The sequence below is a fragment of the Narcine bancroftii genome, chromosome 9 (assembly GCF_036971445.1).
Source record: "Narcine bancroftii isolate sNarBan1 chromosome 9, sNarBan1.hap1, whole genome shotgun sequence".
In the NCBI taxonomy this organism is placed as follows: Eukaryota; Metazoa; Chordata; class Chondrichthyes; order Torpediniformes; family Narcinidae; genus Narcine; species Narcine bancroftii.
The window spans coordinates 54,802,710-55,035,672 of NC_091477.1; the positions used below are offsets into that span (position 1 = coordinate 54,802,710).

Consider the following 232,963-nt stretch of genomic DNA (forward strand, 5'->3'; position numbering starts at 1 on the left):
CAGAGAAATAGAAGATAAAGGGAATGGACTGTACATAGATAGAAAATTTTTTTGAAGAATATATGGAAGCAGTAAAAGAATGGCAGACATGAGAATTTAATGAAATAAGAAGAAAAAAGGTACACAAGAAAAAAGTGAGTAGATTAGAGATGGTCATGACAGAAACCGGGAAAAGAGTAGACAAGGTGGAAGAACGAGAAACAGCCGTAGAAATGGAAGTGGACGACTTAAAAAGAAAATTGTAAGAATCTGATACAAAAGTTAAAGAAACACAGGAGTTGTTAGCATAGAAGATGGATATAATGGAAAACTATAATAGGAGAAACAATATAAAGATAGTGGGCCTTAGGAAGATGAAGAAGGCAAAGATATGAAAGAATTTATAAAAGAATGGATCCCCAGGTTCCTAGGAATGCCAAAAATACAGGAAGGAATGGAAATAGAAAGGGCACACAGAACATTAGCCCCAAAGCCACAGCCACAACAAAAACCAAGATCTATTCCAGTAAAATTCCTGAGATATACGACAAGGAAAAATATATTGGAGAAGGCAATGAAAAAAAATGAGAGAAGACAAAAAGCCACTGGAATACAAAGGTCTACCCAGACAAAAGTTTTGAGCTCCTGAAGAAGAGGAAGGAGTTTAACGCAGCAAAATTGATCCTATGGAAGCAAGGCTATAAATTTATGTTAAGATATCCAGCAGTGCTTAAAATAGTTATCCCGGGGCTGCAAAGCAAACTGTTCTCAGATCCAGAGAAAGCATGAGAATTTGCAGAACGCCTGCAAAACAGATAGAGAGATGAAGAGATGTAACAAGAACAAGAATGACGACAAACTTCATATAAAGAAGAAAAATAATGTATAAGTAAGAAGGGGAAGAAAGGAAGTAAGCGGGGAATTAAGAGGGTGAGCTTTGTTATTTTTTTTTCACACCATAAATCACATTAGCCATGATATACACTTTTTCTTTTTCACACATATACAGTGACTTTTTCACCCCCCCCTCCCTCCTCCCAAGCCACCCCCCACCCCCACCCCCCACTCTCATCCATTTTAGGTATACAATCTAGGTTGCATTAAACCCATCAGACAATGTTGTCATTCAACAAAATTACACCAGAAATTCTACTGAGTCCATTCTTTTCTTTCCTTCTCCTTCCATCAACTTAGGTAATGTTTGTTCCCGGTAGGTTTTCGCTATTGTATTTAATGTAAGGCTCCCATATTTGTTCGAATATTTCAATATTATTTCTTAAACTATATGTTATTTTTTCTAATGGAATACATTTATTCATTTCTATATACCATTGTTGTATTTTCAAATTATCTTCCAATTTCCAGGTTGACATAATACATTTTTTTGCTACGGCTAGGGCTATCTTAACAAATCTTTTTTGTGCATCCTCCAAATCAATTCCAAATTCTTTGTTTTTTATGTTACTTAGGAGCTGACATTTTATCATAACATATCTCCCTGCTGGATCTATTATTTCCTCTTCTATTTTAAATGGCACATTTTTACTAATTAATATAGCCACTCCTCTTGCTTTTGAATTATACGATGCTGCTGTTACATGTCCTACCCAATCTCTCTTTAATTTCTTGTGCTCCAATTCAGTTAAGTGTGTTTCTTGGATAAATGCTATATCAATTTTTTCCTTTTTCAGTAAATTTAGTAGTTTCTTCCTTTTAATTTGGTTATGTATTCCATTAATATTTAAAGTCATATAGTTCAGTGTAGCCATTTTATACTTTGTTTATCTTCTCTTTCTGTTTTTCCATCATTACCTTTCCTCCTTTTCCATTTCTGTTTTCTTATTTTAAACTCTTTATAAGACAACATTCCTACAACATCAAACATTTTCCTTATTCTCCTATTTATATCTTCTTTATCCCCAATCTCCCCTTCCCCTCCTGAGTTGTCCTTTATCCCTTGTCGGACAACCACATCTCCCCTCTCCATTTGGGTTTGCAAATTCACTCGCAAGCGTCAACTGATTTTGCAGTGACCGCTATTCCCCCCCACCCAGCCCCCCCAGAAAAGATTTCGCTTTTCATATGTAACAAAGGTCACTCTTTTAATTCCCTCCTTATTCTCTCTATTCCATTACCTTCCCTTATTAATTCTTGACTGTACTATCTATATTTTCCTCTAAGTACAGATACATTCACGAATGCACATTGTATCTATTCACTCTTATACCTCTTTACCCACATACATATCAATCGTGATCATTTTTACTCTCATTACCCGTCTTCATCCCTCAGTCTATTTTTGTAATTGTTCTGCAAATTTTCGTGCTTCTTCTGGATCCAAGAATAGTCTGTTTTGTTGTCCTGGAATAAATATTTTCAATACCGCTGGATGCTTTAGTATAAATTTATACCCTTTCTTCCATAAAATCGCCTTTGCTGTATTGAACTCCTTTCTCTTCTTTAGGAGTTCAAAACTTATATCTGGATACATGAAAATTTTTTGCCCTTTATACTCCAGTGGTTTGTTGCCCTCTCTTACTTTTTCCATTGTCTTCTCCAGTACCTATTCTCTTGTAGTATATCTTAGGAATTTTACTAAAATAGATCTTGGTTTTTGTTGTGGTTGTGGTTTAGAGGCCAATGCTCTATGTGCCCTTTCTATTTCCATTTCTTGCTGTAGTTCTGGACATCCTAGGGTCTTAGGGATCCAATCTTTTATAAACTCCCTCATATTCTTGCCTTCTTCATCTTCCTTAAGGCCCACTATCTTTATGTTATTTCTTCTGTTATAATTTTCCATTATATCTATTTTTTGAGCTAGCAGTTCTTGTGTCTCTATCGCTTTTTTATTAGATTCCTCCAATTTCTTTTTTAAGTCTTTTACCTCCATTTCTGCTGCTACTGCCCGCTCTTCCATCTTGTCCATTTTCTTTCCCATTTCTGTTAAGGTCATATCTATTTTGTTCATTTTCTCTTCTGTGTTGTTTATTCTTCTTCTTAAATCATTAAATTCCTGTGTCTGCCATTCTTTAAATGACTCCATGTATCCTCTAACAAGAGAAAGTATGTCCTTTATCTTGCCTTTCCCTTCTTCTTCTATTTCACTGTACTCTTCCTCCTCTTCTTCCTCTGGGTTGGCCATCTGTTGTTTCTTTGTTGCCCTTTTCTTCTCTTCTTTCTTGTTTCCATTGTATTCTGTGTTCTCTTCTTGCTGCAGGTGTTCTGCAGCTGTCGTTGCCGGCTGTGGAGATAGACTCCCCAGCTGGTCCCCCCTCCCGTCGGTGTGTTTTTTTTCATGCGCATCGCGCATGCGCAAGGAGTCGCGCATGCGCGATTGCGCACTTTTACTCGGCTCAGCGAGCCATTTTTGTAGTCCAATTTCTACCGACCTGAGGAAGCGGGCTTCTCTCTCCACAGCGGGCCTCTTCGGACAGCTAAGGCCTTTTCCTTCTTCCTCCGTTGTCTTCTCTTCCTCTCTTCTTACCGTTGATTTTAATTTTTCTTTTTTTGTCGCCATCTTCTTTCCACCTTTATACTCACGTTTCTTTAACTTTTATTTCTGTGCCTTTGTGTTTTCCCTTGTTTTTCCCGACTTTTCTGGAGAGGGCTGGAGTTTACCGTCCGGCCACTACTCCATCACGTGACTCCTCCCGAGCTTTGTTATATTTGAAGTTAAAAGTCTTTTCTGGCGGGGGCTGGGTGGGAGAGAACAACAGTCACTGCGAAATCAGTTGACGCGAGCGGGTTCGCAATCCAAATGGAGAGGAGAGTTGTGATTGCCCGGCAAAGGACAAGGGGCATCTCAGAGAGGTGGGGACATTGGGGGTTAAGGGAATTTTAGATGTGGGAATAGTGGAAATATTTTATATTTTCGAAGTGTTGTCTTACAGTGTGTTCAAAAAAAGGAAACAGAAATGGATAAGGAGGAAAGGTGGTGATGTGTAAGTGGAAATGAGAGGTAAACAAAGTATGAAATGGCCATGTTGAACTATATGACTATAAATATTAACAAAATACATAACCAAATCAAAAGGAAGAGGCTGTGAAATTTACTGAAGAAAGAAAAAAATGATATAGCATTCGTGCAGGAAACACATCTAACTGAAGTGGAACACAAGAAATTAAGGAGAGACTGGGTAGGGCACATAACGGCAGCATCATATAATTCAAAACCAAGAGGAGTAGCTATATTAATGAATAAAAATGTACCAATCAAAATAGAGGAGGAAATAATAGATCCAGCAGGGAGGTATGTAATGATAAAGTGTCAGATATATTCAGAATTTTGGAATTTTCTCACTGTATATGCACCTAATGAAGAGGATCAAAAATTTATGCAAGATATCTTTTTGAAGATTGCAGATATGCAGAGGAATATACTGATAGGAGAGGACTTTAACCTTAATTTGGACTCAAAGATGGATAAAACTGGAAAAAAGACTAGCAGAAAGAACAAATTAACCAAATTTATGGTTAAATCGATGCAGGAAATGCAACCTTTGGATATATGGAGGAGTCAACACCCAAAGGAGAAGGAATACTCATATTATTCGGGTAGACATAAAACATACTCAAGGATAGACCTGTTCCTGTTGTCAGCCCACATCCAAGGTAGAGTTAGGAAAACGGAATATAAAGCTAGATTGTTATTGGATCACTCACCCCTGTTATTAGCAATAGAGCTGGAGGACATCCCACTGAGAATGTATTGATGAAGATTAAAGTCCATGCTACTTAAAAGACAGGATTTTAGAGAATTCATTGAGCGACAAATTAAAATGTACTTTGAAATAAATACGGAATCAGCGAAAGATAAATGTATACTATGGGATGCAGTGAAAGCATTAATCAGAGGGCAGATAATAAGTTATGTAACTAAGATGAAGAAAGACTACAATTGGGAAATAGAAGAGCTGGAAAGGGAAATAGCAAGTACAGAAAAAGAATTAGCAATAAGGGAAGATACAACAAAAAGAAGAGAATTGGCAGACAAAAAAATAATATATGAAACACTACAAACATACAAGTTGGAGAAGAACATAATGAAGACAAAACAGAAATATGAGCTAGGAGAAAAAACACACAAAATACTAGCTTGGCAGCTTAAGACAGAACAAACTAAAAGAACGGTATTGGCATCAAGGAAAAAGGACAAACAAATTACATATAACCCAACGGAGATCAATGAAAACTTCAAGGAATTCTACGAGCAACTATATCGAACTGAGAATGAAGGGAAAGAAGACAAAATAGATGAGTTTCTAGCTAAAATTGAACTACCGAAATTGCAAGAGGAGCAAAATAAATTAATAAAATCATTTGAAATAGAGGAAATACAGGATATATTAAAAAAAACTACCGAACAATAAAACACCGGGAGAGGACGGACTCCCAATAGAATTCTATAAAACATTTAAAGAGTTATTAATTCCTCCTCTCCTGGAAATAATGAACCAGATTGAAGAAACACAAAACATGCCAGATTCATGCAAAACAGCAATAATTACAGTAATACCAAAGACGGGGAAAGATCCACTAACACCAGCATCTATAGACCAATATCTCTACTTATCATGGATTATAAGATAATAGCTAAACTATTAGCAAACAGATTGGTCGACTGTGTACCAAAAATAGTAAAACTAGATCAAACGGGATTTATTAAGAAAAGACGAACAACGGACAATATCTGTAAGTTCATTAACTTAATCCATGAAGTACAAGGAAACAAGACGCCAACAGTGGCAGTTGCCTTAGATGCAGAGAAAGCCTTTGACAGAGTAGAATGGAATTATTTATTCAAACTACTACAGAGGTTCAACCTACCAGAGAAATGTATTAATTGGATTAAAGCATTATATAAGGGACCATTGGCGAAGGTGACGGTAAATGGATATATATCAAACCAATGTCATAGTATACCTAACAGAACCAGAAATATCAATAAAAGAATTACATAAGAAATTGAAGGAATATGGAGAAGTATCGGGGTACAAGATCAACGCAAATAAAAGTGAAGCAATGCCAATGAATAATGCGGATTTCACAAAGTTTAAGAAAGAATCACCATTTAGGTGGCAAACCCAAACAATCTGATACCTAGGTATACAACTAGATAATAATCTAGGCCATCTATACAAATTAAATTATCAGCCATTAATGAAGAAATTACAAGATGACTTAGAACATTGGAAAGATTTACCACTAACACTGATAGGAAGGGTAAATTGCATTAAAATGAAATCTTCCCAAGGATACAATACCTATTCCAATCATTACCAATTCACCTAACAGATAAATTCTTCAAGGAGCTAAAGAAAATAATAAGGAAATTCTTATGGAAAGGTGGGAAACCGAGGATAGCGCTAGATAAATTAACAGAATGGTACAAACAAGGGGGCTTACAGCTACCAAACTTTAAGAATTATTATAGAGCAGCACAATTAAGATACCTATCAGATTTTTATCAAAAAAGGGAAAAACCAGATTGGACCAGATTAGAGCTAGATAAAATAGGGGAGAAGGTACCTGAACATATACTATATAAGTGGGATGAAAAGCTGGTGAAACATAGGAATTCACCAGTACTGTACCATCTGCTCAACATTTGGAAGAAGATTCACGTAGAAAGGAATAAAACAAATTATCAACTACCAAAATTAATATTGACACAAAACCAACTAATCCCTTTCACAATAGATAACCTTTCCTTTAGAGAATGGGAGAGAAAAGGAACAAAAGAATAGAAAATTGTTTTTCAGGAAATAAATTATTATCTTTTGAACAAATGAAGGACAAATATGGTATAACTCACGGTACAATGTTTGCATACCACCAACTGAAAACCTACTTGAAGGACAAATTGGGAAGCAGGCTGAGGTTACCAGAAGGAAGCAATTTTGAATATGTGATTACAGACACAATGATAATTAAAAGATTTATAACAAACTGCAAGAGAAAGAGAATGAGGAAACAAGCTGTAAACCCAAACAAAAATGGGAACAAGATCTAAACATAAAGATAAAGAATGAAACATGGGAAAAAGCTATTCTCCGGAACTATGAGAAATACAATAAACATGAGGTTACGCATGATACAATATAATTGGTTACACAGGCTATATACCACACCCCAAAAGTTAAATAAATAGGACCCAACAGTATCAGACAGATGTTTTTGCTGTAAGAAGGAAACGGGAACAACAGTACATGCAATTTGGGCATATGAGAAAGTAGAAAAGTTCTGGGAAGATCTAAATCAGGTATTAAATAAAATCACAAAAAGCAACATACCAAAAAGTCCAGAGATCTTTCTTCTAAGTAATATAAGAAGTAAAGAACTTGGACTCAATTTGGATGGAGCACAAAAAAGATTTATTATGATAGCCTTAACTGTAGCAAAAAAATGTATTATGTCAACCTGGAAATTAGAAGATAGCCTGAGAATACAGCAATGGTACATAGAAATGAATAAATGTATTCCATTGGAAAAAATAACATATAATTTAAGAAATAACATCACAGTATTCGAACAAATTTGGGAACCGTACATGGAACGCAACAGAGAAGTCCTACCGCGGACCTCCAGCACCTAAAATGACAGAAGGAGAAGAAGACGAAATGAACTGACCCAGTATGTAAAAGTAGATGACACAAATTTCTTGTTTATTTTCATTGTGTGATGACATTGTTTAATGGGTTTAATATATCCTATATGTTGAACGTTGAGTGGGTGGGTGGGGGGGGGGGGGGTGTGAAGGAGGGAGGGAAGGGAGGGGGGAAAAGGGAAAAAAATGACACCATGTATATTCAAGAGGGAAATGTTTGTGTGTACTTTGGTCAGTATGGTTCATAGTGTGAAAAATAAATTAAAATTTTTTAAAAATCATCATTATGTTGTGTCCTACCAGTAAATTATCTAATCGATATATCCATGATTGAATGTAACAAGGTTACACAATAATATTCTGATCCTTTTGTCTACTTCAGCAGCTTAAGTGTATATAGACCTGTGTCTCATCATCCCTTATTTGTGGGTATGTCTAATGCTGTTCCTGGCATGTTCTTTCCAAATCTGTTCTTCGTCGAGCTGATAGAGGGAAGAATGTGACCTTCTAGTTAATGATGCTTTACTATTTTGCTGATGCCAAGCAATTAGCTAGAATTTCTAATGCACCCAAATGGGTGTCAAGGATACATCATGGCCTCAGGAGCTGCTGAAAGGATAATACAAATTTTCACTATCAAAATATGCTGCTTCAAATTGTGAAGAGGGGCAGAGGGGGGTGCAGGGGTTGTGTGGGTGGTGGTCAGAGAGGAAAAAAAGAGCCCATGTACATGGGGGTATTTGGCTTGGGCTTGTTAGGATTGGTGTGGAAATCAAAAGGGTATTATGGCTTGCATTGATTTGTAGGGCAGGGAGAGATCTGTGGAAAGGTTTAGGGAAGGGAAGTCAGTGCAATGTGGGGATAGGGAAATGAGCCCAAAGTTTTTTAAAATAAGTATAAGGAGGTTGTAACGGCCCACAACCTGATACAGGAAATAGCCATCGAACCCAGCAGTAGAGCCAACAGCAAGTGGGATGAGACACCTGCTACTATAGGCTGCAGGAATAGTGGTTGAATCAATCAATCACTGCCAGTGGATTGCAGGGAGTCCAATCTGGGCCCGCTCATCTGGGGCAGCCAGCCCCGCTCAAGCTACACCCAGGTGGTGACACAGCCGGCTGCCTATAGAAGGCAGAGCTGCAGCCCAATAAAGTCAGTGTTGAGAGTGAGAGTCTTCTTTTTTCAACCTCAAGCTAGTTGTTGCAGCAGACAGAGCCATGGTGCTTGAAATTAAAAGAAACTCATTCCTTCCCTTCAATCATCCCCTTAGATCAACCCCTGTGACCACAAGAATTGCTACACCTGCACTTACACCTCCTTCACCTCAATTTGGGGCCCTGAACAGTCCTTCCAAGTGAAGCAACAAAGGACCTGTGAATCTACAGGGGTGCTCCTGGTGCAGCCTCCTCTACATTAGGGAGACAGGACACAAACTGGGAGGTTGTTTAATTGAGCTACAACAAGCACCTCCCTGCGGCCAACTACTTTAATTCCACACATCATTACCACAGTGTATGCCTGTCCGTGGCCTAACATACTGCCAAATCAAGGCCCTTGCAAAATGGAGGACCAAAATTAAATTCTCCAATTTCCATTAATTCTCTCCCCAGTGTCTCTTTTACCCAACCCTTCATCTCCTTTTCCTCCAGCTCCCCACCCCCTTACTTTTCATCAGAAAGCTCCCCTTCTTAGTCCTCTGCCCTCTCCTCTATCACTTTTCAGCTTCTACCTTCCATCCTGCATCCATCTCTTACCTGTTAGCCTGTGCTCATCCACCTTTCCCTTCCACCTCTCTTCTTCCTCTTTCCCACTCCCCACCTTTTTATTCAGGCATCTAATTGTTTTTCCACATTCTCAACAGAAGGCTCAGACCTGAAACATTGCCTTTTACTTCCTCTGGATGTTGACTGATTTGCTGAGTTTCTCCAGCAAACTTGTTATGACAGGAGAAAAAAACTGGCCTCCATGATCATAATTACCATCACAGAAGCATTAACCTCTGTCCCGCATCGGACTTGTCAGCCACAAACGAGCCTGCAGCTGACGTGGACATTACCCCTCCATAAATCTTCGTCCGCGAAGCCAAGCCAAAGAAAAGAACATCCTGGTAACCAGCCCTTCTGGCCTACGAGTCTGTACTGCCAAAACACACACATTAACCTACAAACCTATTATGTTTTTGGAGAGTCAGAGTTGTTATGAGCCCAGAGGACCCCAAAATCCAGCAGCAATATAAATTCACCAAGACAAATGGTTGCTTAAACAAAAATTGCTTTTAATTATCTTTAAACATGAAAACAGGATAAAACTTTAACTTATTACTATTAACAACCTAACAGCCCCCTTCTAGTTCTAAGTGCATGTGTATGTAATGTGTGTATAAGTTCAGAAAAGTTCTTTGATTCACAGTCCATTCTCACTTCTCACTCCTCCAAGTTCACTGGTTGCAGGCAATTCTTATACTGAGCACAGAATTTAACATTTATGAATTTCACCAGGCTTTGGTGCTTGAAAGGTGGTTATGACTCAGGAAGGGTCTTGTTGGATTTCAGAGAGATTTGTTGCTCATTGGACACCCACAACTGATTCCTTCTGATCAGTCACTTCGGTGTCTTGCTGATGAAACTTGTCCCATCAGGGTTTTCCAGAAGATAACCCTTTTCTTTCAGGTCACCACAGAGTTCATTTTCTGTTTTCCTTATTAGGCATTAGACATTAGGCAGTATAGAGCATGTTGAAAGAACCAAAGACTTGTTGATCCAAACCTAGGCTTTTATTAACTAGAAGACTGGAGCATATCACAACTAGGTCGACCAGTCCAGAACGACCTGGTCTGGCTAGGAGCAACCCTTTAAGACCTGCCAGTAGGCGTGCCTATGCTCTCAGCCAATCACAGTCATCCTACACTACAATCTGTACATATACACATTGGTGATAGGATCTGTTCAATCACAGGCAGTCAATCCTCTTCTTTTGTATGGACCACAAGGGCTTTGACCAGGCTGAACTAAGAACTCACAACCCATCTTCAAAATGGGGGTTTTCCACGCTTGCCAGCTTGTCCTGTTCCAGTTCCAGCTGCTGCTGCTGAACTGTAGAACTAAATTCTCTCTCACTCAGAGAAAACCACATGACCCTCTTAGAACAGCCAACTGCACTCAGACAGACTGCAGCTCCAGACCTAATCTTCTGAGTCTGTTCATCTGTTGCTTTCCAAAACAATAATTCATTACTCCACAGCATGTCCAATTAACATCTACTTGTGAAGTCCTTATAAACATTCCTCAAAATTTTTGCAAAGGCACTCGGAGTCTGGACTGTCTGGCTTGAGCAGAGCTCTGGCATTTTAAATGAGATTGTTTTGAAGTGTTTGTATGTGACCTACACAAAAAAATAAAACCTGCCACAATCCATGTCCTTTAAAACATATCTATATACAATATAAAATATAACATAATCTGTCACAGAGGAAACTGAAGCATCTAGAGCACACATGTCCAAACTCTGGCCTGCGGGCCAAATTTGGCCCGCGATATAATTATATTTGGCCCGCAAGATCATTTCAAAAATGTATTAGAGGTGGCCCGCCCTGCAGCGAGAGCCGATGCTGTTTTTTGGTAATGTCACCCCCACCATCCTCCCTCTTCATTGCACATCCTTCCCCATTGTAACATGAGATGTAACACGAAAAGTCTGTCGATGTCATCAGCCGGCAAGCCAGTTGGAAGGCTCCCCACACAACCAGTCACTTCTCCCACCTGTCGAGCGGTGCGGCGGATTGGTGAGCGCCTGTGATTTCCTGTCGGCGCGACGGGCATGGCAGGCTGCGCACGGCCCCCGGGCAGCGCGAGCCCCGCGCCACTGGCACCGGACGGCCCTTCCACAGCGCGAGCGCACTTCTCCCGGTCGCCACGGCCTTCAGCGCTTGCACCCGCGTGGACCCCAGGGACAGCTGGTTCGGCCCTGCATGTGAAGAGAGAGATGGTGGCTGTCCGCAAAGGCTGATCGGCAGCGCGCTGGGCCTGAGTGGGTGGGTAAGCGGGGCTGGGCAGAGGGTGTAGGTGAGGAGTAATGGGCAGGGGAAGTTATGGTGGTGCGAGGGGCAGTTAGAGGGAGGGATGAGTAGAAGGAGGGGTGGATAGGGAAGAGGTAAAAGGGGAGGGGCAGGGCGAGTAGGGGAAGGGTGATTAGAGGGTGAGAGACGGGTAGAGGGAGGAACAGGTTGAGGGGAGAGGCAGTAGAGGGGCATGTATAGGATGGGGTGGGTAGAGGCAGAGCGAGTGGAGTGAGGGGTGAGTAGAGGTTGGGTAAAGGACTGGTCAGGTAGAGGGATGGTGGGTCGAGGGTGAATAGAGGCCTAGAGCCTGAGGAGTGAGCAGGAAATGCTGAGTCCTGATGCAGGCCAAAATGGACACAGCCTGTGAATGCTGACTACATCTCCACAGGGACCAAATAGGTTTCCCTCAGGTCAAGCAAAGGGTGAACTTGAGCTACCTACTCCTGACCTGTAACATTATCCTCCTAAAGTTATATCCTAAAGTTTAACATTACATATGTTGAAAGAAGAGAAAACATGCAGATGTTGTTGAAAATTTTCAATAAATATTTAGTTCGGCCCTCAACTTAGTCCAAGTTTTTAATTTTGGCCCTCCGTGAATTTGAGTTTGACACCCCTGATCTAGAGGAAACCCACACAGACTCAGGGAGAATGTACAAACTCCTTGCAGACAGAGCTGGATTTGAACCTGGAACACTGGCCCTGCCTATATTTAATGCTCACACCTTACACAAATATGATAGACCTTTCAGAGGGAAATTAAGAGTCAACTGCACAGTTGTGGATTTTGATTCTCACATTGACAGTATGGCATGAGAATGAAACACTAAGGGTGCCAACCTGCCTACTTAGTTAAGTGTAGCCTAAGTTAAGTAACAACTGACATAGCGTTCCCCAATAAAGAAGAATATTTCTATATTGAATGACAAGTAGGAGCTGGAAATAGTCCCAAAAATGAGAACCAAATTGTTTGGGATATTTGTATCTTCTCCCAACATGAGGATACCAGGGATCCATTAATAACTCCACATTATCTGCACCAGGATACCAACCATGCCACTGGGTCATTTCATTGCTTGTTTGACTAACTTCCTGTTGCAGAATTTTAGAATTCACTTTTTATATCCTATGGTCTTCCTGTGCACTCACCAAATTTTCCTTGACTTTCTCATAAGAAGACGACAGTCCGTACGAATTGGAATCAATGTCTCCTCCTCAATGGCTATCAACACAGCTGCACCTTAAGGATTCATGCTTAGCCTGCTGCTCTACTCTCTATACACCCACTATGAGGTCAGGCACAATTCACTCCTATCTACAAATTTTCCAGAGACACCATTGTTGTTGGCAGAATCACAAACGGCAATTAGGAAGCGTACAGGAAGGAGATAAATAAACTAATTGAGTGGTGTCATGCCATCAAACCTGTGCTCAACATTAACAAAACCAAGAAAATAATTGTGGACTTCAAGAGGAAGGCAGGAGAATATGATCCTTTCCACATCGAGGACTCAGTCGTGGAGAGGGTCAAGAACTACAAATTCCTGGGTGTCAACATCTCTGAGGATCTGTCCTGGACCCCTCATGTCAATGCAATCACGAAGATCGAGAAAACAAATCAGCATTTATTTTCATGAACAAGTCATGAAATTCGTTGTTTACACTGTGATGTTGCTGCAAAACAATGAACTGAAACTGCTTTAAAAAAATTTTTAATAGTGCACAAAAAGGAAGGCAGTGTCTTTGGTTCATTGATTATCAGGAATCTGATAGCAGCGAGGAAGGAGCTGTCCTTGGGCCGCTGAGTGCTCGTCTTTAAGCTCCTGTACTTTTTTCCCAATGGTAGCAGAGTGAAGAGGGCATAGCCTGGGTGGTGAGGGTCCTTGAGGTTAGAGGGTGCTTTCTTAAGACACCGCCTCTTGTAGATGTCCTTGATAGAGTGAAGTCTGGTGCCTGTGGCATCACAGGCCGAGTTATCAACCCTCTGGAGATTTTCCTTGTCCTGAGCATTTGCACCTCTGTACCAGGCACTGATGTAACCAGCCAGAATGCTCTCGATGGTACACCTGTAGAACTTTTCAAGAGTCTTTGATGACAGACCAAATCTCCTGAAACACCTCACAAAGTATAGCCCCTGGCGAGCCTTCTTCGTGATTGCATCGGCGTGGAGGCTCCAGGACAGATCCTCAGAGATGTTGACACCCAGGAAGGGAACAGGTGCCGAAAGACGAGCACTCAGCGGCACAAGGACAGATTCTTCCCTGCTGCCATCGGATTCCTGAATGATCAATGAACCAAAGACACTGCTTTACTTTGACTTTTCATGCACTATTTTATTTTATTGTTGTAAGGAGGTTTATCTGAATATTTGTACAGTGATGCTGCCGCAAAGCAACGCATTTCATAATTTGTTCATGGCAATGAATTCATATTCTGAAAACCAAGTGTCTGTGCACATCTCCATGGTGGAAAGTGAGAATGTTATATGCCCAGAGTTTAGCTCATGGTTCTCCTTTTGACCAGGTTTAACCTCGTAACCCAGAATCACACTGGTTGTGATACTCCTTATGATGAACTTGCATCCCTTCCTCCCCCATCTCCATCCCCACATTGTTATTCAGATGCCTGTCTGCTTTTTGCTCAAACCTTGCTGAAGGCTTCAGATCTGAAACATTGGTCCCCCCTTCCTAAAGCTGTTGTGTGACCTGCTGAGGTTCTCCAGCACTTTTGTGTATTACACTATAATCACAGCGTCTGCAGACTTTCCTGTTCAACCACATCTTTCAGTTCTAGACACAGGACACCAAAGACATAGTGATCTCAGATTTAGCAGAATGGAATTGGGGCAAAAAAAAAAGGGTAAGTTGCAGATACTGGTCAAGCATTTCCTTGAATATCAAAAGCTGATCCAAGTGACATGCCGAAAAATATTAATGAAGTTGATCGTTCTCAGGGTTGTAAGAGGTTGCATGGGACAACATTGAGTTGAAACTTAACCAAGTTCCATGGAACTTTTCCATGAAACATTTATTCCAAGTTGCCCTCTCCCACCTTGCCAACCAATGCTGATATTTGAGAAGAAAAAGTGCAGAGCTTCAAGACCAACGTACAATTCCGGTGCCACCAAATGTCTCCATCAACTTTGTGAGGTGATCATCAGGTGGGACAATGGAAGCATGCAGTGAAAAATAGAATGGAGCACTGGATAGATGTTTCAGGAAGTATTTGTTTTTTGGGCACTGTTTAAATGGGGCCGCATAGTCTTTAGAGCAGGGAGAACACCCGTCTGTAAAGTTGGAGGTTCTTCGCCCTTACACCTAAATAATTACCTCTCTGAATGCACCGTGGGCGGCTCCAAGGTGCTGAATCCCACCCTTCTTGGGGTCCGCTCTCTGCGGCTCAAAACATGGCAGAGCAATGGCCGTCTTCTCTACCCAGAATCCCCCACGCAGCTGGAACCACACTGTGGTTTCCAGAACACTTCCAGGTGCATGGGGGATTCTGGATAGGGAAGGTGCCTATTGCTCTGCTAGGTATTTATAATGCCCCACCTCCATTGACTCCGGAGAGCGCTACAAGGCGCCGCTTGACATATAGGGGACGCTTGAGCAGCCTTTCAGGGCTGCTGTCTGAAAGGTAAGTTTTGAGTTTTAGATCTGCTCCTGTGGCTGGTCTCCAGGCAGAAGCCTGACATGAAGTAGCCTTTTTACTGTCCTGTGCTTGCCCCTGCACTTATTTTCAGTAGCTTTAACTTAAAACATCTTGCCAAGACATCGATTCTGAGCAATGTGTTGCAGGTAAAAAAATGCTTCATCAGTAGAACAGAGCTAACAACTGGTTTAAATTATTTTCCAAACTTGCTTTTAGTTGAGATTATTTCTTCATTCTCCCTCATTCCGAAGCAGCTCTGAACTACTTGCTTAGGGATTCCAGTGATGGAATGGGACAGAAACCATTGGGTGCAGCCTGGAGGCAAAAGTTGAAACTAGGTAACTATGTATCTGATAACAATCTGCCCTCATTTCATTCAATAAACTCATTCCCAGAGCAGAGATACACCCTGGACATGAGAGGATGAAGCAGCAATGGGGCAAAGGATTTTCTCAGAAAGGAAACATTAATTCCAAGTTGCCCTCTCCCACCTTGCCAACCAATGCTGATATTTGAGAAGAAAAAGTGCAGAGCTTCAAGACCAACGTACAATTCTGGTGCCACCAAATGTCTCCATCATTATTGTGTGCAGTTAATTCCAGTATTATGGGTAGATTAGACAACCAGCCCCTCCTCTTGGCTCCACCCCCATCGGTCCCGATATAAACCCTGTTTTCCCGCCTTACCTCCCATTTACCTGAAGACTATTGTAGATTCCGGCCGTTAATTGTAAGCTAATAAAAGCCTGTTTGTGCTCCACACAAGTCTCCGAGAATCATCAATCATGTTACACTGTGTCAAACAAAGAGACTACAGGTAGAGAATATGGAAGGACGTGAACAAAAGAAAGAAAATTTAAACATCGGGGTATTGCTGGGCCAAGAGCCAACCTAAATCAGCACAAAGTTGAAGAGCAACTTTTAATCTGCAATTTAGTGCTGATTACTGTTCCAGTCGTATGACTTGAAATGAGCTTATATCTGTTTCAGCTTCAGTATCACCTTAATCTTTACTGAATACAGTCCTGAGTACATTACTGATGACCCTCTGATATCTGTCTTCTGAGGCCAATGTCAGAACATCTTTCAACAGGGTGAACCTTTGCAATGTGTCAGGCCCTGACAGCGTACCTGGCAGGGGACTGAGAATCTCTGCCAACCAACTAGCTGGAGTGTTCATGGACATTTTCAATCTCTCACTGCTGCAGTCATAGGTTCCCACCTGCTACAAACTGGCATCGATCATCCCAGTTACCCAAGAAGAGCAGAGTTAGCTGCCTCAATGACTATCGCCCAGTAGCAATTACATCTCCCACAATGAAATGTTTTGAGAGATTAGTCATGGCCAGAATGAACTCGTATCTAAATAAAGACCTGGTCCCACTGCAACTTGCCTACCACCACATCTTTGCACAGCTGATGCAATCTCACTGGCTCTCCACTCAGCCGTGACACACCAACACGTACATCAGGCAGCTTTTCGTCGATTACAGCTCAGCTTTCAACACCATCATCCCCTCAATACTGGTCACCAAGCTCCAAAACCTGGGCCTCTGCACCCTCCCTCTGCAACTGGATCCTGACTTCCTCACAGGAAGACCACAATCAGTGTGGATCGGTAACAACCTCTCCTCCAACACAGGCGCACCTCAAAGATGCGTGCTTAGCCCACTGCTCTGCTCTCTCTACACTCATGATTGTGTGGCCAGGCACAGTTCAAATGCCATCTACAAATTTGCTGATGTCACCATGGTCATCGGCAGAATCACAGACGGCAATAAGAAAGCGTACAGGAGGGAGATAGGCCAGCTCATTAAGTGGTGTCACAACAACAACCTTGCACTCAACGTCAGTAAAATTGTGGGACTTCAGGAAAGGGAAACCATGGGAAAACAAACCAGTCCTCATCGAGGGGGTCAGCAGTGGAGAGGGAAAAGAACTTTAAATTCCCTTGCTCTGGTGGTACACCACCGGCCTACTGCAGGGGGCAACCTCTGTACCTGCAGGAGTGTAAGGCGACAGGACAACGCCTGGCCAGCTGTCAATCAGTCGGCCTGAATGGATCAAGGCCCACTGTAATATGCGTCGAAAGAACCAAAGACTTGTTGATCCAAACCAAGGCTTTTATCAACTAAAAGACTGGAGCATATCACAAGTAGGTCGACCAGTCCAGAATGACCTGGTCTGGCCAGGAGCAATCCTTTAAGACCTGCCTGTAGGTGTGGCTACACTCTCAGCCAATCACAGTCATCCTACACTACCATCTGTACATATGTACATATACACATTGGTGATAGAATCTGTACTATCACACCCTCCGGGATATAAGCCTGCGCCGGCCTCCCAAGGGCTCACTCAGAGTTGCTGCAGCCACAGCCAGCCTGGCTCTGTGGAATTCTTTGTGGATTAAAGCCAGTTGTACAGTCTTTATCTTTGTGTGTGTCTGATTCTGGCTAACAGTGCACCACACTTGCGTTAACATCTCTGAAGATCTATCCTGGAGCCACCGTGTCAATACAATCATGAATAAGGCTCGCCAGCAGCTATATTTCAGGGGTTTGAGGAGAATTGGCATGTCACCAAAGACTTGCAAATTTCTACTGATGTACCGTGGAGGGCATGGAAGTAGGTCTGGCTTTGGTTTGGGCCACCGACTGTCTCAGATAGTGTCATCTCCTTGTTCACCCCTTGTGAGGGATGTCGGTCCTTGGCATCTATTGACCCTTGTACAAAACAAGGGCTGCTTGATCGCCTCTCGCCTCGGAGCGTACTTCATTTTGTCCTTGTGCCATTCGGTGGGTTAGTATTTGGGGTGGAGGCCATGATGGACTGGTTTGGGTATTGGATGGGGTGGGATCAGGTTTAGAGTAGAGTGGAGGGTGTGGGGGGTGTTTTGGGTAGGGTCAGGGTTGGGGTGGTTAGTATTTGATGTGTATCCCTTCATTTTAGGCTGGGTCATGTTGAGTGGGAGAATGTATTGGGATGGGTTGTGTCTGTCACATTACTGCACTGCCCCCTACCTAGTCAGAGGACACACCAGCTGCCAATCAAGGTTTGGTTCCACCCCACCCATTAGTGTATATCTTGCCATTGTTCCCAGGTAACCTGGACTGGACTCTCCAACCTGACTATATTTGGCCTTGGCCCATTGGTTGTTGTAATTGGATTATCCATCCTGGCACCGAACCATTTACTGTTGCTAATGACCTGGGCTGGACCCTCCAGCACTATAAATGTGACATGTGCTCTTTATTCTCTCTCTTTGCCAGCTTGGGACCACCCTGGTTCACTCCAGGCCTAGAAATGTGGAAGGGAGCTGGAGAAACTGTTGGTAAGATGTGCACTGTTAAAAGGGTTGGGAGCGTTTAATTAATGTCCCTTGTAGCATAGAGCCGAGTCTGCACTGTATGTACCAGTTCAGTGTGTGTGTGTGTGTGTGTGTGTGTGTGTGTGTGTGTGTGTGTGTGTGTGTGTGTGTGTGTGTGTGTGTGTGTGTGTGCACGCGCACACGCGTGTGTGTGTTGCATCAGTTATCATTTCCCACACTTGTCTTCTGTAAATAAAATCCTTGCCTACATCAAAACTGTGTCCAGAGTCCTTGCCTTTGAGACCTACCAAACCTCACAACAGAGGATCTCTGTGAATCGTGTGAGTCTGGGGGAGTTCCTTTTTCTGGTGATAGCTTTATTTTGTAGTTTGGACCCTGGTGCTGGAAGTTGTCTCCTGTGGGTGAAGATGAAAGGTGAGACCTAAATGAAATGTGGTACCCATCCATGCCTGTGTGTTAGTGGCTGGGGATGGCATGGTGACTGTGGGAGTGTTGGAGGGTCCCTTTATTTGTCTGCTCTGTTTATTATTCCTAGTTAGTTGGGTGGGTTGGGTTTTCAATCCCTTCAGAGTGGGATCTGCTGTGCTAAGTGATCCAGCGGCTAAGTTACTAAGAACTCTAGACCCTAGGCTCGATAGCCTCTGGCTATCCTTCACTTTATCTGTTTTGTGTGTTAGTCTGTCATAATTGAATCCATTCGTATTCTGCTCTCTTTCTTCGGGGACTTGTCCAATTGATGTCAGTCTCTAGGCCTAAGATCTGATGACTGTACTCCATGCTCACCGGCCTGTGCTGGTCCTTCACTTTGACATTGCTAAGGTGCCCATTAAGGCGAGTTCTTCAGCTATTCCCTGTCTCTCCTATGTACAGGATGTGGCATCGCTTTCTGCTAATTGCATGGACCACATTTTTCTGTTCACAAAAGTAATTTTTGTTCTATCTGGACCCATTTGTTCATCCTTCTATTTTGTATGTTTTTGTGTATTTTAAAGTGTTTACAGGCCCCACATTGCTTTTTGCCATACTTTGGGGCAGTCTGTAGTTTGGTACTGACAGGAGGATTTTGCTCCTCTTAAAGGCTGATACAATTTTCAATTGGCTGAGCATGCCTACGTATTGTTTGAGTGATTCGAATCTGGTTTTCTCTGCTCCACGTCTGTCCATGGCATAGTGTACTGTCCCACCCAGACCATCCTCAGATTGGAGAACAACATCTGGGACCCCTCCAGCCACATGGCACAAACATTGACTTCACTGCTTTCCACTAAACCTGCTTGCCATTTCTTTCCCCTCCCCCTTTTCTGTCCTTCCAGTTCTTCCACCCAGCCAACCCCCCCTCCCCTCATTGCTGCTGTCTCCTCCCTCCTTTCTCCACCTATCATCTTCTGCCTTTGCCACCCCCCCCCCCCCACTCTTTTGTTCGGACGCTTGCCGGCATTTTCCCACACCTTGATGAAGGCCCAAAGCCCGAAACATCGGTTCTGTTTCTTTACCTTTGCTATGTGAAGGACCCTGTTTGACCTGCTGAGCTTCTCCAGCATTTTGACTATAGAAGGTTGTCAACTCAGCCAGGGCCGTCACTGGAATTAGCCTTCACTTCATTAAGGGGCAATGACTCAAGAAAGCAGCCTCTATCTTCAAGGACCTTCGCCACCCAGGCTGGGCCCTTTTCTCACTGCTAACGTCAGGAAGGAGGTACAGGAGCATGAAGATGAATGATACAAAAACTGCTCCTTCCCCCTCCTCTATCTGATTTTGGAATGGAACATGTCCTCGTTTTTTTTCTCTTTTTGCACTAATTATTTATTTTCAAATATTGTAATTTTTTTTAGCAATATTTGCTTCTGTAATGCACAATACTGCTGCAGCAAACAACACATTTTGTGACACCTTCATGACAATGAGCCCGATTCTGTTAGTGAGAACATTTCATCAGCAAGTCATTTGGCCTTTTCACACGGCCAAATCTAGGCGACCCTCCTGGGACCCGGGTAAAGTTCTCGGGAAGGCTGCACCTCCCAGGCCTTTCACACTGCAGCCTTACTCACCTGGTCAATTGGCAACCTGGCATTTTAAGGGAGGGTCCCGCCCTCAGCGATGACGTTGCGAGTGACACGTTATGCACTGACCAGAAGTCAAATCGCAGTTGTAATGGCAAATGGGATGGATTTACGGATGCCGGCCCTGCAAATCTGTGTAGGTGACTAATGTAAAATAGTTGTCGATGATATGTTCCTGGAGGAACAAGACCGGATATTTGCAGAGCAAATATGCTGTGACGCACGCATGCACTGACGTCACGAAGCTTACCCTGGTAAGCCATTTGTGCTTCCACACTGCCAGAAGGGTATCTGAGACTGTCCCTCACCCCCCCCACCCACCCAAGTCTCAGAACCCAGTCGATATTTGTCCGGCCCTGCCGGTCCGGCCTTTTCACATCTCATGATTCCCGGGTAGGTAACTGGGTAAATTGCCTGGTTAACCCACTTGTACACGGCAGTGTGAAAAGGCATTCAGCCATGCAAAGAGCACATTTTACAATGAAGAAGGTCTATTAGCCTAGCACCATAATAGCATTGTTGTAGGTTTCATTCAGGACCCTGAGGGCTGTGAAGAAGAAACTGTCTTAAAGCCTATTGGTTTGTGGTTATGAGCCTTTTCCTGAATGAAAGGAGGCAGAAGAGAGTGTGTCTGAGTCCTTCATAATGTTGGTTGACTTTCCTTGGCAGCAGGAGATGTCAATGGAGGGGATGGAATATTTCATGATGTTCTGAGCTGCAGTTACTTCCGATCTTGAGCAGAGACGCTCCCATCCCACATTGTGACGTTTTTGGTGGTACATCTGTAGTTGTTGAGGGAAGGCCCCACCCCCCCTCCTCCGGCAGGGCATACTGAACTTCTTTTGTCTTCTAAGAAAGAAAAGGTGTTGGTGCTTTCTTGATCGTCACATCCACATGTTTGTCAGGCCATTGGGGATGTTTATTCCCAAGTACCTGAAGCTATCCACCCTTTCTACTTCAGCATCATTGATGTGGACAATGGTTATGGCCCTTCCTCCTCTCCTGAGTCAATGGTCATCTCTATCTTATTGACATTGGGAGCATGGTTGTTTCCTTGGCACCACACCACTAGTCTTTCAGCAACTTTCCAGTATTCCACCTCTTTAAAGAATTTGAGCCACACATCATCTTTTTTAATATCCTGGACCTATCTATATTAATCACATCCAGTTTTAATGTTGATATTCACATTGCTCTTCTCGTCCATGAAGGAAAACACAAAGTTCTCATTTCAAGCCTGACACACACAAGCTATCATTATGCAGCACACAAACAGGCCGGAGAATTAAAGGTAACCAACGTTTCAGGCCTGAGCCTTTAATCAAGACTTGAGCTAAAAGTCAGGGGAAGAGAGGAGGGAGGGAGGAAGAGGTACAGGCCAACAGGTAGGAGGTAGTTACCAATGGGAGGGTAGAAGAGAAAAAAAGATGACATCTACATTGTCTATCCACGCATTGCCAAACTGAGGCTGTCCGCAAATTGGAGGAACAACCCTAATATTCTATCGGCGCTCTCTTGAACCAGATGGCATCAGCGTCAACTTCTCCAGTTTCTGTTAAATCTCTCCTGAGTCTCTCTCTTTCCCTACCCCTTAGTCCCATTTCCTTTCAGCTCCCCACCCTCTTCCCTCTCCATTCAGAGAGCTTCCCTATCATTTCTCAGCTTTTTATCTCCGCTAGCCTACCACCCATATCCATCTATGACCTCTTACCTGTCAGCCCATACTCCTCCTTCTGCTCTCTCCTGACCTTTTCATTCAGGCACCCCGCTGCTTTTGTTTCATACCTCGAAGCGGTCAGGCATAAAATGTTGGCTACCCTTTACTTCCTTTAGATGCTGCATGACCTGCTGAGTTTCTCCAGCATTTTTGTGTATTCCACTACAATCACAGTGACTTCAGGCTTTTTGGATAACAACAGGCTATCATTTTGGCTATATTTTGAAAATGTAAATTTAAATTTAGAAAAACAGCCCATGAGTCCTTGGCACCCAATTTACACCCAATTAACCTACAGCCCTGGTATGTTTCAAATGGTGGGAGGAAACTGAACCCCCTGGGGAAAACCCACACAGACATGGGGAGAACATACAAACTCTTTACAGACAGCACTGGATTCAAAGTCCAGTCCCAATCGCTGGTGCTGTAAAGGTGCTTCTTGCAAGACCAACTCTTTCCTCAGTTACTGTCTTGAATTGACTGTGATCCAGGCGAATGCATACACCTTGAAAGTTCTTGCTGAGTTCAGCATTTTCATTCATTTGTAATCTCTTAGTTCAATGATACATTCCTTAATCACATCACACCCAAACACTTGGTTGAATTACAATGGTTGTAATTCATTTAAGAAAGTCCCTGGTCTGTGATTTTTTTACATTTGATATAAAAGTTTTAACTGTGTATAAGACTTTGGTGGCTTGTTAGGTGATGAAATCCTCAGGTGAGCAATGCTACAAATTAGGAAGTAATACAAATTAATGGGCTCAATTGTGGATTTACATGTGCGTGGTCCATTGAGAGGGGAAGCACAGGTTGAGAAAGTGATTTTAGGAGGTGTAGCATCCTGGACTACAGGAGAAAGTCTTAATGAGCCTTTATAAAACACTGGCTCAGTCTGACCTAGTGTCATGTCGATTTCTGGCTGTCAAACTTTCTGAAAGATCAGTGTCAGCAAAGAGATTTACAGAAAATATTCCAGGGTTGAGTTCATTTAGATCAATTGGAGAAGCTGAGATTTCTTTTGGAATCGAGTTGGTTGCAAGAGGACCCGACAGGGGCATTTAATATTACGAGGGGATAAACTGCAGCGGAAGAGAGAAAATGTTTCCATTGCCAGAGGCCTCACACACGAAGAGTTCACAAAATGAAAAAGATTGGCAAAAGAACCAAAAGCAACGTGAAGTTTTTTTAAATGTGAGTGCTAAGGGCCTGGAATATACAATCAGGGTTTGACTGGGAGGTAGATTTAGTTGTGGTGTTCAAATATTTATCCAGCTCAATCTTTAATGGAAAAAATTTGCAAGGGGAAGGAAGGGATGTGGGACCAGTCGATCGCTCCTGCACAGTTTGTATGAGTTCAAGCTGCTCAATTTCCTCCTCATACCTTAAGCTTTCTATGATTGGGTGAACTATGAAACGACACTACTATTTGGTCCTCCAATGTCCTTCAACCCCTTTGGTCCTCCAATGTCCTTCAACCCCTTTGGTTCTCTAATGTCCATCAGGGGAGGAGATCTGGCATTCTTACCTTGCCTAGCCTATATGTGACTCATGATATAGGTACCCAGTTAGTGCCAGTTCAGTTCAAGAACATAGATATCTATAGCATGGGGTCTATGGCCCAGACTGTGGTGATGACCTAATAACCTCATGATACCAGCATATACCAGGGATGCTCATATCCTAGGAATTAATAACACAAAGTATTTGGTCACACATCTCATTACCTCCCTTAGTCCAAAATGAATTAAACTCCTGCAAAATTTCTTGGGTCAGTTTTCTATCTGAAAGGCAACATACACGTCTAAGTTATTATAGAAAGCCTAAGAAACGATTGGGATCTACTCTGAAAATATGCATCTATTATGTTGACTGGCTCCTTTCAAATATGTCTGATGTCAAGCCAAAGGGAGAAAATAATCAAGGCAGCCCATGGAATGCTCTTCTCTGGAATAAGAGGGTGTAGATCAGTGGTTCTCAACCTTTTTCTTCCCACTCACATACCACTTTAAGTATTCCCTATGGCATCGGTGCTCTGTGATTAGTAAGGGATTACTTAAGGTGTGATGTGGGTGGAATGAAAAAGTTTGAAAACCACTGTTTTAATCATACCTAATTGACTCATTATGTGCATGGTTTCAGAACTCCAAAGGAAAGAGGCCAATGACAGTTTTTCTCAAGTCAAATATTTCAGCAACAATTGGGTCTAAAGAAGTGATTCTCAACCTTCCCTTGCCACTCACATATCACCTTAAGCAATCCCTTACTAAGCACAGAGCACCGATGGCATAGGGATTACTTAAAGCGGTATGTGAATGGAAAGGAAAGGGTTGAGAACCACTGGTTTAGATGTAATGATCTGGAGGCCTGTGTTCCATTTTGATCACTGTGCTATAGGAAAGATGTCTCTACAAGCTGGAGAGGGCGAAGAGAAGATTCAGAAGGATGTTGCCAGGACTGGGGGCATCAGTTTTGGGAAAGATTTTGGGCTTTATATATATTAAAATTTTGTATGTAAAACCCCTTTGGTCCTCTAATGTCTTTCAACCCCATTTCCATGTATTTATTGTGTGTGTGTGTGTGTGTGTGTGTGTGTGTGTGTGTGTGTGTGTGTGTGTGTGTGTGTGTGTGTGTGTGTGTGTGTGTGTGTGTGTGTGTGTGTGTGTGTGTGTGTACGTACATACCATGGTCCAGAGCAATGCTGTTTCATCTGGTTGTGTATGTGCATTCAGATGTCAATCAACTTATTCCTTGGAGTGCAGGAGGTTGAGGGGCAATCTCACAGAATCATGAGAGGAATAGAGCAGTTTAACAGTGGGGGAGGAGAGATTTAACAGGAGGCTGAAGGGAAACATTTTTACTCAGAGGGTGGTGGCCCTGTGGAAGTGGCTACCAGGGGAGGTGGTGGAAGTGAGTACTAATGCAATGTTTGAGGGGAAAAAAATTGGACAGTCACATTGATAAGATGGGTTAAGAGAGAGACGAACCAAATATAAGCAGGTGGGGCCAGTGGGGGGTGGGGGGGGGGGGGGTGGGAGGGGGAATATCAGCGTGAGTAAGTTGGGCTAAAATGCTGTGATCAAAACCGTGGTTGGAATGTCCCTGTGGAGTAATGAACATGGGGAGAAACACACTTGGGAGGATTTAAAAAATAATACTTGGACTTGAAGGATTAAATTACCAGGAAAGATTATCCAAACCTTTGTTGGAATTTACACGGAGTAATTTGCTTGTGGTTTTCCAGAAATTAAGGGGATAGGACTAACAGAAATTATTCTAAGAGTGGGGGGGTGGGGGGTGGGTACACAGCCCATAAATTAATGCCAGGCCTTTCAGCGGTGAAATTACAGAACACTTGTAGAGGCAAGGAATGGAGGAAGTTTGGAGCACTCTTCCACCAATGGCAGGTAACGATGGGTGCATTTTACATCAAAGAATTAAAGATTTTGGTGGAGCAAAGGGAACAAGGGACGTGGAGAAAACACAGGGAGTAAATGGGACAAGTTTCCTATTACCATCCACTCTGATAATTCATATTCTGCTTTCCTATATTCCAGAGTTAGAGAGTTCATTATCCCAGCATTTCACAGGTAAAAAAGAGAACTTGCCGATACCGGGGTTGAGTGCAGTATGGCACATAAAAATGCTGGAGAAACTCAGCAGGTCGCACAGCATCCACAGAAAGTAAAAGGCAATCAATGGTTCAGGCCTGGCTTTCGTCAGGCTCTTTTACTTCCTATAGATTGCTGCGTGACCTGCTGAATCTCTCCAGCATTAAAAAAAAATTTAGAGATACAGTATGGAAACAGGCCCTTCCAGCCCACAAGCTGATGTTGACCCATTTGCCCAACTAAACGTCTTTGGGAATTCTGTATCTTGCAGGTAACCTTCGCAGGAGCTCTCTCTTTCAATTATTTATGGACCTTTGATAGACAAAGTCATAAATGTGCATCATGGAATAAAGATGAATTAAAAAGGATACACCAATCTAAACGTTACTGGCAATGAAAATTTAATGCTGAAGTTCAAGGTTATAGCAGCCATGCAAATCTTTCAATGGGCCTAAAATAGAACACTTCTTGATAAACTTTACATCAAAGAAAAAAGCAATAACAATACCTTTCGTGTTTCTCCTCGGCTTCTTTCTGGATCCTGTTTACAATAACCTGTAATTGTTGACCCTTGTACTGCCAGAGGCTTTCAAATGTTTAAGTCAAATATTTATTTGCAGAAATGGAACAAGGTCATAAAACCAGCACCAGATGGTATTAATTTGGCAACTTACTAATATCAGGCCGATTTGCAGTCATTTTGGTTAGGAAAATCAGCTTTAAAAAGTCGTAACAATCTGCAGACTTTGCTCTTTTTAGGTTCCTGGACTCAGCAGTGTATGTCGGAAACGGATTCAACAGCACCATGGCGAGAATGGTGAACACATGCAAATGTCACAACCAAAATTAATTTTGTTTTCAGGTGTAAGGGGTTTTAATTTAAAAAAAATTGTGGCCAGGAAACACATGCTACAACAATAACCATAATAATAATGGAATTATTAGGTATAGATTGGGATATTTGATGCCTTCTTTAATGGTAGGATAAGATATAAACCATGAGATGCTGAATTAGAAATGCCAACTCAAGGGTAGCTATACATAATTTCCCTCAAGATTGTGCTTAATACATTCATGAAGGAATATTCATCAGGCCACAAGAGTCAATTGGATTCATACATTGATTCATCACTGGTCTGAAGTAAACTTGAGTGTCTCTTGGATCTGTAAACATAGAAAAAAAATTAGCAATGAAGGAAGATACAACTAAAAGAAGAGAATTGGCGGATAAAAAAAAAATATGAAACATTACAAACATATAAGGTGGAGAAGAATATAATGAAGACAAAACAGAAATATTATGAACTAGGTGAAAAAACACACAAAATCTTAGCATGGCAGCTTAAGACAGAGCAAACTAAGAAAATGGTATTGGCAACAAGGAAAAAAGACAAACAAATTACATATAATCCAAAAGAAATTAAGGAAAACTTCAGAGAATTCTATGAACATTTATACCGAACTGAAAACGAAGGGAAAGAAGGGAAAATAGATGAATTTTTGACTAAAATTGAACTACCAAAACTACAAATAGAGGAACAAAATAAATTAACAGAACCATTTGGAACAGTAGAAATACAAGAGATAATAAAAAAATTACCAAATAATAAGACACCAGGAGAGGATGGAGTCCCAATAGAATTCTACAAAACATTTAAAGACCTATTAATACCGCCCCTCCTGGATGTAATCAACCAGATTGATGAGACACAAAACTTACCAGATTCATGTAAAACAGCAATAATTACAGTGATACTAAAACAAGGGAAAGATCCACTCTCACCAGTGTCATATAGACCAATATCTTTGCTAAACACAGATTATAAGATAATAGCTAAACTATTAGCAAACAGATTAGCAGAACAGGTACCGAAAATGGTAAATTTAGACCAAACTGGATTTATCAAAAAAAGACGCACAACAGACAATATTTGTAAATTTATTAACTTAATTCATGCAGTAGAAGGAAATAAAGCACCTGCAGTAGCAGTTGCTTTAGACGCAGAGAAGGCCTTCGACAGAGTAGAATGGAATTATTTGTTCAAAGTATTGCAAAAATTCAGTTTACCGGAGAAGTATATTAATTGGATTAAAGCATTATATAAGGGACCGTTAGCGAAAGTGACAGTAAATGGACATGTATCAAAGCAATTTAACTTAAGCAGGTCAACGCGGCAGGGATGCCCACTATCACCATTATTGTTTGCGCTAGCTATAGAACCACTAGCAGAATTGATAAGAATAGATAATAATATAAAAGGAATAAAAATAAAAGACAGGGAATATAAAATCAGTCTATTTGCGGATGATGTGATAGTGTACTTAACAAAACCAGAACTATCAATAAAAGAATTATATAAGAAATTGAAGGAATATGGAGAAGTGTCGGGATACAAGATAAACGTAAATAAAAGTGAAGCAATGCCTATGAATAACGCGGATTTCTCAAAATTTAAGAAGGAATCCCCATTCAGATGGCAAATGCAGGCAATAAGATACCTCGGTGTACAAATAAACAAAAATCTAGGCCAATTATATAAACTCAATTACAATCCACTAATGAAAAAATTACAGGACGATTTAGAGCATTGGAAAGAGCTACCACTAACACTGATAGGAAGGATAAACTGTATTAAAATGAACATTTTTCCAAGGATACTATGCTTATTTCAGGCATTGCCAATACAACTGACAGAAAAATTCTTCAAAGAGTTAAAGAAAATAATAAGGAAATTTTTATGGAGAGGGGGGAAACCGAGGATAGCACTAGATAAATTAACAGAATGGTATAAACAAGGAGGCTTACAATTGCCAAACTTCAAAAATTATTATAGAGCCGCACAATTAAGATACCTATCAGATTTTTATCAAACAAGGGAAAAACCAGACTGGACGAGATTAGAATTAGATAAAATAGGGGAAAAGATACCTGAACACATATTATATAAATGGGACGAAAAATTGGTACAACATAGAACTTCTCCAGTATTACACCATCTCCTCAATATTTGGAAAAAGATTCATGTAGAAAGAAATAAAACAAATTATCAATTACCAAAACTAATATTGACGCAAAATAAGCTACTCCCTTTTACAATAGACAACCTTTCATTTAGAAAATGGGAAAAAAAAGGGATTAAAAGAATAGAAAATTGTTTTTCAGGAAGTAGATTCTTATCCTTTGAACAAATGAGAGATAAGTACAATATAACTGGAGATACAGCGCTGGCATATTACCAACTGAGATCCTACTTGAAAGATAAATTAGGAAGCAATTTGAGTTTACCAGAGGGAAGTAACCTTGAATATGTGATTACAGATACAATGTTAATCAAAAGATTTATAACAAATATGTATATTAAACTGCAAGAAAAGGAGAATAAGGAAACAAATGGTAAAACTAAACAAAAATGGGAACAAGATTTAAATATAAAGATAAAAAAGGAAACATGGGAGAAATTATGTTCTGGAACGATGAGAAATACAATAAACATGAGGCTACGTATGATACAATATAATTGGTTACACAGACTATACATTACACCGCAAAAGTTAAATAAATGGGACCCAACAGTATCTGATAGATGTTTTCGATGTAAAAAAGAAAGGGGAACAACAATTCATGCAATCTGGACATGTGAGAGAGTAGAAAAATTTTGGGATGATCTCAATCAGATATTAAATAAAATAACAGAAAACAATATACCAAAGAATCCAGAGATCTTTCTCCTAAGTAACATAAAAAATAAAGAATTTGGAATTGACTTGGAGGATGCACAAAAAAGATTTGTTAAGATAGCCCTAGCCGTAGCAAAAAATGTATTATGTCAACCTGGAAATTGGAAGATAATTTGAAAATACAACAATGGTATATAGAAATGAATAAATGTATTCCATTAGAAAAAATAACATATAGTTTAAGAAATAATATTGAAATATTCGAACAAGTATGGGAGCCTTACATTAAATACAATAGCGAAAACCTACCGGGAACAAACATTACCTAAGTTGATGGAAGGAGAAGAGAAGAAAAGAATGGACTCAGTAGAATTTCTGGTGTATTTTTGTTGAATGACAACATTGTCTGACTGGCTTAATGCAACCTAGATTGTATACCTAAAATGGATTAGAGGGGGGGGGGGGTGGGGTGGGGGGTGGCTTGGGAGGAGGGAGGGGGGGGGAGAAAAAGTCACTGTATATGTGTGAAAATGAAAAAGTGTATATCATGACTAACGTGATTTATGGTGTGAAAAATAAAAAAAAAAATTAAAAAAATGACATCATTTCACCCCACTCATATCCCTGCCGTTTGCCGACGCCGGCGTGTTGATTAAACCAGTGGGAAAGGGACAGCAGAAAGTCACCCGTTTCCAGTTGAAGGGAGAACACTCCTTTCCCCAGGATGAGTGTGTTCAGTTAAGGGTGGCCCAGTGGAAATGGCACAAAGGGCTTCCTATCCCGGGACACTGGACGGCCAATTAACTGGGATGCCAGTGAAAAAGGGGCTAAAATTTGAGAGTTTCAGGTTTCACTTTTCTTTCCCATCTATAGGCTTCTTCAGGTGTATTCTCTGCCAAGAATGCGCCTGCAGAAACAGAAGCGGCCCGTTGAATTGCCGTTCAGGTGGCAGCGCTAAAAGCGCAGCACTGGCCACCTGAAGGAACAGCTGCACTGGATGTGCCTCTGAGCCCACTCCGGCTCCTGCCCCTTCGGGCTGTCAGAGTTGGGACAACCGGTGCAGGTTAACCATGCGGGACATCCCCACACTGATACCACCGCCCAGCTCTCCCAACACCTCGACACGAGCCCCCACACCTGCCCCCCCCCAAGAGCCCGACACGAGCCCCCATCCTGCGGGGTGGCCAGTGCGAAGACGCCCTGTGCGTCCCCACACCGGCTGTCCCACAGTGCGGGGACCCACGTCGGGCCATTGGGAGAGCGGGGGAGTGGTATCAATGTGAGGATATCCTGCGGGTCGTCCCCGCGCTAACATCCCACGCGGGGTGGGGGGCAGGGCGAGCTGGCGCTCGCCAGCTGATTGTCATTCCCTTTAGCAGCCGCTTTCAGGCGGCTGCATTCATGTGCCGGGGGGACCTCAGTGCTCCGGCGATTATCCCTCCCGGAGGAAGGTTACAAATTTCTTCTCGCAGGCGCCTCCTACGCTTTCAAGTGGCCTCCCAACAGCCGCATATTGGCATAATATGTGGTTTTACTACCAGGGATTTGGGCCACCTGAAAGTGCCTTTAGACTTTGCAGCATCAATGAACTTGCTCTCTTCAATAATAGTTATGAACACTCGAGCTTCTTGAGATAGGAGGAACAACGAACAGTAGGCACTAATTACTTCAACTGGTCCTAAGAGGGCAGTCGATTGTAGCACAACGCTGTTACAGCGCCAGGAGCCGGGGGTTTGAAGATCTGTCTGGAGTTTGCACATTCTCCCCGTCTGTTGCCCAAAAGGGCCTAATACCATGATGTATGTCTGATTTCTTTTTTTAAAATTACTATTAAAAGTATCTGATCTGACAATGTTCGAAACTAAAAAACAAAACTCTGTGGGGGGTGGGGGAGTCATCAAACGATTTGGAGGGATTCTGAGGTTTGATCACAAGACACTCTGATCACATAAGGCTTCATTGCACGATTTCTACAAGTGTCATCACTTTGTCTGATCTTGATTCTTTTCCATAACTGCACTTGGTTACAGTTTCCCAAGTGTAACTCTTATGGGCTCCGAGAACCATTGATCAGTGGGGAAGCCAAAGGCATAAGCAAAGAGGAGAGGATTCTAAGTTACTGAACTGCTAATATTTAGCCCGATGCTGCAGTCAATATGAAAGGGAATGTTAGGCTCGTCAGACGATTAACTGGCTCTATTTCCTCAGATCTGGTTCCACATGAAGGTGACAACTTTGGACTGGGTTAATTAGTTTTATGCTAAATCTCCACACATCAAATCCAAGAGCAAAGTACTTCTTACAGGGTAATGGTTCAAAACTCTGCTCAGTATCAACCTTTCTAACTGTTTCTTAAGACGTGTCTTGATAATTAACATTCAGTTGTAGAAATTACAGCACATAACGTTTTGGATCCTGCAACTAGTGTCTTTTCATTCATGGAATGTAGGTCATTATTAACAGAGTTCAGACTTGTAGCACATTCCTAATTGCCCTTGAACGCTGTAGCTAAAGAGCCATTTCAAAGGTTAGCAAGTCACTAAATTGCTTTCAGCAAATCTAATTTACAAGATTTATTTCCCTGAAGGCCATCAGTAAATCATGTGTTTTGATTCCCTACTCCAGTAATTACATGCTGTTATCCATACAAGCCAAAGTTCCAAATTTTATTTCATTAATAATTTCAATTCCACTCCCAAACAGGGATTTGAACACATGTCTCTGGACCACCAGCCAAACCTCTAAAACACTTCTCTGATAATATAACTATTTCAGGGCCCAAAAAAAAAACCCTGGTGCTGATGAAAATCTCAAAGTCCCAAGCCAAATGATGACTGTCAACTTCTCTCCACGGATGCTCCATGACTCCGAGACCCTCAGCTTCTCTTTATTTGCTCAATTATTTCCACAATGCTACAATATTCGCTGCCTGTAAGCCCATTTCCAACGGGCACCCCATACCTGCACAAAAAAACTATTCCCCACTTCCTACTATATTTTGAATATTCATCCACTTCCTGGTTTGAAAACTTTAGCCCATGTAGGGATACAATCGCCATTTCTTCAAGATGATTGTTTTGCTCTTCCTCATCCTTGCCAATGAAAACCTCAAGTTTCCATTCCCCAGTTATCCACCAGAGGAAGTAACCTTGCATTATTATGAGAATAGAGCAGAATTTGGCCCATCATCTGCTCTACCATTCAAATCATGGCAGATATCCTGTGCTTACTAATCAAGAATCTATCCACCTCTGCTTTGAATCTACTCAATGACGGCCTCCACAGCTATCTGGGGCAACAAATTCCACATATTCATCACCCTTTGGCTTAAAAAAAATCCTCAACACTGTTCTAAAGGTAGCTCCTTTTATTCGGAGGCTCTGCCCTCTGGTCTACCAGAAACACCTACTGCACATCTACTCTATCCAGCCCTTTCAATATTTGGTATGTTTCAATGAGATTTCCTCCCCCCCCCCCCCCCCCAACCCTTCTTAACTTCACTGAGTACAAGCCCAGAGTCACTCTTAATACATTAACCCTCTGGAATGATTCCCTGGAATCATTCTTGTAAACCTCTCTCGATCCTCTTCACCACATCTTTCCTTAGATATGGGATGCAATATTGCTCACAACGCTCCAAACAAGGATTGGCCAACACCTTCTAAAGCCTCAATATTACATTTTTGCCTTTATTTTCAAGCCCTCTCAAAATAAATGCTAACATTGCATTTGACCTATTAACTATCAATTCAACCTGAAAGTTAACCTTTCCCCAAATCCCTCTGGACCCCTGCTGTCTGAATTCTCTTCCCATTTAGAATATAGTCAGCCTTTTTTTTCCCCTTCTACCAAACTTCATGACTATACACTTCCCTATGCTATATTCTATTTGCTGCTGGCCAATTTCCCAACCCAAGTCCCTCTGCAGTCATGCTGCTTCCTCAACACGATCCACCCCTCCATCCACCTTCATATCATCTGCAAACTTAGCCACGCAACCATCAGTTCCGTCATCTAAATTGTTTACATATGAGAAAAGTACTGGACCCAACACTGACCACCACTAGTCACTGGCAGCCAGCCAGAAAAGGCTTCCTTTCCCCCCCCCCCCCACTCTGATAAAAGATTGAGCCCATCTTTTATCCTCACCAAGTACCTTTCCCTTATATTACGTGCTCCTATCTTGTTTAGCAGCCTCATATGTGTCAACTTGTCAAAGGCCTTATGAAAATCCAAGTGAACATTGTCTATCCTGCTTGTTACTTCCTCAAAGAATTCCAACAGGTTTGTTAGGTGAGGTCTTCCCTAAGGGATATCATGCTGGCATTGGCCTATTTTATGTTGGTTTTCAAGTACCCTGATACCTCATAGACTCCAGAATCTTGCCTACCACCAAAGTCATGAGCTTCCTGTCTTTTGCCTCTCTCCCTTCTGAGAGTGGAGTGACATTTGCAATTTTCCAGTCCTCTGGAACCATTCCTGATCTCCAATTATCTTTTAGTTGCTTATAGTCATTGTCATTCACCCAATCGCTGTATCCAGCTTTGCCAGAACGAGATGGCCATCACACCCGTCCTAAACATTTTCCATTCAATCGGCTCCACCTCTTCCACTGTACCTTAATTTCCAATTATTTATTTAGACATACAGCACAGTAACAGGCCATTTCGGGGGTCTGTACTGCCCAATTTACACCCCATTGACTTACACCCCTAGTAGTTCGTATGGTGGGAGAAAACCAGAGCCCCCAGGGAAAATCTGGACAGACATGAGAACGTACAAACTCCTTACAGACAGCACAGGATTCAAACCTGGGGCATGATCGCTGGTACTGTAAAGGTCTGGTGGTTGGAATGGGGAACTTTGTCACAATAGACACATTTAAGGATTAGCTTAATGACATGAGAGAGGAAGAACAACGAGCTGGTGAAATGATGTCACGGCTGTACTACAATTAGCAGATTTTTTTGGGGCTGAATATCCTATTTGTGTACACTTTAATTCTCTAGAGCTATTCTCTTCCCAAAGCCTCAACTCCCCAGTGTCAACCCACCCTCAACCACCATTCCTCAGAGTCTATCACTCCAAGCTATTCCCCAGCTTCAGCTGCTGAACATCCATTCATCCAACTATCCTGCATCCCTCAATGCTACAGTCCCTCCCCAGCAACTAATGAAATCAGAGCAGGAAGGAAACTCGCAGAACATGGAGAACTCCTAGATAACTGGGGAAAAAAAACTGTGAAGACGCATTAGGAATTTCAGAATACTCTTACCAATTTTGGGAAGGGAGATGGTATTTTTAGGGAGCAAAATACAGTAAGGACACAAAATTGATCACTTCAACAGGAGAAAATTGGAGGCTGCCAATGTAACTTGTACGTATTTATCAAGATATCAAATGCCAGAGAGGAGTCACGTGATGGAGTAGTGGCCGGACGGTGAACTCCAGCCCTCTCCAGAAAAGTCGGGAAAAACAAGAGAAAATACAAAGGCACAGAAATACAAGTTAAAGAAAAGTGAGTATAAAGGTGGAAAGAAGATGGAGACAAAAGGAGAAAAATCAAAATCAACGGAAAGAAGAGAGGAAGAGAAGACAACGGAGGAAAAAGGTGAAGGCCTTACCTGTCCGAAGAGGCCCGCTGTGGAGAGAGGGCCCCACTACCTCAGGTCGGTAGAAAAAGAACTACAACAATGGCTCACAGAGCCGAGTAAAAGTGCGCAACCGCGCATGCGCGACTCCTCGCGCATGCGCGATGCGCATGCAAAAAAACACACCGACGGGAGGGGGGACCAGCTGGGGAGTCGATCTCCACAGCCGGCAACGACAGCTGCAGAACACCTGCAGCAAGAAGAGACCACAGAAGACAATGGAAACAAGAAAGAAGAGGAGGAAAGGGCAGCAAAGAAACAACAGATGGTCAACCCAGAGGAAGAAGAAGAGGAAGAGTACAGTGAAATAGATAAAGGGAAAGGCAAGGTAAAGGATATACTTGCTCTTGTTAGAGGATACATGGAGTCATTTAAAGAATGGCAAACACAGGAATTCAATGATTTAAGAAGAAGAATAAACAACACAGAAGAGAAAATAAATAAAATGGATATGACTTAACAGAAATGGGGAAAAAAATGGACAAGATGGAAGAACGGGCAATAGCAGCAGAAATGGAGGTAGAAGACTTAAAAAAGAAATTGGAGGAATCTAATAAAAAAACTAAAGAGACACAAGAATTACTAGCCCAAAAAATAGATATAATGGAAAATTATAACAGAAGAAATAACATAAAGATAGTGGGCCTTAAGGAAGATGAAGAAGGCAAGAATATGAGGGAGTTTATAAAAGAATGGATCCCTAAGGCCCTAGGATGTCCAGAACTACAGCAAGAAATGGAAATAGAAAGGGCACATAGAGCATTGGCCCCTAAACCACAACCACAACAAAAACCAAGATCTATTGTAGTAAAATTCCTAAGATATACTACAAGAGAAAAGGTACTGGAGAAGACAATGGAAAAAGTAAGAGAGGGCAACAAACCACTGGAGTATAAAGGGCAAAAAAATCTTCATTTATCCAGATATAAGCTTTGAACTCCTAAAGAAGAGAAAAGAGTTCAATACAGCAAAAGCGATTTTATGGAAGAAAGGATATAAATTTACACTGAAGCATCCTGCGGTATTGAAAATATTTATTCCAGGACAACAAAACAGACTATTCTCGGATCCAGAAGAAGCACGAAAATTTGCAGAACAATTACAAAAATAGACTGAGGGATGAAGACGGGTAATGAGAGCAAAAATTATCACGATTGATATGTATGTGGGTAAAGACAAAAATAGACTGAGGGATGAAGAAGGGTAAGGAGGGTAAAAATGACCACGATTGATATGTATGCGGGTAAAGAGGTATAAGAGTGAATAGAGACAATGGGCATATGTGAAAGTATCTGTAATTAGAGGAAAACATAGAGAGTATAGACAAGAATTAATAAGAGAAGGTAATGGAATAGAGAGAATAAGGAGGGAATTAAAAGAGTGACCTTTGTGACATATAAAAAGCGAAATCTTTTCTGGGGGGGGCTGGGTGGGGGAAAAGAGCGGTCACTGCAAAATCAGTTGACGCTTGCGAGTGGATTCGCAAATCCAAATGGAGAGGGGAGATGTGGTTGTCCGACAAGGGATAAAGGGCAACTCAGGAGGGGAAGGGGAGATTGGGGATAAAAAAGATAGAAATAGGAGAATAAGGAAAATGTTGGATGTTGTAGGAATGTTGTCTGGTAAAGAGTTGAAAATAAGAAAACAGAAATGGAAAAGGAGGAAAGGTAATGATGGAAAAACGGAAAGAGAAGATAAACAAAATATAAAATGGCTACGCTGAACTATATGACTCTAAATATTAATGGAATACATAACCAAATTAAAAGGAAGAAACTACTAAATTTACTGAAAAAGGAAAAAATAGATATAGCATTTGTCCAAGAAACACACTTAACTGAATTGGAACACAAGAAATTAAAGAGAGATTGGGTAGGACATGTAACAGCAGCATCGTATAATTCAAAAGCAAGAGGAGTGGCTATATTAATTAGCAAAAATGTGCCATTTAAAATAGAAGAGGAAATAATAGATCCAGCAGGGAGATATGTTATGATAAAATGTCAGATATATTCAGAGCTTTGGAATCTACTTAATATATATTCACCTAACGAAGAAGATCAAAAGTTTATGCAAGATATCTTTTTGAAGGTAGCTAATACGCAAGGGAACATACTAATAGGAGGGGATTTCAATCTGAATTTGGATCCAAATATGGATAAAACGGGGAAAAAAATTAACAGGAAGAACAAAATAACCAAATTTATAATTAAATCAATGCAAGAAATGAAACTTGTGGACATATGGAGGAAACAAAACCCAAAAGAAAAGGAATACTCATACTACTCGACTAGACATAAAACATACTCAAGGATAGACCTATTCCTGTTATCAGCCCACATTCAAGGGAGAGTTAGGAAAACGGAATATAAAGCTAGACTATTATCGGACCACTCACCCCTGTTATTGGCAATAGAGCTAGAGGACATCCCTCCAAGAATGTATAGATGGAGATTAAACCCCATGCTACTTAAAAGACAGGATTTTAGAGAATTTATTGAAAAACAATTAAAAATGTACTTTGAAGTAAATACGGAATCAGTGGAAGATAAGTTTATACTATGGGACGCAATGAAAGCATTCATTAGAGGGCAAATAATAAGTTATGCAACCAAGATGAAGAAGGACTATAACCAGGAAACAGAGCAGTTGGAAAGGGAAATAATAAACATAGAAAAAAAATTAGCAATAAAGGAAGAAACAACCAAAAGAAGAGAATTGGCGGACAAAAAAATAAAATATGAAACATTACAAACATATAAGGTGGAGAAGAATATAATGAAGACAAAACAGAAATATTATGAACTAGGTGAAAAAACACACAAAATCTTAGCATGGCAGCTTAAGACAGAGCAAACTAAGAAAATGGTATTGGCAACAAGGAAAAAAGACAAACAAATTACATATAATCCAAAAGAAATTAAGGAAAACTTCAGAGAAAGAAGGGAAAATAGATGAATTTTTGACTAAAATTGAACTCAAAGTATTGCAAAAATTCAGTTTACCGGAGAAGTATATTAATTGGATTAAAGCATTATATAAGGGACCGTTAGCGAAAGTGACAGTAAATGGACATGTATCAAAGCAATTTAACTTAAGCAGGTCAACGCGGCAGGGATGCCCACTATCACCATTATTGTTTGCGCTAGCTATAGAACCACTAGCAGAATCGATAAGAAGAGATAATAATATAAAAGGAATAAAAATAAAAGACAGGGAATATAAAATCAGTCTGTTTGCGGATGATGTGATAGTATACTTAACAGAACCAGAACTATCAATAAAAGAACTATATAAGAAATTGAAGGAATATGGAGAAGTGTCGGGATACAAGATAAACGTAAATAAAAGTGAAGCAATGCCTATGAATAACGCGGATTTCTCAAAATTTAAGGAGGAATCCCCATTCAGATGGCAAACGCAGGCAATAAGATACCTAGGTGTGCAAATAAACAAAAATCTAGGCCAATTATATAAACTCAATTACAATCCACTAATGAAAAAATTACAGGACGATTTAGAGCATTGGAAAGAGCTACCACTAACACTGATAGGAAGGATAAACTGTATTAAAATGAACATTTTTCCAAGGATACTATACTTATTTCAGGCATTGCCAATACAACTGACAGAAAAATTCTTCAAAGAGTTAAAGAAAATAATAAGGAGATTTTTATGGAGAGGGGGGAAACCGAGGATAGCACTAGATAAATTAACAGAATGGTATAAACAAGGAGGCTTACAATTGCCAAACTTCAAAAATTATTATAGAGCCGCACAATTAAGGTACCTATCAGATTTTTATCAAACAAGGGAAAAACCAGACTGGACGAGACTAGAATTAGATAAAATAGGGGAAAAGATACCTGAACACATATTATATAAATGGGACGAAAAATTGGTACAACATAGAACTTCTCCAGTATTACACCATCTCCTCAATATATGGAAGAAGATTCATGTAGAAAGAAATAAAATAAATTACCAAATACCAAAACTAATATTGACGCAAAATAAGCTACTCCCTTTTACAATAGACAACCTTGCCTTTAGAAAATGGGAAAAAAAAAGGGATTAAAAGAATAGAAAATTGTTTTTCAGGAAGTAGATTCTTATCCTTTGAACAAATGAGAGATAAGTACAATATAACTGGAGATACAGCGCTGGCATATTACCAACTGAGATCCTACTTGAAAGATAAATTAGGAAACAACTTGAGTTTACCAGAGGGAAGTAACCTTGAATATGTGATTACAGATACAATGTTAATCAAAAGATTTATAAAAAATATGTATATTAAACTGCAAGAAAAGGAGAATGAGGAAACAAATGGTAAAACTAAACAAAAATGGGAACAAGATTTAAATATAAAGATAAAAAAGGAAACATGGGAGAAGTTATGCTCTGGAACGATGAGAAATACAATAAATACGAGGCTGCGTATGATACAATATAATTGGTTACACAGACTAAACATTACACCGCAAAAGTTAAATAAATGGGACCCAACAGTATCTGATAGATGTTTTCGATGTAAAAAAGAAAGGGGAACAACAATTCATGCAATCTGGACATGTGAGAGAGTAGAAAAATTTTGGGATGATCTCAATCAGATATTAAATAAAATAACAGAAAACAATATACCAAAGAATCCAGAGATCTTTCTCCTAAGTAACATAAAAAATAAAGAATTTGGAATTGACTTGGAAGATGCACAAAAAAGATTTGTCAAGATAGCCCTAGCCGTAGCAAAAAAATGTATTATGTCAACCTGGAAATTGGAAGATAATTTGAAAATACAACAATGGTATATAGAAATGAATAAATGTATTCCATTAGAAAAAATAACATATAGTTTAAGAAATAATATTGAAATATTCGAACAAGTATGGGAGCCTTACATTAAATACAATAGCGAAAACCTACCGGGACCAAACATTACCTAAGTTGATGGAAGGAGAAGAAAAGAAAAGAATGGACTCAGTAGAATTTCTGGTGTATTTCTGTTGAATGACAACATTGTCTAACTGAATTAATGCAACCTAGATTGTATACCTAAAATGGATGAGAGGGGGGGGGTGGGGGGGTGGCTTGGGAGGAGGGAGGGGGGAGGGAGAAAAAGTCACTGTAAATGTGTGGAAAAGAAAAAGTGTATATCATGGCTATTGTGATTTATGGTGTGAAAAATAAAAAATTTAAAAAAAAAATAAAAAAAAATATCAAATGCCAGAATGATCGTCTTTAAGAAACTTAACGAGGCAGTTTGCAATCTGGTTCTGCATTCCAAGAGTGATAAGCGCTTTCAGGTGTTCCAACGATTTAGGGGTCGAGGTGGGGTTGGTGATCATCAGTCAGGAGATTTTTTTCATTCGATGAAAACATTAGAAGAATCCTCAGGATCAGTCTCTTGCTTCTGCACAGTGAAAATATTGCATGGCAGGATCATGATCAGTTCTTAACTGTTCTCACGACCAGGTCAAACCTGCAATCAACTTACTACAAAGGTTACTACAATCACAGCGTCTGCAGGCTTGTTTCACTCACTACAAAGTTTAGCAACTTGGAATTCATGGCTCCTGGCAGTCATATACATGCACGTCAACACTTGTAGAAGCAGAGCAAGAGACAACAACATTGATTTATAAAGATGTATATTTTAGTAAGCAATTCCAACTCATTTTCCAACTTTAATATAATATGCAGATAAGCCAAGGCACTATAAATGAGCACTCCAGGATCACTCCAATCTACTTGCTGTTTTTAACTGCACACACTCCCTACTTTTGCAGAGATGGGCATTCAGCCAGAAGTCTGAATTTAGTAGCAGCATTTATAGTGTGCAAAGGGGTATACTTCCAGGGGCAAAGTCTCGATTCTTCCTTTCCTTGAACCTTAACATAATTGTGCTGGATTATCTACTTAAGTTCGAACTATTTTGTTGAGGGAAAAAAATACTTTCCTTGTTGCTGCAATTTCCAAAGAAATGATCTGAGAAACAGAAAAGAGAAGCTTGAGTGGGCAGCAGTTTAAAATGACAGGTTCGCGAAGACCCTAACTGTTCAATATTGGACAGTCGTTGGGGAGTCCAGGGGACCACACGGGACGAGCCCAGGTTGCTGAAGTGGTGAGGCAGCAGGTCGCCAACTGTGGAATTGATCAAATTAATATAAATTCACTTTTGCCAATTATCAACAAATTTGCTTTCAAAAATATTTAAATTCATTTATTTACCATGATCAGCATCTCCTTCTTGGATAACGAAAATGACTGGCAGATCACATTGCCCAAAATAAACACAGTCACTGCCTAAAAGGTTCCAGAGTTATTTTTTGTTGGTTTTATTAAAATATCTCATACCAATGATTACAGCCACAAACATGATTGTTTCTAACAAAAAAAATGATCAGGGAGCAAGAAGACGTGAGAGAAAGATTAAAAACTTATTTAGCAACTGTGCGCTGGGACTCACAGTTTCAAAGGCCATAACAGCATCGCAAAATGATTCTGGTTGAATTCCTAATTTGGTTTTTACTTCACATTACAACTGACAAAAATTCTCATTCAAAACAGAGAGAGAAAAAAACCACCTTGGGTTTTTGTTTTAAATGTTGAAACACATTTTAGGAAATTATGGTGCAAAGATAATAGTTGCTTCAAGTCCCTTCAGGCGCACTTGATGCAAAATTGTGTTGGGATGTTGCGGAGTGCCAACGAATTGAAATCTTATAGAAGCAGGTATAAAAAATTTTAAAAAAAAAGTTGAGTAAAGCCAACTCTCCAGATGAGTTACCAATCCACACTTACTACTGTAGTGCTCCATGCAACAAGCCACGTAAAAACCCATGTGCTGCTTAATAACTGAAAACCATTTCTCATTGCATATTTTTTTTGGAAAGGAAAGGGATAGGGAAGGTCCAGGGGAATGCCAAATAGATAGAGGGAATAAAATTGACAGCAGAAAACAAATAACAATTGGAACAGCAATATCGAGCCAGAATCGGACTGCCCCGTAGTCTTTTAAAATTGCATAAACAAGTTAATATGGCAGCTATCAACTCATTCACCGAGTTTCTCTATGAACACCAGAAGCATTATACATTTAGTGGGGAAGCAGTGTGTGTGAGAGAAAGTTTCTGCTTGCTGGTATGATGTATTTTCCGCCAAATACTGTAATTTGGAGACCAGTTATCAGACCTCAACAGCCACCATAATAAAGACTCTGAAGGGACTTGGTGCAAGTTGCCAAGTAAACTAAGACAAGAAAATCATGAAGTTTTTTTTCGCCTGAGAATTCTGTGCACTGACAAAACATCTCCATATGCAAAAGTAGGAAGTACTGTATATTTTCACTTTTTCTTTTTAAAAAGTATATTCACAGCTAAACAAATCTGTGGCTTCTACAAAACTGTACACAGACAGAGTACATTCATGGCTGACTTGAGGTACTACAAGGTTTCTTTCCTTTTCATACAAGGTCACAGAATTACAGACGTCGATTGGAAATGCAGTAAGACTCCACGCTTCATTGAACTGCATTAACTACACTTTGTAGTCCCAGTTATCTTTTTCTTTTTTTTTGCTGCAAACTTTTCGGGCTGCTTCCTGACAGAAGGTTAAAAGGTCAAAAAGGTGAGGAATGCCATTTCTTTTCTTCTCTCGCGAGCTGCTATTGGTCAGCGGGTATATCTCTGTCTGGTTCTGATTTGGCTGTATGGCCTGGGGAAGGTGTGTGCGAAGGGTGGGCTACTGAAGACATGCCATGCTGCATCGGGATGGCACCTGCTACAATTCCTTCAACTGCTGCTGCGGGGATGCCTGCTGCCGTTACCCCAACCACTCCACTTGGGAACCTGGAAAAAAACACAACCACCATCAAGGAAAAGGAGTAAATGATATGATTTAAAAGATATAGTGCCACAACTTTCAGTCTGGATAGCTCTCTACTTAATAGCAGCAAGACAAATAAAAAGGAAGTTCAACGTCAACTTATTCACAGAACGTACAGTGTCCCCTGCTGCATTAAATGCCCATTTAAATTTCAAAGTAGCATTAAATCTGCCTACAAATCAAAATGTGGATGTTAGGATTAAAATTATGAATTCACATAACTAAGGAAATGGCAGAGTAGGACAAAGCATTATCAACACAGGCACACCCCAAGGATGCATGCTTAGCCCACTGCTCTAGTCATTATACACCTACGACTGTGTGGCCAGGCACAATTCCAATGCTATAATTTTGCCGATGACACCACAGTTGCCGGCAGAATCACAAACGGCAATGAGGAAGTGTACAGGAGGGAGAGATCAGCTCATTGAGTGGTATTACACCAACAATCTTGCACTCAACATCAGCAAAACCATGGATTTATCGACTTCGAGGAAGTCACCCTCTCTTAGTGGAGAGGGTCAAGAACTTCAAATTCCTGGGTGTCAACATCTCTGAAGATCTGCTCTGGAGCCTCTATGGCAGTGTAATCACAAAGAAGGCTCGCCAGTGGCTTAACTTTGTGAGGTATCTGAGGCAGTTCGGGATGACATCCAAAACTCACAAAAACATTTCCAGTTGTACCGTGGAGAGCCTTCTGGCTGGTTGCATCACTGTCTGGTCTGGAGACGGCAAACCTCAGGACCAGAATAAACTCCAGAGGGTTGTTTACTCGGCCTGCGACATCACAGGCACCAAACTTCACTCCATCGTGGTCACCTACATGAGGCAGTGTCTTAAAAAAAGCAGCCTCTATCCTCAAAGGCACTATAAATGAGCACTCCAGGATCACTCCAATCTACTTGTTGTTTCTAACTGCACACACTCCCTACTTTTGCAGAGATGGGCATTCAGCCAGAGGTCTGAATTTAGTAGTAGCATTTATAGTGTGCAAAGGGGTATACTTCCAGGGGCAAAGTCTCGATTCTTCCTTTCCCACCCAGACCCTGCCCTCTTCACTCTGCTACCCTCGGGGAAAAGGTACAGGAGCCAAGTCGAGGACTCACTGGCATCAGATTCCTGAATAATCAATGAACCAAAGACTTTTCATGCACCGTTATTGTTATTATTTTATTTTTTTTATATTAATGTCGTAAAATGATTATAATATGAAAGTTTCCACTCTGAGGCTGCAGCAAAACACCAAATTTCAGGACATGATCCAAATTGTTGACGGGTGAAATTGATGGGGGCAAGTTGCAGCTGCTGTATCAATAAGTACATTTGTGGCAGCTGTGGCTCATTTGGTCACACTCTTGCTCCTTAGCAGGGTTTCCTTTCAAGTTCCACTCTTGGGAATAAATAATATAAAAACAAAGCCCACACTAATTCAGCACTGAATTGCTGAACCAACCATTTGAAAACTTTGAACTAAGGTCGCACCTGCTTTAAAGAATTGATGTGAAAGAACCAACAGTTCAAGGTTCCTTGGTGCTCCGGGTCCTGCTCAATTAGCAAATATCTAAAACAGACTCTTTGGTCACAGACACACTTGCTGGTTGTGGGAGTTTACTGTAGGCAGCTATCCAGATGAAATGCATTGTTGGTTGCTCAGTTAAGAAAGGGGGAAAACTGCAGAGGGTTTGGCCATCTTCACTTGCACTCATTCACTGGATAAGGCAGTGTTATAAGGGCATTATAAATATTGCAACTCTTCAATAAAATGAGCATGTAATAAATTGACTAGTTCAGGCTAGTCAACCTGATAGCAGTTTAATGGAACTTTGAGATACAATCGGGACATAATTAGAGGCACTCTTTATTGATTAAAGAGAAGACAACTGATAGGTTAATAAAATGAAAATGACCATGCAAGAGGTAAATTACATTCGACTAACATTGTAAAATGAGGCACTGTTTAATTTTACAGTTTCAAGATGCTACACAAAAAGCACTGGCAGGTACAAACTCTTGAGATTAGAAAGACAGTGATTATGTAGTTTCAAACTTCTTAAAAAGCCAAAGAGCACAGTCAGTGGTAAATGGATATTCCCCCCACCCAAACAGAGGGGAAGCATACAGTGGAGACCACAGGATTATTGTTGATACCACGATTCTTTTTTTGGTATACATTAATATCTGGTTGCAGAAATGTATCCAAGTTCTATCAGATAGTATTTACTAAATTTAACAGCCAGAATTGTAACAGACACAAAATGAACAGGTAATGAAGCCTTAAAGCAAATTAGGATGGATAAATCCTCAGGCCAAGATATTCCCTCGGACCTTGAGGGAACCTTGTGTAGAAATTGCAGGGGGTCTGGCAGAAATACTTAAAATGTCCTGAGCCACAGGTGTGGTAAATTGTTGGAAGGTGTTCCAAGAGATTGGATATACAATTATTTGGACAGCCAGAAGCTGATTATGGATGGTCAACATGGCTTTGTACATGTTAGGTCATGTTTAACCAATCTTAAGAGTTTTCTGAGGAGGTTATCAGAAAAGTCGATGGAAGGAAAAGCTGTGGATGTTGTCTACATGGACTTTAAGGCTTTTGACAAGGTCCCACATGGGAGGTCTCCAGAATGGAGGACCATCGCCTTCCCAAGATCGTATTATATGGCGAGCTCTCCACTGGCCACCGTGACAGAGGTGCACCAAAGAAAAGGTACAAGGACTGCCTAAAGAAATCTCTTGGTGCCTGCCACATTGACCACCGCCAGTGGGCTGATAACGCCTCAAACCGTGCATCTTGGCGCCTCACAGTTTGGCGGGCAGCAGCCTCCTTTGAAGAAGACCGCAGAGCCCACCTCACTGACAAAAGGCAAAGGAGGAAAAACCCAACACCCAACCCCAACCAACCAATTTTCCCTTGCAACCGCTGCAATCGTGTCTGCCTGTCCCGCATCGGACTGGTCAGCCACAAACGAGCCTGCAGCTGACGTGGACTTTTTACCCCCTCCATAAATCTTCGTCCGCGAAGCCAAGCCAAAGAAGACATGGGAGGTTAATTAGGAAGGTTCAGATGCTGGCTATTCAATGATCTGGATAATGTGGTAAATTGGATCAGCAAGGGTGCAGATGACACACAGGTTGGAAGTGGAGAGCGATAAAGGTTTTCAAAGCTTGCAGAAGGATCTGGACCAGCTGGAAAAATGGGCTGAAAAATAGCAGATGGAATTTAATGCAGACAAGTGTGAGGTGTTACATTTTGGAAGGACAAACCACAATAGGACATATATGGTAAATGGTCGGGCACTGAGGAGTGCGGTAGAACAGAGGAATCTGGGAATACAGACATAATTCCCTAAAAGTGGCGACAGGTGGATAGGGTTGTAAAGAGAGCTTTTGGCATATTGGTCATCATAAATCAAACTTTTGAGTATTGGAGTTGAGTTGGGATGTTATGGTAAAATTGAATAAGAATTTGGTGAAGCCAAATTTAGAGTATTGTGTGCAGTTTTGGACAACTAACAAGAGGAAAGATATCAATAAGATGGAAAGAGTGCAGAGAAGATTTACTAGGATGTTGCCCGGACTGAGTTACAGGGAAAGGTTAAACAGGTGAGGACTTTATTTCATGAAGCATAGAAGAAGTTGGTGGAAGTATTTAAAATTATGAGGGATTGGATAGAGTAAATGTAGGTAGGCTTTTTTCACTGAGGGTAGGTGAGATACAAACCAGAGGACATGGGTTAAGGTAAAAGAGGAAAGGTTTAGGGGAATGTGAGGGGGAACTTCTTCAGAGTGTGTGGAATGAGCTGGCAGCTGAAGTGGTGAATGCAGGCTCATTTTTAACATTTAAGAAGAATTTGGACAGATACCTGTATGGAAGGGGACCAGGTCAGTGGGACTGGACAGAAAGAAAATGGTTCAGCACAGACTAAAAGGCCCTGTTTCTGTGCTGTAATGATCTATGGTTCTATGAAGAATGAGGGGAAATACAAACTAAATAGTAATGTTAAAGGGAAGACTTTGTGTAACGTACCAGACAGTAGTAATAGAAACGAGCCCAGACAGTGTTATATTTATAATAATATTATTAATTAACAACAATGTATCACCTCATCTAACTTATTTACACTTGTCTAACTTGACCCCAACTATGCGGGAATATACTGGTGTGTGTGGAATACCCTAAGCTATTACAGTTCAGGCCCAATTCTGGAAAGGCAGTTCCAAGTTCAGTTTTGTGAACTCTCAATGTGGACATTTAGGCCTTAGATGGATGAGTCACATAGGAGGATGCAATACGCAGGCTTTAGATGAAATTAGCAGTCCATGAAGTGGGTAAGAGACTGGGGGTGAAAGAATGTTGATTAATTAATTAAATCCTTGTTGAGGTGCTTCCAACGGAATATTCTTCTTGGACAAGTGCCAACCAAAACTCCCCTCTTTGACGTAGGGGGACACAAAGCAAGTGATGCGCACGAAACTTCCTGAACCCTTTTCATGGGTCAGCCAAACTCAAGTGACTTTCACTCTGGTCACCACCCAAGAACAGTATTTCTTTTGCAAGTAGAATCCTCTTCGTGAGTCAGTTGAACAAAAGTGATCTTCATTCTTTTTGATCAGTGTTTTTTCCTCATTCTTTTATGGCTGGGAATCAGACAGGTTGCCAACATACTCAATAACTACAGGAGGAAATCTGACAGTTTGTCTATAACTACACAATGAGGTCACACAGCATAGTATTTTCATAGAGCTGTTTAGTCCTGTGTTGTCTTCTTAAAATAGCCCTGAGCAAAGCATGGACTACATCTTCAAAAGATGGGCACCTGGCCTCTCCAGGGCTCATGTTGACTCTGCAAATGTATCCAGTAAAAGGAACATGATGTTCAAAGCTTGCTGCTAGTTTCACAGTCACTTCAAAACCTGCAGGCAGTTTCAAAGACACTCCAAATCCTACAGGGCCCTGCCAAATCTGTTCCCTTCAAAGAACAGACCACACAAATAAGATGAACCGAAAAATGGGAGCACATAACATTAGTAACCAGGGGCTTCAGTTATTAATCACCTGAGCTTTCACCAGGTCCATATCCTGCACTGCCTTTCCTGTCCATGTACTTGCCCAAATGACTGAAACTTTATCAATGTTTCTGCCTCTTAGCACCTCCTCTGGCAGTTCATTCTATATAACCACAACTCTGTAGGGAGCCTCTCACCTCATTCTCAGGCTCTCCACTACCCTGGGGGGAAAAGACTACCTACACAATCTATACTCCTCAAAATCTTAGAAGCATCTATAACACACATGTCAAACTCAGGCCGGCCCGTGATATAATTATATTTGGCCCGCAAGATCATATCAAATACGTATTAGAGCTGGCCCGCTGTCTGCCGCACCAGTACAGATAATACTACAAATCCCAGAATGCTTTGCAAATGCATTGGTGCCAGCCCGTCAGCCCGCTAATCGCCCCCACCTCCTCTGTTTACTTTCATTGGCATCTGCGACCTGTCACCTAACTCACACGTAATAAACCCCTTACGAAAAATGGCCAAACGAAAGACAGGAAATGTTTAGGGGAAACATGAGGGGGTATTTCTTCACTCAGAGGGTGGTTGGAGTGTGAAATAAGCTTCTGACCGAAGTGGTAGATGTGGGTTTGATTTTAACATTTAGGGAAATGTTGGATAGTTGTATGGATGAGAGAGGATTGGAGGGCTATGGGCTGGGTCAATGAGACTAAGTGGGAGAAGGTGTTTGGCATGGACTAGAAGGGCTAAACTGGCTTGTTTCTGTGCTGTAATTGTTATATGGTTAAAACAGGACCTTTCAAGACAGGTGGGAGGCAGACTATATGTTCATCATTTTAAAAGACAAACCTGTTTGTCATTGAAGCAAGTTGTTATTTTTTTTGACTTGTTGGCTTGTGAAAAAAAAACATTTAAAAGGAGCTTAAAGGGTATAGAGAAATATTATTTATTGAATATTTTATTTCTCATTTGTTAATGCTTCTTCTGGAAAGAGTTTAACCAAAACTATTATTAAACATTAATTTTAATAAGAAAAAGTTTAACATTACATATGTTGAAAGAAGAGAAAACATGCAGATGTTGTTGAAAATTTTCAAAAAATATTTAGTTTGGCCCATGACTTAGTCCAAGTTTTTAATTTTGGCCCTCTGTGAATTTGAGTTTGACACCCCTGATCTATAATGTCACTCTTCAGCTTCCTAGTGTCCAGTAAGAACAAGCCCAGCCTATCCAAACTCTGCTTGTAAGTGAAGCCCTCCATTCCAAGCAACATCCTGGCAAATCTGTTATCACATTCTGCTTCGCATGTGGAAACAGAACGGAACATGATACAAGTATTCCTCTACTTTCAACAAACCCACCATAAGCAAAAAAAAAATCGTACATTGCAAAAGAATACAGATACACTTTGCGTAAAACTGACAGCGGTGTATCAGCCCTTTATCATTCCCAACACTAATCCCACTGTCCTGCTCTATCCCGTTAGTGCTATAACAGTTCCTGCAAGTTTTTTGACTGAACTAAAAGTAGTGACTGACCACGGAGGCTGCAAAGAATTTAGAGGAATTATTGACGTTTATTGGAAAAATCAACGATGCTTGTAATGACCTTACTTTAACGTATTACATTGAAGTAAATAACGAGTCATGCTTTGGTACCATCGTAACTTTGAAAAATCCTAAGTCAGACAACTGTAAGTAGAGGAACCCCTAAACATCCCCATCTTTTGTGCTTTTGTATACGCAAATCTTTGGAACCAGTTGAGGTGGTTAAAAAGATGTGGCAGCGTGTGAAATCAAGGCACATCTCATATTGCTAATTCTGGGCACCACTCTTTCAGAAAGATGGCTCTGCTTTGGATGATGCAGAAAAGAATTCAAAAATAAGAAAGAACAGAGAAATAGTGATCCCTCTTGTTATGGCAGAGAAATTTGGGCGGCAATCAATATCCATGAAACAAGGAGAAATTTCCAGAAGGGTAAATAAGTACAAGACACACGTTTAAGATCAATAACAAAACAACCCAAGGCAACACAAAGACTAAAGCAAACTGAGAAGCAATTAGTACAGGGGGCTGTAGAATCAGAATTTATTGACTTGAACATGCATAATGATTTCATTCTTTTGCGAGTTTTACAGGTGCAAAATTGTGACAAATTACATTAAAAATAAAATAGTGCAAAAGTAGTGCCTGTCGTTCATTGTTCATTCAGAAATCATGGCAGAAGGGAAGAAGCTGTTTCTGTCCCATTGGGTCTTCAGGCTCCTGCATCTCCTACCTGATGGTAGCAGTGAGAAGAGGACATGGCTTGGGTGGTGAGGGTCCTTGAGGATAGAGGCTAGTTTTTTTAAAGACCCTGTCTCTAGCAGATGTCCTCAATGGAATGAAGACTAATGCCCCTAGTGGTGCTGGCTGAGTTCACAACTCTCTGTAGTCTTTTCCTGTCCTGTGCATCCAGAGAGTGATATAATCAGTCAGAATGTCTTGTGGACATGGAGGCCCAGGATAGCAATAGGGGCAGTAGGAGCCCTTTTAGTCAGCACCACCATTCACTGAGATCATGACTGATCATCCACAATCAGTACCCCGTACTTGCCTTCTTCCCATATCTCAACTCTGCTATCTTTAGGAGCTCACTCTTTCTTGAAAGCAACCAAAGAATTGGCCTCCACTGCCTTCCGAGGCAGAGCATTCCACAGATCCACAACTCTCTGGGTGAAAAGGTTTTTCCTCAACTCCATTCTAAATAGCCTACTCCTTATTCTTAAACTGTGGCCTCTGGTTCTGGACGCCCATTATTGGGTATGGGTTTCCTGCCTCTAGTGTGCCCAATCCCTTAATAATCTTATACGACTTCTAAATTCCAGTGCATACAAGCCCAGTCGCTCCAATCTTTCAACATATGACAGTCCCGGGAATTAACTTCGTGAACCTACGCTGTACTCCCTCAATAGCAAGAACGTCCTTCCTCCAACGTGGAGATCAAAACTGCACACAATACCCCAGGTACAATTGCAGAAGGACCTCTTTGCTCCTATACTCAACTCCCCTTGTTATGAAGGCTAATATGCATTAGCTTTCTTCACTGCCTATTGTACCTGCTTCCTTATTACTTTCAGTGACTGATGGACAAGGACAGCTAGATCTCGCTGTACTTCTTTTCCTAACGTGACACCATTCAGATAATCTGCCCTCCTTTTCTTGCCACCAAAGTGGATAACACCACATTTATCCACATTAAACTGCATCTCCCTCTACCCACTCACCCAACCTGTCCAAGTCACCCTGCATTCTCATAACATCCTTCTCCCATTTCACACCACCACCCAGCTTTGTGTCATCTGCAAATTTGCTAATGTTACTTTTAATCCCTTTATTTAAATGATTAATGGGTGTTGTAAATAGCTGTGGCCCCAGCACCGAACCCTGCAGTACCCCACTAGTCACTGTCTGCCGTTCTGAAAGGTACCCATTAATTCCTACTCTTTGCTTCCTGTCTGCCAACCATTTTTCTATCCATGTCAATACTCTACCCCCAATACCATGTGCTCTAATTTTGCCCAGTAATCTCCTGTGAGACCTTTTCAAAGGCGTTCTAAAATTCCAGGTACACTACATCCACTGCTAACCCTTCGATGCGAAGTAGTTTGTATTCCTCTAATTTCCTCCTCCTAAAATCCAGTCACAATGTAGGTACTTGAAAGTGCAGAATTTGTGAAAATGGGCAAAGCAAACACAGAAAGCAGCTGACCCAGGGTTGGGTCCATTTAAAATGTTCAAAACCAAGATCAATTGAAATTTCATGAGCAAGTAGAACCATCAGCCAGCTCCCCACCATGACCACCAGCCCCCCCACATCTCCATCGGGCACACAAAACTCAAAACGGTCAACCAGTTTACCTATCTCGGCTGCACCATTTCATCAGATGCAAGGATCGACAATGAGATAGACAACAGACTCGCCAAGGCAAATAGCGCCTTTGGAAGACTACACAAAAGAGTCTGGAAAAACAACCAACTGAAAAACCTCACAAAGATAAGCGTATACAGAGCCGTTGTCATACCCACACTCCTGTTCGGCTCCGAATCATGGGTCCTCTACCGGCACCACCTACGGCTCCTAGAACGCTTCCACCAGCGTTGTCTCCGCTCCATCCTCAACATCCATTGGAGCGCTTTCATCCCTAACGTCGAAGTACTCGAGATGGCAGAGGTCGACAGCATCGAGTCCACGCTGCTGAAGATCCAGCTACGCTGGATGGGTCACGTCTCCAGAATGGAGGACCATCGCCTTCCCAAGATCGTGTTATATGGCGAGCTCTCCACTGGCCACCGTGACAGAGGTGCACCAAAGAAAAGGTACAAGAACTGCCTAAAGAAATCTCTTGGTGCCTGCCACATTGACCACCGCCAGTGGGCTGATATCGCCTCAAACCGTGCATCTTGGCGCCTCACAGTTTGGCGGGCAGCAACCTCCTTTGAAGAAGACCGCAGAGCCCACCTCACTGACAAAAGGCAAAGGAGGAAAAACCCAACACCCAACCCCAGCCAACCAATTTTCCCCTGCAGCCGCTGCAACCGTGTCTGCCGGTCCCGCATCAGACTTGTCAGCCACAAACGAGCCTGCAGCTGACGTGGACTTTTACCCCCTCCATAAATCTTCATCTGCGAAGCCAAGCCAAAGAAGAAAAGAAGAACTAGGTTGGTCATGATAATTTAATGTTGGAAGGGATTGGAGAAACTGAAGTTCCTTTGTAATACTATAGTGATACAGGAGAGTACAGGCCCTTTGGCCCTCAATGTTGTGCCGATCCACATATTCCTTCCTATAAATAAGTACTAAACCCTCCCTACCCCGTAACCCTCTATTTTTCTTTTATCCATGTGCCTGTCTAAGAGTCTACTACTATCCCTGGCAAGTCATTCCAGGCACCCACATCTCTGTGTTTTAAAAAAATTAACCCAGATGTCTCCCCTAAACATCCCTCCCTTCACTTTGTACATATATCCTTTGGTGTTGCTGCCCTGGGAAACAGGTGCTGGATGTCCACCCTCTCTATGCCTCTCAGAATCTTGTAAACCTCTATCAAGTCTCCTCTCATCCTTCTACACTCCAAAGAGAAAAATCCCAGCTCTTCTATCCTTTCCTCATTGTTTCCAATCCAAGCAGCAGCCTGGTAAATCTCCTCTGCACCTCTGTTCATCCACACTCCTAAGTAACTGACCATTAAACCTGTACTCAGCCTTCTCATTTGTCCTTTCAAAATGTATCACCTCACACTTATCCTGATTGAAATTTGTCTGCCACTTTTCTGTTTAACTCTTCATCCTATATCCTCTTGTAACCTTCGACAACCTTCAACTCCATCCACAACTCCTCCAACCTTCATGCCATCCGTAATCTTACTGACCCATCCATCCGCCTCTTCATCCAGGTCATTTATAAAAATCACAAAGAGCCGGGGTCCCAGAACAGATCCCTGCAGCACTCCACTGCTCACTAACCTCCAGGAAGGATACTTTCCTTCCACTACTACTCTCTGCTTTCTTCCTACAAGCCAATTTTTTATCCACACACCTAAGATTCCACTGATCCCATGCCTCATGATTTTCTGGATGAGTCTCTCGTGGACAACCTTGTCAAATCCATATAGATCACATCTAACACCCTACCCTCAAATATTTCTTATGTTAATTCCTCAAAAATCTCAATTAGATTCGTAAGGCACAACCTTCCCTTCACAAAGCCATGCTGACTATCCTTGAGTTCACTGTACAGTTCCAAATGCTCATAGATCCTACCCTTATGAATCTTCTCCATACATTTTCACTGATGCAAAGCTCACGGGTCTAATAATCCCCAGGATTCTCCATATTACCTTTTTTAAACAAGGGGACTACATTTGCCATTTTCCAATCTTCCAGCACCTCCCCTGCAGCCAAAGAGGATTAAAAAATCATAGCTACTGCCCCAGTTATCTCTTCTCTCACTCCTCACAGCAACCTGGGGGATATTGCACCCAGCCCTGGGGACTTATCAATCTAGATATCCACCACTCGTATTAAAATATTCAAAAAAAGGAAGTGGAAGTGTTGGATCTTTTTTAAAAAACTTTAATTTTGCCATATGTATTACGTTAGTCTGCTCAGCCTATTTGAGGAGGGCCTTCCTTTAACAAATCCCACCTGATCTGTATGTATCAACTTTTCCCCAATCTATTACCCAGTGCCTTCACCAATATAATATATATAAATAAATAAAATTAAAACAAAACATTTTCTTACAAAAAAACAAACAAAATAACCCTTCCTCCCCCGCGGTAATATAAATCCACACACCATCAGGGCTCTCATTTATATTAACCATAGAAAATTCTATATGGGGGCATCACTTGCATTTATACTGTAGCAGCATCTATTATTGTCCTATTTATTATTATTTTGGCCCCTATATGATCCAAATATGGGTGCCACATCTTGATAAATCTGTCATCTTTGTTCTTTAAGTTGTATGTAATTTTTTCCCCCCCTGTTATGTAATTATTTATCTCAGCAGTCCATCATGCTATATGTAGAGGGGAGTGAGATTTCCAAGCAATTGCAATACATTCTTAGCCACTGCTAAGGCTATTAATAAATTAAATTTGGAATTTAGTTAATTTGTTGCTTATTTCAATAAAGTTATCCAAAAGATAAAGCTCCAGGTCACCCGTTATCCTTGTTAATATTTTGGTAATATCTTGCCAAAAAGATCTCATCTTCACACACGATCACGTACCATGTAAAAATGTTCCTATTTCTATCCCACAACTAAAACACATCTGACATTTCAGATTTTGATCTATGCAGCTTCTGTAGTGCAAGATATAATTGGTGAAGGAAGTTATATTGCACTAATCTGCTTCTTGTATTTATAATTAATGTCATACTATCAAATCATCAATCAGACCAGCATCTTTCTACTATTGCAACACTTAGATGTGAATCCCATTTCTCTTGATCTCTGTAAACTTGGTTTTGCACTTTTATTCTTGAGTGCAAAGAACATCTTAGTTATAAATCATTGGCCCCACCTGAAATTATTGAAATGGAATTAAATTTGGCCCCTATCTTTTTCTTAGGAACAATTTTAGCTGGAGAAAACAAAAAAAAAGCACATTAGCTACTCCATATTTATTTCTTAATTGTTCAAAAGACAAAAGATCCTCTGCATAACAATATAACCATATAACCACTTACAGCACAGAACGGGCCAGTTCGGCCCTACTAGTCCATGCCGTAGCAAATCCCCACCCTCCTAGTCCCACTGACCAGCACGCGGTCCATACCCCTCTAGTCCCCTCCTATCCATGTTACGATCCAGTCTTTCCTTAAATGTAACCAATGATCCCGCCTCGACCACGTCTGCCGGAAGCTCATTCCACATCCTCACCACCCTCTGCGTAAAGAAATTTCCCCTCATGTTCCCCTTATAATTTTCCCCCTTCAATCTTAAACCATGTCCTCTAGTTTGAATCTCCCCCTTTCTTAATTGAAAAAGCCTATCCACATTTACTCTGTCTGTCCCTTTTAAAATCTTAAACACCTCTATCAAGTCCCCTCTCAATCTTCTACGCTCCAGAGAAAAAAGCCCCAGTCTGCACAACCTTTCCCTGTAACTCATTAATCTTATTCCTTTATCATACCAGGAATTCACATTTTGTTGCCCAGATTCACGGGCAGCAACATATTTTTACATAATGGCGTTCTATGTATTAATATAGGGTTATCCATCTTTTTTGTTATTAACTTAACATTCCATTTATACATAAAAACCTTCACTCTCCCCTCTTTTATTGAATACAATCCCATTCAAATCCAAGAAATGCGGGGGGCTGTCTTCTTCAAAGAAGCATGGTAAAAACCTAGCTGGTAATTAACTTTTCTCCAATCTATTACTTAGCACCTTCGTCAATATCAGCATTCAGAAGGGATATAGGTCTATTAGGATGAAGTTTTTAATTTGTTTTATCTCAGTTTTAAAACATTCTCTAATAGTCTATTTTTTTTGTAACCCTGTTCTTTCATATTCTTTTACCAGGTTTGTTACATCTTTCTCCAAGCCATCCAACTCTATATTCTCTCAAGATTTTTTTTAATACAAGAAATAATTTGTCGTCTTAGGTAAGCTTTAAACATATCCCATATTTAAAAAAGCTACCATCAACAGTGTGGCACTGAGACGCTAGCTAGCCACACCTTCCTGTTTGCCCATTATCACAATAGTTAAAGATAATTGCAAATGATCTGACAAAAGTCTTGCCAAATATTCAGTTTTTTACCACTACTTTTTAACTGGGCAGACATTAAAAACAAACCAATCCTTGTATGTGAATCATGTACCCGAGTAGAATGAATAGTCTCTCTGTGGGTTAAATTAAAATTAAATCCTTCATAAATGATAGTGTCGTTTTTGCAGCTTTTGCCCTTGTTACTGCTCTCACTGCTTTAGCCAATTTAGCCAAGTCCCTCTTACTTTTCACCGTTCCGTTTATCCCATTAACATTAAGACTAACAAATTTTAATGTTATATCCGTACTGATTTTTAAACAAATATTGTTTAACAATAAAACCTTTTTGATTGTTTAAATAATAGCGATCTTTCATCTTTTAAAAACACATACAATGTCCCAGCCCTGACAGTGATGTAAACATGAAACACTGAAAACCCGCGGAATCTTTTGAAGAAGTACCCTTCCCTTTAGTGCCATCTTTTATAGATGCTCTTCTCTCGGCCCATTCTCCCCAGAGACTCCACTCTGTTACTACTTTTCCGAGGTTTTCTTCTTTCCTGAGGTCTCTAAACATTTCAATACAATTTCCTTTTCAACAATAAATACAAGACGGTTTAAAAATATAACTTTTACTTCATCCCATTGTAAACATTGTTCAGTCTTCTTTAGTAGCCTTGGTCTTTTCATAATCCTTGTAAAAAATCTTCCACCCCATTCTTAGTCTTGAAAAAAGTCACCGATTACCTTCCACCATTTCATCCCTCAGAGTCACAGGGTAGATCATTGAGTATTTCAAGTTTTTAAGAACGCAATAGTCTTTTTACATCATCAAACTCATTTGCATAATTAAAGTAGGAATAAAATCTTGGGAAAAAAAACAGCATTTTTTCAAGGTCCATCTCGGGTGGGCCATTATTTTGTTTACAGTATTCATATGCTGCTCCCAGAATTGTCTCCCATTCCCAGTAACTCAAAAGTCTTACGGGATCGGTCATAGTTACTGATCGCTGGTTCTTTTGGGTCTGAGGGTCCGGTGAGTCCTTTTATGTAGTTTTTCTCTGAATTTGTCTTCTTACAGCACTCGTGGGATCCATGTTTCCAAGGAGTTCACCGGATTCTCCCCTCGATCCCTTCTTTCAGTCTGATAATTCGAACATTATTTTGTCTGCTAAAATTCTCCATGTGGCCAATCTTGTCCAGCAGACCTTGTCTGTCTGCCTCCCATTTCTTCACATCTTTTTCCATAGCTTTTAGCTTATCTTGTGTATTTACCAAGTCTATTTCTACTTGGATAATTCTTTTTTTTTTTTTTTTTTTTAATTTTTTATTTTTCACACCATAAATCACAATAGCCATGATATACACTTTTTCTTTTCCACACATTTACAGTGACTTTTTCTCCCTCCCCCCTCCCTCCTCCCAAGCCACCCCCCCACCCCCCCCCTCTCATCCATTTTAGGTATACAATCTAGGTTGCATTAATTCAGTTAGACAATGTTGTCATTCAACAGAAATACACCAGAAATTCTACTGAGTCCATTCTTTTCTTTTCTTCTCCTTCCATCAACTTAGGTAATGTTTGTTCCCGGTAGGTTTTCGCTATTGTATTTAATGTAAGGCTCCCATACTTGTTCGAATATTTCAATATTATTTCTTAAACTATATGTTATTTTTTCTAATGGAATACATTTATTCATTTCTATATACCATTGTTGTATTTTCAAATTATCTTCCAATTTCCAGGTTGACATAATACATTTTTTTGCTACGGCTAGGGCTATCTTGACAAATCTTTTTTGTGCATCTTCCAAGTCAATTCCAAATTCTTTATTTTTTATGTTACTTAGGAGAAAGATCTCTGGATTCTTTGGTATATTGTTTTCTGTTATTTTATTTAATATCTGATTGAGATCATCCCAAAATTTTTCTACTCTCTCACATGTCCAGATTGCATGAATTGTTGTTCCCCTTTCTTTTTTACATCGAAAACATCTATCAGATACTGTTGGGTCCCATTTATTTAACTTTTGCGGTGTAATGTTTAGTCTGTGTAACCAATTATATTGTATCATACGCAGCCTCGTATTTATTGTATTTCTCATCGTTCCAGAGCATAACTTCTCCCATGTTTCCTTTTTTATCTTTATATTTAAATCTTGTTCCCATTTTTGTTTAGTTTTACCATTTGTTTCCTCATTCTCCTTTTCTTGCAGTTTAATATACATATTTTTTATAAATCTTTTGATTAACATTGTATCTGTAATCACATATTCAAGGTTACTTCCCTCTGGTAAACTCAAGTTGTTTCCTAATTTATCTTTCAAGTAGGATCTCAGTTGGTAATATGCCAGCGCTGTATCTCCAGTTATATTGTACTTATCTCTCATTTGTTCAAAGGATAAGAATCTACTTCCTGAAAAACAATTTTCTATTCTTTTAATCCCTTTTTTTTCCCATTTTCTAAAGGCAAGGTTGTCTATTGTAAAAGGGAGTAGCTTATTTTGCGTCAATATTAGTTTTGGTATTTGGTAATTTATTTTATTTCTTTCTACATGAATCTTCTTCCATATATTGAGGAGATGGTGTAATACTGGAGAAGTTCTATGTTGTACCAATTTTTCGTCCCATTTACATAATATGTGTTCAGGTATCTTTTCCCCTATTTTATCTAATTCTAGTCTCGTCCAGTCTGGTTTTTCCCTTGTTTGATAAAAATCTGATAGGTACCTTAATTGTGCGGCTCTATAATAATTTTTGAAGTTTGGCAATTGTAAGCCTCCTTGTTTATACCATTCTGTTAATTTATCTAGTGCTATCCTCGGTTTCCCCCCTCTCCATAAAAATCTCCTTATTATTTTCTTTAACTCTTTGAAGAATTTTTCTGTCAGTTGTATTGGCAATGCCTGAAATAAGTATAGTATCCTTGGAAAAATGTTCATTTTAATACAGTTTATCCTTCCTATCAGTGTTAGTGGTAGCTCTTTCCAATGCTCTAAATCGTCCTGTAATTTTTTCATTAGTGGATTGTAATTGAGTTTATATAATTGGCCTAGATTTTTGTTTATTTGTACTTGGATAATTCTTTACATTAAATCTTCAATGATTTCTTTAATTTCAGTCATCCTATCAGATATATCTCTCATTACAGTTTCAACACCTGCAAATTGATTATTCAAATTATCCATTTTCTCAAGGATAATGTTTAGTTTTTGTCCCAACTCCCTAGCTCCGCCGGGGTCCGCCTATCCCAAGGCCACTCCTTTTTGGGCTTTTGCTCGATGTTCCTGGCTGAGTAGAAACTTCCTTGGCTTTTGGTTTTGCTGTCTTGGTGTCTTCGTATTTGCTTTTTCCATTTTTGATGAAATAATTCTTGATTTTGAGATTTTTAACTGTCTTTTTGATACTCTTCACGGAGAGCTCACCAAAACACATCTGTCTAAATCCTTCATATGGCTACGCCCTTCACAATTCCACTTCCTTGATCTCCACATTGTCCAACACACAGTTGGACATTTCGACCTCACCGTGATTAAGGTCCTTTTCACTTGTGAATACTGACACAAAGATTAATTTAACACCTCCCCAACCTCCTTTAACTTTTAGTGGCCCAACCTTCATTCTAGTCACCCTTCTGTTCACGTACACAAATCACCTTGGAGGTTCTCCTTAATCCTACATGCCAAGGCCTTCTCTTGGCCCCTTTGAGCTCTCCCAAGACCTTTCTTAAGCTCCTTCCTGGCTTCCATATACCTCTCATGAGCACTTCCTGTTTCCTACTTCCTATATCTAATGCACATTTCCTTCTTCCCCTTGACTAGTTGCCTGACCTGTTTCATCAGCCACAGTTCCCCTTTTCTACCATCTTTTCCTTGTCCCAGTGGGACAAACCTATATTGAACCCTGCACAAGTGGTCCCTAAACTTCCTCCACATTACTTCTGTGCTTTCACACTTAAACATCAGTTTCTAATTTATTCTCTCTAGTTCCTGCCTCAATCCTTCATAATTATCCCTTCCCCAGTTAAGCACTTCCCCATTTTGACTGCTTTTATCCTTTTCCATAGCTATGTTGAAGTTAAGGGAGATGTGGTCACTCTCACCAAAATATTCCCACACTGAGAGGTCAACCACCTGACCTGGTTCATTCCCCAGAACCAGATCGGCCTCTCCTCTAGTCGGCCAGTCCACATACTGTCAGGAATCTTTGTTGTACAGACCTGACTAACTCAGGCCCATCTAGTAGTGAGTAATCTTGCAAATTGAAATGACTGGAAAATTATTTAATATTTTTCATAATTGTTAAATCCCATCTTCATGATTTCCAAGATAGAAAGGCAAAATTATGCCACGTGATCTCACAAATGCATAGCATAATAAAGTTGAACAAGGTGTCACTACAGGGCTCTGCCCCTAAATCTCATCTTAATGGAAGTGTTTGGTCACTACAATGGTCCTTGCAAATATTTTTCTATGTTAAATAACTTTGATTGTTGTAGAACAAAATGAAAACAAGCAGATTGTTAATACAAGAGACTCTGGTCAGACTCAAGAACAAAGATTTGCAGTCACTGTCTCAATAACCAAATCCTATTTTTCTACCTGTAAGCTGCTCCATTTAGCTCAGGATGTACAGCCACAGGATCAATGCCAGTCCACTGTGCAGCAGTGGCCAGATACTCTTTGTTCACACAGTTTTTCAAGGTATCCGGAATTCGTCCTGTGGAGAAGTAGAGAATACAACTTGGTATCCGACTTGAGGCAATTTGAAGCTACAACAATAGGTCATACATTCACTCAACAGACATCTTCATGATTCTTTTCACATTGAGGATAGTTTCTCACCTGGGTTGTTGGGGGTGGGGGGAAAGAATTGGGTATGAAAACAAAGTAAATCAGAGTGTTCCAGACAGAAAAGGAAGAAAGGAACTAACTAGCTTGGAATATCACTTTGACATTCTCTAGTAGCTTTAAAATTCAAAATGCATGGTGCTTTATCAGATTTTCCCCATTCTAAAGATGCTACATACTTTGATTATCCGACACTATTCCTGGCAAATCAACATGGGCATATTAATTTGGCACTCATAAAAACTTCAGCGTCTCCAGATATGTTGAGATATAGCAGGAAATGTCTTAGCAGTGCAAGTATCAAAAGACTATCTAGGTGGCTTGGGGGGGGTGGAGAAGGAGAGTGGGTGAGGCAAAACCATGTTCCCTTGCTGGAGGAAAGGCTGTGAGAACAAGACCTCTGGGATACTGGAAGTGCAGATGCACAATTGTGACTACGGAATCAGTGCAGCAGAACAAGACATTGGCTTTCTATAATATAATTTGGGTGATTTAATCTAATAAAAGTGAAGAAAAAAAAGATGATCCGCATTACTGGATTTACTCAAGTCTTGTATTGCTTTGCTACTAGAACATTACCTTAGCTAAGTTCTCAGATTCAGCAGGCAATGCCAAGTACTTCATGTACTCAGATTCATGGGTTGAAATCTCACCAAAAACATCAATAACTGCACTGGTCTTAATGTCTGTCTTCAGCATCTTCCAACAAGCGAGCAATGCCACAGAAGAATCCAGATTTAAGGATCACCATTATTATAGATATCCCTTTTGAGACAGAGGCAAAGCATTTTTTTTTGTATCTATATATTAAAGGGTCACATGCCTTCAGAACTCTCTACCTCAAAGGAGAGAGGAAGCAGAGACTGAATATCTTTGAGTAAAGATAAATCAATACTTGATAAGTGAGGGGATTAATCTTCACCATGGGTAGACATGAATGTGAAGTTGTGTCAACAGTCAGATCAGCCATAACTTTATTAAAAGATAGAGCATACTCGAAGGGCAGAGTGGCCTACTCTTCTGTCAGTTCACTTGTTCAAATATTTGTAACTGTTTAAAATAAAAACAGAAAATGCTGGGAATTTTCAACAAGACAGGGAACATCTGTGTCTCAGACTTGAAATATTAACTTGTTTCCCTTTCCACAGGTGTCTGTTATCCCAAATATTTCCTGCTTTATTTGTTTTTATTATTTCCATTAGCTGCAGCTTTTAAAAAAAATTCACTGGTCACTGCCGATTCATAATTGCAAGGTGGGGTGAGAAAGTACAAGGAGAGAAGCTGCAAAGAGCACATTTGGTGTAGCTTGTGCTGTAATTCTTTTCTACCACACGATGGCAGGAGCACCCTTGGTATTCTCACAGTAGAGCATACTCCTGACCTCTTGGGCCTGATTCAATATTTGATTCCATTGCTCAAACTGTATGAGTAAATCTCACAAAGAACTGTCAACCAATTTCCAAAAAGATACTCAAGGTGAAAGACTGATCATTTTTAAAATACTGTTATGAATAAATATTTCTGTGTGGCTTTATGAAAAACACAAATTTATAACATGATACATTTTAAATTCTTTTCTTTGTTCTCAAAATCCTCAATGGGTTGGTTTATTCTTCTCCAACTCCATTACCTACTCAAACCTGAGGAGTCTTCTAATTCCAACATATTTATATAACCCCGATTCCCTTTGTTCTATTGTGTGATTCTTGAGTATCAAGTTTGTTACAAAAACAGATGGTGTTTTCAGCCAATTAGACCACAAGATGGGGGAAGCAGAATTAGGCCCTTCAGCCCATCAAGTATTCTTTACCATTCGACTATGGCCGATTTATTTTTCTTCTCAATCCATTCGCCTGCTTTCTCCCCATAACCTTTGACATCCTTACAAATCAAGAAGATGTCAACCTTCACTTTAAATATATCCAGTAACTTGGCCTCCACAGCCTTCCGTGGCAACGGATTTCACATATTCACCATCCTTTGGATAAAGAAATTCCCCCTCATCTCTATTCCTTTTATTCTTAAGCTGTGCACTCTGGCCCCAGGACTCTCCCACTACTGGAAATATTCTATCCTCATCCATTCTATCCTGCTCTTGTAATATTCAGTACAGTTCAATAAGATTCCCCCCCCCTCCCCCCCAACCATCCTTCTAAATTCCAGAGCCATCAAATGCATACATTAACCCTCTCATCCGCAGGTTAATTCTCATAAACCTCCCCTGGATGCTCTCCATCACCAGCACATCCTTCCTCAGGAATGGGCGCACAAGTGCTCCAAATGTGGACTAAGCAAACACCTACAACCTCAGCATTCCACTTTTGCTTTCATCTCCTAATCAGCTCAAAATAAATGCAAGCATTGCATTTGCCTTTGTTACAACTGACTCCACTTACGAGTTATCCTTTGGTGAATCCTGCACTAGGACACCCAAATTGCTTTGCACTTCTGCTTACTAAATTCTCTCATTTCGAAAGCAGTTACAAAAGTGCATGATCATACACTTCCCTGTGTGGTATTCCATCTGCCACTTGCCCATCCTCCCAACCTTTCAGAATCCTTCTGCAGACTCTCTGCTTTTACACTACCTGTCCTCCACTTACCTTCATATCATCCATAAACCTGGCCACATAGCCTTAAATTTCACCATCCAAATCATTAACATCCGACGTGAAGAGTAGTGGATCCAACACTGACCCCTGCTGAACACCACTAGTCACTGGCACCCTTCCAAGAAAGCCCCCTTCCACTCCCAATCTTCGTCTTCTGCCATTCAGCCAGTCTTCTATCCACACCAGTTCCTTCCCTGTCACATCATGGCCTATCATGTTTAAAAACCTCATGTGTGGCACCATATTAAAGTCCTTCTGAAAATCCAAGTAAACAACATCCACCTACTCTCCTTTGTCTCCCTTGCTTGCTACTTCCTCAAAGAATTCCAACAGACTTGTTGAGAAAGATCTCCTCAGAAGGAAACCTTGCTGACTTTGGCCTGTTTGATCATGTGTTTCAAAGAATCCTGAAACCACATCCTAAAGACTAAAATCTTGCCAACCACTGGTTACCAGCCTATAATTTCCTGCATTTTTTCACTATTCCTTCTTAAACATTGAAGTGTCATTTGCAATTTTCCAGTCCTCCGGAATCACCCCTGACTCCATGATGTTTGAACGATCGCTACTAATGCCTCCACAATGCCCTCAGTTACCTCTTTCAGAACCACGGGGCATTGCCCACCCAGTCCAGGTGACTTATTCACCTTCAGGCCTTTTGGTTTGCTAAACACATGCTCTTTTTTTTGTGACTTTTGCTCTTAGAACTGGCAATGAAACTGGAAAACCAGCAGGACACACGCATTTGGCTGTTGGTAAGCCACTGACACTGTGTGTTTGAAGGTTGCTCATCTCAGGACCAATTTCCTAGTTAACAACACTCACGAGACCGAACAGCACACTATACCTGTGATAGCTCTTCGGATTTCTCTAGCCGCCTCCTCTCGTACTTCGATTGAAGCCTGCTCACTATACCAAGCTGTGTGTGGGGTGCAAATGAGGTTCGGTGCATCCTTCAAGGGCCCCTGACTAAAGCTAAGACACCAAGAAATTATAAATACAGAATCTTGAAAATTGGATAAAAAATGTAAAAATTAGCAGAAAAATAGCATTCAAAAGCATAAACATTTTTTTTTTCCTCCCCAGATCTTAAGGATCTACTGCACATTTTCTCCTTCGGGTTCAGTACTACTATCACTCTCTGTACATCCATTTCAACACCAAGATACAATTGTACCATGGATGCACTTCCGTTCAAAGGCCTGAGGTGAAGCCAAGTGGATGGATGGATGTTATGAAATTACTAAAGAATTGAGCACAAAATTCTTGATATGAACCACAATCTGATAGACAGAATCATGAAAAAACAATCTGCTGGAAGCAGCATTAATGGGAGAAAATGAGCCGTAGCAGAAAAAAAATCCGGACACTAGAAATCCGGACCACCTGAGAATCTGGACATTTTGAAAACTCACACTTTTTAAATTTAGCATGCTTTTATGTTCGTGAGTGCGTGCATGCATAAGCACCACAGACACACAACGACAACCATATAGAGCACATGTAGTTACAACCAATAATAATAGATCCTAAAGAAGACAAACTTCACAGCGTGAAGAGAAAGAACACGTTGAAATTGAAATAATTAAGAAACTAGAACATGGAGTGAGTAATACTGTTCTAATCGAAGTCTTCAATTTATGATATGAAAAAAAGTCCATGGAAACAGTCATTAAATATGTGAAACAGAACCATAGCTTCAGTCTTCAAGATGTATGCACTCATGGTGCAGGATAATCTTATCACAAAGAAATTACAAGGTCAAAGAAAGGTAATATATGGAATTATTTAAAGAAGTGCCAAGCAAGCAGTGCAACAGATGCAGCGGAAGTGGCAAGTGTTCCATCTTCTAGCAGTGCAGCTTTATTCCTCCTTAAATTTGAATTTTTAAAGCACTGCCCGAGAATCTGGACCCACCCACTCCACAACAAGTCCAGATATTTGGACATCCATCGGGAATCATTCATTAATCCTGATAGGAATTTCTAGTCAGAAACATTGAAAATTCTTTTTTTTAAACTCCCAGTGATACTGCTCAACTTGGGAGAGTTCCTCCAGGTTGCAGTGTCTCAGGTGTTGGACGGAATCACAGTGCGGTAGTGGCTCATGTCATTTTCCATTTGAGGAACACTACATCATTCTTGGACCATACCATGACAGTTCAATGAGGACAAAAATGCTGAGATGGGTTAAAAGGTTGGGTTCATCAGGCTCTCTATCAGGGTATAGTTTATGATACAGAAGGAAATCAGTCTCTTTTATATTATGACAAGATTTGGGCTGTATCAATTTGGAAAGTCCAAAGTCCTTGATAGCTTATTCAACTACGAGCCAAAAAATAAGAAAAGCTTGTTCTCTTGTCCCAATGTTAACTGGGTTGAATCACAAAATGGTTCTGACTTTAGCTGAACATCTTTTGCATTTTTGCTGGCATAAAAACTCAAACTACAGTTTTAACCTGAGAGCAAGGGCTCATGGAAATAAATCTGCTGCTTAGTTAACTTTCACCCTTGTTTTAAATCTGTTCCAAAGGTGAAGAATGAAATCTTTTTTCAACTCCTCCCCCTGCAGTTTGAGCTGCTGAATTTTCATCAGAATGGAAAGATTTGGAGGTACAGGGTTGCATGAAAATGGCAAACGCAGTTAGACAGGGTGGTGAAGGTATTTGGCATCCTTGCTCTAATTTGGTCATGTCACTGAGCAAGGGGTCAATGGCACATTCGTGAGTCCACACTTAGAAATATTATATTAAATATTGACCACACAATTATATTGAAGATATGATTAAGCTGGAAAGGATGAGGAAAAAATTCACATGAATGATGTTGTGTCCTGGGTGGGAGACTTGATTAAGAAGGAGAGGCTGCGTAGGTCATAACTTTATTCCTTGGAGCATAGGAGGTGAAGGGGGATGGAAAAGAGGTTTATAAAAGCACAAGGAACATAGATAAAGGTACACAGTCATAGCCTTCCCCGTCCCCACTGCCCCAGGAGTAGTGAATCTACAGGGCACAGATTAATGAGAGGGGAAAGATTTAAAGAGATCTGAAAGTGATGGGTATTGATCAAGCTGCCAGATGAAGTGGTAGAAAATGGGACAGGAAACATTTAAAAGGATAGGAATGAAAAACAGCCGAATGGAATGAGCTTGGCTAGCGTGGACAAGACAGGCCGAAGGCTCTGTTTCTGTGGTCTATGACTCTGCAAAGTGGTGAAAACAAACTGGCACAGACACCTACAAACAAAGAGGACTGGAGAAGAGTAAACACACCAAAATGCTGGAGGAACTCAGCTGGTATTTTCAGCATCTACGGGAGACAAAGATATATTGCGGATGTTTTGGGCCTGAGCTCTTCTTCAAGGGTGAAAAAAAAATCAGAAAAGGCAGAAGGAGGAAATCTCAGAATTCAAACAATGGGGGAGGAATCCAGACCAACAAAAGGTTGGTTAATTGGATGTGATAAGGGATGAGGTGGAATTTATCATGTCTGTGCAAAAGGAGATAGGGAAAGGAGAGATGATGGGGGAAGCGGGTTTTAACAAAAGCCGGAGAAGTCGATATTAATGCCGTGTGGTTGGAGGATGCCCAGTCAAAAGATGAAATGTTGTTTCTCCAATTTATGGGTGGTCTCAGTATGGCAGTATACGAGACCATGGACAGACATGTTGGCAAGAGAATGGGATGGATAATTGAAATGGGTGGCCACTGGGAGATCCACGCTATTGCGGCAGACAGAGCTGAGGTACTCAACAAAGCAATCTCCCAGTAGAGGAGACCACAGCAGGAGCACTGGAAGTAGTAGATGACCCCTGCAGATTTTACTTGGAAGGACTGTTTGTGGGCCTGAAGTAGTGTGGGCAAGTGGAGCATCTCTTGTGGTCACAGAGGTAGGTCCCAAGGGGATGATTGGTGGGGAGGGAGGAGAAGGGATGCAAATTGTGGCCACCCATTTCAATTCTCCATCCCATTCCCTTGCTGACATGTCTGTTCATGGTCTCATGGACTGCCAGAATGAGACCACTTGTAAATTGGAAAAACAATATCTCATCTTCCAACTGGGCAACCTCCAAACATATGACATTAATATTGATTTCTCTGGCTTTTCTTAAACAACCCCCCCCCCCACCCCCCAACCTCCTTGCTTCCCTCGTCGTCTCTCCATTCCCTGTCACCTTTCGCACAAACATGATAAATTGTACCTAGTCCCTTGTCACATTCAATTAGCATCTTTTGTTGATCTGGATTCCTCCCCCACTGTTTGAATTCTGAGACTTTCTGAGATTTCCTGCCTCTGCCTTTTCTGATCTTCCTTGAAGAAGGAAACGTCAGGAATATATCTTTGTCTTCTATAGATGCAGAATAGACCGGCAGAGATCCTCCAGCATTTTTGTGTGTTTACTACAATCACAGCGCCTGCAGCCTCTCGTGTTTCTCTCTGACTGGAGAAGAATAGCACGGGAGAAAGATCCATCTCTTTCTGTCTTGAGGCACACTCCCTCTACCTTCCAATCACTAACTACTGACAATTGATTTCAAGAAAGGTCAACAGGTATATGAACTGAAAGCAAAATAATGCAAATGTTGAAGTAAGAACAAAAGATGGACTGAAATTCCACCCTACTAGTGCTCTGAACGTGGCCTTCTATGAATAGTACCTGATTTGATACATTATAGGTTTGAAATTTTTTTGGAAGTCAACAATTCAGTTCAGTATCCGGCATATTCAGAATTCAGTTTTTATTAGCCTTTCTCGTCTTTGTATCAATGTTTCCTGGTCTCTCTTCTATCACAGACCTTTTTTTGTCTTCTTTGCTCTTTCTCTGCAATAGACAATTGTCTCACATCTAGCCCTGTGTTCTGATAGAAGGTGATTAACGGAATGTTAATAGTCTCGTTCTTGCTGACTGAACAAGTTGAGTATGACCTATTATTTTTCACGTGACCAATATTTTTTGGGAGTAACTCCACAAACTAACTCACCTGAAAGGTTCCGATTCATGAACATCCAAAGCAGCCCCTCGTATCCGACCATCCTTCAGTGCCTGTGCCAATGCTTTCTCATCCACTAGTCCTCCTCGTGCTGTGTTCACCAGGAATGCTCCCTGTCGCATCTGAGGGAGTCAAATTCATAATGCTATTAACAGCAATAGTAGTCCACACCTGGCGGTTAATGCTGATAAATCAGAAGCAAAATATCATATATGCCGCTGTCTAGGACAATCCAGAAGTTCTACCTAACATTTTTGGTTTAAAGCGATATTTTTTGTATAAGATGCCCCTTCCCACCCAAATCTGGCACATGCCCCTGACCAGTGGATGCAGTTAAAAGCAAATCACAGTATTTTATTTTTCTCTTTTTTTTTTCTTTCTTTTTTTAAAATATAATGTTCATGCTTTGTTTATTGTTATATATGTTACTTATTATCTGTATTTTGAACAAATAAATAAAGTTTAAAAATCACAGTATTTTAATAAAATTATTATAAGGGTATAAATTTTATTTGGATATTTTGAAATAAATCACTGCTGGCTCCTGTAACAGGCTGTTTAAAGCCTGTACAGAACAAACAGCAGTCAGTCCAGGAGGAAGGACCCCTCGGAGGAGAGTTGAGGCTTCACAAGTAACTAATGGAGCACGTGTGAGATCGCGTTGGAGCTGGTGGGAAGATGGTGGTGGTTTTGAGACTTGGGCAAGGTAATAATTTTAGACCCGATTTTAAGGAGAATTTTTTGTTTGAATCATCCCATACAACTGCATATACAGTAGTTCATGAATTAGCTTAAAATAAGCACAGCAATAGAGATAGGATTTTACAAGTGAGCATGGATTACTGTTCAATAAATTAAACATAAATTGATGTAGTTCAGAAAAATCTGTTCTGCATATATCACAAAGCATTCATCACCTAACAGACAGCGAGCATCAGCAGGAAAATGAATGCTTCTTATTGAGAGTGCACAGATAATTGTTAATGGAGAGCACTTTGCATTTCAAAATTTAAACACCAATTTAATTTTTTTTTCAGCATTTTAACCAAATTTCAAAATCAGATTGCTACTCAATTAACTGATTTCAACAAATCTGGTGCATTGCAATACGCGAAGGTGCTGGAGGAACCCAGCAGACCAACATTTTGCGCCTATTTTCTATGGATGCCGCCTGGCTTGCTGAGTTTCTCCAGCGTGCTTGTGTATTGCACTCAACCAGTGTTTGCTGACTTTGATTCACGTAAATCGGTTTCATTATTAAAAATTAATAATCATTAGTAATTATTAGAAATTAATAATTAATACTCACTAAATTAAGATGATTATGGTGGGTGAGGTTTTAGTGGGCAACAATACATTATGGACCATAGAACTTTCATAAAGTTGTCATTGATTGCTCTTTGGGAGGTTAGTTAATTTTGTACAGACCAGGGTTGAGGAAAGAGATATTCAGTGTGTTTGCTTCATTTGTCAACTGGAACATCAAGGAACATCATAAATCAAACCTGACAGTTGAAGGGTTTGAATTGAATGGGGAGAAAAAGAAATCTATAAAATCTATAAAAATTTGGATTGTTTGAAACCCCAATTGGTCCATTGAGTAAAGAGACAATCACACACTAACTTGGTTTGCTCCTGGAGGTGGGCTAAGCTAATCAATTGTTCTGAGCAACAAGAACATGAATCATCCCTTTCAGGCAATTTAAACGTGATTCCCAAAGTGGGCGCTGAGGAATCAGGGGGCGGTCAGAACCTTCCGGCATTATTCTTCAGTCTGCTGCAAAGTTTAATGAAGACCCGGTGCAGTAATTTTCTGGCCAGACTTGGGGTGGGCGCAGAGACCAAAAAGCGTCGACAAGATGTTCTCGTGACAGCTGGTCTCGGTGGCCACCATTGTCCTGGCATAACCCCCCCCCCCAGTGCCGCGACCCCTCTCAGCGTTGCCACTGACCAACCAAACCCGCTCGGTGCCACCACTAAACCCCCCCCAAACGCTGCTGTATGGGGGTGGGAGGTGCGCTTTGAATGTGGCCTGGAGGTCAAGGGAGTGGCAGCCTGAAGTCATTTGGGAACCACTGATTTAGACATACAGTACACACTAGGTGCTTTCAGCCCAATTTACACCCAATACATTTCAAACTGAGGATGACATGGTGGGAGGACACCTGAGCCCCTGGGAAAAACCCATGCAGAGACAAGAATATACAAACTCCTTACAGACAGCGCAGGATTCGAACCCAGTCCAAATTGCTGGTGCCGTAACAGTTTTGCACTAACAGAGCCGTCTTTTGCAATTCAAGATGACCAATAGGCTTAGGTAATGAATCCTGACTTGGCCGTGCTGCCCTCATCTCCAGAAAGAACTTTCCTGCATCAACACTGCCTATATATACTTCATTCCAAGTTATTGGGATTTTTTAGGACTCTAAGCATTGGTGTAATGAATCCAGTGATGATCCACTTTATCCTGGCATTTATACCTGCTTGATGGTGAAATCGTTGATGAGGTGATGATTGTGTTCATTTAGGCTGCAGTGCAAGGTCACACAGTCACTGTGAACCAGCAGATCCTGCAAGGTGCTAATTCTCTGCAGACCAAGCGACTTCTCCACTCCATCAGGCAGGTATGGATCATAGAAGATAACATTGAATCCAAATGTTTTGGCACGCAAAGCTACTGCCTGTCCAATGCGGCCTGCAAGAGAAAAGAGACACGATTTTTTTTTAAAAGAGAACAAAACTGATCTCCCTGGTAGCTGGGTAGAAAGCAGGCTGTTTCAATATCAATTCCTCTTTGACGTAGATCAATCCTTGTGCAGAAGAATTTGGGAGAGGTTTGGTCACTGTTCCTGATTGCCATAGAACACTAGAGCACAGTACAGGCCTGTCGGCCCTCAATGTTGTTCTGATCCACATATTCCTTACTAAAAAAGTACTAAACCCTCCCTAATGCATAACCCTTTATTTTTCTTTCATCCATGTATCTGCCTAAGAGTCTCTTAAATGCCCCCAATGTTCCACCACCATTCCAGGCACCCATAACTCGCTGTGTTAAAAAAAAAAACTTACCCCTGATGTCTCCCTTAAACTTCCCTCCCTTCATTTTGCTCATATGTTCTCTGGTGTTTGCTGATCCTGCCCTAGGAAACAGCTGCTGGCTGTCCACCCTATCTATGCCTCTCATAATCTTGTAGACCTCTAGCAAGTCTCCTCTCATCTTGTGACAACAGAAGAACAGGCAATGAACACTGACAAGACAGAACACATTCTTGGTAAGAGCATTTGGATCTTGTGTTTTCTTTTATTAGGCTCCTAAGTCATGAATCCTCCTCTACCTTTGCCAATTTTTCCACATTTTATTTCTACCTGACCACCCAGTCTTCCAAAGCATTCACTTTTTAAATGTCTCCCCTTTTGCCCAATGTCTGCTGGTAAATAATTTACCTTCAATTACAGGCTTACTCTCAGAAGACCAGAGTGAGTGATGGCTTTTCACTCTGTTCTGTATTTTAATTGCTCTTGGGTGAGTGATATCTTTCAGTCTTGCCATGATGAACACTCTTAATCTTGTTTCTACTCTCCACGAGATCATTTGAGTATTTCAAACACCTACTTTGTTATGGATCTTCAGCAGCTGCTGCATTTTGCTTTTTGTTCAGAGGTTTAACAAAGACCACCCTCCCCCTCTTAAGAAGCATCATTCTTAAATATTGTCAATGCTACTTTTGATTATCTTTCCTCAATTTAAGAATCTCTATCTCACTATAATGAATTTCACACCATTCTCTGCCCACAGGAACAGACTTAACTAAAACATCCACAATGTATTCTGCCAGTTTTACCAATTTATAAAATTACTCAAAACAAAATGTTTTGCAGAAACACAGCTTATTTGTAAATGGCTACAATCTGAAAGAGAACTTGGTTTTAGCTGTTCAGCTTATTGTGAATAAAGAACTTGTCAGCTGCAGAATGTGCCAGTTGAGTAGATACAAACTGGCAAAATGAATTTAATCGAGAGAAACGTTAGCCAATCATCAGGGCAAACAAGGCAAAGGAACGTGCAAGTGTTAATTTAGACATACAGCACTGTAACAAGCCCTTTCGGTCCACAAGCTCATGCTGCCCAAATACACTCACTTGATTTACAATCCCGGTACATTTTGAAAGGCAGGAGGAAACCAAAGCACCTGCAGGAAATCCACATAGACATGGGGAGAACATACAAACTCATTACAGATAATTTGGATTTGAACCCCAGCTACTGGCGCTGTAATAGCAGCTTAGTGCTAACCACTAGGTTAACTGTGCCACCTCTGTGGAAAACAACTAATAAACAGAAACACATGGATCTTAGAGTACACATCCAATAGGCAATGGCTATTGAATACAAGATCAGGGAGATTAGGCTAAAACCTTTCACCATATTTAATTTACAGCCACTGCTGGAGAACTGTAATTATGAGAGATTTGCTTAGTTATCCTTGGATGGAGTCATTAGGAAGGATCTTTTTCTCTTTGCAGAGTGGTTAAATATCAAGTACAAATTTGTCAATTACATATTAGATCAGGATTAAAGGAAAAAGGAATAATGCAATATTGATCATTGCGGCATAGGGCACGGAAAAAGATTATATAATTGGTAATAGCGTCTTCAAGCAACACTTGAGAAAACTAGGACATGGAAGAGCCCAGGGGAGAACATTGAAAGCCAAACTGATTACATGCTTATAAGGAGAAGGTATAGAAAGGCTCTGTAATCATGCAAAACATATTCAAGTGCATAGCCATATCTTGGAAATCAGATATAAATTTGGGAATGGAAAAATGGCATGCTGAGGTTCGGAGCTGTATACCACTTGAGAAAATAATGCATAATTTACGAGATAAATATTATATTTTTGAAAACATGGAGCCCATATTTACAAAAGTTGGGTTTAAATTTTTTTTGATATTTTATTTCTTCTAAGGCCCATATACACACATACAATATTATAGTAATAAAACTCCTTTCTTTCAGTAGAGGGTTAGTGTTGAATATTGGGGCGGGGGGTCTGGGTAGATCTACATTTCTATCCTTTTTTTTCCTTTTTCATGCCACATGTATTGGGATTTGAATTATATATTTGTAATGAATACATTTATTGTGGCTTTAAATCTATAAATATTTTAAAAAAGTAAACTTATACGTGACAAGATTAAAGAGGTAACAAGTCGGAAGAAAAGTAGGGTAGCAACAGAATGTATAAAAGCAAAAGACGGCTGTACAATTATGGAAAAAGGAAAAATAATGCAAAGATGGTCAGAATACATCAAAGGTCTATACAATGACAAAGACAGAGAGGACAACTTTGATTTTGGCAACAACGAGGGGCTAGCAATAATGAAAGAAGAAGTGAAGAAGTGGAAAATGTGAAAGGGGAAAATCATCAGGACCAGGTAACATTCCGATTGAACTGTATGAAGCACTAGAAGATTTTGGTGTAGAGAAATTGGCAATCATGTTGAACAGAATATATAACAGTGGCTTAAGTACCAGAAGATCTTTTTAAAGATGGTATTCATTGCACTGCCAAAGAAACCAGGTGCAACAGAGTGTGGACAACACAGGACGATTATTTTAATGAGCCACCTCAGAAAAGCACTATCATCATGTTCAGAATAAGAAACAAAATTAAACCAGAGATCAGTGAAGAACTGTGCGAAGGCAAGGGAACATCAAGCGCCACTTATTCTCAGGAATATTATCACACAATACAACAAGACCTCTACTTCTGTTTCATTGACTACACAAGAGCCTTTGACACAGGGAAACACCAAGTCATCATGACAGTGTTTAAAGATATTAATATCGACAGGAAAATCCAAAAATAATCAGGAATCTCTACTGGCAACAAAGTGCAGCCATATGGATAGACAATGAGATTGGTGAATATCAGCTAATGAAGCGAAGTGTCAGACAGGGATGTGATCTATCACCAGTCCTGTTCTTCCTGTACAGTGAAAACATCATGAGAACAATACATGACCTTCCTGGAATAAGTATAGGAGGGCACAATATCAACAACCTCCATTATACAGATAATACAGGACTGCCTAAAGAAATCTCTTGGTGCCTGCCACATTGACCACCGCCAGTGGGCTGATATCGCCTCAAACCGTGCATCTTGGCGCCTCACAGTTCGGCGGGCAGCAACCTCCTTTGAAGAAGACTGCAGAGCCCACCTCACTGACAAAAGGCAAAGGAGGAAAAACCCAACACCCAACCCCAACCAACCAATTTTCCCCTGCAACCACTGCAACCGTGTCTGCCTGTCCCGCATCGGACTTGTCAGCCACAAACGAGCCTGCAGCTGACATGGACATTTACCCCCTCCATAAATCTTCGTCCGCGAAGCCAAGCCAAAGAAAAAAAAAGAAAAGACAGCAAACAGTGAAGAAAATTTACAGAAATTAGTATCATTAACCCAGAGAGCAAAAAACTTGGTCTCACTTTAAACAAAAAGAAAATTGAAGTACTGGTAAGATCAAAGAAACCTGATATTCCAAACTGTAGGATCAGATTGGGAAACGAAATCCTGAAACAAGTTCACAATTTCAAGAACTTTGGATCATGGGGAACAACTGATGGCAAATGCGAAAGAGACATAAAAGCAAGAACAGCATTTATAGAAATGAGAAACATCCTAACGAACAAGAAAATAACAATTGACGTCCGTCCGCCTTAGAACTCTCAGTTGCTATATTCTTCCTATATTGACGTATGGGTGCAAGTCGTGGACCATCGCAAATGAAATGGAGAAAAGAATCAATGCAGCAGGGATGTGATTTCTCAGAATGCCATGCATATCATATACAGACAGGATAACAAAGATGCTCTGCAAAGAACAAAAACAAAACGTACATTATTTAAAAGAATCAGAAAACAATAATCAAAGTTCTTTTGACACATCATGTGAAGAGATACATTAGAACATTTAGTTACAACAGAAAAGATGGAAGGAAAAAGAAACAGGAGGCAGACCAAGAATGAAAATAATCGATGGATTAACATCATGGTTAGAAACAGAGGAGGCAACAATTATAATTTGGAGGGTCAGAGACCGTCATGAATGGAGAGACATGATCTCCCATGCCGAACGGCAAGGCACCTGAACGAAAGGAAAAACAAATCAAAGTGCAGAGTGGATCTGAAACTAACCTGAATGTATAGAGGAGGTAGTAAAACATATTGTATCTAAAAGATACCTTGTCAACCATAGGTAGAACTGCAAGTTACAATATGGATCAATCTCAGAAGTGTCCAAGTAACTCCTTCCTTGGCTGCCAAAGGAGGGTAAAACAACCTCCTGTCAGTGCCTATTTCTCTGAACTTTGAGTGGGGAAGCTGTAACATTTCTTTTCCCTTGGGAAGTAAATTGACTCCCTTACGTGCTTTGGCCCACCTGACTCTAGACACAGAGATATGTGTTTGCATGTTATCTGGTCTCTGAAGTGGCCCAGCAAGCCATTCAGTCAGCACATTCAATACACAAAACTGTAGATGCTGGAGTCTAGAGCATTGATCTGAGTCTCTAAAGCAGATTTGTATTGCTTATTAAATCTCACTCAATGTCTGGCAAATGCAACATATTCACTCGAAAAAATATCAGCATTCAACAAACTGAAAAGCAACTTGATTTCGAAACACAAGTCACATTAATGTAACATTGTTTACTTCTTCAGAACAATCTGTCACTCACAACCATAGTCACTGTAGGCTCTTTCAGGTGGCCAGAATACCCCAATGTAAAGCCGCATATTCTATCCCTATGCGGCTGTCAGGAGGCCACCTGAAAGAACAGGAGGTGCCTCTGAGGCACACTTTCTAACCCTCCTCCGAGAGAGATAATCGCCAGACACTGAAGTCCCCCTTGGCACCTGAATGCAGCCACCTGAAAGCGTCTGCTAAGGGGGCGGGCTGATGACAATCAGCTGGCGACCAACTCCCCGCGCCTGACAGCCCTCGTCCCCACTACCTGACAGCCCTCCCTCCCTGCTGCCCCTGCCCCCTGGTGCAGGATGTCAGGGCAGGCAGCCCCTGCCCCGACATCCCCCGCCAGCCACCCCTGCCACGACATCCCGAAGGGACAGGAGCCAGAGTGCGCTCCAAGGCGCCTCTCCTGCAGCAGTCCCTTTCAGGTGGGCAGCGCAGAGCTTTCAGGGCTGCCACCTGAACAATGATTCCACAGGGCTGCATCCACTTCTGCAGGCGCATTCTTGGCAGATAATGCACCTGAAAGTGACTTGTGGGAATAAATTAAACTGTCAAATTTGAAAGATAATCCATAGTCCATTTTCCAGTGCACTTACTGAGCAATACCTTACATTGCAGAAGATCCCCTTTCTTCAAAGTGTAAGAATCTTTTGCATACTTTCAAATTAACATATCAGCTAAAGGATAGTTCTTTTTAGTTCATCGCCCAACATGGACTGCACTCGAGTTCATTCTCAAGCTTTATGAACAAAATTCTGGAGCAGGATTTGAACCCGCAACCTTTTCATTCAGAAATAACAGGTTTTATATATGATGGTCCTAGACTATAAGATTATTTGATATTATACTAAGTAATGTCATTCATTGATTTTTAAATTTAACAATATTAATCAATAATTAATAATTTGAAATTGTTACTTAGTTCATTTTTACCAATTATATAATGGATAATATTATGATATTTTCATTGTTGTATTAATGCAACGTGTACAGGAGATTAAAAAAATTAAAATATTTTAAGGAAAAGTCACACCATTCAGCACTGGCTTCAAATGTTATTGCAATATACTGCAGGCCACATATCTATCACATGATACAAGTGACTTTAAACCACATGACCAGAGGGGATATGCATGGGTGCCCAATGGTCAGCAAGAGCATGGTGGGATGAACAGCCTTCTTCCATGCTGTGCAAATCCATGAGGTTACTAATTGCCTGCTGAAATTTATTGCAATCAAGTTGAACTATTGACTGAAAGAAACCCATTATTCAGGACATCGCATAAAAATATTGCCAATGATTATGGATCTGGCTACAAATTATCCATCACACAGATTCAGGCATGGCCTGTCACCAACTTCTGGAACAATTATTGCTTTGATTGCCTTCATTAGGGAGGGAGGAAAAAACAGAGACAAGGAAAACTTGTGCAGCTCTTACACATGGTCTGGCAAACATACCGAGTCCAATAATGCCTAAAGTTTCTCCACGAATCCGAGCTGCTCCGGCTGCTACTTCTCGGATCTGTTCAACACTTGATACTCTTGTCCCCTCTCGCAAGGCCTGATGGAGCCACGTTGACCGTCTGTAAAGATTTAATATGTGACAGAGTGCAGAATCTGCTGTCTCCTCCACTGACGATGAGGGAATGTTACACACTGCAATCCCTGTAAAATAGAGCATGTGATTTAACCATTACCACAAAATAGCAGGGCTGTTCATAGAATCAGCCAGACAGCACAGAATGAAAAACAAGACCAATCTGAATTAAAACAAAAATGGAAAATAGAGCAAAAAAAAAGAATTGCTGGATGTACTCTTTTCAGTGCCGAATCATTGACAGACCATTTCTATCCAGGGATGCTGTGGGACCTGTTGAGTGCCTCCAGCAATTTCTTTGGTTGCTCTAGACTCCAGCATCTACAGTTTTGTGTTTCAAAATGGCAAAATAATTAGGGTCAATTGCACTGTTTAACAATTCTGGCATTTTAAGGATACAAAGGAAAATGTTACCTCGTACTCTAATGAGACAAGTTAAATTCCTCACTGCGATCTAATTCCTGTTAACCTGCATCAGGCTTTATAACTTCTACAATACCTAGATCGCCTCAGTTCCAGTTCCCCACGCTTCTCTAATTTCCATTTTTCTCCCTTGGATTCTAGTGTTACATTAATACAGTTTGGTTACATTCACTGTCAAGATTATGTCATGACCAAGGGAAAAACTGTCTGCTTAAATTTCGTTACAATTTATTCACCAATTACCCTGGGTATTGATGTCTCAGCTCAGATATGAGCATATGGGAGGGGGAAGAGAGAGATGATGCAAGGTGAGGATGCACAAGAATCCCAACATTTCTGTACACAGTGAACCATAGAAAATTACATCAGAGAAACAGGCCACTTTGGCCCCTCTAATCTGTGTCAGACCACTTTTTTGCCTAGTTTCACTAACCTGCACTCAATCCATGCCTCTCCCATTCATGTACCTGTCCAATTTTCCTTTAAATGTTAAAATCAAGCTTGTATCTACCAACTCAACTGGAAGCTTGCTCCACATTCCCTGAGTGAAGTTCCCCCTACACTTTTCCCCTTTCACACTTAACCCATGTCCTCTTGCTTGAACATCGTCCACCTCAATGGAAGAAGTCTATCGACATTTACTTTGTCTATCCCCCTCAGAATTGTAAATATCTCTATCAAATCACCCCTCATTCTTCTATGCTCCAGGGAATAAAGTTCTAACCTGTTTAACCTTTTCCTGTAACTCAGTTTCTGAAGTCTGGACAACATCCTAGTAAATCTTTTCTGCACTTTCTCTCTCTTATTGTTATCTTTCCTGTAGTTAGGTGACCAAAACTGCACACAATACTTCAAAATTGGCCTCACTAATATCTTATACAACTTTAACATAACATCCTAACTCCTGTTCTCAATACTTTGATCTATGAAGGCCAATATGACAAAAGCTCGCTTTCCATCCCTATCCACCTGTGACGCCACTTTCAGGGAATTACTTATCTATATTCTCAAATCCCTTTGTTCTACCGCACTCCTCAGTGCCTATAATTTACTGTGCATGTCCTTTCTTGGTTTGTCCTTCCAAAATGCAACACCTCACACTTGTCTGCATTAAATTTCATCTGCCATTTTTCAGCTCACTTTTCCAGCTGGTCCAGATCCCTCTGCAAGCTTTGAAAACCTCCTTCGCTGTCCACAACACCTCCAATCTTACTATCATCTGCAAACTTACTGATCCAATTTACCACATTATCATACAGATCAATGAAATAGAAGGCAAACAATGGTCCCAGTGCCGATCCCCAAGACGCACCACTAGTCACAGGCCTCCAATCTGAGAAACAACTTTCCACCACTACTTTTTGGTTTCTCCCATCTAGCCACTGTTGAATCCAATTCCCTACTTCACCATGAATACCTAGTATTTGAACCTTCCTGACTAACCCCCCATGCAGGACTTTGTCAAAGCCCTTACTAAAGTACATGTAGACAACATCCACAGCCTTTCCTTTGTCAACTTTTCCGCTAACCTCCTCAAAACCAAGATTGGTTAAAGATGATCTACCACGCATAAAGCCAAATGGACTATCCATAATCAGTCTGTGTATATCCGATCTCTTAGAACACCTTCCAGTAATTGATTTCCAGGGTTACTCTTGGAGGCTTTTTTGAAACAATGGAACAACGTGAGCTACCCTCCAATCCTTCAGCACCACACCATGGCTAAGGACATTTTAAATATTTCTGCCAGAGCCCTTGTGATTTCTACACTAGCTTCCTTCAAGGTCCAAGAGAATATCTCGTCAGGCCCTGGGGATTTATCCACCCTTATTTGCTTCAAGACAGCATGCACTTCCTCTTCTTTAATCTGTATAGGTTCCTCACTACTAGTTTTCCTTATTTCCCACAACTCTATGCCTGAGGGGAAAAAAAACATTCCAGACCTCCCCCATCTCTTTTGGCTCCATACAAAGCCATCACTCTGATCTTCAAGGGGACCAATTTTGTCCCTTACTATCCTTTTGCTCTTAACATACCTGTAGAAACCCTTGGGATTTTCCTTCACATTGTCCCCCAAAGCAACCTCGTGTCTTCGTTTCGCCTTACTGATGATTTTTCTTGCATTTAAAAAATACTCGTCAAGTACCTAATTTTCTCCATTATGCCTATATCTGCTATACACTTCTCTCTTCTTCTGCATCACATCCCCAATATCCCTTGAAAACTAAGGTTCCCTATACCTTCTAACCTTGCCTTTGATCCGGAAAGGAACATGCAAACTCTACACTCTCATAATTACACCTTTGAAGGTCGTCCACTTATCTCGCAAAACCTTGCTGGAAAACAACTGATCCCAAACCACGCATTCGGGATCCTTTCTCCTTTCCTCAAATTTAGCCTTTCTCCAATTTAGAATCTCAACCCGAGGCCTAGACCTATCCTTCTCCATAATTAAGATGAAACTAATGGCATTATGATCACTGGACCCAAAATGTTCCACTACACATACCTCTGTCACCTGTCCTATCTCGATCCCCAATAGGAGATCCAGTATTGCAGCCTCTGTAGTTGGTACTTCTATATATTGATTTAGAAAACTTTCCTCAACACATTTGGCAAACTCCAAGCCATTCAGCTCTTTTACAGTATAGGAGATCCAGTTAATATGTAGAAAGTTAAAAATTACCTATCACCACTTTGTTTTCTGCAGTTGTCTGCTATCTCTCTACAAATTTGCTCCTCCAATTTTGCTGACTATTGGGTGGTCTATAATACAACCCCATGAATGTTGTCATACCTTTCTCATTCCTCTGCTCCACTCATACAGCCTCAGTGCCCTCAATGATTGGGACAAGGACACTTTTTTCCTTTTATTTTCCCCTGTGCTCCAGTTTTAAATTTGTAATCAAACAATTCACACGTGATTAAAGTGAATATTCCAGATTTTATTAAAGGCTATTTGTGTACATTTTGGTTTGACCATGTATAAATTACAGCACTTTTTAACCACAGTCCTTTAATTTCAGGGCACCATAATTATTTGGGACACAGCAATAGTATGTTTATTAAAGTCATCATGTTTGTTACTTTATTGCATTGAAGTCTGTGATTCATAGACATCATCAGGTGCTGAGTATCTTCTCCGGAGATGCTCTGTCTGGCCTCTACTGCAGCTATCTTCCACTGTTAATTTCAGGGCTGGTTCCCTTAAGTCTTCTCATCAGCATATGGAAGGGATGCTCAATTGGATTTAGATCGGGTGACTTGGCCATTCAAGAAGTTTCCAAGTTTTTAAGCTTTGAAAAACTCCTTTGCTGCTTCAGTAGTATGTTTGGGATTATTGTCTTGCTGTAGGATGAAGCACCGTCTAATGAGTTTGGAGATATTTGCTTGAACTTGAGCTAATAAGATGCTTCAGTACATCTCAGAATTAATTTTGCTACAGCCATCACATCATCAATGACGATAAGTATGTCCGTCCCTGTGGCATCTATACATACCCAGGCCATAACAGCCCCATCATCATATTTCACAGATGAGGTGGTAAGTTTTGAATTTTGGGAAGTTCTTTTATACTTCCACACTTTGCTCCCGCCATCACTCTGATGCAGATTAATCTTGGTCTCATCTGTCCACAAGATCTTTTTCCAGAAATCTGCAGGTTCTTCTAAATGCTTCTTGGCAAAGTGTAATCTGGCCATCTTATTTTTGTGGCCAATTAGTGGTTTGCATCTTGCAGTGTAACCTCTGTATTTCTGTTCATGAAGTCTTCTGTGGACAGTAGTCACTGACACATCCACACCGCCTCCTGAAGAGTGCTTCTGATCTGTCGGACGGGCGCTTAAGGATTTTTCTTCATTATGATGAGAATTCTTCTATTATCAGCAGAGGAGGTCTTCCTTGGTCTACTGTCAGTTTGCGATTACTGAGGTCACCTAATGATGTTCCAAACAGCTGATTTTGGTAATAAGGTTTGGGTGTATCCTTGTTTTTCACACTCATAACAGCTTCTTTGACTTTCATTGGTACATAATGAAAAATCGCAACTACGGACTCCAAAGGTGATCAAAAGCTTAGAAACAAGCCTAGCTCTCTTATACCTGCACCAATGAAGCAATTAAACATACCTGAGTACTCACAAAAACTTGTGAAGCCAAATGTCCCAAACATTATGGGGCCTTGAAATGGGGGAAACTATGTATAAAAAGCACTTTCTACAGGCAATTTCTACATGGTCAAATCAAAATGGAAATAAATAACCTTTAATAAAATCTGGAATGTGCACTTTAATTACATGTGAATTGCTTGATTACAACTTTAAAACTGTGGAGCACAGGGGCAAATAAAGGAAAAAAGTGCCTTTGTCCCAGGCATTACAGAGAGCACTGTACATCCTACAGCAGCTTGTGAAAGTGTGCATCACTGCTGGATAAAATGGCACCTGGAGGATAAACAGCCAAAAAGGAAATGTGCATTGGAAAAAATTCATTCCTTTGGTGTTCTGCAAGTTTATTTATTACATATTCATGATTAAACAAATCGGTTAGTTTGACAAATTTTGGATACTCCCTTTGTTAAAGGCTTGATGTTTTTGATTGCTGTGTATAAATTTGATGTAAATCGCTGTAATCTAGTCTACATATTTCTAATACAGGAAATGGCAAGACAACAAACTGCTTAATATATGGCAAGTTTACCTTTACTATTTACATTTTCACATAGCCCTGTCTCATCAAAAAGAGTAAGTATATTCATTAGGTATTGGTCACAGGGCTAGTATTAAATGTCCATTCCTAAGTGCTTGTGAACAACCTTCTTTATCAATTCGAATCTTTCTATGGTATTCTCAGTGCTGTTGGGAAGGAGTTCTAAGATTTAAATCTGGGGAAGATGGAGAAATATTATTTGTTTAACTTTGAGGGGAACCTGCAGGTTGTGATGTCGTGGAGTGCCAGATGCTGGTCTTCTTTGATGATAGAGATTATAGATTTAGGAGATGCTATTGAAACTGAAATTGGCCACGAGTAGCAATTTCTCTGGTAAATGAGATACATTGCAAGAATAGTACACTTGTGGTTTTCAATCTATGTACCCGGTTTTGTCTTGGATGATCCCATACTTTTATTAAAATTATGATTCTACCTTACTTTCAACATCTAACAAGTTGCATGTAAAATGCTAACAAGATAGCAGCGCACGAGGTTGCAGTGGCCACGTCGGTTCGTCCTAACAGTGAAATCCCCAACCCGCTACATTTATCTAGGATTGGGAAACACTAATCAAAAAGCAAAACTCAAACCTTATTTTCAAATTAGTGGATTGGATCAGTAAGATTCTGTGCAGTACTAAAGCATGGACATAGACTGCTGCAAACTGCAGAGTAGATCGCAGGAGATGCAAGGGAGGCCATCATAAGTGCTGCTGGAGAAGGCAGGAGCGTGGAAAACAGGCCGGCATTAGTGTTAGACTGAGAGTTAACCTCTTCAAACCCACGCTCCTGACAATCTCAAATACAAGATCGCTGAAGAAAAAGGATTAACTGAGGCTGCAACTGAACCAGAGAGAAGTGCAGGGCTGCTGTGCTCTGGTGATTACAAAAGCATGGCTCCCAGACACCATTCCAGACTCAATAATCCGGCTGGATGGTCTTATCTCCTTTAGGGCAGACAGAGATGCTACTCCTTCTGGCAAGACACGAGAGGGGGGGGGGGGGGGTGCTGTGCATTTACATCAGCGAGAATTGGTGCACCAACGTTTCTGATGGGAAGACCTTTTATTCAACAGAGATAGAGTACCTCCTGGTGAAACGCAGACCCTTCTACCTGCCCAGACTACGTTCCGCTCTTGGCTAATGAAGGTTAAGCCACGAAGAAACTTTACAGTGCCCAGACTTCACACCCAGATGGTGCCATGTTTGTTGCTGGTGACTTCAATCACACTAAACTGAAAACGGTCTTACCACATTTTCAACAGCACGTGAACTTCGCCACCTGAGGAGAGAACACCCTGGATTGGGTGTACATCAACATGCCTCGTGTCTACAAGACGGCACCTTTCCCCCATTTTGGTTACTCAGATCACATATCTGTCTCAATAACCAGGGCGTACACACCATTGGAAAAGCAAACTAGGTCAGTTAATAGGAGATCAGGATGTGGCCGGAGAGGGACACAGCAGTCCAGCAAGACTACTTTGAGACCGCAGACTGAAGCTGTTTCAGGGAGGTGGCCGCCTACAACGGTCATGTAAACATAGAGCTTAGTGACTGGCTACATCAGGAAGTGCATTGAGGATGTCACCGAGATCAAATGCTTCACAACCAGGGCTAACCAGATACCATAGTTGGATGCAGAGGTCCCAGCCCTTCTCAGAGCTCGTGGTGCTGCCTTCAGGACAGGGTGTGGGATGGCACTAAGATCAGCCAGGGCTGAACTCTCCGGTGCAAGCCGGAAGGCAAAATGGGGTTATGCACAGAAGATCCACAGATAGCTGTGCCGCACCAGCAACATAAGTCGCATGTGGTAAGGAATCAAGACTATAATGGATCACAAGTCAACCTTGGAGGTTAAAGGACAATGATATCTCCCTTCCAGACAGACTGAACACATTCTATGCACGGTTTGATGAGAAAAACAGGTTGTTGCCAAAGAAAGCTCTATGCCCTCCTGATGACACCCCCCCATGTACCTGAGACCGAGGTGAGAAGAATTCTATCCAAGGTGAACCCACACAAGGCAGCGGGACCAGACGACATAACTGGTTGAGTACTGTAGGACTGCATAGACCAACTGACGGAGGTCTTTATGGACATATTCAACACCTCACTTCAACAGTCCATCATTTCCGCTGCATTCAAGACAGCCACCATCATCCCAGTATCTGAGAGGGTGACAATAACAGGTCTCAATGACCACCACCCTGTGGCACTGACCTCCATCGTTATGAAATGCTTCGAGCATCTGGTGAGGAAAACATCAAAGCACACCTCCCAGAGATGCTAGACCCATTTCAATTTGCCTCTAGAAGAAACTGTTCTAGAAGAACAATTCACCTCTAGAACAATTTGCTGTCCCACCTGGAGAATGATGCTTCATACACCAGGCTGCTGTTCATGAACTTTCGTTCTATGTTTATACAACCATTCCCCAGAGACTGGTGGAGAAGTTGTCCTCAATGAAACTCAACACCTTTCTCTGTAACTTGACCCTGGACCTCCTAATGAAAACCATATAACCACTTACAGCACAGGCCAGTTCGGCCCTACTAGTCCATGCCATAACAAATCCCCACCCTCCTAGTCCCACTGACCAGCACCCAGTCCATACCCCTCCAGTCCTCTCCTATCCATGTAACTATCCAGTCTTTCCTTAAATGTAACCAATGATCCCGCCTCGACCACGTCTGTTGGAAGCTCATTCCACATCCCCACCACCCTTTGCGTAAAGAAATTTCCCCTCATGTTCCCCTTATAATTTTCCCCCTTCAATCTTAAACCATACCCTCTAGTTTGAATTTCCCCCACTCTTAATTGAAAAAGCCTATCCACGTTTACTCTGTCTGTCCCTTTTAAAATCTTAAACACCTCTATCAAGTCCCCTCTCAATCTTCTACACTCCAGAGAAAAAAGCCCCAGTCTGCACAACCTTTTCCTGTAATTCAAACCTTGAAATTCTGTCAACATTCTCGTGAACCTTCTCTGCACTCTCTCTATTTTGTTTATATCTTTCCTATAATTTGGTGACCAAAACTGTACACAGTACTCCAAATTTGGCCTCACCAATGCCTTGTACAATTTCATCATAACCTCCCTACTCTTGAATTCAATACTCCGATTTATGAAGGCCAACATTCCAAATGCCTGCTTCACCACACCATCTACCTGAGTATCAGCCTTGAGGGTACTATTTACCATAACTCCCAAATCCCTTTGTTGCTCTGCACTCCTCAATTGTCTACAATTTAATGCATATGACCTATTTAGATTTGCCTTTCCAAAATGTAACACCTCACACTTATCTGTATTAAATTCCATCAGCCATTTCTCAGCCCACACCTCCAGCCTACCTAAATCACCTTTTAATCTACGGTAATCTTCCTCACTGTCCACAACACCAATCTTTGTATCATCCGCAAACTTGCTTATCCAATTCTCCACCCCTACTTCCAGATCGTTAATATATATAACAAACAATAGTGGACCAAGGACCGATCCCTGAGGAACTCCACTAGTCACTGGCCTCCAATTGGATAAACAATTTTCTACCACTACTCTCTGACACCTCCCATCCAACCATTGCTGAATCCATTTCACTACCTCCTCATTTATACCTAATGCCTCCACCTTTTTTCCTAACCTCCTGTGGGGAACTTTGTCAAAAGCTTTACTAAAGTCTAAATAGACAACATCCACAGCTTTCCCTTCATCAACCTTTTTTGTAACCCCCTCGAAGAACTCAATCAGGTTTGTCAAGCATGATCTACCCCTGACAAAACCATGCTGATTACTCCCTAGCAATCCCTGCACCTCCAAATAATTGTAAATACCATCCCTCAGAACACTTTCCATCAACTTGCCCACCACAGACGTCAGACTCACAGTCTGTCTGGGTTGGTAGCAGAGTGTCGAGCATTGTTACGCTAAGCACTGGTGCATCTTAGTGCATCTTAGTCCTGTTCACGACTGCATCACCAGATCCAGCTCCAACAGTGTCATCAAGTTTGCAGAGGACACAACAGTCATTGACCTCATCAGCAACAATGATGAGTCGCACAGATGTGGAAAATCTTGTGAAATGATGCAGGAGAATCAACCAGAGGCTCAATGTGACCAAGATGAAGGAGATGATCGTGAACTTCAGAAGGATGAGGAATAACCACCATTAACGACTTGGTAGAAGGGAGAGCATCAAGTTCCTTGGAGTTCACTTAACTAGTAACCTATTGTGGACACTCAACATCTCCTCACTTGTCAGGAAGGCGCAACAGTGACTGCACTTTTTCTGAAAATACTCAAGTGGGCAAGGCTACCATCATGTCAACCTTGTATAGGAGCTCTATCGAGAGTGACCTGGCCAGCTACATCACAGTGTGGAATGCATGCTGCAGAGAAATGGATCAGTGGTCAATCTAAAGGACCATAAGCGTGGCAGGGAGGTTCACTGGAGTTTCTCCACTGCCGCTGCCCCCCCACAACCCTATCGATGTGATCTACTGCGATTATTGTCTGAAGAGGGTGCACAAGATCATTGAGGACCTCTTACATGATGCACACAGCACATGGTAAGTGGGGGGGGGGGGGGGTAGGGGAAGAGAGAGAGTTATAGGAGTATCGGAGACAGCACCACCACACTGAGAAATAGCTTCATCCCATGGGCAGTGCGAACGCTAAACGACCAAAGGAACTACTCACATTGACTATCTGAGACAATAAAGAACTTGAACAGACTTGATATCCATTCTAAATAGTACAAAGGTTTTAATGTATGTCAGAAGATGTAATTCACTGAACACAGCCTTTGATGCCATAGTATTTACTTGGATAACCTATTTTTGATGATCTCTTTGTTGGATACCGATGTTTTACCATATAACCATATAACAATTCAGAGCCAGCTCTTCAGCGCTTGACGTCCTGTTTTGCGGAAACTGCCAAAATGTTTGGCCTGGAAGTCAGCCTGAAGAAAACTGAGGTCCTTCATCAGCCAGCTCCCCACCATGACTACCAGCCCCCCCACATCTCCATCGGGCACACAAAACTCAAAACGGTCAACCAGTTTACCTATCTCGGCTGCACCATTTCATCAGATGCAAGGATCGACAACGAGATAGACAACAGACTCGCCAAGGCAAATAGCACCTTTGGAAGACTACACAAAAGAGTCTGGAAAAACAACCAACTGAAAAATCTCACAAAGATAAGCGTATACAGAGCCGTTGTCATACCCACACTCCTGTTCGGCTCCGAATCATGGGTCCTCTACCGGCATCACCTACGGCTCCTAGAATGCTTCCACCAGCGTTGTCTCCGCTCCATCCTCAACATTCATTGGAGCACCTTCATCCCTAACGTCGAAGTACTCGAGATGGCAGAGGCCGACAACATCGAGTCCACGCTGCTGAAGATCCAGCTGCGCTGGGTGGGTCACGTCTCCAGAATGGAGGACCATCGCCTTCCCAAGATCGTGTTATATGGCGAGCTCTCCACTGGCCACCGTGACAGAGGTGCACCAGAGAAGAGGTACAAGGACTGCCTAATGAAATCTCTTGGTGCCTGCCACATTGACCACCGCCAGTGGGCTGATATCGCCTCAAACCGTGCATCTTGGCGCCTCACAGTTCGGCGGGCAGCAACCTCCTTTGAAGAAGACCGCAGAGCCCACCTCACTGACAAAAGACAAAGGAGGAAAAACCCAACACCCAACCCACCAATTTTCCCCTGCAACCGCTGCAACCGTGTCTGCCTGTCCCACATCAGACTTGTCAGCCACAAACGAGCCTGCAGCTGACGTGGACATTTACCCCCTCCATAAATCTTTGTCCGCGAAGCCAAGCCAAAGAAAGATAACAATTACAGTACGGAAACAGGCCATATCGGCCCTTCTAGTCTGCACCAATTTAAGTGAACTCCACAAATCCCACAGAATGTGGGAATAACCTATTTCCCTGCCTGGCTCTCATGATTTTGATGCTCCTACCTGATGGTAGCAGGTTGAAGATGAAGTGAATTCTTGGATTACATTTGAATTTTGCCAAGTGTATTATATTAAATAATCATCCTAGACTATTTGAGGAATGTCTTCCTTTAACAAATCTTGTTTGATCAGTATGCATCAATTTTGGTAAATATTGTCCTAACTTATTAGCCAATGCTTTCGCTAGTATCTTGTAATCAGCACTTAACAGGGATATTGGCCTATATGATAAAAACTTTTAATGGGTCCCTATTTTTTGGTAACACTGTAATAATCGCAGTTGAGAATGATTCCGGGGGGGTGGTCATTATCTTTCATTTTCCAAGTGTTAACATCACTTCACCCATGTTTGAAAGTGGTCATGATACCATTGCATTTGTTGAGGAGTTGTGAATGTGGAACCGCACACAGCATCAGTTAACATACGCAGTTGAAACAACTGAACAGAATTTAGATAAATTTTTAGTGCCCTCACCACTCTCTGCAGCCATTTGGGGAGATCTGCATTCAAATGGGCTGCAATTCACCATTTTAGAAGAAAACCACAGAGCTCTTATGTGCTTCCCTAACGTGAAAGTGAAGTCTGTGCTCCATGCATAACTGTATTTCATTCTAAGCAGCCAATTTGCCTTCCTTAATAAATTTCAACAATAACCAATAAAGAGTCTAAAATTAATTTTTTGGAATGCACAGAAATCCTCAGATAAACGAAACAGAGCAAGCATCTACTGCACAGAGCTCACATAGACAAGGTCATTATAAAGTGTCTAATACATTAGGAGAATTGAGTGATTCTGGAAAATGGACTTGATTCGCCACCACTTCGCAGCTCTCCAAAATTAAAGGCAGCTCCAAGTTCTTACCCAAATCAGCAGCAGATTTGATGTCGACATTATCATAACCACTGCCGATCCTGACAATAATTCGAAGTGCTTTGAATTTCTCAAGGTCTTCTCGTGTTAACGTAATGGTGTGGTACATTAGAGCGCCCACTGCTTCATTCAGTACCTGTTTTAAAAGGAAACCTCGTCAGCTTGATTATTTCTTTCACTTACCTGCAAAACTGCTGTGCTCATTTGGCTCCAGGAGCTCAAAGGGCAATTGCCAGCTTTCTGAGAAAAAGTTATTTCGTATGAATTAAGCAATGTTAACACAACAGGACAAGATTTTAAACCGTAATTTGAAATAAGCAACTTCTAAGCACAGGCTTAAACGACATAACAGCATTTCAAAGCCTTTTGGGATTTGGCACAATGAAAATGAGCACATATTCTCTGAAGGTTAAATACGCTTTCCAATATCCACAACAAACACATCATGGTCAGGTGCAAAACATGACATACCATGTAATTTCATTTTTGTTTGGAATTGCAGCTCACTGTTGAGTTATTTCTGTGCAACTGGAAAGGCATCACACCTTGAACAGGTTGGTATCCAAGGCCACTTCCCAGCAATTTCTTTAAAATGCATTTGCTGCTCATCGACAAGGTATTTTACTGTTCATCAACAAGATTTATTTTACTCATGTTGTTTTATTCATAAATATTTTTAAAATATATAAATTACAGAACATTCAAATCAACATTTTCATTACATTATTCCAACCACAATGTTAGCACTTTCATCCGATGACTTTTTAAGGCACAGATTCCAGACATATGCTGTCAGGATAACAACAAACGGTGGCCCTTCCCAATACAGCCTTTGCTGTGGCTGTCCCTAGTTTCAGTGTACTCCTCAGCACTTGTCATGGATTTGCAACATGGACATTGTCAGCACTGAGCCATTGACAATGCTTTGCACTGGATAATCAGCAAGTCTCAGGCAGGCCAGAGAGTTTCTGGTTGATCCTCCAGCAGCAATTGATATTTGTCTCAGTGAATCTCCCTTGAAACAACCCATAGAGCAGAATCCTGCATAATGGTGTGGTTTGGGATGAATTTTGATAAATATATAATCACTTCCCAGACATTCTCGGCAGTTTTAGGAAGATGACCATTTCATTTCCAAGTACAGCTGTCGTGTGGACAGCATGGAGTAGTGTCAGTATTCCACCAGCAAGCATGAGCTCTGACAAGGAAGGCCCTTCTGATCACCAAACAGTCTTGGTGCGAGACTGAAAGTTCTGGTGATTAAGCCCTTTGCTCCATGACAGGAAACCAGAAAGGATCCAACATTTCATTTTCCTTATGCCTTTTTAAAATAAAATTAGGCCACTTCTCAGTGCTCTGTGATCAAAAGAGTTCTTCTGAATAAAGTATTTTATGCAGTTATTGCACAGTCCAACTAAAATAGGTGGTGAGGCAATAGAGCCAAAGCCATCCTTTGTGACAATGGAACTAAATAGAACCTCAGCTTGCAAGGACACTTGGCACTCAGGGTCCAGACACAGAAGGAGGCAACCACAGATGAAGGCAGCTATCAGAATGGGGGCCTTGTGAGTTGAATTTTCCCCATTCTTTTTCTGGACCAAGGAAATTCTGAATCCACACAAACTGGATCACGTATCGAGTGACCGTGGATATATGAGCTTTTTACCTTCCCTATCATGTATGCCCCGATTCCTCCTAGACACAAGGTTTTCAGCATTTTCAGACCCAACAATGAAGGAACAAATGATTGGATGAGTCAGCTGCCAAAGAACATGGTCTTGCTTCAATTAAATTTTATTCTGGTTCCCAAGGTCAGTTCAGCCTTGTACAATCTCTGCAGACAGTGAGTGCCACCAGAAGGTAACAATGGCAAGATACAGTATGCCTCTCTTATGTGCTACCCCACAACGTGAAGGCGAAGTCTGTGCTCCATGTGTATCCGTATTTCACTCTAAACAGCCAATTTGCCTTCCATAATAAATTTCAACAACAATAACCAATAAAAAGACAAATTAATTTCTTGGAATGCACAGAAATGAACCTTTTTAAACCAAATTTCCTGATAGGCTGAGCAGAAAGCTCTGGGCAACACACAGACAAGATGTAGATGGTGAAGTTCCCGATCTGGTCAGGAGGATTTGTGTGTTTCCAACCCATCCATTAGGACTATACCAAAGATGCTGTGCATACCTATTGAATTGAAATTGGATTCTCTCCCAAGACCCATCAGAAAGCACATATACCAGAATATGTATCTACAAAAGTGCATTACTCTTGCTCTCATTATTCTCAAACCATTTCCAATCTATTTTTTCAGCACAGTCCTCTTTTTTTAATCTCATGCTTTACACTCAGCTAAAACTCTGTCTAAATAACTCCATTTTGGAAGGTTTTAGGCCCATTCATCTAACCTGAAAAAAGGAGTCCAGCTCCTACTCTAAAACCATCATGGCAACTCAAGAAACAGGACATGTCCTGGTTTTCTTCACTTCAACTCCTTCTACCCAGTTATGATAAGTGCAGTGGTGCTGCTCTCTGTGCCCATACAGAAGCAAAATGCTGTTTTTCTCCCCTACTGCCAATGTTTGCCTTGCCCTCACTTTCACAGACTCATCATGGACTCTCCCCCTCCCTTTCTCCACCCCTCTATCAGCATCCTGGGGACTAGCCAATATTCATTACAAGCTCAGGCTTCAAGGGTTATCTTGCTTACAATTCCTTCCACCCTGCTTCCTGTATGGAGTCCTTGCCAGTTTCTCCAGCTCCATTATTACTGGTTCTGATGATGACACCTTCCATAACAAAGCCTTCCTTTTTCCTTATCTTTCCATCCACCATAGCCACTTGTGCAATTGCTACATTTCCCACACTTCTGCTCTCATCCCACTTCCTCCAACTCACAGAGAGAGGTGGTTCCTCTTGTATTCACATTCTACCTCAGTGTACATTAAAGGTGACCTTAAAATATGTTACCGTCCTCTCTACCTAGCCGGCTGCATGCTTCCAGGGTTTTCCATTCTCATTTTAGATGTTCAGCCTCTCACACTTTTGGCACTTCGCAATAAAAAAAATCTGATTATGTTTATTAAATATTCTGTACTAATTCAATCCCCGAGCTGTGTCTGGTTATACAAATATAAGATCAACAGTCAGATTCAATAATTCTTTTTGGTCATTCATCTTAATTATATTCAAAAGAAAACCGTTCTTGTTCAGTGAAGCTATACTAAAATATCAGGCTTTTAAAAAAATGCCAAACTTCCCCAGATGCTGAAAGCTGTATAAAAAAAAGAAATTAAAAGCTAATATGATCAGAGACACTTGACTTACCACTGTGGAAGCTTTTTTTAAATAGATAGTTTATAATACTGCTTACAGCAACAAATGTTAACAAAGGAAAATTAAAACTGGAGTTGGAACCTAGTCAATACTGATTTTGTATTTTTGCAAGCTCACCCAGATGCAGAAAAACAAAAAGGTAATGTTTGTCAGCTAATATTTGTGAAGAGAGAGGCTTATTTAACATTTCAGACTGATGACATTAGAAATGAACATGGTTGAATGCCATGAAACAAAGGTCCTGTTATCTTAGAATGCAAAGTGTCCATTTGTATGTTTAAATCTTTGGCCCTTGTAAACTGTCACCATGTTGCAATCCTCTATTCATTCATCTCTAAAAAAATTTCATCTAGGTGCTTGTTCTTTAATGAGATTACACTGGCTGCTCTATTAAAGACATGGTGCATGGCTGTGGCCATTATGAACCATTTTTCACCAACATTTCCACCTCTTGTGAACCATGATCACATTATCCCCTTTTATCTTTCATTAATCATCTGTACCTACTTTTATTGGTTCAAGCTTTAATGACCCAATCTTAGGCAGTGAATCACCAGCAATTATCCTTTTATTCCCATTGTTGCTCTCTTATGCCAAAGGATACCAAAACTGACTTTTGTTCCCTCCATTTCATACCTGCATGCTGATTCTCACCTGGATCATCTAAAACATTTGACTGTGTTTCCACATGCAAGTAGGGAATATCCAGCTTCACCTTGCCACTACGCCTGGTAACTCTGTTACTGAGCCAATCTACAACCATACTTCAGCAAGTCTGATCACCTGGCCGTACTTCAACTCTCAGCGTACCAGCAGAGACCAGTGAAAATGGTGAAAGTATGGTCAGGAGAGGTGGAAGTGCGCCTGCACGACTACTTTGAATTGATGGTCTGGCCGTATTCAAGGACTGTCACTGACTTCATCAAGACCTCTGTGGATGAGTGTGTGGCCATACAAGGAGTACTCCAACCAGAAACCATGGATGAATCAAAAGATTTGCAACCTCCTGAGGGCAAGATCAATGGCATTCCAAGCCAATAATCCAGATCTCTACAGGAAGTCCAGGTACAACCAGCTGAAGGCCATCTCAGCAGCAGAGGCAATTCTGAGGGAAGCTGGACACAGGATCAGATACTCACTCGCCAGCTATGGCTGGGATTGCAGACCACAAGATGAGGCCAAACACCATAAATAGCTGTGATGCTTCACTACTGGATGAGCTGAACACCTTTTATGCTCACTTTGAGGGGAACACAACGGTGCCAGTGAGAATCCATGCAGAGGTTGACAACCTTGTGAAATCTGTCTCTGAAACCAACGCCAGAACATCCTTCAAGTGGGTGAACCGTCACAAGGTGTCAGGCCCTGAAGGCGAACCTGACAGGGTACTCAAAAGTTTGTGCCAACCAATAGGCCGGAGTGTTGTCATTTTCAATCTCTCAATGCTGTAGTCAAACAGACCCACATGTTTCAAAAGGGCATTAATCATCCAGGTGCCCAAGAGCAGAATGAGGTGCTTCAACGATTATTGCCCTGGAGCACTTGCATCTACTGTGTTGAAATTCTTTACGCAGTTGGTCATGGCCAGAATTAAACTGCACCCAAATTAAGTTCTGGACCCACTGTAATTCGCCTACTGTCACAATCTATCCAATCTATCCAATGCAATATCACTGGCTTTCCTCTCAGCTTTGGATCACCTGGACAACAGCAAAACATACATCAGACTACTCTTCATCATCTAAAGTTCAGCTTTTAACATTATACCCTTAATGCTGGTCAACAAACTCCAAAACCTGGGCCTCTGCAACTGGATCCTGGACTTCTTCATTAGAAGACCACAGTCAGTATGAATCAATCACAATGATATGTCCTGGGGCCTCCAAGTCAATGAAATCACGAAGAAGGCTCGCCAGTGACTATACTTCATAAGAAGTTTGAGGAGATTTGATAGGTCACTAAAGACTCCTGCAAATTTCTACAGGTGTACTGTGGAGAATATCTGACTGGTCACATCACTGTCTGGTATGAAGGTGACAATGCACCAGACAGGAAAAAAACTAGAGAGTTGTGAATTCGGCCAGTGCCATCATGGACATCACTCCATTGAGGACATCTATAAGGGGAGGAATCTTAAAAAGGAGCCTCCATCCTCAAGGACTGTCTCACCCAGACCATGCCCTCTTCACACTGCAACCAAGGCGAATACCCAGTGCCAAGAAACAGCTGATTTCTGAATGGACAATGAACTCACACTACTTTTTGCACTAATTTATTTATCTTAAAATGTAATTTTTAGCAATAGTTGCACTGTAATGCTGCCCTAAAACAATGAATTTCATGATGTGCAAGACAATAAATTCTGAGTCTACCTCCTTCCACGTCTACCATCAGCATTGGATAATCTGAAACCCTGGCTGCTGTAACTGCGATCTGGACCTCTGCCAATATGACAGCTGTTTATAGTCAGGCCTTTACTGCATCTGTTTTCTCCTTCCTTAAATTCCTCTTGAAAGAAAAAAAAACACCATCTTACCAATAACTAATTAAACACCTATTCAATATCTTTACCAATGAACAACAGCAAGTTAATTAAAGAAAGGAAGCATCACAACCAACCATTGCTGTCCTCACCCAACATCCAACACACGACTTTTAGCACACAAAAAAAATCACAAAATGATTCACCCTTTAAATTTACAATAGAAAATATAATTATATTTTATTTCTTCACATTGGTCTAGTGATACTTAGCCAAACACCTGCTGATCTGCCAACATGGAACCTGGTTTCAAGCAACATTTGAAACAGTTGCTCAAGAGTACGTTTGCTGGAATGCATTTGTCTTGGGAATTTTTCTTCTGGAAGATACACAACTTCCAGAAGCAGTGGCATGGAAGTAAACACTCAGCTACAATGCATTAGAGTTTATATTTTTCTTTGGCTTGGCTTCGCGGACGAAGATTTATGGAGGGGGTAAATGTCCACGTCAGCTGCAGGCTCGTTTGTGGCTGACAAGTCCGATGCGGGACAGGCAGACACAGTTGCAGCGGCTGCAGGGGAAAATTGGTTGGTTGGGGTTGGGTGTTGGGTTTTTCCTCCTTTGCCTTTTGTCAGTGAGGTGGGCTCTGCGGTCTTCTTCAAAGGAGGTTGCTGCCCGCCAAACTGTGAGGCACCAAGATGCACGGTTTGAGGCGATATCAGCCCACTGGCGGTGGTCAATGTGGCAGACACCAAGAGATTTCTTTAGGCAGTCCTTGTACCTTTTCTTTGGTGTACCTCTGTCACGGTGGCCAGTGGAGAGCTCGCCATATAACACGATCTTGGGAAGGCGATGGTCCTCCATTCTGGAGACGTGACCCACCCAGCGCAGCTGGATCTTCAGCAGCGTGGACTCGATACTGTCGACCTCTGCCATCTCGAGTACTTCGACGTTAGGGATGAAAGCGCTTCAAAGGATGTTGAGGATGGAGCGGAGACAACGCTGGTGGAAGCGTTCTAGGAGCCGTAGGTGATGCCGGTAGAGGACCCATGATTCGGAGCCGAACAGGAGTGTGGGTATGACAACGGCTCTGTATACGCTTATCTTTGTGAGGTTTTTCAGTTGGTTGTTTTTCCAGACTCTTTTGTGTAGTCTTCCAAAGGCACTATTTGCCTTGGCGAGCCTGTTGTCTATCTCATTGTCGATCCTTGCATCTGATGAAATGGTGCAGCCGAGATAGGTAAACTGGTTGACCGTTTTGAGTTTTGTGTGCCCGATGGAGATGTGGGGGGGCTGGTAGTCATGGTGGGGAGCTGGCTGATGGAGGACCTCAGTTTTCTTCAGGCTGACTTCCAGGCCAAACATTTTGGCAGTTTCCGCAAAGCACGACGTCAAGCGCTGAAGAGCTGGCTCTGAATGGGCAACTAAAGCGGCATCGTCTGCAAAGAGTAGTTCACGGACAAGTTTCTCTTGTGTCTTGGTGTGAGCTTGCAGGCGCCTCAGATTGAAGAGACTGCCATCCATGCGGTACCGGATGTAAACAGCGTCTTCATTGTTGGGGTCTTTCATGGCTTGGTTCAGCATCATGCTGAAGAAGATTGAAAAGAGGGTTGGTGCGAGAACACAGCCTTGCTTCACGCCATTGTTAATGGAGAAGGGTTCAGAGAGCTCATTGCTGTATCTGACCCGACCTTGTTGGTTTTCGTGCAGTTGGATAATCATGTTGAGGAACTTTGGGGGACATCCGATGCGCTCTAGTATTTGCCAAAGCCCTTACCTGCTCACGGTGTCGAAGGCTTTGGTGAGGTCAACAAAGGTGATGTAGAGTCCTTTGTTTTGTTCTCTGCACTTTTCTTGGAGCTGTCTGAGGGCAAAGACCATGTCAGTAGTTCCTCTGTTTGCGCGAAAGCCGCACTGTGATTCTGGGAGAATATTCTCGGCGACACTAGGTATTATTCTATTTAGTAGAATCCTAGCAAAGATTTTGCCTGCAATGGAGAGCAGCGTGATTCCCCTGTAGTTTGAGCAGTCTGATTTCTCGCCTTTGTTTTTGTACAGGGTAATGATGGTGGCATCACAAAGGTCCTGAGGCAGTTTTCCTTGGTCCCAACAAAGCTTGGCATGCAGAGTTTTGCTGCCAGCCTTTCAGACCTCTGGGGGGATTCCATCCAGACCTCTGGGGGGATTCCATCCAGACCTCTGGGGGGATTCCATCCATACCTGCTGCTTTGCCACTTTTCAGTTGTTCGATTGCCTTATATGTCTCATCCTGGGTGAGGACCTCATCCAGCTCTAGCCTTAGGGGCTGTTGAGGGAGCTGGTGCAGGGCGGAATCTTGGACTGAGCGGTTGGCACTGAAAAGAGATTGGAAGTGTTCTGACCATCGGTTGAAGATGGAGATCTTGTCGCTGAGGAGGACTTTGCCATCTGAGCTGCGCAGCGGGCTTTGGATTTGGGGTGAGGGGCCGTACAGAGCCTTTAGAGCCTCGTAGAAACCCCTGAAGTCGCCAATGTCCGCGCTGAGTTGGGTTCGCTTGGTGAGGCTAGTCCACCACTCATTTTGGATCTCCCGGAGTTTGCGCTGAAGATGGCTGCATGCGCGACGGAAGGCTTGTTTCTTCTCTGGACAGGACGGCTTTGTAAGGTGAGCCTAGTGGGCAGCTCGCTTCTTTGCCAGCAGCTCCTGGATTTCCTGGCTGTTTTCGTCAAACCAGTCCTTGTTTTTCCTGGAGGAGAAGCCCAGTACCTCTTCAGTGGATTGCAGTATGGTAGTCTTCAACTGATCCCAGAGGGTTTCAGGGAACGGGTCCGTGAGGCGGGTTGCATCGTCGAGCTTTGCTTTGAGGTTTGCCTGGAAGTTTCCTCTCACTTCGTCTGACTGCAGGTTTGCAACATTGAACCTCTTTCTGGGGGCTTTACTGTTCCTGGGCTTTGGCTTGAAGTGAAGGTTGAGCTTGCAGCGAACCAGCCGGTGGTCAGTGTGGCATTCCACGCTAGGCATGACCCTGGTGTGGAGCACATCTCGTTTGTCACTTTCTCGCACCAGGATGTAGTCCAGGAGGTGCCAGTGTTTGGATCGGGGATGCATCCAGGTGGTCTTAAGGCTGTCCCTCTGCTGAAAAAGGGTGTTTATAATGACAAGCCGCTGTTCTGCGCAGAGCTCCAACAGGAGGTGCCCATTGTCGTTGCACTTGCCGACGCCATGCTTGCCCAGGATTCCTGGCCAGGTTTCTGAGTCTTTGCCGACACGAGCGTTGAAGTCGCCCAGAATGACAACCTTGTCGGCTGTAGGGGTGCGTTGGATGAGGTTGCGCAGGTCGGTGTAGAACTTGTCCTTTTCTGCTGGTTCCACCTGGAGGGTTGGAGCATAGACACTGATGAGGGTGATGCGACGCTTGTTTTGAAGGGGGAGTCGCATGGACATGATTCGGTCCGAGAGGCCTGTCGGAAGGTTTTCGAGTTTGGAGGCAATGAAGTTCTTGACCACGAAGCCTACACCAGATAGGCGTCGTTCATCCGAAGGCTTGCCAGACCAGTGGAGTGTGTAGCCCGCGCCGCGTTCTTGGAGGCTGCCTACATCTGCCAGGCGGACTTCACTGAGAGCGGCTATGTCGATGTCAAGTCTGAGGAGTTCATGTGCAATGAGGGCAGACCGACGTTCAGGTCGGTGGCTGTCAGCCTTGTCTAGCATGGTTCTGATGTTCCAGCATGCTAGCTTGAGTTTGTGAGCATCTTTTGAGGGGGAGGACGTGGAGGGGGAGGACGTGGACCTGTCCTCGGGCCTGCGCAAAGGAGCTTTTAGGTGGAGTGCAGTGCGCGCAGTACTGGCCCCACCCTTTACACCCATGGTTCGTGTGCCGTGGCTGAGCAAGCTGGGACGTGGCAGCGAGGTCCTTGGGTCGTAGGTTTTATATCGGAGTGGCCTTCTCCTATGCAGGTTTCTTACCCGGGCTGGAGGGGTCTGCCTCCCCTCTTAGGTCGGTCCATACTGGCCGGACCGGGGTGAGGCCACCGCAGCTCTCCCTGTGCCCGGACTGGGGCCGCCGCCTCCCACTCTCTGCCCGGATCGGGGCCTCCGTCTGCCTCACTCGACCGAGGCCGCCGTCTCCCCCTTGCTCCTGCCCGGATCGGGGCCGCCGCCGCCTACCCTTCGCCCGGACCGGGGCCGCTGCTGCTCTCTCTGTGCCCGGACTGGGGCCGCCGCCTCCCACTCTCTGCCCGGATCGGGGCCTCCGCCTGCCTCACCCGACCGAGGCCGGGGCCGCCGTCTCCCCCTTGCTCCTGCCCGGACTGGGGCCGCCGCCTCCCACTCTCTGCCCGGATCGCTTCCTCTACTTGTCCATATCTATTCCCAAAATCAGTCTCTTGAAACCCCATAAATTCTTCATCATCACTTTCCGTATTAACGATTTTTGTAATCAATTTTGACATCCAAACAACCCAGGCGAGTGGAGTGCCCTGGAGACTTGGAAAGAGCCTCAAACTTCTTGAATTTTGTAACAACTTTTGTTTTACAATCCAACTTTCTGCCTATTTCTTTGCCATGTAAAAAATAAGTGTTTGGTGCATTTAAAAGCTATTTGAGTTTAATGAGCACGTTGACTTGACTCACAGAATGTCTTTGCCTCACCTACCGCCCGAGAAGCCCTAACCCAACTTGCCACAGGTCTGCGGTGTTTTTATACACCACCACATTTTAAAAAGGTATTTCCGGATAAACCCCCTCAAGAAGTATGTATCTAAAAACAGGAAATACTAAATGCATGATCCCTTTGGACCTCATTAACACTAATTTTATATAATATGATCCCCAATTATCAAGGAACATCTGTATCTCTACTGTTAACTTTGTAAATATTTATTCTCAATGCTCTTGGGTTTAATTAGACAGTCATTTTATTCTTCAACTACCTGGAGCATTAGATTGTAAATGAACAGGTCATATCAGCCTTTCTACATAAATGCGAGATGTGGTGCCCATATCAGAGTCGCCAATATAGAGGTTCTTTCTCGAGCCGGAATGCCTGTAGTTTCAATCTTGTGATGTTGGTCCAACTGGGCTGGGCAGGACATGTTGTCAGATTGCCTGATGGAATACTGCCCAAGGACATCTTGTGTGGCCAACTATTCAGTGGGACATGAAAACGAGGAGGGCAGCGACTATGGTACAAGGATGTTCTGCACAGGAGCCTCAAGAAAGCTGACATTGCCCCATCAACATGAGAGGATCTGGCTCAAGATCTCTTGAAGTGGATGGACGTCATCAGAAAAGGTGTGGACGCTGTTGATAAAAAGCTCAACGAGGCAACAGAGGAAAGGCACAGGAAGCACCACCACAGAGCTTCTGCCCCTTTTGCCCCTCCAGGCTTCACCTGCCAAGTATGTGGCAAGCATAGCATGTCGAGGATTGGCCTACACAGCCACTCTAGGATGCAGATATCAAACCCCACAAACTGACTGAAAGGAACCATCATCATCCTACAGGATAGATGGCCAGAAGAATAAATGAACAGGAAGTCATCAGAGAGCTCCTACCTTCTCATGTATCTCCTGAGTAGACTGTGCATCACAGAAGGCCACTGTTGCGACATCTTTCAAGACTGGCATCTCCACAGTGCAATCCCGGCCATCTAACAGCGCCACTAATGGACGTGAGTGCATTGGGCCATTTAAAATGGGAGGACGAATCCCTAGAAAGAAGTGGAACATTGACAATGAAGGCAGCAACTCACAATAATACACAACCTACTGGCCTCTGCAGGCACTCAAAAATAGCTCACTCCAAAATAGCTTTTCAAAATTACTTAATATTCACAACTCAAAAGTCACAGATCAAATCACAACCTAGAAATTTTGATAAACAATCTTGCCCAAATCATGTCCTTGAATCCCACAAATTCCTAGGAATATCTGACCAAAGATGACAAAAAGCAGAGGAGTGTTTGGGGATAGCATTTGAGAATCATGACCCTGGATTGGGAACACAAAGTAGTTCTGCATAATGGAAGAAGCTACCCATTTGTCAACACACTCAGCCACCTCCTGCCTCAACTGTGTCTCCCACGTTGGCTAGTGTAGCCATTTCAGAAGTCCCAGAGTTTGAGGGAATGCCTCAAGGGGACTACTGAGGGAATTCTGTATGAGAGGTTAAACAGCAGCCCATCTTTCCTCTCTTATGTGGTATTCAAGCTCACAGTGCCATTTTCAAGATTCAAGATTATTTTACTGTCATTTGATTAAATAGAAATTGTGCTATTAATCAAAATTTCCTTTCATGTACCACAAGGCAAACAGATTTGCTATCAGCAAAAATTGCCCCAATGTTGTTTACAGCCAGAGAAAGAGAAGCAAACAAGAGTCCTCCCCATACAGTCAAAAAGGCCAAAGGAAAAGACAGAGAATCTCTGCCCTTACGTTGGGAGACATGCCTCTATGAATGTGGCCTGGCCAGCTCCAAGGTACTGACTACAATACCTGTCAGCCCACGACCCATTTATCTCTCTCTCTCTCTCCCTCCCCCACTCACTCACCCCTCTTTCTCAGTGCAGGGACGGCTGGTATGGGCTGTAACAGCCCTGCCGGCCACTCTGGCACCTCACAGAGCCGCTTCAGTCTTTGGGGCTGCTCAAAACGTGGCAGAGCAATTGTCGTCTACCCTACCCGTAATCCCCCACGCAGCTGGAACTGTTCTGGGGAATAGAGCGTGGTGGATTTCTGGATAGGGAAGATGGCCATTGCTCCGTTGTGTATTTATGATGGGCACTGCCATAGCAACAATCACTCCTCCTACAGCGGCTCCAGATGACACACCGAGGCTCTGCTCTGCATAAAAGGAGCAATGGACCAGCTTCAGAAGCACACCACTGACATGACCAGGAAGCCTCCTTTTGCATCCTGCTTCTAATACCTGGTACCCATTCAGCCAGCCTCCAGCAGTCCACAGTCTGGTGGGAGTTCTTTGACTACTGTTGCCAGCAGCCTGCCTCCTGTGTATTCTTCTGTCCCAGAGCCCCTCAATGGTCCACTGCCGAGGTGTCCATGTAGTTCGTCTCCTCTGCTTTGCATTCTAAATGGTGAGTGGCCTCCCAGTTTTTGGTGCCCTGCATCTGTCATCCGGAGTCTTCAACCCCTCTTGGCTACTGCTGATTATAGGCGTTGTCATCTTGGGCCAGAAGCCAAGGTTGCAGGAATTTGAAAATAAACCACTGTCGGCTCCTCTAATAGGCTGGGTAAAGCCTGTATGGAGAAGACAGTAGTCAGGTTGGGCATATGGACCCCGCGTGGATGCGCTGAAACTTCGCTCCCCACGGGTCCGCACCAGCGGCAGTGCTGCCATTACAGCAGCTCCAGAAGAAAAAGGCTATTCTCACTATATTGATGACCTTATGACTGATCATATACCCAGCAGTGCAAAAACTGGCTGCAACATATTCTTTATCCGCTTCTTCTAGGCAAAATGAAATCGGCTACAAGAAACTTTGGAAGATTCTACAGTAGGAAGAGGATGGCATAAAAACGCTCGGCTTTAATGTTGTATTCTCTGCTTCTGTTTTAAGAACCAATTTCTTTCCTAAAACCAGTGCTGCCACAACCACTGATGACAAAAGAGCATCTATTGAGTTTGGTATGCATTTTAAAATGCCCTTCCTAAATAAAACCAAGTTCATAAGACAGTGAATATACAATTCAGCATTTTAAAATCAGCCTGACACCATTTTCATGGAATGAGTTAATTCCCATGAAAGGTCCTTGAGCAATCTTTCTGAAAGGAGTTCATCTAAAGCTGGATGGACAAATCCAGGTGAATTTGATACAAAGTGCCTAAGTTTCTCAACAATAGATCTTATTCAAGAACAGCCTTCAGGGCTTCCTACTGGCAGATTAATAATGTGAATAATCAGAGGAATTAAGGATTCACAAAGACACCCACAACACTGTTACCCCCAATAACCAAATGTTTTTATCCTCGGAGGGAAAAAAAATCACGAGAAAATGGAATGCAAAATCTTCCTAACAAATCATGTTTGTCCACCCATTAGCTATTCTTACAAAGGAAGAAGTCAACAGGAAATGGCAACCGACAAAAGAAGGTAAATGCAAGCGAAATTCCCTGTATCGCAGAAAGGGGCAATAGATCACAAGACATAGGAACAGAACCAAGCCACTAGGCCCATCGAGTCTGATCCGTAAATCTATACTAAGCTACTCTACACTAGTTCCAATTTCCAGCCTTTTCCCCATATCCCTTGATGCCCTCACTAATAATATACTTGTCTATCTCTTCCTCCCAGTGATCTGGCTTCCACTGCTGTATGCGGCAGTGAGTTCCACAGATCCATGACCCTTTGACTAAAGAAGTTCTTCCTCATCTCTGTTTCAAATGGATAACTTCTAACTTTCAGACTATGACCCCTTGTCCTTGATTCACCCACCAAGGGAAACATCTTACCTACATCCACTCTATCTAAACCTTTCAAAATACGAAGTGTCTCTGAGATCTCCTTTCATTCCCCTATATTCCAATGAATACAACCCAAGAGCTGCCAAACACTCCTCATACATTAACCCTTGCATTCCAGGAATCATCCTAGTAAATCTCTGCACCCTCTCCATGTTTAAGGATATTACACAAACAGGTGGGATGCTTTACATGGCATTCCTGATGCAGTACACAAAGAGGCAGAGGTCGACAGCATCGAGTCCACGCTGCTGAAGATCCAGCTGCGCTGGATGGGTCACGTCTCCAGAATGGAGGACCATCGCCTTCCCAAGATCGTATTATATGGCGAGCTCTCCACTGGCCACCGTGACAGAGGTGCACCAAAGAAAAGGTACAAGGACTGCCTAAAGAAATCTCTTGGTGCCTGCCACATTGACCACCGCCAGTGGGCTGATAACGCCTCAAACCGTGCATCTTGGCGCCTCACAGTTTGGCGGGCAGCAGCCTCCTTTGAAGAAGACCGCAGAGCCCACCTCACTGACAAAAGGCAAAGGAGGAAAAACCCAACACCCAACCCCAACCAACCAATTTTCCCTTGCAACCGCTGCAATCGTGTCTGCCTGTCCCGCATCGGACTGGTCAGCCACAAACGAGCCTGCAGCTGACGTGGACTTTTTACCCCCTCCATAAATCTTCGTCCGCGAAGCCAAGCCAAAGAAAGAAACACAAAGAGGAATCAGTCTAAAGGCCAGGCTGAAGCTGCATCGCACTGTTGTCATACCCACCTGACTCCATTTGCAAGACCACATATAAGCCAGACAGCTTAACTGCTTCCACACGAACTGAACACACAGAATGATTCACATCATGTGCAAGATTCCACTCTCCCAGATTCGGTCTCGGACAAACCACTCCAACATCCACACACCGTTGAAGGAATTATAGATCAGGTGAGCAGGACATGTTTAAAGAATGTCTGAATACAGAATATCAAAGCCGCTTAGATTATGGATAGGTGACTGAGGGCAAATGGTCAGATTTCTTTTCACCTCAGAGTCAAGTTCGCTCCATTCCAGCTACTCAACCAAACATAGTGCCAAGAGAGTACTGCACCATCAGAGATGATGATTTTTACGATGCTCATGTGGTGATTATATAAAAAAGTCCATGGTTTCAATTTAATTTTAAAAATTTAATCTTAGAACAACCATGAATTGTTTCAACACGCACCATTGAAAACAAGCATGAGAACATACTGTTTCACATTCATGCATAAGAGAAGTTCGTTCATATAAGCAAGCAAAGGATTTAAAAAAATCTGAAATCATGAACCATTCCCAACCCTATTCATCTCTGATGGCCCAATTCACCCACCTTCAAAATATCAACGTTCTTACAGCTACCGATTTGCTCAGCAAAATCCTTTCCACTACTTCAGGTCTTCTTTAAAACAAAAAATTTAATTCATTGCCTGTTATTTCATGTGTCAAAGATGTGAATGACTATGATAAACATTTAGATATTCATTCACATATCTGACTGGACTATATATTATACAAAGTACTTTTGGATTTGGATTTCAGTTGCAGTACTAATAAATACTGTAAATTGCCATCTTAAACCTCTCTCCTTTGGAAAGTTGATCGAACTACAGGAAGTGAGTGACTTGGAAAGGTTAAACAGGTCTTTATTCCCTGGAGCGTAGATGAGGGGAGATTTGATGGAGGTATTTACAATTATGAAGGGGATAGACAAAGTAAATGTAGATAGGTTTTTTTTCCCCAGAGGGTAGGGCAGATACAAACCAGAAGACGTGGACGGGCTAGGGGTAAAGGGGAAAAGGTTAGATGTGAAAGGGGAAAAGTTTAGGGTGTGGCGGATCACCACAAGGCAGGCCAACCGGCCCCGCTTGTAAGCCACGCGGCGGGGCAGCCGGCCAAAATGGTGCCGTCGAGGGGGGGGCGGGGGTGGGGTTCCCTTCCTTCCAGCACGGGGCTCAGAAACCCATGCTGGGGGACCACATGACACCCAGGTGACGTCAGCGCCCTCCAGTGCGGTCCTCAGCCAGGTCCGGGCTGGGAGTATAAGTGCAGCCCAGCAGCCTGCAATAAACTAGTCTGCTCACTGAGTTCAACCCATTTGGTTGCGTGTGTTATTGCAGGAGCAGTGTAGCCGCCGCTACAATTGGTGACCCCGACTAGTTCAAATGTTTTTGAACCCATCATGAGCGAGCCTGGGATCAGCGTTATAGCCATAAAACTGCCTGAATTCTGGGTACAGGAGCCGGAGACCTGGTTCAGTCACGCGGAGGTCCAGTTTCACCTCTGCCAGATTTCGTCCGATACGACCAAATTCTACCATGTGGTCGCTGCCCTGGACCAGGCCACCGCCAGACGCGTGCTGCACCTTGTTCAGCACCCACCCGCTGAGGACAAATATGAGACATTCGACTTACCGGTGCTTACCGGGTCCCTTGGACTATTTAGACACCAGCATGCCACTCGGATGCTGCACCTCGACGCCCTGGGGGACAGGTCCCTGATGGAGCTGATGGATGAGATGCTCGCGCTCATGGGTGAGCACACCAACTGCCCACTCTTCGAGCGCATCTTCCTCGACCATATGCCCAGGGACCACATCCGGCCGCTGCTGGTCCAGGAGAGCTTCACCGAACCGAGGAAGGTCGCCAAGAAGGCCCAAGAGCTATGGCTCACACGATTCCCGGAGGGCCTAGTGGTCCAGCAGGTCACGAGGCACGGGCACAATCACGCCAAGCCCGCCCCTAGCGATGTGGTAGAGCACCCAGTCCCTGCAGGGGCCTCCAAGAGCATAACCAAGGCCACAGCATCCGCTTCAGGCCTCTGCTTCTACCACTAGCGCTGGGGAGTCAAGGCTTGGAAGTGTCGTCAGCCCTGCTCGTTCCAGGGAGACTACCAGGCCGGCCGCTGTTAATGGCTGTGGCAGCTGGCCAAAGACACAGCCTGTGGTTCCGAGACCTCTCGACTCCGAGTGGCAAAGGCATCATCCTGTGCGACATCTCCTTGGGCACCCTGGAGCCAGTGAAGCCCCAGCAGTGGCGCAGGCAGGTCTTCAGTCACATCCACGACTTTTCATATCCGTCCATCAGGTCCACGGTCCGGATGGTGTCAGAACGGTCCGTATGGTGTCAGAACGGTCCGTATGGTGTCAGAACGGTCCGTATGGCATGGGCTGCGGAAGCAGATCGCGGGTTGAGCCAGAACATGCACCCATTGCCAGACGTCCAAGATGCACAGGCACACCAGGGCACCTCTACAGGAGTTTGAGCACATCCGGGAACGGTTCAGCCACATTCACGTGGACATTCAGTTGGGCCCTTACCCGTTTCCCGGGGGGGGGAGGGGGGTAGAATCATGGCCCTTACCCGTTTCCCGGGGGGGGAGGGGGGTAGAATCATACCACTTGCTGGCCCAAGGACAGACGCCTCCACCGACTCCTGCTCCTGCTCCCAAGTACTATTGCATGATTGGGTCGCCCGGGTCACTTTACCAGCGATCTGGGCGCCCAGTTCACATCTGCGCTCTGGGCACAGCTCGCCAACAGGTTGGGGATCCAGCTACACTGCACCACGGCCTACCACCCGCAGGCAATGAACTGGTTGAACATCTGCACAGCCACCTTAAGTCGGCACTCATGGCCCACCTCACTGGCCCTGTCTGGGCGGATGAACTGACTTTGGTGCTCCTGGGCATCTGTTGCTCTCCCAAGGAAGATCTGCAGGTGTCATCAGCTGAGCTGATCTACAGTCCACCGCTGGCACTATCTGGTTAGTTCGTCAACACACCTCACTATCCCCAGCGGTCGCTGCACGAACTACTTCCTCACCTCAGATCATGGTTGGACTTGTTCAAACCCCCACCGCCGCCGCCCAGGCATGGCACACGCCCATCTCATGTTCCCGGTGAACTGGTTTCCGCGGAGTACGTTTTCGCTCGGCGGGCCCCAACTGCGTTCTGGCTCGACGTTCACGCTGGACATTGGCGGCAAGCGGGAGCTGTTTATCATGGACAGGCTGAAGCCAGCGCACCTCGATCCCACCGAGCCCGTGCTCGTTGCCCAGCCCAAGAAGCGAGGCTGCGGCTCACCACAAGACAGGCGAACTGCCCCCGCAACGAGCTGCCAGTTAAAGTGGAGAATGAAGGCTCAATTTTAACATTTAAGAATTTAGACAGGTCTGGAAGAACATGGACTGGGTGCAGGTCAATTGGGATGAGGCAGAAAAATGGTTTGGCACAGACTAGAAAGGGCCTGTTTCTGTGGTGATGTTCTATGGTCTTCTCCATCCTTATTTTCAACAGGACTGATCTTAAGACATCGCTCTCAATTAAAGTCTGTCATCTATCTTCCACTAGTTTGCCCTTCCAGACAGCAAATGTACACCCCAACCACATTCCAAATTTCCCAGTTTCTTCCACTATCCCCTCTGAATGAAAAGGTTTAATTCAAATTTCAGATTTGTTGTCATACATGACATCACAAAAAAAACCCAAGATTCTTTTTCCTGCGGTCAGGACAGAATTACCACGAGTGAAAAAAACTGCACTGAACATATACCTGTAAACAAATAAAGAAATGTAAATAAAATGGCCTTGTAATACAGAGAGAAAAAAAAATCAATGAAATGCAAAAGTAAAAGACCTTAAATGAGTTTGTTACTGAGGAGTTTGATAATGGGCGGGTAACAGCTGTTCCTGAAACTGGTGGCACAAGTCTTGTGGCACCTCTATCTTGATGGTAACAGCAAGAACAGAGCGTGTGCTGGGTGATGTGGATGCGACGATAGCATTATCTGCAGAGGTACTCAACAGTGGATGCTGTTTTGCCCATGATGCCCTGGGCTGTGCTCACAACATTTTGGGGGGGCTTTATGCTCAGAGATATTGGTGACCCCATACCAGACTGTGACACAGCTAGTCAGCTCACTGTCCACACAGATCTGAAGAGATTTGCCAGGTTTTCCAATGTCATATCAAACCACTGCAAATTCTTGAGGAAATAGACGTGCTGGTGTGCTTTCCGCACAATGCCATCGGTCGAGTGAGGCAGGCGGAGGCCCCGATCCGGGCAGAGAGTGAGAGGCGGCAGCCCCAGTCCAGGCACAGGGAGAGCAGCGGCAGCCCCGGTCCCGGTCCGGGCTGAGGGTAGGCGGCGGCGGCCCCAAACTGTGCAGGAGCAAGGGGGAGGCGGCGGCCCCGGCCTCGGTCGAGTGAGGCAGGCGGAGGCCACGATCTGGGCAGAGAGTGGGAGGCGGCGGCCGCCCCAATCCAGGCAGGAGCAAGGGGGAGGCGGCGGCCCCGGCCTCGGTCGAGTGAGGCAGGCGGAGGCCCCGATCCGGGCAGAGAGTTGGGGGCGGCGGACCCGGTCCGGGCACAGGGAGAGCAGCGGTGGCCCCGGTCCGGGCAGAGGGTAGGTGTCGGCGGCCCCGGTCCGGGCAGAGGGTAGGTGTCGGCGGCCCCGGTCCGGGCAGAGGGTAGGTGTCGGCGGCCCCGGTCCGGGCAGAGGGTAGGTGTCGGCGGCCCCGGTCCGGGCAGAGGGTAGGTGTCGGCGGCCCCGGTCCGGGCAGAGGGTAGGTGTCGGCGGCCCCGGTCCGGGCAGAGGGTAGGTGTCGGCGGCCCCGGTCCGGGCAGAGGGTAGGTGTCGGCGGCCCCGGTCCGGGCAGAGGGTAGGTGTCGGCGGCCCCGGTCCGGGCAGAGGGTAGGTGTCGGCGGCCCCGGTCCGGGCAGAGGGTAGGTGTCGGCGGCCCCGGTCCGGGCAGAGGGTAGGTGTCGGCGGCCCCGATCAGGACAGGAGCAAGGGGGAGGTGGCGGCCCCGATCTGGACAGGAGCAAGGGGGAGGTGGCGGCCCCGATCTGGACAGGAGCAAGGGGGAGGTGGCGGCCCCGATCTGGACAGGAGCAAGGGGGAGGTGGCGGCCCCGATCTGGACAGGAGCAAGGGGGAGGTGGCGGCCCCGATCTGGACAGGAGCAAGGGGGAGGTGGCGGCCCCGATCTGGACAGGAGCAAGGGGGAGGTGGCGGCCCCGATCTGGACAGGAGCAAGGGGGAGGTGGCGGCCCCGATCTGGACAGGAGCAAGGGGGAGGTGGCGGCCCCGATCTGGACAGGAGCAAGGGGGAGGTGGCGGCCCCGATCTGGACAGGAGCAAGGGGGAGGTGGCGGCCCCGATCTGGACAGGAGCAAGAGGGAGGTGGCGGCCCCGATCTGGACAGGAGCAAGGGGGAGGTGGCGGCCCCGATCTGGACAGGAGCAAGGGGGAGGTGGCGGCCCCGATCTGGACAGGAGCAAGGGGGAGGTGGCGGCCCCGATCTGGACAGGAGCAAGGGGGAGGTGGCGGCCCCAGCCTCGGTCGAGTGAGGCAGGCAGAGTCCCCGGTCCAGGCAGAAGCGAGGGGGAAGCGGTGGCCCCGGTCCGGGCAGAAGCAAGGGCGAAGCGGTGGCCCCGGTCCGGGCAGAAGCGAGGGGGAGGCGGTGGCCCCGGTCCGGGCAGAAGCGAGGGGGAGGCGGTGGCCCCGGTCCGGGCAGAAGCGAGGGGGAGGCGGTGGCCCCGGTCCGGGCAGAAGCGAGGGGGAGGCGGTGGCCCCAGTCCGGGCAGAAGCGAGGGCTTCATGGTCAAGAACTTCATTGCCTCCAAACTCGAAAACCTTCCGACAGGCCACTCAGACCGAATCATGTCCATGCGACTCCCCCTTCAAAACAAGCGTTGCATCACCCTCATCAGTGTCTATGCTCCAACCCTCCAGGCGGAACCAGCAGAAAAGGACAAGTTCTACACTGACCTGCGCAACCTCATCCAACGCACCCCTACAGCCGACAAGGTTGTCATCCTTGGCGACTTCAACGCTAGCGTCGGCAAAGACTCAGAAACCTGGCCAGGAATCCTGGGCAAGCATGGCGTCGGCAAGTGCAACGACAATGGGCGCCTCCTGTTGGAGCTCTGCGCAGAACAGCGGCTTGTCATTACAAACACCCTTTTTCAGCAGAGGGACAGCCTTAAGACTACCTGGATGCATCCCCGATCCAAACACTGGCACCTCCTGGACTACATCCTGGTGCGAGAAAGTGACAAACGAGATGTGCTCCACACCAGGGTCATGCCCAGCGCGGAATGCCAGACTGACCAACCGGCTGGTTCGCTGCAAGCTCAACCTTCACTTCAAGCCAAAGCCCAGGAACAGTAAAGCCCCCAGAAAGAGGTTCAATGTTGCAAACCTGCAGTCAGACGAAGCGAGAGGAAACTTCCAGACAAACCTCAAAGCAAAGCTCGACGATGCAATCCGCCTCACGGACCCGTCCCCTGAAACCCTCTGGTATCAGTTGAAGACTACCATAATGCAATCCACTGAAGAGGTACTGGGCTTCTCCTCCAGTAAAAACAAGGACTGGTTCGACGAAAACAGCCAGGAAATCCAGGAGCTGCTGGCAAAGAAGCGAGCTGCCCACCAGGCTCACCTTACAAAGCCGTCCTGTCCAGAGAAGAAACAAGCCTTCCGTCGCGCATGCAGCCATCTTCAGCGCAAACTCCGGGAGATCCAAAATGAGTGGTGGACTAGCCTCACCAAGCGAACCCAGCTCAGCGCGGACATTGGCGACTTCAGGGGTTTCTACGAGTCTCTAAAGGCTGTGTAGAGCCCCTCACCCCAAGTCCAAAGACCGCTGAGCAGCTCAGACGGCAAAGTCCTCCTCAGCGACAAGATCTCCATCCTCAACCGATGGTCAGAACACTTCCAATCGCTTTTCAGTGCCAACCGCTCAGTCCAAGATTCCACCCTGATCCAGCTCCCTCAACAGCCCCTAAGGCTAGAGCTGGATGAGGTCCTCACCCAGGATGAGACATATAAGGCAATCGAACAACTGAAAAGTGGCAAAGCAGCAGGTATGGATGGAATCCACCCAGAGGTCTGGAAGGCTGGCGGCAAAACTTTGCATGTCAAACTGCATGAGTTTTTCAAGCTTTGTTGGGACCAAGGAAAACTGCCTCAGGACCTTCGTGATGCCACCATCATCACCCTGTACAAAAACAAAGGCGAGAAATCAGACTGCTCAAACTACAGGGGAATCACGCTGCTCTCCATTGCATGCAAAATCTTCGCTAGGATTCTCTTAAATAGAATAATATTCTCCCAGAATCACAGTGCGGCTTTCGCGCAAACAGAGGAACTACTGACATGGTCTTTGCCCTCAGACAGCTCCAAGAAAAGTGCAGAGAACAAAACAAAGGACTCCACATCAACTTTGTTGACCTCACCAAAACCTTCGACACCGTGAGCAGGAAAGGGCTTTGGCAAATACTTGAGCGCATCGGATGCCCCCCAAAGTTCCTCAACATGATTATCCAACTGCACGAAAACCAACAAGGTCGGGTCAGATACAGCAATGAGCTCTTTGAACCCTTCTCCATTAACAATGGCGTGAAGCAAGGCTGTGTTCTCGCACCAACCCTCTTTTCAATCTTCTTCAGCATGATGCTGAACCAAGCCATGAAAGACCTCAACAATGAAGACGCTGTTTACATCCGGTACTGCACGGATGGCAGTCTCTTCAATCTGAGGCGCCTGCAAGCTCACACCAAGACACAAGAGAAACTTGTCCGTGAACTACTCTTTGCAGACGATGCCGTTTTAGTTGCCCATTCAGAGTCAGCTCTTCAGCGCTTGACGTCGTGCTTTGCGGAAACTGCCAAAATGTTTGGCCTGGAAGTCAGCCTGAAGAAAACTGAGGTCCTCCATCAGCCAGCTCCCCACCATGACTACCAGCCCCCCCACATCTCCATCGGGCACACAAAACTCAAAACGGTCAACCAGTTTACCTATCTCGGCTGCACCATTTCATCAGATGCAAGGATCGACAACGAGATAGACAACAGACTCGCCAAGGCAAATAGCGCCTTTGGAAGACTACACAAAAGAGTCTGGAAAAACAACCAACTGAAAAACCTCACAAAGATAAGCGTATACAGAGCCGTTGTCATACCCACACTCCTGTTCGGCTCCGAATCATGGGTCCTCTACCGGCATCACCTACGGCTCCTAGAACGCTTCCACCAGCGTTGTCTCCGCTCCATCCTCAACATTCATTGGAGCGCTTTCATCCCTAACGTCGAAGTACTCGAGATGGCAGAGGTCGACAGCATCGAGTCCACGCTGCTGAAGATCCAGCTGCGCTGGGTGGGTCACGTCTCCAGAATGGAGGACCATCGCCTTCCCAAGATCGTGTTATATGGCGAGCTCTCCACTGGCCACCATGACAGAGGTGCACCAAAGAAAAGGTACAAGGTCTGCCTAAAGAAATCTCTTGGTGCCTGCCACATTGACCACCGCCAGTGGGCTGATATCGCATCAAACCGTGCATCTTGGCGCCTCACAGTTTGGCGGGCAGCAACCTCCTTTGAAGAAGACCGCAGAGCCCACCTCATTGACAAAAGGCAAAGGAGGAAAAACCCAACACCCAACCCCAACCAACCAATTTTCCCCTGCAACCGCTGCAACCGTGTCTGCCTGTCCCGCATTGGACTTGTCAGCCACAAACGAGCCTGCAGCTGACGTGGACTTTTACCCCCTCCATAAATCTTCGTCCGCGAAGCCAAGCCAAAGAAGATTTTTAATATTCAGAAGCTCATTTAACATGTTTCAAGTAAATGGAGGAAGGTTATGGAATAGAACACTGACATTCAGCTCAACTTATCTATCCAGCCCCAGGTCTGTAGTCCTAAACATTAGTGCTCCTCAAGAATAAACCCTGGCATTTAAATATGATGAGGACATTTTTTAACCACCCTTTCAAGCAAACTCTAGAAATTGTTTTCCTTCATCTGTACCAAATTGTTTTAAATGCAAGTCATCTGCTAAGAAAAGTAGCTCCTTCCAATTATTCTATTTTACACCTCAACTATGTCACCTCTGTTCCAAAGAAAACAGCCTTAGATTATTCAATCTTCCCTCATTTATAATTTTTTTTTAGCATTGGCCACATCCTCAAATGTCCTTACATCCTCTGCACCAGCAGTTCTCAACCATTTTTGGGTATGACCCCCCTCCCCCCTTTGGACTCTGCTCAAAGGTTTTGGATCCCCTTCCTTTTGAAGCAGTCAAGTTTAGTCACCCCCCATACTTCTCTCCAACTGACTTTATGAAAAACAAAAAAATATTTTATGATTTCAGCCCATGGTCCCCCCTCCTTAAATGTACTGTGGCCACACACCCCCATCAAGGAAACCATACGGCCCCCGTTGAGGATGGCTTCTCTGCACAATTTTCCCCAGTTTAGTGCTCTCAACCTGCCTAGTTCATACCCTCCTACAATGAGACACCTCCCATATTCTCCACCACTGACAACTTCCGATTCCCAGGTTCCCACCGTCTCATCATCATGGATGTTCAGTCTCTGCACACATTCGTCCCAGATCAGGAAGGTTCTGAAGACTTCTGCTTCTTGCAGGAACAAAATTCAGACCAGTTTCCTTCTACTGATCCACATCCGCCTAGCATCCGTCATTATTTCTGTCATCTTCAACCAGAACCTACCACCAGCTACATCTACCCATCAGTGTCCTTCTTGACCGCTCATCCTTTCCCACCCACCTCTGTGGTGCCTGGTATTTTCTCCTGCATCTCCAGGCAGTGTTAAACTTGATCTTATACCTCACCATCATCCAGGGACCTAAATAGCCCTTCCAGATATGGCCAAGATTCATGTGCACCTTCGCTAACCTCATCCACTGCATTATGACCTCCCGATGTGGCCTCCTCTATGCTAGAGATCGTTCAGTTTTCAGTTTCAAAAGCATCTGCTCTGTCAGAAATGGCCACTGAGCACCCAATTGCATGCCATTTAAATTTCCCCTTAAATTCCCTCACTCAGCCTTTTCCTCTGCCAGAAGGAAACCAAATGTAAACTAGAGAAACAAAAGTTATTATTCTATCTGAGCAGTCTTCCATCCAACAATATGAAAATTGAATTTTCCAATTTTAGGTAATAAGCCTCCCCCCCCCCCCATTCTTTCCCCTTTCCACCCAATTCTGTCCTATATCCCAACACCCTTCCCCATTCTCACCCACTTCCCACCAGTTCTATCCCCTTACACCACATTTCTCCCACTGGATTCCCCCCCCCCCCCCCCCTCCAATCATTCAATTCTATCTGGTCTCTCATTATTCCACCATTCTATCACCCGTTATCAAATTCCATCCTGGTAGTTTACGACTCCACTTATCACCCACCCTATCCGATATGACTCATCATCCTTCACCCCAACTAACCCCTGTCCAACCCCTTCTACCCTGCTCTCATTGTTCTAGCCTTCTCCTTTCTGCACTGCTAATTTTGATGAAGAGTTCCATCTTGAAACATCATCCATTCTCTTTCTTCAACTGATGTTTTGTCTCTCAAGCTGTACATACAGTTCAATTATAACCTCTGACAGATGATCTTCAGCTTGAGGCACTCCTTATTTCTTCTTCCAATCACTGTCAAACCTGCTGATTGTTCCCAGCAATAACCTCTCCATGTCATAGTCTATGCAGATCAATGACCCTTTCTTCAGAATGGAGGGGTCAGAAATATGGAGATTGGATGAGTGATGGTGGGAAGAGCATAACATTCTGCCTCAGGATGCAGAGAAAGTGGATGTTCCAACATCAAGGGAACAATGCTCAAATACCTTCTATTTATCAGCCTGAGAGCATTGACACCTTAATGGCACATCACTTCTTCAACCTCCCCACAGACCATGAGAAAGCCTTTATTAAAAAAACCTTCATGCCTACACCTTGTTCAGACAAAGGAAATTAATTATTTTATCCTGGAAGTACTAGTGGCTTGTCTTCCCGCCACACCTCCCCTGTGCCTGAAACAGGCACTTGTGGTTTGTGGATAAAATGTAAGCAAAACAAAAGCAATAGTGCCCATAAACATGTAAACTAAAAACCAAAATGGAATTCACACGTTTTTATTAAAAGCTTCCATGGAATACAAGATGTAATATGCCCCTGTTGCTGTCAAGTGAATCTACCAATAAACAGTATGCAGAGAATACAAATCTTTCTCCAGTTTGTCTGTGAAACTACTTCCACTAGGAATTGAAAAGAGACTTTTCAACATCCACAGAGCAATGCCAAAAATATATTGGATAGCAGACAGGCCAAGCCCCCGAGTGCCACATTACACCTGTGGAACAGTTTTATAAATAAACTATTACCAACTGTGTCATTTTTTTTCCTTGTAAAAGAAGCCAAAATGAATTTTGGTGTGATTGATGGAAACAAATGGAAACTATAAATGTCAAATTTGACTAGGTCATTTACATGCCTTTATGTAGTAAGAGTGCAATTTCTCAAATTTCTGCATGGCTTCTTCCACTGCCCCTACTCCATTCATACCCAAGTTGCGACTGTTCAGGAATGCTAAAGCAGGTCCTGTTATCAGCAGCGATTCATCCAGCACCACTCCCAACACCATTACACCAATTGACAAGGCTCTTTTTATGCCATTACACAATATCGCCCCAACATATTCAGAACCACTAAATATGACAATATTAAGTGTCATTGGCTCAATTTCAGGGCAACTGCAGCCACTTCTACCAATCTCCGCTGGTTTGCTACTGTATTAAATGGATACTTAAGCTCAGTTTTGTTATCAGACCATCTTGATAGTCTATCAACCATAGAAATGTTTCTCCAGCTGCAATCGCACAATGGGCTAAGCTATCACCTTCAATAAATATTTATTCATGGTGCCAAGGCTAGATACAGCTGAGGGACAAAAAATTTAGGTGTCTACATGAACAAAGCACTAAAATGACAAAGTGATGTTTCAGTTGTTTAGCGGTGAGTGGACCCCATCTGGAGTGGTACATTCAATTTTGGATACTGCTGCAAATTCTCCAGGTTCCCAAGTAACTCAGGTTTAGCAGGATCATGTCTGGGCTTAAGAAAATATCAGATTTCTTAATTTAGCTTTTTAAGATCAGACTGTTCTAATAACACTTAAAATAATCAAAGGAGACAATTAAGAGATCCTTGACCCTAGATCAGGGGTGGCCAAACCACAGCTTGTGAGCCACATATGGCTTTTTGACTTGTGGACTCAAGTCTGCGGTGTAGTGTTAGTTGGGGTGGCTTGCAATTGGTGGCACGTGTGGCTGTGTTGTGGGCAGCGGAATTAACAGAGTGCAAGTATGATCCAGGCTGCCCACCAATGAGAGCCCCCAGCACCCCGTCCATCCGAGCTCCCGATGTCTTGAACACAGACTTACTACTTGGCTACCTGTTACTACCCTTTGTCTTGAACACAGACTTATTACCTGACAACCCATCTGAGTTGCCGACGCCTTGAATGACTCAAGTAATTATCACAGTAAAATGTTGTATTTGTGTAACAGTCAACCCCCTAAATTTTACCCTAATAATTGGTCCACAAACTTCAACTATTACACAGGATATACTGTATGTGTACTTTTTGATTATTGAAACTATTACAAATTAGCAGTTAAAAAACTACATACATGAATAAATATCAATGCATACATATATTTCTTAATTTTTTAAAAACAAATGTGCATGTAAGAGTAAAAACTTGAATGCAATGTTTTTTTGTTTCTTACAGCTCTCAAAGATCTGAAGTTTATCATATGTGGCTCTTACATTAAAGCAAGTTTGGACACCCCTACCCGAGAGTAAGGAATGGAATCAGCTTATAAATGGGATAGCATTAAAAAGCAGTCACCAAGTATGAAATAGATCAAAGAAGCAAAGTGGTCTTGTTTTTAGGTCTGGCTTCTGTAAAGACTCAGTACTATTCCTTCTTCTTGCAATATCCTCAGTTACAAGTTCACTTCTAATGAACGTTGTCCACATTCCCCAGAAGAAAATTTTCATTTGTCTGAAATCTTGTTGAAATTTGTATTTTAAAAAAAAATCACCTGATGTAATCCCAATTCAGACTTGCTCATTGGAAAACCACTACCAGTATGAATAAGAAACAACATCTCCTCCTCACTGACAATCAACACAGGTGCACCTCAAGGATGCGTGCTTCGCCCACTGCTCTGCTCACTCTACATACAAGTGTGTGGCCCGACACAATTCCAATGCTATCTACAAATTTGCCAATGACACCATGGTCAACAGCAGAATCAGACAGCAATGAGGAAGTGTAAAGGAGTGAGATAAATCAGCTAGTTGAGTGGTGTAATGACAACAATCTTGTATTCAACATTAGCAAAATTAAGGAACTGATTGTGAACTTCAGGAGACACAAACCAGCCTTCATTGAGAGGTCAGCAGTGGAAAGAGTTAAGAACTTCAAATTCCTGGGTATCAACACCTCTGAAGATCTGTACTGCAGCCTGCATGTTGAAGAAATCATGAAGAAAGCTCGTCAGCAGCTATACTTCATGAGGAGTTTGAGAAGATTCTGTATATCACCAAACACTCTTGCAAATTTCTGCAGGTCTACCATTTTGACCTGTTACATCACTGTCTGATATGAAGGAGCCAATGCAGAGGACAGGAAAAGACTAGAGTTGTGAATTCAGCTATTGGCATCATGGGCATCACTCTATTGAGGACATCCTCAAGAGGCTGTATCTCAGGAAAGCAGCCTCTATCCTCAAGGATCCTCACCACCCTCTGCTACAATCGGGAAGCAGCCTCTGTCCTCAAGGATCCTCACCACCCTTTGCTACCATCAGGAAGCAGCCTCTATCCTCAAGGATCCTCACCACCCTCTGCTACCATCAGGAAGGAGGTACAGGAGCCAGAAGACAAACACCCAGCGGTACAAAACAGTGCCTTTCCCTCTAACATCAGGTTTTTGAATAGATAATGAACCAGACACAACCTCCCTTTTCTCTTCTTTTGCACCATTTTCTTTATTTTAAAAAATGTAATTTATAGCAATTTTGCACAATTATGCTGCCACAAAAAAAAATTGTGAAACATGTCCATGACAATCAATTCTGATTCTGAATGCACAGTCTGGAGTGTAACAAATGGTCTCAAAGAACAAGCAGGCAGAATATTAGACTCTTTCATTTAGCATGACTCCAATACAGTACAACTCTGATTCTCCGAAATCCTCAGTTATCTGAAATTTAAAAATTCAGATAAACAAGGATATCCAAATTTTTTTTTCGGAGCTGAAGTGAGCAGGGATGACAGGCTCCTGGCTCCAGCAACAGCGGATCTCGGGCTCCCGGCGATGGCAGGAGTGCACCCTCAGACTCCCAGCTAGAGCAGGGCCTCGGTGGGGAGGCGTCAGGTGATCGGTGGTGGCCACCTTTATTTGGTGAGAATTAAACATGATTTTAATGCTTTAAAAGCCTTCTCTTGTTGCTTCTTGTTGTTTAAACATTGTTACAAGTGATTTGCTGTTGCTACTGGGCTGTTTTTAAAAAAATGATCGCTTCTCCGAAAAAAAATTATCCAAAATGGGCCAGAACCCAACCATTTCGGATAATCTGAGTTGTACTGTAATTTTATTCCATTTAGTGTTCTAGAAACCTGGGGGAGATGCCAGAGGAAAGTATTGCTCAGGCATAGATCTGTTGCCATTTTCACAGCAAGCTGGTGAATCCAGCTCCAAAGGAGTTAAAATGAAATCTCACAGACAGGAAACCACAAATGTAACAAAGCACACACACAACATTCAAACTGTCCTCTCTATTGTTAAGAAAACAGAACACTTCCAGACTAAAATGCAGCACATTCCCTATTAATTCCCCCCTCCCAAACTGCCACTTTCCCTCCATTAAGAGTATTCATAAGCTGCATGGATCAACAAGTCTCTCATTCAAACCCTATCACTTGTTGAGGAGGTGGGGGGGAAGTGGATGAGAGGTGGAGATGATGCATGGGTGGGGTTGGCAATGAATCTGTTCAGCCAACTCTATTTCACTGGCTGATCTCCCTTCACTGTTTCCTATTGCTAATTCTGCAGCCTTTCAAAGCTTGTATGCCCACGTTGAATTATAAAAGCTTTTTTTAAAAATCAATTTTACATTTTCTGGTGATAAATTTTGATGAGCTAATATTAGGAATATGATTCTTATCAGCAAATATTTATATTTCAGGAGATCTTTTTATAGTCTACAGGGAAGAACAGAAATTCTAAAGTACCACCAAATTGATATTAAGAAATCCTTCAAAACCTCAAGGAATAATCTACAAAATTAGTTTAAATATTGCAGAATCACCTCAAAGTTCCTTTTATTGTCACCTAATTAAAAAAAAATATACACGATATACTCTAACATTTGCCTGAATGAGCATTACCTGGCGGCCCAAATACGAGAAAGAGAAGCAAAAGGGAGCCCTTCAGAGACGATGAGTGTCCGTGGATTTGCCCTCCAGCGCTCTTGTCACCTCTACAGCCATACAGACTATTGACAACCTGAGCTCCAATTCCAAACCAGATACGATCAAGAAGCTACCTGTGCCTGAGGTCTTTCTTGGCCTTAGCACCTTCTCAAATCTCAGTCCCAATACCTGGTCCCCATGAGCCAGTCTCCAGCAGCCCGTAGTCTGATGAGAGTCCTTCAACTGCAAGTCACCAACAGCCTATGTGAGTCCTTAGATCGCCTCTCCAACAGCCCACAGCATTGAGGGTTCTTCAGCCACTGCGCCACCACTCGCTAGTTCCCTCCCGTGGTCACCTTCCCCAAGGGTCGTCTCTCATATTTCTCCTAAACTGGGAGGTGTTCTCCCGTTTCTGGTCTGCTGTTCCCTGGAATCTGTAACAAGGCTTCACCTCTTTGGGCACAGACATCTGTAGTGGCACGAAGTTAAAAGAAAGAACATGGTCTCCTCCTCATAAACTGTTTAAAGTCTGTACAGACCAATCACCAATCAGAATTTACTGTCATGAACATGTCACAAAATTCATAGTTTTGCAGCAGCGTTACAGGTGCAATTATTATAAAAAGTTTCATTTAATAAATTAGTGCAAAAGAAGAGAAAGTGATGTAGTGTCTGTGTTTCATTGTCCATTCAGAAATCTGATGATCGAAGAAAGATGCTCTTTTTGTGCCGCTGGGTGTTCGCATTCAGACTCCTGCATCTCCTTCCTGATGGTAGCAGAATGACGAAGGCATGGACTGGGTGCTGAGGGCCCTTAAAGACAGACACTGTTTTCTTAAGACACCACCTCTACTAGATGTCCTCGATGGAGTGAAGACTGATGCCCATGGTGGCACTGGCTGAGTTCATAACTCAGTCTTTTTCGATCATGTGCATTGACACCTCCATACACCTCCAGTGATGCAACCTGTTAGAAAGCTCTCCTGTAGATATTTGCAAATTTGACATACCAAATCCCCTCAAACACCTCAAGAGTTGCTGGTGAGCCTTCTTTATGATTACATTGACATGCTGGCTCGAGGACAGATCTTCAAGGTGGCATGGTTAGTATAATGGTTAGCACATTACTGTTGCAGTGCCAGCCATCGGGACTGTGGTTCAAATCCTCAAAACTGTGGGGGTTTCCTCCAGGTTCCTTCCAATGTTCAAAAACGTACCAGGGTTGTAGGTCAATAGGGTGTAATTGGGTGGCACGGGCTCGTGAGCCACAAGGGCCTGTTTCCATGCTGTGTGTCTAAATTTAAATTTTAAAAAAATTATGTTGATATTTAGGAGTTTGAAGTTCTGAACTTTTTCCACTGCTGGCCCCTCGATGAGGACTGGTTCGTGTTCTCCTGATTTCCTCCTGAAATCCACAATCAGCCCCTTGGTTTTGTTAACGTTGTGTGCAAGGTTATTGCGATGACACAACTCAACTGACTGATCTATCTCCTTCAATGCAGCCCGCCCGGCTCGCACTGCCTGTCTCCCCCTCTCGCCGCCGTCTCTCTCCCCACTTGCCAGATTTTAGATGTCCAGATAAAGGATTGTGTATCTGTATGAACTGGTCCGAATTCATTCAAGCCCAACTTAAACAGGTCGTGAAAGCCTTTTGGGACAAAACACTCGCTGACCAGAGTTAAGACAGAGCACCTCCAGCAAAGGAGACACATACCGCATGCCTCACCTGGAAGTATCCAGAGACCCCCATAGAATTCATACTCACAACAGGATTATTCCCCACCAAATCCAGCACCAGGAAACTAGCCACCCCCAGAGGATCATCAAATTACTGGCCTGTTGGGGAGCCTTCTGAGAAGAATGTTTAATTGCGGTCGAAGGGACATTGGAAGCAGGACTGCCCTCAAGGCCCCAGAAACCGAAGAAACCCAGGCTTTGCTCTGGGCCCTGCCAGCCCCTTTTTACTGCCTATAACACTCTTGCATGATAAACAACCCTCGAGTTACCCATTCTCACAAACAATCCAGCTGATGAACCCCTCCTCATGGTGAACAGATACCCTTTAAAGATTATGGTTGACAGTGGAGCAACTTGCTCTTCTATACACCAACCGGTTGTCAGTCGGTCCCGAACCATTTACCTTATCCAGCGTACTCATTTATCATTAGTCTATGACCAAAGGGTGACGATGAACCCAAGTTATGGGCCTCCAGTAAGACAGAAGTTGGAAGGGTTAACATCCACATTGCCATTAAGGGATAAAGTTACCCGGTTTCCCAATACCCACTAAACCCCAAGGAAGAATCTGGTATTGAGTCCATGATGCATTCTTCTTAAACAGGAGATCCTAATATCAGGTAAATTGCCCTGCAATACTTTAATTTTCCCAGTTCTGAAGCACAGATCAGAGTATCGTTTATTGCAAAACCTTAGAGTCATTAACAATGTGGTTGCACCTATGCATGCTGCATTATCTAATCCATACTAAGCTGTGTTCTGTCTGACTCCTGTCTTTTCCCTTGTGATTTGAAGAATGCCCTTTTCTCCATTCCAACGGGAGAGGCACGTCAATACCTTTTTGCCTTTATCGACAAGGGCCAGCAATATACATTGACCCGCTTATTTCAGGGCTTCATTCATTCTCTCAATATTTTGTCTCAGTGTCCCAAATGGCCTTTTTTACTCCCCCTGAAGGCTCAATGGTAGTAATCCAATATGTCAATGACCTCCTGATAGCCAGTCCTAGCGAGGAGGCATGCTGGAAGGACACTACTGCTTTTCTACAATTCCTGCATCAATGCCATTACATAGCTCCCCCCTCCAAAGTCCATGCTACAGACCCGATGAAATTTCTGGGTGTTGTTCTCTCCTCCTCCAATGAATTGCTCACCTTGGAACATATAGCCCTCATTGTTAATACACCACCCCCTTCTACACTGACTCAGCTGTGCAAGTTTCTTGTTGTTGTTCATTTCTGCTGCACTTGATTTATGATATTGCCTTGCTCACCAAGCATCTCACTTCTTACTCATCAACCAAGTGAGAAACACCTTTTCAACTCTCAGAGTGGACCCAACAAGATTTTTCTTCCCTCAAGCAAGCATCGATATTGCATGCCTCTCTGGGCCAACATTTATATGATCGCCCCCTTTTCTCTATATGTAACAGTAAAGAAGGAATGCGCTACTGCTGTCCTTTCCCAGCGCCAAGGGGACCGACAGCAATCCATTGCTTACTTCTCCAAGAAACTAGACTCAGTAGCTTCTGTCTTACCTCCTTGCACTCAAATTCTCCCTGCATTACATGATATGGTTCTAGCCACCAGTGATACTATCAAGCACCAGCTAGTAGATATTTTTACCTCTCATGATATAGTGGCATTGATAAATATTCACCGGACTCAGGGTCATACTCGTGCCCGCCACACCAAATACAAGATTCTTCTTTTACAGAACCCCCATTCTATGTCTTCACTGGCTCTATTGTGAACCCTGCCACCTTTTTAGAATGTGGCAATCCCCAGATTGTGCAGTGGTAAACCACCAATTAAGAGATCCGACCAGACACCACAGACACTCCCCTTGACAACCCAGACTTAGTCTATGTTGAAGGAAGCTCTTTTATAAATGACAAGAGGCCAGCACCATGCAGGGCACACAGTTGCTTCCGATTCAGAAATCGTAGAGTCCCCATCTTTTTTCATTCTACTTTTAGACCCAAGAAAGAAAATCTCTACAAAGTTCCAAAGAGAAAGCTGAATATCCCAATGAAAGAACCAGAAATTTTAAGTATAAAAAAAATTCTAATCAATCTATAAAGATGATTCTCACGTTCATCAGCCTGAGGCAAAGTAGTTCATATTTAAATTAGGCATCCAATGCCTGAGCAGCAGGTTCAATTATAAATGGGACCACAAGAATACACAAAAACCAAAGGTACATAGGGAAGCATTTTGATAAAGAGTGTATTGCCTGCACGTTGTACAATGTACATAGCCACTGAAATTCTTACATGCTGCAGTTGAACAGGTAATTGTAAAGAAAATTATAGTAAGCAATTGAATTACATTAAAGAACAAAAAATGCACAAGACAGATCATAAATATTCACAGTGATCAGAATTCAAAAAGAGTGACTTACAATAGTGCAGACAGTCCTTGATTAGTGAATCATGGGGAGGTTAAAAAGTCTAATAGCTGTTGGAAAGAAACTATTATTAAACATAGACAAGTTTGTTTCCAGGTCGCAATGTGGTGGGGGAGATTTATGACGTTGGCTGCATCTTTTGGAGACAACGCCTCACATAGATGATGTCTGCAATGGATGGGAGGTCAGAGCCAGTGATGGATTTGCTACTTTATACTGCTATGGAGAATAAAAGGAGAGAAGAAAGACGCTGACTCCCATGCAGAATAAGGTGCTGGTATAGGAGACAATGGGACGTGGAAGGAGATTTCTTTGAGAGGAAAATGATAAACAAGATTTGAGCAATAGCAATATTAGCTTTCAAGAGAAGACCTCAAGATATTTGTGGTCCAGTGAAATATTGAACACAAGCTTCAAATTCCTTGCCATGTATTTGCTATCATAAATAGAGTCTAAATATAACACTGACTGTTTGCCTCACTCAGCAAGGTCAAACTAACAAAGCCAAAAGCAAAAGTTACACATTTAATGCAGTTTTAATTTCCTCCAAAGGATGGAAATACTTCCATTAGCACTTGGTTTCACATTTTATTAGATACTACCAGGATACGAGGGACTGGATAAGCTATTCTGAACATCTATGAATGAACCTTGCTAATTCCAAACATTTTACAAAGTCATTCTTCAACACAAATTTCTGAATTTGATAAGGATATGTTCAGGTCAAAAACCATGATGGAAACGGAATAAAACTTCAGAGATGTGGCCATGCTTCAACTCTTCTAAATGGCTAGGATACTGAGCCATCAGAATGTAATAAACATTTTCAACACTATTATGGATGTTATGCAATTGTTAATGGATTTTAGTTTAATATTTGTCTTCAGCGCCAATGAACAATATAAACCACTAAGATTCCAGTCTGAACCTCATTTTTTTTCCCCCCAATGCATTTCCAAAAACACTCAGAAGAATATGTAGGTGGATGCTTATTTGGGGGTATGATCACATTTGGCTGTAATCCCTCAACATTTTATGTGGAATAGCCTAAACAAAATGAGCTAGAAACCAATCTCTAATAAAATGGTACAATAAAAACACCAAAGGGTGAAATTTGCTAACTATTGCTACACTCCAAAACCAACCAGGGTGCAGAGGAGATTTACCAGGAGGTTGCCTGGATTGGAAAACAAGTCTTATGAGGCAAGGTTAGCAGAGCTGGGACTTTTCTCTGGAGTGTAGAAGGATGAGAGGAGACTTGATAGAGGTTTGCAAGATTATGAGAGGCATAAGCCCCTTTCACACCATCGATTCAGAGTGGGCCAACTGGTTAATTTACCGGGTCCCTTCCTGGTAATCATGCAGTGTAAATGTCACAAGGTGAGTTAAATTCCTGTTAAATTCAACTGGGCTTTGACACTCAGTGGGGGCAAGTATCAGAGCCCAGCCGAATTAACTCATTAATCGCCTTCTGGCTACATGAAAGAACAACCTGCTCTCGTGTTGTCAACGCTGGAGGTGGCACCCCCCCCCCCACTTAAAATAACAGGTTGCCGATTAACCAGGTAAGTCATGGTGCAGTGGGAAAGGCTCCTGAGTGCAGCAGGCCTGGTAAGTTTTCCTGCTTCCGAAGAGGGTTAGCAGAGTGAAAGGGGCTATAGATAGGGTAGAAAGCCAGCACTTGTTTCCCAGGGCAGGAATAGCAAAACACCAGAGGACATGTGTACAAAGTTAAGGGAGGGAAGTTTAGGGGAGATATCAGGAACAAGTTTTATTTTATTATTATACACAGAGTGTTGTGGGTGTCTGGAATACCTTGCCAGGGATGGTGGTGGAGGCTGAAACATTAGGGGCATTTAAGAGACTCTTAAGACAGGCGCATGGATGATAGAAAATAGAGGGTTATGAGGGTGGGTTTAGTACTTTTTAATCATTTAAATAAAATGGGTTGGCACAACATCGAGGGCCAAAGGGCCTGTACTGTGTTGTAGTGTTCCAGGTTATATTTCTATTTTCTATTCAAAATTTGGGGTTTTTTTCATTGAATATAAGGATTTTACAAGATAACAAAATTCCTGCAGATAAATGACAAACTGCTGATGCGGAACAGAAGAAAAGCTGTAAAATAGCAAGTAATGGGAGTATCTTCAAAAGGCCACAGACTCCAAGAATAACCAAAAGAGGAAGGTTAAAAAAAAACAGGCTTCTGTTGGATTCTCACTGACACGAAAAGGTCAGTAAACTTCAGTACATTACTGGCTATTTGTCCCAAGATTTTGACCTCAAATATTATTTGGAATACATCCGACCACAATATAGAAGACAGTACCCTTTAATTGTGGGAAATATTATACATGCAGTTTTGATTTACTCCACCTACATAGAGAGGATTGGAGCAAATCAAAAGACTAATCTGGATAGTTAAACTACAAATACAGTGTGTTTATCTGATCAAAAGGCTTCAACTTGATATTTGTCATATCCTCAATTTGTCAAGGCTATAGTTGATCTGAAATGAAATAGACAACAGACTCGCCAAGGCAAATAGCGCCTTTGGAAGACTACACAAAAGAGTCTGGAAAAACAACCAACTGAAAAACCTCACAAAGATAAGCGTATACAGAGCCGTTGTCATACCCACACTCCTGTTCGGCTCCGAATCATGGGTCCTCTACCGGCACCACCTACGGCTCCTAGAACGCTTCCACCAGCGTTGTCTCCGCTCCATCCTCAACATCCATTGGAGCGCTTACACCCCTAACGTCGAAGTACTCGAGATGGCAGAGGTCGACAGCATCGAGTCCACGCTGCTGAAGATCCAGCTGCGCTGGATGGGTCACGTCTCCAGAATGGAGGACCATCGCCTTCCCAAGATCGTGTTATATGGCGAGCTCTCCACTGGCCACCGTGACAGAGGTGCACCAAAGAAAAGGTACAAGGACTGCCTAAAGAAATCTCTTGGTGCCTGCCACATTGACCACCGCCAGTGGGCTGATAACGCCTCAAACCGTGCATCTTGACGCCTCACAGTTTGGCGGGTAGCAACCTCCTTTGAAGAAGACCGCAGAGCCCACCTCACTGACAAAAGGCAAAGGAGGAAAAACCCAACACCCAACCCCAACCAACCAATTTTCCCTTGCAACCGCTGCAATCGTGTCTGCCTGTCCCGCATCGGACTTGTCAGCCACAAACGAGCCTGCAGCTGACGTGGACTTTTTACCCCCTCCATAAATCTTCGTCCGCGAAGCCAAGCCAAAGAAAGAAAAGAAAGAAGAGTTGATCTGAGACCCAGGTATTAATCACATTCCTTGTGGTGTACTTGAAAGTTATCAAATCAGCTTTTAAGCCTCGCGCTGTTGGCTACCTTGGAGCCAGGAGCAAAATACGAGATTCAAACAATGCTCAACTGCAGCAATGGAGAGTTTTATTCCATTTAATGAGTAGCATTGTAGAACCAAGGAGCATGAGTGGTGGTTGTCAAGAAAAGCAGATTTGTGATAGTCATCATATTCCATTTGTTTTTTTAATTTGTTGTGCTATTGGAGGGCCAACTTTCAACAATTATGGTTTTTAGACTTCAATGTTGGGAAAATTACAGAAAAATAACATAATTACTGCCCGTGCAGTCATTCACACTGGGCGTCTTTTTAGACTGTAAGTGCCCGAGTACAACAGTCCTGGGGGGTTGGATGTGCAGTTGAGTGGATGACCATCAACAAATTTTCCCGGTACAATTTATACTGCAGACTTCCTCCAAAAAGTAGTAGAGGTCCTGCAGGATAAATCGCGGTGCAGGAATTGACTCTAAATTCCTGCACATTCCTTTTTAGACTGCCCGTGTAGTGGCAAAATTCCACGATACATGCCGTTACATGTTTGCAGTCTAAAAACCACAAGTGTTTTGTTACAGGCCCTGAGGACCCCAAAACCCAGAAGCAATAAAAATTCACCAAGACAAATAGTTACTTAAATGAAAGTAGTTTTTAATTTTCTTTAAACAAAAACAGGATCAAACTTTAACTTATTACTATTAAATTAACTTAACCCCCTTCTAATTCTAAGCGCACATGTATGTAATGTGTATACAAGCTCCTGACGCTTCAAAGGATGCAGGTACTTGCACGGTCAGAAGTAGAATGTGTGAGATAGTCCATCCCCTACATTAAAACATAAAAATTGGTCAAATTCAACTATTACATGCATATATACGGTAACCAACTCCAGACATTATGATCATAGTAAAAAAAAACCTCCACCGCCCACAAATCCTCTATTACCCATACATCTCTCCAGCACTCCTCCCCCCACAAAAGGACAGGATTCCCCTTGACCTCACCTACCACTCCACAAGCCTTTGCAAATGGATTTTTCACTTCCTGTCTAAAAACTAGTAAGAGAAGCTGCACAGCAACATCTCCCCACGATCACATTCAGCACTAAGGTGTTCTGAAAGGATGCATACTCAGCCCTCCACTATACTCCTGTGAAACCAGAACTGGGGGATATCAAGGAAGGGAAGAGAGAAACAGCTCAAGGAGGCATTGGGGTAGATGAGAGAGAGAGTGCACTAATGGAATTCTGAGAAGTCAGTTAATGCCATATGGAGGGAGGGTGCCTGGACGGAATATGAGGTGAGGTTCCTACAATTTGTGGGTGGTCTCAGTCCGGCAGTGCATGAGTCCAAAGTCAGACATGTCAGCAAGGAATGGGGCGATAATTGAAATGGGTGGACACTGGACATTGCAGTGGACAGAGCCAAGGTGATTGAAGCGATCTCCCTGTCTGAGCCCAGTCTCTCTGATGTAAAGGAGTCTATAACAGGAGCACTGGATGCAGTAGATGACCCCTGCAGACTCAAAAGTGAAGTGTTGCTTCACTTGCAAGGGCTGTCTGCGGCTCTGAATGCTGGTGAGGAAGAGGTGTGGATGCAAGTGTGGGTAGTGGAAATGGCAGACAATATTTTTGCCTCCTTCTAGACCAATCCAACTCCATCTAAGTTCGCAGATGACACCACAGTAGTTGGCCAAATTCAAATGATGAGACAATACAGAAAGGAGATCGAGATTGGCATGGTGGCAAGCTAATGTCTCACTCAACATCAGCTAGTCTAGACTTCAAAGGGTGGGAGCTTCTCATCGATGGTGCTGAAATGAAGACAGTTTCAAGTCCTCAGGAGCAAATATTTCTGGTTACCTACCTAGACCAATTATGTTGATGCAACACAACAGTCAAGAAAGCACCTCACCTTTGTTAAAAAAGAAATTAGAGGTTTGGCATGTCACCTACATCACTCAACTTCTACAGGTACACCAGAGAGAGCTTGCTGGATACATCACAGTGTGGTATGGTAGCTGCCCTGGCCAAGATTAGAAGCTGCTACGGAAGGTGGTGAATGCAACTCAGAATATCACAGAAACCTCCTTCCTATTTTCAACCTGCTGCTTAGGAAAGCCAGCCAACATACAAAGTGACCCGTCCCACTGTTCTCCCTCCTACCATTAAGAAGGTACAAGAATGCGAAATCAGACACTAAAGTGCTAAAGGCTGTTACTTCCCCACAGCCATCAGAATCCTGAATGAATCTCTCAACAGTCCTCTCATACTGCCACTGCTATACCAATTAATCTTTTCACTGTCAGTCTATAATCTCCAATTGTGTTCTTGCTCTCCTACTTTATATGGCTGCATTCATGAGGTTAATTTGCTAGATTCCTCACAGAAGAAAACTTCTTGCTTACCAGGTACAACATGACAATAAACTTGAACTCAACTGCAGCAAATAGTTGAATGAAGAACATGATAAAATATCTGATTTTGATTCTGCTAGTCCTGGCCTTGTGGACAAAAATGCTGCTATTGAATTGGCTGCTCAAATGTTCTAATTTAATCATAGACGACAATTCACATTGGCTAACCCATGATTACTGTAGCTACATCTTCTGTCAGGCCTACTACAAAATTCCACTGGTTAGATTTCCCCATTTTGACTCAGTTACATTACGACTAGATTTTTTTCTCTCCACATTAAGAATATCAACACAAATTACTTGCGGGAGGCAAGTGTGAATCTTTTTATCTCATATCCATGTTCCACCTAGCCCAAGTCATACAACTTTACCAAGCGATAATTTCTCTGCATCACCCAGTTAAGTTACCCTCCCAGAGAGCATTCTCATACGCTCTTGCTCCTTATTCATTTCATTATACAACTCGGCTCTTATCATATTATATGGACAAAATCAACAGAGATAGAACTGTGGACAGGTAGTTGGGGAATAAAACTACAAAGGATGTTGCGTGTATTAAAAAATACTTTAATGTATGGATTCTTTCTCTAATTTCGAGCATTTGACATATTCAAAAATAAATCCTATCCCAAAAACAATTCCAAAAGTAAATAATTCTGTGATTTTTTTAGTTAATTATTTGGGAAAACAATGGTTACTGGATAATATTTAATCAACTGCACATGCCAAATCACAAGCTACAAAATGTAACTGGAACACTAATTATCATACTTTATCACTACACTTTAATCTGCTTTCTTGGTGATACTGTATACAATGTTAATCCATGAGCAGTGGAATGATTAAAAAAATGAATGCTCACATTCCTTACCATTTCGTAAAGTAAAATCCCATTATAATGTGATCATTGGGGTCCCTAAAATCTCATTGCAAAAAAAGCAGGGCCGCGCTAAATTCCCATTCAATCGGGGCATGTAAAATTGGGGTTTAACTATACTGCAGAGATCCTTCATCAGAACTCATGCCTATTCTACAAACATCCAGCTGGGTAGAATATCCAGATCAACCCCAAACCCAGTCCATAAAATACTTTTGAAGTTCACATGCCTCAAAATAAAAATGCTGATGTAAATTTTGCAAGGCAATAAAACTGGGAGAAGAGCAATTTCCCAGACTCTTCCTTCCCACATTTGCAAAAAACATGTGCTTTAAAGGAGTTAAACAGAAAAGACTGCAGATGCTGTGATTGCATTGCAGTACAACAATTCCAGAGAAACTAAGCAGGTCACGCAGATTTGAGAGCATCCATTCTCGATGGGGGTCCTTGGGGTCATAGCACGTTTAAGGAAAAGCCAAGTTTCTTTTCACCTCAAGTAACAATATTTTTTTTGTTTTTATATGCCATTGGTAGAAGTACTGAAGAAATTAACACTCAACTGCTGTACAGGGAAGGGGCTCACAAACTTCGAGCAGAGTTCTGGGGGGCCCATTGCCAAATAAAGGTTTAGAATGGCTGGGGATAACCAACATTTCTGGTTTTAGCCCTTCGTCAAGATATGAGCAAAAAAGTAGGCAGACGGCTGAATAAAATGTTGAGGGGATGAGAGGAGAGAGAAAGGGGCAGGGGGAAAATGTACAAGCTAACATGTCATAGATGGATATGGGTGGGAAGGAAGAACAGAAAAAAAGCTAAAAAATGGTATGGGAAAGGGAGCTCGAGGGACAGAAGGATAGGGTTTAACAGAAGCTGGAGAAGTTTACAATAATGCTGCTTGGTTGGAGTGCCCAGGTGGAATATTCGGGTTTTCAGGTAGCCTTAGTTTGGCAGTGCACGAGGTGTGGGAATGCTTCATGGAATTAAAATGGTTGGACACTGGGAGGTCCCTGCTATTGTAGCAACAAGTATATCGATGGTAAAAATGAGTTTGCTGTGTAATTATTAGTTGGCTAAGGCAGAGATTTTCCAGTTAAGAACACTTCCCTTTGGACACAGAATCTTAAGGGCATTGAGCTCCCAGATTTTAACAGCTTCACTGTCCATTAAGAGGTTGATATCAATTTCAAAGGTCAAAGTTCATGTTTATTGTTATATGGGTTCAACATATCCATCACGAACAATTGCACAGATTGTCTCTTCAATTTCTGAGTGGCATCGTCTACAAGCTCCTGCTGCAAACTGATGACATAGGAGTTTCAGAAACCAACAGGATTTTCTTCTAAAACATTCATTCCTTACATTGCTTACAACTCCTAACTCAAGCTGTTCAAAAATGCAACGAGAGAGGCATTCTGTAGAACATCTGCTTCTGGATTTTGGTCCAATAAGAAAAATCAATCCACATCAATGTGCCATTGAAGAATGAGTTGCAAATTATCCTGTGGACACGTACAACATCCCTAGGATATCAAAGAAGATTTGGTAAATAGATTCAAGGAGGCTGCTTCTATTAGCTGATGATATTCAGGTAAGGAATTGGCCATTTAGAATTAAGAGAAGGAACTCCTTTAATCATTGGGCAGTAAATTCTTAGATATTTCACCTCAAGGGGCCACGAAAATTCAAGTGTTTATTTCAGGCTGCGATCCATAACACTGTGGAAAACAAGGATATGGGGATCAGTGAAAAAGACAAAAATCAACGATGATCTCACTGAATGGAAGATTAATGCCTTAAGGCTTTATGATCAATGAAATCTTGATGATGCTGATTGAGTGCTGAATGGGTACTGTTTATGACATCTTTTCGTATTATCTGAGGGAACTGCAGGTTGCAGTGAGTATTGATCGTTTACCTGTGTCCAATGCACATGAGCTGTGTGTGATCTTGCTGGTGTGATGCAAGTGCTACTGGTTGATAGTCATTTAGGCAAGTTACCACCCTCTTGGGCACAGGTAGGATTGAGGCTTGTCTCTGCCGGAGTGAGAATCTGGGAGTTAAAGTCAATGTTTTCTTTTCAATAAACCAAGGTTTCCCAAATGTTTTCTTTCATTCACATCTTCTTTGGCTTGGCTTCGTGGACGAAGATTTATGGAGGGGGTAAAAAGTCCACGTCAGCTGCAGGCTCGTTTGTGGCTGACCAGTCCGATGCGGGACAGGCAGACACGATTGCAGCGGTTGCAAGGGAAAATTGGTTGGTTGGGGTTGGGTGTTGGGTTTTTCCTCCTTTGCCTTTTGTCAGTGAGGTGGGCTCTGCGGTCTTCTTCAAAGGAGGCTGCTGCCCGCCAAACTGTGAGGCGCCAAGATGCACGGTTTGAGGCGTTATCAGCCCACTGGCGGTGGTCAATGTGGCAGGCACCAAGAGATTTCTTTAGGCAGTCCTTGTACCTTTTCTTTGGTGCACCTCTGTCACGGTGGCCAGTGGAGAGCTCGCCATATAATACGATCTTGGGAAGGCGATGGTCCTCCATTCTGGAGACGTGACCCATCCAGCGCAGCTGGATCTTCAGCAGCGTGGACTCGATGCTGTCGACCTCTGCCATCTCGAGTACCTCGACGTTAGGGGTGTGAGCGCTCCAATGGATGTTGAGGATGGAGCGGAGACAACGCTGGTGGAAGCGTTCTAGGAGCCGTAGGTGGTGCCGGTAGAGGACCCATGATTCGGAGCCGAACAGGAGTGTGGGTATGACAACGGCTCTGTATACGCTTATCTTTGTGAGGTTTTTCAGTTGGTTGTTTTTCCAGACTCTTTTGTGTAGTCTTCCAAAGGCGCTATTTGCCTTGGCGAGTCTGTTGTCTATCTCATTGTCGATCCTTGCATCTGATGAAATGGTGCATTTCATTCACATACCACTTTAAATAATCCCTGTGCCATGGGTGCTCTGTGATTAATAAGTGATTACAAACTTAAGATGGTATGTGAATGGAAAAGTTTGAAAACCACTGTTTTAATCGTACCGAATTGACTCAAAATGAAATAGGCCAATGTCAATTTTTCCTCAAACAAAATATTTCGTAACAAGTGGATTTAAGCAGTGGTTCTTAACTTTTTCCCACCACCCACCCCCTCCCTCCCCTGCCACTCACATACTACTTTAAGTAATTCCTTACTAAAATCACAGATGACCTATGGCATAGGAATTACTTAAAGTGGTATGTGAGTGGAAAGAAAAAGTTTGAGAAACCCTGCTATAAACTTGCTATTTGCAGAACTTTTGTTTTCAAGTATCAGAAAGCGAGTGTATTTGCAGAACTGGATATTCTGAAGGTCGCCTCAGTCATTACATTCAATGCCCCGATTAATTCACTAAACTTATGACAAATTAGCTAGATCTTAAGGAATTATATTGAGAGCACCACTTCTGCAAAGTACTGCAGTAAATAAAATTTAACTTCCTGTACCAGAATACTTATTTGATCAATGGACACTTATTTTTGAGTTTTTAAAATGTTGGATTAGTTACTGAGAAATACCAAGAAAACGTCATGGATTAAAAAGAATTGGTGATCAAAAGTATCCAGCTACTCTTTTTGAAAAATTCCCAAGAGCACACATGCATGCAAGCAAATGCACTTGGGTGCATCAAGTAATGAGAGATACATGGCCAAGAATAAATAAAATACAAAGACATACCAGGTGAAGAAAACCAAAACAACAGGAAATCTGGCAAGAAGTACATTGGTACTTTTAAATATTCTTCTGGAATGTCAACCTCAGTTGGAGGCTGCAGTGCAAAATCTAGATTGCTGCAACAGTGCAGAATGAGGAACAGCGTATTATTGAAGATGCCACCTTTCAAATGAAAGATTTAATCAAAAGTTCTATTGGCTATCTGTAGATAATCATTCTCTAGATTTGAGTAGCCTTAGTCTCCACTGATCACCCTTCTCTAATAACCTTCAACTTCACCTATATTATTCATCTTCCTACACCTGACCCTTTTTTCTCTCTTGCCTCTCCATCTCTTTGTTTGGAGCTTGCCAGTCAACTAGCTGTACCTCCCCATCTGTCAGTCATCCTTACATTTCCTTGTTCACCATCTCCTGCTGTCCCCTATCCAACCCCTTCCATCCTGTCTTCATATTGGACATCTCCCTTGACCATTCTTTCTCTAACACTGATGCTACTTGATCAGAGTTCCTCCAGCAGTTCCCTCCGCCCCCCCCCAACGATTTCAGCATCTGCAGGCTCTCGTATGTCTCACAGATAATTTAATTGCACTGTTTGAAGGAGTTCTGATCAATGTTTACCTTTCATTAACAAAGTTAAAAGTTCAAGTTGACAATTTTCAGTAGCTCCAACACAAAATCTCCAACTTAAAAATTCACTCCTTTTGTCCATCAACCTGCCAAATATTTGCAGCATTTTCTTTAACTTTAAGATTTCCAATAGCTGCAGAATTTCTCTTTTGCACTTGTAATTACATTTTTGAGTGACTTATACATACTAACCTAGGAAATTACAACACCAGATCCTATAATGTAACACGATTGGCCCAACACCTTTTCAGTACCAGCAACTGGGACCAGGGTTCAAATCCCACACAGTCTGTAAGGAGTTTGTACTTCTCCCCATGTCTGCGTGTGTTTTTCCCAGGGACACCGGTTTCCTCCCACCATTTGAAATGTACCAGGGGTGTAGGTTAACTATGGTAGGTATAAATTGGGCAGCATGGACTCCTGGGCTGAAATGGCCTGTTACCATGGTGGATGTCTAAATTTTAAAAAAATTAAATTAAAAAATGAATATAGTGCATATTCTTGGGATACTGTAACATTCCATATATAATACACCAAATATTGCTGGCACATTACAAATGCACGTATTAGAACGCACAATTACTGGATTTTAGGATCACTCATTAAACTACAATGTTACTGGAGTGTTACAACACTTGACAGAATAAAACATACTTTATTCCCTTGATGCATAGTACTTTAACAATCAAAAAGTTTGTAAAGACCAAGCATTTCTTGCCCATTCTATTTAATCCAACACTGCTCAATTAACAAACAGAACCAGTCAACCTCTTGCCCTCCAACAACCACAAGTCTAAGCAGAACTAACTTTACTACTGGAAACAGAATCGGAACTTCCTGGTAAAATGATGGCATGCATAGTAGAGACCAGCAAACCTATCTACATAGTTAACTGTTGAATCGGTTCAATCACATAGAAGCATTCTTTCATTGCATCAGTCTCCCTTAGTTAGATCATTGCTCTGCATTTACTGGTTATATTGCTATTCATTGAGTTGATTGACAAGCAATGCCATTCATTTGCCCCTCCTTTCTGGGCAGAGTTAGCATCTGTGCACTCTCTAAAAAGACAAATTACTCCAACAGCAGTGACAGGCTGCGTTTAGTTCACTCAACTGCTCTCGGAAAATACTGTTTTTCAAAGAAAATCCTTTTCCAAATTGTTCCACCTTCTGCAGGTTGTAAGGTTGGGAATGGGGAAAAGAAGGGGATAGTTGAGTTCGATAAATTGATAAACAGATTCTAGATCTTTAATTACGTTTTTCTGTTGGGGTGGGGGTAGAGAGAAACACTGATCCCAAATCATGCGTTTTTGTCTCAGCAACAACCTGGTGTTGTATTGGATTTAGATTCTGCAACAATGATAACCTCCCTGCCGATAGCTCTGAGCACAGAAACCACTGTTCAGCCCTACCTTCAAAGGAGCGGCAGGAACAGTAGCAACCCAGCTGCGGCAACCCCACCCTGACCTTACCAACAAGGAAAAAAAAGTCCCCTCCCCCCCTTCAATTTAACCTCTTGCAATATTATAGCTTTAAAACAAAGCTCATTCGTGCTGGTCTGAATCTAAAGACAAGAGAGAGAAAGAGGAGAGAACACAAAAACTAACCTTGCATTCCTGCCTGCACTGCTTTCTCCCAGAATCTAAGCTAATCCAGTGAAGCAATGGAGAATGTGCAGAGTGTGCTCTACTCACTTTCTACACACACACACACACACACACAGCCTCAAGACAAACCAATCAGACGCAGACATTATTCAGTGCCAGCCAACCATGACAAAGCTCATTAGCTATACATCTTGCTCTTTTGGTTAAAGAGCCCAAACCACTAACAGTGGATTTTATTCAGAATGATTTTTTTTTCATTTACAGCCATCAATTCCCACTGGGAAACCCCCCCCCCGAACAAAGCATCAGTAAGCCTCCCTTGGGAGAGGCTCTGGATAAGATGTCGGGAGCAGCAGAGTAGCTTTGAGATAATTCAGCTGGCCCCTCTGCTTGTCGTCTTATAAGAATGCCTTACAGCCCACAGCATCAACAGGAATAATTACTATAATAAGCTTGTAATTACTCAACAAGGAATTTATAGGCCATTTCAAGAACAGCCATCAGGTTCCTGAATATTTTTAAAGAACCAGAGTGCCACAGTTCTACATATTTCAAATTGCATTTGCACTTTATGACCAACATCCACTGAACAATATATCAATGACCTCGAACCGTTTGCCTTCTTTAAAAATATTTGTACTTTGCCTCATCAAGGAACCATATGACCCAACTATAAGTTAGGTAAAGTGCATTATATAATTTTATATAAACCTCCCTCCTTTGAACTTAACCATATTAAATACAGAGCATTAACAGTTGCAGGTTAAATGAGGTAAGGAAATAATTACCTGAAGATACATTACATGTTAGATATGGATGCCAAATAGAAAAGGGGTAGTTCTAATACAAAATAAAGTGAATATAGTAGCAAAAGGGGTATTGGCTCAGATAATTTTGGATTGGGATGATGCCACTGCACCATTGGATACATTATCAGTAAAAAAAAATATTAGGGCCTTGCATCCTTTTTAATAACTCCGTGTGGACTAGGAAAGTCAAACTGACAAAACAGACAAGTTCTTTGAATGCACAAAAAAAAAGGTCAGAAAACACTTTAGATCTGGTCACATATAATTAAGTCAGGAATAATTAGTGCTCATGCAGTAATGGCTCCTCTGATATTACCACAGCAGAATTTCATATTCATTTCACAGGTATGAGGGGCAAATTAGCTTCACCAATTCAGGAAATTACAATGCTGCACTGGAAGATAAGCAGTAGAAGACAAAAAAAAAAATCATATTTTCCAAGAAAAAATACATTCTTTTAACAAAGAGTTCAAGGGAAAAATGATCCATCTTGAGCTACTTAAGATGATCAGAGACGACACTGGACTCAAAGACAAAGCAAGGTACTTAAAATAATTAATATTGTTATAGAAATAGTAGTGATCAAGCTAAAGGAAAAAAATGTTGCTAAATCCCTCGGACCAAATTGTCAGCACGCCAGGGTTCTAAAGGTAATATGGACGCATGGTTCTCATCCTTCAAAAATGTTCTGTCATCCTTCAAAGTTCATGAATAATGCTCATCACCATTCAATAGGTAAAGAGCACTGGCTGAGTTTAAAATTTCAAACCCAACTAGAATCTAATCAGATGTTTGGCACTCTGAGTCTGATCTAGTAAAAAATAAAATGCTGGAGAAACTCAGCAGGTCAGTGTACTTCATATAGCAAAGATACACTTTGGGCTCGAGCCCTTCGTTAAGGTATGGAAAAATTTCAGCAGGCATCCAAACAAAAAGGTAAGGGGGAAGGAGCATGGTCCCAAAGGCAAGTTGTAATAGGTGGATAAGGGAGTGAGGGCATAGCAGCAAGCTGGAGGAGGGATGGCTAGGTGAATAGAGAGGGAAGGGGGTGGAAAGCTAAGGGAAAGAAGGGAGGGGGTGGAAGGAGGGGAGAGAACGCGAGGAGAGTAAATTTAAAAACATACATCATGGTAACAGGCCATTTGGCTCAAGTCTATGCTGCCCAATTTTACCCAATTAACCTACACCCCGGAAAAAATCCACACAGATACGGGGAGAACATACCAACTCCTTGCAGACAGTGTGGAATTCAAACCCCAGTTCCAATCGCTGGCACTATAAAAGTGTTGTGCTAACCACTAGCAGAAACTGGAGAAGTCAACGTTAAAGCCATCCGGCTGGACCATGCCCAGGTGGAAAATTAGGTATTGTTCCTTCGATTTAAGTCTTAATGGGATAGCATGAGGCCACGGACAGGCACACGAATGTGGGAGTGGGATGCAGAACTGAAGTGATTGTCCACAGATGTGGACAGAGCAAAGGTGCTCAGTGAAGTGATTTCCCAGTCTGCACCCAGTCTCTTTAATGTAGAATCCTTGCAGGGGACCGGGTGTGAGGATGTAGTCTAGGAAGTAAAAATGAGGTAGTCCAGTTCAGGAAATATGAAGTAAGTGAAAAGATGGAGGGCATACGAGGTATCATGGATATAGGTGGGGATGGAATGGACCGGGGAGAAAAGGTTGAGCAAGACCAAACTAGTTTGGAGAATCAAGAGCAAGTAGAAACAATGGATCCACCTAGAGGGTAAAAGGCAGAACCGGGTAGTGTAGAGATGGGAAACAATGAGGTTGGAGACCATGGATGAGAGGTGACCAGAGATAATGAGGTTGGGAGATGGTAATGTGAAGAGCTGTGGTGGGGTCCTGTGCAAGGGGTAAGTAGGAGGAGGTGATTGAGAACAGTTGTCTGGCCTCAGCAAGGTGGAGGCCAGACTACAACAGCGCAACCCTTGTCTGCTGGTTTGATGGTGAGATTGGGATTGTAGCAGACTGAGTGGAGGGCAGAGCATTCACAGGAGGCAAGATTAGAATAAACGAGGAGAGTGGTGAAGTTGAGCCAGTTGATGTCTTAGAAGCAATTGGAAATAATAGATCAAGGGTGGGAAGCTGGCGAGGATGAAGGGTCCGAGGAGGATGAAGGGTCCGAGGAGGATGAAGGGTCCGAGGAGGATGAAGGGTCCGAGGAGGATGAAGGGTCCGAGGAGGATGAAGGGTCCGAGGAGGATGAAGGGTCCGAGGAGGATGAAGGGTCCGAGGAGGATGAAGGGTCCGAGGAGGATGAAGGGTCCGAGGAGGATGAAGGGTCCGAGGAGGATGAAGGGTCCGAGGGGGATGAAGGGTCCGAGGGGGATGAAGGGTCCGAGGGGGATGAAGGGTCCGAGGGGGATGAAGGGTCCGAGGGGGATGAAGGGTCCGAGGGGGATGAAGGGTCCGAGGGGGATGAAGGGTCCGAGGGGGATGAAGGGTCCGAGGGGGATGAAGGGTCCGAGGGGGATGAAGGGTCCGAGGGGGATGAAGGGTCCGAGGGGGATGAAGGGTCCGAGGGGGATGAAGGGTCCGAGGGGGATGAAGGGTCCGAGGGGGATGAAGGGTCCGAGGGGGATGAAGGGTCCGAGGGGGATGAAGGGTCCGAGGGGGATGAAGGGTCCGAGGGGGATGAAGGGTCCGAGGGGGATGAAGGGTCCGAGGGGGATGAAGGGTCCGAGGGGGATGAAGGGTCCGAGGGGGATGAAGGGTCCGAGGGGGATGAAGGGTCCGAGGGGGATGAAGGGTCCGAGGGGGATGAAGGGTCCGAGGGGGATGAAGGGTCCGAGGGGGATGAAGGGTCCGAGGGGGATGAAGGGTCCGAGGGGGATGAAGGGTCCGAGGGGGATGAAGGGTCCGAGGGGGATGAAGGGTCCGAGGGGGATGAAGGGTCCGAGGGGGATGAAGGGTCCGAGGGGGATGAAGGGTCCGAGGGGGATGAAGGGTCCGAGGGGGATGAAGGGTCCGAGGGGGATGAAGGGTCCGAGGGGGATGAAGGGTCCGAGGGGGATGAAGGGTCCGAGGGGGATGAAGGGTCCGAGGGGGATGAAGGGTCCGAGGGGGATGAAGGGTCCGAGGGGGATGAAGGGTCCGAGGGGGATGAAGGGTCCGAGGGGGATGAAGGGTCCGAGGGGGATGAAGGGTCCGAGGGGGATGAAGGGTCCGAGGGGGATGAAGGGTCCGAGGGGGATGAAGGGTCCGAGGGGGATGAAGGGTCCGAGGGGGATGAAGGGTCCGAGGGGGATGAAGGGTCCGAGGGGGATGAAGGGTCCGAGGGGGATGAAGGGTCCGAGGGGGATGAAGGGTCCGAGGGGGATGAAGGGTCCGAGGGGGATGAAGGGTCCGAGGGGGATGAAGGGTCCGAGGGGGATGAAGGGTCCGAGGGGGATGAAGGGTCCGAGGGGGATGAAGGGTCCGAGGGGGATGAAGGGTCCGAGGGGGATGAAGGGTCCGAGGGGGATGAAGGGTCCGAGGGGGATGAAGGGTCCGAGGGGGATGAAGGGTCCGAGGGGGATGAAGGGTCCGAGGGGGATGAAGGGTCCGAGGGGGATGAAGGGTCCGAGGAGGATGAAGGGTCCGAGGAGGATGAAGGGTCCGAGGAGGATGAAGGGTCCGAGGAGGATGAAGGGTCCGAGGAGGATGAAGGGTCCGAGGAGGATGAAGGGTCCGAGGAGGATGAAGGGTCCGAGGAGGATGAAGGGTCCGAGGAGGATGAAGGGTCCGAGGAGGATGAAGGGTCCGAGGAGGATGAAGGGTCCGAGGAGGATGAAGGGTCCGAGGAGGATGAAGGGTCCGAGGAGGATGAAGGGTCCGAGGAGGATGAAGGGTCCGAGGAGGATGAAGGGTCCGAGGAGGATGAAGGGTCCGAGGAGGATGAAGGGTCCGAGGAGGATGAAGGGTCCGAGGAGGATGAAGGGTCCGAGGAGGATGAAGGGTCCGAGGAGGATGAAGGGTCCGAGGAGGATGAAGGGTCCGAGGAGGATGAAGGGTCCGAGGAGGATGAAGGGTCCGAGGAGGATGAAGGGTCCGAGGAGGATGAAGGGTCCGAGGAGGATGAAGGGTCCGAGGAGGATGAAGGGTCCGAGGGGGATGAAGGGTCCGAGGGGGATGAAGGGTCCGAGGGGGATGAAGGGTCCGAGGGGGATGAAGGGTCCGAGGGGGATGAAGGGTCCGAGGGGGATGAAGGGTCCGAGGGGGATGAAGGGTCCGAGGGGGATGAAGGGTCCGAGGGGGATGAAGGGTCCGAGGGGGATGAAGGGTCCGAGGGGGATGAAGGGTCCGAGGGGGATGAAGGGTCCGAGGGGGATGAAGGGTCCGAGGGGGATGAAGGGTCCGAGGGGGATGAAGGGTCCGAGGGGGATGAAGGGTCCGAGGGGGATGAAGGGTCCGAGGGGGATGAAGGGTCCGAGGGGGATGAAGGGTCCGAGGGGGATGAAGGGTCCGAGGGGGATGAAGGGTCCGAGGGGGATGAAGGGTCCGAGGGGGATGAAGGGTCCGAGGGGGATGAAGGGTCCGAGGGGGATGAAGGGTCCGAGGGGGATGAAGGGTCCGAGGGGGATGAAGGGTCCGAGGAGGATGAAGGGTCCGAGGAGGATGAAGGGTCCGAGGAGGATGAAGGGTCCGAGGAGGATGAAGGGTCCGAGGAGGATGAAGGGTCCGAGGAGGATGAAGGGTCCGAGGAGGATGAAGGGTCCGAGGAGGATGAAGGGTCCGAGGAGGATGAAGGGTCCGAGGAGGATGAAGGGTCCGAGGAGGATGAAGGGTCCGAGGAGGATGAAGGGTCCGAGGAGGATGAAGGGTCCGAGGAGGATGAAGGGTCCGAGGAGGATGAAGGGTCCGAGGAGGATGAAGGGTCCGAGGAGGATGAAGGGTCCGAGGAGGATGAAGGGTCCGAGGAGGATGAAGGGTCCGAGGAGGATGAAGGGTCCGAGGAGGATGAAGGGTCCGAGGAGGATGAAGGGTCCGAGGAGGATGAAGGGTCCGAGGAGGATGAAGGGTCCGAGGAGGATGAAGGGTCCGAGGAGGATGAAGGGTCCGAGGAGGATGAAGGGTCCGAGGAGGATGAAGGGTCCGAGGAGGATGAAGGGTCCGAGGAGGATGAAGGGTCCGAGGAGGATGAAGGGTCCGAGGAGGATGAAGGGTCCGAGGAGGATGAAGGGTCCGAGGAGGATGAAGGGTCCGAGGAGGATGAAGGGTCCGAGGAGGATGAAGGGTCCGAGGAGGATGAAGGGTCCGAGGAGGATGAAGGGTCCGAGGAGGATGAAGGGTCCGAGGAGGATGAAGGGTCCGAGGAGGATGAAGGGTCCGAGGAGGATGAAGGGTCCGAGGAGGATGAAGGGTCCGAGGAGGATGAAGGGTCCGAGGAGGATGAAGGGTCCGAGGAGGATGAAGGGTCCGAGGAGGATGAAGGGTCCGAGGAGGATGAAGGGTCCGAGGAGGATGAAGGGTCCGAGGAGGATGAAGGGTCCGAGGAGGATGAAGGGTCCGAGGAGGATGAAGGGTCCGAGGAGGATGAAGGGTCCGAGGAGGATGAAGGGTCCGAGGAGGATGAAGGGTCCGAGGAGGATGAAGGGTCCGAGGAGGATGAAGGGTCCGAGGAGGATGAAGGGTCCGAGGAGGATGAAGGGTCCGAGGAGGATGAAGGGTCCGAGGAGGATGAAGGGTCCGAGGAGGATGAAGGGTCCGAGGAGGATGAAGGGTCCGAGGAGGATGAAGGGTCCGAGGAGGATGAAGGGTCCGAGGAGGATGAAGGGTCCGAGGAGGATGAAGGGTCCGAGGAGGATGAAGGGTCCGAGGAGGATGAAGGGTCCGAGGAGGATGAAGGGTCCGAGGAGGATGAAGGGTCCGAGGAGGATGAAGGGTCCGAGGAGGATGAAGGGTCCGAGGAGGATGAAGGGTCCGAGGAGGATGAAGGGTCCGAGGAGGATGAAGGGTCCGAGGAGGATGAAGGGTCCGAGGAGGATGAAGGGTCCGAGGAGGATGAAGGGTCCGAGGAGGATGAAGGGTCCGAGGAGGATGAAGGGTCCGAGGAGGATGAAGGTTTAAAGCAGGGGAGGGGGGGGTGGAGAAAGAAGAATCACTGTTGAGGAAGTAGGCTGGAGACAGAAGCGATGGAAGAAGTTTGGCATTGTGGTGTGTGCAGAACTCATTGCGGTGTGGGTGTAGGGGGATAAAAGTAGGGCCTCTATTGAGGACTGAACACTCTGTCTCAGAGACCAAGCAGGGTCAGAGAGGGAATTGTTGTGGTAGAGGGTGATAACACTTGATTTTCCATCTGGACACTCTCCAGCCAGATGGCATCAACATTGACTTCTCCGGTTTCTGCTAACCCACTCTCCATTCTCCTTCCCCCGGTTTTCTTTTGCTCAGCTCTCTACCCCCTTCCCTCTCCATTCACTGAGCCATCCCTCTCCTACTGCTTGCTACTGTGCCTTCCCCCTTCTCCACTTTTTACCTCCTGTCTTTGGGATCATGCCTCTCCCACTGCTTGCTACTCTGCCCTTCCTCCCTTCTCCACTTTTTACCTCCTGTCATATTCCTTTTACCTTTTTGTTCGGACGCCTACCAACATTTTTCCATACCTTGATGAAGGGCTCAAGCCGAAATGCCAGTTATATATATTTGCTACATAAAGTACATTATTTCACCTGCTGAGTTTCTCCAGCATTGTTTTTACTTTAACCACAGTGTCTGCACACTTTTGTTTTACTTCAGAGTCTGATCTAGTTAGGGAACTTATTTTTCCCCCCCCCCCAAGATACCCAACCTGACCCAAATGTGACACATAACTGCACTCAAGCTTGGGTCAAGTGGCCAGGGAGCGTAAGCCATTTAAACTGACGTCAGCTATTGAGAAATCCCTGGGACCCATGATCAAAAAAGTGATAACAACTGAGAAAAGCATAATTGAACAGGAAGTGTCAACACAGCTTGTATGAAATGAAATATTCTGAGAAATGTAGCTGGCAGAATAAATAAAAACAATTCATTTTTGTTCATCTATTTGAATTTCCAAATGGCATTTAATCAAGTACAAGGTACACTTGATGGAGTTTTAATGTTTGAGTTGGATAGAGGCTTAGTCCACAGAGGAAACAAAAGGTAGGGATATACATACTATTTTCAAATTTGCAATCTGTGATTAATGAGTGGACCCCTGGGATAGGTGCTGGAGGCCTCAAAATTAATAACCTAGATGAAGGACTGAGAAGAATGCCAGTGAGACAAAGTGGGAAACAAGATGGCTACAGAACAGGGTGTCAGCAATTTAAGTTGCTTGGTTTACATGTGCATAAAAATGGTAGATGGCTTATATAAAGTGAGGAAATGTGAGATTATTCACTTTGGTGTGTGAAATAGAAAGGCAGCATTAAGTAGTGGGACTATTAAACACCTGCGGTTAGAGAGACACAGCTGTCCAAAATGAAAATTCGCTTTTACAAAAAATAGCCTTCAATGGGTTTTTGCTTTATGCCATTTTGGCTTATGGAGGTTTTCTTAGGAACGCTCTAGTTTCTCTTCTTTGGCTTGGCTTCGCGGACGAAGATTTATGGAGGGGGTAAAAAGTCCACGTCAGCTGCAGGCTCGTTTGTGGCTGACCAGTCCGATGCGGGACAGGCAGACACGATTGCAGCGGTTGCAAGGGAAAATTGGTTGGTTGGGGTTGGGTGTTGGGTTTTTCCTCCTTTGCCTTTTGTCAGTGAGGTGGGCTCTGCGGTCTTCTTCAAAGGAGGCTGCTGCCCGCCAAACTGTGAGGCGCCAAGATGCACGGTTTGAGGCGTTATCAGCCCACTGGCGGTGGTCAATGTGGCAGGCACCAAGAGATTTCTTTAGGCAGTCCTTGTACCTTTTCTTTGGTGCACCTCTGTCACGGTGGCCAGTGGAGAGCTCGCCATATAATACGATCTTGGGAAGGCGATGGTCCTCCATTCTGGAGACGTGACCCATCCAGCGCAGCTGGATCTTCAGCAGCGTGGACTCGATGCTGTCGACCTCTGCCATCTCGAGTACCTCGACGTTAGGGGTGTGAGCGCTCCAATGGATGTTGAGGATGGAGCGGAGACAACGCTGGTGGAAGCGTTCTAGGAGCCGTAGGTGGTGCCGGTAGAGGACCCATGATTCGGAGCCGAACAGGAGTGTGGGTATGACAACGGCAGCGGAGTATACCTGTATTAGCCTTTATTGCAACAAGAATTGAATTAAAGAAGCAAGTTGCCTTGCTGCAACTCTGTTGTGCTTTGGCAAGACCACATATGAAGTACATCATAGATTTTTGGTCTTATTTAAGGAAGCTTAAACTTGCTTTGCACAGATTACATACAGAAGGTTGATTTCTGGAGTCTTAGGAGAAAAATATGCACAGAATGGGTCTCTTCTCTCTAAATATTAAATATTACTGCACAGTACAGGGTATTCAGCCTATGATGTGCTGATCTTTGCAAAACCACTCCACAATAATTTAATGTTTCCCTTCATCACACCCATAACCCTCTATTTTTATAATATCCACATGCCTATCCCATAGTCTTATTGTACCAGCTTCCACCACCACCCCAGTAATGCATTCCAGGCACCCACCTCATTGTGTAAAAAAAAGCTACCTCTGACATCTCCCTTAAACGTTCCTCCACTCACCTTAAATTGATGTTATCTAGCATTTGCCATTGTCACCCCAGCAAAAAGGATTTGCTGCCCACCTTATCCAAATCCCACATAATCTTTTATACTTCTATCAAGTTACCTCTGATCATTTGATCCATCAAAGAGAAAACCTTAGCTCTCTCAACCTTGCTTCATATGACAGGTTCTTCAAACCAGGGAACATCCTAATAAATCTCCTCTGCACCAACTTCAAAGCCCATTCTGTAATGAGGTGACCAGAACTAAACACATTACTCCAAGTGTACTCCAATCAGAGTTTTATAAACCTCCAACATTACCTCACAGCCCTTGAAGTTATCCCCAACTAATAAAAGCCAACTCATCATATGGCTTCTTGACCACCACACCAACTTGTGTGGTAACCTTGAGGTATTTATGGCCTGGGCCCTAAGATATCACTGTCCCTCCACACTTAAGAATCCTAGCATTAACCACCTATTCTGCCTTAGTTTGACCTTTTAAAGTGCATCACTTCACACTTATCCAGATTGAACAAATTCTGCCACTTCGCTGCCCACCTGTGCATCCTGTCTATATCCGGTTGTAATCTATGACAATCTTCCACACTACCCATATCTGGAAATTTACTGACCTACGCCTCCATTTCTTCATCCAAGTTATTCATAAAAATCACAGAATAGAATGCCATATTCATTGACCTCCAGGCAGAATACATTCCATCAACTACTACGACTACTGTTTTCTACTTTCTGCAGGCAGGCCAAATCCAAATCGAAACAGCCAAGGTTCCTTAGATCCCATGCCTCTCAATTGAGTTTTCCATGGGGGACCTTATCAAACACCTTACTTTCACTGTCCTACCTTCATCAATTTCTTTTGTCACTCTAAAGTGCAAAAGAAGGAGAAATAATCTCACAGGAACATATTGTATTCCATATTTCCTTGTGAAACGAGGATGCCATCTGTCCCATCAAGTTTATGATGGCTCTACCAATCCCATTCTATTAATTTTCCTTATCATCTGTTCAACCCACATTCCATTGGTTCCACCATTGATGTATCCTCTGAGCAATTTTGTCAAATTAACCTACCAATCCAGATAAACAAGAAATCTGCAGAAGCAGGGGTCTAGTTGATAGAGGGACAACTGTACTGCCAGGTGATTCTCTTTCAACTACGTGTTATATTGAAAGGTCCATCTGCCTTGTGAAGAAAGCTAATCTATAATACAATTTTTCATCATATTACTAATCACCTTAAATATATATAGTACCTCGTTACTGATCCTTCAATCTTAACAAAAGTCTATTTACTCTACAGAACAAACTTTAAATTTAGTCTATTGCCTTTCAAACTTCTCTACTCAAAACAACAATCCATAATTTCTCCTTCAGCCTTGGCATCCCTCAAATAAAGCTAGTATATAGAACATTACAGCATAGTATAGTCCCTTCAGCCCATAATGTTGGGACCTACATACTGAAGACCTACAAAAAAACTAAACACTCCAGACCTCATAACCTCTACTTTTGCTTCATCCATGTGCCGATCTAAGAGTCTCTTAAATGTTCCAACCTCCAACACTACCCTGACAATGCATTTCAGGTATCCACAACCCTGTTTTTAAAAAAAGTTACCCCTAATGTCTCTCCTAAACTTTCCTCCCTTCACTTTGTTCAGAGGTCCTCTGATGTTTATTACTCCTGCCCTGTCTACTTTTTCTATGTCTCTTGGTATGTGGCAAGTTTGTTTGAAATGTAATCACAGCAGTTCCATACATGCTTGCAAGTGCTATTAATAGAAAAAACACAAATTATGTAAAATTTTCTGAATATGAAATATCCTCCTGCATACTATAGGTTTATCTTAATTACTCTAATTTAAATTGAAGAGCAGATGATGGTGGCAGTTATATGCTCAGATTGCAGGATGTGGGAGGTCAGGGACAGCACAGATGTTTCTGATGACAACTCCTGCTAAAGTTGCAGCCAGTTGCAACTCATGAAAGTCCAGGTTAGGGAATTGGAGTTGCAGTTGGATGAACTGAGGATCATAAGGGAAGCAGAGGCAGTGATAGATGGGAGTTACGGGGACGCAGTTATCCCCAACAGTCAGGAGTCAGGGAAATAGGTGAATGTAGGGAAAGGGGAAGACAGGCAGTGCAGAGTAACCTTGTGGCCACTCCCCTCAACAAGTATACTGCTTTGGATACTGTTGGGGAGGACGATCTACAGGGGACGTCACGGAGGTCGGGTCTCCGGCACAGGAACTGGACCCTTGGCTTAGAAGGGAAGGGAGAAGAGTAGGGCTCTTGTAGTTGGGGACTCACTGGCTAGGAGATCAGATAGGTTTGCTGGATGAGATTGGCAATCCCGGTGGGTATGTTGCCTCTGATAGAGTCCACAGCATTCTGGAGGGAGAGGGCGAGCAGCCAGAAGTCATGGTCCACATGGGGACCAATGACAGTTAGAAGTTGGGATGAGATCATGAAAAGGGAAACAGAGAGTTAGAGAAGAATTCGAAAAGCAGGACCTCAAGGATGGCAATCTCAGGATTGCTGCCTGTGCCATGCTCTAGTGAGGGTAGAAATAGGAAGTTGTGGAGGATGAATGTGTGGCTCAGGAGCTGGGGCAGGGGTTTAGATTTCTGGATCATTGGGATCTCTTTTGGGGCATCAGACCTGTACAAAAGGGATGGGCTGCACTTGAACTGGAGGGGGACCAATATCCTGGTGGGCAGGTTTTCTAGAGCTGTTGGGGAGGGTTTAAACTAGTTTGGCGGGGGAGGGATCCAGAATGCGAGTGCAGAGAATAAGGAGAAACAACTCCTAGATTGGAAGAAATGGAGGGAACAGATGTAAAAATAAATGAAGGAGGGAAGAAGGTAAAGGTAGTTGGTAACAAAAGGAGTTTATGTGGAGGAGAGTCTCTCAAGTGCATATATTTTAATGCAAAGAGTATTGTAAATAAGGAGGATGAGCTTAAGGCACGGATGGCCACATGGAAATACAATATTGTGGCTATCAGTGAAACTTGGTTGCAGGAAGGGCACGTTTGACAGTTAAATATTCCAGGATTCAGTTGTTTTAGGCATGGCAGAACTGGGGGGGGGGGGGGGGGGGGGAGGATAAAAGGTGGAGGAGTTGCACTGCTTATTAGAGAGAACATTACAGCAATGCTGTGACAGGATGGTTTGGTGGGATCGTCTAGCAAGGCTATTTGGGTAGAATTGAGGAATGGCAGAGGCATGAATACATTAATGGGAGTGTATTATAGATCACTAAATGGGCTGAGGGAAATAAGAGGAGCAAATTTGCAATAAATACAAGGTGGTAGTTGTGGGAGATTTCAACTTTCTGAACATTAACTGGGACACCCATACGTATAGAGTTCTGGATGGGGTAGAGTTTATTAAGTGTGTTCAGGAAAGTTTTCTTAATCAATACATAAAAGAACAGACTCCAGAGGGGGAAATATTGGATCTCCTATTCGGGAACGAGATAGGTCAGGTGACAAGGTTTTTGTTGGGGAACACTTTGGGTCTAGTGATTACAAAACTATTAGTTTTAGGCTAGCCATGGAAAAGAATAGAGGTGGGCAAAAGGTTGAGATTCTTGATTGGAAGAAAGCAAATTTCGAGGGGATGAGCAAAGATTTGGAGAGTGTGAATTGGGATAAGATTTTAAGGGAAGAATGGAGCAGATAAATGGAGTATATTCAAAGGAAAAGTTCTGAGAGCACAGAGTCCCTGTGAAGATTAAAGGAAAGGTTAGAAACTGTAGGGAGCCTTGGTTTTCAAAAGATATTGGGAACTTGGTTTGGAGGAAGAGGGATGTGTACAATGGTATAAAAAGCAGGGAATGGATGAACTGCTTGAGGAATATAAGGAGACATGAAGCCTCCTTGGCAGGCAAAGTAAAAATAAATAAATCCAAAGGGTTTCCATAGGTACATTAGAAAAAAGAATCATGAGGGACAAAATTAGACCCCTTGAAGATGAGGGGAATAGATTCCATGAGAGGCCAGAGTGGATGGGTGGAATTTTAAACAATTTTTTTTTCTTCAGTATTCACCAAGGAAAAGAATATTAAACCAGATGAAGTGAAGAAATATGGTAGGGAGCTCATGGGTAATATAAGGATTAATGAGGAGGTGGTGTTGGTATATTGGAAAAGATCAAGGTGGATAAATCTCCAGGTCCTGACAAAATATTCCCTAGAGAAGTTAGTGAACAAATAGTGGGGGCATTGACAGAAATATTTAAAATGTCACTGGCTATGGGGGAAGTGCTGGAGGACTGGAGGGTGGCTCATGTTGTTCCTCTGTTCAAAAAAGGATCAAAAAGTAAACCTGGTAATTGTAGGCCTGTAAGTCTGAAGTCGGTGGTGGGTAAATTAATGGAAAGTGTTCTTAAAGATGGTATAAAGACAGATTGATTACGAGTTGTCAGCATGTTTTTGTACAAGGCAGATCATGTCTAACAAATCTTAAAGTTTTTTGAGGAAATTACTAAAAAGGTTGATGAGGGGAAGGTGGTGGACTTTAGTAAGGCTATTGGTAAGATTCCCATAAGAGGTTAGTAAGGAAGGTGGAACCATTGGGTATAAATGAAGAAGTATTAAAATGGATTAAGCAATGGTTGGATGGGAGATGCCAGAGAGTAATGGTGGAAAATTGTTTGTCGAATTGGAGGCCAGTGACAAGTGGAGTGCCTCAGGGACTAGTCTTCTTCTTTGGCTTGGCTTCGCGGACGAAGATTTATGGAGGGGGTAAAAAGTCCACGTCAGCTGCAGGCTCGTTTGTGGCTGACAAGTCCGATGCGGGACAGGCAGACACGATTGCAGCGGTTGCAAGGGAAAATTGGTTGGTTGGGGTTGGGTGTTGGGTTTTTCCTCCTTTGCCTTTTGTCAGTGAGGTGGGCTCTGCAGTCTTCTTCAAAGGAGGTTGCTGCCCGTCAAACTGTGAGGCGCCAAGATGCACGGTTTGAGGCGTTATCAGCCCACTGGCGGTGGTCAATGTGGCAGGCACCAAGAGATTTCTTTAGGCAGTCCTTGTACCTTTTCTTTGGTGCACCTCTGTCACGGTGGCCAGTGGAGAGCTCGCCATATAACACGATCTTGGGAAGGCGATGGTCCTCCATTCTGGAGATGTGACCCATCCAGCGCAGCTGGATCTTCAGCAGCGTGGACTCGATGCTGTCGACCTCTGCCATCTCGAGTACTTCGACGTTAGGGGTGTAAGCGCTCCAATGGATGTTGAGGATGGAGCGGAGACAACGCTGGTGGAAGCGTTCTAGGAGCCGTAGGTGGTGCCGGTAGAGGACCCATGATTCGGAGCCGAACAGGAGTGTGGGTATGACAACGGCTCTGTATACGCTTATCTTTGTGAGGTTTTTCAGTTGGTTGTTTTTCCAGACTCTTTTGTGTAGTCTTCCAAAGGCGCTATTTGCCTTGGCGAGTCTGTTGTCTATCTCATTGTCGATCCTTGCATCTGATGAAATGGTGCAGCCGAGATAGGTAAACTGGTTGACCGTTTTGAGTTTTGTGTGCCCGATGGAGATGTGGGGGGGTTGGTAGTCATGGTGGGGAGCTGGCTGATGGAGGACCTCAGTTTTCTTCAGGCTGACTTCCAGGCCAAACATTTTGGCAGTTTCCGCAAAGCAGGACGTCAAGCGCATGCAGCCATCTTCAGCGCAAACTCCGGGAGATCCAAAATGAGTGGTGGACTAGCCTCGCCAAACGAACCCAGCTCAGCGCGGACATTGGCGACTTCAGGGGTTTCTACGAGGCTCTAAAGGCTGTGTACGGCCCCTCATCCCAAGTCCAAAGCCCGCTGCGCAGCTCAGACGGCAAAGTCCTCCTCAGCGACAAGATCTCCATCCTCAACCGATGGTCAGAACACTTCCAATCTCTTTTCAGTGCCAACCGCTCAGTCCAAGATTCCGCCCTGCTCCAGCTCCCTCAACAGCCCCTAAGGCTAGAGCTGGATGAGGTTCCCACCCTGGATGAGACATATAAGGCAATCGAACAACTGAAAAGTGGCAAAGCAGCAGGTATGGATGGAATCCCCCCAGAAGTCTGGAAGGCCGGCGGCAAAACTCTGCATGCCAAACTGCATGAGTTTTTCAAGCTTTGTTGGGACCAAGGTAAACTGCCTCAGGATCTTCGTGATGCCACCATCATCACCCTGTACAAAAACAAAGGCGAGAAATCAGACTGCTCAAACTACAGGGGAATCACGTTGCTCTCCATTGCAGGCAAAATCTTTGCTAGGATTCTACTAAATAGAATAATACCTAGTGTCGCCGAGAATATTCTCCCAGAATCACAGTGCGGCTTTCGCGCAAACAGAGGAACCACTGACATGGTCTTTGCCCTCAGACAGCTCCAAGAAAAGTGCAGAGAACAAAACAAAGGACTCTACATCACCTTTGTTGACCTCACCAAAGCCTTCGACACCGTGAGCAGGAAAGGGCTTTGGCAAATACTAGAGCGCATCGGATGTCCCCCAAAGTTCCTCAACATGATTATCCAACTGCACGAAAACCAACAAGGTCGGGTCAGATACAGAAATGAGCTCTCTGAACCCTTCTCCATTAACAATGGCGTGAAGCAAGGCTGTGTTCTCGCACCAACCCTCTTTTCAATCTTCTTCAGCATGATGCTGAACCAAGCCATGAAAGACCCCAACAATGAAGACGCTGTTTACATCCGGTACCGCACGGATGGCAGTCTCTTCAATCTGAGGAGCCTGCAAGCTCACACCAAGACACAAGAGAAACTTGTCCGTGAACTACTCTTTGCAGATGATGTCGCTTTAGTTGCCCATTCAGAGCCAGCTCTTCAGCGCTTGACGTCAGGGACTAGTACTGGTTTGTTATATATATTAATGATCTAGATGACAGGGTGACAAATTGGATTAGTAAATTTGCAGATAATACAAAGGTTGGCAGTGTTGTGGACAGTAAGGAAGATTATCAAAGCTTACAAGGTGATATAGGACAGTTAGAAGAGTAGGCTGAAAGATGGCAGATAGAGTTTAATACTGATAAATGTGAGGTGTAACATTTTGGTAGGACTAATCAAAATAGGGCATACATGCTAAATGGTAGACATTGGAGTCGTGCAGTGGAACAAAGGGATTTAGGAGTTATGGTACATAATTCTCTGAAAGTTGAATCACATGTGGATAGGGTGGTGAAAAAGACATTTAGTATGTTGGCTTTCATAAATCAGAGTATAGATTACAGGAGTTGGGATGCTATGTTGAAATTGTATAAGGCATTAGTGAGGCCAAATTTGGAATATTGTTTGCAGTTTTGGTCACCAAATTATAGGAAGGATACAAACAGTATTGAGAGAGTTCAGAGGAGGTTTACGAAAATGCTGCCGGGGCTTCAGGGTTTGAGTTACAGGGAAATGTTGAGCAGGCTGGGACTTTATTTCCTGGAACATAGAAGGGTGATTTGATAGAGATATTCAAAAGTATAGGGGGAACAGAAAGAGTCAATGTGAATAGGGTTTTTCACTGAAGTGGGGGAGATTCAAACAAGAGGGCATGGATTAAGACTAAAAGGGTAAACATTTAAGGGAATCATGAGGGTGAATTTCTTCACACAGTGGGTGGTGGGGGTATGGAATGAACATCTGGCAGAGGTGGTAGAAACGAGATCGATGTTAATATTCAAGGAAAAGTTGGATAAGTATATGGATAGGAGAGGTGTGGAGGGTTTTGGGACAAATGCAGGTCGATGGGAGATGTTCAGCACGGACTCTAGTAGGGCCAAATTGGCCTGTTTCTGTGCTGTAAATGGTTATATGGTTATAACCATTTTGCAAATTTAAAAAAATTATCAGTTGAGAGACATCATGAAACATCTCCACAAATTTCTCCAAATCAATTGGAAGAATAAACAAATGCATTTCAGGATCCTCTTTCAGCCCAACTGAGCCCTCACGCTCATTTGGCTTTACTGAGCAGGGCTTGTTATTTTGTGTGCCTGATACTAGGTCTGGAAGGCTGGCGGCAAAACTCTGCATGTCAAACTGCATGAGTTTTTCAAGCTTTGTTGGGACCAATGAAAACTGCCTCAGGACCTTCGTGATGCCACCATCATCACCCTGTACGAAAACAAAGGCGAGAAATCAGACTGCTCAAACTACAGGGGAATCACGCTGCTCTCCATTGCAGGCAAAATCTTCGCTATAGGATTCTCCTAAATAGAATAATACCTAGTGTCGCCGAGGATATTCTCCCAGAATCACAGTGCGGCTTTCGCGCAAACAGAGGAACTACTGACATGGTCTTTGCCCTCAGACAGCTCCAAGAAAAGTGCAGAGAACAAAACAAAGGACTCTACATCACCTTTGTTGACCTCACCAAAGCCTTCAACACCGTGAGCAGGAAAGGGCTTTGGCAAATACTTGAGCGCATCGGATGCCCCCCAAAGTTCCTCAACATGGTTATCCAACTGCACGAAAACCAATAAGGTCGGGTCAGATACAGCAATGAGCTCTCTGAACCCTTCTCCATTAACAATGGCGTGAAGCAAGGCTGTGTTCTCGCACCAACCCTCTTTTCAATCTTCTTCAGCATGATGCTGAACCAAGCCATGAAAGACCTCAACAATGAAGACGCTGTTTACATCCGGTACCGCACAGATGGCAGTCTCTTCAATCTGAGGCGCCTGCAAGCTCACACCAAGACACAAGAGAAACTTGTCCATGAACTACTCTTTGCAGACGATGCCGCTTTAGTTGCCCATTCAGAGCCAGCTCTTCAGCGCTTGACGTCCTGTTTTGCGGAAACTGCCAAAATGTTTGGCCTGGAAGTCAGCCTGAAGAAAACTGAGGTCCTCCATCAGTCAGCTCCCCACCATGACTACCAGCCCCCCCACATCTCCATCGGGCACACAAAACTCAAAACGGTCAACCAGTTTACCTATCTCGGCTGCACCATTTCATTAGATGAAAGTATCGACGAGATAGACAACAGACTCGCCAAGGCAAATAGCACCTTTGGAAGACTACACAAAAGGGTCTGGAAAAACAACCAACTGAATAACCTCACAAAGATAAGCGTATACAGATCCGTTGTCATACCCACACTCCTGTTCGGCTCCGAAGCATGGGTCCGCTACCGGCATCACCTACGGCTCCTAGAACGCTTCCACCAGCGTTGTCTCCGCTCCATCCTCAACATTCATTGGAGCGCTTTCATCCCTAACGTCGAAGTACTCGAGATGGCAGAGGTCGACAGCATCTAGTCCACGCTGCTGAAGATCCAGCTGCGCTGGGTGGGTCACGTCTCCAGAATGGAGGACCATCGCCTTCCCAAGATCGTGTTATATGGCGAGCTCTCCACTGGCCACCGTGACAGAGGTGCACCAAAGAAAAGGTACAAGGACTGCCTAAAGAAATCTCTTGGTGCCTGCCACACTGACCACCGCCAGTGGGCTGATATCGCCTCAAACCGTGCATCTTGGCGCCTCACAGTTCGGCGGGCAGGAACCTCCTTTGAAGAAGACTGCAGAGCCCACCTCACTGACAAAAGGCAAAACCCAACACCCAACCCCAACCAACCAATTTTCCCCTGCAACCATGTCTGCCTGTCCCGCATCGGACTAGTCAGCCACAAACGAGCCTGCAGCTGACGTGGACATTTACCCCCTCCATAAATCTTCGTCCGCGAAGCTAAGCCAAAGAAGAACTAGGCTTAAAAAGTGAAACAAAGTCTGCAGGTGCTATGATTGTAGTTACTGCACCATCCACAGGAGGCAAAGATACAGTTTATAACCAACATTTCAGCCTAAGCCCTTCAACAACCAGAGGACATGAATTAAGGGTGAAATGGGAAAAGTTTAGGGGAACTTCTTCACACAGAGAGAAGTGGAGTGTGGAACGAGCTTCCAGCTGAAGTGTTGAATGCTATTTTAGCACATGAAAACTTTGGACAAGTGCATGGATGGGGAGGGCATGGAGGGCTATGAATTGGGTGCAGGTCAGTGGGACCAGGCAGGATAATAATTTGACACAGCCTAGAAGGGTCGAATAGCCTGTTTTCTGTGCTGTAATGTTCTATGGTTCTATGCCATTCAGAGCTCAGCTATGGAAAGAGATGGTCATAAGGCCAGAAAAAAATTCAAGGATGTTTTCCAAATCCTCCTGAAGAAAATGCAGCATCCATTTTACTGCTGCAGATCAGTGGGCATAACTACTAAGAGAGGAAAAAGAGAATTCAAGATGGTCCATTTGTTAGGAAAACACAAGAGCCAGCAAATTCATTTTGGAAAGATACAATGAAAGAACATCCCATTGATCATGTCCAGATTGAATACAAACCTACAGCCTAGTCCAGGGGTGGGCGATCCAAATTTATCAAAATGCTGCCTATTTTGGGGTTAGTTATTTGATTTTCATTGTGACTAAATTTTCTCCTTTTTGATTTAAAAAAAACATTGTGTAATTTTAATGACTAACTCGGGACTTTTGGTGCATTCCCCGATTTGAAGATCCCTTCCCGGACCTGAAGAAATAGTTGATCTGGTTGCTTGAATAGTTTGTGGATTTTTTTTGATAAATTATCGTCAGTTATGTTCATACATTGTACATTAAGCAGAGACAACTGAAAACTTAAATTACATAATTTAAATATTTATTTTGTTTATGGTAGCATCAGTGCCGCCTGCCATACAACCACTGATACATCATCCGGCCCACACATGGTAAAAGGTTGTCTGTCCCTGGTCTAGATCATGTTTGCAAGGACAGCATGCTGCTCACTGCATTACCTAGGTTCCTCACACAGCTTTTGCTGACATCTGTTAATTCTCATTATTACGCCAATAGAGCAGTACCTAGATTTCAAAACAATGAAATAGTGATTTATTTCCTGTGACGATGTGCCTCAACAGTAAACTCTTGCTTATCCAGTATTTATTTATTTGGAGTTTTCATGCAACCAGCAAAACTCTTTAAGATTATTAAGCAATTCCTTAATTTAGCCATATTATTTCAAATGTTGTGCAAAATAAGTATGAGAAAGCATTTTAGTTATTTAGGCTTGTCCATAAGAACAGTGGATTTGGCACTTCACAGGAAGGCAAGTGCAATCATTGCTTTGCTTGATATTTGCTGTATTTTTACATTAAAACCTTTCATCATTAAAATATAGAATTTTAGTGTAAACCATTGCTCTTTAAAAGGGCAAGAGGGTGACATATAGTTTGGAAATTTATTTAAAAGTTTAAGTATAAAAAACATAAGTGTGATACACGATAATGATTTTCTGGGGCCATTCATATGCACCACCATATTCATGACACTCCCTTCAATTCCCACATGCTGGATCGTTGACTATTTGCAAGGAACTTAGATGGAGTAAACACAAATCTCTTCTAAGAGTCAATCAGCTATAGAAAGGAAAGCAAAAAGTTTTTGAAGTCGACAATCTTGACACAAGTAGAAACTATGTTTAGTGATTCAACAATTTTTTTTAATTTAAAGTACATCATCTCATCAAACCATGCATACAATTAACTGGAAGGTAACCCTAAAGTGACAACTGTGATAAAAGGTGTCATCCTTTTAAATTTCAGATTGCAAAGTAATAATTGTTTCAGTGACTTCATTCAATAATTCTGTAGTTTGGGATTTGGTATGACACCAGAAACCCTGGAGTCTGATGGTGGAGGGGGAGCAGGTGTTCCTGAACCTCGTGGTGCGAGTCTTGTGGCACCTACAGCTCTTTCCTCAGTGTTCGGGACAAACACATTTCTTTCCTTTATTTGCTGGTGTTCCAGTTTTAAATTGGTCATCAAACAATTCATATGTGATTAAGGTGCACATTCCAGATTTTAATCAAGGATATTAGTATAAATTTTGGCTTGACCATGTAGAAATTACAGCACTTTTTTTTTTATATATATACATACATAGTCCCATCATTTCAGGGTACCATAATATTTGGAGTATTATTCATGTTTAGTCCTTTGTTACACATTTCAGATTTATTGTCAGAGCACATACGTAACATCACATACAACCCTGAGATTCTTTTAACTACGGGTGAGGTAAAATACCACTTATTGGTAGTGCAAAAAAATGTACACAACATAAATAGGTAAATAAAGAACTGTAAACAGTTAATGGATGTAAATTGTGCAATACAGAGAATTTAAAAAAAATCAATAAAGTTCACAAGTAAGAGTTCTTAAATGAGTCCCTGATTGAGTTTGTTGTTGAGGAGTCTGATGGTGGAGGGGGAGCAGCTGTTCCTGAACCTAGTGGTGCGAGTCTTGTGGCACCTACAGCTCTTTCCTGATGGCAGCAGCGAGAACAGAGCATGTGCTGGGTGGTGAGGGTCTTTGATGATTGCTGCTGCTCTCTGATAGCAGTGTTCCCTATAGAAGTTCTCAATTTGTGGGGAGGGTTTTGCCTATGAGGTCCTGGGCTGTGTCCCCATACCAGACTGTGATGTAGCCAGTCAGCACATCTGTAGAAATTTGCCAGGGTTTCTGGTGTCATACCAAATCTAAGCAAACTCCTGAGGAAGTAGAGGCATTGACATGCTTTCTTCACAATTCCATTTGTGTTGGGTCCAGGAAAGATCCTCCAAGATAGTGAATCTCAAGAACTTAAATTTGCTCATCCTCTCCACCTCTGATTCCCCAATGATCACGGGAACACATAGCTCTGGTTTTCCATTGCTGAAGTCAACAACTAGCTCCTTGGCTTTGGTGACATTGAATGCAAGTTTGTTGTTGGTGAATCATTCAACCAAGTTTTCAATCTCCCTCCTGCATGCTGACTCATTGCCTTCTTTATTCAACTCATATCAGCAAATTTGTAGATGGTGTTATTGTCGTACCAAGCCACATAGTCGTAGGTATAAAGTGAATAGAGCAAGGGGCTAAGAATGCAGCCCTGTGAGATACTGATACCGGTGCTCCGGTACTGATGGAAATTGTGGAGATGTTCTTTCCAATCCTCACTGATTGTCATCTGGAAGTGAGGAAATCCATGATCCAATTACACACTGGGGTGTTGAGTCCCTTGCATGTAATGACTGCTTGAAGACTGTGATTCATAGATATCATCAGGTGCTGAGCATCTTCTTTCGTGATACTCTGCCAGGCCTCCACTGCAGCCATCTTCAGGGGCTTGTCCCTTTTAATTTTTCTCTTCAGCATCTGGAAAGCATGTATAATTAGATTTAGATCGGGTGACTGACTTCGCCATTTAAGAATTTTCCAGTTTTTCAACTTTGAAAAGCTTCTTTGTTTCTTTAGCAATATAGTTTGAATCATTGTCTTGCTGTCGAATGAAGCGTTGTCCAATGAGTTTGGAAGCATTTGACTGAACTTGAGCAGATGTCTCTATACTCCTCAGAATTAATTTTGCTACTGCCATCAGCAGTTACTGATGAATATAAGTGCACCAGTAAATGTGGCAGCCGTGCATCTCAGGATATAATGCCCCCACCACCATGTTTCACAGATGAGGGGTATGCTTTGGATATTGGGCAGTTCCTTTACGCCTCCACACTTTGCCCTTGCCAACTCTGTTACCGGTAAATCTTGGTCTCATTTGTCTACAAGACCTTTTTCCAGAATTCTGCAGGGTCTTTCAATGACTCCTTGGCAAACTATAATCCTGTTTTTGTGGTTAACTAGTGGTTTGTTTTCTTGCAGTCTAACTCCTGCATATCTGTTCATGAAGTCTTCTATGGACCACACCTGCTTGCCGAAGAGTGTTTCTGATCTGTCAGACGTACGTTTGGGGATTTTTCTTCATTGTAATGAGAACTCATTTTGTCATCAGTAGTGGAGGTCTTTCTTGGCCTACCAGCCCCTTTGCGATTACTGAATTCATGAGTATGCTCTTTCTTAATAATCTTCCAAACAGCTGAGTTTGGTGATCCTAAGGTTTGAGTGATATCTCTTACTGTTTTATTCTTGTTTTTTCAGCCTCATAATGGCTTCTTTGACTTTCATTGGCACAACTCTGGTCCTCGTGTGGAAATATGGCGACTACAGACTCCAAAGGTGATCAAAAGCTTAGAAGCAAATCTAGATCTCTTATACCTGCACCAATTAAGCAATTAAACATACTCAAGTACTCACAAACACTTGTGATGCCAAATGTTCCAAACATTAAGGTGCCTTGAAAAGAGGAAATTATGTATAAAAAGTGCTGTAATTTCTATATGGTTGAACTAAATGTATGCAAATAACCTTGAATAAAATCTGGAATGTGCACTTGTTGATTATAAATTTAAAACTGTGGGAAAATAAAGTAAAAAGCAGTCCAGATTTTAGGACTTTTACTGTACCATTTCAAAGATAGTTTCTTCCACAACCACGATGCTCCTGAATGAACTCATAAGAGTATCGTCATGCTGGTTCCAATTGATTTTCTGGGGCCATTCATATGCCTTTTAGTTGAAACTATATACCCTGCCAACAGCGGTCTTTACACGGCTGAATGAATGTTAGAGATAACATACAAGTCTATTGCAGAAGAAACATTTTTTGCGGGTGATGCATTTTCATGAAAGGCAAACTCCACCCGATTCATAATTTCCTCAGTGCAATAATGAGCCAATAATCAATCGAGATGATCAACTATCAACTCTCATTCATTTCCAAAGGTTCCTCAATAATGATTACTTGGTTAAGGTTTCAGACGCTAACAAGTTAGCAAGAACAAATGTAGTGCCACTGATGCAGTTCACTAAGCACATCAAATCTAACATATTAAGCCTCATGCAATGTTTGCTGTGGGGAACTAGCCGTGAAAGAAATTTAGTACAATAGAGGCAAGGTATACCAATGTTGCTTAGGAAGAAAAAAATTAAACTCAGCATTCATCCCCAATTTGGGCAAGCTCCACCTTCTTTGTACAGAGTTTAATTTTTTTCTTCCTAAATTTACAGAGAAACCGATTAAAAGTCAGATACTAAAGAAAACTAGACAGTAGATATAGCAATTTCATGCACTATATACCAATGTCAAACATGAGAAAATGGAAGAGTAAATAGTACCCACTGGGAGAATATGGGATCTGTACAGAAGACAAAACTTCAAGTTTTATTTTGTTTAATGTTAATGTTTAAGTGCTTATTAGTAAGAGAATCAATTGATGCAATTAAATAAATCATTTAAAAATGGACAAAGAAAGTAGCAAATCAAATTCTGTTTAAAATTTGTGTTCTATAATTCCACAAAAGGGAAGAAATCAACTCCTTGAATAGAATACGTAGATTAATAAAATTTTGCATTTTTAATTGTGTATAATCACTCTCTATAATTTATCATTAACAATAGACAATTTAACCATTGGCTGCATTAGTAGAGAAACTGAAACCACATAGAGATCCCATTAAAGAAGCACTGAAAAATCATAACTAAGTGCCGAAAAGGTATTCATCAAGTTGGGACAATAATGCAAGTATTATTATTTCAAGAAAAGCGCGGCGCCCCGCCCCCCCAGCAAAGGGCGGCGCCCCGCCCCCCCAGCAAAGGGCGCCGCCCCGCCCCCCCCAGCAAAGGGCGGCGCCCCGCCCCCCCAGCAAAGGGCGGCGCCCCGCCCCCCAGCAAAGGGCGGCGCCCCGCCCCCCCAGCAAAGGGCGGCGCCCCCCCCCCCCAGCAAAGGGCGGCGCCCCGCCCCCCCAGCAAAGGGCGGCGCCCCGCCCCCCCAGCAAAGGGCGGCGCCCCGCCCCCCCAGCAAAGGGCGGCGCCCCGCCCCCCCAGCAAAGGGCGGCGCCCCGCCCCCCCCAGCAAAGGGCGGCGCCCCGCCCCCCCCAGCAAAGGGCGGCGCCCCGCCCCCCCAGCAAAGGGCGGCGCCCCGCCCCCCCAGCAAAGGGCGGCGCCCCGCCCCCCCAGCAAAGGGCGGCGCCCCGCCCCCCCAGCAAAGGGCGGCGCCCCGCCCCCCCAGCAAAGGGCGGCGCCCCGCCCCCCCAGCAAAGGGCGGCGCCCCGCCCCCCCAGCAAAGGGCGGCGCCCCGCCCCCCCAGCAAAGGGCGGCGCCCCGCCCCCCCAGCAAAGCGCGGCGCCCCGCCCCCCCAGCAAAGCGCGGCCCCTCCCCCTCAGTAAAGCACACCCTCCCCCTCAGAAAAGCACACCCCTCCCCCCTCAGAAAAGCACACCCCTCCCCCCTCAGAAAAGCACACCCCTCCCCCCTCAGAAAAGCTGAGTGCGAGTAGGGGATGAATAATTTTCCATTTCAATAAAATTGCTCATCTGGCTATTAACGTGGTAAAGGCCAAAACTTTTTCCTAAGACACCAATACAAGTTTATCTGAATTATTAGAAAAACCAAACAGAGCTAATAACAGGCAAGGTTCCAAATTAATCTTGGGAATAATTGATAAAAGTTTTGAAATTGTCTGGCATGAATCTCTCTAAATTTGCACACTCCCAAAACATATTGATCAGAGAAGCTTCAAAAATTTTACATTTCTCACACATAATGGATCAACATCTGCATAAAAACGAGATCATTTAAGTTCTGTGTACCACTTAAGTTGTAATAAGCAAAAAAAAAGGAATCATGAATCAAGCTGAGAGTAGAGTACCAATCCTCCCCTGAAAAAATTATGTTCAAATCTTGCTCCCAATCGCTCTTGATCCCAGCCACTGGGACTGAATTGCACCCTTCCTCCAAAAAAGTGTGCTGCCTCCCCTCCTCAAAATAAAGTGCACCAACCCCCCATTAAAAAAACACACCCCTCTTTCCTCCAAAAAAAAAAAGCATGCCCCCCTCACCCCCACTCAAAAAAGCAGGGAACGCTCCTCAAAAACTTTTGCTTCTGGTGAAAACTTCAGACAAGTAGTATCAAGAATTTATTTTTACTGAATTGTACTATATTTCCTCAGCTAATTAAGGTCAAAGATACATTTTTTACCTCTCACAGAACAAACAAAAAGTTGTGTAATGTGCTCTTTTTACTCAGATATTGTATTAAACTGATAGCTGTAACTATGACCTCCACAACCCTTTCCAGCCTTCTTGTTGAAACCCGACCTTCCTTCCAGATCAGGAAAGGATGTTGTTTCTGCACAGCTTTTGTGGGGAGTGCTCTCCAGAAATATCAGAACTGCTGCTGATCACATGTATTGCTGTGTTAATTTTTTTCTATTCTATTTTGCAATCTTTAGAAAGGTTGTATTCAATGCCCAGAAAATGTAGGTTGTGAAGTTTCCAGAAATTGTTTTAAACCCATGAGGAAAATTATGTGTAAAACATTTAACAAAATTAACATAACGACTCAAATAGAATATTTGGTGCACTTAAGTGGACTCTACTTGATTTGAGGCATGATGGTGGTTTGTCCTTCAAAACAACAAACAAGGACATGGGACCTCTTGATGTTCGCTTCTAGTTCAAAGATCTTCAGCGGAATTTCTGATATTTGAAATTAATAGAGTCCCAGAATGCAGTGTTTTGAAATTTTAAATCCAATTTCTGGGTGCAAATCAATGATACTACAAACAGAAGGTTTCAGAACTCGTATATGGTTGGTGAAGTAGTAGGCAAACATAGCAAGTGTGAATTGACAGCCCTTAAGAGCAGTTTAAAAAGAAATCAGTGGGAGTGATACAAAACGGGAAAAACACACGCAATATGATCAAGCATATTTCACTGACGCATCAGACACATTATTTTAGAAGTCCATTTCAACTTTAAATTCTTACCTTCGCAAATACGATCAAGGCGTGCTCGCTTTACTTTGTGTTTGTCCATAACAGGCACAGACATGAGAGCTACAGGTCAGAGGTCAGCACCACGACGACTGATGGTGGATTATTTTCAGTCCACACCCAAAACTGGAGACAGACATCAAAATTCACAGGTTTCAATATCCCAAAATCTCCTGTTGCCCTGTTTTATTTAAAAAGATAGACATTTAATAATCTCCAGCAGAGATGAGATTTCCACTGCCTTCGCTAATTCTCATAGGCAGTTCAGCCAAAAAGTATTTTCAGAACTTCAGATGATAACTTAGTTTATAAAGAAGACAATCTTCCATCCAACATGCAACAGCAATCCCCTTTCATTCTGTACTTGCCCAATTCCCACATAATAGACACAGCAGTCGCATTTACATGCAATTTTATTGTACTTGCCAATTAACAAAGGTGCAAATTTACAATTACGACAAGCACATCCCTAAAACAACAAAGGGTAATTCCAGATAGCATGGTTTGGTCTGAAATGTTTTAGGTGGAATGGTCTCAGAGTTGGCCTCTCATCTCCCACCTTCCATGAACTTAAGATCATCTTAACTCAGTGTCTACGATCAAACATTAACTTAGGGTCAGGGAATGTGTGCCTTTATGACTGAAAATCTAAGACCAGTGCAGTTCCACAGGGCACAGCACTCAACTCCTTGCTATTTCTAATATTTGGCTTATGAAGATGTTTGTGGCAAAAAAAAAAGTGGCCATGTGGTTGACAGGGCTGAGGAAAGCTTTAAACAGACAGCATACAGGCATATGGAATTCAAGCCAGAAAATCCATGCATTAAAGAGGTACAATAAGGCAAGATAGGAGACAGTGAATGGAAGGAAATCAAATGGTGCAAAGAAAAAAGACCTTAAAAAAAAAAATCACATCTCCAGCTCCTTAAAAGTAATAAAACAGGTCCACAAGATGACTCTAAAGGCCAACATTATTTTGCTGCCTTTCTGCCACACTCTTGCTTAGAATTCCCAGTTCTGATCATCAATCTGAAATGTTAACTGTGGCACAGGACATAAGAATAGAGAGGTATCTAGAATTGGATTATCTAGTCAGACCACAGCTCAAGTAGATTGATAATAGATTTTGATGCCCTAGAAAGTGCAGAGTACATTTGTGACTCTGTTTGTAGGATGGGAAAACAGCAGCTACAAGACTGGATAAGATAGCATGTCTTCTTTGGAATGAAGGCTGCTGAGGAGAGACTAAAACTGTGTACAAAATAATTAAGAGCCTAAACCCACTTCCCATAGAAGATAGTTCAAAAACTAGGGGATGCTGATTTAAAGAGAAGGATTTTGTTTTTTTTCACCCATATGGTGACAGAGGTTTGGAATTCAATGTTTGTAAGGTTGACAGAAGCAGAAGCCCACATCTCATTTAAACAGTTTTTAGGTGCATCCTTGAAGATCAGTGACCAGAGAGCCAGAAACCATGCACCAGAAGGCAGAAAAGGACATGTAATTCATTTTAAATTATCTCCTTCTGTGCTGTTAATTGTCCATAATACACCAATCACTCCTATGATCACCAACCTTCATTGTCTTTCTTACCTGATAACATCTCAGTTTTAAAAACATGATGCTGGAAAAACTCAGCAGATCGAACAGTGTACTTTATATAGAAAAGATAAAGATACATAACCAATGTTTTAGGCTATTTTCTTTCATCAAGGCCTTGCTCTATTTCCACTTTTAAATTCAATGTTCTACTCAATTCTCCTTAAACCTCACTTCTGACCACACTTTTAAAAAATAAGCTGTCCTAACCTAATACAGTTCCACTCAGATTACCCAAAATGGTCGGGACCAGGCCCATTTCAGATAAACAATATTTTTGGAGAAATGGCCATTTTTTAAAAAAAAACAGCCTAGAAGCAATAGCAAATCACTTGTACCTGTAACAGAGTTTAAACAACAGCAAACAACAAGGGAAGGCTTTTTACACATGAAATAATGTTTAATTCTCACCAAAAACCAACCTGAACAAAATAGGATAAACAACACCAAAAACTCAAAATTCTACTCAGGTTTTTCCAAAATTCCTTCAACCGGTGACATCAGTTCACCTCCAAAAAAAATATTGGATAACTAAGGATTTCTGATTGTTTCGGATATCCTAATTTATCCGAAAAAAATTTCAGATAAATGAAGATATCCGAAACAATCAGAAATCCTCAGTTATCTGAGATTTTTTCGAAGGAGAAAGGAAACCATTTCTACTTCTAAATTTTTTCAGATAAATGAGGATTTTCAATTTTTCTGAAATCCTCAATTATCCAAATTTTTTTTTTTTTTTTATATATATATATATATATATATATATATATAGAGCCAAACAGATGTCACTTCTGGGTCAAAAAACATTTTGGATAATCTGAGTTGTACTGTATAATTGAAACATCACAGGACCATATCATAACAATTATTAAAATGGAAGCTGACACAAACATAAATTGGCATTTGAATCCAAACAGGGCCAGCAGATAACTTGGAACCTTCCTGGACTTCATCCATAATACGGACATCCAATAACCTTGACATTGTCACCACAAATCAGAAGACTAATTTGTGTTTTATCAGAAACTTCAATAGGTAGCTGGCACTTCCTGTTGAAACCTTTGAATGTAGAATTCACATTCAGTCTAAACAAGCATTTCCTGATGAGGAGGTTTTCAGGAAGGCTCTCCCATCGTCTTTGATTTGTCAAGGCTTGAATAAGGCACCACCCATGTTTCCACACTTTTTAAACTCGAACTTTCATCACTTTTCCTTTCAAAAGATATTGATTGGATTATGGTTTAACAAGAGCAATCACCATTTTGCACTATGACCTTGCATGTTTATTTATTTGTCCACCCCATCAGAAATACTGACAAGCTAATCAATGAAACAGAATATCCCAACCAAACCTATCCCATCCTCAACCCAAAATGGTATTCAAACAATATCTGCTACAAGGGAATCATAACAGTCATTGACTAATTTCCTTACACCAACTCTGGGAAGATTTATTGTTGCAGACAGGAAATAACTTAGCAAACACTAAATTCCGCAAAGATATTCTTTTGACTCAAACGTGATCCTCTAACCACAAGCACTGGAGATCCTACTTTGCCAAAGCATCATTACTCTTTTAAAGAATGCACCTCTGAATTAAATCCGGAGAGTCTCTGGACAACTGACACTGGTTTTATGTTGGACAAAACATACCAGCAACATCACTATTTCATGGAAATGTCTGGAAAGAGATAACAGAGGAGATCTTCTGCCACGTGTCCAAAGTCTAGCTCTGGCATAAGCTACGTCTTCCACTATGCCATCCATGAAGCTGGCTGCCCCATGGGTTGATGGAGCCTCCATGCAGTCCAAAAGGTCAGCACAGTTTTCCTAGCTCCATATTAGAAATCTCCCCATTGAGTAGCTAAATATTAGCCATTGGTATCAAACTCATTCTATTAATAGAATCATGGGTTAAACCTAGCAAGGTTGGAATCGGTGAATAAAATTTAAATGACAACTGACGTGAGTACCTGGCTCATCAATGACTGGATGAGACTTGCAAATGTAATCAGATCTCCCCATGGGCTTGCTCATCCACTATTCCCTAATAAACAAAGTACCAAGGACATCTGCAAAATCTCCAGCCCCCCCCTCAAAAAAAGTGTGTATCACTCAGTTCTTCTCCTTGGCTTGGCTTCGCGGATGAAGATTTATGGAGGGGTATGTCCCCGTCTGCTGCAGGCTCATTGGTGACTGACAAGCCCGATGCGGGACAGGCAGGCACGGTTGCAAGGGAAAATTGATTGGCTGGGGTTGGGTTTTTCCTCCTTTGTCTTTTGTCAGTGAGGTGGGCTCTGCGGTCTTCTTCAAAGGAGGTTGCTGCCCGCCGAACTGTGAGGCGCCAAAACGCACGTTTGGAGGCAATATCAGCCCACTGGCGGTGGTCAATGTGGCAGGCACCAAGAGATTTCTTTAAGCAGTCCTTGTACCTCTTCTTTGGTGCACCTCTGTCTCGGTGGCCAGTGGAGAGCTCACCATAGAACATGATCTTGGGAAGGCGATGGTCCTCCATTCTGGAGATGTGACCAACCCAGCGCAGTTGGATCTTCAGCAGCGTGGATTCGATGCTTGCGGACTCTGCCAGCTCGAGTACTTCGATGTTGGTGATGAAGTCACTCCAATGAATGTTGAGGATGGAGCAGAGACAGCGCTGATGGAAGCATTCTAGGAGCCGTAGGTGATGTCGGTAGAGGACCCATGATTCGGAGCTGAACAGGAGCATGGGTATGACAACGGCTCTGTACACGCTGATCTTTGTGTGTTTCTTCAGGTGGTTGTTTTTCCAGACTCTTTTGTGTAGTCTTCCAAAGGTGCTATTTGCCTTGGCGAGTCTGTTGTCTATCTCGTTGTTGATCCTTGCATCAGATGAAATGGTGCAGCTGAGGTAGGTAAACTGATTGACTGTTTTGAGTTTTGTGTGCCCAATGGAGATGTGGGGGGCTGGTAGTCATGGTGGGGAGCTGGCTGATGGAGGACCTCAGGCTGACTTCCAAGCCAAACATTTTGGCAGTTTCCGCAAAATAGGACGTCATGCGCTGGAGAGCTGGCTCTGAATGGGCAACTAAAGCGGCATCGTCTGCAAAGAGTAATTCACGGACAAGTTGCTCTTGTGTCTTGATGTGAGCTTGCGGGCGCCTCAGATTGAAGAGACGGCTATCTGTGCGGTACCGGATGTAACAGTTAACAGTGCCACAAATGCCTCATAAAATCAGTGGCTCCACTTAAAATTTGTGAGACAAGATCAGATTTTCAAAAATTCCTGACAAATTCTGAGAATATTCACTCTGGGACATTTCTCGAACACCATTATATTGGTGATCAAAACAATTTACAAGAGATCATGAAGACATTACCCAATATCCAAACAACTTTTTCTAACCAAAATACCAGCCTCCCTCAGGAAATGTCCTGGCCCTCTGAACCCAAGGAGATGGGAAGATAGGAGTATGCCACTGAACAGTTCAAATTTGAGCTGCCATTCAATATGGTGATAGCTGATCCATGCTGACCTGTGCCACACAAATCCTAACCATGCCTCTAACGATTCTTTTTGCTGGATGCCTATGCATTCCCCACAAAAAAAAGCAGCAAGTTTTTTTTTAAAATTTGGAATGCACATGGATAATCTATATTCAATTGTAATGTCCAAAAAGGAAATGAACTAAATATGGAGGTAAAATATTACATTCTACAGAGAATGAGGGAAAAGGAGGACTAAATGGATTGCTCTTCAAATGTCGCAGGTTCAATGGGCTGAATATTCGCTCTCATAATTAACAAAAATATTGTTGAATTGTTAAGTAAAAATTTGCTTTTTGCAGAGGAGTGGATGGAGAAAATCAAGCAGAAGCAAAGATAGTGATAGCAGACATCAAGTTCAAAAAATGTTGGCACCAGTGAAGATAGTGGAAAATGCTGATGAGCAAAGTCAATGGAGAAGGATTGTGCAATCAACTGTGACAAAGACTGCAGAAAGATGATGGAAAAGAAATGTTCTTGTGATTTCCCTCCCCCAATTGGGCATATTGGAAATCAGATCTATAGCACAGAATCAGATTCTCCTTATCTACAAGGAGGGCAACTGATGTTTGCTCCACATACAATACCAGCAGCACTGCTTAATGCCACATGGGGACAGGAAAGTAATGGATCACACAAAATTTGCAAGACAAAAGATTGGACTTTTATTCCAAGAATCAGTTTAAAAGTCAACAGCCAAATTTTAAGCTCCTTGGAAGCATTTGGTCACATCAATATCAGCACCTGCCGTGGGTAGAAAAGATTGTGGTTGTAGTTAACCTTGTTTCTGCCACCATCACCAATACTACCCAAAAAAATCAATATTGCTTTGCTGATATTTTAAAGTATCAACAGGCAAATGCCCTGCATACAGATCATGAATTTTCTCACCTCCATAGAAAGTTAAGTTGCAATCAGGTACTAGATACTACTGAACCAAAATGCATGCCTTGTTAAGACAGAGCTCCAAGTCGCACCTTCTCACCTGCCACCACAAGCATGGAAGTACATGGAAACATCACCATCCTTCATGTCATATTCCACCCAAACATGTATTATTATTTATTTTTCATCACTTCAATTAAATCCTGGAATTCCCTACCCAATGGTACTATTGGAATAGCAAGGGAACTGCAGGATTTCAAAGCAGCAGCTCTGCTAATAGATTTGCTTGGATAAACAATGGGTTCCTAATAAACATTTATAAAATCATCTTCATTATGCACATGAAGAAACTGCATATTCGACCAGAGTTTCCATTCCCTCACCTGGTCACCGTCACATGTTGAACAAGAGCATTTGCCATTTTGATGCTGTTCCTGACGAGAAGCCAAGTCACAGAAGGAACATTCATTCCATCACAAACATCCCATGCGACTTGCTGCAGTTCGTCGTTTTCTGCTGAAGGTTCATAAACCATAGAATATTCCACTCATTGCCGCTCCCATCCAATCAAACCTTCGCCTTTCATGACAACATTAATTCCAAGTTCCATATTCTCGTCCTCATAATTAAAATTCTTTGAAATCACGTCCATCATTCAATCCTAAAATCTTTCTGCTCCAACCTCATTAATTACCTTCAGTATTTTGTAAATTCCATCCCCTGCCCCTCACACGATTCAGCCATGCCAGCATTCGTTTGTTACTTCCAGTTCCTCTTTCAAACACCTCTTCAAAACCCATCTCTTGCAAGTTTGTGGTCAGGCCCAATTTCAATGCCCATTTCTATCTATCCAATTAGACCTTCAAGTATCTTGGGATGTTACCTCATTGTAAACCAAGGATCAGATATCTGAAAGTTGTAGACACCAATCTACATGATGGAGAAGGATTTAAAAAATACAAATTCAACCTCCTGATTTTTCTCTCTTTTAATCCAGGATAAAACATTCAGTTTTTCACCTGCCATTAATTCCACAAGCTTTGGAAATAGATCCCAGGGGTTGTCCTGATCTAAGATTCAGAAGGTAGAGAATCTGGGATAACAGGAGATGTACAGCAAAATACACAAGATAGATCTGATATACCAGATCTGACCTTGCCCTTACCAGATTCGTGCATGCTTCCACCATCAATCAAAGGATTGCCATTCCCCAAACCCCTCACAACCTCCTCCTCCTGTTAACAGTTTAACTGAGGCTAACAAATCAGCCTAGCATTCTTGCAATCAATACAGCTTTGTATCCAAAAATATTCAAGATCAGTCAATGACATCAACTCACAGTATATTTTCTTGCAGTAAAGATATCAAAGTTGACAATATAAATGGCCTTAACACTTTCAATTATACAAAGGATGAAAAAAATGCAAGAAGGTAGCATTCCTAGATTTTAGCAAAGAGGATTCCCTGCTGAGAGCATCTCCGGAGAATTATAACAAGGCGAAAACTGCCTTGGTTGAACATAATCCTGAGATGTACAATTAAGAGTTGTGGCCATTTGGCCTTGGATACCTGTGCCCTAATAAATCACTGACTGAGAGAGAAACTGGAATGCAGGATAATATTAAAAGACAGCAGCAACATTTTATTTTAAAATATTGAGTTTAATTATTCTGTACAGGGCCTGCATAGTTATCCAAATAATATTGACCTGTGACACAAGTACACAATGGCAATATTAAATAATATATGAAACAGGAGAGAAGGGATAATGATCCAATGCTTGGTCACCCCGCAACTCTCCTCAATTACTACCTCATGTCATTTACAGAGACAAATTCAGTGCGGTTCCTGTGACAGAACTGTATACATCACTACGCTCACTTACAAATATCAAGCCTGCTGAACAGATTTTGCATCAGCTTTCCTCACTCTTTACTCTGCGTATTCACTTTTCAAGCAATTAGATGAAGTAATGAGAATTTCCAATGATTGCACTCTCACCCTCAATTAGGTGGTTGCTTGTTCTCATTCCACTCAAAAGAACAAAAATTTTTCACCAACACTTTGCTGTCAGAGGTGCATCTTTTGCATTGAAAGCATGCCACTGAACTCCACCACACTGCTCTCAGGTGGAGGCAGTAATTTGCAGACTAATTTTTCAGCACCCTATCCAATATCTACAGTTGTCAATAGTCAAACACAAATGACCTGATAATCATCCATTGTTGTTTTGCAGGATAAATTAGTTACCATGTTTTATACTGTAGAATTATGGCTACTCTTCAAAAGTATTTTATTTGCTTGCAAAACATTTTATGATGACTGAGGCCATGTGGTCTGTATATCAATAAGCAAAAAGTAATTTTAATAAATTATCCACTCAAATCCTCAACATCTGCATCTATCACTTCTTTTAAAGGTTCATTGTCAGGAATCTTACTGACAAGACCAAAATTTACTTCTCCATTTCAAGTTATCCTAAGAGAAACTGTCACCAACTTTTCATGAGCCACAATAGTGTGTGAGTGTGAGATGGGATCCTTCAATATAGTTAAGATGTTTCAAGAAAATTTCAAAGCAGAATTAAAAGAATGGACCTGTGGCACACAAGTTAGAATGCAAGTGTTTTCTTACATCTTTTGTTCCTAATACAAATAGACACCCCCCCCCGCGCCCCACCCCAATGTTCAAAAAGAATATCGATCTTAACTTTGAACCCTGCTTGGCTCTGCTCCGAAATTAAACCAACACTGGAAGCAACATTGAAATTGAGGTGCAATACAGAACTTGGATGACAAGTTTTGCTCCAATGAAAAGCTATAACAAGTTGCTGTACGGTTAAACTTTGGCGGGGGGGGGGGGGGGGGAGAACTGAGATGAAAGATCAATACCCCAGACCATTCCCACCTGAAGTTTTTTTTCCCCAAAGTCCACCAATTTAGCCAAACATAAACTTGGGGCTGTATTCTTCATATAGTTCAGATCCCTCCAACTAGATTGAGAACAGTTAACTTTGGTGGACTTTTGTAACGAGATCCTGGAGCTGGCCAACACGAAAGTTGAAAACACCCGCAGACTTGGAGTTAGAACTTTCACCGGCCGAGGTGGGGGGCGTTGAGGACCCGCGAACCATTACCTGCGTTCGCCGCCTGCGCCAGCGTCCCAGCTCCTTAAACCATGCTGCTTCCTGTTGACTCCCACAGCGAGGCTGCTCCTACCGGAAATAAAAGGGAGGGAGAGACGGAGAGAGGGAAATATATAAATAAAGCAGAAAGTGCGCGACGGGCGTCACCGGGCGAGTTAAGGGCCGGGGAGGGGAGGGAACGCGGACGGCTGACCGCCAGCCCTCGCGGCTCCCCACCACCCCCCCCCGCCGCTGCCGCCGACACTCACATCAATTGCCGTACGCGCCGGCAACCAGACTCCTCGCAATCTTGCCGCTCCGCGCGTCCAAGAAACCACCCCCGGCCCGCCCCCCGCCAACGCGTGACGACGCGCGCTGCGGCGTGCTGACGTCACCGCGCCCCGCCTGGTGTGGCGCGAGGCCCGGCCGCCACCTCGGCTGCCGTTTCTTCCTCCTTGCAGCGTTCCCTCGGTGAGTAACCTCATCAGGCTGCGGGTGAGCTTCTACCTGCCCACGGTCTTGTGAAGGACGGGCCGGGCATTTTAAATGCAGCACGGTACAAGCCTACCAGCCCGTGTCCCCCAATTAACCTAGGACCCCCCCCCCCGGTACGTTTCAAACGGTGGGAGGAAACCGGAGCCCCCAGGGAAAACCCACGCAGACACGGGGGGAATGTCCCCGACTCCTTACAGGGAGTCTCGATCGCTGGCGCCGTAAAGGTGTTGGGCTGACTATGCCGCCCCTATGCCCATTGCCACATGTGGTGAGATTGTAGGGGGTGATTTCTGTACCTACCTGCAGGAAGACCACATGAGGGCTGACTCCACCTGGCCGGCTGTCAATCATGTGACCCGAATATCGACCTGAGCCAGCCCCCCCCCACCCCCACCTCGAGCCAGTTACACGGTAGCCACCAAAGCATGAACTGGTGTTCAGACTTTTACTGGAATAAAGCCTGTTGTACAGTCTTTTGAGTCGTCACTCCACATTACGTATTGTTCCTCGAAAAGTTCCTCCAGGCACGCACCTGCGACCACAAGTCCATCAGCAGATGTCAGCAGGGAACGTTGACCGTGCAGACACAGAGATCAGGACTCGGGGCGCTTCCCTGAGGGGACCGGCCAGGCCATCTGGTGGAATGCTTCATCGTCAGAACTCGCCAGAAGCAACAGAACCTGCACCTGGCCTGGCTGGCGGTCAGGACCTTACTGTGTGACCAAAATATCACCCCCAATGCATATGGCCCTCAACTCAACTGCCATACAGATGAGACAGTCGCCCACCTCTGCAGACTGGATTTGCTAAGAATGTGGAGAAGGATTCACCCACAGCAGCAGCACAAAAGAGGGCTTCACAAGCTGTTCCCAGCATTGCACACGGAACATCCAGAGTTGCTATAAGATCATTAACTCAGTGAAAAACACACATCAACCTGTCTGAAACATGTTTTCTTTGTTTGCTCAAAACATTAATCACCCAGCATATTTGCACATTCTAGGCACAGGAGTACATGCTGAGGGGCACACTGAGGCTTGGCGCAGCCAACACAAAGGTTTTGTCGAGAGGGAACATAGCCACTCTTTTCTGCGTCACTGCCTCCTGTCCAATACTCCTAGCCTGCTTCTCGCAACACACTGTCGGCCAAGCTTGGTACCTGCCTGCTTCCTTCCCAGTGTGGCTCATCCAGTCATGGCTCGAGACCCCTTGCTGCTGGCCATTGACCTTCCCTCCTGTTGTTTTCACATATGCTGGCCTGTAATTAAATTAACACACCTAATGGTAAAAACCGAGCAGCTGAAATGCAAAATCAGGGGAACTGGGCAGATTTATTTTCTTCATTTTGGGAGATGACATGGGCATGTGAATGACGGGATAGATGGTTGAGTGATGGAAACTTGGGGGAGGGTCACTGAGGGAGATGCAGGACATTTAAATTTAGACATACAACATGGTAACAGGCCCTTTCGGCTGACGAGTTCATGCTGCCCAATTTATACCCAATTAACCTACACCCCTGGTATGTTTCGAAATGTGGGAGGAAACTGGAGCCCCGGGAAAATGTACAAACGCCTTATAGATAGCGCGGGATTCAAACTCCAGTCCTGATTGCTAACCGCTTTGCCAACTGTGCTGCCCCCATCTGTGAAAACAAATGAAACAGTGTTGAAGTATACAGGGATGAAATGAATAGGTGCTGGTAATACTCAGCAGGTCAAGCAGAAGAAATAGGTCAAACCCTTTTTGTCAGAACTGAACAGGGTGTCTTTGAAAAGACCAGATTTGCATCAATATTGGCTGGGACGCAGATGAGAACTTTGCTCTTTTTTTCTGGAAAATGATACCTGGAATCTTAAATCCACCTCTCAGCATGTGTGAAACCTTTACTTAATGCCAAAAGACAGCAGCTGTCAGCCTCTGCATTGGAGTGCACTGCAGTCTGGATAAGTCTCTGGTGAGGCCACATAAGTTCTTTGGTGTCACTGCTCACTCAGACAAGTACCACTATATATATGGGTTTGGAAAGATGTAGACAAAATGCAGCTTCTCCAGAATGCCAGCTTGGTTAGCATGGACAAGTTGGGTTTATTGCTGTATGGTTCTTCCCAACTAGACGTCCTTTATTGAAGGAAATGACTGCTGAACTAAAAGCAGTGTGTGTACCATGCATAGCCCATACAATTCTCAGAGATAGACTTAAATTCATAAATAAATACCACAGGTAGCGATGGTAGAAAGATTCTAGTACAAGTCCAAGGACTGCTGACATGATGTGGAATGGACATCAGAGTGTTTCAGCTCTGATGCAACAAACACATCATGAATGTAAAGAACCTTGTGATGGTGGTGAATATATTTCTTGCCTTGAGAAATATGACAAAAGAGCAGGAAATTAATCTCAGGCCACAGATATCCATGAATGGATAGATCATCAGATTTTTGTCTTGCTTGCAAATATGAAGCAAAGATTGGTTTATGTCTTGCATGTCTATAATTGCTTTGCATGTCTATAATTTTTTTTTAAATTTTATACTCCAGTCCTGTCAATACCAACTCTAATATCATACCTTATCCAAACTGGCATTCTAGGCCATTTTATATCTTTAGTTTTTCCAGTGTCACCAATGATGCTATTTTTTTTTCGTGTTGTTAAAGTTAAGTTAAAGAAATCTAAAACAAAGCTAGAGGTGAGTTAGAAAGTTGAGATACTAGATCCCAGGCGAATTGATGTGTCAAAATGGTGGCTGTGAGTTCTCTGACAGATTTATTGCTTTGGCAGATATTGGACCAGAACATTCCTGTCATGCTGGTAATATTTTAATGCCATTTCTAGTTGGGTCTCATGAATGTACTTAATGCACAGACTCTTCTTCAGTGCCATTTATAATGTGAGATTAGCTTTTATGTTTTTTTTACAAGACTTGGCAACATCACAAGGGATACTTGCAAGAAACTGAGAACAGACATACCAGTACTGGTTACAGAATGGCAAGGTTAGTGTAGCGGTTAGTGCAACACCATAACACCACCAACGATCCACTGTTTGTACATACTCCCCATGACCTGCATGGATTTCTTCAGATGCTCTGGATTCCTCCCACCCTTCCAATGATTTATGACATTGGGGGCACAGTTTCAATGGCTGGAATTGATTTCTACCTAGTTGTAAAAAACAACTCCACCTCAGCACTTCTTCCACCATAAGGAATCTGTAGAACTTCACAGCACTCATCAATAAGAGCTTTGATGACTGGGCTGATAACATTTGAGAACATGGACACAGAGGAAAAGTATCAAAGGGGATATAGTGGCAAAAAATATTCCAATACCTTGTCCAAAAAGTTAAGCAAGGAGAGATTTCAGGCAAACATGTTCATACCTGGCACATTCTGAAAAGAAGCGTACATGTACAGATTTGTCAAACAGACATTATGCACATATGTGATCTCCTGCCTTATATTTGCGGATCCACTGGCACGGAGTTTCTGTCACAGTTAATGTTCTCACTTCTGGATGCTTTCAGACAGGAACTACAAACTTCTATATTTCACATTTTTATGTCTACTGCTACATTTCAAGAGATTTCAACATTCTTCTTTTGTAGAATTTTTTTAAATCACCAGCAATTGCCAGAGCATGCATGCACATTTGGTAACAATACTGGCTTCCTAGATATTTACTGCTTCAAAGACTGCATTTATGAGGGAAGCAGATAACTTCCCCAACAAGTCTGGAGTCAAGCAGGGTTACCTGCTCTCTCCTTTCTTATTTGTGTGCTGTATAGAGCCTATTGCTGAATCATTTGGGAAGGTCGAGGGCATAAGAAAAGTGACATTACCAGGCAGTGGAAGCAATCAAGTCAAGGCCTCCTTGTACATGGACAACATCGCAGTCTTCTGTTAAGACACACAATCAGTTTATTGACTGATTAGCATTTGGGGCCAGTTTAAGTCTGCATCAGACGCCGGGGTAAACTGGAAGAAGAGTGAGGCAATGCTTTTCAGGAACTGGTCTAATTATCTCTTCAGTCAGATCTGACTACCTGAAGATGTTGAGGTTCTGATTTGGAGGGGCAAAATTTTGCAACAAAAATTTGAGTGGATCACAAAATTCCACCAGAAGTTTGGTCTGGAAGAACAGGAAGAACCTAGTCATCATGTGCGAGGTGGTTTTGGTACTGCTGTGGCCTACTGTTCACCAGAGCAGTCTTCAGGCCACATAGGGATCCAATATGGAAAGGATCTGAAGGGTTCCATGTACAATAAGGGCAAGGGCATAGCCCTGATGACCACCTTCGTATGTAGCTGCATCAGGCTAAGTACAAGGGCACCAAGTACCATTATGTGCTGAGGTGTTTCGAAGGATGTTTGTGCAGCCTCATTGCTGCACAATGTTTCATTCAGTTGGACTTGTGCCACACCACCTATCAATCATGGAAGAGTTTTTCCAAACAAATGCCTTTGACCACAAGGCCCTTAGGCAGTGGTCAGCACAGAACTTCCTACAGATACTGAGAGACGAGAACTTGATGGTCACAGTGGGGTGGTTCCGAGCAGACAATCTAGGTCATCTGATGGAATACCTTATCGCACATGCTCACAAATAAACACCAGGACTTAGTCTGGCTGGCAGTGAGAGGTGCCCTCCCAGTCAGAAGCTTCCAGTGAGACCTGAATATCACCCCAATACTCATTGCCCTCAAATCAACTACATTGCTGATGAGACAGTCACCCACCTCTGTGCAGATAGGAGTTTGAGAAAAATGCTTGTCACAGTTCATCCTCAGAGCAGCGTAAAAGAGGACTTTCTGGTTAATGGGCAGTTCCTAGCAACAGTGATAAAGATCCAGAGCTATTGGAAGATCATCAGCATCAATGATGCACTTTGGTCTGCCAGAAACCTGTTGGTCTTTCAGCACATGGAAATGTTGGTGCAGCAATGCACATTCCAGGCTTCAGAACTATGCTGAGGGCCACACTGAGGCTTGGAGCCACTGACTCAGGGTATACTGTGGGGAAGGCATCGAGGGGCTAAGATAGAGGGGAAGCACCTCAAGCAACCTGATGGTGGGGGGAGGGGGAGGGCACACAGGGGAAAAAGGTAACAACAAGGTGCCAGAGTGGTGGCAATGGTATAAATAGAAATGATGTAACAATGTACAGTGATGGAAAAATATGGATATGAAACTAAAGGTGGTTGAATGGTTTTCCTTTTGTAAGTAATTCATTGTGAATAAAATGGTAAAAACAAAATACTATATGGCTGTTCAATGAATAAGACACTAATTCTTTGATGTGGAATGGTAGATTTTTGGACCTATTTGCTATATCCAACTCTGATTATTAAATTCCGACTGTTAACTTGAAAATGTAAGGTCGTGGCATGGTAGGCAACAGACTAGCATGAATTAGAGGTTGACTAGTGAAAGGAGTTCACTAGAGTTGACTAGTGAAAGCAAGGAGTAACAAGGCATTGATGCTGGGGTGTCAACCTTTTGCAGTTGACCCTTACTTATAATGTCCTGACATACAATATTTCAAAGTTACAATGGTTCTGTTCTCATGTTTTTCCGGCAAAATGTTGCATTTTTTTCAGTGAAATCTCACTTTTTGCAAAATCTCATGTTTTTCAGCAAAATATTGTGCTATTTGCCCGATTTCAACTTACAATAATTTCATCTTACACTGCGAGTCCCAGAACGGAACTTCATCATAAGTCTACTCTAAATATGGACGAAGGAACCATGACTGTTACATTTTCTGATGACATAAGGGTGGACTGATAAAGGAATTTATTAGAAGCATATAACGAGTGCAAGAAATATCGATAAATGATTGGGCAAAGTTCAACAAATGTAGAATAATGTGGGAAACTTTGAAATTGTCCATCTTGGCGGAATGAATAAACAAGTTATTCCTCGTGTCTACATGGGTTTTCCCTGGTGGCTCCAGTTCCTCCCACCATTTGAAACATATCAGGTGGTGTAGGTTAATTGGCTGTAAATGGGCTGGTACGGGCTTTTGGACCGAAATAGCCTATTACTGTCCTGTATGCCTTCATTTAAAAAAATTACTTATCACCTTAAGGTCATGCTGATAAGATCTGCATAGGATAAAATATCATGTGACATATCTGATAGTCAACAGCTGATAATGTTACCAGTTCAGGATGTACTAAAGTTTAAGGGTGCGAGAAATCAAACAGGATATGCATCCAGAAAGATAAATGGTTTTGTCTTATCACGATGCATTCTCTGCCTGTTAAAACTAATCTTTCTCAAGAATTAACACATTTTCCCACAATACTTCTGTTTAAAATTATTAAGGATAGGAAGGAACGGGTAAACTTCCCCTTGTAGTTGAGGGACCACGACCCCTTTATACAGAATTGTGAGGCTATATCAGATATGGTCCAGAGTTGTGTCTTTCTTTCATATTTTCCTCAGCCTAGCAATTTAGTCCAGATTTGCAAGGTAAATGACACCAAATATTTAGCAGCATCCACATGCATATAAGTAGCCATATCATTTTTCTTTCAGAATTTCTGTATCGTACTGAGAATGTGTTCCAAAATAAATATTGGGATCTTGGAGCAGGGAAAGGATTAAAAATAGTGTTTTTTAAAGAATAATTATCCAGCAAGTTTCCTATGTCTCTTTTTGGAACTATCACTTTCCCTCATGTTTCAGTATCAATCTTGAAAATTTCAATCCAATCACCTGTTAACCTAATAAAGTTCAGGCAATACAACCTGGTTTCTTTACAATCTTTTTGCAATTTTACATTGGATGTCCAAACATTCAAATAAATTTACTTTGCTTTCTCTCCAACATTAATATGTAAGATGTGCCGCTCATCTCAAAGTATTCTAAATAATATTGTTCTAGATGGACAAAGTTGAAACCTGGTTCAGGTTTGCCATGTTGCACTGAATTACAAATTGCTTATTTTTGCTTCAGTGAAAAGGTTTTCTGTTACAAGCTGAGAGTCGAGACTTTTATTTTTATAGGTGTCATTGGAAAAATTGACAAATGAATGCAGTCCTTCTCCTCCACATACTGAGAAAAGCTGTAATCGAAATACAGCTGATATGGTCTGGCAAAATAATCCATAGTTGATATAGATTAATAAAGGAAATCATATCAAAATAATCAAATCTACATATTCCCTGATACTTAATGCTTATGGTAGATTCTGAAGCTGTATTCTATCACAACAAGTAAAATATATTTTTGAGGAATGAAATCAACAATATTTAATTTGATATAATTGCATCCATTGGTATTTAGAGCTCGATAGAAGGCTTGCTGATGTGTGATGCCTTTTTTATTAACCAAATACCCCAACATTTTAATGTTGAGCAATTTTCAACCAATCTAGCAAAAGTGGTTCATTTTATCACTAAATCCCATTGCCCAGCTTGCTTGGGTATCCTTCTAATATGTTTTGCTCAGTGAAGCACCAAAATACTTTCCAACTTTTAACTAAATCCATATTATTTATTATTTTCCAAAATTTCTTCTTACATCATCTGTATTAAATGTCTTTCCTTCCTCTGTGCTTTTCGTTCTCACTTCAATTTCATTTCCTCTAATCTAACCATGTTTCCTCATTTAATTTTCCCATTAATATCTATAAATATTAAATGAATGCAGATGAGATCAATTATATCCCTAACTACCCTTGTGCAGTTGAATTGTTTGAGCTAAATCTTAAGAATAAGAACTTTTTTATAAAATGGTTTTGTATGCTTGTTATATTTGTAAGATCCGCATAGTTTAATCTCTGTTTGAATTAAAATCTGAGCACTGAAGATCCATTTCTTGTTTCAAAATTATGATTTCCCAGTTTTACTCCTGGAATTGTTTCTGCCACACATCTGCTCCACCATTTACTGTCTGTTTTGTCTACTGTGCCTTTGCAATTTTCATCACAATTTACCCTATCCCCAATTAGCCACTTGAACTTCTAATTGGAGTTCATCACCAATTGCAAATAAACATGACTTCATCAAAAAATCTCTCTGGAAAACAACTGTCCTCTATTTTAATAGAGGAGAGAATTGAGGGTTCAAATAAAGAGATCTATGAATGTGAAATGGTTGGTTGCTTGATTGAAATCTAAGGAAATACAGTAGAACATTTGATGTTAGGTTAATAAATAGAGGTGTAATTCCATTTGATTGTGAGTTATTTTATGATTTAATTTTATTTCCACTTTAAAACCAAATGTGTTTGATGTATGTTGATTTTTAAGGAGGCAGTAGGGTTATAACATCCAAGATGCAGAAATCAACTGTAACCTTATTAACCCTCAGGTAATGTAAAACAGAAGGCATGGTTGGAATTAAGTTAAAGATTTACAAAGGAATTTACATTCGACATACAACTGGCAAAATAAATTTAGTGCTGAAGATATACTGGATAAAATAATGCCTGGAATATGCACATAAAACCATGCACATACACAGCCAAGGAGAATGAATCTAACAGTGGACTTTTGTTGAACACACAGATTTTTACATGTTCAATACTTAAGAAGGGTGGTTGTTGATACTAGTGAGACATTCAACTCAATTCTTCCTCTACATTAGACTGTAGTTTCTGGAAGGATGTCCACACATAATTCATTTTATGAAAAGAAATAATCTCAGGATAATTTCCTTGCTCCCCATCTCCATTCTTCTGCCTCAGCTTACCCCGAAGGCAGTGGAAAACTTATGTATGTCTCCCAACATAAGGCTGCCTTCGTTCTTATGGCAAAGTTGGAATGTTGGAGCTGTGCTGAGGACACTCTCGAGTAGTGACATTGATGGTACATGATATACAAAGGTGTACACCTTGTAAGATCAGACAGGAGAGGCATATATGCGATCTATGTAGATCTTAAACTGCGAGATTTGCAATATGGAAGTCTTATTAATTAATTTTCATCAGTTGGCTTATTCGCATAATGTTAAAGAAATGGCAGTGGTGCCATTCTATTACTGATGAGGTAAGAGCCCCTTTTACACAGAATTTGAAAACAGGATATGATGGGTAATATATATTGTAGCGTGAATAAAAGCTCTCTCAACTGGAGGGAGAACAAACGCTTTTATTAGCTTCTAACTATGGGTAGGGTTACACAGTAGTCTTCGGTAGGGGGCAGAGCCAGCCATCAGCACAACACACTACCAGTGAATCCCAATTCACTGCATTCACCCCTTCCTGTAGAATTTAAGGTCTGTGAATGAAGACAGAGAACATGGGTTCAGAAAAAAAGTCAAAAAATATAGTTATTTACATATTTAAGCAGTCCGGGGATCTGGAGTGCCTTAGCTCTCCTTGGGTCTCCTGATCCCTTTGTGAGGGAGGAGAGGTGGGCTGGGTCTCTGGCCCAATGGTGCAGGGGGATGCACTTTCCTCCTAAACCGGATCCCCTGAGGCCCTGACTTAGCAGTGAGAATGAGCTCTGTGGCTCGCAGGGCACTTGAGGCAATGGGGCCCTCTGTTCTGGCAGGTGCCATGTCCCTGCCATCCGGGTACTCCCTGCCATCCGGGTACTCTACATTGGCGTGGGGCAGTTTCACCCTTTCCACCAGGGGGTCGGTCTTGCTTCTCCTCGTGTGCTTCCTGAGAAGGACTGGACCAGGAGTGATGAACCAGATTGGAAGTGTAGTTCCCGATGCTGACCTCCTTTTGAAATTGAATAGGAGCTATCAAAATAAGCTTTTTCCTTTTACTGTTAATAATCAGTTCTTGAAGATATGGAATCAGTTGGGGATTTAAAAAGTTGAAGATTGTTTTGAAGCAGGGAAATTTGTATCTTTTAATCGAATGAGGGAAAAATTTGAGGTTCCTAGTAACACTTTATTTTGTTAATATCATGTAAAAAAATTTTAATGGAAATGTTAGGCCATAGTTTAAAATTACCTAGAAAATCTGCCTTGGAGTTATGACTTACTAAAGGAGAAACAAATAAATTTATTTCCAAAATGTATAAGTTATTACAAAATAAAATGTCTAAACCAAATATTCATAAATCAAGATTAAAATGAGAAACTGATATGAATAGGAAGATAGATGAAAATGTTTGGAGAAATTTATGTAGTGATAATATAACTAAGGTTATAAATGTAAGATATAGATTAGTACAATATAATTTTTTACATCAATTACATTTAACCCCTCAAGAGTTAAAGAGATTTAATTTCTTCAGATTTATGTTTTAGATGTGGTGAAGAAATAGGTACTTTTTTTTCATTCAACTTGCACTTGTTCTAAGGTTAAGACCTTTTGGATACAAGTTGAATTATTTTTGAAAAAAGTATTAAAAGTTGAACTTACATTTGATCCAATGTTGTTTTTATTAGGAGATATTAAGATGATTGTTTTAAGATTAAGACAGACTATGTATCAAATTGAATTTTTATGTTTAGCTTTGGGTGTATCTAAGAAATGTTTGGCTATAACTTGGAAATCTGACTTAGTCTTGGGAATGCAAAGGTGGCATACTGAAATGAATTTTGTATCCCTCTTGAAAAGATCATGTATAATTTGAGGGATAAATATCATTTTTTTTGTCAAAGTATGTAGCCCATACTTAAAAATTCTTGGTTTGAAGATTTGATCTCTCAATCCATTCCAGTGCAGCATCTTGGTTTTCACAGTTGAATAGTTGAATATATATATATATATATATATATATATGATGATATCCTTTCTTTTTACTTTCTTTAGTGGGGAGGGAGAGGGAGGTGGGGGGGGGTGGTTTACTTATATATTTTCTGTATATGAATTTATTATAATCAATGTTATGGTTTTTTTTTTAAATTAACTAAAATATTCAAATAAAAATTGAATAGGAGCTTGTGAGGAGTAGCGTTGGTCATAGTACATAGTAGCGACTGGATAGAATGGAGCGCCAAAGGGAGGACTTACTGCTAGGGTAAATCTGGAAGACCTTTTGACTTCAGGGCCAGTTTGACAGCCTTCCAGACCATGCATTCTCCTTTTCAACCTGCCCGTTCCCCCCGGGGGTTGTAGCTAGTAGACCTGCTGGATGTGATGCCCCTCACTAGAAGGTACTGACATACCTCATCACTCATAAAGGATGAGCCACGGTTGCTATGATTATAGCTGGGATACCCGAACAGAGTGAAAATAGAGTCTAGGGCCTTTATGACTGATGAAGTGGACATATCTGGACATGGAATGGTGAACGGGAAGCGGGAGTACTCATCAATGATAGAGAGGAAGAAAATGTTCCCGTTTGTGGAGGGGAGAAGTCCCTTAAAATCAACACTGAGCCATTCGAAGGGCCTGGATGACTGGATCAGGTGCGCCTTTGCGGGGCAGTAGAAGTGCGGCTTGCACTCCGCAAATCCTGGTTATTTCCCTAATGTCTTCCATGGAGTAGGGCAGATTGCGTACCTTGACAAAATGAGCCATGCGGGTAACCCCTGGATGGTAGAGCTCATTATTGCAAAGACCGCAGTTGGCACAGCTTCCTCTAGAGCAGGGGTGTCAAACTCAAATTCACAGAGGGCCAAAATTAAAAACTTGGACTAAGTTGTGGGCCAAACTAAATATTTATTGAAAATTTTCAACATCTGCATGTTTTCTCTTCTTTCAAGATATGTAATGTTAAACTTTTTCTTATTAAAATAAATGTTTAATAATAGTTTTGGTTAAACTCTTTCCGGAAGAAGCATTAACAAATGAGAAATAAAATATTCAATAAATAACATTTCTCTATAGCCTTTAAACTCCTTTCAAATGTTTTTTTTTCACAAGCCAACAAATCAAAAAAATAACAACTTGCTTCAATGACAAACAGGTTTGTCTTTTAAAATGATGAACATATAATCTGCCTCCCACCTGTCTTGAAAGGTCCTGTTTTCTGTCTTTCGTTTGGCCATTTTTCATAAGGGGTTTATTACATGTGAGTTTGGCGACAGGTCACAGATGCTAATGAAAGTAAAGAGAGGAGGTGGGGGCGATTAATGGGCTGATGGGCCGGTGCCAACACATTTGCAAAGCATTCTGGGATTTGTAGTATTAGCTGTGCATGCGCTATACTGGCGCGGCGGCCACCGGGCCAGCTCCAATACATATTTGATATGATCTTGCGGGCCAAATATAATTATATTACGGGCCAAATTTGGCCCGCGGGCCTGAGTTTGACATGTGTGCTCTAGAGGGTCATTAAGAGCTCCTGGCCGATAGGCAGTCATAATTGTAGGTGGAGAGCTCAATCCTCCACCTAGCAATTTTGTCATTTTTTATTTTGTTCCTCTTGACATTATTAAACATGAATGTGACCAAGCACTGGTCAGTGAGGAGCATAAATTTCCTACCAGCCAGGTAGTGTCTCCAGAATCTCACGGCTTCTACAATGGCTTGACCCTCCTTTTCCACAGATGGGCTCCGGTGCTCTTCTTGTAATGTCCATGAAAAAAATGCAACTGGCCTGCCTGCCTGGTTGAGGGTAGCGGCTAGGGCTACGTCCGAAGTGTCGCTTTCCACTTGGAAAAGTACATTCATGTCTTCCGCATGCATGGCGGCTTTCACAATGTGATTCTGGAGATAATTAAAGGCTGTTTTGGCTTCAGCTCAGAGGGGGAAATTAGTGGCTTTTAAGAGAAGGCAAACCTTATCAATGAATTGAGGGATCCACTGGGCATAATATGAGAAAAAACCCCAGGCATCTCCTCAAAGCCTTTGTGGTCCTGAGAATGGGAAGCTCTAACAGGGGCCGCATCCTATCGGGATCAGGGCCAATTATGCCATTTTCCACCACGTAGCTAAGGATAACCAGATGTTTAGTCCTGAACACACACTTGTCAGAATTATAAGTGAGGTTCAGGGCTTTTGCCGCGTGGAGAAAGCTCTGGAGGTTGGTGCCATGGTCTTCCAAGGTATGGCCACAGATGGTGACGTTATTGAGGTAGGGGAAGGTAGTCTTCAACCCGTACTCATCCACCTTTCTGTCAATCTGCCTCTATAAGATAGAAACGCCATTAAGGATATTGAAGGGGACCCTCCAGAATTAATAGAGATGACCGTTAGCCTCAAAAGCCATATACAGATGGTCCTCGGAACGGATTGGCAACTGGTGATAAGCAGCTTTCAGATCAATGGTCGAATAGACCTGATACTGCGTAATATCATTCACCATGTCTGAAATTCGAGGGAGGTTGTATGCGTCCAGGACTGAGTACCGATTAATAGTTTGGCTATAGTCAAATACAACCCTGGAATTGTTTTCCCCTTTTACCACTACCACTTTGTGCTCTCCACGGGCTGGTGCTTGGTTTGATAATACCTTTGTCGAGCAGACATTGTGTTTCAGACTTTATGAAATCTTAGTCTGCTGCGCTGCACCACCTGCTTTTGGTAGCAATGGACTTGTAGCCCGAGGACAAATTTGGGAAGAGGTGGGGGGGGGGGGTGTTGTTGATATTCAGTGTGGAGAGGCTGCATGTGGGTTCTGATTTTAGGGGCCCTCTGTTCCAACCATTACAGGGAGGGGACCAGAATACTCCAAGGTCACGCTTTTAAAGTGATACTGGAAGTCCAGACCCAACAACACCAGAGCACACAATTCATCAAGAATATACAAGCAAAATTTACAGGATTCTCCCCCTTCAAACAATAGATGTACTATACAATGTTGTTGAATACATGTAGAATGCGTATGGGATGCAAGGAATATGCAATAATTGGAAAGATATATCTTTAGGCTGTACTTTTGCACAATCCGTGAGTCTAAAGCTTTCATAGACTGGAATGTCCATTTACCTTCATAGTCACTATGAAATTGATGAGCTGGTGAGGTCTGCCCTGATCTAGCACCATCAAGGCTAGGACCCTGGAGACTCCATATTCCTCACTTGAGTGGTCCCCACTGTCCTGGGTTGCCCTGTGTGGGTAAGACCTTGTGGCCACCTTCCTTCCTCCTCTGATGATGATGGTGCTGAGATTGAATTTGGGTCATGGCAAGATGGCCACCGAGCCTTTTTGCGCTGTTTCCTTACTGCCACTGCCACCCAGCATTGGCGTGTAGCGCAGCAAGTGGGCTCTTGTGAATTCAGGGCAGATGACTTGGGGCTAGAATCAGATCTGGGATCAGTGCAGGCTGTGGACTTCCCCAGGCTTCCTCTCGTGCGGCAAACCCTCACCCAATGGCCTTTCTTGCCACAGCTGGAACACACAGTCTTTAAGTAGCCAACAAGATTGGGGATACTGGCTCTAGCACGGGAAGCAGCAGCCATTAGGGCTGGGGTAGTGGAAGCAGCTGGAAGAGGTCACCTGGGTGAGTGAGCTTGCTGGCTTCGACAATTTGGCCAGTTCAATGTGGTTAGCCAGGTCCTTCTTTCCCTACTTGAGTAGTTGGTGCCTCATGTACCTTGAGCGGACCCCTGCGACTAGATTGTCCCAGATCTGTTCTTCTTCACGAATGTGGCCCATAGCCATTTCATAACTGTATTTCTTGGCAAGCATCCACAGATCCACCATATATACATCGATGGTCTCTCCTGGCCATTGGTGACGTAGAGTGAGTCAGTGCCTCGCTAGGACTTCATTTTGGACTTCAGGTATCTAGCCTTCAATGCCTCGATGGCTGCATCAAATGTAGTGTAGTTCCTGATGACTGCATATCCTTTCGTTCCTACCCTGGAAATGAGTGTGGACCTCCTGAGTTCATTGGTGTGGAAGATGCCTCCGGTCATGTTCAGGTAGGCCTGGAAGTAGTCCAGCCAGTACGTGAACTCCTCAGCCATGTCAGGGGACAGAAGGTCTATTAGCAGTATTCCAGGCTTGAGTAGCACTTCCCATCTTTAAGGGAATAAGCTAATAAAATTGTAGCGCAAATAAAAGCTCTCACAGCTGGAGGGAGAACAAATGATTTTATTAGCTTATAACTATGGGTAGGATTTCATAGTAGTCTTCAGAAGGGTTCTTGGCTTAGGCAGAAAACCAGGGTTATATGTGAGCAGATGGGGCAGAGCCAGTGAATCCCAGTTCACTGCATATATAACTATATTTTTTAAAAGAGATAGATTGTAGGGGGGTTTAGTGTAGGTCACCACAAACAGATTAACACTTCACATCTTATTTAAAATGCAAGAGCTTTGCTGAAAGTGAGACATTGAGGCACCAAGTGCCTTTGCAAAGACAATAAAAACTATTTTGGAAATGCTTTGCTAAGGAACTTCAAAAGCAGGTGCAAATGAAACAGTCCACTCTTGGAGGCTGATAAGATCTTTCAGAGACTAGATCTGGAGCCCTGCAAGAAGATCATGTGGTTTAACAAGCAGAGAGAGAGAGAGAAAGAATTGACCAAACAAGCTTTCTCTAAGAGAGAGAGAGAAAGAACATTTATTTGGAGTTCTTCTGCAGTGGCTTTTGGAGGCTGCAGCATGACAAGCTGGCAGCTTGTTGAAAACCCTATTTTGGAAGGCGGGTTGTAAGTTCTGAGTTCAGCCTAGTCAAAACACTTGTGGTCCTTATAAGAGGAAATGGCTGGCTAGAGTGTTTCACCTGCAATAAGGGAAACAAAAGGAACTCTGTGGTGACCTGGAGGAAGAAGTTATCATTTGGAAAACCCATGATGGGGCAAGTTTCTTCAGCAAGACACTGAAGTGACTGATGGAAGTAAATCAGTTTGTGTGTGTCCAACGAGCAACAAAACTCTCTCTGAAACCAAACTTCTTGAGTGGTAACCATTTAACTTTAAGCACCAAAGTCTGGTGAAAATACATAAATGTTGAATTCTGCGCACAGTATAAGAATTGCCTGATATTGGTGAACTTGGAGAAGTGAGAAGTAATATTGGACTGTGAATCAAAGAACTTTCTTGAACATGTGCACATTACATAAATGTGCCCTTAGAATTAGAAGGGGTTTAAGTTAATAGTAATAAGTTAAAGTTTGATCCTATTTTTATGTTTAAAGAAAATTAAAAGCAGCTTTTGTTTCAGTAACCATTTGTCTTGGTGAATTTCTATTGCTGCTGGGTTTTGGGGTCCCCTGGGCCTGTAACAGGAGTTTTATCCACCTTTTGAGCGCTGTATGAAAGAATTGCAAGATGGATTGGACACCCGTCTTTGATCTACCTAGGTTGGTAGTCTCAGCAGTGGAGTGTATTTAACTCATGGAGCCAGATTTTTTCGGTTCTGTGTGAACATGCAAGCCGGCTTCCTAAGACAGGTCATGTCTACGGGAAATCCTCTGCCTTGCAGTATAAAAGGAGAAAAGGAAACTACAGAGACGAGCAACAGAGTAGTGAAGATGGGCACTAACTGTCCAAATGTTGACAGCAACACTAACATTTGGAGCAGGAAGGGAGTAGGAGGAAATTTCTTTTACCCTTTATGTTCCATAGGTTTGGTTCTGAATTGGACCAAATGGAACAAGTGTCCTTGTAGGAATTCAGGAGATCAGGAGGTGCTTTAAGATTTTAAATAATTACAGAAAAGAATATAGCAGAAATAGTCCATTTAAGAAAGATCCATATGAAAGGAATTAGAACATTGGCAAATTGGAATCAAAGATTGGCAAACAAAACAGTGATTTTTAAGGTAGTGTCTGGACATGACACAAATTGCAGGGGGAACTCAGCTGGTCAAGTCTGTTTCCACAGTGATAAAGATAGAACAACTAAACCTAGGCCTCCCTAGTTGACCAAAGAGAAAGTAACTAAAATAAAAACAGCATAGGATAGACATCAGGCAGATCATATAGGTCAGGACCAAGTTTGATTGCAGAAAATTCAGAAGGGAAGTAGAAAGAGGAAATAAGAATGGGAGAAAAGGTTGGAGACAAATATAAAAGAATTACTTGCTACGTTACACCTAGATCAAATATTTGCTCTTTGGTTGAAGTTTCATGTCACAGATAACGAGACGGAGTGAGAGCGTTTGTCTTGGATCTCTCGTCTGTAAAGTCTTGAAAACATTTTGGCAAGGAAGTATCCATCTCTCCTTAGTTGAAACCAGCCTTCCATCTTTTGCCACTTTATCTGATGAGCCAAAGGACAAATGTATATACAAATGTGCTGACAGGAAATTGTTGCCATGTGAATCAGGTGTGTGTACTATGCCTTGTTGGGATTTCCATGAACACAGAATATTACAGCAGAGTACAGGTCTTTCAGCCCACAATGTTGTGCTGACCTATGTAAACATATGCCACAGCAATATTTTTTTTTCCCTACCTCACACCTATAAGCCCCTACTTTTTTATATCCATGTGTTCTTTTTGTACCAGCCTCCACCAGCAACCCTGAAATTGCTTTCCAGGCACTCCCCAGTCTGAATAAAAAAATACTGACATCTCCCTTGAACCTTCCTGCACTCATCTTAAACAGATGTCCTCTGGTATTTGCAGATCCTCACATCAATGCTTTTTACCTCTTTAACTTATTGGTAATTCAAGGGAGGTGCGTTTAGTGTAGCGGTTAGTGAAACATTATTCTCGCACCAACCCTCTTTTCAATCTTCTTCAGCATGATGCTGAACCAAGCCATGAAAGACCCCAACAATGAAGACGCTGTTTACATCCGGTACTGCACGGATGGCAGTCTCTTCAATCTGAGGTGCCTGCAAGCTCACACCAAGACACAAGAGAAACTTGTCCGTGAACTACTCTTTGCAGACGATGCCGCTTTAGTTGCCCATTCAGAGCCAGCTCTTCAGCGCTTGACGTCCTGTTTTGCGGAAACTGCCAAAATGTTTGGCCTGGAAGTCAGCCTGAAGAAAACTGAAGTCCTCCATCAGCCAGCTCCCCACCATGACTACCAGCCCCCCCCACATCTCCATCGGGCACACAAAACTCAAAACGGTCAACCAGTTTACCTATCTCGGCTGCACCATTTCATCAGATGCAAGGATCGACAACGAGATTGACAACAGACTCGCCAAGGCAAATAGCGCCTTTGGAAGACTATACAAAAGAGTCTGGAAAAACAACCAACTGAAAAACCTCACAAAGATAAACGTATACAGAGCTATTGTCATACCCACACTCCTGTTCGGCTCCGAATCATGGGTCCTCTACTGGCATCACCTACGGCTCCTAGAACGCTTCCACCAGCGTTGTCTTCGCTCCATCCTCAACATTCATTGGAACGCTTTCATCCCTAACATAGAAGTACTCGAGATGGCAGAGGTCGACAGCATCGAGTCCACGCTGCTGAAGATCCAGCTGCGCTGGGTGGGTCACGTCTCCAGAATGGAGGACCATCGCCTTCCCAAGATCGTGTTATATGGCGAGCTCTCCACTGGCCACCATGACAGAGGTGCACCAAAGAAAAGGTACAAGGACTGCCTAAAGAAATCTCTTGGTGCCTGCCACATTGACCACCGCCAGTGGGCTGATATCGCCTCAAACCGTGCATCATGGCGCCTCACAGTTCGGCGGGCAGCAACCTCCTTTGAAGAAGACCGCAAAGCCCACCTCACTGACAAAAGGCAAAGGAGGAAAACCCCAACACCCAACCCCAACCAACCAATTTTCCCCTGCAACCGCTGCAACCATGTCTGCCTGTCCCGCATCGGACTTGTCAGCCACAAACGAGCCTGCAGCTGACGTGGACATTTACCCCCTCCATAAATCTTCGTCCGCGAAGCCAAGCCAAAGAAAGAATTACAATACTAGTAAATTGGTTAAAATCTGACACTAGCTGTAAGGAATTTGGATGTTCTTTCTGCGTGGGTTTCCTCCGGGTGCTCCAGTTTCCTCAGATTTAAATCCGTAAATGTGTGATCAGCCCCCTGTCAAGTTGAGTATCCATAGCAGCCATTTGGTTCCAAGTTCCATAACATTGTCAGTGTTCTCTTTTATGAGCTGAATCCATAATATCAATTCGCACTGACCAATTTCACAAGCCAGGAAAATAATGCACCACACTCTGTTGCATGACGAGTACAATTGAAATACGGTGCTATTGGCACCAGAATAAACAGACATGACAGCTTTAATTTTGCACACATGTTTAATGGCAGAATAATTTTTAGCCAATTGACATTTCAGAATAATGAAATATAAAACATGTAAAATGACAACAAAAGCACGTTTGAAGACTTGGCCAAGTGCAAGAACACAAATAAATAAAGCTACCTTTGAAATGTTTCTCATCTTGTCTAATTCTTGTAGAACTTATATTCAGGTATTGCTACCTGATGTCTTCCATGCAACCATTATGCTTGTGACCTGTAGACCTGGACTATTAAGATGTGAAAATGAGGAAGCACTTTTTTGACTTGGAGGAAATCTCTTGCAAAATGATTTGGTGCTGGGTCAGTCAAACATCCAGGACCACAGTCCACTCACGTTTACTTGGTAAGGATTTTAAAGGATCTAGGTCAAAGGTATAATAATGTAGTTGAGCTACAGACTAACCATCATCTAATTGAATGGTACTCAGACCCCATGGGTATAATTTAGTCACTGGAATGTGCTCAAAAAATTCTGTAAATCATTGCAACAATGGCCATCATCTGTCTAAAAATTGTCTCTACTATTGAACCAAAATAAATAGCTCCTCATTATTTTTTGCACGCTTTTCTGAGCAATTGATTTTTAAAATTAAATTGAGAGCTTAACTGCTACTCACCCTCTCCAACAACAAAGATAATAGAAAAAAATTCACTTTTTGAATAATAATGTGATTATAACATCCAAAATGTTAATTAATTCTATAATTTCCTTTCCCTCCTTTTAATCTCCAGCTCACTAAATAAACATCTACTTAATTGACTCATTCAGAGTAATCACGGGTACAATTTTCAAAAGTTAATTTTATTTTTGCAATTATTTAATGATGGAGTGAAAAAAAATTCACTCAGTTAAGTCAACACATGAAGTGACACTGGGGGAAGTTTAATTCAATCCAGTGGAGTTTGTCAAGAATTTTGGAATGACCAAGGAAGGGTGCTCAAATATATTCTTATTTTAAATCAGTAATGAAAAGAAAATGCCACCTAATTCAGCTCTGGGATCTTGTTCTTATAATAGATTAGATTGCATTTGCTCTGTTTTTAAACTCTATCTATTCACTTTATTCCCTTTCAATCTCAGTTTTGAAACATTTCATTATCCTCACATTCATTGATTATTAACATTCAGAAGTATCTGTCACTTATAGTAAATTTAAATTACATATATTCATTTAATTTTGTGACTAGAAGAAACATCAGGAAATTGTGTACATTAGTACTTTTGATGCTCAAGTACAGTGTTCATTTCAATTGTTGTAAAGCTCTTCCTTTTTCAAAAATATTCGGAGCCCTGGATGCAAACCAAGTTCATTCCAAAACATCCATTGAAATGACCCTTGTTACGAGCCCAGAGGACCCCAAAACCCAGCAGCAATAAATATTCACCAAGACAAATGGTTACTTAAACAAAAGTTGCTTTTAATTATCTTTAAACATGAAAAGAGAATCAAACTTTAACTTTCCACTATTGACTTACTTAACCTAAATTAACCCCCTTCTAATTTTAAGCACACGTGTATGTAATATGTGTGTAAGTTCAGAAAAGTTATTTGGTTCACAGTCTGGTTGCAGGCAATTCTTATACTGTGCACAAAATTTAAAATTTATAAAGTTCACCCAGCTTTAGTGCTTGAAAGGTAAATGGTTACCACTCAGGAACGTTCTTGTTGGTTTTCAGAGAGAGATTTGTTGTTCCAGGACATCCACAACTGATCAGCTACTTCAATGTCTTGCTTTTTAAAAAAAATTTTTTATTTTTCACACCATAAACCACATTGACGATGATACATACATTTTCCTTTTCAAATATATACAGTGTCATTTTCTCCCCCCCCTCCTCCCATCCCACCCTCCCTACCTCCCCCCCCCATCCATTTAAAATACAAAATCTAAGATACATTAAACCAGTCAAACAATGTTGTCATTCAATAAAAATAAACAAGAAAATCCACTGAGTCAATTCTTTTCATTTCCTTCTCCTTTCGTTAATTTAGGTAGTGAATGTCCCCGGTAGGTTTTCTCTATTGTGTTTCATGTAAGGCTCCCATATTTGTTCAAATATTTCAATATTATTTCTTAAACTATATGTTATTTTTTCTAATGGAATACATTTATTCATTTCTATATACCATTGTTGTATTTTCAAATTATCTTCCAATTTCCAGGTTGACATAATACATTTTTTTGCTATGGCTAGAGCTATCTTAACAAATTTTTTTTGTGCACCATCCAAATCAATTCCAAATTCTTTGTTTTTTATGTTACTTAGGAGGAAGATCTCTGGATTTTTTGGTATATTGTTTTCTGTAATTTTATTTAATATTTGGTTTAGATCTTCCCAAAATTTTTCTACTTTCTCACATGTCCAGATTGCATGAATTGTTGTTCCCATTTCTTTTTTACATCGAAAACATCTATCAGATACTGTTGGGTCCCATTTATTTAACTTTTGAGGTGTAATGTATAGCCTGTGTATCCAGTTATATTGTATCATACGTAACCTCATATTTATTGTATTTCTCATCGTTCCAGAACATAATTTCTCCCATGTTTCTTTTTTTATCTTTATATTTAAATCTTGTTCCCATTTTTGTTTAGTTTTACCATTTGTTTCCTCATTCTCCTTTTCTTGCAGTTTAATATACATATTTGTTATAAATCTTTTGATTATCCTTGTATCTGTAATCACATATTCAAAGTTACTTCCCTCTGGTAACCTCAGACTGCTTCCTAATTTGTCCTTCAAGTAGGATCTCAATTGGTAATATGACAACACTGTATCTTGAGTTATATTGTATTTATCTTTCATTTGTTCAAAGGATAATAATCTATTTCCTGAAAAACAATTTTCTATTCTTTTGATCCCTTTTTTCTCCCATTCTCTAAAGCAAAGGTTATCTATTGTAAAAGGGAGTAACTTATTTTGCATCAATATTAGTTTTGGTAATTGGTAATTTGTTTTATTCCTTTCTACATGAATCTTTTTCCAAATATTGAGTAGATGATGTAATACTGGAGAACTCCTACGTTGTACCAATTTTTCATCCCATTTATATAATATGTGTTCAGGTATCTTTTCCCCTATTTTATCTAGTTCTAATCTAGTCCAATCTGGCTTTTCCCTTGTTTGATAAAAATCTGATAGGTATCTTAATTGTGCGGCTCTATAATAATTTTTAAAGTTTGGCAGTTGTAAGCCTCCTTGTTTATACCATTCTGTTAATTTATCTAGTGCTATCCTCGGTTTCCCCCCTCTCCATAAAAATTTCCTTATTATTTTCTTTAACTCCTTGAAGAATTTCTCTGTCAAGTGTATTGGCAATGCCTGAAATAGGTATAATATCCTTGGGAAAATGTTCATTTTAATACAGTTTATCCTTCCTATTAGTGTTAATGGTAAATCTTTCCAATGCTCTAAATCGTCCTGTAATTTTTTCATTAGTGGATAATAATTGAGTTTATATAGATGGCCGAGATTTTTATTTATTTGTATACCTAGGTATCTTATTGCTTGCATTTGCCATCTGAATGGTGATTCCTTCTTAAATTTTGAGAAATCCGCATTATTCATAGGCATTGCTTCACTTTTATTTACGTTAATCTTGTAACCCGACACTTCTCCATATTCCTTCAATTTCTTATATAATTCTTTTATTGATAGTTCTGGTTCTGTTAAGTATACTATAACATCATCTGCAAATAAACTGATTTTATATTCCTTGTCTTTTATTTTTATCCCTTTTATATTATTTTTTGTTCTTATCAATTCTGCTAGTGGTTCTATAGCTAATGCGAACAATAAGGGTGATAGTGGGCATCCCTGCCGTCTTGACCTGCTTAAGTTAAATTGCTTTGATATATATCCATTTACTGTCACTTTTGCCAATGGCCCCTTATATAATGCTTTAATCCAATTAATATACTTCTCTGGTAAACTGAATTTTTGCAATACTTTGAATAAATAATTCCATTCTACTCTGTCAAAGGCCTTCTCTGTGTCTAAAGCAACTGCTACTGTTGGCGCTTTACTCCCTTCTACTGCATGAAATAAGTTAATAAATTTACAAATATTGTCTGTTGTGCATCTTTTTTTAATAAATCCAGTTTGGTCTAGATTTAACATTTTAGGTACATACTCTGCTAATCTGTTTGCTAATAGTTTAGCTATTATCTGTGTTAAGTAATGATATTGGTCTATATGACGCTGGTGCGAGTGGATCTTTCCCTTGCTTTAGTATTACTGTAATTATTGCTGTTTTACATGAATCTGGTAAGCTTTGTGTTTTATCAATCTGGTTGATTACTTCCAGGAGGGGAGGAATTAATAAATCTTTAAATGTTTTATAGAATTCTATTGGGAATCCATCCTCTCCTGGTGTTTTATTATTTGGTAATTTTTTTATTATCTCTTGTATTTCTACTATTTCAAATGGTTCTGTTAATTTATTTTGTTCCTCTATTTGTAATTTTGATAGTTCAATTTTGGTTAAAAATTCATCTATTTTCCCTTCTTTCCCTTCATTTTCAGTTTGGTATAATTGTTCATAGAATTCTCTAAAGTTTTCCTTGATCTCCGTGGGATTATATGTGATTTGTTTGTCTTTTTTCCTTGATGCCAATACCATTTTCTTAGCTTGTTCTGTCTTAAGCTGCCATGCTAGAATTTTGTGCGTTTTTTCCCCTAATTCATAATAGTTCTGTTTTGTCTTCATTATGTTCTTCTCCACCTTATAAGTTTGTAGTGTTTCATATTTTATTTTTTTATCTGCCAATTCTCTTCTTTTAGTTGTATCTTCCTTCATTGCTAATTCTTTTTCTATATTTACTATTTCCCTTTCCAACTGCTCTGTTTCCTGATCATAGTCCTTCTTCATCTTGGTTACATAACTTATTATTTGCCCTCTAATGAATGCTTTCATTGCATCCCATAGTATGAACTTATCTTTCACTGATTCCGTATTTATTTCAAAGTACATTTTAATTTGTCTTTCAATGAATTCTCTAAAATCCTGCCTTTTAAGTAGCATGGAGTTTAATCTCCATCTATACATTCTTGGAGGGATGTCCTCTAACTCTATTGTCAATATCAAGGGTCAATGATCCGATAATATTCTAGCTTTATATTCTGTTTTTCTTACTCTATCTTGCATACGAGCTGATAACAAAAATAGGTCTATTCTTGAGTATGTTTTATGTCTACCCGAGTAATATGAATATTCCTTTTCATTTGGGTGTTGCTTCCTCCATATATCCAAAAGTTGCATTTCTTCCATTGATTTAATTATAAATTTGGTTACTTTGTTCTTTCTGTTAATTTTTTTCCCAGTTTTGTCCATATTTGAATCCAAATTCAGGTTGAAATCCCCTCCTATTAATATGTTCCCTTGCGTATCTGCTATCTTCAAAAAAATATCTTGCATAAACTTTTGATCTTCTTCGTTAGGTGAATATACATTGAGTAGATTCCAAAACTCCGAATATATCTGACATTTTATCATTACATATCTCCCTGCTGGATCTATTATTTCCTCTTCTATTTTAATTGGCACATTTTTACTAATTAATATAGCTACTCCTCTTGCTTTTGAATTATACGACGCTGCTGTTACGTGTCCTACCCAATCTCTCTTTAATTTCTTGTGCTCCAATTCAGTTAAATGTGTTTCTTGCACAAATGCTATATCAATTTTTTCTTTTTTCAGTAAATTTAGCAGTTTCTTCCTTTTAATTTGGTTATGTATTCCATTAATATTTAAAGTCATATAGTTCAGCGTAGCCATTTCATAGTTTGTTTATCTTCCCTTTCCATTTCTCCATCATCACCTTTCCTTCTTATCCATTTCTGCTTTCTTGTTTTGAACACTTTATAAGACAACATTTCTAAAACATCAAACATTTTCCTTATTCTCCTATTTAAAACTTCTTTAACTCCATTCTCCCCTCCCCCTCCTGAGTTGCCCTTTATCCCTTGTCGGGCAACTACATCTCCCCTCTGCATTTGGATTTGCGAATTCACTCGCAAACGTCAACTGATTTTGCAGTGACCGTAACTCCTCCCCACCCAGCCCCCCCCAGAAAAGATTTCAATTTTCATATGTAACAAAGGTCACTCTTTTAATTCCCTCCTTATTCCCTCTATTCCCTTTCCCTCCCTTATTAATTCTTGTCTATACTCTATATATTTTCCTCTAAATACGGATACATTCATGTATACACACTATATATATACACACATATACCTCTTTACACACATACATATAATTCGTGGTCATTTTTACTCTCATTACATGTCTTCATCTCTCTGCTTGTTTTGTAGTTGTTCTGCAAATTTCCTTGCTTCCTCTGGATCCGAGAATAGTCTGTTTTGTTGCCCTGGAATAACTATTTTAAGTACCGCTGGGTACTTTAACATAAATTTATATCCTTTTTTCCATAAGATCGTTTTTGCTGTATTGAACTCCTTCCTCTTCTTCAGGAGTTCAAAACTTATGTCTGGATAGAAAAAATTTTTTTGACCTTTGTATTCCAGTGGCTTTTTGTCTTCTCTTACTTTCTTCATTGCTTTCTCCAATATATTTTCTCTTGTTGTATATCTTAAGAATTTTATTAAAATGGATCTTGGTTTTTGCTGCGGTTGTGGTTTCGGGGCTAATGTTCTATGTGCCCTCTCTATTTCCATTTCTTCCTGTAATTCTGGTCTTCCTAGGACCCTGGGGATCCAATCTTTTATAAATTCTCTCATATTCTTGCCTTCTTCATCTTCCTTAAGGCCCACTATCTTTATATTATTTCTTCTATTATAGTTTTCTATTATATTTATCTTCTGAGCTAACAGCTCCTGTGCCTCTTTAACTTTTTTATTAGATTCTTCCAATTTCTCTTTTAAGTCCTCTACTTCCATTTCTACAATTATTTCTCATTCTTCCATATTTTCCACTCTTATCCATATCTCTGATATGGTCATTTCCATTTTATTCATTTTTTCTTCTGCATTTTTAATTCTTCTTTTTATCTCATTAAATTCTTGTAATTGCCATTCTTTCACTGATTCCATATATTCTTTAAAAAAAGATACATCCATTGTCTTGCCTTTCTCTTCTTCTTCCACTTCTTTCTGTTCTTCTTCTTCTTCTTCCTCTGGATTGACCATCTGTTGTTTCCTTGTTTTCTTTTTACCCTCTTCTTTCTTGTTGTCGTTATTGTCTGTGTTCTGCACCTGCTGCTGTGCTGCAGGTGTCTCTCTCAGCTGCGGAGATCGATTCCGCAGCTGTTCCCCCCTCCCGTCAGTGTGTTTTTTTTCATGCGCGGTTGCGCACTTTTACTCGGCTCTGTGAGCCATTTTTATAGTCCCGAGCCCGGGACTTCCACTGACCTGCGGGAGCGGGCTTCTCTCTCCGCGGCGGGCCTCTTCGTACAGGTAAGGCCTTCACCTTCTTCTTCCGACGTCTTTCCTTCTTCTTTTCTTCCCGTTGTTTTTGGTTTTTCTTTCTTTGCTGCCATTTTCTCCACACTTTTACTTTCACTTTGTTTTGATTTTTATGTTTGTGCCTTTGCTTTTTCTCTATCTTTTTTTTACTTTTCTGGAGAGGGCTGGAGTTCCCCTACCGGCCACTACTCCATCACGTGACTCCTCCCCCTTCAATGTCTTGCTGATGAAATTTTCCTCTTCAGGGTTCTCTAGATGATAACCTATTTCTTTCAGGTCATCACAGAGTTCCTTTTTGTTTCACTTATTCCCTCCTCTTGCATGAACCACTAGGGCTTTGACCAAGCCATCTTCCAAATGGGGCTTTCCATAAACTTGCCAGCTTGTGCTGTTCCAGTCCTACCTGCTGTTGCTGGCTGTAACACTGTAAAAGTGATTTCTCTCTCTCTCTCTCTCTCTCTCTCTCTCTCTCTCTCTCTCTCTCTCTCTCTCTCTCTCTCTCTCTCTCTCACACACACACACACACACACACACACACACACACACACACACACACACACACACACACACAGAAACTAGTCTGTTTGACTCTGCTTGCAAAACTTCATGACCCTCTTAGAATACCAAGCTCCCCTCTAGACAGAAGGCTGCTCCGACACACTCTTTCATCTGTTGCATTTTTTTTAACAACAATCCATTAGTGAAGTCCCTTGGGCACTCTCCAAAGCTCTTGCAAAGACTGTTGGCCCTGACATATCTAGCGTGGGGCAGAGTTCCAGTATTTTAAGTAAGATCTGTTTTAAAGTGTTTGTACGTGACCTATTCTAACAAATCTTTCCAAATTTATCTCCCAAAAACATATCACACCCTAGATCACAAAGAACAGGGCTTAGATGCAAAGTAAAACTTACTCTATTTTATCCCAGGAATTCATGTTAAATCAGGTTTAGCAGAGGTTAGATGTAGGCAACATTCTTTGCAATGCTAACATTAGATAGGTATTGTCGTGTTCTTTTTAGGAGAACTCAAATGCCCATTCCACCCATGTCTATCCTTGAACATCTTAAGAAACACTAAATAAGCATTATTAATTTTAAATATTGATATATTCCTGTCAGCAAACTTCTTTTCAGTTAACTAATCATACCCAGAGAGGTAATGACCACTGAAGGCTGATTGGATTTGTACAGTTATAGAGTTCTAATGGGCTGTCAGCTCAGTATACTACTGCACGCTACTTTAATGAGGTACTGAGTCATGCAGACCAGTTTCTCTGCATAGGCAACTGAAATCAAAACTTGGGGAGCAGAGACACAAAGCTCCCCTGCAGGATCCTACCACCCAGTCCTACTGCTGACAGCTCCAAATAGGCTTTAAATGGCCTATTAAAGGAACTGACTACGCTTTATTTAAAATCCTGTGATCGTGGGGTCTGGGCCCAAGATGGTGGCGCCTATGTTCATTAGTGGACTCGAGGGGTTGCAGTCTCCAGGGGAGAAGCAGGCTGGCACGGGGCAATAGTAATGGGGAGAACAGCGCCCTCTTCCCCTGTTGAGAAGGAGAAGCAGAGGAGATGACCCGGTGGTGGACCAACAAGGGGCTCTGCAGCTGAAGATCACACAAAGTCGGTGAGTGTTGGTGATTTGAAGTCAAAGGAATCACACCAGACTGCAAGCTTCTCGATACTGGATTATGAGAACTAGGTATCGGAACTGGGATTAGAGAGGATGCTGAAGGTAAGGAGGGCTCCCGAAAGTCCCTGTCTGCTGAAGACTTCCTCGTCATGTTGGAGGTTTGGATCTGGGCTTGGGTTGCCGATGGTTTGAACTAAATTTGGGTCTTGTGCAGTTGCAGAGGCTGCGGGAGCATTGGAGGAAAATCCATGGATACTCGGTGACTCTGGGGAGGACGCTCTTTGTTTCTCTCTCTGATACATAACAATAGTATCTGACCTGAACCCCTTTTCAATGCAGGGAGCATTTTAGAAATTAGTTCTGATAAATCAAAAATGTTAATTTCTGGTTTTTGATTTCAATGATATGTGGCAGTCACAAAATGCTCATTTTTTGTTTGCCTGTGTAACAATAGTGGCGAGACTTAACACGTTCTAATTGGCTGTAAAACATAGCAATTACAACGAGGAATAGGTTATCAGGTTACCTGCTTCCCCATACAAAGAGCTGATCTCCTCAGCATCATTCTTCAGCAGTAGCCCCAAATTTCCTAAGATTCAGAAATTGAATGATCATGGTTTTGAATGAAATCAATGACTAAACTCTCTCTCCCTTCCAGGATGGAGAATTTCAAACATTAAAATTGAAATAAAATGTTATCGCTTCTGTTTTAAATCGTCCATCCCTTATATTCTGAGACCGTAATCTGGTTCTAGGTGCCTCAACCGAGGCAAACCAGACTAAATCTGCACCACTGAGGAGTCCTGTGTCATAATGCAAGGTCAGCAGACTGCAAAAAAATGTCTAGTCAGAAGCTTGTATCCTGTTGTGGTCAAACCATGATAATGTTACAACCAAGAAAGCTAACCAAACACTGCATTCTCAGAAGCCCAAGGATAGTTGCCATGTTCCTGAGGCCTATTACCAACTTTTACTAATGCACCATGGAAAGAATTCTGTCCATATTTCATCACCACCTGGCACAGAACCTGCCCTGCCCAAGACTGCAAGAAACAGCATTAAGGTTGTAATCACAGTTCAGGTCATCGTGCAAAACATGGGCAGCACGGTTAATGTACTGGTTAGCGCAACGCTGTTACAGCATCAGCGACCTGGCTTCGAATCCCATGCTGTCTGTATGGAGTTTGTACATTCTCCCAGTGTCTGCGTGGGTTTCCTCTGGGCGCTCTGGTTTCCTCCCATCCTTCAAAACGTACAGGGTTGTGGGTTAATTGGGTGGCATGGGCTCATGGGCCGCAAGGGTCTTTTATTGTGCTGTATGTCTAAATTTAAATTTGAAATTTAAAAACAACCTCCCTTCATTGACTCCAATGTATCGGAAAACTGTCAACATATTAAATAACCCATCCCACCTGGTCATGCTATCTCAGAATCTGGATCAGAATTTATTATCATGAACAAGTCATGAAATTCAGTGTTTTGTGGCAACATCATAATGCAAACATTCATATTATAACCATCTTACAACATTATTATAATTTTTTTTTCATTACAAAGAGTAAAGCAGTGTCTTTGATTATTCAGAAATCTGATGGCAGTGGGGAAGAAACTATCCTTGTGCCACTGAGTGCTCAGTCTGTGATTCATAGACATTGCCAGGTGGTGGTGAGTTTCAACTCCTGTGTGGCTCACACAGAGACTTCTGTAAAACTGATCCAAAAAATGTCTGAATTTGATAAAATATTTCTACAAATCATGTAACATCACATCATCAATGATGTCTGTTCAAATTCTTGGAAACCACATAACCATATACTGGGATCAATGGTTTTAGTTTCATTTCTGAAAAAACATCTTGCCTGACCTCATCTCTGTTCAAGAGGCTTAATTTCTTTTAAGAATCACACCTAGTACTTGAGTTTCAATTAAGAATATTTCTGTTCCATTGTGGCTCTGTTTTCCAGACACATCAAATTCGAGAATGAACTCTCTTTGAGTATAATGGTTCTCTGTAAATGTACTGTGACCTGTGTGTATAACCCTGTAACCATCCCACAACTAACCTAAGACATATTTATAAGAAATGTAGCTTAACATTAACCTAAATATTAATATATCTGGAGGCTCTTTTAAATACCTATTTAAGCAACACTCCCAGTACGTTGTCAACTGAGGAAAGGGAAACCCCAGTGATTTTGATGATCCTCTGTGTTGACTTCCTTCCAGACTGATGCTATACATCTGTCATACCACACAATGATGCAACCAGACAGGACACTCTCAATTGTGCTCCTGTAAAATGTTGTCAAGATGGGGGCAGTAGACTTGCCCTCCTTAACCTCTGGTTTATTCAGGAGGTGTTTTGGGTCCACAGTATGTTGTCTTTTATATGCACACCAAGGCTCTTGGTGCTCTCGATGGTCTCCATGATAAAACCATTGATGAGGTTCGACCTTCATCCTCCTCCAGTCATTTCCTTTGTCAAGTTCCTTTGTCATTTCCTCACATGGCCCGATCTCAAGTGACTGTCTCCCACTTTGTTATTATGAATCACAAAGTATGGAATTGTACCTGAAAGAGTGGAGGACACAAATAACATATGGTCCCAAGGATACCTGCTGAGGTTTGCAGGAAATCCTGCTCTTGTGGCATGTGAGCCATCTGGCCCTTTCTGCAAAGGTTCAGTTTCATCACTTTTTTGAGTGAACGCATCTGCAGTGGCCAGATCATTATAATAGTCCAGAAACCAGAGTTCAATCTTTGGACAGTAGCTGTTAATTTATTAACTAAATTATTAATTTAGTTAATAATCTGGAATCTGGGAAAAGAATGCCACCTCATCCACAAGAGCCCATTATTTTCACCAATTTTTAATGTTTTTATTTAGACCTACAGCACCGTAATAGGCCATTTTGGCCAATGAGTCCATCCCTCCCAATTTACATCCCATTAATGAACACCCCCTGTACATTTTGAAGGGTGGGAGGAAATCAAAGCCCATGGGGAAAACCCACGCAGATATGGGGAGAACATGTAACAATTACAGCACAGAAACAGGCCAATTCAGCCCTTCTAGTCCATGCTGAACACTTGATCCTGCCTAATCCCATTGACCCGCACCCAGCTCGTAACCTTCTATATTTCTCTCATCCATATACCTATCCAACTTTTCCTTAAATATTAAAATCGATCCCTCATCTGCCACATTGGCCAGAACCTCATTCTACATTCCCACCACCCACTGAGTAAAAAAAAATCCCCCTCATATTTCCCCTATACTTTTCCCCCTTCAATCTCAATTGAATCTCCCCCACTTTCAATGGAAAAAAGCCTATCCATATTGACTCTATCTGTCCCCCTCATAATTTTAAATATCTCTATCAAATCATCCCTCAATCTTCTATGCTCCAGGGAATAAAGTCCTAGCCTGTTTAACCTTTCCCTGTAACTCAGACCCTGAAACCCAGGCAACATTCTTGTAAATCTCTGCAATCACTATCTTGTTGATATCCTGCATACAATATTCCAAATTTTGCTTTACCAATGCCCTATACTACTTCAACATGATATCCCAACTCCTGTACTCAATACTCTGATTTATGAAGTCCCACATGCCAAAAGCTTTCTTCACCATCCTATCTACATGTGATTCCACTTTCAGGAAATTATGTTCTATAATTTCCAATTCCCTTTGTCCTACTGCACTCCTCAGTTGTCGATCATTTAATGTACATGAGCTTTGCTGCTTATTCCTACCAAAATGTAGCACCCCACATTTATCAGAATTAAACTCCACCTGCCATCTTTCTGCCCATTCTTCCAACTGGCCTATATCCCATTGCATGCTTTGAAAACCTTCCTCGCTGTCCACAACATTACCAATGTTAGTATCATAATCATACTTACTAATCCAATTTACCATGCGATCATCCAGATCATTAATACGTATGACAAACAACAATGAACCCAGTACCTATCCCTGAGCCACTCCACTAGTCACTGGCCTCCAATTTGACAAACAATTTTCCACCACTACTCTTTGGCATCTCCCATCCAACCATTGTTAAATTCATTTCACTACTTCAACATTAATACCTAATGATTGAACCTTCCTAACTAACCCTTATCGGAATCTTGTCAAAGGCCTTACTAAAGTCCATAGAGACAACATCCACAGCCTTCCCTTGGTCAACCTTATAACTTCCTCAAAAAATTCTATAAGATTTGTTAATAATGATCTACCACACACAAAACCACATTGACTACTCCTAATCAGTCCCTGTCTATCCAAGTAATTGTATATTCCATCTCTAAGAACACTCTCCCATTAATTTACGTACCACTGACCTCAGACTCATAGGCCTATAATCACCCGCTCTACTTTTGAAACCTTTTTTAAACAGTGGAATAACATGAGCTACCCTCCAATCCTCCGGCACCTCCCCCATAACTAATGACATTTTAAATATTTGTCAAAGCCCACCCTGATATTTCTACACTAACTTCCCTCAAGGTCCTAGGGAATATCTTGTCAGGACACAGAGATTTATCCACCTTTATTCTCTTTAAAATAGCCAATACTACCTCCTCATTAATCTGTATATTTTCCATGATCTCCAACATACCAACTGCTTACAGACAGCGTGGGATTCGATCACCAATCCTGATCACTGGCGCTGTAACAGCGTTGCACTATCGCTACGTCAACTGTGCAACCCAGCAATGCTCTGAAGGAGAAAAAATTAATACTCTGAAAGAGAAGGAGTCTGCCTGGTTTCAGCTGCATGTCACCTCACATCCACCCCATGTAGTTGATTCCTATGTACCCTCTGACAATGCACAGCAAACACTAAGTTACATCATAATCACTACGTTCAAACAGAGAAGTAAAACTGAGAAGAACACTGGCACCAAGTTTGGACAGGACCAAGTCTTTTCCCAATCCCTTTGACCTTATAAAGTCCTACTCACATAAATCGAGGAAATGGTATCTGAATAGAGAAAGCTATTTCATAGTTGTAAGGTTTACAATGTTCCAGATTCTCCATAACAATCCCTTGGTATATCTTGTTCCATTAGCAAGATGGATCCACCACAAGAAGGTGTTTTTAAATTTAGTCTTAGAGCATGGTAACAAGCCATTTTGACTCATGAGACTGTGCTACCCAATTTTTACCTAATTAACTGACCCCCACTATGTTTTGAATGATGGGAGGAAACCAGAGCCCCTGGGGAAAATCCATGCAGACATGGGGAGAACGTATAAACTCCTTACAAACAGTGCAGAATTCGGACCCACTGTAAAGGCGCTAACCACTAAGCCAACCATGCTGCCCTAATATATGGAAAAGATATAGTAGTTCATGGTTATCAACAATGGCTCCAGTCCTCAAAAGGGATATTTTACTTGTCATCACCCAATCCTCCCATCTGTCAATTGTGGCATTAGTGGAAACAACCACTAGTCCTTGTGGAAACTAAAACCTGTCAACAGACTGGGAAGTCATTGCATTGAGCACCTTCGCTCTGTCTGCTACAATAGCAAGGACATCCTAGTGGCCAATGCTTTTAATTCCACACACCACTCCCACCCTGACCTATCTATCGATGGCCTCATGTACTGCCAAACTGAGATCACCTACAAATTGGAGGATCAACACCCTTGTATTCCATCGCACTTGCCAACTAGTCGGCATTAACATCAACTTCTCCAATTTCCATTCAACTCCACCCCAAATCTCTACCTTTCCCTACTTCTCTGTCTTCATTCCTTTAGCTTCTTACCCTCACCCCTTCCCTTCCCTCTCCCTTCCCCACCACTTCTCAGGTTTTTTTTCTCTTCTACCCTCCCACATATATCCACCCATGACCTGTAAGCCTGTGCTCAACCTTTGTCCCTCCTCTCCTCTCATACTCCCACCTTTTTTTATTCAGGTGCCTGTCTGTTTTTGTCTCATACCTTGAAGAAGGGCTCAGGACCAAACTGGTGGTTATCATTTACTTAGAACCATAGAACCACAGAACAGTTACAGCAGAGGAACTGGCCACCTCTGCCACTCTAGTCTGTGTCCTAGTCCAACTGACCTGCACCCTGCCCATAGCCCTCCATACCTTTCCCATCCATGTACCTATCCAAATTCTTCTTATATGTTAAAATTATGCCTGTATTTATCACTTCAGCTGGTATTGGTTGCTATTTCTGCAAGAAATAAAGAAATGTCTTTAGCCAGAGGGTAGTGGTTTGTGGAATTCATTGCCACATGCAGCTGTGGAGGCAGGATCTTTAGGGGAATTTAAAGAGGAAATTAATAGTTATCTATTTAGTCAAGGTATCAAGGGATATGGGGACAAGGCCGGAACTTGGAACTAGATGCAAGAACAGTTTAGCTCAGGGTGGTTTCACAGAGCAGAGTTGATGGGCCAAATGGCCTGCTTCTGCTCATTTTTCTTGTGATCTTGAAGTTCATCCCACATTCCCATCACTCTCTGTGTGAAGAAGTTACCCCATATGTTCCCCCAAACTTTTCCGCTTTCACCCTTAACCCTTGTCCTCACCTACCTTCAGTGGAAAAAGCCTATCTACATTTACTCTGTCTATCTCCCCTCATCATTTTAAATAGTTCTATCAAATCTTCTTTCATTCTTCTATGCTCCTTGGAATAAAGTCATAACCTGTTTAACTCAGTCCAGGCAACATCGTAGTAAATCTTCTCTGCACTCTTTCCATCTTATTGATAACTTTCCTGTAGTTAGGTGACTAGAACTGTGCACAATACTCCTAATTTGGCCTCACCAATGTTTTATACAACTTTAATGTAACATCCCAACTCCTGTACTTTGATTTATGAAGGCCAATATGCCAAAAGCTCTCTTTACAACCTTAACCACCTGTGACACCACTTTCAGGGAATTATGTATCTGTATTCCAATATCCCTCTGTTTTACCACAATACTCACTGCCCAACAATTTACCATGTATGTTCTTTCTTTGTTTGTCCTTCCATAATGCAACACCTCATACTTGTCTGCATTAAATTTCATCTGCCATTTTTCAGTCCATTTTACTAGCTGGTTCAGATCCTTCAGAAAGCTTTGAAAACCTTCTTTGCTGTCCACAACACTTCCAATCTTAGTGTCATCTGCAAACTTGCAGATCCAATTTACCACATTATCATCCAGGTCATTCATATGGATGACAAACAACAATGGTCCAATTCCATTCCCTGAGGCACACCACTAGTCACAGGCCTCCAATCTGAGAAGCAATCTTCCACCACTGCTCTCTGGCTTCTCCTGTCCATTGCACCATGAATACCCTGCATCTGAACTTTTATGACTGTCCCAAAGTTCTGAAGCAGCATGCCGAATACAGTGAAGTAATGTCAGAGATGTACAAATGTGGTTCCAAGCCTTCCTTGCTGAACCCTAAACAACTCCGCATTACATTTTCTAATGGACACAAGTATAGGCTCAGATCTACCTAGATGATCTCCCTACCACATCATGCCTAATATGAATTTCTACCTGATGACTGTTTACTTTTAAGGTTTCTAACATTTACATAATATTTGTTGGTCAAGGTCTGGCTGGCTCACTTTGCCTTGGCAAAATTTTTTAATGGGGTAATAAACCTTTTAGAGATGTATTCATGAAGTATTTTTCTTTGTATTAAATTAATTGAACTATTATTTTTATGAGAAGTATATTGAGAATATTACATTAATTTTTATTTTAGTAAAAATTGTTCAAATTTTTACTTTATCATCTTTTCTTTGGCTTGACTTCGCGGACGAAGATTTATGGAGGGGGTAAATGTCCACGTCAGCTGCAGGCTCGTTTGTGGCTGACAAGTCCGATGCGGGACAGGCAGACACGGTTGCAGAGGTTGCAGGGGAAAATTGGTTGGTTGGGGTTGGGTGTTGGGTTTTTCCTCCTTTGCCTTTTGTCAGTGAGGTGGGCTCTGCGGTCTTCTTCAAAGGAGGTTGCTGCCCGCCGAACTGTGAGGCGCCAAGATGCACGGTTTGAGGCGATATCAGCCCACTGGTGGTGGTCATTTACCTTGTAAAATTACGTGAGAAATTTTAAAATAAATCATTTATTGGGTGTGGTCATAATAGAATTAAGTATTGTTTGGAAGAGCTGATTATATTTACATTAACAGAAATGGAGCTTGAGATAACATGTCCATCATTAAGATTTATTTGGGTGCAAAGTGGATTGTTTTGAAGAGCTTGCTGTTGACGTCTTTGGCATCTGTCTGGCTTTGGGGTTGGAGGGAGGGGGAGCAGTGGGGTTGTTTTCTCAAGGTTGTTATGGCTTTAGGAATCCACAGATTTTGATCATGTATGGAATATTTACAATTTAGTATCAGTTTCAAATCTTTGCCTCAAGACTGACACCTGGTGTCTGGATATAATTTGTGCTAATCAACTTACATTATTTACAAAAAAGTATGGATAGTTCTACATATTTCCTTAGTTGGGACGTAAAAGGTTTGAATCATCTGGTTAAGAGAAGCAAAGGTGTTTTCACATATTAAACAACTTAAAGCCACTATTGTATTTTTTACAAGAAATGCATATTTGTAGTTGTGATAATTCCTGCCTTATAACAGGTGGAGTGGGTAGCATTTTTATTCCTCCTTTCAGGCTAAAGCCAAGGGTGTCTCGATTCTTATTAATCAAAATATTCATTTTGTTCATCACAATGTCATATTAGATACAAATGGTCATAATGTCATTGTTTTAGGGAAATTGTATAATAAAATGGTAGTTTTTGCACCAAATATAGATGATGTGGAGGTTTTTCTCAATTTTTTTTTTCTTCCTTACCAGATTTGAGTTTATGCTCTCTGGTACTTGGTGGGGATTTTAATCGTTGGTTAGACCCTGCTTTGGATGATTTGTTTCTTAACCTCACCACAATGAATAAATCTGCCTCAGATTTTAACCAAATTATGGTATTTTTGATGTTTGGCATTTTCTTTATTTAAATTGGACAGAGTGTTCTCTCTTTTTAAATGTTCATGGAACTTATTTACAAATTGATTATTTTTTTATTGATAATCAACAGATCCCACTGACTCATTTTTGTAATTATTAGAGTATAGTAATATCAGATCATGCCCTTGTTGTATTATCAATGACTCTTCTTGGCCTCCTTCAAATTAAAGGGCATTGGGATTTCAATTTGATTTTACTATCAGATAATGACTTTGAACTTTAAGGAGGACCAGACACTTTTTTTTTTAAACAAATACTTCATCATAACTTCTGGTTTGATTATTTGGGATGCTTTGAAAGTTTTTCTGAGGTGGAAAATTATTTCTTATACTGTGAATATAAAAAGGAAGTCCAATAAAGAAAGATTAGAATTAGTTAATCAAATTAAACAAATAGATCAATAATACACTCAAATTAAAAATCCTGAGTTATATAAAAAGTGAGTTGAACTTAAAACTAAATTTGATTATCTTTCAACGTATCCAATTGGATGCCAATTGTTGAAGCGTAAGAGTCAGTTTTATATTCATGGTGATAAATCTGGTAAGCTTTTAGCTAATCAGTTGAGAAGTTTTGAAGCCAAGTGGCAAATTACAAAGAATCAAAAGGAGGATGGTAACATTATTACAGATCATTCTGAAATAAATTATACATTCAGGAAATGTTATTCCCTACTTTATACTTCTTAATTCACAAATGATAGCAGTTTGATGAATAGTTTCCTGGATTGTTTAAATACTCCCACACTTTCTTCGGATGACCTAGCGAGTCTAGATGTGTCTATATTGCAAGAGAAAATAGCTGTTGCTATTTCTTCATTGCATTTTGGAAGAGCTCCATGACCTGATGGATTTCCTGTGGAATTTTTCAAATAATTTTCTCAATTGCTTTCACCTCAATTAAGTCTGTGTTATCTGATTCGTTTAGGCAGGGTAATCTCCTGGCAACATTTAGTGAAGCGTGTATATCTCTCATAGTAATGAAAGGTAAAGATCCAACTGAGTGCTCCTCCTACAGGCCAATTTCTTTATTAAATTTTGGCTAAGTTTTGGCCCATACATTGCTTAATGGATATTTTGTATTTACCTTCTAGTGAGTCTCCAGAATGCGTTCTTTCCCTTGATGCAGATAAAACGTTTGATCAAGTTGAATGGATGTATTTATTTATGATCTTAGAAAAATTCAGTTTTGGACCATGTTTTATTTCATGGATTAAATTAGTGTATTCATGCCCTATGTTTCAATTCTCACTAATTTTCAACAGTCACAACCTTTCAATCTTCCACGGGGAACCCAGCAAGGGTGTCTTCTAAGTCCATTGGTTTTTGATTTGGCCATAGAGGCATTATCGATTGCATTTAGAGAATCCAAGGATATTTTAGGGATTTGTAGAAAGGGAACTGAATGTAAACTTTTCCTTTATTTAGATGATCTTTTGCTTTTCATATCAAGCCCTGGCACTTCCTTACCATCCATGCTATCAATTCTTTCTCAATGTGGTCATTTTTCAGGATATAGATTAAATCTGCATAACAGTGAATTTTTCCCTTTGAATGCCCCTGCATCAGTGTACACTAATCTTCCTTTTAAGAATGTGGAAAATCAATTTAATTATCTTGGTATTACAGTTACAAAGAATTATAAGTATCATTTTAGAGAGAAATTTCTTACATTATTAAAGCATGTGACAATAGTTGCTCCTTTCTATATCTCTGGTTGGTCTTATTAATTTTATCAAAATGGATATCTTACCTAAATTTTTATATCTTTTTCAATCTTTACCAATTTTCATTCCCAAATTGTTTTACGATTCACTCAATTTGATTATATCGTCATATATATGGAAGGGTAAGTGCCCTCGTATAAATAAAGTTCATCTTCAAAAATCTAAAAGGAATAGAGGTATGATGTTACCTAATTTCATATTTTATTATTGGGTGGTCAATTTACATATCCTTATATTTTGGTTCCATTTTCATAACCGAGTGGACTGTCCAGTATGGGCAACAATGGAGCTGAACTCTGCTAAAAACTTTTCCATCTCAGCACTTCTTGGATCCTCACTTCCCTTCTTTATAAATAAATCAATTGATAATCCTGTTGTCAGGTGCACTGTGAGAGTGTGAGTGTAGTTCAGAAAGCACTTTGGACATCATGATTTTTCTCTGTCAAGCCCTACTTTATCCAATCTTCTTTTTCAACCTTCTTTGCATGATCTTGTTTTTCATGAATGGCATAGATTGGTTATTGAATGTTTCAAAGATCTTTTTATTGATAACAGTCTTGTGTCATTTGAATAGCTTTATGAAAAGTTTAATTTACCAAAGACTCATTTTTTTCAGATCTCTGCAAATCAGATACCGGATTTTCCTGGAGCACCTGATGTGAACATTATTGATGTATTTTTTTTAGTTTATAGCATTCTTGCAAAGGTTTAATATCCATTATTTATGATACATCAATGTATTTGAGACATGCCTCTCTAGTTAAAATTAAAAATGCCTGTGAAAAGGATTTAAACTTTTCATTATTGGATGAGGTTTGGAGTTTAATTTTTAAGATGGTTAATACTACATCCTTTTGTAGCCTTCATTGTTTGTTACAATTTAAAGTTGTACATAGAGCCCATATGTGTAAAGTCAAATTATCTCGTATCTATTCAGATGAAAACTCTTGGTGTAATACATGTAAGAGAAGATAGGCTTCTTTAATTCATCTGTTCTACATGTATCCGATATTGAAAAATACTCTAGGGATATGTTTCAAACTTTACCTTTAATGTAAATCTTGAGCCCAATCCTTTGGTTTCTCATTTTGGTACAACTGGAGAGGATGATGTTCTTTTAATGCCTTTTGCCTCTCTTTTGGCCAGATGTGCATTTCTGTTTAGATAGAAGGATGCTGCCCCGACCACTCATGCTCAGTGACTGAGGGAAATTACGTCCTGTTTAAATTTTGAAAAGATCTGTTACTCAATCAATAACTCAGATATAAAGTTTCAAATGCTGTGGGACCATTCCTGAATTATTTCCATAATATTAATCCTGAATTTCAGTTCTTTTACATATTTTTTCAGGAACGAAGTACAATTTTTCTTTAGTCATACAGCTTTGGTTTTGATGTACTTTTGTATAATGGATGCACTATAAATGCTTTTATATTTTATTGAGTTATATAATTTGTCATTATTATTGTGCATTCCATAAATGTTTTGTACATGTTACCCATGTAAAATCAATAAAAATATTAAAAAGGAAAACCATCCTGACTAGCGTCCCATGTGGGACCTTACCTTACTAAAGTACATGTTGACAGCATCCATAGCCTTTCCTTCATCAACTTTCCTGCTAACCTCCTCAAAAATTGGTTAAACATGACCTACCACACACAAAGCCATGATGAGTATCCCTAATCGTGTCCTGGCTATTCAAATAATTGTATATCTGATTTCTTAGAACACCTTCCAATAATTTACCTACCACTGACGTCAGGCTCACCAGCCTATAATTTCCAGGGTTACTTTTGGAGCCTTTATAAACAATGGGACAATGTGAGCTACCCTTTGGCACTAAGGACATTTTAAATATTTATGCCAGAGTCCCTGCAATTTCTTATTTGCTTTAAGACAGCCATCACTTTCTCCTCTTTAATCTATATAGGTTCCATGGCCTCACTGCTTGTGTACTTACTTCCCACAACTCTGCCCGTTTCCTGAGTGAATACTGATGAAAAAAAACATTTAATATCTCCCCCATCTCTTTTGGCTCCATACAAAGCCAGCAGCTCTGATTTGCAATGGGACCAATTTCGTCCCTTACTATTCTTTTGGTTTTAATATACCTGTAGAAATCCTTGGAATTTTCCTTCATATTGTTTGCCAAAGCAACCTCATGTCTTCTTTTAGCCTTCCTGATTTCTTTCTTGAAAATTTTCTTGCTTTCTTTATACTCCTCTAGTACCTCATTTGCTCCACATTGCCTATACCTGTTATGCATCTCTTTCTTCTTCCGAACCAGATCCCCAATATCCCCGAAAACGAAAGTTCCCTTTACCTTCTAACCTAACAGGACATACAAATTCTGTACTCTCTAAATTTCACCTTTGAAGATTGTCCACTTACTTTGCACAACCTTGCCGGAAAACAACCTATCTCAAACCACACATTCTAGATCCTTTCTCATTTCCTCAAAATTGGCCTTTCTCCAGTTTATAATTCAACCTTGGGCCCAGATCTATCCTTCATAATTAACTTGAAATTAATGGGATTATGATCACTGGACCCAAAATGTTCCCCTACACATACTTCTGTTGCCTGTCCTGTCTTGTTCCCCAAAATAACTCCAGTATTGCACTCTCTCTAGTCGGTATCTCGATATATTGATTTAGAAAACTTTCCTGAACACATTTGACAAACTCCAAGCCATCCAGCCATCTTACAATATTGGAATCCCAGACAATATGTGGAAAGTTAAAATCTCCTACAGTCACAACTTTATGTTTCCTGCAACTTCCTATTGGCACTACAGGACCTGCTGAGTTTCTCCAGCAATTTTGTATATTGGACAACCCCAACATCAGCAGAGATTCCTTTTTAACTGACTTCACATCAAACCTGCTTGATTGGCATCCCATCATCACCTTAAGCAATACGTAGCACTGACAAAATACTCTGCAATTGCCAACCTGGGGTACTCCAACTGTTTCCACCCACCCACAACCCTGCGACTTCTACCTACATGAAGGACAAGATTATCAGGTACATGGCAACGTCACTATCTGCAGGTTTCCCTCCATTCTGACTTGGAAATAGGTCAACAGTCTTCTGCCACCATTGGGTCTAAATCCTGGAACTCCATTGTGGGACTATGTGCATTACATTGTTCTCAGGAGGGATGAGCATTGGGTCTAAATCCTGGAACTCCATTGTGGGACTATGTGCATCATCCACATTCTTCTCAGGAGGGATTAGTGATGAGCAGTAAGTGTAGCAAGGTCAAGATCCAGATAAATGAATGTTAACAACACCACTTCACCACAATCCATCCCTTCACTCTTCCAATCTAACATAACAAATAATTTCTTCTAGCTAGGAAAGTTGAGGTGGAACGTGGTATTGCAGGCATGACCAGGTTGGCTCACCTTCCGTCCCTGTAGTTCCTCTCTGTAAATTCCCTAAAAAAGGTTGATAGCCCTAGTCTTCTCCTTGCATTCCTGCCTTGGACATGAGCCAGCAGGATGAAGAGGCATGCCGAGGTTTTCTGGTTAATAAAGCCATTGACTGCTTGCTTCATATCTTCGGGTGGTCATTGATCATGGCACAATTTATTAACCAGATATTATTTGCCATGGACAAGGTAATTAGACTGGAGAAGCTGGAAACCGATCCCAAGGAACCAGAGGCCTCCGTCAAGTTCAATATGCACAAGTTCTACATTGCTTGAAGGACTACATGAGGTGCCATGAGATGACAGAGGGACGGCAATAGATATGATCTGCTCTCTGCAGCGGTGGACCACCGAGCCTACCAGATAATCTGTGACTTTTAAGAGTACAATGAGGTAATGGTCCTACTGCGACAGCAATACAGAGCCCCGATGAATGCCATGTATACCCTCTACCAACTGGTCACCGACGCCAGGGCCCTGGTGAGTCTGTCAATGATTTCATAAGGGCCACGTGGGAGCTGAGGCAAGCCTGTGGGTGCTGGGATGTGTCTGCAGTGACCTACCAGGATGAGCTCATCCGCGATGGGCTAGTCGCAGGCTTCTGCTCCAACTACATCCGGGAGCAACACCTGGAGAAGGGCAACTGGACCCTTCAAGAAGTCGTGCAGATGGCCCGATCACTGGAGACAGCCCAAAAGAGCATGGAGACCTTTTCAGTATGCCTTGCAGCTACCAGGAGGGGAGAACGGGTGCCACCATCTTGAGACTTGGAGTCCCTGACTGCCGCTGCTGAGCATGAGAGGTGCAATAACTGCAGCCAAGCAAACACTCATGGAAATACTGCCCAGCCTGAAGTTCATACTGCCAGAGGAAGGGGCACTTCACAAAGGTATGCCGCTCTAAACCTCCCTCTAGCAGTGCCGTGTGCAGACACAACCCGCGTTGCCATCTTGGGCTGACCCATTTTCAGCATAATTTCCAGTAGCTAAGAACAGAACATCGGGAACAGGAGCATAATGGCACGGGATGACATTATATCGGCTTCTCTTCCAGACCACATGCGATCCATGGGGGTAGCCATCTTCACGATCTCCTGGACAGCCATCTTGGTGGTAGCCGTCACAACAATACAGCAGCAGCAATTTGGACAGTGACCTGACATTGCCTTCATTGTGCTGAACCAGAACAGGCCACGCCAGCTGGGGCAATCAATTTTGGATATTTAGGAGGTTAGTGTCGGGAACCATGCTGCTGGTCTAGCTGACGACTCCAGGGCCGAGGCATATGCTCCGTAAGCATATTAGGATCCACAAGGTGGAACCTCTGGTCAAAGAAGTGCATCTCCTGCATGCTAACCCCGAGTATGCCCTGGTATGGTACCCAGACAGACAGGACCTAGCTCGAGCAGGGGCTCCAGCACAGGAGATGCACCCAGTAACCCCCATCAGTGACCAGTCAGTCCCAGGGACCCACCCCAACAAGTGATGGTGAACCCACCGCCACGGCCCCTCAGGCTGCCTTCCCACCCCCACCCCTACAAACCACTCCCCCACCTCCCTCAGAACTAGTACACACAGACACAATTCAGCCTCCAACCTGCCAGTTCAGCTTCCAGCCAAACATGCCACCGTTCTGCAGGAACCGACAACACAGCCAGTACTGTGGCAAATGCAGCACTGGATAAAACCACCAGATTGGCTGAATCTATGAACCATTATGGACTACACAACCAGTGCTGATGGACATTGCCCTGCTTCATCGCACCAGACTTCATCCAAAAAAGAAGAGGTGAATGTGGTGGAATGCGGTACTGCAGGCATGACCTTGCTGGACTGGGCAGACTGGCCAACCTTCCATCCCTGTAGTTCGTCCCCGTAAGTTCACTAATAAAGGCTGAGAGCCCTAGTCTCCTCCCTCCATACCTGCCCTGGAGAGGAAGCATGAAGAGGCATGCCGAGGTTTTCTGGTTAATAAAGCTGTTGACTATTTGCTTCGTGTCTGTGGGTGGTCATTGATCATGTCACAAGGGTAACTATTTTTAATTGTACAATATGAATAAACTCTTTCCATTGTAGTTCATGATATAATCTCATCCAGTATTGATGCTAATATTTATCAGTAATGTCAAATCAAGCACAAACTTTTGAGTAAATCAAATAATAGTGAAAAATGAATATTAAATATATTGCAAACAGTACGATGTAGGAGAACAGTAACCAATTAATCCCTTAAATTAAACCTGCTGCTTTGGCTATAAAGCAGAACTAAACTTTCAGAAAAGTTAGTTCCTTTAAAAAGCTGGTTGTGGAAATATCCGTATATTGGCTAATAACATTAATATGGGAACACTGTGCCAAAAATTGAAGGTGGGACTGTCATCGGAAAGACTTCAGTAGTCGTTGTTGTAATAGCTTAGTTTAGCCTTCCAAGAAGATTTTGATGAAGCTATGCATTGAGGTTGAGAAAAGGCTTATAGTGTAGTGGCGATACTATGGTTCTAGCTTGAGCTATAATGGGTTGAAGGTTGAAGAAAGAAGACTCTCATACGAAGGGAGTATAGCTTGAGCGGGGCTGACTGCTGATTGGGTGTCCCAGATGCACAGGCCCAGATTGGACCCCCTGCGATCCGTTGGCGGTGAAGGGCCGATTCAACCGCTATTACTGCGGCCTATGGGAGCAGGCTTCTCGTTCCATGTGCTGGCTGCTTCCTGTGTCAGTCCATGGAGCAGGTCACAGTCCACTGCAATAGCACCTAAATGCTTGTCCCATCTGTGGATGATTTCATGTCCATACAACGACACTTATGGGAAAGGTAAAAGAACCACTGCAAACATTTCAAGAGTGTTTGCAAGCATATTTTAAAAGAAATTTTCAACTCATTCTGTCTTCAATATGCTGTACCATCTTTCTCTTTCCTTAACTTTAAAAATCCACAGCTTCCTCAGGCATTCACATCCCTTAGTATTAACAGTTCACATTATTTCAAACCATTTGCTTATTTCAAACCATTTGCTTTCAAGATGTCCAGACCTTTAGTAGCTTAAACCCCTTTCATTTCTCCGAGGCATATATAAATCCAGGATGTCAACTTCCTAGTTGCATGCTTTCAGAATGAGAAATCATTTTTGATGCTCAGCCATAACTGGAGATCTTGAGGTGAGGTTATGCTGCACAATTCTGGCCACATCCTTTGCCATGAAAGTCAAAACAAAACTGTAGATCACATTATGTTACAAAAAATGGCAAGACATTGCACCATAGGGTTAGTATAGTGGTCAGTGCAATGCTATGGCAGCGCCAGTGATTGGGACTGTAAGGGATTTGTACGTTCTCCCTGTGTTTATCTCTGAGGACTCCGGTTTCCTCCCACCATTTGAAATGTACCGGGGGTTGTAGGTTAATTGGGTGGTAAGGACTCATGGGCCAAAAGGGCCTGTTACCATACTGTATGTCTAAAAAAATAACTAACTCCCTCAAAATGGATTTAATTTTCCTTGGTTGTTCCCTCTTGCAAAGGTTTCCAACACACTTTTTAATGTCGACATTAAAATCTTTAAAATAAACTTACAGGCATAGAAGACTGGCAGAACATAAAAGGCATTGGATAGAATAATATCAGGAATAATATTAAGATACTTGAGATGTCTTTGTTTCGAATCCTGGATGTTTCTGTCATCCAATTGATATATGAATCCAAATGCAAATTTGTCAAAAATCTTTTTTTAAATCCTAGAGCAAAAGCAGCAGGGATAAGAGATGTAGCAACAAGTTAGATTTACCATGCAATTAAATAAATAAAGAAAAATAAACTTTACAGGCAATCTAAGCTAATGTAAACCGGACAAATTCATCAAAGACATAAATTAACAGAGGGAATCCTAGGATGAGACTTGGATATTTTTCACTTGCCTTTTAAGAGCAAAGAAAATATAGACTGATGTTATGGGCCTTTTAATACTGGGTGACTGGTGGAATTACTCACTGGGCACAATCTCAGCTCCTCATTATGTCCAAGGCCTAAATGCTCAGCATATCTCCATGCAGATAGGAACATAGGAACATAGGAAGTAGGAACAGGAGTAGGCCAAAAATGGCCCATCGAGCCTGCTCTGCCATTCAATACGATCATGGCTGATCTAATTTATGACCTAACTCCACCTACCTGCCTTCTCCCCATATCCTCTAATTCCTCTATCATGTAAAAATCTGTCTTCTCGGGTGAAACCATCACTTCCTCAGGTCATTCATTTAGCCAATGCATTTACTGGAGATCAATAAGAATATTTATATACAAAACACAGCGAGCCTTCAAGAATGGAAGAAGAATCAGAGGAAATATTTTGCTGTGTATGCTTTATGGTTAAAACTTCTGCCATTGTTTAGTATTGATCAGAATCAAAATTTATTGTCACGAAAGTCATGAAATTGTTTTTTGTGGCTGCATCACAGGGCAAATATTGCTATAATTTACATTTCAAAATAAATAGTGCAAGTAAAGTAGTATCTGAGGTTCATTGTCCATTCAGGAATCTGATGGCAGAGGAGAAAAAGCTGTCCTTGTGCCATTGACTGTTTGTCTTCAGGCTCCTGTAACTTTTTTCCGATGGTAGCAGAGCATGGCCTAGGTGGTGGGGGGTCTTGAGGATCGAGGTTGCTTTTGTCAGGCACCGCTTCTTGTAGATGTCCTCAATGGAGCAAAGTTTGGTGCTCGTGATGTCGCAGGGCAAGTTAACAACCCTCTGGAGTTTTTTATTGCCCTGTGGATTGGTACCTCTGTACCAGACAGTGATGCGACCAGCCAGAACTGCTTTCCATGGTACACCTGTAGAAAATTTTGAGAGTGTTTGGTGACAAACCTAACTCCTCACGAAGCACAGCCGCTGGCGAGCCTTCTTCGTGATTGCATCAGCATAGAGGCCCCAGGATAGATCCTCAGAGATCTTAGCAAGCATAAATTTGAAGCTCTTGTCCCCCTTCACTACTGATTCCTGGATGAGGACTGGTTTGTGTTCTCCTGATTTCCTCAGTTCACGCTAAATGCAAGATTGTGCTGCTTTAAAGTCCTTTTGCTATTTGGGTTAATGTGAAATTTTAAAAAGAGAACTGGTTAAAATTTAAAAAAATCCCTAAGTGTTTACGTTGACAATGAAGAAGGAAAATATAACCAATTACTGTAATTCATGCTTGTTTATTCCATCATTTATCCTCAATGTAATTCGTGCTTTCAACACTAGATGGCATTACATTCTCAGAGTGAACCTATATCTGTTCTGTTTTCTCTATAGTTGCTGTTCAATCATTTGAACTCTGCCACATATTAAAGTTAAACGCAGAGCAAGAGAGGCAGGAGATAAGCTTGAAAGAATACCAGCCTAACCGTGTGCTTTTCCTGTGGTGTGTTTTGCTAATGAGTAACTAGTTTCAGTGATTAATATTTCTAAATCATGCCACAAAAATAGTCTTTTTATGTTTAAGTTTTGCCAGCCTGTACAAAATCTAGTCCAAAGTAGGCTGTATTGTTGAAGAGATAAGAACAAAACCTCCCATCTGCGAGAAACTCGAATGTTATTTTTCTTTGCAATCTCCACTGATTCCTGTTCTGTTGCACACCTCCCCTCTCTCCATTCAATGTAGTTAATTTCTTGGCGGTATCTGTTTTCCGTAGGTGGTGAAGAAGTGCTCATTAGTTATATGGAGCGCAGATGGGCTGTTGAACCATAGGGTCCATTGGTTGGCCATGACCCAGTCTGAGCCCAACATCCTGTCATGCAGACTTGTGGTAGACTTTACTGTTTAGCAACAAGGGAATTCTGGCTGATTTTTCCTGCACTAGCCTTACCAAAGCCAGTCGTAACCTGATCCAATTGGGGTTAGAAACACACCATGAACCCAGGAATGAGCAGGAAAATATCTGTCAACATTGGGATCCTATTATTGAAATCACTTACTGACAGATGATGCCATTAATTAAATTAGTTTGGTGAATCTTGTGAAGATCACTGATTCATAATAAACCATGTACTTTTTGAAAACTGCTTGGGATTCTCCACGAGGAAATGTATTTGAGTGTAGATGTGGGGTAGGACTCAGCCATGATCTAGTATGTAGAACAACTGCGCCTAGTACCTATAAAGCCATAGAATGATTGCCTTCACAAGAAAATAATGCCATATATAACCATATAACAACTTACAGTATGGAAACAGGCCATATCGGCCCTTCTAGTCTGCACCGATTTACGTGAAACTCCACTAGTTCCACCTATCCACTCCCTTGCCCATAACCCTCAAACCCTCTCACATCCATGTACTCATCCAACCTTCTTTTAAATGACAGAATTGACCCTGCTCCACTACCTCTTCCAAAAGATCATTCCACTTAGCCACCACTCTCTGAGTGAAGAAGCATCCTCTTATATTACTCCTAAAGTTTTGGCCCCTAACCTTTAACTTATGACCCCTTGTTCCAATCACCCCTACCCTCAGGAGAAAGAGTCTTTTCCCTTCATAATTTTAAATACCTCTATCAAATCCTCTCTCAACCTTTTACCTCCAATGAATAAAGTCCCAGTCTACTCAATCTTTCTCCGTATTCAAGATACGGAAAACCAATCATTGAATGAGCATGACTGTTGGGTTTGTGTGGACAGTCAGCATTTCAGAAGAATGAATATCATGTTTGCAGTGAAAGGATATTAAACTATCAGTGACATGGTTCTGCGGGAGTGCATGGTGACTTCTGCTGGTAGGCATTGATAGTTCAGAAGGGGGGGCATACATCATATTACCTGTTTTGGCTCCTTGTTGGAGCATTTGAAAGCTGATACCACTGTCCTATTCCCTCCCCACAACCCAGCAAAGCCTTTGTTTCAATATTAATGCAATTTTCACATAAACGTGTAGTACTCTCCGCTTCAGCAGGCTGCCTGCAGCAACATATTTTAAGGGTTCCGCATACATAGATGGAAAATGAGAGGGGAAGGGCATGTCTTACTGCAGCCATTCCCCCATTTTACAGTAAAAATGGAATGTCAGCAACAAATGTTGGTTGACCTTTTAAAATGGGACAAATATTTAGCAAAAATGCATTCACATAGCACAAAATAATAGTGCACTTTGTAAAAAAAAGACTGTTCAATGAAGAAATGGAATGATTTTAAATCAACATACTCACTGTGGACCTCTTTCCCTTCAAACAAAACACTTAAGCAAAGCAGGAATATGTTAGCTATGGAATCCCATCAGCATGCTGGGAATGTTGAAGGTGAAACTGCTTCCTCTAATAAGCACCAAGGGGCCTGGGAACAAACTGTTGAGTATCAATGGCAATCACTTCACCCATAAATGATACATTCCACATAAGCTACTCAATCATATCAAACAAGAATGAATAGCAGTTGAGTGGGAACACACTGGCATTCTATGCAGAATTCAAGTATGCCACTGTGTAAGGTACAGTGAAATGTTTATTTAAAATCTCCTCGGAGCTCTGTCCATGGCTCATTGTGTTTATCCAGTGCATATCTGAGCCCGGAAAGACTCAAACTCAATCCCCAATTTGATTTTAGCAAGGACAGTCTTGACACGTGAACTCAGTCGCCTCAATAGGGAGACGGGATGGTTAGATTTCATGCTCATGCTTATTTCTAGAGCTCCAGGATGCAAGTATCTGCTCGTGGACATTGGGTGAGGAAAAATTAATTCAATTCTAATGACTGCACAGGTCACAGGCTGAAGATTCAAATCAATCTTTGTCGCTTGGATACACCGTTCCTTGCCAGGTGTTGATTCTTCAAAACAGTAAAGAAATATAATGTAACAGAAAAATGATGCTGTTGGGTGCACACAGAGTGCAGGTGTCCGAGCTACTTCAGATTTTAACGACGTTATCTCAAGTTCACAAACTTTGTAATACCAAAACATCCAACGATACTTCAGTGAAGTGTACTAAGAGCATAAGGTCCCAAAACAACAAACATTAATACAGGTGCCAAAAAGATTGGCGGCATATTTTAAGCACACCTCATGGACTAGATGGGCATGTTAAAAGATCTGAGGAGGATTAGAGAAGGAATCTGTGCATTTGAGTTTTAGAGGGCCAAAATAGTTTGGGGAAACGAGGGGAGGGATGCCCACGAGGCCTGAACCAATGGAATGAAAACTTTTGGAGCAATTTAAGGCCTGGAGGTTAGATGTTTTGTTTGAACTGACAAGGAAAATTGTTTTGTTTCACATTAGAATGCAAAGGATATTCACCTTTAACTGCCAGACCAGAGGATGCCTTCCTTGCTCAAACAGTCAAGCTATTCCAAGTTCAAAGTTCAGGATGTGAACTTTCTCCTTTACTGCACAGACTGCTCTGCTCTAACACAGTGATCTTCTGACATGGCATTTGTACCATGTCATGCGGGTTATGCTTCACAGATGGACACCAAACAACAAACACTTTCTAGAATGTAGACTGTATTAAAGCAAGCTCTTATACTTGCTCATAGCCCACAGTAAATGCAATGATCAAAATACACATTAAGCAATTATTATTATTCATGGTGGAAAAGTTGGAGTAAAGTGGGGCTTAGGGTGCAAGGTATTAAAAAGGCAACATGCACCACGATTGCTCAGAATCAATTATTTTTGCTTGGTTTTCCTAATTTTACCAGTTCCTGATGATAGCTTATTAACCTGAAATATCAACTTTACTTCTTGCTTCACACATGCTGCCTAATCTACAGAACATTCCCGATTTCCTGTTTTTACTCAGACAGTTGATGGCCGAGATAGATTACATGGATAAGGAAAGGTCATATTTTACTGTTCCTTTCATCTGCACCCTTGTCCTTTCTCGATTCTTTGCTCCATTGAATTTACTTTGAAAGTCTGAATGTTGAAATTGTGTAGCATCCCCATGCATTAGTGTTAACAGAACCATAGAACATTACAGCACAGAAACAGGCCCTTTGGCCCTTTGAGTCTGTGCCTAGTCCCACTGACCCGTACCCAGTCCATAGCCTGTACATCCAGTACATCCATGTACCTGTACAAATTCTTCTTACATGTTAAAATTGAGCCTGCACTCACCACTTCAGCTGGCATCTCGTTCCATACTCCCACCATTCTCTGTGTGAAGATATTCCCCCTCATGATCCCCCTAAACTTTTTCCTTCACCCTTAACCCTTGTCCTCTGGTTTGTATCTCATCTACTCTCAGTGGAAAAAAGCCTATCTACATTTACTCTGTCTATCTCCCCTCATCATTTTAAATACCTATCAAATCTTCCCTCATTCTTCTCTACTGTAGGTATTAAAGTCCTAACCTTTCCCTCTAACTCAGTTCCTGAGGTCTGGGCAACATCTTAGTAAATTTTCTCTCTATTCTTTCAATCTTATTGATATCTTTCCTGTAGTTAGGTGACCAAAACTGCACATAATACTCCAAATTTGGCCTTACCAATGTCTTATGCAACTTTACCATAACATCCCAACTCCTGTTCTCAATACTTTGATTTATGAAGGCCAATATGGCAAAAGCTTTCTTTATAACCCCGCACACCTATAACACCTCTTTCAGGGAATTATGTATCTGTATTTCCAGATCCCACTGTTCTACCTCACTCCTTAGTGCCCTACGATTTATGATGTATGTCCTACCTTGGTTTGTCCTTCCAAAATGCAACACCTCATACTTATCTGCATTAAATTCCATCTACAATCTTCTGGCCTATTTTTCCAGTTAGTCCAGATCCATCTGCAAGCTTTGAAAGCTTTCCTCACTGTCCACAACGCCTCCAAACTTGCTGATCCAATCTACCACATAATCATCCAGATCATTGACATAGATGACAAACAACAATGGTCCCAGCACCGATCCCTGAGGCACACCACTCGTCACAAGCCTCCAGTCTGAAAAGCAATCATTTCTACCACACTCTGGCTTCTCCTGTATTGGCAATGTCAAAACCGTTTTACTACCCCACCATGGTGGGGTATCTGAACCTTCCTGACCATGTGGGGTATCTGAACCTTCCTGACCATGTGGGACCTTGTCAAAGGCCTTACTAAAATCCATGTTGACATCATCCACAGCCTTTCCTTCCTCAAGTTTCCTGGTAACCTTCTGGAAAAAACTCTATTAGATTGATTAATAATAACCTACCAGGTATAAAGTCACGTTGACTATTCCTAATCAGTCCCTAGCTATCCAAATAATTGTATATCCGATCTTTTAATTTACCTACTGTTGACGTCAGGTTCACTGGCCTATAATTTCCATGTTTACTTTTGGAGCTTTTTTTAAGCAAAGGAACAACATGAGCTCCACTCTAGTCCTCCAGCACCTCATCCATGCCAAAGAACATTTTAAATATTTCTTCAGAGCCCCTGCAATTTTTACATTAGCTTCCCTCAAGGTCCGAGGGAATATCTTGTCAGGCCCTGTGGATTTATCCATCCTCATTTGTCTTAAGACAGCAAGTACCTCCTCCTCTTTAATCTGTTTAGGTTCAATTACCTCGCTGCTTGTTTTCCTTACTTCCAATGACAATGTAGCAGTTTCCTGAGTAAACAGTGATTGAAAAAAAACATTTAAGATCTCCCCCATCTCTTCTGGCTCCATAAATAGCCAGCCACTCTGATCTTCAAGGGACCAATGTTCTCCCTTACTATCCTTTTCTTCTTAATATATCTGCAGAAACCCTTAGGTTTTTCCTTCACATTGTCTGCCAAAGCAACCTGGTGTCTTCTTTTAGCCTTCCTGATTTCTCTCTTGAGTTTTTTTCTTGCATTTTCATACTCAACAAGTACCTGATTTACTCCATATTGCCTATACCTGCTATACACCTCTCTTCTTCTGAAGCAGATCCTCAATATCCCTCAAGGTTCCCTATGACTTTTAACTTTGCCCTTAATTCTGACAGGAACATACAAACTCTGTACTATCAAAATTTTACTGTTGAAGGTCGTCGACTGACCTTGCACATCCTTGTCAGAAAACAACTTATCCCAATCCACGCATTATAGGTCCTTTCTCATTTCCTTAAAATTGGCCTTTCTCCAATTTAGAATCTCAGCCCAAGGCCCGGACCTATCCTTCTCCATAATTAACTTGAAACTAATGGAAATATGATCATTGGACCTAACATGTTCCACTGGACATACTTCTGTCACCTGTCCTGTCTTGTTCCCTTTTAGGAGATCCTCTTTAAAGATTCTCTTTAGTTGGTACCTCGATATGTTGATTTCAAAAACTTTCCTGAATACGTTTGACAAACTCCAAGCCATCCAGCCCTTTTACAGTATGGAAATCCTAGTCAATATATGGAAAGTTAAAATCTACTCTTTTGTGAAGTCTTCCAAAGGCGCTATTTGCCTTGGCGAGTCTGTTGTCTATCTCATTGTCGATCCTTGCATCTGATGAAATGGTGCAGCCGAGATAGGTAAACTGGTTGACCGTTTTGAGTTTTGTGTGCCCGATGGAGATGTGGGGGGGCTGGTAGTCATGGTGGGGAGCTGGCTGATGGAGGACCTCAGTTTTCTTCAGGCTGACTTCCAGGCCAAACATTTTGGCAGTTTCCGCAAAGCAGGACGTCAAGCGCTGAAGAGCTGGCTCTGAATGAGCAACTAAAGCGGCATCATCTGCAAAGAGTAGTTCACAAAAGAGTCTGGAAAAACAACCAACTGAAAAACCTCACAAAGATAAGCGTATACAGAGCCGTTGTCATACCCACACTCCTGTTCGGCTCCGAATCATGGGTCCTCTACCGGCACCACCTACGGCTCCTAGAACGCTTCCACCAGCGTTGTCTCCGCTCCATCCTCAACATCCATTGGAGCGCTCACACCCCTAACGTCGAGGTACTCGAGATGGCAGAGGTCGACAGCATCGAGTCCACGCTGCTGAAGATCCAGCTGCGCTGGATGGGTCACGTCTCCAGAATGGAGGACCATCGCCTTCCCAAGATCGTATTATATGGCGAGCTCTCCACTGGCCACCGTGACAGAGGTGCACCAAAGAAAAGGTACAAGGACTGCCTAAAGAAATCTCTTGGTGCCTGCCACATTGACCACCGCCAGTGGGCTGATAACACCTCAAACCGTGCATCTTGGCGCCTCACAGTTTGGCGGGCAGCAGCCTCCTTTGAAGAAGACCGCAGAGCCCACCTCACTGACAAAAGGCAAAGGAGGAAAAACCCAACACCCAACCCCAACCAACCAATTTTCCCTTGCAACCGCTGCAATCGTGTCTGCCTGTCCCGCATCGGACTGGTCAGCCACAAACGAGCCTGCAGCTGACGTGGACTTTTTACCCCCTCCATAAATCTTCGTCCGCGAAGCCAAGCCAAAGAAGAGAAGAAAATCTACTATTACAACCTTATGTTTCCTGCAGCCGTCTGCTATCTCTCTACAGATTTTCTCCTTCGATTCTTTTTGACTATTGGCAGTCTATAATACAACCCCATACCTTTCTTGTTCATCAGTTCCACACATAGAGCCTTAGTAGATGAGCCCTCTGGTCTGTGCTGTCAGAGCACAGCTGTGATATTTTCCCTGATGAACAATGCCACTCCTTCCCCTTTCATCCCCTCTGCTCTATTGCGTCTGAAACGATGGATGCTCGGAACATTGAGCTGTCAGTCCTCCCCCTCCTTTAACCAACTTTCACTAATGGCCACATTGTCATAATTTCACATTCTAATCCATGCTCTAAACTTGTCTGCAATACTTATGAAATAGATGCTCCTGAGAAAATTGCCACTGTGTATAACCCTTTGACTTGTGATGTTACATGCAATCTTCACTTCATCTTTTTCTTCCTCCACTCCATTATCTGCTCTGGTACTCTGGTTCCCATTCCCCTTCAAATCTAAATCCCCCAGAGCAGCACTAGCTAACCTTCATGCAAGGATATTAGTCCCCCTCCAATTCAGATGCAAACTGTACCGTCAGAAAGACAAATGATCCAGAAACCTGAAGCCATTAAGTATTTTGCGACAGAAGTCGTTTTTGGTTTCATTAAAATTAACAGGAAAATATTGTTAGCTTCACAAAATAATTTTTAAAGAATACCTATTTGGGTAAAAATGGTCATATATCTTGTGTGTTTACAATGTGAGTCAGCTCTCTGGCTAACACAAGTTGGCTCTGACAATTGTTAACAGTCCTGGGTAAGGGTGTGTTTATAACGTAAAGCACCTGGCAGGGAAACTAATAGCCCCCTTGAGTCATCTTAATCTATTGTACTGCACAAAGTAAGTCTTTCCCATGGTAATTAAAAAAATTCCAAGAACCACCTTCTTGGATTGCAGAGTCTACCTTAAACAAAAAAGCTTGGTTTTAAATGATTAAAAACTGTAGCTTCCTTAATGGATCAGTTGTTAACTCTGCAGGCAAACTGCTGAACTAGCAAATGAATAATGGACAAGACACCCGATCTAGGGAGGGGAAAATCAACCAGTCTTCTTTCTTGTTCCTACAATAAGTGACTCCTACTGGTGCAGGTTTTGTTGAGATGGACTATAATCAAGTGACCCAGGAATATTCATTGTCTAAATTCACAAATGGAATTAATTTCAATGAACAGAGCAGAAGTTGAAATATATGGACGAAAGCATCTCGAACACAAGTAACAGGGTTTTTGCCGGGCTGGCATCTCTGATATTTCCAACTCCATCATTCCCTCTTCTGTCTTGAATGAACCTCACACTGAAACCCATGATAAGATGGATGCAAACAAGGGAATAGATCAATGATCAAAATCAAATGTTAGCTCCAAAACAAGGAGTGGATGATTTACAACATCAAATGTCAACTACAAAACAAGGACTGGATCAGTAGCTGACAGCAGTTCTTGGCTGAATCTTCTTATTTGGGTGCTTGTCTGATTTTTTGGCATACCTGAAGAGGAGCTCAGGTCAGAAATTTTGCCTGTTGCTTTCCATAGAGGTTACATGCTTGCGGAGTTCCTCCACTTCTGTGTACTGTAGCAACTCTTGGTTGCTCAGAAACACTCGACTGTCTTTCTCCCACACAAGGAGCTCAAACTTAAATAGGGGAGTGTTGAAATCAGGAGAGGGGTGAGCTGGGGAGAGGTTTGCCACACTTTGGTTGGGCATATGATCAAGGTGTTGGGCAGATGTTGGGGATGGTGGATGGTTTCAGGCAAATGAAAGGGGCAAGCTGAGGAGATCAAACATAAAAGATAGCATGAGCATACCTTATGATAATGAACTTGAACTTGAGTACATACCACAAACCTATCGAAGTGAAAGGATAGGTGTGATGTTGATGGCTTCAAGGTAGAACATACTATCCTTTAGTGACTCAGGAAACAAATGCAAGAGCTTTGAAATGGTGCTAAATCTGAATAAAGAATTGCTACTTGCATTACCAATTAGCAGCAGATAATAGCCACATGGAACCTCTATGCTGCTCCAAATTTAATAAGATCAAGGCTGATTTGACTCTGACCTCAACCCTTCCTTACACCTCAGGCCTACCTATCTATACCTTGAAAATATGTAAAATCTCAACTTTCACTGATTTTGAGGAATAAAAATACCAAAGTTGTGACATTCGAGAAAGAATATTCCATCTTACTTCTGCTTAAATGGGTCTCCTCTTATTTGTATCCAAATAACCTTTGTTCTGGATTCTCTGATAAACAGTCATTATCCTTTCCACATCTACCATGACAAGACCCTTCAGGATCAAATTCCCTCTCACCTTCCAAACTCCAGCAGAGACAAGCTTAGCCCGTCAAGCCATTTGTCATAGGACAACCATTTCAGGTCAAATAAAACTTCTCTGAACCGATTCCATTGAATTAATATCATTCCTTAAATAAGGAGACTAATATTGTACAGAGTAAACCAGAAAAAGTCTCAATAATGTTCTAGATAACCAAATCATAACCATATTTGTATTCAATTCCCTTAGCAATAAACAATAACATCCTCTTATCTCTTGCTGTATCTTTTGAAAATCATACATCAGGGGACCCAGAATCCTCAGCAGTCTCTTATCATGTACCAAATATGCTTCTATTGTACTTTTCCTTTAAAATGGAAATTTCATATTATTCCATATTATACTCTTATGTCAGCTCTTTGCTTATTTCCATAACCGATCTGCAGTACTTTGAAGCTTGTTTGTATCCGCTTTACAACTTATTTTCATACCTATACAAATATTATTAGAATATTTAGCAATATAATACCTTCACTACTCTCATCCTTCATTTCTATAAATTGTAAAATCTTGTTGTTCCAGCACTGATCTCTGTGGCACACCACATATTACATCTTGCCAATCAGATAAAGACTGCTTATGCCTTCTCTCTTCTCTTAGCCAATCCATCATTTATCCATGAAAAAAATGTTGCTCCCATGCGATAAGTCATTTTCTGCACCACACAACAAGGACATTGATAATACCAGATAGGATGCAGAGGAAATGTATGGGAATGCTGACCAAGGTTCAGAATAATGGCTGGGGTTGCTTATTTTTGAATATCGGAGACTGATGGGAAATGTGATTGCATATAAATTTATGAGAAATTTAAATAGTTTAAACAGATCCCTTCCAACTGGGTTCAATAACTTGGGGACATAGCCATTATTCCCTCTAAGCTGTGCATGTGTGCGCATGCACACGTGTTTTGCAACCAGCGCAAAAAGAAAATTAATGTGCGCATAAAAGGTTAGTTACTTAAAATAAAATCTGAACTAAATACGTTACTTCTAATGCAATCATACTTGTATTATATTAAAATGTGCCAATACAGTTTGATTAGCCATGAGAGATAAGCTATGCCAAAATTATCCTGAAACAATTTCAAGTTTATATTTGAACAAGCATTCAGTGCACATGTACTTTTGTTATAGGAAGAAAATTTTGCACACTGACTACTATAAATTAGAGGGAACATTGGACATAACAATCCTTCTATGAATAAATTAAATTTAAAAAATCTCTCAAACATGTAATTTTAAAACAATTAATGATATGGCATGGTAGAAGGCCCTTCTGGCCCATGAAACCCCTACTGCCCAATTAAACCCAATTAACCTAACGCCCCCATACATCTTTGGAGGGTGGGAGGAAACCAGAGTACCTGGAGAAAACCCATGCAGACATGGGTAGAGCATATAAACTATTTACAGACAGCAGTGGATTCAAACCCGGGTCACATGCACTGTTATTGCTTTGTCCTAACTCCAATGCTAACCGTTCCACCTAATGGTAGGAATCTGAAAGGATGAGGCAGATAGAAATGTTCCACCTAATTAAAAAGCACCAGAAGAACCATCTCCTGGACGACGTGCTGAGAAGTGGCCTTAACTTAAAGTCGATTTTTGGCTGGCATGGACACAATGGACC

At 42.4% G+C, this 232,963-nt stretch overlaps 1 protein-coding gene and 2 long non-coding RNA genes across 9 annotated transcripts; 1 reads left to right on the forward strand and 2 right to left on the reverse strand.

Annotated features, from left to right (window-relative positions):
• Nucleotides 1–26,407: 26,407 nt before the first annotated feature.
• On the reverse strand, nucleotides 26,408–174,237 carry LOC138743655 (C-terminal-binding protein 1-like). Of its 7 annotated transcripts, none has more exons than XM_069899189.1 (11): nucleotides 174,151–174,237; nucleotides 173,894–173,971; nucleotides 164,746–164,932; nucleotides 101,665–101,819; nucleotides 90,300–90,444; nucleotides 78,184–78,390; nucleotides 71,447–71,661; nucleotides 68,958–69,088; nucleotides 64,824–64,951; nucleotides 61,116–61,233; nucleotides 26,408–27,172 (listed from the first exon to the last, which is right to left on the reverse strand). In XM_069899189.1, the coding sequence occupies exons 3-11, from the start codon at nucleotides 164,807–164,809 to the stop codon at nucleotides 27,112–27,114; spliced, it is 1,224 nt and encodes a 407-aa protein (XP_069755290.1). In that variant the 5' UTR covers nucleotides 164,810–164,932; nucleotides 173,894–173,971; nucleotides 174,151–174,237; the 3' UTR covers nucleotides 26,408–27,111. The 7 variants fall into 7 exon arrangements, with proteins under 7 accessions (XP_069755290.1, XP_069755285.1, XP_069755284.1 ...); XM_069899184.1 differs by lacking the exon at nucleotides 26,408–27,172 and adding an exon at nucleotides 40,972–43,187 and having other exon boundaries at nucleotides 164,746–164,877; XM_069899183.1 differs by lacking the exon at nucleotides 26,408–27,172 and adding an exon at nucleotides 40,972–43,187.
• On the forward strand, nucleotides 174,201–180,301 carry LOC138743656 (uncharacterized). Its single transcript, XR_011344981.1, has 2 exons — nucleotides 174,201–174,352; nucleotides 180,012–180,301. It is a non-coding gene; the product is annotated as an uncharacterized lncRNA (long non-coding RNA).
• Nucleotides 175,311–179,444, reverse strand: LOC138743657 (uncharacterized). The gene is made up of 2 exons (XR_011344982.1): nucleotides 179,115–179,444; nucleotides 175,311–175,634 (listed from the first exon to the last, which is right to left on the reverse strand). It is a non-coding gene; the product is annotated as an uncharacterized lncRNA (long non-coding RNA).
• Nucleotides 180,302–232,963: the final 52,662 nt, after the last annotated feature.

Coding starts and splice junctions, on each gene's coding strand:
- LOC138743655 (XM_069899184.1), bottom strand. CDS start 164,809: ATGTCTGTGCCTGTTATGGACAAACACAAAGTAAAGCGAGCACGCCTT. Junction 101,820..164,745: donor CCTTGATCGTATTTGCGAAG/GTAAGAATTTAA, acceptor ACTTCTTTCTAG/GGATTCGTCCTCCCATTTTA. Junction 78,391..90,299: donor CAAATCTGCTGCTGATTTGG/GTAAGAACTTGG, acceptor TCTATTTTACAG/GGATTGCAGTGTGTAACATT.